The sequence below is a fragment of the Vulpes vulpes genome, chromosome 6, assembly GCF_048418805.1.
Source record: "Vulpes vulpes isolate BD-2025 chromosome 6, VulVul3, whole genome shotgun sequence".
NCBI classification, from domain to species: Eukaryota; Metazoa; Chordata; class Mammalia; order Carnivora; family Canidae; genus Vulpes; species Vulpes vulpes.
Genome location: NC_132785.1, coordinates 120,683,814 through 120,930,567, shown reverse-complemented (window position 1 = coordinate 120,930,567; position 246,754 = coordinate 120,683,814). Strand labels below are relative to the sequence as shown.

Here is a 246,754-nt window from a genome sequence, read left to right as displayed (position 1 = left end):
GTAACTCTGAGAGTCACAGGCTGTTGAGTCTTCCGTCCCGATAGCTTTGTAAAAATAGTAAAAATGGTGGTGGTATCCTCCTAATTTGTTTGCAAGCGTATCTATTTTAAAAGATTTAGGTGTCTGTGGTGTTTCTTCTCATCCTTATTCTTAGAGAAGTAGGCAAAAGACATGCTTCTACAAAATGTAAGCATATGGTTTTGCTTTAGTACAATATTTAAGGAAATTAGGAAAGTCGCAAAAACATCCAGTTTCCCTGAAACGATCTGCGGGACGTGGGACAGTGAAACAAAGGCAGATATGCATTATATTTAGCTAAATCTGTTTAATAAGGAATCATTCTTATTAGGATGCTCTCCCCAAATCCTTAATAAATATAAAGCTTTTAAATATTTGTCCCATTTTGTAATTAGTCTAGATTTAGCTGCGGCTCTTCCTGATTTGGGAGGAAGCATGCTTGACTGTTGCCAGGCAACAGCTAATCGCGGTATTAGCTGCCAGCAAGCTGTTGGCAGTAACAGTAAATTCTTTTGTCTTGTTAACAAAAAAAAATGAGTGTTAAAGATACAGCAGTATATAAAGTCTGTTCTGTTGTTCAAATATATATAACTTAGGCGATAAATTCCTGAGCTAATGTAACCTCAGTGTGCTGCTAAAATTTATAGTGGATTGAGAGTACCCATTCATTCTTGTGCTTGAGTCAAGTGTATCCTCTCATCACACTAAAACTCATAGAAGGGGGACAGGGGTGTGATAGAGGTATTGTTTTCTTAAGGTCTCCTAAAAAGAACCCGAGGTTTTTTGTTAAAATGTGGATTCAGAAGTACACACGAACTTCTAGCATCAACGTCCCAAGTGAGGACTCTGGTTCATGAACAGGTATCTCCAGTTCTGTGTCACCGACTTCTGTATCCCTTTCCCCCGGTGAGCACCAAGCACATGTGGCAAATCTGGTGGCAGCCAGGGCCCTTGTCCCCCTGCAGCTCCGTTCAGCCAGACCTGGGGCAAGTTTACTAGGACAAAACCTCATAAAAATAATTCTCACTTCATAAGCAAACATAGTGTGAATCATTCTTTGGACACATGGAATGAAGAAAGGAGAGAAAAAAAAACACTACTATTTCATTGGTGCTTCTGTGAAAAAAAAAGAAAAGAAAGAAAAAAAGAAAAGAAAAGAAAAATAAGAAAGAAAGAAAAGAAAAGAAAACTGCACTATACCCCCAGAAAAGACCCCAGACCATTGTTGGCACTCTCTCTTCTGCTTACAAGTTTCTAAAAGACATAGTTGATCATCTCTCAGGGGTCACACGTTCCATCAGGTACACGTTTGCTTGTTCCACTCATACCCATGGTAGCAGGTGGGGGAGACACCGCAGGTCCTGACGGGCCACCAGGAGAGGAGCCGGAATGAAAGTTCATGTTTCCTCTGGTTTCCAAGCTAGTGCTCTGCTGTCCCCTCACTTTGGGTCCCGTATCCAGAAAGATCCAGTTGCCCAGTAAACCAGAATAAGGCATCAAAGAAATGGCCAAGATGTTGAAAGTACTTCCTTCTTTATTTTCTCAATTTCTTAAAAACAAAAAAACAAAAAAAGCAGCTTAGGTGCTTGTAACAAGATTTTTAAAAGGACCCATGTTTACAAATCCTCTTCTCTATATGACCGTATTCTTTGCTACCTCCCCTGCTCCCCTACCCCAAGCAGAGGCAGGAAATATCCCTGCCCTGTGTTTTCACCCAAGTTGCCGCTTACAGCTTTTCCCTGAAACCTGGCCATTTTGGATTTTCCCTGCCAGCCTCACTGTTCCTCCCAGGCTAGAGCTCAGCAGAAAGAAGTGTCGTCACCAGAGCTGCAAACCCATTTCTGTCCCTTTTCAATGTAGGTTTTTTTTTTTTTTACTATCAGCTGAACTACTTCGGCATCATGTAAACATGTTGGAGTCTGTTAACAGCTGCTTCTCTTTCAAAGTTGAACTGGCTCAGAACTAAAAGGGGAACTGCTTTCAGGTTCTGCTCAAGTTTGCATGTGACAGCATCAAAGCTATTTTTAGTGGAGTGATCACCGGGAAGAAGCTGAAAACGTCTGCTTTCAACTATAAACAGTGGAAAGGATCGCTTCTGCGCCGCTGCAGCTCTCAAGTCCATTTATATAGGAGACAAAGGGGTGTGTAAATCTCTTCTTCAAAGTTACGCTGGCATCCTGAGCCTGTTTAGAGCCCCGTCCCCTCTGCCGAGAAGAGTAATGTTAATTTAGCGCTCGGCTGCCCGGGCTCCCAAGTCCCAACTAGATGCACCAATGAATAGTGAATTACTGGAGTGTCATTCCTAGGTGTCCATTCGGAAAGGCAATGTATAGATGCTCTGAGACATCCAGGAAACTTTTATTTCCTGTAGATCACAAAACTCAAGAGACAACAGGAAATGCGAGGTGGGTTATATAAACATCCTACTCTAGTGGAAAGAGCATGAGTCACTGACTAGTGGCAGGACCCTTCTGACTGCACCTTTCAGCATGAAATTTTCTTAGCTGCAAGATGAGGATCATGATCCCAGCTCTGTATACTTTTTAAGGCTAGCCTTTGCAGCAGATGTTTATTGAATACCTACTCCACGCCGTCAGCCTCAAAGAACCTCAGACTAATAGAACAGTCGCTGTTCTCCAGAGACTTCATAGTCGAGCCATATAAACAAATAGATGACAGTGTGATACACATAAAGGGAACAGCATGGGAGTGGCTGGTTCCTTATTGGGCAAAGGGAGAGGCGGAAATAAGACAAGGAGCAGAATTAAAAAAAAAAAAAAAAAAGCCAAAGAGTTTGCAGAGAGGATCACAGAGGGAGGGATATTTCAAGCAGGGGCAGCTGAGTGGAGCAGAGACAGAAGTGAGCTTTCTGGGGTGCCGGGGGGGGGGGGGGGGGGGGGGGGGGGGGGGCTTGCACAACTGGGTGTTGCCAGAGCAACAACAGACAGAAGAAGAAGAAAGAAAAAAGACAAAGGATGGCAGCAGATGAGCAAGTTGAGCCAGTCACGTACAGCTAAGGTACTTGGAAGTGACACCAGGCTACAGGGAGCCTGGGAGGGTTTTGAAAACATGATGGGTTGGATTATACAAAAGTTAAATTGCCACCACTACCAGGGAAAGCTTGTGCACCTGCAGATACGAAGTGGTAGCAGTTCGCGTCATAAGTGTGCCCTCAACAGAAATTGTCACCTGGGAGAGGCGAGGGTGGGGGCCGCAGTCCAAAACCAGATGCCAAGTAACTCTTTTGCGTTGCTTTTGAAGAGGAGGAGCAAGTAAAAGGCACAGAATAAGTGTGCTGGGAAGGCCTTTTAGGGCCTGAGAGCTGGGCTCTCTACAGGGGAGTTGAGGGGAGAGGGTGTGCGCCCCGAGGCATGAAGTGTGTGCTTTGTGTGGTCAGTGGACACTCAAAGGTGACTGTAATGACCAGGCACCAGGCATCTGTATGTAGGAGTTGAGTTCCCCCAAAGGTTTCAGGAAGTTAAGGTTTTCCTGAATATGCTTAAGGCTTCAATTACGTGGTAACTTTTATATGCCATGGCAATTCAAAGAAGAGGGAAGTGCAGAACAAAACAAAGCAAAACAACAGCAAAAAAAAAAAAAAAAGAAAGAAAAAAAGAAAAACCTCACACAAAGCTACACATAATGTTTGTGCGGGAAGGAATGTTCGGAAGTCACCACATACCACCAAGTTTTGTAAAGCACAGTCTCCCTTATCTATAACCATGGCCAAGATGTACCATTATTTTTTTGAAACTGTCTTCTCTTTTTCTCTTTGAATTTAATATATGGTTAAGGAAGCTTAGCAACATTCTTTGCTTCATTTTCCTTTGAGGGAAGGAATGAGTGTTTCTGTAAGTCTTCTAGAAGAATCAAGTGGGCATTCCATTTTCCGGGAGTTATACGAGTCCATCACGTAGGCCCTCGCCCCATGATGTGGTAAGAGCACTGGTGCAGTTGGGTTTCCAACCACATAGTTGGCTTCCCTGAGCAAGGCTTGGGGCACAAATGAGAACCCATGTTTGAGAATAGGAGAAAGTCACAAGTAAGCAGTGACTTGGTACAGGTGGGTGGGGAGGTGGCCTCGGAGCCCATGTGAGGAAGGAATGGAGGGAACATCTTTGATGGGGCAGGCAGCTCTCTATGCTCAGTTGGAAGTATCGGGACAAAGGCACAGTTCAGGTACTAATGCCCATCACAATATTGCTACCTTGGCAGACAGAAGAGATGACTTTTTGGGGAATGGAGATTTGCTTTTTTTGTCGCTTCAAAGTCAACCGCAAATAGATCCAATGGATTGTAGGGAAAATGTTTCATAAACTTCTGCACTGTTACATGCAACTTCAGCGTTTAATTGGGTGCCTGGATGTGGGACCCTTGCTGTAACATTCAGGCAGAGGTGTCCAGCTCTTGGCCTTCCACAATCAGCATTCATATCTCTCATCTTTGTGGTGGGGCGTGGGATGGGACTGCCTCTCATGGGGAGGAAATGAGTAATCAAGGTAAATCACAATTTTCCCAAAAATAGGTCATTTTCCTGTCTGTGACTGGTGTTCAGCATTGTAGGAAGGAGCGGGAATCAGACTGCATCAAAAACTTGGGTGCAGGCTTGGGCCTACATCTCTTGATCTCCACAGGCCTAAAGGATGAAGAGATCATAGTGACTTTAATATTTATTCGTGAGGTTTTTCTCTGAAGGTTGTAATAGTTCAGTGGAATAATGAGAGGTAAGGTTGTACTTTACATTACCTGTGTTGGGCAGCGTGTGGTTGTGTGTCATGGCCTCAGAATGAGCCTGCCATCCTGGGACAGAAGGTACCCACGTGCCGCCCTTCCTGCTTCTGGGTTAGGGGACAGGACCCAAGGATGTAAGTGACGCTTGTCATTGAGTTCACGATGAAATAATATTTTCACTTAAGAGGGATTTCTTCTGAAGGGAGTCCATTCTTAGATTTTTAGATAAAGGTTTCCCCGCTGTCACCTGTCTCCAGCTATACCAGTTCTGTCTGCAGTCCCCAACTGGTCCCACATATTCAGCGGAGTTCCTGGTACTCTGTCAAGGTGTCCGCAGAACTGCTGCCCAGGGAGGAAAGATCTGGATGTAGTCAGTCGTGGAGCCCCTCCACGCCTGCACAGCCAGAGGGTAAGGCCAGGAGCTGTCCCTGTGCCACCAGCAGCCGCTCCATTGCAGAGAACTGCCATCAGCAGACAAACTATTCCCTGAGGGGGCTTCATGTCCCTATTCCTGGGGCAGCGATGCTGAGACAGGGAAATTCCATGGGAACTCCTCCAGGTTTCAACTCCCCAGGAATGCACCCAAGAGTCTCTGAAGCGACTGCTCCCAGGGCTCTGATGGTGGTCAGTGTTTAGGGAGCACTTAGTACAGGCCACATGCTGAGCATCCAGCTCAGTGGATGACACCTTTGGGGGAATCTGCAGCGTCCCAGGGAAGGCAGCTAGGCAACTAGCAAGACAGTTGGTACTGAAGTCATGTGTCCAAGCCAATGCTAATCAGATTGCAAAGAAGCAGGTAAAGCTCATGTCAGATTGGTCTTCATGGAAGAGAGAAGATCATTGGTGGTTTCTGTCCAACAAGAAGGGGTTGTGTCTAGTTTCATTCATGGATTCCTGGCATAATAGTCAAGGGACCCAAGGGCAGTGGTCTCACTGCTATGTGTCCAGACCTGTGTGTCATCCTCTGTGCCACCCCAAATCCTTTGTCTGTTTACCCATTCATGTCCCTGCCTCTCAAAGAGCAGGATGGTTTCTTTACTGCCATGTCCCCATAGCACATGTAAAAGTGTGTTTAAAGATTTTTTTAAAAGATTTTTATTTATTTATTCATGAGAGACACAGAAAGAGAGAGAGGCAGAGACACAGGCAGAAGGAGAAGCAGGCTCCATGCAGGGAGCCCGACGTGGGACTCGATCCTGGGTCTCCAGGATCACGCCCTGGGCTGAAGGCAGCACTAAACCACTGAGCCACCGGGGCTGCCCAAGCGTGTTTATTCAGTGAGCAGATAAGCAAGAAAAGATGGGCAAACCTGCTCCCCTTTCCAGACCCTCAGGACAGAGGAAACAGAGCAGCACCACCTGCCCCACCGGTGTCTGGCCAGTCACTAGGGAATGTCTGCCTATTTGATTATCTATCTAATCTATTATTTATTTTGAAGTTGTAGTAAAATACATGTAATAGAAACTCATTATCTTAATCATTTTTAAGTGTACAGTTTGATACCATTAAGTACATTCACTTGTTGTGCAGCCATTGGCATCATCCATCTCCAGAACTTTTTCATCTTCTCCGAAACTGGAACTGTGTACCCACGAAACAGCACTCGCGCGATCCTCTCCACAACCCCTGGCCACCACCGTTCTGCTTCCTGTCTCATGATTTTGACTGCCCTGGGCACCTCATGTAAGCGGCAGCAGACTGTGTCGGTCTCATTGTGACTGGTGTATCTCACAGGTTAAGGCCTCACGGCTCGGCTATGTGATAGCATGTGCCAGAATTTCCTTCTTCTGAGGCTCAGGACCATTGCGTGTGTATACCGTAGTCTTTGTCTATTCATCCATTGACGGACACTTGGGTTGCTTCCACTTTTTGCCTGTTGTGAATAGTGCCACTATAAACAAGGGTGTACAAGTATGTCTTTGAGTTCTTTCGGTTCTTTTCGTGTGTATCAAGAAGAGGAACTACTGGATCATATGGTTAATTCTATGTGTAATTTTTTTGAGGAACCACCCTACTGTTTTCCACAGTGACTGCACCATTTGAAGGGCATGTTTCCAGTTATTTGACTCTTCCTGGATGTGGCTTGCTTTTCCTCCCTGAGTTTTACAAATGCTGGCCTCCTCCCTTCTGCTCAGCTTGTGTTTGTTCTTTGAACCGGACTGAGTGAAATCTGGCCCTACAGATAGGTTTGGGTTAACCTGGCTGGATGGGCCACACCTGCAGTCAGGCCGTGGCTCTCTCCCATCCACCTTTAGATAAAGTTTATCCCGTTGGTGTATCCCTCCCCCTACCCTCATCCAGGCAGATGTCCTCTGGGGAGTCCCAGGCAGCTCTGAAGATTAAGCTAGAACCAAACTGGCCCTAGACTTGTAGCTCTTAGAACAGCTGCTCAGCTTCCCTCAACTCCACCATTTTAATTGTGATTAGTAGGTTCATTTGCATCTAAAAGGAGTCGTTTTCTTATCAGCACCATTGAGTTGGGAACCAGTGTGCTCCATTTATATAGAGTGGCCCATTTTAACCAGGCCCATTAAGCAGTAAAAGTAAATGTGGGTGTTTTACAAATGCAAATATATCATGCAAATAATGTACTTTATGCTGAATGATGCCTTGGTTTTCATATGTAAAATTAGAAACTGTGTGGCACGGAGATAATGATAAACACCTTTGCATCTGTTCATAAAATGTATCATGAGCTGTATGCATCTAAAATCATAGCTGGGGTTTCAAGCAGCATTTCTTCAGTGGACCCAAACGTGCATTCCATATTATCAGAAATATACATGTACTTATCTAGTTATTTATATATTCCTAAGTAATCAAGAAATCAGAGAAAAGAGTAATCTAAATTACCTAACCTATTACTTAACCATCAGTGATGAGATTTATCATTTCGTTTCCATTTTTAAAGATTTTTAAGTTTTTTATCTGAAATGATGACAGAGAAGGAATGTTACTATACAGGCTAGTTCCTTGCTAAGAGACTTAATTATGTCTCAGAGATTTTTTTTTTTTTTAAATCCTTAGTGTTTGAAGTAATTCTGAGTAGCGTTTCTGCTGTTTCATAAAATCACTTAGTAGAGTAAGGACACCCATCTTGTGTGTGCAGCAACCTTGGCCACGTTCTAGGAGGGAAGTCACCTTTGGTCTCTGCCCACATGGCATTTCTGCTCTTTGGAAGTCAAGACACAGACCTATGGAAAGTGAATTAAAGGTGTAAGAAGTCATCAGATCAGACAACATTGCAGAGTAGGATCAGTTCCCAAGGTAGTAATTACTAAACCAGTTCAGCGGAGGGGAGAGGTCCCAGGGTTAGGAGTGACCGGGAGCATCCGTTCTCCCTGGGACCTGGGATTTGAGTTGTGAAATGCTGGACAGATGGCACCTCAACAGGCAGAGAGAACACGGGAACCGGGGCATTTCAGGCAGAGGGGAACAGCACTGGCTTGGATGGATGGGCCTTGGAGGTATATGGGGTCCACGTGTGCTCCAGAGACCCTGTCAGGGTTGCATCCTGGGTAACAAGGAGAACACTCTGGGGAAGACTATCGAGACTTCCGAGGGCAGGGAACCTGTTGGCTTTGACTCTGCCCTACAAACTATTGGTTTTCCCCACATTTTTGTAATCACCAAACTCTTCAAATGAGAAATTATGTGGGAACTCAATACATAAGGCACAAGAAAGAATCACTGCTTTGTTGACACTGGCTCAGGACCGCACCAAGACACCCATCCCCAGCCCCACCAGAGGCAGCACCAGGGGCAGCTCCTGGGGGTTTCCTGAGGAGCAGTTTGCAAAGCAAGGGCACAGCAAATGGAGATGCCCATGCTGGGCTGTGCTTGGAGAAGGCTACTAAGGGTCTTAGGCAGGGAGGCCTGGGGTCAGGGGAGATTTGTTAAGGCACCAGTAAGAACACCCGCATATAGGTTGACACTGTTGATCCTTAGAAAGAAAGTCTGGGCAGCACTGGGTGACCGCAGACAAGAGTGTGGGAGAGGCAGGTGTTGGACACTCCCAAATTTTGAACTTGAGAATTTTACAGGTGATCACTGAAGGATGAGTGATTTTTTTTTTCCCCTGCTTTGTTTTTGTGAGGAATGCTGAGTTACATTGTAAACTTCTATTCCCTCAACAAATACTTGATAGGTGGTAGCCAAGTTCCAAGCACTGCAGTAGGTGGCAGAGATTTAAGGAAGGAAGAGACAAAGGTGTCTAGGCGTTGTGGAGAGTGAGTGTACCACGTGAGAAGAGAGACCACCATGGACACTCTTAGGGTTTGAGTGTCCCCTCTCCCCCTCAGATACCTATGTCGATGTCCTAACACCTAGTACCTTAGACTATGACCTGATGTGGAAATAAGGTCATTGTAGGTGTAACTAGTTACAGTTAGATCACACTGCCCTAGGGTGGGCTCCTAAGCCAGTATGAAAAGGGGAATTTTGGACACAGACAAGTACGCACCAGGCCGTGTAAACATGAAGGTAGAGACAGGGTGTTGCATGCAAACGCCAAGGAAAACCAGAGATTGCCATCAAATCCAGAAACTCCGGAAGAGCCATGGAACTGATTCTCACGTATAGCCCTTAGATGGATCCAACGTTGACCTTGGACTTACAGCCTCCAGGACTGTGAGACAAGAAATTTCTCAACTCAACTGCCACTCAACTATGGTAGTTTGTTGTGGCAGCCCTGGGGGACTCACAGAGACCATGAGAGACCCGGGGCAGTGAGGAAATGCCCATGGGGACCATCGCCAGGGGAGGCAGAGGCGGGAAGCCTGACCCTTCATTGACAGGATCGGTGGGGCAGGAGCTGAGGATCATGTCAGGACGCAGCCAGAGGTACATTCCAGAGGCGACCGCCAAGGTCAGCTGGAAATACAGAATTGGAAAAGGCGGGTTTCCCGTGGTTCCATAAACTCTTCTAGGAAAGGAGTAGGAGGTGGGAAGAGCGAGGGCTGACATCCTAGGAAGGCCCATCGTTGCGGGGCCGAGGCTGGGCAGAGAGCTCGCGGGGTGCGTGGAAAGGAGGGGAGGACGAGGAGAACCGGGCCAGGAGGGTGTGCTGAGATTAAAATTGGAAAGGATTCTAAGGGGTCACGTCGGAAGTCAGGGAATTTATGTCAGCCGGAGCGTAAAGGCAAGCCTCTGGCGGGTTCATGGAGGAGGGCAGGAGGCCGCAGGCGCAAGGGCCCTCTGCCCGGAACGGCCGGGGGACCGCGAGGCCCCTGCTGACGTCCACGCGAGGGGCCTATGGCCAGTCCCCGCAGGCAGCCAGGCGACGGGGTGGAGGCCCGGCCGGCTCAGGGGCCCTGCTCGTGCGTGGTGGGGCTCTGGGAGCTGCTCGTCGGGGTTTGGAAATGGACGAGGTGAGAGAAGTGCTGAGCCCTCTGAAGGGAGGGGTCGGGGGAGACTCGGAGTCCGGGGGGCAGTGGAGGGAGCATAGGCCCCAGAGGCCACTTTGAGAGGAAGAAGGAAGGTACGTGCGCAGGTGGAGATAACAGGGCGAACGAGCTTCTGCCGAATGGCCTTGGTTTTGGAAAAGAGGAGGTGATGTTGCCGGATGGAGATGTGGAGGGAAAGGTTTGGGATTTGGCAAGTGGTTGATGATTGGGGCCGGCCTAGTTGGGCAGCCAGGCCAGTGGGTGTGGGGCAGTGTCTGGAGACATCTGTAGTTGTGACAGCAGGGGAGGGGTTGCTGCTGGTACCCCACGGGTAGAGGCTGGGGAGGCTGCCAGACATCCTCCGAGGCCCAGGGCAAGCCCCCGTGACAAAGAATTCTCTGGCCCCAAAGGTCAGTAGTGCCGAGGTTATTAAGAAACCCTGCCACACGGGTCAACAAGTTCACGGACGTGCCCAAGGAGGGAAGCCTAAACTCCAGGGTGTGCTTGGGGGACCGTTTTTGAAACACTGATTCATTTAAAATAACACAGGAGCTTGTGCCTCACAACAGCCACCCGCCTCTGTCTGGTTCTCACAGGCCTTTCAGCCCCCAACACATCCGGGGTCTTGGCCGTGATGGGCCCCCAAGAGCTCTTTATAGGGCGATCCATTTGGAATCTCTAGTTTTTCTTACTTGGCTGAGGTAACAGAGTAACTGCATTTCTTACCACGGTCTGTGTTTTGCCCTCAGGGTGATCTTGCCAGGCTCTCAGTTCTGGCTCTTGTGGTCTCGGATCATTTTTGTCCATACGTTTTAGCAATGCCTTCTCGAGAATCCACCTGTCCTGGTCTGTTTCCACCAGACCCTGGAAGGTCACTATGGGCAGCTGTGCTCGCCAGTTTGGATCTCTGCAGGATTACAGTCAGAGTTATCTCTTTATTTTATTATTTTTTAAAGATTTTATTTATTTGAGAGAGAGAGAGCATGCACACAGGCGTATGAGCAAGGGGAGGGGCAGAGGGAGAGGGAGAAGAAACGAATCCCAGACAGACTCCTTGCTGAGCGGGGAGCCCAACTCGGGGCTCGATCTCATGACCCTGAGATCATGACTGAGCCGAAACTGAGAGTCAGACACTTAACTGACAGCCACCCAGGCGCCCAGGGTTCTCTCTTCTTTGTTCTTAGCTTTCTTTAAAGGAGGTGGCCTCTGTGAAGCTGCTTCTTGCAGCTTGCAGCCTGTTGATTTTTATAAACTGTTCATGGCTGCCCGGGACTGGAGCATTCACGATGAGATGACCTCCAAGCATCTGGGAAGAAAAGAGGAGGATGAAGGCGGGGCTGCCTTGCCCATCACAGGAATAGAGAGCCAAACTGGGGGATGGCACAGGGTGTAGGGGAAGTGCTGGCACCAAGCACAGGGTCCTAGTCATCAGGATCACCAGAGGTTTCTCGCAGTTTGCCCGTGTCCCTTTGATGTGCGTTTTCATGTCTCATCCCCGAGCTCCGAGCTCCGGCTGCTGTCATTGTCCCCACTTTGTGGGCATGCCGTTGAGACGTGGCCAAGTGAAAAACCACTCAGGCGGTGTTTCGCACAAACTCCAGTGTCCACATCTTGTGCTGTCCCCGCCACATCTCAGTTGGGACCAGGGGGCCACTGGAGATGCCCTTGAAATGTCGTCATGCCCTGTTTTATTTGGAAGGTCATAAAAGTATCGAGAATGGCCCCAACCAAGGATGCTGAACTTTGAGCTCTTTCGGGGTGCTTCTCAAATTAGGAGTGATATTTTGTGAAACTTTATACCTTCTTACTTGCCTCTCTCAGTCCAGTCTGCTCTGATGCCTTCATTCCAAACCTCAATGACTGGCCTCCTTCCCCCAGGGGGGTTGTGTCAGTGTGTGGTGTCGGTCACATTTGTTTTTCTGTTATTTCCTGGTGATGAATACACAGGCTTAAAACAATAGAATTTCAGATATTTGGGGGGAGGGATTCCCCTGCTATCACAGGTGCTTTGAGTGTTTTATTTTGGGGTGAACGCAGTCTGGTGGTAGATGTCCAAGCATTGCCTTCACCCTCTGTTTCCGGGGCTAAGACTATGACAGGAGGCTGTTCAGTTGCCTACAAAGTATCCGTCAAGCCCTGGCCTCTGTAAATACTAGATTTAGATAGACTGGTTCTCACTATATTCTTTTTCTTTTCCTTTTCCTTAGTTCAGGCTTTCTGCTTTCTTAAGTGTGTTGTGGACGATTCTAGAAGAGATGCTAATTGTCCCTTCAGAGACACGGCACATAGGTTGGTCCTTCACTGACCAAAACTCTTTAGACTTTGATTTATTTCTTAGAGTCTTTCTTGCACATGTTCCTTCACTCATGCGCTCTCTTCCCCTCTCTCTGTCTCTCGTTTTACATTTTAAAAAATGTAATTGTGGTAAAAATATATTTAGCATTAAATATTAACCATCTTAAGTATTTTTTTGGGGGGGGGGTGTATGGTGTAGTACACTTGCATTGATGTGTAAGTGGAACTCTATCTTAGAAAACCTGGGTAGCCATTAAACAACTCTTAACCCTCCCCTCCGCCCCTGGCAACCTCCATTCTCCTTTCTGTTTTCGTGAATTTTGACCATTAGAGTCTAGCACCGTATTTGTCCCTTTGTCTCCGGCTTATTTCACTTAGTATAATGTCCTCAAGGTGCACTCATGTTGTAGCATCCTGTACTCTCTTTTAGATACCCCAGTTCACATTCCAGAGCTGAGTTCTTAGAGAAAAGTACCCCTTTTTTTTTAAAGTACTTAGAAAAAAAAGTACATATCCTATTCTGCTTTTCATTAGACTCACAGAAGGTCCAGGCCTGTGTATGGATCTTGGCAGAAGCTCCCAGGGTCTTGGTCACAGTCTGTCTGGTTCTCACAATGATGAAAGCTCATGAGTGAAGGGGAAAACCATGACAGGATGCATCTTTATGCCAAGAGCCACCTTCGGGCTGTATGACCTGTTGGCTCAATGGGTGTCCCCTTGGGGGTTCCAAGTAATGCAGCTTCGAGGGTCCAGCCCAGGAAGCGACTGGGGGCTGAGATCTGCAAACGCTGGGTATGCTGTTCGAGATGGTATCATTCCTCTCTTGAGATTTTTGCTGGCTTAGCTCTAGTTCCAATGATCAGCCCAGAGCTGTGGCCTCAAATGCCAGTTTGCAAACTGGTTTTCTGGCAGACAGAGCCCTCTTACCCTGTTGGTCAGCTTCCTTTGTCCCAAGTGGGTCTGCCATCTAGTGCTGAAGGTCACGGAATTTTGTTAAAGCGTTGAGATGAAACATTTGTGGCGCCTGAATTGTGCTGCTTCTGCTAATTATGAGCCCATGTGTCTATCTTTCACATGTGATAAGCCTGATTGCTTTCTCTAACCTGGGATTTTGCCTTGAGATTCTTGTTTGCTTGCTTCACATTTTTATTTAAATTCTAGTTAGTTGTTATGGAGTATAATATTAGTTTCAGGTGTAGAATTTAGTGATTCATCAGTTGCATAGAACACCCAGTGCTTATCCCAGGTGCCCTCCTTGATGCCTGTCACCCAGTGACCCCATCCCCCCACCCACCTCTCCTCTCCAGCGACCCTCAGTATGTTCTCTCTAGTTAAGAGTCTGTTTTACAGTTTGCCCCCCCCTTCCCACCCATACTCATCTGTTTTATTTCTTAAATTCCACATATGAGTGAACTCCTATGATCTTTATCTTTTTCTGACTGATTTATTTCTCTTAACATAATACACTCTAGCCCCGTCTGCATCATTGCAAATGGCAAGATTTCATTCTTTTTTATAGCTGAGATATATTCTGGTGTGTGTGTGTGTGTGTGTGTGTATGTATGTATATACACCCCACATCTTCTTTATCCATTCATCACTTGATGGACATTTGAGCTCTTTCCATAGCTGGGCTATTGTTGATGATGCTGCTATAAACATCAGGGTGCATGTATCCCTTCTAATCCATATTTTTGTATCCTTTGGATAAATACCTAGTAGTGCAATTGCTGGATCATAGTTTTATTTTTAACTTTTTGAGGAACCTCCATGCTGTTCTCCAGAATAGCTGTACCAGTTTGCATTCACACCAACAGTGTAAGAGGGTTGCCCTTTTCCTGCATCTTTGCCAACACCTGTTGTTTCCTGTGTTGATGATTTTAGCCATTTACCTTGAGATTCTTTGTGAAATACCATCCGCAGCTTCCTTCCACGGAGAAGGATAGACAAGAGTTCAGTGCCAACAGACTGGAAGATGAGTTGAGGTTGGGCCCACTGATGTGTACATTTTGACACAGTGGGCTGGCACTGGAAGCCCCTGCCTGGTCTTGGACTGATCATTTACCAGGCTTGTGATGCTTGGACAAGTCCCTTCACCTCTTGGGGCCTCCATCTCTTCAGATCCTCCTTCTGCCCGCCCACTCACTGCATGGAGGATCCCATTGGAAAAATTTTGATTGTTGTACTTTGTAAATGGTAATTTGCTATCTCAGCATCCTACCCTGTGTGTGAGCACGTGGGTGAGGTGATTAAAACCCACTCTTCTGGGTTTAAGGGGGCCCTGTTGGCCAGTTCTCATGGCCGTGACCACCTACAAGTCAACCAACACTTAAGTGATGGAGTGTAGAGAGCCGCCTACACCCACACTGTCCTCCTCTTCATTTGCCACATGAACGAGTGGTTTCCAAGGTGGCTCCAGCAACTCCTATGAAGACTTCAATTAGCTTCTTCTCTAAATTCCTATGGTTTATAAACACTATTTTGGTAATTTCATCTAGTTTTTAAAAACCCAACTTTGAGCCTTAAAGGCCAACAAGCTGGGAATTTGACCAGATGGAGGGCAGGGAAATTATGTTGCTGCCTCCCCAACTTGCAACTGCTTGAGCTGTATCCACTGGCCTTTCTGTATTCATTTATGTCTCTTTAAACACAGTCACAGGAGGTTGGTGCTAGGTGAATTCTTAGAGGCCATAAAATATGGCTTTTAGTATTTCCCCTGTGTCCCTCTCAACCCTAGGGATGGTTCTCAATAGGTACTTAATGAATCCTTGAGTCCCCTAACAGTTAGAAATAGCCATTTCGAGGGACCATCCAAGAGAAGCCTGCAGACTGTCTGGCCAATGATCTCCAAAGCTTTGCAATTAGCCTGATAGGGAACAGCTTAACTTGAGCTCATAAGAGACCGTAGGTGAATTCATCACTGACAGTGGGGCCGGGTAAGAGCAAGTGGGTGGGCCAGCCCAAACCTCTCTCCACGACTGGAAGTATCCATTATGTGGGCACTGCGACAGAAGGACCAGAATAGTGATCAGTGACTTAGGTACATTAAAAGGATGTTGTAGAAATTGCCGAGTAGATTTCTATCATGCAGAGAATTTTCCTTATCTTAAACCACTGGATTTACCTGACCTCAGTTCCCCACATTTACTCCATGCCTGGCGTCTGCTCAGCGTTCAGCCAAATCAAGGTCGGGATAAAGAGGAGATTTGGATGGAAGTAAGCTGGATATTCAGGCTCCTGCAGTAAGACTCAATTATTGAATTCTCTCAAAGCACCAACTCCTCTATAATGAAGTCCTCAGTTTTTAAATATCTTTAGAAATCAGGTGATGCAGAATTGGCAACAGCCAGCTTGCTGTTTCCTGCTTTCTTATAAAAATAAGATGGTAAAATCCCAGGGAGTTGGCAGGAAGTTGTTAAAAGATCATCTGGAGCATTTTAATGCACATTATTTTTCATGCATCTTTGAGCCTTAAAAGCCTCCATGGAATAGGACAGGAATCAGATGGAAGAGAAAATCCGCTTGCCGACATCCCGTGGCCCTGAAACCCCAGCCAGATCTGGTGCCCTGTGCAACCTGGCCACTCGGAGGCCACAACTACAGAGCTGAGAGGACTGCAGGAAAAGCTATAGCCTTGATGCGTTCTTCTTGCTTACTTTGAGTATAGGCAATCCCAAGCAAAACAAAACAAAAAGGTTCACTTATGTCAGGGCTCATAGTGTGTTTTCTAGCATATTTGGCATTATTTTGACATTTAACAGTATTTTTACGTGCGATCACTCTTTTCTCTCTCCCCATCTGCACCTCACCAATCATGTACCACGTCCCCATACCTGTTGTGCCATCTGTACCTGTCTAGTAACGGAACTTTGGTCAGCAGAACCTGTCACTGGCGTGTCTCCTTGTTAACACCATCAATTGCTGTCCTGTCCTAGCAAAGGCCCTGGTTGACTGGCAAAGGGTTCATTACAGAGCCCTTCAGATAGCCTGTTCTGTGTGCGCCTGCCCACCAAATTTACAACTCTGTTATCAGACCAACTATAAATTTTTCTATTGTGATTGACAGCACCTTAGCCAGTATCACTTGCCATGGGCTGTCTTCGTAAAGGTAATCTATACTGCCTCTTGGGTTGGATATAGTAACATTTTTGACTAAGTGCTTTCTAACATTAACCTAAACCAATCCTTGATTTACTAGAACCCACTTCCCACTCCAAGGACATTTTTCTGAGACTGGCTTGGTTATAAAGTTTCTCACCGGGCGTCTAGAAACAGTGAAAATGCTCCTCTGTATGTGTAGTAAAGCGTCTTTGTGTGTACTGATCGTACTTCCGTGCCTCTCCTACTACCAGACAATGGGCAGTAGCACATCTACTAAATGTTTTTTATAGAATATGGAGTGCAACGTTTTAAGCAAAAACCTTAAAAACAGGATACAAGAGGATGGGGGAGGGAAGGAGTCAATCAAAGCCTTTTCTGCATATGCTGAGGGAAAAAGGCCCAGAAAAGGCAAGTTTGTGTTTATCACAGGCAGGTGTGCCACGTAGTAAATTCATAAAACTGGGAATAAGTTAGCAGCCACTCGTAAGTTATAGGTTGTGATGGTGAACTATGTGACTTGGCCATTTCGTTTACCTGCAAATGACTTCAGTGCCCAAGAAGGTAAAGGGTCAGGACAGGAAGCAGGATACCCACACAGGTAGGATCTGTGCTGTAAAACACGAAGCCCATTCCCCTTAAAACGAGCCTCGTGGTTTTTAAAGACGTGTTTTCGGAGGGCATAGATAATGTGTGATTGGGAAGGCGTGTGGAGGCCTTCTGAGTGGCATGTTTGGAGAGCTGGCTGTGCTAAGTGCAGGGAGTGAGTGTAGATGAGCCGTGCTGACACTGATGTCTCTTCTGTTTCAGCACATCAGGTCCACCCATCTGGCCGGGCAGTACCTTCTTCAAGAGAAATGGAGCCCTTCTGCAAGGTAGGTCTCTAGGAGCCCCCCACCCCCACCCCACCCCCTGTCCCTGTGCCCTTGTGCTGGGTAGCACGCAGGACAGCTCTGTCCTCTTTAGCAGTGGGCGCTGTCTGGAGAAGTGTGGCTGTTGTGGGTTGGGGTCGTTTGTCCAGTTCTCTTTATTTCTTCCTACTCACGCCTCCTGGTTGCCATGAACCGTGAATCCGAAACTGGAACTGGTTCTTTGATTTGCCACCACTGATCGTATCTCAGACGTGTTAGGCTGGCTTTGGTGGAACTAGAATGATGTAGCAGTTAGGATATGACAGTAGCATCAGCCGAGCTGGAAAGCTGGTGAAAACAAACACCATGATCTGTTTGGGGTGCTCTGGCACTTTGGTTATTGTGGTGGTGCACTTATTCCTTGCTGTCCCCTAGCCGTCTGCATGTGCCTGGAGGATTGGCTGTGGTTTGTTCCCCAGACTGGGACTTCATTCACCCCTCTCCTGTTCCCCATGAGTGACCTTTGCAGGGGGGACAGCCTTCCTATTGTCCAGCCCACCCTTTGCTGCTTTGCTGTCCTATCCAACATGCTCAAGGATTTCCAACTGCCTTTCATCTCTATTTTGGCTATTAAGTTTCTTTTGAAATGACTGAATAATGAATGTGAAAGAGGAGTAAATGGTTAAAAGTAGTCATGAGGTGCCTTCTAGATAACTTGTGGATTAGAAGATCTGCTGTGCAGATAAGCTGGAATTGGTGGGCTTCAGCTCCCTGTCCCCATCCGTCGGTCGGCTAGGTGTCAGAGTGGCACAACTGGCCTGCAGCAGGTGGGTCTGGGTGCACCAAGAGCTTTAGAACTGGACTGGGCGTATAGTGTGGAGTGGTCCGTGCATTTAGGTTGGTTTAGAGCTGGTAAGCCTCTTTTCCTGAGAAGCACATGCCGAGGGCCGGCCAGGTATGTGAAAGAATGAATATAAATGTGGCTGAGCAAAGGGACATTTATCTTCAGGTTTCCTGAGCAGATCAAAGAGGTGGCATCACATTTTTGTTGTTTTATAGGCCATGCGATTACATACTGTCTTTTTAATAGCCCGTGAAATCGGGAACCGAAGGATTTCCTTGCCTTTTTGCTTGGTCCAGGTGCAATTTAGGCAGGCAGGTCTGACCAATTCTCATTTTAATGACCATTATAGATATCCTAAATATTTAAGGGAGAAAGGAAACTCCCTCTACTCTCAAAGATTAATACATAATTAAAAAAAAATCTGTTCTCCCTTCAGATAGCATAAATGGAGACCAATTATGATGAGCCTTTGGGAGTTTTTTCAAGTGAATTTCAAAGTTATGTGCATATTTATTTTTCCTCTAGATCTGTAACAATGATATTCATGTTTGGATTATTTTCAGAAGAGAGATTTTATTTAGCGAGCACATTTTCTTACAGGATTTTTATTCATTAAGTTTCACATTAAGTAAGGTTTGCTCTTAGGATATTAGTTTCTGGTTGTTTCTCCGGGCAAAAGCATGAAGAAAACATCAATAAGGTTCTGAAATTGAGTGATTTCACTCTGAGATTCTATCTCATGGGTGTGGACCTTTTTTCCCTTCCTGATAGGGTTTAAAATTCTAATTATTCTGGGCGTTGCGAATCACATTATTACAGATTTCAGATGCTTATTCAATCCACATTCACTTCAGTGCAGCCCTCCTATTTTTTTTATTTTAATTAAATTAATTTTTTTGTACATGTGAAAATCCGAAGACTCTTGGTCAGAGTGTGAGAGCGTGGGCAAGGCTTTGTTCATTTTTTTTCCCTGCAGTATTTCCTTGCTGTATATGTGCTGTATCTGCAGTTAGAGTTCTCAACACACTTTTATGGTACTAAGATTTTTCAAACCCATGTGCCTGTTATCCCTAATTAATATTTGTGTGTTCCTTCGGTGGTGGTACTGGTTCCATCAAGAAATTGCTAATGCCCATGAGCAAAAGTTTTATAATAAAAATATGGATATATAAAGAAGGGGGCCGCCCAGTCATACCAGTAGACAGTTTAGGTCAGACTCAAGTAGAAGAAAACATGCCTGATTTATACTCACTTTGTCATCTTTTTATACTTTACATTTTCAAAATGCACACATGGTCCTCCTTTTCCCCTGTGGCCAGCAGGAGGGCATCTCTCCAGGTAGTTAGGCTAGGAAAGAACTCTGTGGGTAGGTCCCAACCACAGAGATCGGAACTGAAGGCAAGCAGGTGCCCTAAAGAACCCAGTTCCTAGAACCAGGATAGAAGGTGACCTAGAGGCCCAGAGACCTGCTGGCAAAGCCCAGCAATTGTGGGCCCCCCTCACAAGCAGAACCAGCCGAGCTGGTCTACAAGGGGGTCCTCGGGGAAAACCGGCTTTGTGCAGTGGCCCTGGCATTCGAGCCCAAATGCACGGAGGCTTGGCAGAGGAGCACATGTGTCCTGTTGTTTGGAGGAGGGAGGCCAATGTTTGTCAGGAGGGTGGGAGAGGAGGGACCTGTCTGTTCCTGGGAGCCCTGGCACTTGAACAAGACCTTGGAAGGTAGCTTGTGGGCATGTGGAAACAATCAAAGGCATGGCACAAATGGGTAACGGGAGTCTGTAGGCAGGGGAGGGCATGGCAATGCCTCAGAACGCTGTGATGTCCAGAGACGCGATGGAGGAAGTCAGACTCTGAAATCCATGGAAAAATAGGACACGATGGTTATACAGTGGGAACCCCTGGGTGTTGTCTAGTGGTTGTTGTGTTTATTAGCTATGGAGTGGAAACATGGTAGCGATTTTTTTCTTTTTCCCCCAGCATAAAACCAATTGCAAGAATTAACTGGAAGGAAGCACTTGAGGTTCTCCTTGAGTGTGGCCTCTGTATTTGGTTCTTGCAGAGTCACTGGCGAGAGGGCGTGCTGAATCATCTAGCAGTTTTGAGGATAATAGGGTAAGATTTGGTTTAGATTACACAGGCCTGGGTACTTAACATAATTGGTCATTTCATCAATTCACAGTATTTATTTTAAATGCCATTTAAGCTGCTCGAGACAATTTTAGGATGTTAGCAGTTTCGGGGACCAGAGAGTACTTTAGTTCTTGTACAATGGAAACCTAGCTGCGCGCCAAAAAGGGACAAACCCTTTGTTTAAAGGGGACCCAGGATGGGTCCAAATAGATGAGCGTGGCTTATTCGGGGCCCTGAAGGAGTGGCCAGCAGACAGGTGTCTCCAACTGTCCCCTCCTCATGGCTGTGTGTCTCTGTTACGGTCTCTGTGTGTTTGAAATACATTTTAAAAATGTTATCAATTAATAATATCTTATGTTTTTAATGAAAAGAGTAAGGAGTTTTTTTTTTCTTTTCTAAACTCCCTCGTGCCTCCCTCACACACACACACATATACACACTCATTCCATTCACCCACCAAACTTAAAATTAGGTTACTGTATTTAAACATCACCCTTGGATGAGTTATTTTCATGAGTCACTGGTTACTAATTAAAGACACTCCTCACCCCTGGTCTGACCCTTCATCTGGTCCCTGAAGATCTCATCCCAGCACTACATATGTTGTTGCTGTTCTTTCCGCTCCCTGCCTTCTACTGAAAGTTCCTACAAGCTACCGTCATCTTGGCTTCCACTTCTGGCCTTTTGGGCTTCGTAGGGCCTTGGGCCTCGGAGATCCCCATGCAGTTCCACTCAGAGAGCAGCCTCTGCCTCTCCCGTTTTGTGCCAGCTGACACACCACCACTGCCCCACCTCCAAGCACAGCTTTCTCATCCACCCCTGTGTGTTGGCCACTGGATTAGGCTGAGGAGCTACCCAGGGAGGCCCAGGGCCTGCCCCCTCAACCATTTACAGCCTGTTCTGGGGTCAGACTGCACATCCCAGCCCTTGCAGCAGAGCTACTCAAGCACCAATGCCATGCCCAGTTGCTAACCACTCCCCTCACCCCCCCATTGCCGGCCTTCCCGACTCTCCCTCCACCTTCCTTCTCTCTCTCTCTCTCTCTCTCTCTCTCTTTCATTCCAGGATCGAGCCACTAATTATTATTAAATCTGTTTCCTCTGGATGCAGTGGCGGAATTAAAATAAATTCCCTAACACGCATAACAGATTTTTGTTTCCATTCACTTCTGACAACCCACTGGATGAGCTAATGAAATGGAAGGAAGACCTCCAAGGCATTCTCAGTGTACGGAGCAGGTTCATGCTGTCACAGGCCCAAGAGCAGAGAGGGAAAAGGATACCGGCTCCTTTGCTGTCGGCTGCACGCTGCCCTAGGAGTACACAGATGTGCACCTGCTATCGGCCAGGCACAGATGAGGCTGACCGTGACCATGGGATGACTTGCTTTGGGGAACGCCAGGTTTCCAGGTTCCAGGTTGACATTAGGTGCTGCCTTTCCTGTCTTCTGCCCACTGTCCACAGCCCTGACCCTCTGCCACAGCTCTGCTAGGCATTTTTACTACTCAAATGTATGTAGTATCTCACTTTGGCTGTACTTCCTGCCACGAATGGCTCATGAGCAGGTATTTAGTGTATTACAAACAAGCTCTAGTAGGAGAATCACTGGATTATGAGCAAGGGGGCCTCATCATGGTCCCCACACTACCACTTGGTAACCTTCGTGAACTTGGGCAAGCCACAGAGCATCCCTACATTTTTCTTGTTCTTATATGTGAATTAAGGAGTGGACCTTAGCCGTGGCAGCGGGTTCCTATGGAGTAGCAGCTCCGTTCCACTCTAGCAACTTGTTTCCTAGAAGTAGGTCCCAATGGATTTGAGGCTCAGCTCTAGCTCACTGGGAATAGTCCTACCTTGAGCCAGCTGTGTCTGCAGATAGGCCCACGGAGAGGAAACAGGGTGGTGGCGGCCTGGTTAAAGACTCCAGTCCTTGAACAAGACAACTCTGGAAGGTCCCATGGATCTTAGGGAGGCGGTATGTTATCAATTTGGATAGCCTGGAAGTGAACCAGTGAACCCTCTTTTGGCTTCTTGGGCCACTGGCTTAAGCTTCTCTGCAGAGGTAATAATAATAATAATAATAACAACAACAACAATGCTTGTCTATGGGGCCTTTGTGAGGATTCAAGAAATTCATACTAGGCATTGAGAACATGCTAAATTCCTAGTCAGAGTTAGTTATTAGAACATCTTAAGAAAACTCTGGCTGGGAAAATAGACCTGAAATCTCTGAATAGGATTGATTTCCCTGTGTCATTTACCTTCCCTGCTAAAATCTCCCGCATCCGTTTGCTGGAGTTAGTAATTCTCAGAACAGGGCCAAAGACTGGGGATGCCCCAGATCCTGTTGGATTTATACATAGATCCGAAAGATTTGTTCATCCCTTTATCTCAGATTCCTTTCAAACAGACCTGCTTCCTTGAGAGGTCACCCAGTTCACAAATACGGAGCTACCCGCCTTGCTCTAAAATTGTATATACACAGCAGGTACGTAGACAGACATGTGACAGAGTATGGATTTAGCACCACCTCACCATGGGTTTGAGTCTGTCCCTCCCTGAGCACCAGCTGTTGGGCCTAGGGCCTCAGTTTTGATTGTCTCTACAGTGGGGCTACCAGATGTGTTCCCCAGAATCTTTGTGTTGGTTAAGGGAGAACGTGAATGTGCAGACATAAGTCTAGTCCAGTGCCTGGTGCCTCACAAATTGCTCTATCAGAGCAAAGATATTTTAACTTGAACTCTATCATTCCCAGGATTTCTGATCATTAATCCTGGCAGATATAGTCAAGGTGAAAAGTTCCAAAACACCTCAAAGGAGCAGACTCCCAATTTCCCCTCCTTTGCATGATTTCCATTGTTGCTGCCAGCGCACACTGTTGTTTCCTTTCCCACAGAGCCAGGATGGCCCCTGCAGGACCCCATCTCTCCCACAGCCATAGGCCTCCAGGCCCTGGCACTTCTGTACTTCTCTCCAGAAAGACCATGGGACGGATCTCTGGACTTGTTGGGCTTTGCTTTGACCCTCCCCCACTCATTTCTTTCATATTTGGTTGTAGCCCCTGGGCTCTTTGGCTCCTCTCATCTAATCTGTTCCACAAGCTGACTCTTTTGTCCGTTTTGCAAACGAGGGCATCCACCTAATGCATAAACCTCCTGATTCTTGTCCCCAGGCACACCCGTTTCAAAAAAATATAGTAATAACAGAAAGGGGGGCGGGGGAGGAAAGCCTCCCTACATTTCCCCCCAAGTCCTAATTGCCTTCTGTCCTCTTTTGGTCTGTGGAGCCCTTTGGTTCTTAGGAGGGGCCCCTTTCTCTTGGCATCGTGTGTCTTATTGTTCTGTACCAAGTTATCTGTGAAGATATTTACGTAACCACAGTTACAAAGCCAGGAGGCTGTTTTTGTTCCCAGTCAGGTGAATTTAAAGGCATGCTGGTCACTTCTCGAATCACTCATGTCCTATGTGGTCACTGACAACATGCTTTTAAGATTAAGCATAAGGAAATGCAAAAAATATATGGAAATGCAATTTTAAAGGAAGGCTTTGCTGAATTCTGACCTTACTGTGTCTTGCAAATCCAAATGTACCCTATCTGCAGTGACCCTGACTTCCCCAGTGTCTCCTGCCTGACATGGAATATGAGAAAACATCGGTCCCGTAGCCTGGATTTTCCCCTCTGGCTCGCACACCCCCTGGCCTCTCTCCCACTGTCTCTAGGAACCATTTTCACGGAAGTCCAGTGTTGCACTCTGAGAAAATGGGACCCTGTGGACAGAACTAGGGAAGTCAGAAGGAGTTGCCAGTCTGATGGAGGATGTGGCATTAAGAACTTCCTCTGGGTCGGGCACCTGCTGGGCAGGTCAGGCTAACCCTCCTGTTTCTGCATAAATGTCACTAGGAGGGAAGACAGCCTGGAGTTTAGGAGAAGGGAGGTGGGGGCTGGCAAGGGGTACTGGGAATTAATCTAGAAATAGCCACTGCAGTTAACGGGTGCAGATGAGATTCTCAAGGGGACATAGAATGCCAAAGAGGGAGAAGGTCCATGTTGAAAACATAGGTTTCTGATAGAAAGTGGTGGTAGCTGACAACACCAACAGTTAACAGCAGAGAAAAGCTTAGTTAGAAACTGGGGAAAATCACGGGCACCTGGGTGGTTTAGCGGTTGAGCGTCTGCCTGTGGCTCAGGTCATGATCCTGGGGTCCTGGGATCAAGTCCTGCATCGGGCTCCCCACAGGGAGCCTGCTTCTCCCTCTGCCTGTGTCTCTGTCTCTCTCTGTGTGTCTCTCACGAACAAATAAATAAAATCTAAGAAAAAGAAAAAGAAACTGGAGAAAATCACTGAAATGAAGGACAAAGAGTTTTGGAAAGAGGGGAGGGACAGGCACCCCCTGGTGCCGACAAGCCAGGGCAGATGGGATTGAAGAAAACCCTCCTGTCGACTCTGATGGTTTCAGTGGCACAAGGGGCTTCAGGGCAGAGCCACTAGGCTACTTTCTATCTTTATGAACCTGCCTGTTCAGGAGATTTTTAATAAGTGGAATCATAGAATATGTGATTTTCTGTGTCTGGCCATGTATATTTTTCCTTTCTTTTTTTAAAAGATTTATTAATTGATTATGTATAATTTGAAGCAGGGAGGGGCAGAGGGAGGGAATCCCCAGCAGACTCCCCCCTGAGCAAAGAGCCCGATGCAGGACTTTATCCCACAACCCCGAGATCATGACTTGAGCTGAAACAAGGAGTCGGATGCTCTACTTACTGAGCCGCCCGGGCACTCCAGTTCTTTACACGATTCTTATATTAGCATTATACGTTAGGTATTACGATTCCTGTTTTGTACATGGGAAAAAAATCAGGCCTGAACAAATGTCCTGCTCAAGGTCACAGAGCTGGGATCATAAACCTGGACTCACACTAACGGATCTTTGGTTGAGAATGGCATAAGTATTTTTTGAAGTGTTCCACTTGAGAACTGTGTTGTTCTGCAGACTGAGGCTAGGGAGCATCCTCTTGTAATGGTCAAAAGCAATTTGTAATGACAAGGCAGAAAGATGGAAATGAGTACTTAGGTTATCTTCTTTCATTCATGTAATCAAGGTGCTTCGTTTCTCTTTTGCGCCCCACACAGGACTATTGTAAACAGCTAAACATTAAGACGTTTTAAAGACTGTGGATAGAGAAAAAGGGAAATCCTCAAATTAGTCATTCAGAGATTAATACAATGAGAAGAATCCACACCTTTACAGAATGAATATCCTGATGTATCTGGATTTTATAGTAGGAGATAGCTATTTTTACACCAATTATAATTCATCAATAGGAATATATCCTGGCGGTTTAATTTTTGAATGTTAAAAATGTTTCCCTGATCTATTAAATTGTATCAGATTATAAAACACATAAAGATTATGCAATTTTGGATCACACTATACTGCAGAGCCTGCTTTTATCAAAGTGCTCAATCTTAAAATACAATTGGAAAAGTCATTCCCCTTGAAGTTCTGCTTAACCGTGCTCAGATAGAAGCATAGAAATATTTTTATGCAATTGCCAAGAGGTTTGCAAGTCAGGAAGAGTTTTTAAAAATATACTCACCTAGCTGTTCACATTACAGTTTCAGAAGTGCACTTGAAAGCATCTATCTACCTGTAAACTGCAAGAGGTCAAGTCTGTGTTTTTGTTTGGTTCCCTTGACGACCAAAAGGTGTGGCTGTGAGAACTCCTGGGTATCGTGCTCACTGCAGAGCACGTGATAGGTTAGGAGTGTACGTGTGCATGTGTGTGCATATGTGAGTGAATGTGGCCCAGGCACCCAGGCTTTCACCACCCCACCTTGTAAATTTCTCCTGCCCTGGCCCCCTGCCCTTCATTTCTCTGGTGAGCCCACCCTACCCCGTCCTCCCATTGGCCTTTGTAAATGATAGCATGAGGGTAAAAGACCTCAGTTTTCAAATCAGGTGTACCTGGATCCCTTCCCTGCCTGGCTGCCCAACTGCCATCTGACCTCGGAAAGGTTACGTGAACTCCTTTGGGCTGTGGCAAAATGTGAAAACACTGGTCCTGCAAGATTGGTATCACTGTGGGGATTGGCGATGACAGTCTGTGCAGCGTCCCTGGCACTTCTGCAGGAGCTCCACACTCAGGCTTTTGCTCCAGGGGAGGCAGCATGCCTGAGACCGAAGAGTAGAGACCTTGGAGTGCCCAGTCTTGGTGCAGGGGCCAATCTCTGTGGTCCATCAGCTGTGTGACCTCAAGCAACTCCTCTGATGCATCTGAGCCTTTTCTTCCCAGCCAAACAGCAGTATTTCATGGGATTTTTGTGAGAGTTAAAAGATAGAGTATGTAAGGGGCTGGCATGGTGGTTGGCAATTCTTGAGTGTTTAGTGAATAGAATTCATTATGCTTCTGATAGCATTTCTGCAGTTTCCTAAGGGTTTCAATATCTCCCATCCCCAAATAACAATAACATAAAAAAACCCTTCCTCAGTTGAACTGATGTTATACCTTCAGGAGCATTTAAGGCTGTTTCCAGTCTCTCTCTCTGAAGCTCCTGATACATTAAGGCAAATACCCAGGAGATACCTGATACCCGCAGGAGGAGTAGAACTGGAGTTCTTACCAGCTGTTCTCAGGGACACTTTGGAGTGACTAAGATCTTGCATAAATGTGACACAGAGAAAGAAGGTTCCTTGGGGATGGCTTTGAATGGCTTGTGATCTCTGCTCCTGTTTCTTCCTCACAGTGTCTCTGTGCCAGAATACAAACTTTGTGCAAAGATACATCTCAGAGGGGGGAGGAGGAGAAAGAAAGGAGAAGGTACACATAAAGAACTTTAGAAAATCATTTAAAGGATTATATCGAACTTGTCCTCCACTTCATGGTCACCCTAGCACACATGGGTTTGCCCCTTTTTGGGCCGTGTTCTTTGTTTTTTTGTTTTTTTTATGGAGCATAGTTAGGATGATCTCATGCTGCTAATTTGACACAAATTGCATTAAGGTGTTAGAACCACATGTCTGTGCATAGAATTGCTCTAACCTAGTGTCTTGGCTACGGGTTCATTTCCCACACTGTGAGCAAGACTGTGAAGACATCATGACGAGAGATGAGAAACCTGTGACCTGTAGAAAGGCCACTTCTGTTTATCATTTGTGTGTACTCTATTTCTCAGACTCTAAGACACTTCATTCTTTGAGTTTTGCCGTGGTTGGGAAATGAAACAATTACGAATGAGGTCCACCTCTGTGGTCCACCAGCTGTGAGACCTCAAGCAACTTTCAAACGTTCACAGCTATCATAAGCCTAAAATGGTGTCCTTTTGTGGGACCTGCTGTTCTTCCCCTACCCCAGCTTCCAATATATATTGCAAATGGGGGAGTTCCAACTTTTTATAGGAGCTCCCTTGCCTCAACAGCTGGTTGAGAGATGGGCATGTAACCCAATCCAAGGCAGGTATTTCTTACCTTGGATCTGGGGGCTCTGAAAGATGTGCTAGATTCAACAAAGGGTACCATGTTGAGTCAGCCAGTGTCCAAGGAATGGCACCCAGGCAAAGAAGCAGAGATGAGGGGCCACTCTCCCACTCTCCTTCCCATTGTTGGAGTAGATGAGCTCTAAATTCCCCATTTTACTTAGCTTGATTTGGAGTGTGTGTGTGTGTGTGTGTATGTGTGTGTGTACCCAAGAGTCCTAACTAATAAAGAATCTCTAAGTGGGGCGCCTGGGTGGCTCAGTGGTTTGGTGTCTGCCTTCAGCTCAGGGCGTGATCCCAGGGTCTCAGGATCGAGTCTCACATCAGGCTCCCTGCAGGGAGCCACCTTTTCCCTCTGCCTGGGTATCTGCCTCTCTCTGTGGATCTCTCATGAATAAATAAATAAAATCTTTATAAAAAAAAAAAAGAAAGAAAGAATCTCTAAGTGAATAACCTCAGTTAAACTAAAAGTATGTCACTGATTTCTGTGTCAGTAAAATTCCAACCTCTCCATTGGTCTAGAAGGCCCACTTAGTAGTTTGGCTGTCCAGTGAAAGACTCCAAGATGAGCTTAGAGAGCTTTTCTGAGTTGGTGACTTAAGTACTATCATGGTAGTAATAATACCTGTTCTTTCTGTTCCCCAACTCAGCTTAGCACCTGGTAGAAGTAAGCTTGGAGAAGCTCACGTTGAGTTTACAAGGTGGCTGCCTCAGCCTCTTGGGCTGCAGACATCAGCTCAGAGTCTAGCATTTCCTCAGTGTCCTCAGGAAGAGTTCTGAGCAGCATTGTAATTAGACCAGCCTGGATCGCATGACCACTGCAAACTATCAGTGTGACCAGAGGAATTGGTGGGGAGGAGCTCAGATTGTTTTATGCTGAGGATGGACACATCACCTCGAAGCACATGCGTGGATTGGGAGATGAAAGGTTCTCCAGATGCACGTCTGGATCAGTTCCCGAAGAGGGGAAGAGGAACTGTCCGTTACAACAGCACAACCATTTTATTTAAAAAAGCACTTGGGGGACGCCTGCCTGGCTCAGTTGTTAGAGCATGTGATTCTTGATCTCAGGGTTGTAAATTGGTGGGTCATATCGGGTGTAGAGATTATTTAAAAAATAACTTTTAAAACATTGTTTTAAAAAGCACTAGATACAAAAAGTGTCAGGTTACATATGCAAGTATACGTAGCCACTAAGTGGAAGATATAAGGCCAGAATGCAGATCTTCCCACTTGGGACTTGTCTGGCTCTCTTTTCATGATAATGGCCATTATCCAAGGGTGTACAGGATTATCAAGATCTCAGGGCAGAAGGTGGTGTCAGTCAAGTTAAAGTAATTTCCCAGGGGCCCAGCATCTTCGCTAATGATGACATCCACTTTCCTGGCAGGGTAGGGATTGCTAAAATGTGTTGCCTTAACTAGACTCCCCGCATTGTTGATAAGGGAAAGATGGGAAACGGCTGCCCTTGACTGAGGATTAACCTTGAGTAACAAACCTCTGTATCCTCATGAACTTCCCTTCCCAGCCAGAGTTGGTCCCCGGAGCCCCATCGTTAAGAGTACAAGATGCTTGGACAGTTGGTGAATGTATTAATCACCTAGAGCTGCCGTAACAAAATACACACCGGCTGGGGTGACTTAAGCAACAGAAATTCATTTCCTCACAGTTTGGGAGACCGGAAGTCCAAGATCAAGGAGGTCCAGGGGGGCAGCAGGTTGGCCTCTCCTGGTCGTCCCTTCTCGGCTTGCAGATGGCTGCCTGTCCCTGTGTCCTCACATGGCCTTTTCTGCGTGCACATGCTTCCCCTGGTCTCTTTCTCTTCTTAGAAGGACACCAGCCCTATTAGATCAAGGCCCTGTTAGGGTCCTGTTGCATTAGAGCCCCACCCTTATGTCCTTGTTTAACCTTATCCAAATTCGGTTAAGGTCTCCACATATGAACTGGGGGTAGGGGAGAGGGGGAGGGCCTTTCCGTCCAATTCAAGACAGTGATTCCGTGCATTCATCTCCCAGACAGGCCTCCATCTCCTACAGGGTGCCAGGTACCCGCCTGCGGCCGGGGGATAGAGATCAGGAGGTCTCCTGCCTCCAGGAGCTTGCCGTCTAGCTCCAGAGTGGAACCGCCTGGAGTTTTGGTGGTGCGCGCCCTGTCAGACTCTGGGGAAAGGCCGCACGCAGGGCTGGGGGGGGGTGGAGTGGGGGGGGTGAAGTGGGGGGGTGGGGGACCAGGGGGCTGGGCAGACCGAGGGGGTGAGAGCCCCCGGATCGCCGCCATCTGGGTCGTCTTTGGGCTTCTCATTACTCAGGCTTCTTAGGAAAAACAGTAATAATCCCATTGTAAATCAGCGTAATTTGAAGAGTAGTTAGTAATGAAAATCCAGTTCAGGACCAGAGATGGAGCCTCTTCAGGCTCACTTGCTAGTTCCCACCTTAATTTCTTAAAATTAAGAGAGTGTTAATGGGGAGACTCAAAATTGTTCATCATCCAAAATGTAGCGGGACGGGGAAGGGGGGATGATAAGATGCTAAATGCAAAAACAAGTACCGTGTGAGTGTGCGTGGGGGCTGGGGTCACGGGGCGACAGAGTTCACATCTACGTAAGGCCATTTAACTGTAAATGACATTTCTTGGACATGTGCATCAGTGGATTCAGAGGAAAATGAGGTTTCCTAAAATAGCAGTTGTGCAACACACAGAACTGAGTTTGGCATTGGAGGGACCCGGCTTTGGATAGGACTGTGAGGCTCTCTCCTACCACCCCTCTTCTGCCCACACACAGCTCCATGTTCACTTACACCTGTACAACTATGCCTCTTGGCTTGGTCAGATAGTCGACTCTGAACTTCTGTTTCTTCATCTGTAAAATCGAAGGAAAGGAAAGGATGTGCAAGCCGGGACCAAGTGACTCTAGCAGGGTGATCGCTTTGGTTCAGGGTTTGGCCCCTGCCAGAGTTTGCTGGGACATACAAGGAAAAGTCAAGGTTGTGGCTTCTTTGGGGTGTAAGATAGTGACTGGAGAGGGTGGAAGGGGGAGCTCCTGAGGGGCCAGTTTGTTCTTCTGAGCGCTGGTTACATGGGTAAATCACTTGGGAAAATTCATTGTGCTGGATAGGTATGTGAACTTTGCTGGGTATGTTACTTTGGTCGAAAGTTTCAAAAATGGTTGGGCAACAAAAATTTAATTATACCTCCTTGATTTCAGATTTTCATTACGGCACATGTAGTGAACCTCAGAATTCTTACATGATTAAAGATGAGATTGTCATAGATTTTTATTAAATCAATGTAGTAAATTAAAGCTGCTGAAACAAAATAACAAGAATTTCTCTCACAATTCAAGCGTGTTTTATTAAGGCCCGCTGAACCTGCTTGTTATTGATATTGTTAATACAATATTTAGATTCCATTTTGAACATGCCAGCTGGCAGAGATTACTGAAATGTCAATCTTTCCTGAGAGTGAGTTTAAAAAAAAAAAAATTCAGAACCAGAAAAGTTAGGTTCTTAAATGTAGGTTAAGATGAATTTATGGGACTATAAGTGAAATTGGGGGGGGGGGGGAATGAGAACTCTGGAAAACTTCGAGGTAAGTTCTTTGCCAGAACACATAGGAGACTCCCACAAACCTGAAATTTGTACATAAATTTTACATAATTTTTAAGTAAAAGTTTGTTCCATCATCTTAGTGAATAAATATGTTGGTGAAGTAATTGATTTAGAAACCATTGTTAAAGCCTTGAAACTTTTGTAGCAAGCATTTCATGAATGAAGAAAACAATATATTGGAAAACTTGAGATTTTAAAACAAGCTGGCCAGGGTGAGGAATGGGCAAAATGGGTAAAAGTTGTCAAAAAGTACAAATTTCCAGGTATAAAATTAAATCCCAGGATGTAATATACAGCATCATGACTAGAGTTAACACTACAGTATTGCATATTTGAAAGTTGGTAGGAGAGTGGATCTTAAAAGTTCTCACCCAAAAAGAAAAAACAGTCTGTAAGTATGTGTTGTGATGGATGTTAGCTAGACCTATTAATGGTGGTCGTTTCACAGAGTATAAAAGTATCAAATCATTATGTTGTACACCTAAAAATAATAGACTGTATATCAAATATATCTCAGTAAAAGTAAAATAAAAAGTAAGATGACAATAAGCGGACCAGTTACACTGAGATTTATAGTTTCCAGGGAAATATGGAATAACCAGGATCTTTTTCCACTGGAAGCATGGATAGTTGTGCTTGTACCTTGAAGGCTGACCAGAAGAGTGTCCTTCCTCTGCAGCATTTGTCGAAATGATTGAAGTGTTGTTCAGGAAAGACTGTCAGATCTCTGAATCATTTGTTATCTTCACCTAAACTGTAGGGCCCCACATACCCGTCCTTTGTAAATAATGTCTGCCTGGCTAATGCTGCCTCTTAAATTTTCAGATCTCTTAAGATTGTGTTGTAATTTAATACAAATAAACTTAGCATCATTTTTTTTAAAGATTTTATTTATTTATCCATGAGACACAGAGAGAGAGAGAGAGAGAGAGAGAGACAGGTAGAGGGAGAAGCAGGCTCCATGCAGGAAGCCCGATGCAGGACTCGATCCCAGGTCTCCAGGATCATACCCTGGGCCAAAGGCAGGTGCTAAACCACTGAGCCACCCGGGCTGCACACTTAGCATCATTTTTACGTTAATACTCATATTGGATTTTGCCTTCAAGTGTCCCCAAGCCTAAGGCTGTGTGTGACCCTGCCATCGTTCAGGGATAGAGAGAATCCCAGGCAGGTCTGTGTTTGCTTTCCCAAAAGAAGACAATATTACAATATGTTTTCTTTCTCTAGTTAAGGTGAGGTACCCGCCTGTTCTGATTTTGACTAGTCACACCAAGGAATACACATTAAGGCCTACACACTAAATGATTCTGAAGGCCTTTGTTGACTTTTGCGGTCCGTCCCGACCAGGCTGAGAGGTGTCAGTAGCGTGGCCTGTATTCACACCCTTCATCAGCCCTTCCGGTATTTTCATCTCCCAGATGAGACAAGAAAGTACACACCCTGGCTTGGGAGTCATGTCATGGTACTAAAATCGAGTTGTGAGAGTGCCTCCGGCATGTGTCTCTTACATGTCTTCGTGTGATTTCTGATTTGTCCACATTCTTCCTTCACATCTCGTAAGAAAAGGTACTTGCTTGATTTTTAGGACAGGGTAGTTTAAATAGTCTTTCCTGTGTATTTGGGCTCATCATTTTGGTGAGAGCAGCAGAGCGCCACAGATCACATCCTGGCCTCTGGTTTGGATATGGTGCATGCATATATGCAGGGAGCAGCTCGGGTCACGGGGTGTCAGAGCCGGGAGCTCTCATAGACCCCTCACTGGGCACACTTTCGATGAACGGACAGGTGAACGTGGCCCAGAGTGCCGGGGCTGGCCCTAGGTCACAGGGCAGATTTGTGGCGAGCAGCTCCTCGGCAGGCCAGTCCAACTCTCCCTTTTGTGCCATCCTTTCAAATTGGAGAAACTCCCTTTTTCCTCTTGGTCTGCTAAAGATACAGAAAGGGAGAAAAGAAACCCCAAACGGACAATCAGTGAAGTAAGACTGAAGACTTCTTTCTCATCATACTGGCACCCATCCTGGCCTGGAATCCCAGCTTCCTCCTCACTGGCAGCATCGTGTCTCAGATCTCAGTTTTTCCATCTATGAAATGGGCAGATAGGACCCCTACCTTGTGCTGGGTAGCAGGGAAAACTTACATGGGATTGCCTCAGTGCCTGGCATACAGTAAGCATTCCATCATTAGAAACCACCATGCAACCATTTGGTAGCTCTGGCTCTTCTTAGGCTCCTTCTGAGAAATTGCAAGCCCCGGGCAACCCTGGGTTTGAACCTGGCACACTGCTTGTAAGTATGATCTGGAATCTGACTGAGGCTGACCCCAACTCACATACAGAAGCTGAAGAACAGAAAGGCATATGCCAGAAGGGTAATCATAGTTATTTTGAGCCATGGAATTAGGGTCATTTTTTTATTCACAGTATACTGGCTGCAATAAGGTGGTATTGGTCACACCAATTAAAATGAAAGAATAAAAGAAAGTTTGCAGCTGCTAGCTTATGTTCATTACGTTATTGTTCATGGTTAGCTTCGATCTTCAGAGATCAAGCAATGTTGGCAAAACTGTAAAATGGCAAAATGTTTAAGGCATTCTGCACTACTTAAGTATTAGATAACAGGGAAGCTTTAGATCTCACCTTCCTTGTCCCTAGTGTGTGCACCTGAGAATCCTTTTAAATAAATCTCCATAACTTTGGATTATTTTGTGGAAGAGAAAACGGCAACGATGGAAGCACTCAGCCTTCAGGCCCCAGTGGCCACACATGTGAGGCCAAGGGCAGAGCCACATGGACCCAGACCATGTGGGCCCCAAGCCCTCTGGCAGGTTCCCATCCTCCTGATGCAGAGAAGGTGAGGGAACTGCTCTGTATTTTAACAGGATGGGGCGATCACCACAAGCAGAGGGGGTCTTCCTGCAGCCCAGAGCTCTGGTCCAGGCTGTCAAACCCCACCCCTCACCCCTGGACTCCTGGCCACCTCGGGAATGGTCCTGGCTCTGTGCCGAAGAGAACAGATCTTCTCACAGACCCAGAAAAACATTTCAGTTGGCAGATAGCGATCTTTTTGATCACATTCATTTTGTCTGGTACACGGGGCCACAGACTTCCACCGTCTACTATTACGTAGACCAACCTGCTGCTTTTCCATAAGGAACAGAATTTTAGTTCAGCGTGTGGAACTGCCGCATGAAGTTGAGAGACCACAGATTTGGAATTGAATGTCAGGATTCCAGATTTTGAATTTGTATGTAGCTGTTTTTATTTTACTTAAAATTTCTTATAACTTTAAACGTACTTAATATGCACTTCAGATATGCTTCCAGATGTTCTCTGGCAACCAGAACTGGTAGGAAGGTTTCTGTTCCGGGAGTTGACCCCAAAGCCAAAAACTTTCCTCCAAGCTATAGTCTTTAGTTGGGTGCTCATTACCATTTGCTCTGGAGATGCTGTGCTGCAAAGGGCTGCATGTCAATGAGTATATTTAATTAATTAGTCTAACATTCCCCATCTTGGTTCAGAAAGCATTTGCAATAGATTGCAAAAATACAGCATAACTATAATTTTTTTAAAGCATATACAGAAATCAAGACAAAGGGAAAATAAAGGTAGGAAACCCAACACTAATCTATAAAACTAATATCATAACTTCTCTATTGGTTTCAGGGATAGAGTGGTCCCTCATGAATTTGGCTTTGAGCTTCCTAGTAGCAAAGGCAAAGAGAGAAACATCACCTCTTTGGTTTATTTTATTTTTTGATCACTTGTTTGGCTCAAATGTTCAGAAGATTAAAACAGACTCTTAACTGAGGAGGAATACAGAGGTCCCTGGTGCTAATTTGACCTTAAGATCCCACAGAGAGAGAGAGAGAGAGAGAGAGAGAGAGATCCTGAGTTATATAGCAGGATACAGAGGATGTTGTCTATCACATCTCTTCAGGCAGGGCCACTGCAACAAGACCTCTAGAAGCCAGTTCTTCAGTGACAGCTCTAGGATGTTGGCTTCTAGCCTGAATGAAGGTCTGGGGTAGGGCCATGGGAGCTGTCATGTAAAAAGCTCCCAGGTGATTCTGATGTACAGACAGGCTTGATAACCTCTGTTTTCAGGTAGTGAGAAATATGTAACTAACCCAGGTGAGTGGCCAGAGCTAGGAACACTGAGTCAGTGAGTTGTTGCTGAACAGGAGCTAAAAAGCCTGTAAGAGTGCGAAGCTCACAGAGGGAGTAGGCTGAGAGAGAAACTAGGGTGGGGATGGCTGAGCCAGAACAGACACCTGGATAGAGACCCTTGAAAGGAAAGGACAATGAACATACTTCTAAGTTACAAATATTTAATATTGGTTATACTTATCATCATTGCAAATTCTTTAAATTGTAAATATAATAAAGTTTAGAAAAACATTTACCAGTGAACAGGGCTCCAGTGATGCTGGCTTTCTACCCCAGGGGCGAGTGCTTATTACCCCTGACTCTTGTGTGCCAGGCACTGAGCTTGCCACACACCTGCACACCCTCACTTGAGCCTCACCATCACCCTGGGGGGTCGAGGTGGGCATTGTCCCAGACACTGGCAGCAACTGGGGAGGGGAATGGAGGAACTGGGATTTACTCCACATTTGCCCATTGCAGGAGCACCCATAAACTTGGAGCTCCATTTGTGCTTGTTAAGATTTCCTTTCGCCTCCTTCTCTCCCTTTCCTGGTTTATTTTTTCCCCCCAGTGGAAACTTTCCATGGAGCCAAAGTAAGGCAAAACATGAAATCGGAACCTTTCCAGTTGAACTACGAGCTTTAGGGGCCAAGAGTTCTCTGGCTCAGGCTCCCCCTCGACACCAGTGTCACCCTCACAGAAAGGCCATGGAAACACTACTGTGCCAGGATCGCCCTGCCTCCCCCAGCAGTGCCCCATAGCACTTGTGTGATGTGACTCAAAGCCCCATTTGTCATGGCTCGGGTGTGTGTTCAAAGACACTCCAGTTTCCAATCAAGAGACAGATGGTTATTTCCTATTTGATTCTTTATGATGTCTCATTTACTTTTGCAAATTAGGAAAACAAATAGGAAGCCTCTGCTGTGGGATTGAGGAGATCACGTACAAGGTTTGGTAAAAGTGTACACACCATTGTCTTTTCATCTGTGTGTTCTGAGGAAATGCTTTTGCCCCTTAGCACTGACCTGCACCTGAACTACGCACTTTTTGCGTGATACGGAGGTTAAAATGGGCTGCAGATCTGATCAGCTGTCGTCTCCCACCAGGATCTCAACCAGAGACCAGCCAAAGTGTTTCAAACTTTTTATGGTGAAAATTCAACCTGGTGGGGAAGCCCAGAGGGGATTTTGAGAGATTTTCTCATCTAGCCTCCTCCCCCAGGATCGGATTATGCACAAATTGGTACTTACAGGTGGTAATTAGTTCTGTTCTTAAGAGATTTCTCTAGAGGATAATTTTACTACTTTCTCCAATAGTATGTTTTAGCCTGAATTTCTGGAAGGAACTTCTTCCCACTCTTTAATTTGAACCTCTCTTACGTTTTAAATACAATTTCCTTTACTTCTGTGCTCTGTGAAGAAGAAAACAAACAATAAAACAACAAAATGGTTTTGTCCCCCGCATCCTATTATAACACCTTGAAAATGTCAACCTCCCCATCAAACACACATGGGCCGCGTGGGAAGGTGGGACTCAGCCTTTAGCAGTAGAATGGCTGTGTATCCTTACGTGTCCCTGTGAGTCAGCAGAGGAGTTGTGATAGTGATTAGTGGGGTCCTCCTCCTCCTCCCACCCCTGCCCCTGGGGACCCCCACCGCATACCTCCAGGGTAGGTGGCAAAGGATGGGTCCTTTTGGCACCTGACAAGAGACTTCTCAGAGATAACTGGTTTACACGCTAGTTAAATCTTAGGCCTCAGAATCATTAACTCAAGAATGTTTTTTCCTACTGAGCTCACCTGCGACTCACACACAAAGTAATGCTTTGCAGGATGGCCAGGTCTTAAATGAATAACTTGAGAAGTTTAAACTCCTTCAATGGGGCTGTGATTCTTTGAAAAGAAGACTCACAGAGGTCCCACCTGCTCAGGCTCCTGTTGGCAGGATATCAAACTGTGGTCTCATAGCCAGATTTTCCCTGAATAATGAATGAGCCAGTGCTGAGCAAGTCAGAAATAGAAATCGATAAAGCTAAACACCAAGAAGAGGCAGCCCTGCTGTAGAATGATAGAGCATCGAGGCCGGCAGATGCCAAACACAATAACACATATCCTTAAACTCTCTCCAGTTAGGGAAAGAAGAAAAGCAAACTTGAAACTTGGGAAGAGTCCTAAGGGATCAGACCTTGAGGACATATCAGGCTCAGCAGAAATGGGGAGGGATATACAGACAGTTGGTAGAGCAGCAGCTTCGAGCACAAATCTCCTGGGAACCCAGCACCAAACATCTTCATAAATCCTATGTTTGCAGCTGTGTGACCAAAATAGATCCCTACACAGCCTGTTTGTCTCAGCCTCGTGGAACGTGGTAAGGCCACGAGGCCCAAGAAGTAACCGTGACCCCTGCCCTTGCTCAGCACTGAGCTGTGCATCATGCATCTGCCCGTTTCTGACTCCCTACCCCCTAGCCGTTCAGGTGGGGGCCCGCACAAACTGGCTTTGATCACCGGAGATGCAGTCTTACTGATGGATTGATTTTTGTCCGAGGGAATGGTTGTTCCATGATCGACTACTCATCTCCCCCTTTGAAAACGACAGCAGGCATCCTTAGGAGGCAGGCCAGTGTTGGAGTGGGTAGCAGAAGGGGCAGGGCTGTGCCAGCATGCTGATTGTGCATGGCTGGCCAGCAGGCAACTGGACTCAGTCCTTTGGTTAGGGGCACATCAGGTGCATGCCTTGGGCAAATGTTCAGACCCCCTTCCACCCCGCCCTCCAGACTCTTTGTGAATCTCTGTCATTCATGAACAGGAGTCTTGTCCCTTAAATGCATTGGGACATTAAAACCAACAAAAAGCATGAGAAGCACTGGAGAATGGTTCTAGAAGGGTGGTAGGAGGGGTTAGTCTGCAGAAAGCACTAATGGATTACCATGGATGAGTGGCATGCCAAGTGGTGTCTCCTTGGGCAAGGGTATGGGGGAGGTCACAATTTGCTGACATCTGAGTCCGGATGCTAGGCCTCACTGCTGGTTGACTTAGAATCCTGTTAAGAATGTTTTAGACACAGAAGGAACATTGGACGAGGAGCAAGGCCTCCCAGTTTGATCTTCGCACCGCTCCGCTAGTAGCCAAACCCACACGTGCAGTTTGTGTTCAAGTCTCTGGGCTTCAGATCTTCATTCAGCAGGATGGGGTGTGGGATGGGATCCGTTGTCAAGGTTCCACCCAGCCCCTGGCATTCTTTTTTTGTTGGAATAGACTTTTGTCTTAGGGCTTTTTGCACTTTTCTCGCCATTCCCCAACCCTAGTACTGTGTCTGACTCCAGCTGAACCAGTGCGTTGTGAATGAATGACTGAGTGTGTGTGAGTGGTTGAATGAATGAAGGAACACAAACCAGGGACTCATCTTATGCATCGTATATATGATTTAAATATGGAAAGCCTGGTTTCTCTTGGGTTTGACTTGAGTCTACACAGGTGGGGATTTGGACACTACCTGAAATGCCACATTTGTAGGAATGAGCCCACAAAGAGGCAGACAGGCTCGTGGCTGGTGGAGACAGAAGCGCTGGCATGGCTGTGAATTTCTCCAAAAAGACATTTAACAGTGTACTGTGTCCTTAGCAGTCTGTGCCTTCATCAGAAGAGGGCTTTGCTGCTGTCGAGTCATGCACTCCCAGCGTGCCAGGGAGAACTTCATGGAGCAGACCCTGGCCTCTGGGAACTTAGCCTCTAAGACATTTGCACTGCCACAGATGCTCCATGTTCGGGAAATCCAAGTGGAGGAATAAAAAAAGCTCTAAATCAATACATGAGTGTCATTAAAGCACTTAGCTCTCCTTCAGATCCCTGCTAAGTGCCTCTAATGCATTGTTGGGGGGGGGGGGTAGTGCATCAACAGAAGGTCCATGTTGGGCTGAACAGGGAGGGGGTGGTCAGAAAAGGTGGCCTTGAGGGCTCTGGGCCTGAGGAATGGAGAAGGACACACAGCTCTTCAGGGGGCCGCCAGGGAGGGCCTCCTGGGAGAAAGGAGTATTCAGAAGCACCATTTGTAAATGACGCCACCCCACTGAGCATAGAGCACAGACTGGTGGCCCCGGGCTCGGGGGCAAATCTGGCACACAGATGGGTTTTTGTCATCAGACAGAGTGATTTTGAACATTTTAATTCAGTGGTAATGCTTAAAAATCAGGACATTTCACATAATATCTAGACTTCTGGCTTCTCTTAATAACTGGGAGATGTGGCAGTATTGGGACTGCCGTGTTGTGGGGGCAGCAGCTGGCTGAGCCTGCATGTCCACACTCTGTGCTCTCCAGGTGCCGCTTCCCACTGCACCCTCCACCTGCCTCCTCTTAGCACTACCCCCTTCCGCCTTACTAGCACATTCCACTCTGAGTCCCCAGTTAGAGAGCAAGCTTCCTGGTCCTGCGGAGGGGGAACCTTCCAGGTTTGGGCAATTGATGCGGCCCTGCGGAAGGTAAAATAGGTGGTGGGGGATGGCAGCTGAAACATGCCCAGCCGCTCCCTCTGCAAGGATCCTGATCTAAGCACCCTGGGTGCTTTCACTGGTTCAACTCCACAAACACCTGGGAAGGTAGGCGCTGGCAAGACCTCTGTTTTCCAGACGGGGAAACTGGAGTGCACGTTTCTTTACTGGAAATACCTGCCCAGCAACATGCAGTTCGTACATGACATAGCTGGGATTTTCACCCAAGCAGGCTGGCTCCGGGGTCCGTGCTCTTGACCGGTAAGGAGTATTAACCATCACCGAGTGCCGGCGCAGGCCAGCCCTGGTGCCCAGTGCTTCGTGGGGTTCATTGCCGTGGATCCCACACAGCCACCGGGACACGGACTACGCACAGATGAGGTCTGGGAGAGGTCGAAGAATTTCCTCAGGGACACAGCTGGGGTCCTGGAGGAGGGTAGCAGAATCAGGAAACCCCGGGAGATTTTGAGAAGGAAACTTGGGAGCTCAAAAAACAGACTTAATGCTGGTGGGTGAGGGGCCAAAAGCCTGAAAGAGGGAAGAGGCAAAAGATTGATTGAAAGAATCCAGACGAATGTGTCTGTACATTCCTTTCTTTTTGACACAGTGTTAGGTTGTGGTTCTCTTGACATACCTTCCTTCGTGCTCCAGCCCAAAAGGAATTCGCTCCCACTAGCCCGTCTTTTACCTTAGGAAGTGACTCCGGGAATGAAATAAGATCTGATCTGTTCTGTGCCCTCGACTGAGATTTCTGCAACCCAGTCCGTTTCAAGGGAAAGAGCCATTTGATCTCCCACTTGGGCAGCATTTCAGGGCAAACAGGAGGGACCAGGCCTAATCGAGTGATGAAAACTTGAACCGAGTCTCTGCCTTGAAGCAGCGTAGAGACGTACCAGCCCTGAGCAGCTCTCCTTGGGGAGCCCCTGGGATTCACTCTTCCAGAACCTTCATGCCCTAAAGCGAACGCCAGGTTCCTGCTGGAGGCCCTTATCCACAATGCCCGTGAACCCTTCCGTGAAGAAGGCAAGAGGACGCCTCCAAACGCACGCTCACTCCACATTTCATCCCCCCCAGGCCCAGGCAATCTCACATTATGCCTTGATGAGCACCGACAACCTGGGGCGGCCGGGGAGCCATTTATAGCTGAACTGTGGTAGCCACAGGCCGAGCAACGAAAGGCAGCGCTCTCCTCCCTGGCACAGTCCGCTGAGATCAACACGAAGACAAAACAGCAGCCGCGCAGTGCCCTTGACAACCCTCCTAAGCTCTGTCTGACCTTGTCGCCCATCTCTGTAAAGTGACTGCCCTCTCCAGGTGAATCAAGTGGTTCCCACGGTCCTAAACCTACCCATACTTTGTGGTAGCACCTTCATTTTGCTGTGATTTCCATACTCTTAGTGGAAAACCTCTGTAAGTTTTATATTCTATTTCATACTGTATCTGTGTATCTATTAATCTGTTTTCCCCTTTAACTAGCCTCTAATTTTCATGTAAAACTGTGACTCAGATAAAATATACCCCGTTCAACTTGGCTTCCTGAACATCACACACCTCGCGTGGGGGCAGCATATGGCCCACTTTGAGGAGCTCACATAATAAATGCAATCCTAAGTTCTGTAGCCTGGCTTTGGCTTGTAGTTTATCGAGTTATTAGCTAAGTATCCTTAGTCAAGTTACTTAACCTGTTTTCTCATCGGTTAGACCGTTACAAGAATCACTGTATTTAGTAGGGTTGTTACAGGGATTAAAGGTGGTCATTTAAATGACTGTGTTAAATGGCACCTAGTAGACACTCAATAAATGGTTGTTTTTCAAGATGCAGTTCTTCCAAAGAACTTTCCCTGTTTCAACCAAGACTTACTGTCTGAATTTTTAGTGGGTCTATTGCGAAGCTACTTTGTATCTTTGAATCATTTAACTTGGGAGTTGTTACGACTTTTGTCTCACTGTGTCTTAATGCTTCGAGGTCAAGGACATGTATTCAGACTACTTTGCATTTTTCATCACGTAGCATTGGTATTCTGTAAGCACATTGTATTATTTGCGTATAGAAATGATTTTATTGATCGAAAGTAGCATGTTCTATTAGAGTACAAATAACTTAAATATGAAGAAATACTAGGGCACTTGGGTGGCTCAATCGGTTAAGCAAATGACTTTGGCTCAGATCATGAATTTGGGGTACTGGGATCAAGCCCCGTGTCTGACTCCCCACTTGATGGGGAGTCTGCTTCTCCCTCTCCCTCTGTCCCTCCTCCTGTGCTCACTCTTAACTTGCCCTCTCTGAATGAATAAATAAAATCTTGAAAAAAGTTTTTTTTAAGACTTGGTAGTTGAGTGAGATCTTGATATATAGAAGGACAGTAGGATACCTTAGGTTGGCTCCTGTTAGCTCTGAGCACTCAGTATTTGGAAGCCCCACTCTAAATTATAATAGATTAACCAAAGTATACCCATCTCCCATATTGAATATAATTTTCTACATAAGACTTGAGCTGAACTGCACTTGACTGGTTAACATCTAAGTGAGCACTTATTTCAAAATTTCAGGGTGCTTTTGGCACAAATTTCATTTTTCAGGTCTCATGCTCTCATAGGCCTTGGAAAGCTCAGAGACCCGAAGCACTTGAATGAGAACCTGGGATTCCTAAGGAGGAAGCAGTGAGTTCTTGGGAGCCAGTGGTTCTTCAGTGAGGGTGTTTTGTTGGAAGAAACATAAATCTAGCACTTTCAAATCCTAATCTTTTGTTCTCCTTAGATAGTTTTCAGTAAAGACTTGGGGGTGGGGGTTCCAGTCAGTGGGATGGAGCCTATATTAATCTGGGGACAGCAGAGGCATTTTCTTGACCATGACGTTCCCCCATGACCCTGGCAGAGCCAGAGCCACGTGGTTTCTCAGAGTGCAGTTCCTCATCTGTAAAATGTGGGAGTTGGTCTAGGAGGTGCCAAGGCTGCTTTCTGTGACAACTGACAAATGTTTTTGTGGATTCTCTCAAAATTGTTCCATCGCTGTCACTTGGTAAACTGGAGTTAGAGCTTTTTTCGTTTATGGACACTAAAACTTGAATTTCATGTAATATACTAAAATTCTTTTTCAATAGTTAAAAAATACACAAGCGGTTGTTGGCTTATAGGCCAACCATGCAAAAACAATTTGGGTCCACGGGCTGTAGTTTGCTGCCTTCTGAGTTAGTCTGTCCCCTTTCTGAGGCCAGGGGATTTTATCCAAGTTCCCATGGCAGTCCTGTATGCCACAGTGTCTCGTGTGGCCTTGTACCATCACCACATTTGTATCTGTTTCTCCCAGACATCTTACGAGCAGGAACCAAGATTTTCTTCTACAGCCACAGTCCCTGGTGGATAGTAGGTACTTGCTGAATGCTTTCAAATGAATGGTGTAGCAATTATCACACTTGCAGATGACTGTGTCTACATGAGACACTGGGAGATTATTGTTTCGTTGCTAGAATACAACATCTGTTTGGATGGATCCATAGTGGAAGGTAGTTTGTAGTATGGCAGTGTCTGCTTTGTTGAGTTGTCCTCCTGGCATTTCCAAGGCTGTGATGCTTGTAAATAAATTCTCCTTACCTGGCAGCCACTGTTTCAGGAGCTACACAGCTGAGCAGCTCTGTGGCTGTGCTCGTAAGTGAACGAGCTGTCGGGTAGAAGAGGAAAGGGCCTGGCAAAGGAGGGTGGAGAAAAGCTAGAGAGGACAGCAGCAGGACCTTGGCTGCTACAGGTGTTCCATAAATATACGGTGTGGGTCCACAGGAATCTTTAGAACACTCCTCTCGCTGTTGGCAGCCTTTTGAGAGTATAGCCTATCTGTAGAGTCCAGACTCTCGAGAGGCTCATTGGAATGAGGCCCTGAAATATTTATTTTATCCCTTGTTTGTAATTTTAAGGCAAGAGCTTTATAATTTGCACTGAGGAATGATGTTCGGGATTCAAGAATGGTGGTGTTTGTACTGGCCTCGCTTTCCCAGGAGAGCGATCCGGGGCACTCCGGGCAGGTAACCGTGTGGAGAGTGGGAGGGCAGGAGGCTCTAATGCCAGGATGCACAAAGAAAAAATTATGACCATTTACTTGTGTATTATTTTCTCAATTTGAAGCACTTGAATTCCAGAGCTCTTAAATCAAGAGGTTGAATTCCTGGCATTTTAAAGTAGACCACTTGAATAAGCTGTTAAACCATTAGAATGGCTTTTTAAAAAATTCACCCGTTTCCTGGATCATTTGCTCTGGAGGTTTACTTAATTGAAGTTTTTGCCATTTCATTTGACTTCAAATCAGAATGATTTCTATAGTTAAGGAAGTTTTAATTTTATTCCTATGGGTTTAGTAGATGTCATACCTCAATCTGTTCCCCAACAGGTGACAGCAGGCAGTTTTCTACGTAGCCCTCAGAGAGCATCCTGTGGGCTTGCAGCAAGTGGGGTGTGTGGGGTAGGGAAGGTGGAGTTCTGGGCCCCTCCTGCCTGCTGTCTGTCTCATGGGGCCACCTTTCCCCTCTAGGGTCCTCAGGACTTTGTCTATTTGACAGAGCCCGCACAGGGAAGAGCTCCATGGTTTTGAGAAGTAACGAGAAATGGGACTTTTGAAGCATTCTGTTGTGTCTTTTACCTGGAAATGTCTTTTGCACTGACCCCTTCTTCCAAATCAGAGCTCTGGCGGTTGGAGCAGCCTTCTCCTTTACTTAATCTCACAAGTGGTTTATAACCTTGAGGCTGAAGGTTTCCAGACTGGGTGGGGGTCAGGGGATGTGTACAGTGAGAATCATCCAGTTAAAGAGAAGGAGACAGGAGGAACCAAGCACCTGTTTCTTCCCATTTTTTGTTCCTTGTGAGGCCTTTTGAAGGACTGAAAGACCAAGAAATTTTGAAATGAGAAATCTGCAGTAAATTTTGTTTTTCACTTTCAAACAAAGAAAACACTTCTTGCCCTTGCAGATTTTGTGCCCAGAAACGCTTTCTTAATCTATTTCAAGTTTCAGAGTAGAAGAGAGTTGTCAGCTTTTGGTCAGTAGATCCATGTGGCTTCATAAGGATGGAAAGTAGAAAGAACTTTGCTCGGTGCCCACCTGTGCATCTTGTACATATGCTTCTAAAAATAGGATGTGTTCATGATACTTGATTTTTTTTTCCTTCACCTTTATTAGTGTTTTAGTATTCCTTTACTGCATGAAAACACAGAAAGCCCAAAACTTAGGTGATCCATCTTGGCTGCTGCCTTGAAACTAGCTTTGCAACATGAAGCTTCAGTTTGCTCTTCTATAAAAATCATTTTTGCAGCGCCCACTGTGTATTCCATAGCACATCAACCACCTGACACTGTACGTCTTAATTTCCGGTCTTCTTATCACACCCCAAGAATGTCAACAGCTAAAGGCAGGGCATTTTCTTTTTCCATTCATTGCCGTATGCCCAGCATTTAGAATAATCTTTGGCGTGTGGTAGGTGCTTGGTTAATATGAGTTGAAGGAGATGAACACCCAAGGTGCTAAATGAAGGCAGGAAGTTGGACGTAGATGATTCGGCAGGGCCTCTCTGGCTTTAGCATTTGACCGTCCACGCTGAAAGCCTTCCCCAGAAACTGTTGAGGTACATTTTTATCTATGTGTGAAGGATAACAGAGATTTCACATACCCCGATCTCAGTTTCTTGCGTGCTTCCCGTCTCTCTAATCTTAAGAAGAAAGCTAAGTCTGGGGAATCTTCATTCTTGTAGCTATAAGAAGACAAGGTAAGTGGTTTTTCTTTACAGTCTCCTTTGAAGTAAAATTCTTATACACGTCTCATCCTGAAGGGCAAATTTCTTTTTGGATGTATATGTCAGCTTACATATTAGCACATGCCCAGAGCCTATGGGAAATCAGACAGCAGGCCTTAAAAAAAATCTAATAGCTTTGCCTTTTCATACCCTTCACACTTTGTAAGGTTTTCATGACAGTTGGTAGGTGAACTCTGAACATATTTGGCCATAGGCAGATTCCTGTGTCCCTTGGCTTATGAGAGATACAATAGAAGGATTTGTAGATGACATCTGTAGGTATGGGTTAGAAAGGGAAAATATTTGAGGACTCCCGGATTATGTGGGGATCTCGCCTTGGGTTGCATTTGTATTATAGTGTGAAGTTTAAGGTCAGGAAAGGACACTCAAGGTGTAATATATTTATGTCCAAGAAAACATTTTTGTCATTTGCAGAGACTTGATTTCACTTTGCTTAGTTTCTCGGGATGATTCTATATAAAAAGCATGTCAGGATAGCTGATGTTAAGATTAACTGCGTGTCTCTACTAGTTGACTACGAGTTGGGTTTTGTAGGATGGGTGGTTGTAACTCTCTTCTGGGCATCTCTCTTAGCATCCGTACAAAAGAGATTTTCTTGTGTAGCCGGGGCTGAATATAGCTTTTTATTGTTTTCATTCTCCTGCGAGATGGAGCTTAGGGGAGCCCTTATGTGACCCGCTGCATCCCAGAGAGAGTGCTCACGTGGTTCTATTGGCAGAGGCAAGGCAGGCTGGGCTATGTTTAGATCTCTCCCTCACAGTTGCCAGGTGCCCATTCGGGGCCCTCCCTCACCTCCTCGGGTCATGGGAAATGGCAGAAATAGGGCTGTTGAGGTAATTTTTTGAAGCACTGTTATTGTGGTTGACATTGATCATTTGCTTCTTCAATTGTATCTTGTGATGTCAGATGTACTGTATTTACCTGTAGAAGGAGGAAAATAAACCTTCTCTCAGAAAAGAAAAGGGCAGCATTATTATGTGTTCATGAAGTCATAATACAGCCTCATCGTCTCCAGTTGCAGCCACCTAGGAGGTCTTCTCCTAACACGACAAGGCTGATGCAGAGAGGTTACGAAAGAACGTACACGGGTTGTCAAAAGTATATCTAGGTTAAAAAATGTTGCTATCCTCCTAGCCCTCCTTCAAAGAGGCTATTTATAATACAGTGCGGGTATTTGTGCTGCTTGCATTGTATGCATCCTGAATGAGGAATCAGCGCTTTAAAAAGAACATTAAAAATAAAACCCACGTTGTAGAAATCTGACTTAGGCGGTCAAGAGATTGCGGGCATTGTAAATGGCCACTCATTTCCTAAGGCTGCTCAGATGCTTCCTCTGGGTCATGAGATATTTTGGCATCTAGGCTTTTCTTTTCTATTCTATTCTTTTCTTTTTTTTTTTCTTTTTCTTTCTTTCTTTTTTCTTTTTCTTTTCCTTTTTTTTTTCTTTTTAATATTCTAGATAAGAAAACGCATCCATACCACCTAACAGTCACTCTGCAGGCTCTTCGGGGATGTGAGCCCCCAACATCCTAAGGTGGGAGGGGACGGTTATCTCCTCCCTTGAGTTGACTTCCCCCAGCCCTGGGGGCCCCACTAAGTTCTGGCTTGGGCCACTTCACTTACGTCTCCCACTAGGAGACAAGACCAGTTGAAGAAACTCTTAGGTTAAAAAACTGTAAATTACACCTCAAAAACGTTGAAGAAAAAAAAAAAAAACACCCTGATTAATGGACTGTGCCATCATTGTGTGACTTCTTGAAGTGGTTTTTTAAAAATGCCTCCTTTGTCTAGAGTGTTTTGGTGCAGGGTATGTATTCTTGGATTGTTTTTATTCTTTTTTTAATGCGTAGCATTGATAGGAAAATGCAGAACTCTTAAAATAACACTTGCAGTATTTAGATTGGATACATTCGCCTCTCCCCTTGGCACTGATTTCCCGACTTTCTCCTTTGCTTTTTCCTAGTACTTAAGCATCCGTTTCTCGAGCATTTTCCCAGTGTAATTGTTGATTAAGTGCTGCACATCCCGGGATGATTAGGAGAAGATTGTTGTATTCAGCTTTTAATCTTGTGAGTGTCAAATATTTTACTGTAATGGTATCTTTATTATTATTATTATTCATAGCTCTTTCTGTTTGAGTAATGCAATCAGGCAAAATAAAGGTGATGCCACACATTCGGCATTTTTAAAAGAAGTCTTTGTCTCAAAAATGGAAAGTGCCATCTGCAGGCCATTCTCAAATGCTGACTGGGATTTATGAAGTTGGGATTAGGAATAGTTTAGGCTTCTTTTGGTTGCAAGCAACAGAAAACAAGGCATTTCAGAAGAAATGGAGATGTGGAGAAACCTACTGGAGCCAGAACCGAGGGTCTCTGAGGATGGAGAGAGAGGCCAGGCATGTTGCTCAGCGGGAGTGGTAAGCGGAAGACTGCCAAGAGTGTGGGCAGCACCTGGGCCTTTTCTCTGCCTCTCTCTCCATCCTATTCCCAAGTGTCCGCTCTGGGGGCAGGAGCATGGCATTCTGAGGAAAGTGATTTCCAGCCAACTACCTGTTGCTTAGCTGAATGAAAGGAGTCCATAATATGAATACGTCCAGTTGCTATATTCACAGAACCAGCAGACTTTGTGGTTCTTTCCTTAGGTACTGATGTCTCCACTTTAGAGGTAAGGAAGCTGAGGTTGGGACGCGGAACGTATCACCTGATGTCATACCAGCAGAAAGCCAGGTCGCTTGTTCCAGCCAATTCCAAAATGCAGAGCCCAGGTCTGGTCTGCTCCAGCCACTCTGGTAGGCCGGGGTTGCACTTCCATGAGCTCACGGTGGCCGCTTAATGGGAGAGCAATAAGTAGTTAGCAGGAGGAAGGCTAGGTAGATGTTGGCCTGAAGTAGAAAATTCTCTGGGAATAACCCACATATTGAGTGATATTTGTGCACATGTTGAGGACTTAACCTTGGCATGAACTTTCTATACAGAAACCTGGAACATATCCAAACCTTTTGGTTGGCCCTTGAGCTGCAGAGCATCAAGGCGTTATGCAGTTGTTTCACCGTAGGCAGACCGTCCCAGGCAAGGTTCTGTTTGGCCTAGCCACATCTCATCCCCTTCTTGTCACTCAAAAGATGCCAGGGTCCATGATACAGGGGATGACACTAAGTGGAACATGGAGGCTCAATCAGAATCAGTGCTAACAAAATCATGGAGCCAGGGAAATGGGTGCAGTTTCTCCAAGAGTGATCATCTGTGGCAAGCACTGAGTGGGGCACAGAAAATCAGGCTGTCTGTAAGATGCTGCTCAGTAGAAAGAGGTCAGGGCTGAGGGTCAGGATCCGGGGAGCCAGGCCCAGCCCTGCCACTGACCACCTGCAGGAGCTCAGGCAAGTGCCTGCCCATTGTGCCAGTCAGGCTCCTTTTCCCTTTTCTTTTCAGTATGTTGTTTAAAAAAATAATAAAGTACATAAAAATATACAGTAGCCCCCCCTTGTCTGTGGAGGGTATATTCCAAGACCTCCAGCTGATGCCCGAAACTATAGATAGCACCACACTGTATAATAGTGTCTTTTCCTATACATACATCCCTATGATAAAGTTTAACTTAGGGACGCCTGGGTGGCTCAGTGGTTACGCATCTGAGGCCCAGGGCGTGATCCTAGAGACCTGGGATCAAGTCCCATGTCAGGCTCCCTGCATGGAGCCTGCTTCTCCCTCTGCCTGTGTCTCTGCCTCTCTCTCTCTGTATTTCATGAATAAATAAATAAAATCTTTTTAAAAATTAAAAAAAGTTTAATTTATAAATTATGCACAGTAAGCTTAACAACTAATAATAAAATAGAAGAATTAGAACAACATCCTATCATAAAAGTTATGTGACTGTTGTCTCCCTTTCTTGAAATACCTTACTGCACTCATCCTTCTTGAAGTGAGGTGAGATGATAAAATGCCCACGTGAAGGGACAAGTGGAGTGAGTGACATGGCGTTAGGCTATTGCCAACCTTCTGACTGTCCGTCAGGAAGAGGGTCATCTGCTTTGGGAGGACTGTTGACTCGTGGGTATCTGGGAAACCACAGATAAATCAGAAGGGGCAGCTTATCTAAGAAAAAGTAAGTCATCATCCTGTCGAAGAAATACAGCTGTCCCCAGGCCCCCTCCTCACAGGTAACCCACGTGACCAGTGTCCTGTGTCATTTGCTGACTGATGCCTTCACACACTGAGTCTGTATGGACATCTGCTCAGATGGGCCCATGCCATCTGCGTTACTCTGCTCGTGAAGACTGTTCTGTCCCCACGCGTACAGAGCTGACCTTTTCCTGGGCCCCAGAGCGTTTCACTGCACCCCCAAGTGAAAGCACACATTGTGCAGTGTGCAAAGTGACTCCGTGTTATTTGTTTCCTTAAGTGAGTGAGGTTGAAGGCCACTTATATTTCTTTTTCTGTGTATCTCCTGCTCGTGTCCTCATTGGTTTTCCTTTTGAATTTTTTTCCTGCTTCACCTTGTTTTTCCAAAGAGAGAATGAGCCAGGGGCCAGTCAGTTTCTGGGAATAGTACTTCCTTAGCTTGGAGAGAGAGGGACGTGTGCCAAGAAATCAGGGGACCCAGGAAAAGGCCCGGCACTGGCTCTGGAGGCCAGCGTGGTTTACCTGGTCCCTCTTTCCTCCCCAGTATTGCTGAGGTGGGGTCATGCCAAGTTCCTCAGCAAGCCTCAGACTGAGTAAAGGGTCATGTCCACAGCACACAGAGTAGTGCTTGATCAGGGCTTTGCTAACTGAACGAAAGAGAGAACATAGCATCATGGGACAGGATTCTTTTTGGAGGTCAGCTAGTCCTGTAGACATTGGCCTGTGTTCAAATTGTGTTGACTCTAGAATTTATGAGCCACATGAAAGCTCTCCAGACCTCAGTTTCCTCATCTGTAAAATGGAAATAACAATACTGATGTTGAAGGCTGTTGAGCAATAAAAACAAAGAAATAACATATTTAAAGTACTTAGGATGTGATGAGTTTTCAATAATCGATAGCTTCTAGTATTAGTATCATTGTTATGACCATCACCGTTGTTATCATCACTGTAAATCAAATGAATTGGAATTGGGGGCGTGGGGGAAGGCTGAACAATTGGCTCATGAGGCAGCTGTGTTATATCAGACCGGGACTTCATGAACCTGGTCAGGAGGAAGCAGTGTGGTCTCTAAACCATCTGCATCTTTGCAGTAAGCACTAACTTGTACCCACGTGGATTTCATTTGTGACTCTAGCGTTTTCCCACAGGTCTTGTGTGTCTGTATGCTAGTCAGGGGACGAAATGGTCATCCAGTTTTCTGGCCTTGAAAAAGGAGCATGATGTGAAAGTATTCTTCTTGAATTCTAAGTGATAAAGATGTAAAAACTCTCCATCCCATCCTCCCTCCACCCCCAAGAAGTCTGAGGGACAAAAAAAAAAAAAAAAATTGATCTTTCTCTCTGCATCCCTTAAACCCAATTTACAAAATTAACAAAGGAAGATGGATGGACTGAAATAAGACTCCCAGAGAAGAGATGGGAGCCTCCTAATTGATCCTCACAAAGCTGCTGGTTATTTACAACCAGGAAAATTGCCTGCTTGGAGATACCAATTCAGCTTTCTGGTTCCGCTGGCTTGACAGGAAACATTCACTGTGCCTGGCTGGAAAAGCTCTCAGGGAGGAGGAAATCGGAGTGAGTTACGTCCGACTGTTTAACACCATCTCATTCACAGATTTCTGCCTCTTTCCCCAGTTGATCATTCACAGTCTCTTTTTTAGTATATAATTGTTCATTTTAAATTTTTGTGTTTGCTATAGCTGAGGGTATATTAATTACTGACAGTCTGTAATTATGTTGTCTCTTTGTCGTTCCTGTGGTGGCAAGGATAGTGAGCTAGAATTCTTCCAATAGCAAGAATTTTCATTTATAAGGCCCCCTCCCCAAACCATTTAGAAACTGATACATTTCAAGCACAGTCTGGATACAGTGGAGTAAATGCTGTGTAACTGATCTTTCTTACCAGCTTTTAAGCTCAGACGTGCCACTGTATTCCAACTTAAATGACCCAATATTTTGGTTTATTTACTCAATCCACAACCACTTACGGAACATCCACTGTGCACTAGGTGCTTGGGATATATCTCCGAATAAAACAAACAAAAACAAAATATCCTGCGGTTCTGTGTGTAGCTGAGGGAATTGCCCAGCTGACCACTAAAGCCACTGTCTGGCTGGTGGCAATGAGTATGTGTCCTCTAGGCTGCTGAACACTTGACCTTTCCCAGCACTGTAATAATGAGGAATATGGTAAGAAGTTAGAAGCCACTGGCAATCAAAGTTATTATTTCACATTACAGTCCCCCTATATGATATTGGCAAGCTGAGACACACTTGGAAAACATAATAATTTAAAGATTATCAGATTAGTTCCAGACATCCCCAGGGTCTGTGTGCAAATTAAATTAGAGATACATCGAATTGATCCAATCAAGAAACAGGGCTGCGATTAAGGGACATATTCTTGCTAAAGGGACCAGGTAAACAGAGTGACTGTTGATACTGCCTGAAGCCACATTCCTCAAAGGGAGGTTCCAGGACCCTACCTTGAAATTGACCCCTGGGAATGGTTGCCAGGGTTGAGTTCTGTTCTGGTGCTAGAAAGGTGGAAGGTTGGGGAATTGGTTGGAAAGGGTCTATAGAACAGAGCTTGAAGACTAACGGTTCATCAGAATTGGAGTCAGAGAGAGTCCTACTGTTGGAGAATGTTGAAGGGCAACCACTTAGAGGGGAAAGGATTTGGAGGAATCCTGGTAGGCAGCTGGAAATACTCTAAGAAGGCACATGATTGAGTTCCCCATGCATTTTTCCTAGAGTTTGTAATGTGCTAGAGAGAGACCAAGACACAGGCCCTAGGCCCTGCTCATATGGAACTTACCTTTCAGAGGGTGAAGCAAGGCAGACCCACAAGACAGACAGATGGACAGATAGCCGGATGTGATGTGATCGCAAGTAATGCCATACGGTTATGAGCGCTACAAAGAATTACAAGCAGGATAAAGGAATACTCAAGATCCCACTTTACTAATGCTTTCTAGTGTTTTAGCAGTTCTCAATATGAGAAGAAAGCACTGCTTGGAGGAGGGATCCGTTTTTGTTTTCTGTTTTTGGTGGAGTGTTCCCAACTTCATTGCATTTTTTGTTTGTTTTAAGAGCAAGAGAGCAAGGAGAGAAGGGGTAGAGGGAAAGGGAGAAAGAGAATCTTAAGCAGGCTCCATGCTCCGTGCAGAGCTCGACATGAGGCTCTATCTCACCATCCTGAGGTCATGACCTGAGCCGAAATCAAGAGTCAGACACTTAACCGACTGAGCCACCCATGCACCCTTTATTGCATCTTTAAAATATCCCAAAGAGGTTTGCGAAATCATATGGCATCCTGTTTTCTCTTTAGCCATACAACTTAGATCTTACTCCTTAGCGCACTGAACTGTTCTTTTTTTCAGAGACTTACATACCATCCCCAAAGTTTCTGAAAACCATGTTTTAACTGGTGCTGAATCCAAGCCACTGAATTTCATGCAGTTCAGTGTCATTTCCTTCAAGAATTAACTCATCTTTCTGGGCTTGAGATACTGAACAAGCAACACCTGGCCTCATCCAAACCCTAGGCATATAATTTTTGCCCAGGCAATTTCGGATTTCAACAAGAGACCCATTCTCCTGAACCTCTCCAACATTGATGTGGAAGGGAGCATACTGAGAGGTCATCTTGTAACAGAAGCACACTGTAATGCCCTTGATCATGTTCTGTACAGGACACAGATAATGCACATAGCAGCCAGGTCCTTTCCGTTTCTCCACCATTTGTCAACCAGGAGCCTCTTTCTTTACAAGGAGACTGAGTTCTACACTGATTTGATTGAAGTCTCTGCAGGGTTCCTCTGGGGGCCTTCAAAATAATTGTGTGTCGCTTCAGAGTGATGTCAACATTTTCTGGAATGTCAACAGTCTGATTGCTGAGAATGGTGCCACAAAGAACAGTTGTTGTTTCTTAATTAACCTTTTGAGATAATTGTGGATTAGCATGCAAGCTGTAAGAAATAATACAACAAGATCCTGTTGTACCTTTACTCAGTTTCTCCCAGTGGTAACATCTTGCAAAACTATAGTGCCCTGTATGTATAATCTCATCTGTGTCTACAAAAAAGTCTTGCTGGGATTTTGATAGGAGTTGCGTTCAACTTGTGTATTAATCTGGGGACAAATGGTATCTTTACTGTATTCAGTCTTCTAATCCATGAATATGATATGCCTCTCCACTTGTTTAGATCTCCTTTGATTTCTTTCATTAGGATTCTGTAGTTTTCAGCATACAAGTCCTATATGTGTATTTCATTTTTCTTGAGCAGTTGTAAATGACATTTTAAAAACTTTTTGTATCTATTTGTTCATTGCTAGCATATAGGAATACAATGGATTTGGTGTATTTTCCTTGTATCCTGAGACCTTACTGAATGTACCTATTAATTCCTGGAGAGTTTGGGGGCTTTTTTTTTTTTTTTTTTTGTGGCTTCCTTAGGATTTTCTATGTAGACAGTCTGCAAATAGGGTGAGTTTTATTTCTTCACTCTTGATTTATATGCCTTTTATTTTCATTTTCTTGCCTTATTGCACTAGCTAGAACTTCCAGCCCTATGTTAAATAAGAGTGGTGAGAGCAGACATCCTTAATTGTTCCCAGTCCTAGGGAGAAAGCATTCACTCTTTCCTCCATTAAGCTTAATGTTAGCTATAGGATTTTTTGCAGATGCTCTTTGCTAAGTTGAATAAGTCCTCTTCTCTTCCTAGCTTGGTGAGCATTTTTATCATGATTAAACGTTGGGGTTTTTTTGTATGCTTTATCTACATCAGTTGATATGACTGTTGCAGTTTCTGTTCTGTAGCCTGTTGATATGATGGATTATGTTAATTTTTAAATATTGAACCAGACTTGCATCCCTGGAATAAACCCCACTTAGTTATGGTATATAATTACATTTATATATTCCTGAATTATATTTGCTGATATTTTGTTAAGGATTTTTATGCCTGTTTTCATAAGGGATATTGTTGTGTAGTTTGCCCTTTCTATACTGCCCTTAGTGAGTCTGCTTTCTTCCTTCCACCTTTCAGAATCCTCTTGTGTTTGACTTATAATTAATGTTCAAGTGTTTTTAGTTGCATCAGTGGGAAGAATAGGGGAAAGTGCATCTATTCCATTTTCCAGGAATTAGGAAGTGCCTTCAGATGGTCAGTTTTTAGATATACTGTTAAACTGATATATAATTTGCTACCAGCAGAAAAGAAAATCCTGAATTCACATCCTGATGAATTAAAAATGCTACCAGGTGACCATGGTTTAAGTTGCTCAATTATTAAAGAAACTGAATAAAGAGATTTGGGCTCAGCAGAAAGACATAACCATGTCAGCGCCTCCCCATCACCTCACCTAGACTACCCAGTAGAAGAAAGACTCCATTAAGGTCACCAGAGCATCAGGGACATTAGACATTTGAGCAGCACACCCAGATAGAGACCTTTCCGTGGAACTCCAATCTGCTGCTGTGCCCACGGCATTCATTTAAATTGTGTCACCTGAAAACTGTTGGTAAAACCACGTGTTTAGAGAAAGGTGTCCTAGGCACTGCTGCAGGCTCTATGGTACTTCTCTCGGGATTATTTGCAAAATGGTTGTGTGCCAGAAGGGGTCTGAAACTTCGGTCAGCATGGTATTTAACTTCTTTGTAGACAGATGATGACAACAGGTAGAGGAGGTGGATTCTCAGTGTCGGGGATAATTTCTTTCTGCACTAGAAGAGCTGATAAATACTGGGGTCTACGTGGCCTAGGCCAGCTCCAGGAGTCAGGGTGCAGTGTATGGAAGTCAAAGGTGTAATTTTTCAGAAAATAGAACTTTGCAAAGGCTTGAAACCCAGGCCTGCCCACTGAGTCTACCAGGCCAAAAGACCAGCAGCTGCACATGTCCCCATGGCTAGAGTACTTTAAGTCTTAGGGCGTGGGGGCAGTGGGAAAACTCAGCAGGATAACTAAAGGCTCAGCTTCTAAATAGCAGGTGCAAACTGAGGACAAATTGGGGACAAAGAGACTCCCTGCTTCCAGATTACTGTTACTTCATGGGACCCCATGGTAGGATGCTGGAGCTCCCCAAGGCACCAGAATCCTCACTGGTAAAGGAGTCACTGGCTACTACTGTCAAAGGCTCCTTCTAGCCCCCTCTTGTGACTGAGATCAGACTTTGAGTAAGGACAGCTTGCAGATGGGCCACCCAGGGATATGCTTTCCCCCTTATCTGAGAGTCAGAGGCCTCATGTCTATACCCAAGAAAGGAATGCATTGTAGGGCAAAGCCTGCTTCACCCAGAGCCATGTACCAGCCTTGGGTTAACTCTGTCGCTCTTTAGCTGTGTCCCCTGAGACAAAAGACTTCTCAACCTACCTGGGTTTTGATTTCCCCATCTGAAGGAGTAACTGGTCCCTGTAAGGGTTTCCCATGGCCAGTATAAGGAAGCGTTGCAAACTTGGTGTCTTAAAACAACACTAATTTATCTTACAGTTTTGAGTGTCATAAGTCCAAAATGTACCTATTGGGGCTAAAATCAAGGTATTTTAGCATGTGCCTTGTGGAGGCTCTAGGGGAGAATCCATTTTCTTACCTTTTCCAGCTTCTAGAAGCTACCTACATTCCTTGTCTTAGAACCCCTTTTTCCAGCTTCAAAGCCAAAATGGTAGATCGGGTTTTTCTCCCACGAAATCACTTACTCATAAGGACCTTTGTGATTCCATTGGGCCCACCCGGATAATCCAGAAGAATCTACTACCTCTAGTACCTGGATTCCCCCAGGCTCTGTAACCTGACATATTCACACATTCTAGAAACTGGGACATAGGGCAGCCCGGGTGGCTCAGTAGTTTAGCGCCGCTTTCAGCCCAGGGTGTGATCCTGGAGACATGGGATCGAGTCCCATGTCAGGCTCACTGCATGGAGCCTGCTTCTCCCTCTGCCTGTGTCTCTGCCTCTCTCTCTCTCTCTCTCTCTCTCTCTCTCTCTCATGAATAAATAAATAAAATCTTAAAATAAAAAAAAAAAGAAACTGGGACATAAACATCTTTGGGGAGGGAATATTTTTCTGCTTTCCATGATCTCTAAGACCCCTTCCAACCGAACATGCTGCAGTTCCAAACACCGAGTGCTGGGGCTCAAGGGTCAGCCCTTGATGGAAACCTCCAAGGTCATGGTGGCTGCTGGGGCCCACGAGTTGCTGGCGCTGAATGGTGTCAGCATAAGCTGCTCACATAGCCCTGCTCCCTTTCTTTACTTTAAATGGTTAGTTATCCTTTGGCCTTCCTTGTGATTTCCAAGAAATATGGCCCAAGAGTAGAGGTTACAGAGCTTCAGTAAGGGAATCAATAGGCCACAGGTTCTAACAGCTCCTGGTTCCAAAGGTCTCTCTCCATGGTGAAGTTTTCAAAACAGGAGATATTTATTTCCAATCTCCTCTTATCTTCTTGCCAGTTTACTTTAGCAAATATTTGCAAGGACCTACTGTGGGTACAGCGATTGAGTAAGAAGTAACCCCTGCTCTCAAGGAGTGGTAGGCAAAGAGGGTACAAATGACCATAGTTCAGGTGTCACCAAGGAACAGACAAAACAACATCACAGGCTGGGTGCAGATGACTTGGCTTTTCACTGGTGAAATTTGAGCTGGAGCTTTAAGAGAGAAGGACTTCTACAGCTGAGGGTACGGGTGGCACTGCTAGCAGTGAGGACTGTGCCGGCCAAGAGGGGAAACATGAGCATGTTCCTGGAGCATAGACCAGAAGTGCATAGGACTCCATTGGGCAGAGAACTCTGCTTTCCCCATCTTGTCTCACCTTCCAGCCATTGAAAATAAGTATCTTTCCCCCATACGACCACTAGAACCCTAATGCCTTTCTACTTAATATTTTTCCTTCCACTTTTCCTCCAGTGGACTGTGGTCCTCCCCTCCTGCATTTGTGCGCTTCAGTTTAGTTTTCAGTATGTGATTACCTAGTCTATGGGTTGAATTGTGCTCCCTCTAAAAAAAGATAGGCTGAAGTCCTCACGCACCCGCCAGTACTTGGGAATGTGACCTTAGTTTGGAAATAGGGTCTTTGCAGCCATACTCAGTTTGCATCTTGTAACCGAGATGCAGCCATTAGCAAGCCCTGATCCAATGTGACTGGTGTCCTTATTAGAAGTAGGAAAGTTGGACACAGACACACACAGGAAGAGTGCCATGAGGTGATAGAGGCAGAGATGGGATCAGTGCAGCTGCATGCCAAGGGAGGCCTGGGAATGATGACCGCCACCAGATGAGGCGAGGAAGGAATCCCACCTACAGGCTTCAGAGGGAAGAACATGGCCTCACCAGCACCTTGATGTTAGACCTCTAGCCTCCAGAACTGTAAGACCGCAAAGTCCCACTGTTCTAAGCCTCTCTGTTTGTGGTTCTTTGGTAAGGCAGCCCCTAGGAACCAACACTTTGCACTCAGCCCTGTTCCAGACTAATTTGGCTTGGTTTCTACTTAGATGACCTTGGTGCATCAGGGAAAGTTCAGTTCAGCTGTTGAAGTCACACCGGTGGCCAGCAGGTGGAGGGGAATCTGGTCATCAGAGGGGCCCCTCGGTTTCCCGGCCTTTGTCTGAGTTCTCTGGGATGTACAGCGAGGGACAACGAGGGAGGGTGGGATGAACAGGCACATCCTCTTTGCGATTCCTTCACCCCCAGGGACTCTCCAGGCACCGCCAATTGTGACGTGGATCCTTTTAGAAATTTGGAGCTAGCCTGGAATCACAGGGTTTTAGGGCAAGGGACTTCAGAGTTCATTTATTCCACCTCCTCATGACAAATGATAAACTTCCCTGGGAAGCATCCTGTGATCCGTCCATGGTCACACTGCTGATAGCCAAGTCAGGACTTGAGTTCACATCTTAAAACTTCACAGCCAGACCTTTAAGATTTAGAGGGGCTCTAAAGGCTGTGGAGCCGGCTTCCGAAAGTTTTCTTAGGAGCACAGAATTTTAACTTATGTATTTAGACCATTCTGTATTTACTGCGAGAGAAAAAGCATAGGGATAGAAAGAAAAGAGAAAAGAAAAGAAAAGAAAAGAAAAGAAAAGAAAAGAAAAGAAAAAGAAAGAAAGAGAAAGAAAGAAAGAAAGAAAGAAAGAAAGAAAGAAAGAAAAAGAAAGAAAGAAAGAAAAGAAAGAGCAAAAAAGGAAACATATTGACCTTCAGGAAGGGGATTAAAAAAGAATAAGTTTATGTGACTTTTTAAAAAGTCCCATGGATGCTTAGCTTTACCGTGTGTCATGGAAAAAGAACTCCACTCCCCAGCCTCGGGTGGATGGGCACTTCTGTCGGGCTCCCAGCTTCAGTAGTTGGCCCCCCCACCCTCCCCGGCCACCCCGAGTGCTGCAGAGTGTTGAATTTATTAAATCAGCAGCTATTATACGACCTCAGACACTACCAAGTAGCACTTTTCAGCCTTGTTGTGACTTTCCTGTCCTCCTGCCGGGTGAAGTGGAGCCGCTAATGTTGTTTCAATAGATTTCAGCTTTCCAGAGTCACTTTAAATCACAAGTCCGGAATGCCGGGTAGATTCATTACGGCAGCAGCAATGCATACACGGCATCTTGGTAGCTTTAAATCAATATCTCTCCTGAAGGTTCCGAGGAATGTCCTATGCAAGGCACATTGCTTACGCGTGCATCCTTTGTGTTGGGTGCCCTGGAATGTAATTTCTATCAGTAAGACATAAAGGAGACGTGAAGAGAGATCATTTTGCTTGGCAGCACACGATGAAAGGAATGGGGGGGGGGTGTATCTTTTTGTTGTTACTATTTCTGTTTCTTGGCCCCCTCCAACAAAGAAATGCTGGGTGGCTTTCAGGAGTCTTTCCGTGCAAAATGCATCCTGTCACAAGTGATCGGTGTCCTGCCATTCTGAAATGGTGCAAGTGGCTTTAGCAGCCCTTGCGAGATGACCGTTGCCATACCAGGCGTCAGAGAGCAGCTTTCCAGAGAAATCGACGCTGGTCTCTTTCCTCCTGGCCCTCTTGCAACTGCCAGGGCGCTGTCACTTTAACAAGCTATCACCCTGAGATGGGGTTGCTTCATCGGGGCTGTGGGAAAGCAAGGTTGGAAGGGCAGAGACTTTTGTCGATGGTGAGTAAGTGGGATTAGTTAAACCAATATTGAAAAATGGTTTGCACAACTCTCGGCGGCTCGTGTTACTTCTGAAAGGATGTGCTCTTTCAGCCTTCGTTGGCACAGATACAGTTAAAGTTGCATCAGGACCTCTGTTATATAATGCTTCCCGGTTATATAATTAAGGGTCCTGTTTTTTCTTGTCCTGGTTTATATTGATCGGGACGAGGATAGAAGATCACAACAGTTCATAGTCTCCCATAATAGCCGAGGCAGTAATTTTATTGATGAAAGCACATGGGGTCTATTGGTTGTCGGTAATGCTGTGTGCAAGATCAAGCGCGCGCATGTGGCCAGTTGTGTTTGAAGAATAGAAGCGGAGTTTCAGACGCATGGATCATCCTACAGATGAGCACTTTGAAAGAACTGACCTTCGGATTCTGGCTTCGGGGAACCTTCTGGTTTCGGCCCGTGTCTCTAGCCGGTCAGAAACCTAAAACAGGCAGAGGTATGGAAAAGTACAGTCACGTAGTGTTCCAGCTGCCATGGGGCGGCTCCTTTGGCTTTTGCCAGACCTGGCCCAGACACAATTAGGAAACATTACGACCTAAGGGCAGGTAGGCTTCTTGGGAGTTAGGTCCACACTTCACACTTGAGCAGCTGCTAGCACCTGCTCCCATCTGGGCCCGTGCCCAGCTCTTTGAATGTAAACTCAGGAGCCATAAATTGCCGCCCCTCCAGCCAGGCAATTTGAGCAGACCCAGAATTGGTCTCCACCGTCCCCCTCCTACCATCTACCTAGTCTTAGAAGGATTGCAGAATAGGCACGTCCGCCCCACGCCCCGCACCGTGGGCCCAGGGAGGTAGGCAAGAAAACAGGACCACAGAGGGCTGCCCTGCTATCCCTTGATCTTCTCTGGCTCCGGGTGGGAGCGTTCCAGGGCCCTGGCACCCCAGCTGTGTGGCTGGGGACCTTCTCAGTAGCTTTTTGTCCTCAGGGACCAGTGCCCACATCCTGCTCTAACAAAACTCTTGTCGGCAGAACTTCAGAGGGCACTTTTTCCACTCTGCCAAGCAGATCAGATCCTTGCTTTGCCCCTTCCTCACCACTTGAACCTCGACCTCTTCCTCTTCATCCTCAGCTGTCCTCCCTCACAAGCCCCTGGCTCCTTAGTCCCCACCAGTGCCCTCCTCCCCTCAGGCCTGGGCTGTTTTGTTTTTTAAGATTTTATTTACTTGGGAAAGAGAGAGATTGAACGTGTGTGCACAGAGGGAGGGGGAGAAGCAGATTTCCCTCTGAGCACAGAGCCTGACTCAGGACTTGATCCCAGAACCCTGAGATCGTGACCTCAGCTGAAGGCAGATACACAACCCACTGAGCCACCCAGGCCCTCCTGGCATGGGCTGCTCTTGACTCCCAGAATTCCATGTGGCCAGCACAACCAAGAAGTGATGCTTAACATATCTTTCTGCAAAACAGTAATATTCTGTTGTCAATGCTTCCTGAAAAGCAAGCACTAATGCCAAATAGGGTTGTGGATAATTTTGATTTTTTTCTTTATACTCTTTTTTTTTTTTTTTTTAATTAAGTTTTCTACAATAAACATGTACTACTTTTCTCACTGGAAAGAAAAAAAAAATATTTTAAAATAGCGGTTTGGGAGACCAAAAATAAAAGCAAGTAACTTTGCTTTTTTCAATGGAATCACAAAACAGCAACAGCATAACTACCCAAGGTAAATCAGTGCAAAGATATTAGGCAGGCTTGCTTCTCCTCATCAAGTAATAAATGGTCTTGCACAGGTGAGATGGTGTGGGACATTATCGTCATTATCATCAACCTCAAGTCCTGATATTTTTGCAGAGCTGATGGGTATGTGCTACTCCAGTAGACACCATGGGGATTTATTACAAAGCTGTTGTGAGGCTCAAATGAGAAAATAGATGTGAAAGTACTTTATAAATGGAAGCTATTATTTCCAACAAAAAGTAGAAAACTTTCATCTACATTGGGAGACAAGGTGCAGAACATTGTAAGGATATGTCTACAGTTTAACGTAGAAGAAAGCCATGGCCTCTACGATCTAAGAACTTCAGTTCATTTCGGTTCATTAAATAAATATTTACTGGGGCCAGCCATGTGCCCAGAACAGGTTATGGTGCTTGGGATTTATCAATGGAAACACAAATACAAATCCTCTCCCTCGTGGAGCCTTGTGAGGGAGGCAGATGAAAAACAATACATGTAATAAATTAAAAAGTAGTCATCAAAATAATAATAACTGTGACTGACACTCAAATAGTGCTTACATTGTGCCAGGCCCAGTTCTGTGTCCTTTACATATAGTTCCAGGCATGCAGTAAGGTAGATACTCTTGTTAACCGCACTGGGGGGAAATGATCCACTCAGAGGTGAAGTGACTTGCCCAAGGTCCCACAGCTAGAAATGCTGCAGCCAGAATTCCGTCTGCGACAGTCTGGCCTTTGTCATAGAAGGTGTGTTGGCAGATGGGAGAACGTGGAAGAAGAAACAGAGTGGGTGGGGGATCACGCATTCAGCAGACATCCCGGGTGCTCTGTGCCTGGCATCATGTTGGATGCCTGTGGTGCAGAATGCGAGGGACCGTATCCCTGCACGGAGGAGTTCGTGGTCTCCTGGGCAAGATCGAGGGGTACACAGACATACAGTGAACCATGCAATCACCTGGTTTCCGAGGACACCAGAGACGCCATATTGGAAAAGCATTGGTTTCCATGATCCCTTTTTGGTGGGCTCGTGAATCCTGGCATGGACTGCCTTACCTTTCTCCGAAAGCCGCTGGCCAGTGCTGTTATATGCTGTCTTGCTACAGAGTCAAATGAAGCCAGCAGCTACTTTGGTTAGACCTCAGGCCACAAAGCCAAGGGCCTTGGCCATCCTGAGCTCCTCTTCTCCCTTCTATACCAGTAGGGCCGGTTCGGTTCCCCTTGATGCCCTTCTGTTCAGCCGGTGCCCTGCTACCATCGTCATTTGCTCTTTTGAATGTCATTCCACCTACCTATCGTCTGTCCTCAACGTCAGAGAGACCACTCTTTGTGGCCTTCTCCCTCTACCTAGCCCTGCGCACTGTCCTCTGTCCCAAGACTGGCAGAGGGGAGCCAGGGAGAACACGAGCCCCTCAAGAAGAGCCCTTGCAAGTTTGTTCCACAGCACATCTTCCTTCTGTAACTACAGTAGTCTCTTCCCAGGTGCCCTGACACTGGGTCCTTTTCTTCTCCCACTTACGTGATCCCACCGTCACCAGGATAGAAGGATGTTCTGTGCCGAGCTACTGTAATCGCATGGTCAGAGCCGAAAGTCACAAGGAATTAATAAATACTTTTTAAAAGAAGATTTGTTAATTTATTTATGATAGACATAGAGAGAGAGGCAGAGACACAGGAGGAGGGAGAGGCAGGCTCCATGCCGGGAGCCCAACGCAGGACTCGATCCTGGGACTCCAGGAGCACACCCTGGGCCAAAGGCAGGCACTAAACCGCTGTGCCACCCAGGAATCCCCAATTAATAAATACTCTTGTGCTATAGGGGGTTTTGTCTGTTAGGGATTCTGTTTGCTTCCCTGTTTCTTTTGTCTGACAAAGTCCATGACCAAGTCTGAACTGTCTTTGCTGTTGCTCAGGGTTTCTTGGGGGTGAGCACTGTCCCGGAGGAAGTGCCCCCCTGACCTGTTTTGGTCCCTGGGACAAGCACTCTTACCTCTTTGCCCAGAGGCCTGAGTGCAGGAGAGTGACTGTCCTCATGAACTGCTCTCACAGCTCAAGACTCCCTGCCTTTCTTTGGGGCAGTGGAACCAGTTCCCTTCAGTAGGCCTATGGTGGTGGTTTTTGTGGCTCATTAGAAGCCTGGCATTAGGGACACCTGGGGGGCTCAAGGGTTGAGCATCTGCCTTCAGCTTAGGGCATGACCCCGGGGTCCCAGGATCGAATCCCACATCAGGCTCCCTGCAGGGAGCTTATTTCTCCCTCTGCCTGTGTCTCTGCCTCTGTCTCTCTGTGTCTCTCATGAAAAAATAAGTAAAATCTTTAAGAAAAAAACAAAACAGCAGCAGCCTGACACTAGGCTGGGTTCTTGCAGGACGGTTTTCTCAGTTCTCAACACAACTCGTTTTATGGTTGGGAAAACCCAGGCTCGGAGAGATACAGTAGTCTCTTCCCAGGCACACACCTAGCAAGCACTAGAACAGGACCTCAGTCCACATTTTGAAATACCAATATTTTGATTTTTTTGAATATCAATTTGATATATTTCGAAGTATACCATCCGAAAGGGTGTCAGGATTAGAACCTTTCAGGGGTTATTACATTAGTTCTGAATAAATTCTGTCGTGTGGGGAAATGAACTAAGCCTGTCTTCCTGAAGTGTCTTCATAAAACGCTTGCAGGCTCCTACAAACCATGCGCTTTTTTTTTTTTTTTTTATCTTTTTAACCTTATTATTTACTTATTTTCTCATAAGCTAGAAGAGGCAAGATTGAAGACTTTCCCCTAATAAAATAAGAAATCACATTTTCTTCAAATCTGTGCTTTTCTATCTCTAAACAAGTTGAAGATGACATGCTATTAGGATGATGACTCCACCTCACAGGTTAAGAATGAAACGGCAATTATTTAAAGGCACATTTTAAGCTGTAGAAATGGGCAAGCAGGTGATGCTTATGTACTGTGACCTTGTTAGTTTCCCACACATTAGCAGGTTTTGCAGTAGATTTTACCGAGTAGACAGAAAGAAAGGTTCATAACGTGGCATCCAGGAACATCTTGAGGGTTCGCTGATGAGTTTTAAGGGCCTAGGCAAATCCCAGAAATTATATTCCAAACATGTGCCTTACTGAGCTTTTCTAATTAGAGATTCCTTCTTTGGGCGTCAGACCCTCAAAGAACATCTTCACTGTATCCGTGTTTGCTGTTGGGTGACAAATGACCATGAACAGTGGCTTAAAGCAACATGCTTTCATGTCTTACTCCTGCCTTGGGTCAGGAGTCCGGGCACTGCTTGACTGGGTCCCCTGCCCGGGGTCTCACCAGGCAGCAAACAAGTGTCGGGCAGGTGGTAGTTCTTTCTGGAGCTTCGGTCCTCTTTCAGGGTTACAGGGTTCAATCCTTGGCGGTAGGATGGGGGTTCCCATCTTCTTCCCAGCTCTCAGATGGGATCCACTCGCAGCTGACCGACTCTGGTGGCCCCAGCCACATGGTCCCCTCCGTCATGGCAGCTGATTGCTTCAAGGCCAGCAAGAGACCCTCCTTCCAGTCGGCTGTGACACCGTCTTATGTGATGTAAGGTACAGATACCCCACTTTTCGAAAGTTCACGTTACATAGTTTTGCTTTGACAAAAACAAAAAAACAAAAAACAAACAAAAAAAACCAGCAATCATTTCTGTATTCTCTAAATGAAAGATCCAAGAGGATTTCCATTTTCAGACACACACACACACACATAAAAGGGAAAATAGCGTTCAGAGTTTGTCTTGCCCCAAGAAGCAGAGTGGTGCCCGTCTCCTGCCCCCCAGAACTCCATGTGGCATCTCGGCATCAAGCTGCCCGAGCGCTGACCCATGTGAGCACCTGTGTTTTCTCTCCATTTATTTTGTGAATCCCTTAGTAAGATGTGTCCTAAGGTGTCAGAAAAACCTGAAAAGGTTATTTTTATTTTTATTTTTATTTTTGGCCTGGGAATGATCAGAAATTTTTTCATGTAATTTATGGGTGATTGCTTCTGCACTTATACAAAATTTCATAGGGATGCTCTACTTTCAGATGCTGGGGAAACACGTAACCCCAAGAGTGACTACTCACTGTCTTTGGCATATGTCATTATTAGAAGCAAGTAACAGATTCCATCTTCCCTGAAAGGGGCAGGGAGGTTCCATAAGGCCATGACCCACTGGGGGTAGGGTTCATCTGAGTATTTGTCTGACAGTCACCTCCTAAAAGCTCAGAATAATCACTGCTCTGGAATCTTCAAAAAACTACATGGCTGACATCCCACGAACATTTCATTCGTTCACTGAGGAGTTACATTACATCCACAGGAAGAAAAACAGCGTGGCTAAATGGGGAAAAAGCTGATCAGCCTTATTTTATCGAGGTAGAGTGGGCATCACAAAGGGCGTCCAGTTGGTGAAGTATTAAATGAGAGAAAAGAGCTTATTCTAGGCCATGTGGGAGAAGATCCACAGCAAACACGGTATTACAGTTTATGTCATTATCGTGGCCCTATCCACTCTAATTTTTAGAGACAAAAAAAACATGGTTTGGACAAATGGGGTGCAGCCAGACCCCAAAACAGCTTAAAACTCCTGATTCGTGGGTGCTAAGGCATAGCAGCATGCTGACTCAGCTCATTCTTGTTTTACTCGGAGTCTCATTCGAGGTTAATGAAAAAAGTTAGAAATTAAGTGTTGAGTTGGTTTGTGGTAGAATTTAATGGGATATTCCCAAAGTTGCTTTTTCTCCTGCTCTGTGTACCAGGTGTACTAGTTTCCTAGGGCCACCGTAACAAAGTACGGACACTGCGTAGCTTTCACAACAGAAATGTGTTCGTTCACGGTTCTGGAGGCTAGAAGCCTGAGGTGAAGGTGTTGGCAGGCCCGTGCTCCCCGCGAAGCCTGTAGGGAAGGATCTGCTCAGGCCTCTCTCCTCACTTTTGGTGTTTCCTTGGCTTGGGGGAACAGCATTCCCATCACCATGTGGCATTTTTGCCTCTGTACTTCTGTGTGCCCACATTTTCCTTTTTTAATAAAGACCCCAGTCGTGTTGGATGAGGTGCCCACCCTGCTCTAGTGTGATTTCGTCTTAACTAAATTATATCTGCAACAGCCCTCTTTCCAAATAAAATCATGAGGTATACTGGGTACGGCTTCAGTGTAAGAATTTGGGAGGCAGGGAATGGACATGATTCAACCCATAACACTTAAGAATAATTTCCTGTTTCCCTGGTACCCATTCTATTCTAGCAAGTAAATAAAAGTCTCCCCAGTGGATGAATGGTCAGAGAGCTTCCCCTCCCCACCCCTGACCCCTCATTTGGAAATTCATTATTTTCTCACTAGAATGGCAACTTTGCTCTTTGGACTTAATATTAGAAGTAAAGCTCTGTTCATTCTGCATCTACCCTGGTCAGTCATAAACCTATTTCTGGTAGTAGAGTACTGGGCCAGAGGTCAGTTATCTGGTAACTTCACCTGTAAGTGGCGTAGGGAATGGAGAACCCAGCTCACAAAGGAAAAGAATTTTGAGCAGAGGTACCATAACATTCACAGAATAAACTCTTTCAGAGGACCCTGTGGGGGGGCCTTGGATGGCCGTCATTAGAACATGCAACTCTTGATCTCCAGGTTGTGAGTTCGAGCCCCACGTTGGTCCTAGAGCTTACTTTTTTTTTTTTTTTTTTTTTTTTTAGAGCTTACTTTTTAAAAGAGAGAGAGGGAGCACATGGGTGACTCAGTGGTTGAGGGTCTTCCTTTGGTTGAGGTCATGATCCCGGGGTCCCCTGTTTCTCCCTCTGCCTGTGTCTCTGCCTCTCTTTCTGGGTCTTTCATGAATGAATAAATAAAATATTTTTAAGAATTTAAAAAGAAAGAGTGAGCATGAGCCCTGTGGAAGTTTACTTATATCTTATTAGCTTCTATTTTATACATGATTCTGACATTTTTTTTAAAGTCTGAGTTTCCAGTTCATAGGATAATAGAAGCATGAATATATATACAGGGCAAACCCAGAACAATAGGTGGTGGCAGGAGGGGAATCTCACAGAGCAAATTCCAAACTAGATCTAGTTCAAAGAGTACTTGTGTTATGATGCCTTTATTGGTATCTTCCTGTGAATTCCAATATCACTTTATGCCTTCATTAGTCAGTTGGCACCTGTTTTCTTATTTGTAAACATATTTTTGTCTCATCGACCAGATGATTGTAAGAGCCAGGATGTGCCTAGCATAATACCTGACACATAGTAAGAGCATCAATAAATTCTTACTGAAGACTGAATAACTCAAAAAGATGATGTCATATAGGCAGGATGGAGATTCAAAGCATTTTGAGCAGAAAAGGTTATTTACTTTTTAAATTCTTTATTCAAAATCTAAAACCTTACCTTTCCTTAGACTTTGAAGAGCTGTTCAGAGATACCGTTATTTTATTTATAAGCCTAGCAATTTTTAACAATCACTTTTAAGGGGGCCTTTTATTAATGTTTGGTCTGATTTGCACACTTAGTTAATTAAACTCCTTTAAACATTTTAAACTGCATTTGTAAAGGAAATCGAACATATAAGGACTCAATTGCCTGATTCAACAAACAAGCCTCCCAGAGTACTTAAGCAATTCTTATAAATCTAATTAAGCTGAAAGTATGTTACATCTTATGGTCTTTTCACTTTTCTTATACTGTATATGACCTTCGTGAGATTTGGACTTAAAATTAAAATGTAAATTGGTTATTTAATTCCACATTTTAGTTGATGTTTCAAGGTTTGCCCACTATTCTTATAGGCCAATTTGCTTAATTATAGCAAATATTTAAAATACTAGACCGGCATTGATTTCTTATTAAAAAATTAATTCTGCAGATATAATTTCTTAAACATTTCTGTGTTTTATTCTCGATCTTCCTTGGGTTAAAAGTGCTCACTCAAGTTGTTCAGGGGGAAAGACCCTCTCCCCTCTGTCTTCCAGAACCTTTGAAACATCAGGGATCTTGGGATACTTCTATTCACCAGCACCCACTAGTGTTCCCCCTTCTGCCCTTGACTGTCCACTGGAAGAATTGGCACATATCCCCATCAGGTGCTCCTTGAAAGGACCTAGCATGTGCTTTGGGCAGCTTTGAGAGAGAAAGTCTGAGCAATTTGAGGCTTTGTCCAGGAGCACAGTTAACTTCTGAGACTCTCTAAATCTTCCTTACCCTGAAGAAATTCACAAAGGTGGACAGGCAAGCCCTACACAAACTGCTGGGGAGCCATCAGCTGCTTATGCCTTGACACCTCCCAAGACATCCCAGCCTTCATCTTTATGACTACCTTCATGGCAAACACTAGATGGAAGGCCATGGGGGTCTGGCCATGGCACCACGGTCAATGGTCTGTAGCCCACTCCCACCCAGTGCTTTTCCCTCTGGAGGCCTGACATCAGGACCACCCATCACAGCCTCACCTCACCAGCTTCCTTTTGACCACAGTCACTCATCTTTCTCCCTCTCAGAGAAATCTAGCACACAGTGGCCAAAGGTTGAATTCAGAATGTGGGCTAGGGTCAGAACCATTACAATCACTCAAATTACTAGAAATATCAGACCAAATCTGGCCCTCTGGTTCACATTTTTAAAAATTTGAGCCCAAATATTTTCTTATCCTGCAGAAACACTAAGGGCACATTCCATTGTTCAAATATTTTCATCAGAACTTTTGCCCCCAAATAACAAGTTATAAAAATAAAGTTGCCCACATTTTCTTAAAAAGAAAAAAAGAAGGAAGGGATGCTTATTTTGACTGAACAACAATTAATTGTTCTTTGAGGTCATCTCACATAATTTGGATCTTTGCTTTCCTAAGTAAGGTTTGGGGGGGGGGGGTGGCAGCATGGGGGGTGGGGGGCCTTCTCAGCATGCTGGGATTTCATAATGACCAATGGGTGGGTATTGGCCTACACTCAGTTGAGTATCTGTGCCCCTGACTGCTGAGCCAAGCCGAACTTTTTTTGAGTTACTTTCTAAATGTGGCCACAACCTAAACAAAAGGATGTCACTTGGCCCACATGTCCTAGATTCAAGGCAAACACTCATAGAGGTCTGTATCGACTAACCTCTGGTGTCCCCAGAATGGATTTTACATTTTCTAAAAATCTTATGTATTGGAGTTGTCTTTCCATGAGAGTCCAAAGACCTTGCAAGCCAGTGGGTCTGTGCATGATCTTCATAGAATGCCAAATGTCGAAATGCCTGTGGATCCTCACCTTTGACCAACTATAGCCCCTCTCCCCAACCCCCATCACACCACCACCACCCCCCCGCCGCCATTCCATGAGTGACATTGGCCCTGAAAACCATCATGTGTTACAGCAATGCCCAGTGATTGGTTTCCATGGTGACGACTAAGTCCCTAAAGCAAAGATTATTATAGACGGGGTAGTATAGGGTACGGTTTTAAAATGTTGTTAAAATACTTAAAGGGAAAATAAATATTCCAAGAGGCACTGCTTCGTGTCCTGGAAAATTGTCTTCAAGGGAATGCTGTATTTCCCAATGGTGTGGCTAAGAGAGTTCTTGCCGTGTGAGACAAACATTTGTAAAAGTCTGACAAAGGCTCTTGATCCAATGAGGAAGTTGGTAAAAGCAAGTCCTTTATAACTGCGTTGAAGAAAAGCCAGAATAATGCAGTTCCGTTATCATTTATTTGTTATAAGATGTTAAGGGATTTGCAAGGCTTCCTGGCTTTTGCTACATATATCACGAGCCTGACTGTAACCAAAGGTTATATATAATATGGTGTGGTGAATAATGCATGGGTAGTGATAACAGACTTTAAAAGAGCGGGAGAGAGAAAAGAAGGTGGCTTTTAAGTACAGTGTGGCATTTCCTTTTCTGCCATGGTGATACATGATATAGTGCTCTGTGGTGTGCAAAATGTTACTGGTTGTCATAGCAATAGAACACCATCCCGGAGAAAGGAAGAAAGGCTGGCGTAAGACACTTCGCTAGAATAGAACTACGGTTACATCAAAACGATCGTTGTTAGCACGGTATTTATTGTCAAGTAGTAAAATACATGCTCCTTTTTGTTCCCCCCTTTAGTGGTAATTCTGAGTGGCCCTGACGGCTGTCCCTGGGCTTGGATTGGAGCTTGGATTATACACCCAGTCTTCTCCCTTCATTTGAGAATTTTGTGCCTTTGCATGTGCTCCTTGTTGGTGTAAAAAAAAAAAAAAAAGGTTATATTTTTAATGTCTGCCTGGACTCACTTTCAGCCACTGGCCCAACTCTGTAAGCTTCAGGGTTTGAACACCTCCATAGAGCCCGCACTTAATTTCTGTGTCTCTCTTTGCCCTTGGGGTTGCCACCCCTGGGTGGTTTTTTTTCCAGGCATGTTTGATCTGGCTAGATCGTAAGTGAAAGACTCTTCCAGGAGAACCATCCACCCTGACACTAAGCTTTGCTCTCTGGTGGTTCTTGGGCTGTCCTCTTGTGATGGAGCCTCCAGTGAGTTAGAGCCTGTGTTTCAGAATGTATGCTTAGATGCTGTCGATGGAAATTCCTCTTTTGCCCGGGCAGATGAGCTCCAGAGGGTTCTCAGAGGGCCAGCCAAGGTCCAGAGTACATTTTGGGTCCAGATCAGTCATCTTTGCCACAGCCATGGCTGCATCCCTCCTGACTGTCCAGCCCTTGAATACACATTCGTGATCCAGCGAGGGGTGGGATAGGTCGTGTGGCCAGGATTGTGTGTGCACACAGCCCAGAGGAATCCATTGTACTGCCTGAAAGCATAGCTTGGATTGTGCGGGTCCTTAAGGTAATGCACTTTGGGTGCATCGTTTTGGTCTGTAATGATGATACAGCACTTTGTGATCGCCAAGGTCTCTCCTCTTCGCTTTACACACATCAGCTCATTTAATCCTGACTGCAACCCTTTCTGCATCAGGAAGCTGATGCACAGAGAGGCAAAGAATCTAGTTAGATAGCACGCTGATGGGACGTGCAAAAGCTGGCCCCGGAGCCTGTCACATGCCACTCCGCAGGTGCATGCAGGGAACTTGGCTCCTGTAGGGAGAACCTCTGGGTTCAGTGGTGCACAGAAAGAAGAAAGACGGGGTGATGGGGAAGGAGGAAGAAAGGACTTTGAAACTCCGGGAGGAAGTGGGACTTGCACGAACTGAGGTGACAGGCCAGAACAAAGGGAAGTTGGCTCAGAGGTGGTTTTCCATACGGAATTAGACATTAGTACAATAAGGTGGATTATAAGTAAGCTAGCTACTAGCTTACTAGTACCATGAAAGGCGAGGGCCTGCCTCAGACTGCTTACACTGTCTGCCTTAGCCATCTCAGTGCTACACCCCGGCCATGTCAGTGCTCCCCTGAAGGCACCAACCCATGAGTCGGGGGTATCAGACATGCACAATTTATGAAGATCGCTGTAATAGCAGCTAACGTGAATTGACCATTTCAATGTACCAGGCATTACTCTGAGGGCTTTGCATGTATCGGTGTGATTGATCTGCACAGCAGCCCCATAGGGAGGAAGGTGCCGTTATCACATTTTCCAGTTGAGGAAACTGAGGCACGGAGCAGTTAAGTCAGCTTACCCAGGCTGCACTTCTAGTCTGCGGCCAGGCTGTCAGTCACCCACTCACCGGGTATTTGAGGACAGCACACTGACTGCCCTCAGCTCCTGGGGCATGGTGATGAGCAAACAGACAAGGCCTTTCCCTTGTGGGGCTGCCATTCCCACGAACGCACACACACTCACAAGTTACAAGCTCTGAGCATCTCTGATGAGGTCTGTCACATATTAAGTGGGGGGCAGGAGTGTCTTAGGAGGAGAAAGGAGTTCACAAAGATACAAGATCTGGGGTAACTAGATGTCTTAGAGGCAGAAAGTAAGGATAAATGAGCTCAGATTCTGAAAGACCTTGGAAGTAAAGGAAGTCTTAGCTGGGGGTGGATTGGGAACAGAGTCTGTGTGTGGAGACAGGGCCTGCTCAGGATGGCCTCTCGTGACCCAAAACACCAACCAGGAAGAAGTAGAGTCACAATGGGCTGCTTAGACACCCTCATTTTGCAGAGGAGGAAAGCAAGGCCCAGAAGGTTTCTCCTGAGATGCATTCCTGGGAGAGCAGCCGCACGCGTGCTTGCTGCAGCTTCTTTGTAAAGGCCCCAGATTGAAAACAACGTAAATAAATGTCCAAGGATGAGCTCCATCCATCTGCACCCCAGATGAATAAAGGAGAAGACTTAATGCAGAATGAAACTTGTTTTTTTTTTCCAGTTTTATTTTATTTATTTATTTTTTTATTTATGATAGTCACACACACAGAGAGAGACAGGCAGAGACACAGGCAGAGTGAGAAGCAGGCTCCATGCCAGGAGCCCGACGTGGGATTCGATCCCGGGCCTCCAGGATCGAGCCCTGGGCCAAAGGCAGGCGCCCAACCACTGCGCCACCCAGGGATCCCAATGCAGAATGAACAAAGCAAGTTGCAAAGCAATGTATACATTTGTCTCCATTCATGTAAAACAACACTTCTATAAATAGTTTTGGAAAGATGCAGGTTCTTGTCTGAAGAGAAAAAGCTCTGGACAGATACCAATCTTACAGGGAAGGTTACTAACCTTCTGAGAAGGGCAGGGCAATAGGATCGAGCAGCCCTTATTTGGAAATGGCCTCATTTTGAAAAGGAGCCACTACAGTCTTGTATTGGTCATGTGATTTAAAATTAAGTTTGTTTGTTTTTTAAAGGACCATTAACTTGTCTGATGGTACACATTGAGTTGGTGGAAAAGGCAAGGCAAGCCTGGCTCACAGAGCCCACGCAGGCACCTAAATATTCAAGCATGGAGGCGTGGGGTAGAGGGGACTCCAGAGCTTCGTAACCAGCCGTGCATCGCCAAGGAACCCCGGGAACCATACAAATGCCAATGAGTTAAACAGGGTTTTGCTAAATGAATGTGTGTTTTTCAAAAAAGACTCCCGTTTCTAATGGCATTAGTATTCCAAGCAGCTGAATCCCAGGCTGGAGAAAGGTACAAATGATGATTGCTCATTAGCAAATAGAATACAGATGTTAGGTTCATTTTGCCTGAGTGCCTCGGCACCTTGGGGAGCCACTGGCATCGTGAGCCAGGCCCAGCAGCAGTGCTGCAGGCTCCGCACGCCGGAGGGTTCCGAGACCGGGCCACTTGGAAGTTGATTGGGCTGTGTAGTTTTGTTGGGACTGATTGATCAGAGTGGGGAGCAGCTAACCCCCCAATTCTTTTTTAATATAGTCCTTATTTTACTTTTTTGGTTTCATTTGTTTCTTAATAACCATCTTGGGAACTGGGGTGCCTGGCTTCAGGAAGAAACTGAGGCTCAGAGAGGTGAAGCAACCTTACCCAAAGCCACACAGCAACTGAATGGTGCATCTGGCAACCCAGCTGCATCTGGCTCCAGAACTCTGACTCTTTGGGTGTCCTCTCTCACTAACCATTGAGGGTACGGGAAGTGGACTGCACAAAAACATTTTTTGAGATCTCACACTTGCCCTTTTCTTAAGACACCCACTCCTCTTTTGAGCAGTTTCCAGGAAATGCATCCCATTTCTCAGGAGCCTTTGAAAGCTAAAATGAGGTATTCTTTTTAAAAGCAGGGCAGAGCAGGTGCACGCTGGGGAAGGATAGATCCGGAGAATAGCAAGATGCGAATTCAGCATTCCTTGCCTGCAAGACGTGTCTGGCCTGGTCTTAGGGTAAAGATTGACAAGCAGATCATCACAGTGGAGTATAGTGACAGTTCCAAACAACAGGAAACAGTGCGTGGAAGTTGGGTTTTCATTAAAGGGTGAGTATGGTTTCTTTAGGAAGAAAGGATGGGGCAGGGACCCCAGGTTAGTAATGACATGAATTAAAATGCCCACAGGGGACAGGACCCCTGGGTGGCTCAGTGGTTGAGCGGCTGCCTTTGGCTCAGGGCGTGACTCCGGGGTCCTGGGATCGAGTCCCACATCAGGCTCCCTGCATGGAGCCTGCTTCTCCCTCTGCCTGTGTCTCTGCCCCTCTCTCGGTGTCTCTCATGAATAAATAAATAAAATCTTAAAAAAAGAAAATGCCCACAGGAGCTGAAGGTGGCTGGAGGGTGGCTAGAGGAGCCAGGCTGCTCAAGGGGAGTGGCCAACCATTTAGATTTGAATGCCCAATGGGAAGGTTGGATCAGGTGATATAGGATGGAAAAGAGCTGGTAAAGGCTCAGAAGGAACAAGCTGGTGCCATGTGGACAGGGGTTTAGCAGCGAGATAGGTCAGGACAGAGCTTCTGGTGCCCTCGAGGCTTGAGGACGTGAGTTAGTGGCCTGGGTGCACTCTAAATGGATTTGCAACATGATTGTGATGGAAACTCCTTACCTGCCAAGGGGTTTCCCACCTTGACCTGTCTTCTGCAGGTTATTCTGCTTGGGGTGAAATTGGGATTTAAAAAATTTTTTTGTTTTTTTTTACATACACAAAATTTTATTTTCAGTTTTTAAACCTCAGGATGATGGGAACTTTATACCTAATCAGGGCATAATGTCTTTTATTACTCCAGTGTTTTGTTCCCTGTCCTATCACACACACACACACCCAACCACACCCTGCTTGCAAACTCTGCTTGTGTATCCACATGAACTCTTCTGCGCAAGCCTGTTAACTACCTTTCCTATGATTGGAGGTGCCCCTGGTGAACTGAGCCACACCTGCCGCCAGTGGTCCAGCCCCATAAGGCACAGGGGCTGCTCGCCTGACCTCTGCGCTCATTGGCAAAAATGTCCTATTTCTAACTTCTGATCAGAACAGGTAAGCACACCTGCTCTGGCAACTCTCAGCAAGTTCAGAAACCTTTTCCTGAGAGACTAAGGCTACTTTATTAAGAAGGACCTGGCCCATGTTCAAGGTAAAATAGAGTTTGAGATACAAGGGCCCATTTTATTATTCTCTCAGCCTCTGTCCAGCTGTTAAAATTTTAACACAGCCAGTCATCAGATTTTGCAGCTGTCTCGCCACCAACCACCAGACACACGTATCGAATGTCACTATAGGTCTCCCGGTCCAGCAAATTCTCTGGACTCCTGTGCAACAGCAGCCGTACAAAGAAGCCACTTTCCCTTCTGTGTTTGGGCAGGCAGGGATAAACGACCGGCCCCATGCCCCATGAAAAACAAAACGAGGCTTTCAGAGACAACTGACTTCACTTCTTGTTCTGGACCGAATGTTTTGACTGTCTTTTACACTAAGTTCCCGTGCTCGAACTTTTCTCACCTTATTGAGTGGCTAGAATTTGGTCTGGTCAGATGCATTCTGCCTTGGGGGTCTAAAATTAATTTAGAAATGACATCTTAAATAGCGGAAGCCTTTTATATAATGATGTGAAAATTGTTCTGCTTTTGAAAATCAAAATCAAACATGAAACAGTATGTGTCTCTGTAAAGAAGTCAGATATCTTGCTGGGATATTACTTTGGCTTTCTGCCAAAAAAAAAAAAAAAAAAAAAACCAACCCCTCTATTTATTCTCCTAATTCTGAAGAAATGAAGCAAAAAGGTATTTGAGGAAGGAGGGGAGGGGTTGTGATTGTTTTATCCTCAAGACTAGAAGCCAGATTTGCAAAGCAGCACTTTTGTTTTTCTTTAACTCTAATCCAGACAAGAAAAATTGGACGCCTTCCCCAAATAGAATCTCTAAACTGTACCCAGTGAAAGCTTGAATAACTAGTTTGGATTTTGAAAGACAGAAGACCCTTCCCGTTGCTGACTGCAGTTTAATTACATAATTAACCGACCAGTCCTGTTTTTATCTGTTTTAGACGCCTTGCAAAATAATTTTCCATAGAATTACCCTGCCATTCTCATGTACTTTGCCTTGTTAACCATCTGAAGGTACATTCTTTTAATTCCCTTGCTTTTTTTTAAAGGGCTTGGCTTTGCCTCACCTTACCTGATAAACAATTTACAGTCAGAAGCAGCGTCTGGCCCTCTGATACAGATCAGAAAATGGAATTGTGTTACTCCCAAGGAGCCTGTTTTTTCTTTTAAGAAAATACTCTCCTTAGATAGACGGTGTTCACATTACTTGGTCTACTAGGCTGGGAGGAAAAAAAAATCTGACAAAATACAGAAAATATGGTTAGTTCCCATCAAAATTGAATGGGGGGGGGGAGGCAGGGGGAGAGGGGGTGCTAATCCAGTGAAAGGGAACTTCTAAGAGGTGGGTCAACATCAAGTGTCTGCCCTGGAAAGGATCCTTTGCACCCCTCCATCTTTTCAGGGCCGTAATTGAGTGAAGAATATAACCAACTTGACTTACAAAAGCTGCTGTTTGCTCCCTCCGTCTGCCCCAGAGCAAACAAAATAGGCAGGTTCCCAATTTGGAGTCGCTGGCAGGGGCAGCATGAGGCCCAGGCCTTTGTTTGCTGTTGAGTTGTCCGGGGCAGCAGAGCAAATAGATGTGAAGAGATTAACCAAACAAGCAGGCCCAGCGTGGGGCGGGTGGCCCTTTCTGTCCTGCCTGGGAAGTGCAGCTTGCCTGGCGGATGAGGCCCAGGCCCCGGGCCCCGGGCCCCGGTGGAGCCTTCCAGAGACAGACCCCTTCCTCTCCCCACACTGGGTGAAGCAGGGCTGAGGTGCTCGCCGGATGATAGAATCAGTTTTAGAGTTTCAGTCCAACCTCCTTACTTTACAGATAAGGAAACTCCCTCATTTAATAGATAAGGACACAGAAGCCATTTGTGCTAAGTAACTTGCCTGAGACCAGTCGGTAGGTAGTAAAAAGAAGATACATCGTCAAAGTTTGAGAGCATACACTGATTTATTTATTAATCTCTGGTGGGGGGGTGGGGGTGTTCTCACTTCTTTGAGAATGTTTTGATACTTTCTTGGCTTGCATGTTGCCCCCCCCCCCCGACAGTTTTTCCAATCTTCAAGGATCTGTGTGAAAGCTCATAGAGGAAAGACCCATAATTAACAAAGCACAGTGATGGTCTCATCATCTTTGATACTGTCAAAGCAAGTATAAAATTTAGAAGAAGCAATAGCTTATTAAATTATTATATGCCCCTGAGCAGCTATACCATACACAGGTTTTGGTATTGCATGCTTTTTTTTTTTTTTTTTTTTTTTTTTTTGTCTAGAAACACAGTTGTCAGATTTCCTCTGGGTGGTAGTCTTCCTGTCTCATCTACAACAAAAGGAAAGGGCCTTACTTCCTCCATTTAGGTGAGCTGGAAGGGTTCCACCGTCAGACCAGTGGCTTGCCCAAAATACAGGTTTGTTTGGGTTTTTTTTATCTGTACAGACCTTACCTATCTCCAAAAAAAAGAAGTAACTCAAAATGATAAAAGTGCAAAAAATGACAGTGTCAGCGGTGCTTAATGTAGGAGTGTTTTTTTGTTTTTTGTTTTTTAAGTAGCTCTATGGGAAGGAAAGGGAGAGAAATTGCGCTCTGCCGGGGCTGTCTTTCAGGGGTCCAGGCTGAGAGAATGACAGCCATTGATTCAAAGCTCCGAGTTTCCTAGCAGCAAAGGCAAAGAGAGAAATGTGGTGGTGCACACCACTCTCATTTCTAGTACAAGCAAACATACCTCTGAATTGCCTGGCTCCGGGAACAAGGACAATCTCAGGGCTTTGTCCAAGAGAAGAAGTAGTGCCTTTGAACAGAAATTAGGGACAAATGCAGAAGCGTCACACGTACCCTTTCCTGACAAAGGAAGTATTCAGTGCTGACTAAGGTTGCTGTGTGGAAGGAGCACTCCCAAAGCTCAGAGAGGAGACCTGGACAAACAAATATCTAGTGCCTTCTAGATAATCTCACAATTAGTTTTCCTTCTTTATCGAAAGTGAATTTTTCCTTCTTAACAACATCATTCCACCCACTAGTGCCACAGTGGGTCAGTGCTTCCAGGAACATCACAGAGACAGACTTCTTTCCAGACATCATCTGTAGGGATGAAGATGTCTTCAGGCAGTGAAGCTGCTGCCCCTGAGATTGGGGGGCGACAGGAGGGTGTCCCATTGAGAGGTGCCCCCACCCCTGACCTACTCCTCCCCCAGGCTCAGCCACCACGTCCCTCTTCAGGAGCTACATGTCCTAATGTCTGAGGCCGTCCTCCAGCCCTACTCAGCGGGAGAGCTCTCGGGGGAGGTGGCCTGTGGTACCTCTCCTTTCTCCCTTTCTCTTACCACCTTTCCCACTCTGTTTGAGACTTCCTTTGGGGGAGGAGCAGAGGGAGAGAGAGAATTCCAACCAGGCTCCATGCCCAGCACACAGCACGGAGCCCAACACCCGGCTTAATCTCACGACCCTGAGATCAGGACCTGAGCTGAAATCAGGAGTCAGGTGCTTAACCGAGAGAGCCACCCAGGCGCCCCTCTGCTTTAGACTTCTCCTTCATCAGTCTCTGTCACATCCAGTGGCGGTTTGGATTACTGTTCTCTTTCTGATTGCCCAAGGGGCTCAGAACCACAACATTCCCTTCCTTTCATTACCTTCTTTTTTTTTGATGGGGTGGGGGATAGATGGAAGAGACTGAAATTGTTGGGGGTGGAGGGAAGGAGGCACATCAATATAGAGGGAATAACCAGAAAAAAAGAAAAGTGATCTCTAGGCCATGCTGTGTGGAAGAAGGAGAGCATGGAATCACAAGTGTATTGTCACCGTCCATGGGTCTACTCTGACCCTTTCCTATGCCTCAGAAGAAACTGTGTATAAGCAGACCTCAGAGATATTGCAGGTTCACTTCCAGACCACTGCAATAAAGTGAGTATTTCAATAAAGTGGCAATAAAGTGAGTATTTCAGTAAAGTGAATCAGATGAATTTTGGGGTTTCCCAATGCATAGGAAACTTGTGTTTACAGTATGGTCTGCTAAGTATGCAAAAAGCAGTATGTCTTAAAAACAATGAATGCACCTTAATTTTCAAATACGTAATAGCTAAAAATGGTAACCATCCTCTGAGCTTTTAGCAAGTCATAATCACTAATCAGAGATCATCAGAGCAAATAGAATAATGATGAAGAAGTTTGAGATATTGAGAGAATGACCAAACTATGACACAAAAGCACAAAGTGACCAAATGCTATTGGAAAAATGGCACTGATACGTTGCTTAACTCAGACCTTCAGTTTGTTAAGGAAAAAAAAAAGGCAAAGTCTGTGAAGCACCATAAAAGAAGACATGCCCCTATGTGGAAGCCACTGAGGGGCTTAGCCAGGTATCGAGGAGCACACCCAGGAGACACTTGTATGCTCAGGAAAAAGGGAATGAGAAGACTCCCCCTTCTGCCACCAGCTTCATAAAACATAGAAGCCTATCCATTTTTGAAATTGTATCAGTTAAAGATTTTATTTTCTAAGTAATATCCACACCCAACATGGGGCTTGAGCTTTCAACCCTGAGATCAATAGTCACGCACTCTACTAACTGAGCTAGGCAGGTACCCGGGAATTGTATCTACAGTAAGTAGATCTGAGCTTCCCAGTTTATCTTTAAAAACAGAGAGCTATGGAATATAACTGCTTCAAACTGGTTCTCATTTAACCAACTGTGCCCTCATTGCCCCTGCTGGAGGCAAACAGCTCACTGTGTCCTCTTCAGTGATGTCCTGGTGCTGTGGTCTGGGCTACAGATCAGGAGATGGCAAGTGTTCTAAGTGGTTGAAGCAGAAAGGGAAGCCGTACAGGGAATTTAGGGACTTAACAAAATTGTTGGAAGAGCCAGAAGAGAAGCCAGGCTGGCTTTTCAGAAATGATTTCCAGAATCCTATAAAACTAACCCCCAGAGAGACCGATGTCACTGCAACTACGAAGTCAGAGACGCACTTCATGTCTGTGTCCCAGAGACCATTGCCATTTCCATACCAGCCCCCAGGAGGGTGCTGGAGGACAGCCACTGGACCACTGCTGCCGGGAGAGCTGGAATGTCTGCATCCCTGTGTGCCTGCTCAGACAGCCAGAGGGAGCCCTGCCTTCCCTGCGCCTCCAATCACCAGTTAGCAGAGAGAATTCACACCCAGGGTGGTAGCTGCAAGAGAGTCTGGAAAATGAAGGGTTTTTTTTGGGGGGGAGGGGTTAGAGGCTATATAATCCCCCATGTCTGCTGCACACAATCTGTGAATTACTGAATTCTGATAATACACCACCGTCTGATAACACACCATCACCATGCCCACTCAGGAATAGGTCTGGGTTTGCTCTGGCTGCCGTAACAAAATACTACAGACCGAGTAACTTAAATGGAAATATATTTTCTCAGTCTGGAAGCTGGAAAGTAAAAAAATCAAGGTCCAGTGGGGTTTGGTTTCTAGTTTTGCTTCTTGGTCTGCAGAAGGCCACCTCTCACTGCATCCTCCCATGGCCTTTCCACTGTGCTCATGGGTGGGGGGCGGGGGACGGACAGTTTTCTTCTCTCTCTTCTAGGACCACTAATCCCATCACAGAGGCTCCACCCTCGTGCCCTAATCTAACCCTAATTCTTTCACAAAGGCCCCATCTCCAAATACCATTGCATTGGACATTAGGGCCTCAACTTTGAAATCTTGGGGAGGATACATACATTCAGTCCTTAACAAAATGCCTTTTCCTTAATGTTGCAAAAACCTCAAAATTATTTCAAACCAAAGAATCACAGTTCTTCCTTTGAGCAAAGGGAGAGTTTTTAGTCCTGTCCTAATGATGGACTCTGGGACAAGACTTCATCGCTGATGGGGGAGTATAAAGCCAGTGATTCTTACCCTGTTCTATATAATCCACCCCGGAGGAAGCAGGATAAAAGCTATGGACCTTTCTAGAAATGTCACAAAATACCAGTGTTTGCACGCACTTTCTACCTTCAATCTTCCTATGGGCTGCCCACGAACCCCCGCCCCTCATTCAGGGTTCAGTGTGAGCCACTTTCCTTCCTCACAAACTGCTTGTGTTAGGGTGGTCATCAAGCAGCCAGGGTGTTGCCAATCAGGTCCCAGGGCCCTGAAATTCCATGGCTGGAGCTGAGATCCATCTGTCCAGATTGGCCAAGAGAGAATTGGTTTGTGTGGTTGCATACTACTGAGGCTCCGATTAGGATCTTTCCCATTACCTTTAGTTAATAAACATGACCGAGATGACTTGGCCACTTTGCAACGTTGTGGATTGTGATAAAAATGAATTTACTGGGGAAGCTTAATCTCCAAAATTGCTTCAGGTTTGGGTTCTCATCCTTCCAGCACTGAAAACTGCAGGGAGAGAAACATGTAGAATGATAGCAGCTGACTTGGTGGCACATGGTACATTCCAGATGAAAGGTAATGAAATAAAAGAATCAGATAAATTAACAATTGTATCCGAAATGGAATCAATAAAATTAAGTCCACTTTGGATTCATTAGCTATTCCGTTTGGGGTTTTGGCTTTTTGCAAAGTGCTTCCATGGAGAAAATAGGCAACTAGAGTGTGTGAAGATATGTAAAACGTAATTGTGTCCTATGGTCCAAACTGTATGGTTTCTTTTGAGAAAATAATGAAGCAAAACAGAGTCAGCTGAATTTGCTACTCAGCAGATGCCAGGGTTTTGCGATGTGGAAGGAATGTTTTGCTTTTAAACATACTCAGTCTGATGAACCACCCCAGGAAGGGGCTGACCTCACAGCACCCTTCTTTTTAACCCTTTCCATCACCCGGTGCTGGGGCCATGGCCAACTAATAGCTAAATGAAGTATGTAGTCCAGAACCAAAATTTAGGAAATGATGGTATTTAATTTGTGGCTTGTTACATAAATTACTGTAGCAAATAGCTCTTGGGGATAAATATGGTGGATGCTGATTTACTGAGCGGTAAAGCAAAGCTCTAGGGAACCAAACCTTTTTATGTTAATAGGATGTTTGAGTGACAACACTCTGCTAGGTGCTGGAGCAAGCCACGGTTCTGGAACCGTGACATAAGGGCAAGTATTTTTGCAAAATCCCTGTGAAGCATGGAATTGGAGTTTCTGGGCCAAAGTAGCTGCATGAAATGCTTCAAGAAATAATGTAAACTTGAAGAATTCCCCACAGAAACATTCCCCCTTCCTCATTACAGTGGTAGAATGAACTTTTATCAATGCATTTGCATTGGTATATCATGCAGTGACTTTACATTGAGATGCAAATGAAGTGGTCTCAATTAAATACCTTTGTTGTGATGTATTTAGACTTGTTCCTTTGACTTTTCTTACTGAACCAAAAGAAAATAAAGTAGTAAAGTAGTATTTCTTTGTAGTGACATGCCTATAAAAGCAGTAAGGCAATTATTCTTTTATTTAAACTCTAGTTTTGGACACCTCTGAATAGTAGTTAAGTTTTTCTTTTCTGAATAGAGGAGCGTTTACAAATATAGAGAACCATAATTCACTCCTAGGCTGCTCAATTCAAGAAAACTACATTGGTTTAAAAAAAAAAAAAAAAAGTACATTTCTCAGGGCCATTTACGTGAAGCTCATGCCTCCGAGCAAGAATTGTCACTCGGCTGTATAAATGTTGTGACTTGACACTGTCTTATCCATTTGAAACTACTTGTATCAAACTTTGGGATTTTCGATCCCTTTTTACTGCCAGGAAAAGATTAGCTGGTGCTGTACCATCCCTCTTTCCAATTTTTCAAGCATTGGCTGAGGATTTAAAATACTGTTGGAAAGAACTTGGCTGTTTGTCAGGGTTATTTAATGACTCCTGGTGAAAAGTGAAGAAGCCGTGCTCCTCAGGGGTATGAGAGACACAGATTAGCTGCTTGGGCTTTGTGTTGGAAGCGGGAACTGGAATTAACGTGGCCACCAAATAAGGCTCGAACCACAAGTTGGCCATAAAATGTTTCTGTGCGTTCTTCACCCCATGATTTTGTACCATTGCTTTTGTTTCCCCTCTCTCTGGACCTGCCTCAGGCATTGCATCTGTAAGATGATTTCCGAGCGTCTCTTTTAGCTCAAAAATTCTATTTTTCTATGCTGAGAACTGAGAGCAATCCAGGTAGGTTTTATTTCCCCCGCAAAACACTATGTTACGTATAATGATTCAGGCTGTACATGCTAGAAATACTGCTAAGTGAGGCCAGTTAGGAGGTGTCATAAAACAACAATAAATCCAAATTTTTAAAGTGAAGTAGAGGCTCTGCAGCAACTTTACAAAACACTAAAGTGGAAAAAAAATGGTCAGGAATTGATCTTTTCAACTTTGTTATTACATGGCTAATTAGACAGTAGATGCATGTCATTACCAGCATATTAATTTGAGTGGTTGCTTCTGCCTTTTTGCCATGGTCAAAAAGGCAGCGTAAAGCTCTTGGCTAGTCTCTGTCTCTTGAAAGAAAGAAAATATTTTGCAGTGAAAAATGATAATTAGTAAACCCCAAACAGATCGAAGTTCCACAGGGAATAAGCACGGATGCTTGGCCTCACACACTGCCTGGGGACTCTGGCTGCCCATCACTGCGACAGGGGCAGGGACAGCCTGTACCCGCCTTTTATGTACTTCCCAGCGTGTAGGCAGCGCTGCCACAAGAGGTCAATTTGGATACTATGGTCACGTTTTAAAAAGAGAACCGTAATTATGACCTCTAATTATGTACAGTTATGCCTGCTGAGTTAAAGATAATGGCACCTCCTGCTTGGAAGTATAAGTTAATTGCCTTCAGGGGTCAGGAGGGCATTGACCCCTTTCCCCACCCTGCACACACTCCCCCAACCTCAACCAGGCGTGCACCATAAGACAAAGTAAATTGGGCCTGCTGTGCTTTATCATGCTGTTTAAGCATCGGGTTTAAGCACTGTTTAACTCTTACTCCAGTGGAAGGTCAAATTGAACTCGCTTTCAAGAGGGAAATAAAACTTCAGTGAGTCTAGACCCAGCCTAGATTCCCCAGCGGCCTTGGAGCCCAGTATCACCTGGAGCTCTGAGCCATGGGCCATATTTTTGTTCACAAAGAGCGCCTTCCACATCTGCTACAGTTGGTCTGGTATATCTTGCCATCTTTTTTTCGAACCATGAAAACTTTTTACTTGGAACATTTCAATATCTATTGCAAAGAATAAAAAGAATAAAAAAATAAAAGAATAAAAAAGAATAAAAAAATAAACCTCTGTCACCTTTTCACCCTTTCATCTGTAAATCCAGGCCAGGCGTGTTGCCTCTGTACCTCTCCATTTCCCACCACCATCCGCCCCCAAGGAATGGGGATTCTGGGCATCCCTACATATCATATATAATTTCTTCTGTATGTATTTCAGTATATAGCTCAAAAAGAAAAGACATTTTTTTAAAAAAAAAAAGCACCATCACAGTATCAATAACACACCTTAAAATTTAAAGATATATTTATTTATTTGAGAGAGTGGAGTGTGCACATGTACACATGTGCACAAGTGGGAGGGGCAGAGGGAGAGGGAGAGAGAATCTCAAGCTGACTCCAAGCTGAGTTCAGAGCCCACCACGGAGCTCAGTCCCACAACCGTGAGATCATGACCTGAGCCAAAAGCAAGAGTCAGACACTTAACCAACCATATCACCCATGTGCCCCTTGATTACAGTTTTTTTAACCACTTGTTTTTCACATCAGGAACCAAATAAGGTCCATACATTGTAAGCGTTTGATCTGTTCCCTATGTCTCTTTCAGTCTGTTGGCCCCCTTCCATAATCATCTGTGCGGTCTATCATTTTTTCTTCCTGCTGCTGCTGCTGTTAAAGAATTTGGGTTATTCTGTAGAGTTTCTACAGCCTGAGTTCTGCTGATTCAACGTGTGTTGTCACTTAACTTAATCCTTTGTCCCCTGGATTTCCTATAAATTGAGTATTAAATCCAGAGCAGGGTTTTTCAGCCTTGGCAATAGATGTTTAGGGGCCAGATAACTCTTTACTGTGAGGGGCTGTCCTACACATTGTAGGATGTTTAGCAGCATTTCTGGGTTCTACACACTAGATGCCAGGAGTGCATGGACACACACACACCAGTCACAACAATCAAAATATCTCCAGACATTGCCACGTGTCTCCAGATGGAACACTTTTTGGGGGGTAAGATTACTTCTAAGTAAGGTTTATACCTCTATCGGGTGATCCGTTGTATCTGTTTCTTTTTTCTGATGATATCAGCAATTGGTTATCACTGCTTGCATAAATTCATTTATTTAGGGGCCTGCAAAATTTTGCAAATGCAAAATCTTATTCCATTTTCATGTATTATCTACAATACTTCTTTTTTTGTAAGATTGATTTGAGAGAGTGCATGTGGAGGAGGGGCCGAGGGAGAAGGAAAGAGAAAATCTCAGACAGACTCCATGCTCATCATGGAGCCCAGTGCAGGGCTTGATCTCACAACCCTGAGATCAGGACCTGAGCAGAACCGAAAGTCAGAGGCTTAACCACCTGAGCCACCTAGGTACCTCTTGAATACTTCCATACAGAGAAACATCATCTCTTACCACTTAGCTAGTTCAGGCATATTCCATATAGGAACGACAGAGCAATTGCTTGCTTCTTGCTCTCATCACTTTTCAAAGAATGAGTCTGTTCCTAGCACTTGCCATAGGCAATCAGTGAGTTTCAGGATTTTTTAGAATACCATTACAAGCTATTGGGTGTAAGTATTTTTGATGTATTTCATTTTAATGTGGTTACCATCCTCATGGGAGTTTAAATTGTCCCATCTTTGGCCAGTGGGAGGGCCCCTAGGTAGGTTCCTAAGTCCTTTAGGCATGAAGTCTATAGACTTAGTAGTGTGCTCATTTTCTAGAGCTACAAGGTGCTCTGGGCTTATTATGTGTATTTCCTGCTCCAGACCAGTGTCTATTAGTGGGAAACGGTGGAGACTACAGTCTGTTGCCACTAGTAATTTTAACCATGTAGTTCTGTTTGCTGTGGATCTCAGGCTCTACCCAAATACGTTTGTAGCACCTTAATTGTGTACCTTCTTAGATGAGTTTACAGACTACTCAGAAGCACATCCTGTTTGCCTATAACCCTAAGCCCCTCTGGAGATGAAGACTAATGTCTCTTTCTTTGGCTTTTCAAGTCCGTGTTACAGGCTAGACCACAGTATATGGAAATATTAAGCCTGAGCTAACCACAAAGGAGGCCTTTGTGGCTGATCATATGATAGGTTCTAGAAGTAGCAGAGCCTAGAAACTAATCAGTTCTAGGAATGAATGAGACATCCTTAAAAGTCCATTTCTTGACCAGAAGACCCTTGATTGAGGCAAGCTCTTGATCAGGTCTTGACAACCTCATAGAGTCACCATCTTTATACTTTGCTGACCCTCTGTGGCAGTCCAACAAGCAAAAAGAGGTTCTTCCCAGCTCTTCATCCTATTCAGATACCTGGAGTTGTGGCTCACTTTGTAGAATGTGTGGGCTGACCGGCTCTGGCCCCCAGCACAACTTCTGCTCTTGAAGCAAGCGAGCATCCTTCTTAAACTAAGAATTCGGTGACAAGAAGAATTCCTCCCTTTTACCAGAATGGAAATAAGGCAGGCTTGTTAGAAGAGAGATGCTGTTCCAGAAGGTGAATGATCCCTAATCTCCCACAGGGACTACAGAGAGGGTTAAGAGTGTCCCCACTGACAAGGGAGGTCATCTCTTTGAGAAGATGCTATGTACGGACAAGAAATGATTAGAAGATAACCCAAGGCAGGTTGCTGGTCACAGTGAGAAGAGCTCTGGGTGTCTGGGAAGGGAGAGACCATTGTGGAGGTTTGTGGAAGATGCTTCGTGGCGGAGTTACATTTGGCGGTGCCATGTACCGTGTGCCCACACACACGCAGGCACAGCCAGCCATGCTTCTCCCAGCACCCCAGGACCCCCCACCTGGTTATTAGTGTACCAGATAAGTCTTAGACGTGATTTGGAGCCTTCTTTGCCAGGAGGCAACAGGTAGGTGCTCTCAGAAGAGCATTGCTCAGAAGGGGGATACACTACATTTTATTTTTAGTTCATTCATTCCATTTTGCCATCAATTCTATCATCGATGTGTAGAATACAGCAGGCTGCATGAAAAAATAACTTTCAAAGAATACTGTGTTGAATATGTGAGTTCAACCTTAGGTGAGATTGGCTCTGTGAAGAGTATTTCTGTGTAAAAAAGCAAGCACCTTTTAAAAACAAGTTCTTTTCCTTACCTAGGAGAAGCAGAGTGAGAAATAAATACCAGGGAAGGGGGAGGGACACAGGCCTCTCAGCAATTTCTCTCCATCATAATGAAAACCAAAGCCCAGATTTCTGCAGTGTCTCTTCCGTCTGTCTCTCTGTGTCCTGCACCGTCTTGCCTCACTGCACACACACGTTCTCGGGAGCAGTGGTCACTTTGGGGGGACAGCAGGCTGGTGGCACTGGCTCTGTTTCTGCCCGCTTGGCCTATCAGGGTAGACCAAATGCCCATCACCAAGAGTCTCGGTGGTCAGAGCTTGCACAAATAGGCTTTTCGGGCTTCTCCAGAATATGAACTGAGAAAAACTGGATATGCTTAAAAAACAGATCATTGGTTTGATTTCCCCGCTCCTCAACCCTCCCCAAAGCCCTTACTTTGAAAGGGCAGTGGCCACTCTGAGGCGGACTCCCAAACAGGACGCAGGCTTCGTGAAAATATGCTAAACCCCTTCCTAGAAGAATCTTGAAAGGGTGAGAGAGCCCCAGGTGCTGGCTTGGTGGCAGCTGATCGACTTTTCCCTTTTCTGTCTTGCCGTTGTCTTTGTTCAGTTTTGCTTTGCATAATCCTTGCTGTAACTTTTTTCCTCTTGAAAGATGAAATATGCCTTTCATGCTAAGAGAATGAACTCCGTTGCTATCGCGAAGTAACCTGATCCACCAGCTTGCTGCGCTGGCCTGCAGAGCTGTCTCCAGATGGTTTTGTCCTCACTGCAGCCCCAGTGGGAACAGACCTTCCCTGACCACACCGTCACCTTTTGTCACTTTTACCTCTAGAGTCTACCCAGGTCTGTTAATCATATTGTCTGGTGATTGTCATCTCTCTCGGAATTTTTTTTTTTTTTTTCAGAAATAGATATGCCCCAGACACAAACTGAAAACCTTTATTTGGCTTAGCGTTTATAGCTCTGGAATGAATACATAGCATCTGCAAGAGGACATCAGGTTTGGCCTGAACTCACCTCTTTTAAAAGACGCTTCCCTGACCAAGCTCTTGCCCTCAGCACTTGGACCTACTTTATCCCACATTACATTCATTATTTTTTTTAAGATCTTTTAATCTATTTATTCATGAAAAAGGCAGAGGGAGGAACAGGCTCCCTGCAGGGAGCCCGATGTGGGACTCGATCCCAGGACCTTGGGATCACGACCCAAGCCAAAGGCAGACGCTCAACCACTGATGCTCAACCACTTTATGTACTAGGTGTTTTAACCACTTACTCTGGGCTAAAAAGTAAGGAGGTCTTTTTTTTTTTTTTTAAATCAAACACATCCCCCACTCCACCCCACAGAAAGGGGGATCCTTCAAAGTAGACTCCTTACAACCCCAATACTTGTTTCAGAGTTGCAGCCATTCCCAAAAACTGTTCTAGAGACTTTTCTGGGAATTGTCTTCAGAACAGATTTCCCATTCACCCACCAGAAAATCGGCTCATTGCTTTATGGTTAGATTAAATTTTAAACCCAAGCTAATCATTCCTAGCCTCCTTACCAATGAACTGTTTGAGTTCAGGGCTCTTCTACCTGTATAGAAGATTGGGATCTCCTTCAGGATTGGGGCAGGCTGGGCTCCTCCTCATTACTCTTCCAGTAGCACCATGTTATGGTTAAGTTTTGTTGTGTGGAAAGCGTAATCCTTTTATGGTCAGGATGCCTTTACTTACAGCCTTAATCTTGAACCTATATGTCCACATTGAACTGGATCTGAAAGGAATTGCTGATTATCAGTTCAATGATATTTTTTGTTCTCAACAATGGATGGATGGTGCCCATGTGTCCTTGTATGTAACTGAGTATGCACTATTCAGTGAAAACAGAATTAATAACCGTTATATTATTACAGCCTCTTCAGTGTACCCACTTACTCTGCAACCCCCCAGAAGGTTCAGGACATTCCAGGAGCCAGGTTTAAGACAGACATCAGGACAAGTTGCCATGTAGACTAAAGGAAACAAGTACTTTGTTGGTACTTTATTTTTTATTTTTCAACCGATTTATTTTATAATGTAGGTTTCTGAATAAATGTTTCAGAGAACTACACAAAGGTTAAAAAAAAAAAAAAACAAGCACCAGATTTGCTTTAATCTTTTTTTTTAATGTATTTGGGGGGCGGGATGGAAAGGATTAGACCAGAAAGCATAAAAGGCTAAGCATTAAAACTGAGGCCCAGACAAAGCTCAGTGACCAGTAATCCTAAGAATCAGCAGCTGCAGTTAACTTTGGAAGAATAGCCAAGGGGATGGGCTGGCAGGATTCAACATGGTTCCCTATCAAGACCACCTTCCAGCTGCCCAAAACCAGTGCCAGGGTCCTTGGTGTGTCACGTATGGACTGAAGCAGGAATAAGGATCTCCAAGTCTGTCATGGGAAATGTGCTTCCTCCTCCTTTGGTTCCTCTTTGTCCCTGAAGCTCAGGTCTCTAAGGGAGAAAGAGATGGCTTTCAAGGTCCCCCTTGCCGGCAGGTGTCAACAGATGATTGTAGAGAGAGAATGTTTGAGTATGTAGGGAAGGGGGCCTGCTTGTATCTGTATTTCCTTCTGATCTCCTGATAAGAGGCCCAAGCAGGATTTAAGTCACTAAGTTTTAGTAGTGACTAGTTTTCTTCTGACTTTCGTTTGGGAGTGGGGTGGCCAGAAAGCTGTTGGTTTTCTGAGATCTAAAGGTAGATCTCAGCTGGTGGATCAGAAGTCCCTGCCTCCCTGGCACCCTCTTGATCAGCTTCCTGCTCTGGGGTCCTCTGAACGGACAGGGACCTCCTGACTAGCTAGAAAAAAACCTGAAGGCCATCCTGCCCTGCCCTCCAGCTCCCTATCACACTCGGCCTCCCCAGAGTAGCACTTCCTATGGGTGGGCCTCATTGTTTTCTCCCACAGCACCGTGGGTCAGGCTCTGGTTCTGCTACCCTCTGTCTCCTGACACACGCACACCTGGCAGACTGGCCTCCCTTGTTGCCATGGACACAGGGCACAGCAGTGGAGAGAGCTGTCCTGGGCTTGGATAGACGGGCCTCTCCCCAGACAACATACTAAACTTTCATTTGAAAATCAGTTGTAGCAAAGGGGGGCTATTATGCCATGTGAACTTGAACTCCCGTCCTCACCATGCAGGTGCAAAGGATCCACGTGGGGAACTGCACATTCCTCTGTCCATCCTGCATTCTCTGGTTCCAGTTTCTCGGGGCACCCTCTCCTGGGATGCTGTAACTGATGACTCGATGGGCTGTAAACAGATGATTTGTTGTTGTTCCTTATACACCCATCCATGTCCTCTGACTGCAGATGGGCTCTGAGAAGAGCCTCTGACTGGTCTTGGGAGTAGTAACAGAAAATTCTGGGTGTCACTCCCAGATGGAGAGCCTCACCACTTACCCACACCATAGTGTCACTGCTGTGGGGTTAACTGTGGAGTTGCAGTGGTCTCCCCTTCCAGATGTTTGAGAAGGAGCTCTCAAGTAAGAGAGTTGATTTCAGCACAGGAAACACCTTCAGTGACAAGATCATCTCAGATGAGTAATTGTTGGTGGCGTAGGCCCATACAGGTGCCAGCACATTACACGGGGTGGTGTGTGGTTCTATATGGTAGACGTTTGTGCAGAAGGCACGGGTAAGGTTTGGCTCTAACACGTCTGTCTGATGACACTCTACTGTCAGAACTGGGAGAATCAATGCTTTCCTGGTCCCTTTTGAAATTCTTGTGAGTCAGCATAATACACACATTCCCAGACAAAGTGGGCCTTGTGTTCAGAGTTAGCCCCTCCAGTTCTTTGTGGCTTGGATATTAGGGAGGAAGCCAACCGCAGGCCGGGCAAGCCGCTGATTTGTACCTTGGAATTCTGATGTCAGGGTTGTGAGTGATATTTACTCTCACTAATGCACCTGCCAGTGTCACTCAGAGACTGGCTCTTTGCTTCTGGAAAAAGAGGCTTTGCACGTCTACCCAGTTGAAGACAGACCTCATTGAAGATGCCATGCAAATGGAAATATTCAATTGTCAGCATCAGCAAGACTGCGATGCCTGGTGGGGGCTGGGCTGCCATGAGAACAGCTGGAGCTGTGGGAGAGTGTGTGCTGGGGTTGCCTGCAGCCCTATGACCTTGACTAGAGGAGGAAGTGGCTTCCAGGGTGGGGACTGGGCAGGAACTGATCTTCCCGTAGGCTGGAGGGAATTGGCAGTTGAGAAAGATGAGTCAACAGTGTGGAGAGGGAAAAAGGACTAAAGATAGATGCCTGGGTGGTCCCCAACACTCCTGGCCAGTCGTATGCCCTGTCTGTGCTCTGGTGCTCTGATTTCCCTGCTGGCTTTTGGCTCCTGTGTTGGGGATCTCCGGGGCCTGGTACTGTCACTGGCTTCTCTTCTGACATCCTTCTTCTGAGACATCAGCGTGGCCAGGCCTTTCAGTTCTCAGGGCTCTCGTGAGAGCTTTGGCTCTGTCACTGGTTGAAGAAGCCAGGACCAAGCAGGAGGTTTTCAAAGGAAAAGCAGTTCCAGAATCTAGAGGGCTTCAGCATTCATTCCCTGTACTCCTCCCTCCCCACGTGGAATCCCCTTTACCCAATCCCCGGATGTCTCGGATGTCTCCTCTGCCCCTGCCTGTCACTTACAGCATCCCCAGGGACGCAAAAGTCAGGGAACACAGTAAGTGGATTTACAACTGAATGAGGTACAAAGCAAAAGGCACCTGCGAAGAAACCTACAGTTTCTCATTCACCTGCAAAAAGTTAAAAAAAATTTTTTACAGACAGGCCTCTGTAGCATAGTTTAATGAGCCAAACAGAACCAAACCAGAATGCCTTCCTTGCCTCTTCAAAAATGGTTATGACTCTTGGGTCAGAAGTCATACCCTGTTCTGGGTGTCCTGTCACCTTTACCCTGGTCTTAAGCTTCTAGAATTTTTTAGACTGTTTGTACTGTCACCCTGAATCCATGTGAGTCCTTTCCATTTGCTTCCAGGTATCTGCTAGAAAAACTTACCCCAACTGGTCAAAGACATTAAAGAGGTAAATGTGCATTGTTAGGATAATTTGGAGTGTTGGCTAAAAAGAGGTGTTGGAGTGGTAGTGCCAGAGAGATGGGATGGATCCTCCTGTGCTCCAGGAAAGGGCTTGGAAGCATAGATTTGGAAAGACAGGCAGTGAACCAACAGACCTTTCAGAAATGCAGAAGCAAAGGGGACATTTGAATGGAGAAACCTAGCAGACGTCCAAGTTAAAGTGTTTCTCATTGCGTGGAGAAAACAAGCTGGAAGTATCTACCATGGGGAGTGTCAGTGAGATTTTACTTCTCAAGCAGAGAAGCAGCAGTGACAGTGATGGACTCAGAGTCCTTGGCCCTTGGGGGGGGGGGGGGGCGGTCCCTGGCTCAGCCACCCTAATGCCACATTAGAGATAGGGCATCTGAGACCTCGAGAGCCGACGCATCTGAGAGGACAAGCATCTGAGAGGAGAGACCTTGTCCTCTGACTCCCAGCCCAGGGTACACCCTGAGCTCTGGGCTTATCATCCAGAACCTTTTCCTAGAATCCCCTTCCATGTGAAATGGAATTAGGGGCAATAAATGAGCAATTTACGCAAGTTTAAAGGGAACTGACTTGGATAAATGGGTTCCTAATTTGCAGAGTTGATGGTGACGCTGCTCATCAGAGCCAGTACAACCCTCCTTCAGAGTTCACTGCTTCTAAGCTGAGAAAGAATCGGAAGATGTGTGAATGGGAGCCTAATAATATCTAAAATGCACTTATCGATTATTCATCTCCTACTCCCTCAGCTTGATTTAGATTCTCTTTTGTTGCAAAAACAACGATTAGGTTCAACTGGCTTAATTGTGACTTTCAGCTTGCCTCATTTCTTCAGAGTGTCAAAGCTTTGGAGTTTTCTTGGACTCCGTTTTTTGGAGAAGAGCCACTCTTGATGTTCTCTAGCTCTAACTTCCATCATAAAGATGATTTTTAAAGTCACCACTTGGAGTCAATCTTTGCTTGAGATTTTTACTCCCTAAAATCCCATCTATCATGAAGACTATCCACTGGGCTTTGTGGTACCACTCCTCCCACACACACATCTATCTGGCTGTAGGAACCCCTCAGATCTTTGCATTTCTACCCATGGTGAATACCCTCTTAAGAATCTTCAGCCAACAGGGAAGTGAAATATTCGTGGTAAATGACCTCACTGTTTCTGACAGCACTACCCTGTGCTGCTACCTTAGAGCTATCTTGATTGATTGCGACAGTGGCCAAAGAGTGCCACTCCCTACTTCAGTGGTTTCAAAGCCACGGACACAGATATCCTTTCTTTTAACCTAGGCCTAGGGGACTTTGTAAAAAAAAAAAAGGGGGGGGGGGGAACACACCACAACAAAGTAAATTTCATATGTATTTATCTTTGATGTGTACTGTTTGAGATCCTTTGACTCAAAGACCTGCTCTTCTTGACCACAGCACATGGACCCTTAAGCTTAGTATAGGGTTTGTCAACCTCAGCACTGTTCACATTTTGGACTGGGTGATTCTTCATCGTAGGGGGCTGTCCTGTACACTGTACAATGTTGAGCAGCATCCCTGGGCTGTACCCACGAGATGCCGGTGGTACCTTCCCCTCCTACCCAGTCATGATAATCAGAAATGTCTCCAGACACAGCCATATGCCCTTGGAGGGAAGGAGTACAAAACCATCCCTGATTGAGAACCACTTAACTTAGAGCATATGGAGTGTGCATAAATGAAATTAGGCATATCCAGAATTCCCCCTGGAAATGTATACCTTGCTGGGATTTTTATTTTTTTGCTTGCTTATTTGTTTTCATCTGTTTCTTGTCTTCTTGGCCCTAAAAGTTATCCCGCGTAATTTTTTTCTCCGTTTTCATGGATTAACCAGATACTTTCAGATGTGTCACTCGTGCAGAGTTGCAGAAAGTGGGTAAAGATATTTCAAAGCAAAGAGACCTAGTGATGTTATAGATGATAACAGATTTCTGGGGAGCACTTGTCCTCCTCAGTGGACTGCTTTGGATGGCATCCATATGCCCTTGATTTGTTACTACCAAAGGTGGTTCTTCACCTTTCCTACACAACAGATTCCTCTGGTGAATTTTTGTAAAACTCAGTGTCGTCTGGGGTGGGGCCTGACATTTGCTTTTTTGAAGTTCCAGGGGGATTCCACTGCACATCAAGAGGTTTATGCACTGCGGTGCCTGGCCGGCTCGCTTGGTAAAGCATGCAACTCTTGACCTCAGGGTCACGAGTTCAAGCCCCACATTGGACCTAGAGCTTACTTAAAAATAAATAAATTTTTACAAAAGTGCTAACTTTCTTTTTAAAAAAAGGCCTATGCCCTGGAATCAGCAGCAGCAGCAGCCTTAGACAGCTGTTGGATAAGCCATGCATTTGTTTGTTTAACAGCAATTTATCTAGCACCCCTATGTTCCAGGCACTGTTCCAGGTGCTGGGAATACAGGGAGCAGAGGGGGTTCCTGTAGCAGGGCTCACTTTCTAGTGGAGAATACGAGAGAATATGAGCACTTGGGTGTGTGCACTTGTTTGAATGAGCATCATGTCCTTATATCCCATGATTTCTGTCCACATGTGTGTCATCTACTGTTTGGTGGTTTCTTTATGCTTCTTGAATCTTTTTTATTCAGTTATATAAAGACCTGTCAACATCCTGTAAAACATTTCAGGTATGGAAGTGTAGAAATAAACCCATTAGACCTATGGACAATTAAATGATTTCTAGGAGAATCATTGATTATAATTCTCAGGCTTCCCGTATGGGATTTCAGTATCATTTGGTTAGATCGGTCAGTTCAGCCATGCTAGGGGTGGTACTCACATGTTGTAGCCCTCTATGGCCATGAGGACTGAACCAGGGGCTTCCAACTCACCTTTGTATTCTTAGTTTGTTAAAATAGATGGTCTCTGGCGTCGCTTCCCTATGACCCCAGGTCCCAGAGGAAGGAGAGTAAATGCAGACAGGAAGCTACCCTAGAGATCCACAAGATCCCTATGCCAGGCTGGATGCGTTCCTCAAAGTGAACCCCGCACATGCCCAGAATGACAGATCATGGCTTTCCAGAGACAGTAGGGTATTCTCCTAGCCTTATGAAGAGTGTCAGCTTCCTCCAGGGGCATTGGAACAAATACAGCATTTGGTAGGTGCCCCTCGGAGTCCATAGTTCTGGCAGCCATGAACCAGAAAGGGAAAAGGAAGGCAGAGGGCTTTAGAGGCAGAGCCAGAACTATATGGAATGAGGTGAAGTCCCCTCCCAAGTCTACAGCCACTGCCCACCATTTTAAAAGAAATGTGCTCCATCCCAGCAAAACTAAAGTTTCATGTTAATTGGCAGTTTACCCACGACTTGACCCCAAGAATTCTCATTCCTTGACCAGTTCTTTTCCCATCACACTCACAGAGAAAAGATCTCTTCCCACCCCACCATACCCTCATCTTGGTGCCCCAAAGAAACCCGTCTCTACATTTTGGGAAAATGAAGTGCAATATATATAGTTTTGTTTTTGTTTTGTTATTTTGTTTATTTATTCATGAGACAGAGAGAGAGAGGCAGAGACACAGGCAGAGGGAGAAGCAGGCTCCATGCAGGGAGCCTGACGTGGGACTCGATCCCCGGTCTCCAGGATCATACCCTGGGCCAAAGGCAGGCGCCAAACCGCTGAGCTACCCAGGGACCCCCTATATAGTTTTTAATCCAAGAAGCTGAACCATTGGTTCTAGAAACTTTGCTACCTATTTCTCTCACTGTAGCATAATGTAATTGTGTATGTACCTTCACGAGAAAAGGATTTGAAAGCATCTTTGAGATGTGTGACCATTTTTTCAGTGCTGTACCACAGAGAAGAGGCAATGTGATAAGACAACCGCATTAAAGATGAAAATTGAAATGGGATGCTGGGAACTGGTCCAGAGGAGAAGTAACATTTGTTACTGAAGCATGAGCAGAGGAGGAATTTTTTTTTAATCCAGGTTTGAGACTGGCTCCGTTTTAAGGATGGTCATCACTTTACCAAGCATCCATGATGGCAGCCTTGATGTTATACTGAATTAAGCCAAGGTAAATGATTTGGGGTTTCTGTATGAGGATGCTGAATCAGGTATTTTTGGAAGACTCTCCTTTTCAGAAATAGAGGGGATGTTCCTTTATTCTCCTGTACCCCTCAGCTCAGTTCCCCAGAGAGGCAACATGAAGGATACTCCTGCCAAGTGGATCTTCATTCCTAAAAAGAGTTCTTGCCCAAAATATCTTCTTCTTGTGCTGATAAAGTGGATTGAACCATTTTGGGGAAGAAAACCTCTTTTTTAAGCCCAGGGAAAATCCTATGCCGTCAACCCACTGCTCACTCTCCCCTGCATCTAGTTCTGGACCTTTTATCCTTCAACATCAGCTGTGCTTCCAGAGCAGAAACATCCCCTAGCTCCTAAACAGTTGCCTACTTGCCTAAAACCTCTCCAGCCAAAAAACTCCTAAGACCCCATGACCCCAAGGCCCACGTGTCCTTGATCAAAAGCATCCTGTTCAAAAATTTGCATCAGAAAGCCTCTCTCATACCTAGAGATGTATTGCCACCACTGGTGTCTCCTGACCACAGAGAATGTAATCTTTCAGGGAAACCCACAAAAAATAACAGGTTACCTAAGGTAGCAAATGGGGGTGGGGCCTCAGAGAGAGAAGTTGAGGAAGTAAGAGTTGTGAGCAGCCTGAGGAGGGAGGGGATGGGCCATGCTTCATCCTCTTAGGGAGGGGGACACAGGGAAGGAGGAGGGGATTGCCATGCCAAGACTGAGTCCTCAGGGACTCAGGATTTGTAGGGAGCAGCAGTGTGCTGGGCACAGGTTACAGATGTTTTATTTTTGCTCTCCCCGTAGTCTGCAGCCTAAAGAACAGAGACTGTCAGTACTAACATTGTGGCATGATTTTATGCATAAAAAAGTCACCACAGGAATACTTCAGATAATGTATGTGAATATGAAAGGTTGCCAAGGTGTGTTATCTAGTGAAAAATTGAAGAAAAGTATTTTTCATATAAACCCCTTTTTAAAGAATGGGTACACGTGCATAAGTATAAATACCTACCATTGGTGAGCATACCTAAATGTCTGTATCCTAATAGACAACTTTAGACAATTTCTGGGTGTCTGTACAAGAACATGTGAATCTGGGGGGCACCTGGGTGGCTCAGCGGTTGAGCATCTGCCTTTGGCTGGGGGCGTGATCCCAGGATCCTGGGATTGAGTCCCTTATCAGTCCCTTATCTGGCTCCCCACAGGGAGCCTGCTTCTCCCTCTGCCTGTGTCTCTGCCCCCCCCCCTTTGTGTGTCTCATGAATTAAAGAAAGAGGAAGGGAGGGAGGGAGGGAGGGAGGGAGGGAGGGAGGGAGGGAGGGAGGAAATGTGAATCTGAGAATGGGTCTTTGGGGAAGACACTTAATTCTCAAACTATATCTACCAGATATATATTTTTTCTTACAGTGAGCACACACTGTCTTCATAATATTTTGTTTAAAGAGGGAAGAAAACTTAGACAGTAATAGGTAGATGCAGAAGCATGGGAGCATCTCTTTGGAGAGATCGCAGATTGTCGGCTCTGAAGCACACACAGGTCGAGGTGTGATGAGTAGGAAGTCATGGCAGATGTTTAGGAGCAGGTCCGAGAGACCTTTTTTCCATAGAAACGTGGCTGATCAAACTTCCCTCAGGCTGCCTAGTGTGCCCTAACCCACCTGGAGTCAAAGTGGGGGCCTTCCAGTGTTGATCTGTACAGTTCTAGGAAGTCTGTGCTGAACCAGCCTACTGGATGAAGAAAGTTCTGGTTGATGACTCCCATTCTCATTTACCTGTAAATCTGAGTATGGAACCCAGATAATGTGACACCAACGCATGAGACTGAAAAAGAAGCTGCTCGAGAGGGAAATCTTTGCACCTTGGGGGTAGGCAAAGATTTCTTAGTTAGGGACAAACAAAACTGAGTCTTAAAAGAAATTCATAAATTGGACTTCATAAAAATGTAACGCTCTGCTTATTAAAAGCTGCTGTTAAGAAACTGAATAGATAAGCCACGGATTGAGGAAAAGAATATCTCTCACAAAGGACTTCTATCCAGAATGTTTAAGGAACTTTACAACTTGACAGTTGGGTTAAACAACCCAGCTGAGCAGTGGGCATAGACTTGAACAGAATTTTCACCAAAGAAGATACACAACGGGCCACTTAGCTCATGAAGAGATGCTCAACATCATCTGTCATTAGGGAGATAAACATTAAAACCACAGTGAACAACCACCACACAGCCACGAGAATGGGTAAAATTTTACAAGCTTGACAGTTTCAAGTATTGACAAAAGTGTGAAAAAACTGGAATTCTCAGACATGGTCCGGCCTCTTGGGAGGAGAGTTCATCAGTCCCCTGTAGAGTTAGACATGCTCTTCCCAGCAGCTACCCAAGGGAAGGGAAAACACAAACACATTCACAAAAGATAGATGCAGAAGCTCATGGAGGCTGCTTCTAGACGATCCCACTCTGGGATCTTCCATCTACAGGTGCACAGATAAAGTGTAGTTCTGTCCACACAGCAGGATACTGCTCAATAATGGAAGGAATAAGAAATCCACTGTGGTACTACATCAGGGAGAGAGAGAGAATGCAAACCAGGACTTGCCCAGGACAAGGGTGGGGGTCTGGCTGTGAATGGGCACAAGGAAACCTTGGGGTGATGGAAATCTGTATCTTGTGCTCTCTGTCTTCATGCTGGTGGTGGTGCCCCTGGTATACAATTCATCAGACTGGACACTGAGGAGGGCACGCACTGTGTCCCCTGGGGAAAGGGTCGCATGACCGTGATGCCAGTGTGCACACGATGAACGTAGAATGCATTTTCTCAAACCATTGCACTTTGCCTGTTTGCTAATTCCAACTGCTGAGATGTCAGGAGGTGGACATCCTTGCCTTCTGCCTATAGGGCTATGTGTTTGTGCTCTTACCACACAGGAACTGGTCCATTGGGATGCAAGGTAGGGCACTGTAGAAATGATCACGAATAAGATCATGACAGGACTGGGTGTGGCACCTTCCCTAAATGCCCAGAGACCAGCAGGAGGGCCAAGGTGGCATGGGAGTCTTTGTCTGCAAAGGCCTCCACGTGGCACATCTGATTGGGCAGAAGGATGGATTGGGAGACTTCTCCTAAACTTGTCCTGTGTTCACGTTGGTGTGTTGATTTGGCCCAGCTGGGATGGGGGTGGCAGTCGGGGTGACGTTTTTGTGGGTCCGAAGCACTTTCCAAGTTACCCCTTAAGTTCTGTGAAATCCATGTGGGTGTTGATGGTACTTTTTTCCTTCAAAAGCTGTCTTTCTTTTCTTTTCTCATTTCATTCCTTATGTCTATCCGTGGCCCTTTGCACCTTCCTCCTATGGTCCCATGTGTTTTTGAAGAATAAAGAACCACTTTAATTTTCTGGGAAAATAAATGGGAAAAGATTCCTGATTTCTTTCCTCTGGATTTCGCCTTGTTCTGTCCCCATCGAACCTCCTGGTCATTGAGGAAAAATCTGGATCAGAGTCCCCTGGGGAGGCAGGGGCCACCCAGCCAGGCCAGCCCTGGGTGGCCAGCAACACTTGTGTTCTCGAATATGGTAAGGAACCTTCACTCGGCCAAGAGACAGGTGTGTTTTCTCAGCCCTAAGAGAGGAGGGGGTCTTTTCCAAAAAAAAAAAAAGAGAGAGAGAGAGAGCAGGCGACTGCCTCAGTCCCTCCACTGCATCTTCTAGAAGCTCTGAGCCCTGCCTCTTGGCAACAGGCCGTGTGGGGAGGGCACAGGGCAGCAGGAACTCTCAGAGCTGTGAGTGGGACCTTGAAGTCTTTCAGTTCAACTAATATATATATATATATATTTTATTACCAGTGGGGAGCAATGACTGTTTTAGGAATTTCACCCCAGGAGTTGCCAAATAAGTTAATTTACCTGTTTCTCATACAATATACTATTAAAATAAACCTTCACTCATTTACAGAGCATAAGTAACAGGCCTCCTGCAGGCAAAATCGAAAAAGGCCTACAGAATAAAGCTCCTTTCCTCCACCACCACCACCTCCTCCCTTTTTTTGAGACATTGTCTTCTGGAACCAGCGTCATCCGTATTATTAATCGCTTGTGGGGCTTTATACTGCATCACATTACTCCCTTGGAATTAAACTGCACATATAAAGTATGAAAAATGTACTTTTTTAAACAGTAAAAAAGTCATTTCCTAGCATAATACCCAAAATAAAGTGCCGTGGAGCCATTAGTAGTAAATTGAATTTTTTGGTGTGTAATTTGTACAAAAACTGACAAGTGCGAGCGCCCCTGTCCCCCATGCCCCCCCCCCCATCATTCGTCATTGGGTTTAGCGGACACAGAGGTGGTAATCTGCAAGGGCAAGCATTTTGATGTCGACTTCAATTGCACACTTCATTTATTTGGACAGGGCACAGGCAGCAGCTTCTGTCACGAGGCCTCACCGCACTATTAGCGCATTTCGCCCCAGGGCAGCTGGGACGCTGCGCTGGGGCAGATGTTCTTTTCAGCCTATTCAGTGACCATTCTTGGGGGTTGTTTACTGTTGCCATGGCAACTTTCATTTCCATAGCAGCAGCGCTGCTGTTTCTCAGAGGAAAATGAATTTAGTTATAAAAGGATAATATTTTTCTCTGTCTCTATATAACCTGCCATCTGTCAACTGGTGGATCAGTAAGGATTCAGAAACCTATTAAGAATTACAGCAACGAAGTGATGGGAATTTTTTTTGGGGGGGGGGCATATTAAAAGCAGTAATAGATGCGGAAGCAGACATTGTGCCCCCAACATTGGGGCTTTAATTTTTTTCTTTAGATTTCCAAGTACGTTTTCTTTAATGCCTTCACCACCTCTGCCGCCACCGTGTGCGGGCACACACAGTCTCGTAAAACACAATTCACATTCTGCTGACAGATGGAAATGACCCGATGTCTTGTTTGTATCACACTAGATGCGGGTATATCTGAGCTTCCCCCGTCCATCAAAGATTCCTATAGCTGAACTTCGCATCGTCACCCCACTGCCTTACTCCGCCGTGCCAGGGTAGCAAGCTGCGGGGGGGCACAGATCACCAACTTCACAGGAACATACAGTGCGATCTGTGAAATTCGCAAAACGAGGAGGGACCGTGCTTTGTCTGAAAAACTTACAACCTGCCCCTTAAATCTCATTCTAGAATGCCTTCCTCTCAAATCCAAACTGGAAGAAAGTCACCTTTGGGATAGCTCGTCTAGTTTCTGGATGGTTTTTGTTTTTGTTTTTTTTTCTCTGTTGCTTTCATAAACTAACTTGCAGGGGGAAGAACACACACACGCACCAGCCCCGTTGTAAATAATGTTATTTATTGGTTGATTTTTCCAGATCCTGACATTGATGCTGCCAGTGCCATGATGCTTTTGAATACTCCCCCTGAGATACAAGCAGGTTGTGAGTAGATATTTCTATAGCCTACAGCACCATAGTTTGTGAACTTAACCTTCTCATTTATATACCAGGCCATAGGAACAACTAATGCTCAACTAGAACTTCCCTCGTGGAATCACTTCAGAACTACCTCAGCACATGATTACATGCATATGCGAACAAACGTGCAGCCATGCATATGTATGAATGAATGTATAGGTGTGTTTCTGAGATGACAAAGTTTTCATATGATCTCAGAGCTCAAGACTTGGGGGAAGGGAAGCAGACCCATAATGAGTCCCCATGGAGAGAACTTCCTTTCTCCCACAGGAGTAGTTCCTGGGAGTTTGTGGTTTCTGCTAGAAGAGGCTATGTCGGGCCAGTTTCACAGTTATGGAACTGAGCAGTGCCCATTTCTAGAAATTTCTTTCCCTTTTGGGACCTCATCAACAGCAGGCTACCATTTTATAGCTAGAGAGGAGAGGTAGCAAGGTAGGTGTAAGGAGCTTGGGGTGGCCTTGAAATGGACCATCACTTGGATGGGTGTCATTCCCACCAGCCTTCCAAGCTGTTATAGAGAAGAGGAGGCCAAATTTAGCTAAGCAGGGCTCCTGTCTTCACCTTCTGAGCAACATCAAACTTGAGACAGCGCTTTTCCTTCCTTGAACTTCTCTTCTATCCACTGCCTCGTGTTTTTTCCCGCCTCTGGAGCTAGACTACCATGGTTTTAGAAAGGTCTCCATCCCGAGTGATGATCTTAAATGGAGGGATCTGTCCCCTCCTCCTCCTGACTTGAATCTAGTTCCTCTGCCCGCACTTCACCCCCAGCCAGAACCCTGTTCAGCAGATGGCCAACTCACTTGCCAGGGTCTGCTCAGGACATGGCTGCATGGTAGCCTCCCGTAGATGGAACATACCGGTTGGAGATGATAGCATAACACAGCAGACCCCACGACACTCAGGGACTGGTGCCCGCTGGCTCATCCTTAGGGCTGGGGCTTCAGCTTATTTGGGGGTCCGGCTGCCTGAGGGCTGCAGGCCTCCTTAGAGAAATGCCCCACTTTGGAGAACATCCATTGTTGGGTGCTTTTGTCAGTAGCAGACTGATGCGCAGTTCCAGACCATCCTTCATAGCCCTCCTTGGGTCATAGCCTTCCCCAGAACTTTAGGAAATTTGACTCTATCCTATCTTTTTCCTTCCTTTAGAAGATTCAGGAGATGCGGCCACACATTCTCAGGGGAGACTCATCCCTCTGGGGCTGCCATTACCTGCTCTGAAAGGTGCAGAGTTACCATTCTTTCTTCGCTCCACTCGGATTGCCAGCAGTTGAAGTGTTAGGCTGCCCACACCTACAAAAAGCAAATGCCACTGCTTTTTGCCACTTTTGTAACTAGTACAGTCCAGTAACTAGTAATGTGGTTTTTCAATGATATTTGAAGTTACAGAGAAATTGAAACAAAAAAAAAAAAAAAAAAAAAACGCCATTCTCAGATAACATTGCAGGAAGAGTACAGACTAGGTTGTAACCAAGTTACAGTCTGAAATGGTTTCCAGAATCAGATTGCATAACTTATCGTGAGGAAACATACTTGTTTCATCGGAGCTGTGCAAGATTCTCTAGCATCTTCCTTAGCCCCCAGCCACTGTACATGGTGATCGTTGGCCTAAAGACATGATTTTGATGAACCAAAATAATGGAATTAAGAGGGACACAGGCAGGGGGTTTGGTCATTAAGGGATTCCCAGCAGCTTCCATGCAAGTCCATTATCCCAAGGTTCTTGAGCACAGGTAGAAAAGAAACAGGATTGATCTTGATTCGCTGACAAGTGAATGGTTTTTAATGTTTCCGTGATTAAGTGAGCTTCTCCCCACTCTCTCACCACAACAACCCAACTATAAATAATGACTTTTTTCGGGGATCCCTGGGTGGCTCAGCGATTTAGCACCTGCCTTTGGCCCAGGACGCGATCCTGGAGTCCCGGGATCAAGTCCAACGTCGGGCTCCCAGCATGGAGCCTGCTTCTCCGTCCTCCTGTGTCTCTGCCTCTCTCTCTCTGTCTATGTCTATCATAAATAAATAAATAAATAAATAAATAAATAAATAAATAAATAAATCTTTTAAAAAAAATAATTACTTTTTTCAAGGTATCCAGAATCTTACGTGAAAATACTGAATTTGAGTTTCAAAAGCTTGATGTTCATGTGTTGAAGCCATAGGATCATTTTTAGGCTTTTCTTCCTCCCTCGCTCTTAACCACTGTGAGAAATCCAGCTTCAGCCTTCCTGAAGGGGGCTCCAAGGTCCTTCCAAGAAGGAAAGAACCAGGAGGCCCACAAAAATCATGGAAGGAGAGGCCCACTGGCAGGAGCAGGCAAGAAATCCATGTGTAAAGACTGGGGAGAGGGGTAGGAGCACCATCTTTGTATTCACCTTCCCATCGACATCACCCCAGTGTTGAGTAAAAGCCCCTAGTGGTCAAGTGAGAGCTTGGTCAACAGCCCAGAGTTAAGCCCCCGAGGGTGGGGGAACAAGACTGTAGGAAGGACGTGAACCTGCCATGAGTGTCCTCTGCGTGCACTTGGGAAGCCAGTCAGCCTCCTGTAAGCCCGTGGGAGGTGTGTGTCTCCACCCATGGCCTTGGTCTTCTCTCAGCATTTCTTGGCTTCTCTTCCCCTCCCTCCTGTTTTCATTTTACTTGGGTCATGTTTTTTTTTTTTCCCTGAGATTCAATGAGTGCCTTTTGCAGCTGCCATCCCCCTGCCTCACCAGCTTTGCCCAAGGCCTGGAAAAAGCAGGAGGTGATTCCTCCCTGACAAGATTCAGAGGCACCAGCACCCAGCCACGGCGCTGGAGGACGGGCAGCCTGGCCCGTGGTGTTGGTGTGCGTGTGTCCCCGGGTGGACGTGTGAGCACAGCGGGTTCAGGCGGCCCCGTGTCTGCACTGAGGCTGCTGTGCTCTGCTCCCCAGGCCGGGCGGTGGCTGAGTGCTGTTTACAGAGCCTCCCCGGGCGTGCTGCTATTTATAGCCTCTTGTTTTCCCCTCCTGGGCTGTGCGGTGCCCTGTTTGAACAGAGGCCACCAGCCTCGTCTGTCCGCCGCTGTCACTTCCAGCACTAAGAAGCTGGCCCTGGGTGGCTTGAAAGCCTTTTCCTTTGCCATCGACCTTCGTGGCCACTCCACTTAAGGTCACCAGACGGCAGCCACTTCGATTGTTTCCTGTCATCCTCCCCGGGCCCAGCATCTGCAAAGCCAGCTCGGGGCTGGCAGACCGGCCACTGGCCAGGCCAAGCTGAGTAGATCATACAAAGGAAACTTCTCAAGAAACTGGTGAGAATCCCAGTCGGCTGAGCCCCTTTATCTTTGAGGAGGGGTCCCACATTGCCCCGAGGGAGCTCAGCACCCCCCCACCCCATGTATTGCTTGGGTCCCCCGTGGGCCCTCTCTGCCTCTCCTGATGACCTGATGCTTCCTTTTCGATGAAGTAGCTGTGTGCATCTCCTCCAAACCACAGGCTTCAGTGTTTTTTCCCCACTCCCAGCAGCACAGTGATGAGGTTATCTTTTCCAGACTTTGCCATCTTGCAGCACGGGGATCATCCTACAAGCTGCGCCATTACATCTTGCATGTGCTCTAGGACACTACTTCCAGAAAAATCCGCACAGGACATTGCTGCCTCGTTATCTCTTGAACTTTGGATTCTGCTCCTAGTCAGATCCATCTACCTCCTCCCTCCCTCTCCCCATAAAAGTGGCTACAGAGACTAATTCCAGCTTCTAGAGTCTACTTAAGTACCTGCTTTGCAGTTCCCCTTTGACAAGCCCTGTGAGTCATCTTTAACCCCAATGGAGGGATTGTTATGAAGTCAGATCACCATTACTCATCTTCAAAGGCTTATATAATCCCTAGTTGGAATGTTCCCAGAGAGGAACACTGGATAATAAACAAAACAACAAAATGGGACAAGCCGAGGGGAGGGACCGAGGCGACGTTCCGCACCCTGCCTGGAAGAGGGAGATGTATCCAACACACCAGGCACTGGAGAAGGATGCCAACCGGGACACAGGCTCCCCCATTCCAGCCCCTTCCCCAGCATCCTTCCAAAGTAAGCAGGTGGAAAGGCCGACTTCGGGAAAGGGAAGGATTATCGGAATCACTTGCTGCTCAGCTTATGGCCTCTGGTAGCGTTAGCCAGGGCTGCCCTCCAAAGGCAGCAGTAGGAGCTCAGAGGTTAATTTTAGAAGCTGTGAAAATCAAGGAAGCTGAGCATCAGGAGGGAAGCTAGGGAAGCTGGGATGGGGAAGTGCTGAGGGTGGCAAAGCCTAGAGGGAAGTTTGTCTTGTGCCATAGACATTTTTTTTTTAGATTCTCAAGGTGATGACATTGAGATCCCAGTGAGCAATGCTGCTTGGTTCATGTGTGTATTACTTTCTTCCTGGTTAAAAATAAGGACATTTAGTGTCACTCTCTAACGTAAGAGAAAGCAGTTGAGCAGCAAGAACTGGGAGCTCTGGGGCTCCTGTCCTTGGCACCTCATCCCAGCAACTAGAGAATCTCAGACGTGTGTCTTCCTGCATGTAAAAGCTGAATATTGAACTCATGTATCAGAACGGGATGGTGCTGGGGGCTTGTGTCTTTGCAGTGAGAGCCACAAACATGTCTAGTTTCTCATTATATCCCTTCACAGCTGGAGCTGAGGTACCCATTTCAGTGCATTGGGTGGGCTGGGCTGGTTGGAAAGTGCTTGGGCTTTAGGTGTTTTACCCCAAGGGTAATACAGAGTAAAAGGAAGGGAAAGACAGACGTGCTGACGGGCAGAGGGCTGAGGAATGCATACATGCTCCTTCACAGTCCCCTGAATCCAAGACTAGTTAAATATGGACCTCAATGCCTTTCACAGACATTTTAGACTGGCTGTGATTCATTTTCCAGAAGCCTCGTTCCTGACACTTGGGGATGGAGACAGGAAGGAGAAAAGATGGGAGAATAGTTAAGTGTCACAGCTGGCTCCTGGCAGCCCGTGAGCAAATACGAACGCGTCGCCATCCCAACATGAAGAGCGTTGCCAGTGATAAGGACTGAGAAGTGGCAGGGTTGGCAGGAGGAGCACTCAGTTGCAGCTCATTTGAGAGCAAACTCCAGGAGTCAGGAGAAGAGCCGAGTTTACAATGCCAGAAGTCTTGGAAGGTTCAGGAAATAGCACAGGGAAAGCCTTTTAATGCTTCGGGATAGCTCTGTCCATGAGATTCTCTTTGAAGTGACTACACTTCATTCATCAGGAAGATGTTTTTGTGAGTGAATGCAGAGAACTACAAAAAGCATTAAAAGGCTGGAAGAATTTCCCCCCTGTCTTGACCCCTCACCCATAGGTCCTGTTCCTTAGAGATAATTAGCAGGAAGACGCTAGAGAGATGGGATGGGATGGTGGAGGGATGAACAAGATGATGATAATGAGCTTCTTTAAGGGACCAGCCACTGAGCTAAACAGTTTATATCAGTCTTATTTAATACTCAAAAGAATCCTATGAGCTATGTTTATACTGAGTTTACAGGTGAGGAAACTGAGGCACAGGCAGGTGAAGGCACTTGTCCAGAGCTGCAGGGCTAGTGGTGGGACGAGACCAAGACAGGGACAGAAGCCGTGCTGCCCTAGGCTTGTACCCTTAAGCACTGTGGAACACTTGCTCCCTGGAGGCTTCAATGAAGTGAGGCCCACCAAAGGACCCTGGTCTCTAGTCCGTGCTCACTGGGGACTGGCTTCCCTCCTTTGCTCTCCATCCTGTTGGACATGCCCCTTGGGCTTATCGTTTCTGGGCGCTTGGGCAGAGGACCCCGAGCTGGGGGCAGTGTCCTCGGGGTTGCTTTGTCTTCTGGCTGGCAGATGACTCATTGGCCGTGCTAGGGTCCAGAGAACCTGTGCTCTGTGACTCCCTATCTGCCGTCTTCACTTTCGAAGGCACCCCAGTCTCTGCCCCAGGATTTTAGGGGTTTCAGGCATTTTTCCCACAGGGGCGACTCTGACATGATTCACACAATGGGGACAGAAGCACCATCGAGAGTAGTCCCTACTCCTCCATGCACTGTGGCCAGAAGATGGCCAAGTTCTTCCAGCCTGGTTCTAATTTTCAAGGACTCGTCTCCTCCTGGAAGGAAGAAAGCCTGGGCTGCCTCAGGATGCTCCGAGGATGGTGGTGGTGGTGGTGGTGGTGATGTTGCTGTTGCTTATGTTGGTGACTAAGATGTATTTTCTTTATTAACTCAGTGAAATCTCCACCATGTGAGATAAACCCCATTTCGGTCCCCATCCTCTTACTGGAGTGGCTTGCTCAGGGGACACAGGCAGGAAATGACAGAGATGGGACGCAGACTCAGGTCCTCCGAACACCAGCATCTGGCTCTCAGCCACTACATGCCAGACAAGTTCCCTGCTCGGAACCCTTTAATGGTTTCCCCAGTACCCATGGGGTGGAGCCCAAAAGCCCCTCATTCCCACAGAGCATCATATGCCCTACCAAAATTACTCTTTGTTCTGTGCACATTGTGATTTTTACTACTTCCTCGCCGCCTCTGAATGCTACTTGGATGGTGCTTTCTACAGGGAGTCTTTACTTTGGGTCAGGGGTCTCCATCCTTCTGTGCCTACAGACCCCCTGCCCCAGCACTTACCACAATATATTTCCCTTGCCTCTTCAATTCTGTCTCCTGTATAACTGTGTCGACCCCTTGTCCCCTTCATCGAATACATAAGTGGGTACTTGCTATGTTAACCCATTAATGGACACTATGTATGGGACTGTGATAATTTTGCTGGGAAAAATTAGTGATACTGATTTTAAATTTTTTAACTTATTTTAACAAGTAGTCCTTTCTATCAAATTCACTCGCTCTCCTGGAAGAGATCCCTAGTAACTGATATCTTCAGTAATATTATAAGAATTAAATGGAGTCTACGGCTGTCTGGCCATTTCGAAGAGACTCCCAAGCAGCAAAATAGCTGAAAAACCCTTTGTCACAGTCCCCAAAAGAGACAAACAGAAAGTCTCTCTTTTCAAACAACCTGATGCATCTGTCTACAAACTCCAGAGTTCTATGGATTTTTGCATGTCTGTCCTTGAGAATTATGGGTATTTTTCCTGCCATGTTTTATTGTAAAAGTTTTCTAATTTTAGTTCCTCCATTTACATCTATGATCCGTTTCTAATTAACTCATTTATGGCATGAGGTGAGGACCAAGGTTCATTTTTTTCCCCAAATCTCCAGTTGTTCCAACCCTGCTTTTCCCCATTGTGTTGTCTGGATACCTCTGCCAAAAATCAGTTGGCCATGTATTTGGAGGTATATTTCCGAAATCTGTTTTCTTCCTTGATCTCTATCTCTCCACTTACACTAATAACCACCCTGTCTTGTAGCTCTGTTAAGAAGTCTTGAAATCAGCAACACAAGTCAGTTAATAAAAATTTTAGACACTCTTGCTTAGAACTCATCAGCTAAGCAAAATAGGATACTTACCTTCAGTATCACATTATGCAGGTTTCATGCTTTTAAGACACTTGGTTAAGTCTCCTGTCTCAAATGGTCTGCTATCTGAAATCAGGCTGCTGGTAAGGGATATGGGTCAGAGTTCCTGATCTAGTGCAACCCACTCTCACAGTTCAGTATGGTAAGAGAAGGGCAAGATTCCGGCCCACTGGACTGCACTGGTAGTACTGGCTTTGGGCACTGATTTCAGTTCTGTCTCCCATCCACCAGCAGCTGGGGCTTTACACTAACCTAGGAAAAAAGTGGCAACAATATTAGCAAGAGCCACAGAATTCTCAAGGACTTGGTCTGTTTAGCATTATCTCATATTCAGGAGTGGACATTGACCCTACATGAGGGACTTCTAATTAACCTTGGAATATTTATGTAAACATGTCTTTAGAAGCCTAAAAATTACAGGAGTAAAAAGTAATGTTTGTGTTTTGTCAAGAGCATGCCTCTCAATATGGACTTTAAAAACTTAATATCCAGAAGGGTTTTCATTTTTGAATGCATAATTTTCTAGAGCCTCTTTGGTGTGGCTTTTGTTTGAGAAAGCGTGATTTATCCACCTTGCCTCTGGATGAGACTGTGCCAGGGCTGCTAGATGAGCACAGCCAGAGCTCTGGGGAGTCCAGACGCCGTTCAGAGGAGGAAGCAGAGATGTCAGTAACTTGCACGAAGTCACACGAGAGGAACTAAGATGAAAGCTAAGGCTGTGAGCCCTGAGGACACGTGGAGGAGTGTTGGTAGTACGGGACGAGTATTGGCCTGAAACAAATGAACCTGCTATTTGGGAGGTTGAAAAAGATGGACTGTTGGGGGTTTCTTGGGGTTCCCCTGCTGTGACTCAGGTGTGAGGCCACTGGGAGATTGTCTGGAAAAGGACAGGGTCTCATGGTCGCTGGCAAAAAGGTTGCCCTACTGTTGCTCCGGGGATGAGGGTATTTCGGAGAAGGCAGAAGATGATGAGACTGAGGAGGAGATGGGAGGACTGGGGTGATGATGTCCTCCCATCTCCTCAAGCCAAATCTGTTCCCCAAATATGTCCAGTGGTGGCCCATCTTACCCACTCAGTTGCCTCTATGTAGAGAGATTTGTTTGGGGGAAGCTTCGAGAGAGTGGGCCCTCCAGAGTGGGCTCTGCAGGGTTCTGAGGCGGGAACCAGAGCTTCCCAGCCAACCCTCCACTTCCAGCCAACACTGAGGAAGGGTCTTTCCTCAGGCAGCAGAGATCATTGTGAGCATGAACTGTGTTGTGAGCGCTGAGGTGCCACGTAGCTTGTAAGGTCAGCTTTGCTGTTGTCTTGGCTCTCTCTTTCCCTTGTTGGATTAAGGACACGTAGAAAGGTGTTCTCAGCTTCTGACTACGACCAGAGAAGCATGAGGGAATGCTTTTGTTTGGTCATCGCTGCCAGACTTGTGTCTGTGTTCTTGGGGTCTTGTTAGGGCCTGACTAGAAATAAAAGCTTATCTTAATACATGCAAGGAAATCATGTCTGAAGCCCATTTTTTAATACCCTTTTTTAAAGTAATGCATCAGTAATTTGATTGTAAAGTACTGGTCTGACATGGCTGACCGAACCTCTTTCTCTTGAGGCATGGTATCTTTCTTTCTCCTCAGTGTGCATGCGTGTGTGCGTGTGTGCGTGCGCGCGCGCACGTGTGCGTGTGTGTTTCTCTCTGTCTCTGCTTCCTATGCCAATACCACTTTCTCTCTCTCCCTCTCTGGTGTATCCAAAACTTCTGACTCGAAGCAGAAATCGTCACACCTGAACTCACCTGTGGTGTCTCTCTCCCACTTGCTTTTGCAGTGCCCCCTGGAGTGATACAGAATGGAGCGCGGGCTCTGAGCCGTGGGCTGTTTCCTGGAGTCCGGCCTTTGCCAATCACTCCCATCGGGATGACGGCAGCTGTGAGGTAAGGGAGATGCCCCCTGGGCAGAGCCGGCCTAAGGAGCGCAAAGGGCGCCATGTGTCCCACAGGCCCACTTGGGATGGAGAGGCCCAGCCTCTCACTTGGGAAGACAGTACAGCTGATTTGGGTGTTCAGAAAAGTCCAAGTAACTCCCAGGGACCCCAAGCCAATAACCAGCTTTTCCTTCTGGGCTCAAATTATCTTGGTCTCTTTGCAGATACGGAGATAAAGACAAATTAAGCTTTTTTTTTTTGTTCTAAGAAGCGGGGTGGGGGGCAAGTTGGGTAGAAGGAAGTGGTGAGCAAGTTAGTCATTCGACTCTAGGCTAACTGGTCTACCTCTAGAGTGAAATGCAAACTCGCAGTGAGTGGGATATAAATCACAGCCGGGGTCCTTCCCTTGCTCAAAATCAGATCAGTTGCCAAACCACATGAACTCTTCTTGGAAAATTGCTTCCCTCCATCCTTCTGTGACTCCATTGCCGGTCCTGGATTAGTGTCTCTTCTCTAGCTACGACCCCTCACGGGTGCCAGTGTGAGTGCCGCCTCTCATCTTCCTGCTGCTTCTTTGCCCCCCCTGCCACCCACCCATCAGCCACTGCTAGACTGATTGCCTAAAATGTGTCTCTCTGGCTGTCCAAAGAAGCACCTTCTGTGACTCCCACACATCAGCCTGACATCATCACCCCAGTCCTCCCATCTCCTCAAGCCAAATCTGTTCCCCAAATATGTCCAGTGGTGGCCCATCTTACCCACTCAGTTGCCTCTATGTAGACATCCCTCAGCCTCCATGTGCAAAGCAGCACCCCCTTCAAGGTCCATCACAGGAACACTTGCTTTACAAAGCAACTGTGGATGGATTTCTCTTTGCTTTGAAAGCCCCATGCTTTGGTTGTGGCCATTTGATGAGTGAACCTGTGCAGTAAAGTTCCTCTGTGTGTCCCCCTCTGCTCAGTAGTTCGCTTGCCATAAGCAGGGGCCAGGTTCTCACTTGCTTGGCTGATGGCTCCTCATGTTTGCATGGTGTCAGGCCCAAGCTGTCACTTGGAAGGCCCATTGCACTGAGCTGTGCACCTTCACAGCATCCTCTCCTTGCTCACTCTGCACTTTTGGATCAAGTTTGCATCTGAAGGCCATTTTATCTTAGTGAAGTCTCATGTCCGGCTAAGAGAAGAAAAGGAAGAGGTCCTGACCATTGCCCTGCAGAGGTGGGACTCAGACTTAGGAGGAGCTGGCAGTGTAATTCCTGACCTCTGATGGCCCCCTCTCCACTGGGGCTGGAGTCTCTGAGCTCAGAGGAGGGACCTCAGGAGATCTCAGGATCTCCTGCTTGTGCAAGCACCCTAAGGGAATGTGGAGAAGTTGGTTCTGTAAGCATTTGAGGGTCTCTAAGCTGGATTCAGCAACTATTACAGGAATGAACCACTGCCTCAGGTGAACAGGATACACACAGGAAGAAGGGGCATGTCCTTTCTTCCTCCACCCTCTTCCCAGGGTTCCTGAGGCAGCTCCTGTTGTCTGAGCCTAACATGGAGCCAGATGGTGCAGCAGATCTGGGGCTGGCATAGCCCGTCCCAGCCCACAGAGCACCATGGAAGAGTAGATTTAGGGCTGAGGAGCACTAGCTTCAAAATGGCACCACTTGCCTGATGGCTGTCCACTGTGAAGGCACTCGTAGTCTCAGAATGACCTCTCTGAGCCTCAGAGAAGTTTTCGGTGAAATGCACAACTGTTAGTTTGCAAGACTAAACAGGTTACCATGTGCATAAATAAGAGAGAACCTGACAGTCAAGGGAACTGTGGTGCATTAGTGCATTATCCAAATGCCAGCTCTGCACCCTCCACCTCCATTTCAAGAGAAATTAGGGAGAGGAGTGTTGCAAACTCTGTAAGGTCAAGAACCTTGGTCAGAGGACTCTGCTTCCTTCATGCCCCAAATGCCTGGCAAATAATGGGCATGAGATGCTTTTGGAAAGAATAAACATAAATAATAGCCATGGGGGTGTTTGCAGAACCCAGTGTCTGTATAAAACCCATGAATAAGTCTTTAGGGTGCTGAGGAATCTTGTTTTGCTCTTTCACATTCATTGTAATTTTTTTTAAAAATTTTTTGTTTTAAATTAGACTATGTATCTGAGGTCAAAAGGAAAACAGTCCACAGAACAAGGGCAGATGTCTTCCAGACCCTGTGGCAGTGACCAGGGGTTCCTGGGCGTGTTTAGCGCTTCCGCCACTAACCCCCCTGCAGCTCAGCCAGGGATGGAGGGAGGGCCAGAGAGTCATTAGCACCCACTAAAGACCAGTTTCCTACTCTGCTTTGCGTGATAGGTTTTCTATGTGAGTCTAAGCGACTTCTCCTTAAGTGAAAATATTTGTCTTTCAGGGATTTTTTTTTCCACCACTGAGTGGCAAAGGCCATGTTTGTTTGTCTTAACTCTGAAACTGTTATTGACATAGATGAAGTGTTACTTTTATTAGCTGATCATTACACAGCTTGTATTTGCTGGGTTCCTTTGCATATAATTATGATGTGAAATCTCCTTGTAAGAGTATCTGTCAATAGTGTAATTGACTTTACAGTGTTGACTTTTTACTCAATAACCTCAGAGATTGGCCCATCCTTAGGCATTGGAAACCTGCTTATTTTTAAATTTGCCTGGGCATGGAGTCCTCAAGACACATTATCCTCAAAATGACTCTCACACATCTTAAAGTTTTATGCCTGCCTGTGTCTTCTGTTTTCCCAGAGAAATTCCTTGCAGAGAATACACTGAATGGAACAAATGATGATAGCCCTAGAAGAACTGTTTCTGGCCCTTTCAGGAAACAGGAGCCCCAAATTTCTTAACATTTATAGCATTATGGGCTGCCTCCCAAGTAGGGACCACAGCAACTCTCTGGGATCTGGGTCACCTTGCTTCCAAAACTAAGGGCTCTTTTTGATCCCAAGTGATCATTCAGGTGGCAGAGAAGAATTAAATGTCCAGGGCTTGCCAAAAAGGACTGGGAGAAAATTGCTGAGGTTAGGGTCCTTCAAAAGGCTGCAGAGCCCCAAAACTACATCTAAGAACTCAAGAACCAAGTTTCCCCAGTCCTTATTCTGTGGCTGTGGGATGTTGGGCAGGTGTGCCTGGCACATGGCGTGCACGAAGTAGATGTCTGATAAAATAAGTAAACACAAACAACCCAATTCAGAAATGGGCAAAGGACTTGAATAGACATTTCTCCCAAGAAGATATACAAATGGCCAAAGCAAGTGAAAAGATGCCCTGCCTCACTGGTCATTAGGGAACTGCAAATCGAAGCTATGAGATAACCACTTCACACCCATTAGGATGACTCATAGCAACAGCAGAAACAAACAAGTGTTGACAGGATGTGGAGGACTTGGACCCCTTGTGTGCTATTGGTAGGGATATAACATGGTGGAGCCATTGTAGAAAACAATAGGGCCGTTCTCAAAAAATTAAAAATAGAATTACCATATGATCCAGCAGTTCTCCTTCTGGGTATGTACCCAAAAGAACCAAAAGTAGGGTCTTGAAAGGATGCATGTTCATAGCAGCACTATTCACAAGAGCTAAAACGTTTAGGCAACCCAAGTGTCCCTCGACAGATGAATAAGCAGCACGTGGTACATAACACACAAGGAAACATCAGTCAGCCTTGAAGAGGAGAGACATTCTGACACATGCTATGGTATGGATAATCCTTGCGGACATTACATTAAGTGAAATAATCCAGTCAAAAAAGACAGACTCTTCTGTTCCACTTAATGCAAGGTATTTAGGGTAGTCAGAATCATAGAGACAGGAAGTAGAATGGTGGTTGCCAGCAGTTGAGGGGAGGAAGGACTGGAGAGTTCGTGTTTATTGGGTGCAGCATTGCAGTTTCATAAAAGGAAGAATTCTGGAGATGGATGGTGGTGGCTGCACACTATTATGAATGTATTCAGTACCACTGACCTGGACAATTAAAAATGGCTAAGATGGTAAATTTTTCACATTTAAGTATTTTGCCACAATAAAACCAGTTGGAAAATAAAATAAAATTAATGATGTGGGGAGCCTCTTGGATTCAACTAGCCTGCCCTCCCCACTCACCTTCCCAGCTCCCCTTTCTGACCACCTGAAGCTGAGCCCCAAACCCCAGGAAAAGGCTAATATTGAGCTTCTTATGCCACCGTCAGGACAGTGTACATCTGTACCCATTGGTTTTAAGGGGTGGTGGGGGTCATCTGAACTGCAGCAATTTATAAAATTAAAAGAAAGTTCCATCCAGTCACCATCTAAACCTGCTTAATTTGGGACACCTGAGTGGCTTAGTGGTTGTGTCTACCTTTGGCTCAGGTTGTGATCCTGGGGTCCTGGGATCGAGTCCTGCATCGGGCTCCCCACAGGGAGCCTGCTTCTCCCCCTGCCTGTGTCTCTTGCTTCTCTCTGTGTATCTCTCACGAATAAATAAAATCTTTTTAAAAGTTTGTTTAACAATAAATAAATAAACCTGCTTAATTTTATTTGGACCTCAAATGAAAACTGCAGTTCCCATGAAATATATAGTGAGTCAGGAATGAATGGTCTTACTATAATGTGGAGCATTAATACCTAAGGTCCTGTCAGAATAGTCCCCAGGAAAATTCTCAGCCTAAGATCTGCTCCTGCTCACCTAACTTTGTCTTTCCCCTTGAGAAGATGTTTGTAGGAGTTCAGGGAGCTGACAACCTTCAGTGTTAATATAGGGTGTTAGTCTAATTACTAACCTGAGGGACCTGAGGGATGATTTGCCAGTGGTCTTTTTCTTTTTTTTTAAGATTTGATTTTTAGGTAATCCTTACACCTGTCCTGGGATCAGGAGTCACCTGCTCTACTGACTGAGCCAGCCAGACATCCCTGGGCTCTCTTTTTTCAATTGAAGTATAGTTGATGTGCAATCTTCCATTAGTTGCAGGTGTACAACATACTTGGACAAGTCTGTACTTTATGTTGTGCTCATGACAGGTGTAGCTACTGTTGGCCACCGTACAATGCTATCACAATATCACTGACTATATTCCCAAAGCTGTACCTGCCAGTGGTCTTTTTATATTGTATTTTGCTTTGTTTTTATTTTTTATTTTTTATTTATTTTTTTATTTTTTTTGCTTTGTTTTTAAAGACCAAGCACCTGTCAGCTTCGTCTTCTGAAATCACAGTCTTTGAAGGCAGTTCTGAATCTCAGGATTAGGTTATGCTTTATGGTAGGAGGGAGAGGAGGAAATAACTACTGGCATAGTATGGCTTATTTTTTATTTTTTTCTGAATTTATTATGATAACTGTAGGAATCTGTCCACTTCACCAAAGTTTTCAGATATATTGGCATAAAGTTACTCACAATGTGTCATCTTTTAAAACACCTTGGTAGTTAGTTATGTTCCTTTTTCATCCCGTATTTTAATTCAACCTCACTCTTCTTGCTTAATCTTGACATAGTTTTTTGGTTTTCCTCTCAAAGAATCAACCTTTGGGTTTTGTTTTGTTTTGTTTTTTCATTTATAATTTCCTGTCTTTTTGCAGGTTTATTCTTTTTTCTCTTTGCCTGGATTGGTTTCTTGCATTTTAAACTTTTCTCCTTTTTTTGTATACAAGTTTAACATTAATGTCCTTGAAACTACTGCCTAGCTGCATCCCATAAGTTTTGATGCCTTTTATTTTCATTAATGGTGCAAGTATTTTCTAATTTCCATTTTGATTTCTTTGATCCACAGATATTTTTAGAACCATGTTTTTAAATTTTCAAACTGAGGAGAAGGTGGCCATTTTGTATTTTTAGTTACCTCCTCAACACTGATTACTAAGTACCAGGCATCACGGTCAGAGGGTTGCTCTGTAAGATACTGCTGCTTTGAAATTGGAGGAGACTTGCTATATGGTCTAGTATATGTCAGTTTTTATAAATATTCTATGTGTGCTTCAATATGCCTTCTTCATTACTAACACATGTCCTGTGTGTGTCTATTAGATCAAGTCTGCATGCTAACCCTTTGTGGGGGGGGAGAGCAGGAAGGCATGCACACAGGAGGGAAGGCGGGCATGCTTGATCAATTGAATACTGAGAATGATGTATTAAAATCTCCCATTACAATGTGGATTTGACCATTTCTCCTTGTAGCTCTTTCAATTTGGGTTGTATGTATTTTGAAGCTATCTCAGCAAAGATATCCATGTTTAGGACTGTTATATCTTCCCGGTGAATTGAATCTTTATGAATGTTTAATGACTCTCTTTATCTGTAGTAATGATTTTTGCCTCGAAAATCTGTCTTCTCTGGTTTTAATATAGCTATAGCTACACCAGCACGGGATGATAATGACATTTTCCATCCTTCACTTCTATTTTTTTGTCTTTGTATTTTAGGTTTTTCTCTTAGGAAAAAAACAGCATTTAAAAAAAAATTGTGTTAATGATCTTTACCTTTTAGTAAAGATTTTTAGCCCTCTTTAATAACATATTTGGATTTATTTCTGCTGTTCTCATTTTGCATTTGTTTGCCCTATTTCCAGATTCTTTTTCCTTTCTTGCATTATTTTAAATTGATCAAGAGTCTCCCATTCCTTTTTTTCCTTCTAATGGTTTAGAAGTTACATATTCTGTTTCTCTTCTTTTAGTGTTGATCCCAGAACTTGTAACATGAATATTTTAAAATGTTTAAAGTTAATCAATACTTTTAACCTCCTGATCAATACAAGGCCCTTGGAATGCTTTAACTGCTATTCTCTCTCTCAGATGATGTGCTACAGTTGTCCATTACTTTGTTTCTATTTCAGGTTGTTTTTTTTTTTTAAGTCACTTAGTCATGATTATCATTGTGTTGTTCAGTCAATACTTGATTACATTTTTTTGCTTATCATTTCTTCTTGCATCTCAGGTCTTTTTTTTTTTTTTTTTTTTTTTTTTTTGGATCCTTTTCCTTTTTTCCTGAAATATATTCTTAAGTTCCTTATAGTGAGTATCTGCTTTTAGTTAAAAGCCTAACAGCTTCTTGTCTGAAAACATATTTATCTTGCCTTCCTTCTTAGAAGATAGTGTTACTGTGTATATAGTTCTAGTTTAACCATTCTTTCTTTCCTCTCTCACTTTGAGAATATTTTTCCACTTTCATCTCTGTTGCTTCTTTTATCTTAACTGGTATTCCTCTTTTTTTTTTTTTAAGATTTATTTATTTATTTATTTATTTATTTATTTATTTATTTATTTATTTATTTTTTAGATTTATTATTTTAGAAAGAGAGAGCTCATGCATGGCGGGAAGGCCAGAGGGAGAGAGAGAATCCCAAGCAGACTCCCTACTGAGCACAGAGCCCTCCACAGGGCTTGATCCCAGGACCCTGAGATTACAACCTGAGCCGAAGTCAAGAGTCAATTGAGCCACCAGGCTCCCCACTGATACTCCTCTTTAGGGGATATGTTCTTTTTTTGCTACTTTTAAATTTTCTCTCTCTTTTTTTTTTTCAGTACCTTTCATCAAAACGGGAAAATTCTCAGATAGTTTTCTCTTCAGTGTTGGGTCTCCCCCCGTGTTCTGTTTCATTCTGGAACTCCAGTTGGATTTACATTGGGTCTTCTTACTATAGTCTGGATTGCCCAATCTTTTTCCATATTTCTGTCTCTTTGTCTCTGCTGCAGGATTTATAGTCTCTTCAGATCCATCTTCCAATTCACTGCTTGCCTTTTTCTTTTTCTTTTTTTTTTTTTTTAACTAATTTTTCACTTTCAGCTTCATTGAGGTTAATTTCAGGGGTGATACTTTTTTCATCTCGGGCAACCCTGATGCTTTCCAAAATCTGTCTACTTAGATTTCATAATCTTTTCTTTTTTTCTAATATTTTTCAACTCCCACTTTCATTTCTGTGAACATGCTTGACATAATGTACCTACTTATTTCAGTATTTGCCAGCTTTGCAGTTTAGATTCTGTAGTTGGTTTTTCTGTTGTCTCTAGCTTATGGTAGCTTATTTCTTTTGTGGGCTTTTTTTTTTTCTATGAACCTATGTTCCTTGAAGTCTTATCTGCGTGAGTTCTTCATGGCCTGATATTATGGATTGTCCTTCCAAAAAGATTTTGTATTTTCTTTCAGTAGGCACCCCTGGGCACTGGAAATTAAATTTAGTTTGAGGCCTTTGGGTCCACACAGTGGACTTCTGGCGTCCTACCCACAAGACTCAAGGCTTGGGATTAAAAGAAACTCAGGAGGCTTTTCTTATTGTCACCTCTGGAGCAGAGGTTGAGGCTGGCTCTTATCCCCACTGTCTGCCTGTGAGGGGCAGTTACTCTTCCCTAGAACCTCACTGAACTGAGAGTATCATCATTCAGAGGTCCTAGCTTTTTACATTTACATAACATTTTTACATTTATACATTCCTAGTGGCCTTCTTGGTGGTTTTAAGTTATGAGCTTTCTACTTGAATATTTGATTAATCTTAGTATGTGGGGATCTTTGATGGCTTAAATTCAGGTTGCGTTCTTCAAGAGAGGATTTGCTTTCGAAACTTACACTGGGAGCTTAGGGACCAGTACACCTGAGGCCATCTTAATCCCCTTCGAGGAGCCTTGGTAACCGTGGAGCTGGCTAGAATCAATCTTCTGCCACTGTCCCCATCATCATGAGTTTGGGCTCTGTCCCAGTGCTAGGATAGACGTTTGCTCTGGGGAAGCCCTGGCTTTCTAGGTTGCCTACTACCATTTCAGAGTTGTCCCTTTATTTTTTTAACTTTGTATTATGTGACGTTCTTTTGGTACATGTGTGTTTGCATGGGTTTCTGAGATTCCCCTTATTTTCCAGTGAAACTAGCAATGACTTAAAACTGTGTTGTTGTACCTTGTCCAGGATCTTTTGTGTAGTAGTCAGAAGAGTGTCTTCCAGATGTCTTCTCTGCCTCCTGGCTGGAAATGGAAGCCCCAAGCCATCTCTTCTCTTCGTGTCTTTCTCCCTGTGTTTGGTTTTAGACAAACCGCTGCACTAGCTCCAGCTCCACAACTGTTCACAATCCCATTAATTGCATGCTTGACCAAAATCCAGAGTTCTTAAGTCAATCCCCTGAGAGAACAACTTCACCCTAAATGGTAGTCTCTAGATTTAAAACTTTCGGTTCCAGAGAAAACTCTTGTGCCCAGGGGCAAGGTAGAGGTGATAATGAACCAAGAGAGAAGACCACAAAATGGCCATATCTCATTAGAATCTGTACTTTGACTTGTTAGTTGCAAGCATTGCTCATTCCCCGTCTGAGCTAATATGATTTCTCACCTTTTATGTTTGATATTTCCCATCAATTTGACAAGAGAACGAATACCAGGTTTTTGAGGTTAGTAACACGTGCTTTTGTCGAGGCTATGCTAACAGGATCATCATGAGTGGTGTTACATAGAAGTTCAGTTATATCTGTAAAATGGCAGACGTCTCTAATGTATCTCATGCTCATTTCAATGAATGATTTTGAAGAAGCAGTTGGATATTTACCGTCCAACATGTTCAGGATGACTGGTTCCTTCTTTTCAGTATGTGGCGTCCCGTAATGACAACCCCTGGCAGCAGGAGGTGTTCGACACCAAGTCCGTGCAGCTGGCTTGTTCCGCCACGGACAACATCACATCAAGTTATTCATAATTGAAGGAGCTTGTCACTCCCTGCTGGGTTTGTGTATAATTTATGGATTACACGCCCATTGCTACCATCTCAGGGAAAGTTAATTTTATCAACTAAGAGAGATACTTTTATATTTTAATTCCTACTCCTGGAACTTAACGTCTGCATACCTGTTTTTATCCAGAAATGTGATCAACAGGTATATTCGGTTTCCTGTGTTCATCACAACTTCCCTACCCGAGAGAGACAGAAAGATACTTCAAATTCCTACTTGAGCTGTCTTTGAGAACTAGCTGGGGCACCTTGGACAAGTCAACAGGACTTAGGTAGTTTCTGTTCGTTTAATCTGTAAAATGATTGGTTGAATTTGGCCAGTGTTCCAGCGTGTGGATTATGGAATCACTTTTGGCGTGCAGCATGGTTCTGGGCAGTACCAGAGACCTTGCCATACAGAACATTAAACTCATGGGCTACAGAAGTGACATCCTCTTCTATTCTCCATGTGATTGTAGCGTGTCTTTAGGACTTCTCTCATGCTTGTTTATCTCCTTTAAGAAAGAGAAGGTCTCAGGTCCAGAACCTTTCCTCCTGTAATAGTCTGGAGCTCGAATGTTCGGTCATCGCTGTCATTCTGAGATCTATCTCCCACCTCCCACTCCAGACTTTTCATTTTTAAAAAAGTTTCTTGTGGAAAAGAAGAAAAGCAAAATGAACAGCAGCTGCCTTTCACCTAGATTCACTAAGAATTAGTCTTTGGCAGTACTTGCCTTCTTTCATACTCTTGCTCCCATGATTCTCTCCCCCTCACTCTTTCTCTGTGTATCCTGTTCTCCTGAACTGTGGTAGTGAAGTGAATTATTAGCTCCATTTTGTTAAAAAAATAAGGTTTCAGAACTAAATTGATTTTCTCAAAGCCCGCCATAGCCCAGTTTGCTCATCCAAGTGTCGCTGGCTTCACTCTGAGACTGTTTTATGCCAGTTCAGTAGACCAATTATTTTGGATTTTACAGCTGTTACCTGAAACAACAAAGATCAAGAGAACCATTATCCGAGACTTTCAATTTCATTTGTTTAATAACTATTAATAGCTACCTGGGCAATTAGTTACATTTATCGAGTTTCATATTTGGAAACACCTCAAAGCAATCTTCCTAGCCACTTTTATGCACCCAAGACAGAGCCAAGAAACAGGAAGCCTGCAGAAAATAGATATCGCAGGGGCCATTCCCCAAAGCTCAGGGGCTGTGTTTGCAGGCAGGCCCATCAGGAATTCCTCTCTCGGGTCCTCTTTCCTCCAACTTTATACCCTGTCCCCATAAGCCTCCTGGCCCAGAATACAAAGAAAACAAGAGTGCTCAGGTAAGCATGTCCCAGCAGCAGGAAACAGCAGTGAGCTGTCTGACGGCAACAGGGGAAACCAAGGCAGAAGTCTCAAGTACCACTAAGAACCATCCTCTCCACTCAGAACTCATCATTTCACCATCACCCCACCCTGTGAGGGAGACGAGCCTGCTGCAAGTCACTAGTTAGCAGTGCTGGGATGTGAACAGAAGCCTGTCTGCCTTGAAAGCCAGGCTGTTCCTAGAAGGACTGGGCAGAGGTGGTATGAATCTGGGGTCACAGAGCACAGGACACAATCTGGGGGGCCCTTCTGGAGACCGCTAGGACTTCATGGTGCGTGCAAATCGTCACTGTGGCCTTGTCTTTGCTAAGGTTGCCCCTGATGGCCCTCAAGCATTTTGCTGGTGCATATTACAGTGGGGCTTCTCACCACCAGCTTCTCTTTAGCAGAGCACTGTGGGCCCTGGAACCAGAAGAGGGGAGACTTCTTGGCTTCACTCCCTGCTACTCCATTTACACCAAGGACTCTCCTCCCCTTCTACTTTCTCTCTGGGCTGCAGCCAGGGTCTTGTGGAGCCTCACAGCCCACAGGGATGGCAAGAAAGAGAGGGTAACAGCTTGTGACTGAATCTTCTCGTTGGGCACAACCCCAAAGGCCTGCCAGGTGCCATACGTTTCGGGGGTATCCAGTAAGGCGTGTTAGGGGAGACCCACAGTATCTCCCCAGACTTCGTGCTCTCTGCTGCACAATTGCATCTGCTCCAGCACTTGCTCAGTGTATGTTGTGTGTCCACTCTGGACCCGGCACATGCTAGCCACTGGGGGACGTATCATGACCAGGCCCCGTCTTGTGGAGCTAACACTCTTCACAGGAAGCACACAGACGGTGGGAAGTGCTCTCTGTGGAGGGAACGTAGTAGGAGTGTGTACAGTTGGGGGTGTGTAGGAAGGAAGGAAATGTGTGCTCATGTTCCCCAGATCTCCTAGAAGCGTGTCATTGGGTGGATGGGCTTACAGGACACAGGGCGGGCATGAGGCAGGAGCACACCTCTCCTCCCTGCCCACAACAGTCAGCCCTCCTGTCCAAGGTCAGACGCCAGGTCTTCCACAGACCTTTCCTCGCCCTCCATCTATTCCCTCCAGCTCGAAGTGATCCTGAGTCCTGTGCGTATTCATCCCTGACCACCGCCTCTTCTGAACACCCACTGTGTCCTGTGCTCTATCAGAAATACAGCTGCCATCCAGGCAGAATCAGGGCCCGCCCCTGGGACTGAGTGGCCTAAGCAGGAAAGGACATCACAGTCCTCTCCCTCAGGCCGGGCACTGGTCCACACGGATGGGCCTTCCCTCCTGCCCTTGGCCCCACAGCCAAGTGGCTGCAGTCACCCTCCCCTTTGCCAGTATGGAACCACAAGGGAGTTCAGTTCATAACTCAGACGTAATGATGTGAGACCGTGGGTCCTGATGGGAGCGTATGAAAGGGAGCTAGTTCTAGGGAAATCAGAAAAACAGCGAGAGTCGGTCAGATTGTCCTAAGAGGCCATCTCGAGAACCAAACTTTGGTCTCAATCCCAACTTGGCTGCACACCAGCTGTGTGGCTTTCTAGACCCTTCTTCCAGCATCTGTAAAATAAGGATGTTCAGGTTGGCTTTCCAGAGCTGCGTGCACCCACCTATGCAGAGGGTGCCCGGCAGGGGGTGGAAGTGCCGTAGCTTACTGCTCTCCCACCTGTGACATAACCGTGACCTGCTTCTCTGTTCCACTGTCAGCATCTTTGTGACCGTGTCTGTATCTGGTCCCACCTAGGCCGCCTCCTCAGGACCCTCCCTCAAGCCATGCGTTGATGTGAGGGGTTTGGTGAATCTTGGCAGAACGAACTGGGGTGGGGGGGCCTCTGGAAGAGAACGGGCCCAGCCGGGTGTTGGCAGGTGTGCAAAACCAAGCACAGCTGAATCTTTCCAGTTTAATGTAAGAGATGGTGCTCCCACCGCTGCCACCTCAGAAGAGTGTGGTTTTGCCATCTATGCACAAGAGGAGAAAAAATGTGGGTGCTGGAGGAGGAGCCGGGGTCGGGTGGGAGGTCAGGCTTCAGGATGCTGTGATGTCTAGAGCCAGGTCTGCCGGGTTGGTGGGGAAGATGGGGTCGGGGGTCAGGCTTTGGGATGGGGGTGGGGGAACAGGGAGGGGATCAGGCTTTGGGACCCTGTCTGCAGAGCCAGACCTGCTGGGGAGGTGTGGGTGAGGACGGGGTCAGGGGTCAGGTTATAGGTCACTGTCCACAGAGCTGAGCCTACCAGAGGTGGTGGGTGAGGACGGGGTCGGGGGTCAGGTTTCAGGTCACTGTCCACAGAGTTGGGCCTGCTGGGGGTGGGGGGTGAGGACAGGGTCGGGGGTCAGGCTTTGGGATGCTGTGATGCTGTCTGCACAGCCAGGCCTGCCTTGGGGGCGGGGTGGAGGGATGGGGTGGGGGTCAGGCTTTGGGATGCTATGATGTTGTCTGCACAGCCAGGCCTACCTGGGGGGTGGGGGGACGGGGATGGGGTGGGGGTCAGGCCTCAGGACGCTGTCTGCAGAGCCGGGCCTGCCTGTGGGTGTAGCCCCCACCCCCCACCCCAGCTGGCAGAGCAGCAGACTGCGGGGAGCAGGGCCCTAGGCGTGAACGCGGGCGCTAACCTGTGTCCCCTCCATGTCCCTTCCTACTGCCCCGTCCGCAGGAACGGCCTGGGCGGCTGCCGGGTGAGGACTGAGAACGAGCCGTCGTGCGGCTCCCCGGTGGTCAGCGGAGACCCCAAGGAGGATCACAACTACAGCAGCGCCAAGTCCTCCAACGCCAGGAGCACGTCGCCGGCCAGCGACTCGGTGTCCTCCTCGTCGGCCGACGACCACTACGAGTTCGCCGCCAAGGGGAGCCAGGAGGGCAGCGAGGGCAGCGAGGGCAGCTTCCAGAGCCACGAGAGCCACAGCGAGCCGGAGGACGACGAGCGCAAACACAGCCCGAAGGAGGCCAAGGATGCCCTGGGGGACAGCGGCTACGCGGCCCAGCACAAGAAGCGCCAGCATCTCGCCAAGGCCCGCAAGGTCCCCAGCGACACGCTGCCCCTCAAAAAGAGACGCACGGAGAAGCCCCCCGAGAGCGACGACGAGGAGATGAAGGAGGCGGCGGGCTCGCTCCTGCACTTGGCAGGGATTCGGTCCTGTTTGAATAACATCACCAATCGGACGGCAAAGGGGCAGAAAGAGCAAAAGGAAACCACAAAAAATTAAAAACAAGTCACTGATTTGTTTTGAACTTTCGGCCATTTGGTTTTAGCATGTCAGGAGATTTCTAATGATTTGTGGCAATATCAGCAATTTTTTTTCTTTCTTTTTTTTTTTTTTTTCCTTTTGGTTTGGTTTTCTATTCTTTTCTTTCTTTCTTTTTTTTTTTTTTTTTTAATTTGCCCCTCCTTTGTTTTGGACCCTTAAGAATTTTATTTTTAAAGGAGATTGAAGCCATAGAACTCATATTGACACTCAGCTGTTTTACAAAAGCTTTTCATTATCTGAAGACAAAACCGAAAAAAGCCAAAATTACCATTGCTTCCTCCAGCTTTGTCAGAAACACGTGGCTGAATCCGCAGGGATGCCAACGATGATGCCACGGGAACACCCACTCGGCACCTAGAAGGCACGCGTGCAGAGTAATCATCAATCAGGCCCAACCCTTAGGTCTAAACATGGTCAGGTCGTCCCGCCCATTGGGGTCGCTGAGTGAGTGCGTGCGAGGCGACTGGGGAGAAGGATGAGCCCCTGGTCCCCGGGGAGCTGACCCAGGCTCTTAACCCCGGGTGTCCAGCTGTGCCAGGAAAACCCTTGGCATTGCCGTGGGTTTCATTGCCATGAATCGTGCAGGGGTGGGTGGACGGAGTGGGGAGTGGTCTCCAGTCCTTTGTGCTTCTGAGCTGTGCGGCCTGGTATCATCTTAGGAGGTGGACTCTGGGCCACTCATTTTACACCAGGTGTCCGCGACTAATGAGAAGAAACTGGGTCAGTTTTTAGTGACATTGCTAATCACTGAATTTTGTTCTATATTAAGAGAATGTTTCACAAGCCATAAGCCTGAAGGTTGGCCCTGTGCACGCGCACACAGAGAGCAAGAGAGATTGAGAAAGAGAGAGAGAGAGAGAGAACTGACGCAGAAAACAAGCTCTGTCTTCTTAACTGCCCAAGTGAAAATCAAGTCCAGGAAATTACAATAGCTGTTAAGGAAGAAAATAATGGTACAGATTCTTTTTTCTGCCTGTCAAAACTATTTGATCCGAGTGAAAACAAAAAAAGCTACAGAACCTGCCATTAGTATTGTGGTGTATTTTTAAAAGATGAAAGGCACATTGATGGACAAACAAAAGTAAAAAACATGGCAAAACAAACAAACAAAAAAACTCCTATACTGCCCTCAAAATGGAGTTTGCAATTAATGTCAGTCAGGATTCTTCTTTGCAAAATCAGTGATTTCCACATTCAGCCAGTGTAGCCAGCAGAAATTTCTGATCCACAATGCATGGATTCCTTTGAAAAAAAAGAAAAAAAGAAAAAAAAAAAAAGAAAAAAATCACAAAACACAAAACTTTTTTTTATTCAAAAAATAACAAAGTTCTTGTAAGGTAAATAATGTATTTAGCATGAAGCATGAATTATTTTCATATAAATATAGAAAATAGAGAAAAGGCTATGCCTCTAATTTTTAAGCCCTTAGGCTTAGAGTTTCTTTTGGTTTTCTCTTTTTTTTTTCTTTGATTTTTTTTTCTGTTGTTTTTTGTTTTTGTTTTTTTTCTTTCTTTCTTCCTTTCTTTTCTTCTTCTTCTTCCCAATGATTTTGTTTTGGTTTTTTGAAGCAGGTGTTTAAGGTTTAACCTTCTTCAGGGACAAATTCTGACTGTTGGGGAATCTTACTCTGCAATATAAAATATCTTCATGTTCTGGTAGGGCCTGGATGGTGGAGCTCTGTACTGCCTTGTCTGAACTTCAGCCCCCGACCCCCCGATTCTCTGTTGAAAAGTGTGTCCTTTCTCTTTGTACATGTTTACCATGACGCAATAATTCGAGGGCAAACTTAGTAGTGAGTGTGTATGATAGAATCAAGAGAATTCTGGGATGCTGACTTGAGGAGACCATGATCGTGATTTGGTTCTAGGAAAAAAGGCAGTGAATCATTATGCAAATTCGCCAGGAGAAGGGGAAGCACGCTAATGGGCCTTATTGCATGAGGGTGTGAGTTAGGGTACCCGCGAAGGAGGGAGCCACTCGGGGGTTGGAAGGACCAGCCCCAGATGGGTTTCCTCCGAAGCCACCTCCCAGTGGGACGGAGGGGCCGGCCACCTCTGCCACCTGAGCACACGACCCGACCTGGAACTAAGCCCACCTAGATTAGGAGAGCTGAATTTAGACCGGATGATGTCACGCAGACCAGAAACTCCCGTTATCTTTGCCTGAAAGGAATTGTCTTGGGAGATCCGGAGAGAAGTGTCTGAAAGAATAGGATCTCCCACCCACGTGGAGGGGAATTTTAAAACCCCAACAGGAGCACCCACTCCCGGGACTCAGGATGTGGTGGGTGAGGGAGAGTGGGGGACCGGGGCGGGGGGGACACAGTGATCTTGAAAGACGGGCCACGGGCCATCACGAGTCCAGTGGCCAGGACGGACGGACGGAGGGAGGGAGCTGACGCATACCCCGTCCTTTGCTTCCTCTGGGTTGCTGATGAGAGAACCTGGGGGAAAAAAAAGTCTACACCTCAGGACAGGGTCAAGTTCAGTACCTGAACCTGAACGCTTCCAGCATATTAGTTCCGGGTGTAGATGCGAAGAGGATGTACTATTCAAGTGCTCCCTCCATCTCCCCCAAGTGTCCGACACACCCCAAGAGCTGTGTCTGCTGCAGAGCTTGAGCAGCACTCTGATGGGTTGTCACCTGACCAAGCTCGGAAGACATCCCTTTCGGCCCCGCACCCCACCCCCAGGGTGAAGGTCAGACTTCCCTCCTGAAAGGCAGAGGCGACATCCAGGACTTTCTGGCGGGGACTTCTTCCAATCCAAACCCCCCCACAGTGGGCTGTCTCCCCTCATTTCATTTTTCTAAAGGAGCAAAGGCCTCTTTTAGAAAACAATAAAATGCAATGTGTGTGATTTACTTTTCTGATCTCTTTGAGAAATAGATAAATATAAAAGTGTGTTCTTAACTCCAGAACCACTCTTTTTGCATAAATACCTCATCGGGCAGCTTTCTAAGTGTTATTTCCTGAGTCTCCCTGGGCACCCGTGTGGGCGCCACCAGGGGGACTTCTAGGGGAAACTTTAGTGAGGGTACTTTTTTCTATTTTTCTTCTGTTTTTGGAGGCATACACATTATGCATAACCAAAACAATGGCTCAATTGTGTTTAACTTTGTATTTTGATCGTTGAGAAAAAAAAAAACCAACAACAACAACAACAAAAAAACCAAGTATCAATGTGTATGTGGCCGTTTGTAGTTAAATTCATCGCAGAAGGAGGTTGCCCGCGTCCTTGCCAAGCCAAGGGGCAGGAGGCACCCTCTCTCACTCCCCTCCTCCAAGAGCAGTAGAGGATTTAAGCACAAGCCTATTTGTGAAAGAATATTTTGCTCAAATGTAATTCACTTTAGTCTTGGAATTACTTCCCAAACGTCAGGTGTTCTTCTAGCTTCCAAACTTAGCCTATGTACTCATGAGTCTGACAGGTCGCCTGAGCACCGTTCAAGGGGTGTGGTGTTTTTGCTTTCATTTCTCCTGCTGGGAGAAGTGGCGTTTTCATGTGTCATTCCAGTATCTCACGTACTCACACGGGGCGGGGGGGCGGGGGGAGACGGGGAACTATAGCAATATTTAAAGATGCTTTGGAAAACAAGCATGAACACATCAGCACCACGACATCTACAGTTACTTGCTGTTGGCCCTCGGACCCATTTAAGAGGAAGAGACTGTAGCTCTTTTTTCTTAAATGCTCTACACATAGACAGTTATTTTTATGCTACTCTAATCGTCCTTTATCTAGTGCTACGTGGAAAGGGTCTGCATCATAGATTTTTCCCAGCCTTATTATATACCATAAGCTCCTACTTCCCTTCCCTCTCTGATCAGTACACTTTAAAGAGTTCTTTGGTAAACAAAGCTGTCTATTTGGAACCCACGTTTGGGTGGTGGTTTGAGATGGCCCAGACGACTGTGGCAGTTTCGGTCCCGGGGCCGAGTCTTTAAAGGAAGGGATGCGTCCCAGGCTTTTCCCCCAAGAGCCGACCTTTCCCGTGGAGGCAAGTCGGCGCATCCAGCCCCTGCCAGGTGCGACAGGAGCTATCCCACAGGGCCTTCTAGAAGCTGCCCCAGGGACAACTGCAGGCTGCGGGCTCTGCAGAGTGGACACCGGCCAGATGGCTCCTGTGGCCCAGCTCAGCCCCAGGACGGCCCGGCACCGAGGGCTAGCGACTTGCCCTCCAGTTATCCCCACGCCACGCCTGTGGGCTCTTGTGGGCTCTTAGCCTCTCACCGAAGGGCTTTTGGAGAAGGAATCAGAGTTCTGTACAAGTGACCTACATGGGAGGGGTTTGCATATGGGATGGGGTTCAATTCAATGTGACTTCTCTTTTCCCTCTAAACTTGATTCAGGTTGGGACTCGTTTCTTTCTGGTGGATCACAGCTGCCCAGATGTTGCAATTGATTTTTTATGTTTCTGTAGAGAAGTTTGTTTTTTGTTTTGGTTTTTTGTTTTGGTTTTTTTTTGTTTTGTTTTTTTTTCCTTTCATCTTCAGGATTCTTGCCACCAAAAGAACACATTTGAACTCTGTGTCCCCTCTTGATTGTGACTTAACCAGTGTTGACAGTTAAATCCTTGGTGTCGTAGGTCCCAGCCCTCCAATACTATATCAAACACTGTTATGCACATAATGCAGCACTGTGATCTAATTTAAATAATACTTTTTTATTATTTATACTACTATATATAATATACATCAACACTTTTGCTATATAACCTAAGTGATAACCCTCTTTTAGTTACCTGCCAAACTCGGGACTTTGGTTTATATTGCAGTTAACACAGTTACCAAGTTGTAATGGTGTCTTCTTTTCCTTTTTTTTTTTCCTCTTTGTAACGGAATGTGTAAATCAAAGTATATACATTGTGTGGTGTTCCTGTTTCTGGAGTTTCATGAGGATTTACACATGGCATCCAGTGTTCTGTATAGACCCGCCTACCTTTGTGAATTCATCTGTTAACCCCTCTTCCTTGGAGAGAGCGCCAGAGGTGGTTAACTCCTTGTTTTTCTCTCTCTCCTACTGGTTATTCTTGAATTAAGCACAGACTCGTCAGCTCGGTTGCTTTATCATGAATAATGCGTGTGACCTTGAAATTCTTCCACAGTTCAGCAAACAAGTGCTAGCTTCACTGACCAAAAATTAAGGAAGGAAAATAACTTTTTTTTTTTTTTCAAAACGATCCATCTCGTAACGGCCGAAACCGATGTGTCTATGGTGCTGCATTTTGCTGTCTGTCCTTCTTTCGAAATCAGACCTAGGTGAAAGACCACTTCTGACTTTACTGTGATATGCTCACAAGTACCCTTCCTTGTCCGTTTCGTTAGCATTGAAATCAAGACTATTTATTTGGAATCTATTCAGCAGTGTTTTTTCCACTGTATTTCATTTGCAAAAGTTGAGAACAGCCTTCCCCACCTTTTGCAAATAACTGATAGTCCATATTGGAATCGCACAGACTTCGATATGGTGAGCCTATCAACCCTACAAATTGTATTTCATCCTTCCATGACTGTGGCCTGAGTTCCCCAGCCCCCACCCCTCCCCCCTTTTTTTAGGTGAACCTTAGCACAATTTCAGTTATTTAAACATGAAGCATTTCCTGAGTATGTATGTTGAGGCCATTGAAGCTCAGAGCTGATTCAGTAACCAGTTCCATGCCGTGTTATTCACACTCACTACTTATACTGCCGTGGTGAAAAATGTGGGTGGGGGGGAGTTATCCGGTGTGTCTGGGAAGCATTATACACTTGTACATTTTTTTATACTCTGATTCTGTACCATTTCTGAGTTTCATTTTTGTTTTACAGAAGAAAAAAAAAAAAACAGTGATAAAGCAATCAGAAGACTAAGAGGTTTACTATCGATGCTTATGGTCGTCTGACCTTTGCTGGCCAATAGACCCACATGGCCAAATTATAATTTTACTAGAGTAATAATTTTTCGAGAGCCAATTTTTTTTTCCTCTGTATTTTCTGTATGAAACTGCCAATATCATGAATAGAAAGGGAGAACCGTAAAGGAGAAAGAAAGTGACGTTCAGTTGCGTTTGCGTTACCTAGAGGAGCAGTGTGGAGGCAGGCACGATCAGCCGAACTTTAGGGACCTGATGGTGTTGCTTTGGAGGCATCCATACCTGCATTTCGCATTCTTCATATGTAATCATATTGCCAAAGACAAACTATTTCATCATTTATTGTAAATAACACTTTTCCCCCAGACCTACCATAAAGTTTCTGTGATGTATTGTCTTCCAGTTGCAATAAAAATTACTGAGTTGCATCAATCGAAGAACAATGCCACGTAGTATTGTGTGCGCCGCGTCTCCATGTGCAAGTGCCGAGGAGTAAAATCATTTATATTTCTTACCTGCACTAGGGTGTGTGTCCTGTTTTTTACAGTTTGATTTTAGGGTCCCAGCCACACTTTGACTGTACCTACCCATCATGCATGCTTCCCGGGTTAAAAACAAAACAAAAAATCACATACCTTTTGCTAATACACAAACTCCCAGCTGAAGGCTGGGCTCGCTTGTGGGTCTCAGGACTCCAGTGGTTGGGAATGACAGCAAGCCTCCCACCACAGAACCTAGAGCTTGTGGTCAAGACAGACTCTGCCTTTCACTCGGAAGCTGTCAAACAATAAACTAAAATTCTACTTTGGGGCTGGGGCCTACCAGCCTACGCTAGGTGCTGAGGGTTTCTTGTGGTAACTTGGAATCCATAGACTTCCTTCTAGGATTTAATGTCACCAATCCATGACAACTGCAACACACCCCAAGAGCCAACAAGGAGCTGGATGGCAGAAGGAAGCGCTCAGGTGGTTCGTAGATCACAGGCCCATCACCATGCTGGAGGAGCAGAAAGGGTGTTCTATCTGGTGATGGTTTTGTTTCAGCGCACCGTGTACATCTGTGGGTTCCAGCGGCAGCGGTAACCTCAGGGGAGTTGGCCTGTGCACTGTTCTGCTGGGCCCCCACATTCACTGGCGTTTTATAGGTTCTCAGCCCATAACTCCTGTGGTCAAGGTGTTACTGCAAGGTCAGGGGGCACAGCCGTTCCAGAAAGGCCCCTCCTGACAAGACTTCCCAAAGTGGTCACCCAGGACCCCCCATGTGGGCCAGCCTTGCTGCCATTTCCATTCCCACTGCTGAAAACCACCCATGAAGCTGTGGTGTCTCCTGGAAGATAGACCTTCAGTATTTGAGGAGAACTGGTTGGGAGGAAAAGTAGAAGAGTCACTTGGGTGGAATCTATGAATCAGGTAGCTGACCAAGCTGAGTATACATGAGGTCAAGTGTAACGGCTGGGTGGCCCCCGTAAGAAGCTCATATTAAACATTTTTCATTAAGTCGGCCTCAAAGTGGCTAAGAAAGAGTCACCCAGACTGAGGGATCTCTGCCCAGATGATAACACCTCCAAAATTCTGCTCTGCCCTCCAGGGGATTTCGACCATCCACAGAAGAGGAGGAAACCCTGGTCATCAGTGGTGACCTGCAGGGAAGACCAAAATGCAAAGTCTCTGAGCTACAATATGGTTTAAGTGAGAAAGGAGACCAGTAGCGAAGAATGAAAATAATATGACAGGAGGCAAAAAACTGCCACCAAAGTCAAGTTCGGGGTCTTACGTATTGCATATTATTTTTGTCAATGTCTCATATGCTACCCTCATGAGGCCCCTCTTGTTTTTAATTCAAGGAGCATTTATTTGCTGTCCTGGTGACTGCTGGGTGACCGTGACAGGTGGAGCTAGCCTCGAAGGGACTTGCAGGCTAGTGGCAGAGGAGTCCTGAGTGTGCGTGGAAGGCAGATATGCAGGCTTAAACAGTGCCCCAAAGAGATTGGGGCCAGTCCTGGAATAGAGCTTCCTGAGGTTGTTAAGCAGGAGCAATCTTACTGGACCCAGCTCAGGGTATTGCCAGGTGACTGATTTGAAAGGACAGCACTGAGATGCGTCCCTCCGCTGCTTCTGTGTGTGCTCACTTCCTTCCCGTGGATGCGCATGCCTCGCCTCCCCACCTGGGTTCTCTGCCCTCAAGTCGGTGCCGGACCACCCCTTCCTCCCTCTTCAATTCACACTCCCAGTTCCTTCCCCAAAAAGAGGTCAACAAAGGATGATCAGCGTCTTTATCTTCTTACAAAGGAGCTTGGTATAAATGAAGAGAGGGAGGAAATCAAGGTACTAATAAAACTCTCATGTCCCCTGACTTTCTTTCCTTTCTGCCCTGGTTCTAATAGCCACGTTCGCCGTGCTGCACTGTGCACTTGGTTGGGGAGCTATATGTCTAAGGGTTCTTTGAACCAAACTAAGAGATTCTAGACTCTTCCTTGAAGGTGTAGTTAGTTGCTAGAGAGATGCCTTATTTGCATAGCTAAGTAATACTCCTCTGATTTTTAGGTAATCGAGCTGTGGGCTGTCCCTGCATGTTAAAAATTCTTCCCGGATGATTGAAAATGGGTTCTTTTCCAAAAACATCAGGCAACAGTGTTTGGCAAAGTTGCATGACCCCTGAGAGCAGGGACATTCTCCCCGGGGACTGCAGGGACCCCGGAAGACCCTTTTGTGTGTTGATGCTGTGTTAGTGGTGTTTCTCCTCTTGTCTGCGGATGAAAAGGAAGTGTCCCAACTAAGCAGTCACCACCCTTCCAGAAAGTTTTGAACAGATGAGGGGAATTTTGGAGGGAGCCTGGGCATGCTGAGGAGGCTTTTAGTTGTGGGAGGTCCATGTCTGGACCTGCGCCTCAGACCCCTACAAATTAAAAGGCCCTGCATTATGTACAGACATAGTAGGTTTTGACCATTTTTCCATTGATTGGGTTACAAAACCAAGGAACTGGGGCAAGACAACTATATATTCACTTATATATGACTCAAATATAAGTGAATATTAAATGTCCACCCCTTCCCTTTGTTCCGTGTGAATAAACCTTCCCAGGACGGTTCATTTCAGTAATGTCACAGCAGCAACATCTCAATTTGAAATCATTCTTGGGCATTTTTGAATAAAGTGTCCTAACGAACTGAGAGCTGTGTTACGCTACTTCACACTGAAGCACTCAGGGAGCTCACGGCTAAATTTCCTTCAAAATGCCGCAGTTTATTTGAGAAAGATCAAGGAATTCTATTTTTTCTCATCTGCTATTCATCTCAAAACTGATCCCTAAAAATATATAATGGAGAAGCAGTGGAGTCCGATGGGGGAAGTCGGAAAGCAAGACGGTGGCTGATTCCTTAATCCCTCGGGAATACAGTTTCTTCATGAAATAGAGCCACTCTCTTCCCATCGTAAAGCTGGAAAGGGCATTAGACACCATTGAGTTCAAATTCTCTGGTTTATGGACTGGGCTGCTGAGGCACAGAAAAAGGGAGGGATTTGCCCAAGATGACACCGCAAGCTAGTGGCAAATCTGGCCTTCAAAAGAAGAAATTACCCTTCTTATCTTTTGTCATCTCCATCTGTCTAGTATCTGTCTAGTATCATCATATCTGTGGAATTTTGTAGGTGGCAATTCCCCACAGGTGCACACATGTCATGTCCTCTGTGTTTTCCCTATGGCCACAGTGAAAATGACTTCTTAAATGATATGTAACATTCTACTGAGCCAATACCTGTCATCTTTATCGGTTACCTTTTCATTGTTTTTTTTTTTAACAAAAGATTATTTATTTATTCATGAGAGACCCAGAGAGAGAGGCAGGGACATACGCAGAGGGAGAAGCAGGCTCCCAGCGGGGAGCCCGATGCGGGACTCGATCCCAGGACCCCGGGATCACTACCTGAACCAAAGGCAGACGTTCAACTGCTGAGGCACCCAGGTACTCCTCTAGTCGTTGTTTAAATTGCTTAGAGTAATACCACAATGAATATCTTCAGGCATGTGGCCATTTGCATATTTTCAACTCTTTTGTTAGCCAGCCTGTTGGACTCTTGGGACAGAGCTATTTGCAATGTACAGGCTTTCCAAAAGGTGTCAGAGCTAATAGCAGTGAATGAAAACACCAATTGCACTGCACCCTCCCCAGTACTGGAATTTATTTTTTCTCCCTAAGTTTTGCTAACAGATAAAATCTACATTATCACTGTTTGGATTTTTATCCAATTATTAGCAAAGTAATTTTTAAAAATTTTTTCATAAGTTTAGGCTCATTTATTTTCTCTTTTCTAAATCATCTGTGGCCAACTCTCCAAGGGTTAAAAAAAAAAAAAAAAAAGAGGAAAAAGGAAATCAGATACATAGATTCTTTTGCCTAATGTTGCTGATTAGCCATTAAGTGGTGCCAAGATGACCAGACCCATCACCTGAACTCGGGTGGCCCCTTTGTCGTCAGACCCTCTAACTGCCCTTCTATTGAAACAAAAATCTCACTGCCTAAAACTTTTTACCTGAAAGTCCTTGGACTAGCCTGGAAGCCCACAAAAATGCAAACCTAGGCCTTCCTGCACATGGCAACCACCTCTACATGTGGAAACAATAACTTCCTCCCTTAGTCTTTTCCAGAATAAGCACTTCAACGTCTGGCTACCCTTTTTTTCTTCTCTGGACATGTTCCAGTTTGTGACCAAGGTTGAGAGCTGAAAACAGAACTCCAGGTGAGTGTGAGGAGGATGAACTATCACCTCCTCCATTCTAGATCTTCTATTTCTATTCACGTAACCAAAGACTGAATTTTATTGTCAGAAGACTCATCACCCCACTGATTCAGATTGAACTTGCAATGAACTAAGACAAATCCCAGTCGTTGGTATATTTTTCCAAATACTCATTTGGGATCAAAGTGCAGGACTTTCTATTTATCTCTCTCAAATGCCACCTCCTTAGATTTGGTCCAGGTTCAAGGCTGGCTGAGATTCACACTAAAGTGGGTGTGTAAGGGTCCTGATTTTGTGCCAGCTGAAGCATTTGCTTTTCCCTAACAGATCTGAGAATGTCTTCTGTATACTGTTTAGGACAGAGCTGGAGCCCTGCGGGTCTGGAGAACCCACGGTAGGTCAGTTCCTTTCCCATCAGCCTACTGGGAGGGCAGATGCACTTGGCTTTATGAAAATGTACCCTACGCTTCTCTGTCCGATCGAAACTGCCAAGTACATCCTGGATCTCCAGGTATAAATCCATAGTCTTCCTTTAGAAAAGAGGGAAGAAAGTCATACTCTGTGCTAATATGAATTATGCAAATCTGAACAAAGGCAAGTGGGAAAGAATACAGTCTCACTTAATGTGCAAAACTTGAAGTGATGTAAATCCCGCTTTATTCCTGTGGGAGAATTACTCTTGAAGTAGCCATGCATTGAATGATATGAGGCCCGAGGGAACACATCCCTCACACAAGCACGTTACTCATCCATTCCTTCCTTCCTCCCCTCCTTCTCTGCTTATATCTTGGTGAGCCCAACCTGGCCTCCTTGGCAGGAGCTTACCAACCATTCTTTTTTTTTTTTTTTTTTACCAACCATTCTTATAATGATCCATCCAAGAATATTGTCCAGGGGAGAATGGAGGCTAGAGATGTAGGGTTTACAGACGGTCTCCTGTTCACAATCAGGAAAATCCAGCGCAGTGCTCCGTGGTATTTCTTCGGTGGGTGTGCAAGCCTATTTAGAGGGCTGCCCTAGCTAGCCTGTACTTAGCCTCCAAATATAGTCAAATGCATCTAAAATAATTGGGCTTCCTTTAAAAACAGTGACGGTGACAACCCAGAAGTTGAGTTTGGTTACTTCTGGCACCTATTTATTCTTTAAGTACAGGACGCCTTGTCCAGCAGGGCGCGTATATTTAAGCCCACCCCCCAAAACGTGAAAGGACAGAGAAGGATGTAAGAAGAAACAGATTCAGAAAGTTTTAAAATAGACTCTCTCCTTCTCGCTCACAGTCAACCCACACTTGGCGTTCAGCGACTGCTATGTGCCGACGCGGCTTGGGTGCTGGGGGTGCAGAGGAGAGCTCTGGCTCCTACCTTGGGGCGTCGTCCCCTCCGAAAATCTAGCTGTGCCAGTGTCTCGCTAGCAGCTGCTCAGTAGTGGGTGGTGTTGTTTAGACATGAAAACGCCGGCTGCAAAGAACAGTAGGGCCTGGCCCCCCTCGCCCCCCTCGGCTCCCCACCTCTGCCAGTGGCTGTGAAGGCAGGAAGCAGGGCCCCAGGCTGGCTGAGCTCAGCTAAGGAACATCAAGGAATGAAGCGGCACCACAGTCCCCCTCATGCACCTGTCCCCGCACTCAGGGTGTCCATCCCTCACAGCCACCCCACCCTGCCCTCTGTCTGACATCCTCCCATGCACCCTAAGCTCTGCCTGCCACCCCGGTTCCTCCACAGGGCCCGGGAGCCCTCCATGCGGGGCCCCCACCTGCCCCCAGCCCGATCCCCTTCTCCCTGCGGGGCCCACCCCGAGCTCCAGCTGCTCGGTAAGTTCCACTTGCTGGGATGTCCCCTGGCATGGATTGTGCTTTCTGCGTTTCTGGAATGTTCTCTCAGGCCCCACATCTTCCCTCTGGGTTCAACTTCTGTACTCTCTGCTCCCAAGACCCCTGTAGTTTTAGTCCCTGCATTCTAGCACTTACCATGCTTCCTTCTAGCTGTTCGCCTCCGAATCTGTGCCACATTGTCCCAAGGAATAGGCGTCCTGCCCCATACATCCCCCCCCCCCAGGGCTGCCACAGCGCCTGGGGCTCAATGGTCACTTGGCAGCTTTAGGGCGCACAAGCTGTTGCTTGGACCCTCGCCTGGATGCTCCCCCGGAGAGTCTTGTGCGCCCTTCTCCAGCTGTGGCCAGAGCAGGATGGAGGGGAGCTGGACATGCGTGTGGGACACGTGGGAACACAATCTCACCTCCTAACGTGGAGTTTCTGGAGGTGAGGCCTCGTTCACCACCCTGCGTGGGGGTTCAGGAGTGGACCGGAGATGCTTTGGCCTGGCTCGGCCAGGCCGCGGCCACGCCCGGACTTTCTGCCTGCAGACGATGCCGCAGCTGTGGTCAGCAGGGCGAGGGGACCACCAGCAATGTCGTAGCTGGAAGGGCACCTGGGGCCTCTGGACCAGCCCTCCCCAGGCCCCACCAGATCTCCCACCTGTCAGGCCAGCCCAGCCTCGCCTCCCACTGCCTGTGGGTGTTAGGGGTGTGGGGGCAGGGGGGCAACGGGGGGACCCCCAAGGCGACCCCAGCCTTCGGCCGGGCCTTGGTTTCCAGCTCCTCTGACGCGGGCTGGCCCTGTTGGCGCCTGTTCGCTCGGGGGAGATCACATCACCACATGTCCGCACCCACACTCTGAGCCCGGCTGAGGCGGAATCGTCGAATCATCACTGGGGGGGACAATCGATGCTCTCGTCCGGCCTTTAATGACAATCAGTCCTCTCTGGGGCTCTTTGCTAAGTAAGTGTCACTGAGAACAGTTGCAGGTCGTGAACCTGCCCACCGGCCTGGAATCTGCAGCTTCCCCCCGCTGATGGGAGTCAGGGCATCTTGCTGCCGGTGTGTCCTCCGTTGGTCACCCCCTGTGCTCACTGTGCAACTCATGTTCCTTCTGGTCCATTTTTTAAGTCAACATGACAGCTCCACTTCATCAGGAAAGAGAGTCCATCCTTGTGCCTGAGCTCCGAGGACGAGGCTGGGGAATGCCGGGTGTCAGGGGGGCCCTCTCTGCTGACCCTCAGACAAGGAGGCCAGATGCTGGAGCCAGGCACACTAGGTCCCCTGTCCCAGCTCTGCCCTAGACCAGCTGTGTGGCCTTGGGCACACCACTCACCCTCTCTGAGGCTCCGTTGCAGCATCTGTGGAAGGGGATAATAATCGTACCTACCACATAAGGTGGTTAAGACGATCGAGTGTAGTGGTGCATATATATAGTGGTGCAATATAACACGTGTCACATTTAAGAGGCTCAATAAAGGACTACGATTATTAATAACGACTCTTATTATCATTTTATCCTTAAGAATCCCAGAATGATCTAGCCCAGCCTCTACCTAGAATCCAGATTGAGATGTGCTCTCAATATACTGGATTGTAGAGACTCAATATGGGAAAGACAATGTAAAACATTTCATTAATACCTTTGAAAATATTGATCACCTCCTGTGATGGTATTTGGATATATGGGATTAAACAAAAAAATATATTATTAAAATTAAGTGCATCTGTTTCTTTTTATTTTTCTTAAGTACCTACTGTTAGAAAACTTGAAAGGGCACAGGCAGCTGGGATTCTATTTCTCTGGGACAGTGCTGTTCTTTCTACATGGAGTTGCCCTCAACGGAGTCCCATCAAATAGCCGAAAGTAACCCACAGTGGCAACAACAAAGAGCAAACAACAAGCGAAACACTGAGGAATCTCGATCTTTAGTTTGTGTCTCTGAAAAACAACACAGAAGCATCATCCCTGCTTCTCACCGTTCCTTCCGTCCTGTCCCAATTTCCTTGTACCCAGTGCTATTTTGAAGCTTCAGCTTCGCCACCTCCCCGCCCCCACTGCCAAGTACTCCCGACACCATCTCTCCACATCAGCCCACAGGACATTTGTTTGCTCTCCACTCTTCCACCAGTTTCACGACTACACCCTCTTCCTGTAGGATCCTTCCTCTCCTCCTCCTGCTTCTCCTGCCTGGCCTTTTCTTATCTATTTCCTGAATTAGCATCTCTGAGGAACTGCTCTCTGGCTTTGACAGCCACCCTCCCACCCCCACCCAAGGGACTTGGCTGGAGCAGAACAGACTCCCATTAACCAAGGTCTCAAAAGACTAATGACTATACAAGAGTGCCAATGGGTCAACTGACTCTTCCTTGAGTCTTGGAGAGTGCGGTTATTCTCCATCTTGGGTTTACAAGACCAAAATAATTATTATACTACAAAGGCTCTTCACTTTATGTAGTTATTTTCAATAATGCTAGTGATTGGTGCCAGGATTGGAAGGATTATGAAATATAGAATTGATGCTATTTGACCAATAATAATAAAAGGATGTTCTAAGCAGAGAGTCTTTTTCAGGGACTGGATGCTCCCGCTGCCGTGGAGGAACACTGACCCTAGGTTTACACTACCCGATGGGTGGGGTGCACACTGAACAAGGCCAGGGGACATTTACATAGGGTGTACAGTGATGTCAAATGTACGGGGCAGTTCCCAGGATCAGGGTTCCCAAGAAGATGCTTTGGTCACCTCGGTGAGGTCAGTATTAGAACCAAGAAAATCTGAAGATATGTTTATCAAAGCCATGGGAGACCCTGGTGGACGCTTCCAGCCTGGCAGCCAAGTGAGATGACATGGAGGCCAGACTGCCCCAACAGACTGCTCCGGATCTGCTGACTCTTCTTCTTGGCCAGGGCGTGATAAACACGGACAAACTCTTACTCTTTGGCCATCTCTCTGCAGAGGCTCCAGGAAGAATCATGCTGTTCTGATGAGGCTCTCCTCCAGCCAGGACAGGAGGCTTTGATGGGGTGTCTGCTCGGTGATAGGTCAGGTTTCCCTCCAGGTACACAGGCCCCCAGGACTTGATCTCAGGGTTCACCCATGTCCTTGGCCACTGTTCTGGGTTCAACTGTGTCTACCTCTCCTTTCCTACATTCACATAAGGAAGTCTTGACACACACATGCCGCCCCCCCATCCCCGACCAGGACTTCAGAACTTGACCTTATTTAGAAATAGGGTTGTTTGCAAATCAGATTGGGTAAGGTGAGGGCATACTGGACTAGGGAGAGCCTTGAATCTATTATGACCGGGGAGTCGTTGGTTATGGTAGCCCTGGGGAACCAACACCTGCAGCCACCTTTATGGGTGGCTCATCTTTCTGCCTTTATGGGTCAGCTCCTCCTGGTTTCACTCTGGGAAGGAAGCTTACTACTCTTCAGGTTTTGAGAATCTGCTGTCGCTCGTGAGTACTAATCACAGTAATATTACGAAAGACATCTTTTGAAGAAAAACATTTAAATTCTTGGCTTTGTTTATTATCAGGTATCCTTGTAAACCCCTTGATGGAAACTTGCTTTAGTATGCACTCATCTTGTTTGGAGAGTCGACACGAGGAACTGTCACTACAAGGGAGTCGTCTGTGTGGGTGACGGTCATTGGAGGATGTTGGTCATTAAGTTACTCAAGGACTCAGAGCCAGAGCCCTAGTGACCCATGACAAAATCCTCTCAAAATTTAGAGCCAAGAATCTACTGCATTTCTGTTTATTTATTTTTGCCCCCATGACGGACTTATATACGATGCAAGGTATACACAGTGTGTATGCGTCGCTGTTTTTTTCAGACTGCAAGGAAGTTGGGATTTCATTCCCACCACTTCCCTCAGCCAAGAGTTCTGGGTGTTTTCTCCTTTCGCAGTCCTGCATTTCGTTCGTCTGTTTAGCTTCATGAATGTTGGTTTTATTGTTCCTTTACTATGACAATAGCCACCTCAACTCTCTTTTGGAGGAAAGCAGGATATGAATCAACAAATTGAAAAGAAGATTTTTTAAAAATGCAAAGCAATGAAGTTTCGGGAGATGGTGGGGAGGGAGGATGATTTTTTACCAGAAGCCTAGTCTTAAAAACAAAAACAAACAAAGCAAAACCCAGTATAGTCCTTTTCCAGCTGACATGTACCGCAGGCATGTGGGAGAGGACGGAGATGAACTGAGGAAGCGGGGAGGCGAGAATGTTCACATCCATGGGGCAAGAGCTGTAAGCTGACACAGGAGCATGTGGCCATGAGTCTTCTCTACAATTGTTTCCATGTCTCTGCTAAATGTGGAACCAGGCTGTTCTTCGGGGACCCAGTTTAATCAACTTACATATTCTTTTCTGCGTCTAGAGTAAACAGCAAGTCTGTTCCAGAAGCTCTATGAAAGGCCAGGCTCTGCTTCCAGCTTCCTGATTAACACCACTGCTGCTCCTATCTGGGACTAGTCATGGGACCCAGGGTGGAGCACAGTCACCAGGGTACAAATGTCTCCGTCTCCTTTCTGTGGGATTTCGCAGGGGTCACTGAGGGACCTGACTCCAGTTCTGCTGCCCCGGCCCTCTCACTTTGGGAAACTCTGTGTGGTAGCCCTCCTGATCTAGGGGCTGCCGAGAGGCTGGGGCTGCACCCTGACCAGTGGGCAGGTGTCATGCCTAGATGTACTGCCACACTTTTCAGGAGCCCCGAGCTGTGGGAGGAGCCATGGTGTCCAGTCCCCAACGTCATACCAGGCCACACTAAGGACAGAGGTAGGACCCAGTGAGACCTTGGCCATGACCCTGCCAAAGCCCTTTTTATCAGGGAAGAGTCTTCTGAAGCTGCTCTCTAATTTTGGAGTTTAAGAGTAGCTGAGGGAGTGGAGAGGAACCCCCATTCAGAGATCTGGAGGTCTGGCCTGGATTTAGAGCAGCCCAATGGTGTTCTCTGCACCTTGCCTGAGGTCCCTGCTGAGGGGTGGGTCTCTCTGGCTCCCTCAGTTGTTCTTAGCACCTGCACATAGGCACAGGCAGGCTTACCCCCCACAGGTGGGTGGGCAGGAGTCCTGGACAGGGAGGGCAGTAGAATCACGACAATCCTACGGTGTGGTGAAGCTGTCGGTGCCCATCCAGGCTCCTTTAGCATACATGCATAGAGCCCTGCCTGTGGGTCTTCTTCAGGCCAGGGTGGGCCAGTGAGCAGGTGGTGGACACCTCACCCCAGCAGCCCTCAGCCAATGACAGATGGCAGCTGGAGTTTAATGTTCCAGCTTTCTCAACCTTCTGCTAGGGTAGTTGTAAGGTTTGTGCTATACTCTTGCTACTCAGAGTGTGGCCCACAGGCCAGCAGCATCGACATCACTGGTAGCTTGTTAGCAGTGCAGAATCTTGGGCTCTACCTTGACCTGATGCATCAGAATCTGCATTTCAACAGGGTCCCAGGGGTTTTGTGTGCGAGTTAGTTTGAGAAGCACTGTCCTATGCTGCTTCCCAAAGATCTCCAAAGGGATGAAGTCCCGGTTGCCCCATAGTAGTCTGCTCCATGCCATACTTTTACAGATTTCCTGTACCTTTGTGTCTCACTTACCCTGCCCTCCCCCCTGCTTTCTGGGATCCCCTGCCAAATACACTATGCTGTCTCCAGATCTGCTCCTGAGGAACCAACCTAAGACCCATGGCCTCTTTGGGATGAAATAATGGATCTGCTGCAAAGCCCAGCCCAGCCCTCCCAAGTTGTGCCATGCTGGGCAAGTGAAATGGGATGAAAGTAATATTTGGTTCTTAGAATTCGTCTGGGGATTAAATGAGATTGCTCCTGTGAAGAGTTTGCACCGTGGCTCTCACAGAGTAGCCCTTCCATAAATGTTGGTTATGACTACCCTTCTGCTGCTGCTTCTGAAACCCTCCCAGACTCTTGCACCCAGTGAGTGTCCAGACATCCAGGTCATGCAGGAACAGGGACATAGAGCTGTAGAAAGGGCTCTGGACCTGGAGTGGGAGAAAAGGGCTTGGACTCAGCTGTGCAGCCAACTAACTGAGCCTCAGTTTCCTTATCTGTGAAATGGGAATGTAAACAACCAACCTCACAAGGCTGTTGGGAAGAAGAAATTAAACAGTGTGTAGAAACCATCTGGCAGTAAATCTGGTATATGGTGGGTGCTCAGCAAATGTTTGTGGAAGCAAAAGTAGAAGGGACGGCGCTCTGAACAATCTGCTGGGTTTGTGGCACCTCTCCCAGCACAGGGCATGACCCCAGAATGACTCATCATTCTTAGGCCTCAAACTTGGGCCTGGCCTTCTGCCCACTGGTGCAGCCTCCCTGCGTGGGTCACCCCAGCACCACCTTCGCCTGAGCAAACAGGAAGCGTCAATAGGCAGAAAGGTTGGGCCTCTTGCCCCTCCGAATGAGGCTCACGTCCTTGCTTCATGTGCAGACAGGATTCAGTACTGTTGCTTGAACCTAACGCCTTCCCCAGGCAAAGCCGGCAAGAGCCACTGAGGCCCCGCTGTTCCTCTGAGCAGATGGGCAGGCCCTGGACCAGAATGAGGGAGTGTATTGCGAGACAAGCCATCGCTCCTAGCCTGAAGGATGGAGGCGGACTCCCCTCTGAAGGAGCGAGGAGACGCAGCCTGCTGTCCCAGATACGGCCCTCAGCTTTAGCATCAGCGGCGCACACTTGCCCGTGTTTTCCCCTGTTTTGCACACAGAATCCAGTTAAAACAACCCTCTTAATGTCCTTGTCTACTAGTTATATCACCGTGTCATGTCTGGGTCTGTTTCTATTGACTAGTTTTTCACCTCATTTTGAGTTATAGTTTCCTGCTTCTTTGCACACCTGGTAATCTTTAAGTTGGATGCCAGATGCTGTGATGGGTGCTCCAGATGGGTGCTTGCTATTTTTGTTTCCTTTTACATATTCTTGAACTTTGTTCTCGGACGCAGTTAAATTATTGTAATCCTTCTGAGGCTTGTTTTTAAGCTGGGTTAGGTGGGACCAGAGCATACTTTAGTCTGAGGCTCATGTTTTCCCATTGCCGAAACAGCACTCTGAGGACTCTGTGTGCCCTGTACATCACCCATCTTGGCCAGTGGGAATGCGAACCACTCCTCCTAGCCCGAGGGGAGCCCCCTGGATGGCCCAGCCTGCTCTTTTTGTTGCTTATTTTTCCAGGTAATTTCTTTACATGTATGCACTGACCAGGGGTTAATCAGGTCAGACCTTTTTTTTAAGATTTTATTTATTTATTCCTGAGAGACACAGGCAGAGGGAGAAGCAGGTTTCATGCAGGAAGCCCTATGTGGGACTCGATTCCAGGACCCTAGGATCATGCCCTGGGCCGAAGGCAGACACCCAACTGCTGAGCCACGCAGGTGTCCCTAAAAAAATTTAGGGATCAAGTCCTGCATTGGGCTCCCTGCTCAGCAAGGAGCCTACTTCTCCCTCTGCCTGTGTTTCTGCCTCTCTGTGTGTGTGTGTGTGTGTGTGTGTGTGTGTGTGTGTCTCATGAATAAATAAATAAAATCTTAAATTAAAAAAATTTTTATTGGGATAACATACACCTAACATAAAATTTACCACTGAAGCCATTTTTAAGCATGTGGTTCAATGGCATTAAGTCCCTCTGTCTCAGTTTTAAGCGAAAAATGCTTATTTTTCTTCTAATAATTATTAAACACTTACCAAGTGCTAGGGATTGAAGCAGCTGTTAGGGTTACACCTATTTCAAAGACAAGGAATGTAGAGCTTAGGATATAACTTGCAGAGGTGTCAGAGTAGTTGGTGGTATGGTTCAGATTTAGTGCCACAAGGCCGAGAGACAAGCTTCACTGAGAAAGGGTCTCTAGCTCTGATGGCCTTCACCTGTGTGTAAGGACTTCCACTGGAAAGCTATTTCTTGGCTCGGAGCAGGCATTCTGGAAATTAGCTCCCAGTCCATGGTTATAGGAGCCTATTCACCCAAATAACAGAAGTGCCCTGGGCTTGGGGCCAGACTGATGTCTGAATGGTAGAGCGTCTGTCACCTGTGACCCAGGACAGGGCCAGGCTTGGCACACAGATCTGAGAGGGGCTCCATCCCCAAGGCCCTGTGCCAGGCAGGGCCGCACCAGGACTCTGCACGCGTGGGGTGCTGGTAGGACCCCAACACCACAATACACAGTCAGCCACTTGGAGTTAAATGTCAGCTTCATTTGCATCCCTGGCTTATCTTAAATTGCAATTACAAATCTTCTGAAATCCCTGTTTAACTCCTTACCAGCTCCAAATGGGCACGTTAGCAGCCATTGATCCAACCCATCAGGGATTCTTGGCTTCAAGGAGTCGATCCCTTTATGTACATGAATGAAAACAAGACTCTTGTCTCAGAAATACTCTAGCGGCCTCTTTGCAAAGGCGGTGGGTCATTCACTCCCAGCCTTTCACAAGAAAACCCTAGAAGCACATTCCTTTGTATGGTTTCTGTTTGTGTCAAATGCACTTTAAGAATCACAAGTGGGGTCTTAGTTATTTCCCACTAGCGACACAGGAACTTGGAGCATTTGATAGACACTCCTCTTACCGGCGGAGGAGTGAAGGCCGAGGGACAGTCACCCTCACAGGCTCTCCGTCCAGTGGGGCCCACGCAGAGGCCACACCTGCCCAGCACCTCTGTCCAGCCACTGTCCCATGAGGCTCCGTTTGCCTGGAGGCGGGTGGCCCCTCTTACTGTGTGAGTGGCTCTCTCAGCCCTGGGAGCCCCGACTGCACTTTTTCCTCTGTTTCCCTCCATAGGACATGGAACCCAATGTGCTCTTGGATTAAGATGTCCAACCTTCACTCTTGCTTTATCTCCAAGCAGTTGCAGTTTTGTGGCTCCCAACCATCACTGGTCTTCCCAGTAGTGACATGCAGGGAAACAAGGAAGCCGAATTTTACCTCCCTTTACCCAGCACAGAGTTTGCCATAAATCTCAGCCCTAAAGAGACTGCAGACAAGGAAACAACTACCTAACAGACAGATTCCCCAGAGCCCCAGCAGAACAAGAATTACGCATTGGGTAAAATAATGATTTGTTTAAAAAAATTCTGAGAGTGTGCAATCCCAGGAAGTCTGCTTTTCTGGTGAACTGAGATTTTTGATTGTCCCAGTACTTGAGTGGTGACTGGGCATGGGAGGGTGGGCTGAGGTCGTCTGTGGGGGGTGATAGAGAATCTGAAGGGCATTGGAGCAGCTCTTCTTTGAAGGTCCAGGGATGGGGCAGGACATCTGGCAGCCTCACCTGTAATCAAGGAAGAGAACTACTCTGGGGATGAGGGCGTTGCCGGCATACTGGACACTCAGAACCAGGGCCAGCTTCATGGTTGTGTGACTAGGGCAGCCACTTGGGTGCCACGTTCAGAAGACCTCCAAGCTCTACAGTCACCATCTTGAAATTCTCTATCACTTTTTGAACAAGGGCTCCTGTGCTTGGCTCTTGATAGTAGATAGCCAGACCTCCCTGGGGAGAGTCATTCCTAAACCCTCCTTTTCCTCCATAGGACAGAATTATTTTCAGTAATGGGGCACCTGGGTGGCTCAGCAGTTGAGTGTCTGCCTTTGGCTCATGGTGTGATCCTGGGGTCCTGGGACTGACTCTTGCATCAGGCTCCCTGCAGGGAGCCTGCTTCTCCCTCTGTGTCTCTGCCTCTCTCTGTGTGTCTCTCATAAATAAATAATAAAATATTTTTTAAAATTATTTTTAATAATAATCATGAAATGGAATAGATAATAACAATGACCAGAGGTAAATGTAGACATTGAAATTTTTCTTTTGTTGTATGTATGATATATATATTTGTATATATATATTGATCCCTTTGGTTGCAGTCTGATATATTTTATGAAAATAATTTTAAAAAAAGAAAATAATTGTCTAGTAACTAACAATTTTTCAGTAATGTTTTATTCTCTTGACTTGTTCTTTAGCTTCTAAACAATCCACAATTTGACAAGAAGAACAAATTTTGATTTTAAAGATAGGATTTAAATCCAGTGAACAATTTCAGGCATGAACTAAAATTTGTACTTTCCAAGCAAAACCGCTATACCTCACGAATGTATACTTGGTTTTCTCTTACACTTAGACACAACATTAAAATTGTAAGTGCTCACAGGGAATGGAGTCACTCAAGTTCTGTGCAGTCATTTTGTCACATTTCTGTTTGAAGGTGAGCTTCATGTATGGTACATGGTTGGGAATGAAGCTGTGCCCCAAGTAAACTCGGGTGACTTCAAGCCGTCGTGGAGTGAACCTTGAAAGGAATCTGACAAGCTGCTCCAACTATGTTCCAAACTGGAGGTGACCACATAACTGGGGGTTCTCTAAATTAACTCCTATGCAAAAAATGAATTAAAGGATATGTGACCCAAAAAATGCACTAATTTTAAGATACCATCTATCTTATTAAAACTTAACCAGAACTGCAGTAGTTATTTACAAATTAGACCCAAAGAACTGTCTTTGAGGGATCTTTATCACCAGTAACGTTTAGTATTGCTGACACATGATGCTGGTAAAAAGCAGACCAACTTTAGGACATCTCGTTATTGTTTTAAAATTCTCCACCGATGACGTGCCACCTGATTGCCTACATCTGGGCAGGTGTACACCACTGCCAAGAGATGCCCTTTTTATTTTGCCATTAAAGTCACAAACTTTTTTGGTTTGAAGGGCAATAATAGCCAGTATTGCTAAGGATTTGGGGCTGCTAGCAGCAATAAAACCTTTGGGCAGGACAACATGGCCAAATGTCAAAAGTACATATCCGCTGACCTAGATATTTTGCTTCAAAGATTTTAGTCTAAATAGATGGTCATGGGGGTGCCTAGAGATTTAGGAGTAGAGACACTCAACACCGTATTGCTTATAATAAAGACATGGGAAGTAAATCAGTTGAATACATTCAGTCCATCTATGCATTTCGAATATGTAACAGCCATGTTTAAAATGTGTAAAACTATTTAATGGTATGGGAAACTTTTCATAACATATTCTTCAGTGAAACAATCAAGAGTATAAACCACAATGTATTATAGTTCCCTTTTTAAAAGAAATCAGAATATGCATATTATTCGTACATGCCACCCACTTCCCAGCTGGAGCACAAAATACGTGTACATTTTCTTTTATATCCAAATTCTGATTCCAGACTCCTGCTCCCACAAAGATCACGGGAGATCCATTTTTCCAGCTCCCAACTAAGGTCATTCTGGAAAGTAGCAGGAGAGTGCTTTGCAGTTTCACCAATCCGGCCTGCTGCTGCTTCTCTCAGCAGCCTTGCTTTGCCCAGAAGGCCCGGAGGTCACCTCCAGGGACTGTCTTGGAGAAGGAGCTCTCTTTCTCTGGCCGCTGGCTCCAAGCAGGTTCCCCTCCTTAGCTGTCCCAACTGCCTACACCCCAAGCTCAGGTGTTTAGCAAACCTTTGCTGAGTGCTTGGGGGAATAATGCAGAGTCAAGTGCAGCGAAAGCCTTGGTAGCCAAGGGCTCACTATCCCTTTGGGCTCACAGACCCAAAGCCACCCTGCCACCCTCAGGGTCTGAACAGAGCAGACACCAGCCCAGCCCCTTTACCCCCGGAGTCCTGATGAGGATGTGACTCCTTCTTGTGCAAGAGCAGACCCTCATGGCCACCCCAGATGCCCAGAAAGAGAAAGGATCTGTTTCCTCCAAGGGAGGCACCCCCACCCCTACCCACAGACACACACCCCATGTGCATTCAGGCGCACAGGCTTCGATCTGACCTCTCTGATCTAGAAAAAGCAAAAAGTAGGCATCAGCATAATTCCCAAAGCTGGTTAGTTATATAATTAGATAACACAACGTAAGGAAAACCAACAGTCCCACCCAAATCGTCATTTAGATAAAAATCATTTCCCCAACTCCTCCAAGGCACAGTCGGGCCTTTAGAATCATCTCCCTGTTTCCGTTGGTGACTAGGCCATACTAGACGGCCACCGTCATACTTGTGGTCAGGCCACTTTTCTCTCAGTATGCTAGATAAGTCCTTCACATTTGTGTAACTAAAGAGCCCTGGCTGGGACTTTTTCGAAAAACATTAGAAATCTGCTCTAAAGGAGAAATGAGGGATCCCTGGGTGGCGCAGCGGTTTGGCGCCTGCCTTTGGCCCAGGGCGCGATCCTGGAGACCCGGGATCGAATCCCACATCAGGCTCCCGGTGCATGGAGCCTGCTTCTCCCTCCGCCTGTGTCTCTGCCTCTCTCTCTCTCTCTGTGACTATCATAAATAAATAAAAAAAATTAAAAAAAAAAATTAAAAAAAAAAATAAAGGAGAAATGATGTCTCTGCTTCCAGAAACGAAAAATTGTTAACACGTTTCAAATGTTGTTACTCCTGTTACAGGCTTCCACGAGGCAGGGCGCATTCCTAGCACTCACCCTATTCCCAGGTGTGTGTGTGTGTGTGTGTGTGTGTGTGCAGGCGTGTGCAGGCGTGTGCATGCCTGTGTGAGCATGTGTTTTGTGTATGCATTAAAAATTGGTAACATGTGTACAAAATCACAAATCATGGCCAAATTAAAGTGAGGCGATTATGGGCAATGTTAATTTCCTTTTAATTGCCTTTTGGGTTTCTTTTGCTTGAATTTTAAGATTAGCTCAAAAAGTGGAACAAGCAGGGCAGCCCCGGTGGCTCAGCGGCTTATAGCGCCGCCTTCGGCCCAGGGCCTGATCCTGGAGACCTGGGATCAAGTCCCACATCAGGCTCTCTGCATGGGGCCTGCTTCTCCCTCTGCCTGTGTCTCTGCGTGTCTCTTGCCTCTCTCTCTGTCTTTCATGAATAAATAAATAAAACCCTTAAAAAATTTTTAAAAAGTGGAACAAGCACAAAGCTGGGCTTTTTGTTGCTTAATATTTTATTTTCTCTTCCCTTGATCTTTCTTCTAAAAACCAAAGCCCCACATGTCTGATTAATTAAGGTTTTCAGTTAATCAGATTTTATTAGATATTTTACAAGTTTTCTAGACAATTGCCTGTAAGCTGGTCTGATGAGAAAGGGCAGATGGGACCTGTCTCATCATGGAGAAGAGCCCAGTGAAAAGAGCAGACTGAACAGTGAAGGTGTTCATGTAAATCAATGCGATTTGGAATCGGAAGAGTTTGTTTTAAAAAACATCCATCTCAGCAAATAGTGAGCTGAAATTAGTGATATTTATTTAAAGCCACACAATGAGTTTTGAAACCGCAGGGGCACCTTGATTATCTTGTCTGTAGCTCACTTTTTGGGACTCAAATCTGATTTTTAAAAAGTATTCATTTTAATTTTAAAACTTTCAAGCAATTGTTTTTCTCTGTGCTTGAGCAGTTTCCCATCTGTCAGGTGGCAAATGGGCTGGTGCTTTTTAAAACAGTTTTTTATTTCAAATTACCAACGTAATACATATTCATTGATGAAAATATGATAAATACAGAAGAGCTCAAAGAAAAACAATCATCCATAATCCCACCATGCTGTTCATGAAAAAGCTGCTCATTTGAGGCTTTTACTTCCAGCCTAATACACACACACAAACATACACACACCATAGATACATACAGACATAGCTACATGTAAACACACACATTCAGGTATACACGATATGATAACCAAAGTGTCCTGGGCACACTAGTTCGTAATCTACTGGTTGTAACTTAGCAGAAGTTGTAAACATAGCTTTAGATATTCTCAGTTAACATCTTTGTAATGGCTGCATTGTGCTCTATCATAGCATTGGGTATTTAAATTATTTCCACTTCCTTGAGATCATAGTAATTACTTCAGTGTACATTTTTGTTGTATATTCCCTATAAGTAATTTCTTTTTTTAAAAAGACTTTATTTATTCATTCATGAGAGACACACAGAGAGAGGCAGAGACACAGGCAGAGGGAGAAGCAGGCTCCTCTAAGGAGCCTGATGCCGGACTCAATCCCAGGACCCCACGATCACAACCTGAGCCAAAGGCAGAAGTTCAACCACAGAGCCACCCAGGAATCCCTATAAATAATTTCTTTAAAACAGAATTGCTAAAGCAAAGGCAATGTGCGTTTTCAAGGTTTTTGCTACATATTGATACAACTCTGGACAGGTTGTACTAATGTGCATTTCTTCAAGCCAAAGGTGAGCACACTGGTTTCTCCCATATTGAGTATGCCAGCATTTTAAAGATATTCTAATATCTTTGGCTAGTGGAGCTGAAATATTAAGATGTGATTCTGTTACGACAGCCCTAGATAAAAGAATTAGAACATCGTCAAATACCAAACAGTAGTGTGCACCTGTCTTGCTTTCCGATGCTTAAAGCTGGATCCCCATCCTATGTCTTACTGCAGTATTGTATGAGCAACGGGATGCTGGACAGGCAGAAAAAGTATATATATAACAAGGAAATAAATGTGTAAATGCACACACAGACACGTACATGTATCGGTATATCCCAATTTTGTAAAAATCTGAATACGTTTGTATACAGACACTCATACACATACGCCCTCCCAAAAGACATAATAAAAATCCTAAATCACGATGTCCGCAGCAGTTATCTTAGAGAGGTAGGTTGCAAACAGTTTTTGTTTCCTTCCTTTTATTTACCTATGTTTTCAAATGTTCTATGATGACCATCTACCACTTTTGAAAACACATACACCTAAATAATCAATGTGGTTATTTTTTTCTGAGCAAACGAAACTCCTCCTGGCATTCTAGGCAATCGATTAGCCCCTTCCGCTGTTAATCTCTTCCTCCCACTCCAGTTGTCCTGAGGTTTGGAAACCAGTGTGGGTGAGCGGATGATTCAGTCATCAGACCACCCAGGTATACCAGAACCAGCCGGCCCCTAACCATCTGAAGCAAATTGCTGGGCCCTAGTTTCTTCATCCTTAAAATAAGAAATCAGGGAAAGGTTTCAACTTGAACATCAGCTAGAGTGGGGTACTGTTATGAGAACATTTTGGAGGCTGACTCCAAAATGGAATCTGGAAAGTCAGAAAGACTTCTGTGATTGACTAGTGGTGTAGGCCTCAAGAAGAACTGCAGCGGTTGATTACAGATGTCTGCCGTGGAAACGAGAGCGGGAACCCTCGAGTCTCCTGCAACATAGTTGTCTTGCCTGGACCCCACATCTGGAACATCCTTTCCCAGTCTCAGACTCTGCTTTCTTGTGCTTCTTCATTCACTATGTCTTTACATATTATCTCTCCCCTTTCTAAGTGCCTCCCTTTTTAATGAAAATCAGAAATTTAATGTGGTTCAATAAATACTTACTCTAGGAAATGTAAAGGTAAAAAGGTAGAAGGATCCCTCCCTGCACTGGAGGAACCTCCACGGGACGCTGGAGAAGGCAGTCCAGGACCACATTTCATCGAAATTTTTCTTGGATTATGAAGGAAGCTGAGCATAGTGGTGGCCAAGGAGTTCACCAGAAAGGGAAAGACCAGGGATGCAGGACCCAGATGCTGGGGAAAGAAAGGTCACCAGGCAGAGGAAGGATGTATGCCAGTTGTCCCTGACCTGCTTCCAGCCCATTCGGCACACATGTGACCCAGTTGCGCCTCACCTGCCTCCATCCCCTGTGTCTGACCCCTAGGGGCTGGCAGGAGATTGCTGGCCATGCTTCAGGGGGAGCACTGGTGAGTCTCTGCTGAGTCTCTGCTGGTCTTAGACGACGGCGTGGAGAGCAGATGGTTAGGGATGGAAGACCGGGGGAGATGTTGGTGTTCAGCAGCGTCCTTTCAGTGCGCAGTGATAAGTGACAGGTTAGACCTGCCCATCCTAGGGAACATGGGGCCTTGGCTCAGGGACATCTGCCCTGTCAGCTGTGGTGAGAAGGGAATAGTGAATGCAGAGCTTTCATTGGGAGGTAGGCCTCAGGCCTGCTACTTTGCATGCTTTCCTGCTTGGGCAGAACTTTTTTTAAGATTTTATTTATTCCTGAGAAACAGAGATAGAGAGGCAGAGACACAGGCAGAGGGAGAAGCAGGCTCCCTGCAGGAAGCCTGATCTGGGACTCAATCCCAGGACCCTGGGAACACTACTCAAGCCAAAGGCAGACATTCAATCTCTGAGCCAGCCAGGTGCCCCTGGGCAGAACTTTAGATCCCAAGTATATACCCCTCTCTGGGAGATCCACTTTCAGCTAATAGGAAGCCAAACTTCTGACTCATAAAGGCACCTGAATGGGGACTTTGAGCCCCAGTGGAAAATTGGTCCAGATGTTCTCAAATATCCCTTCCAGCCCTGAGACTATACATCCCCTTCCTTCAAAATGCCACCTTGGTAGTCAGTGTATCACTCACTCTGTTAGATGAAAAGGTTCCGTTTACGTGATATGTCACTAAGGCTGCCTGGCCTGTGACCCCAGCATCTCCACTTACCATCTCTGTGACCTCGGGCAAAGCAATCAATCTCTCTACCTCAGTTTCATCACCTATGAGATGGGGATAACACTACAGCTTGTGACCTAGGGCTGTTGTGAGGATAAGATGAGCTAACGCGTGCTCAGTAATTATGTGTTGAGTGTTGAGTATGTCTGTTCTTCCCTGTAACCTGGGTACATAGACCATGACTCATCTTTGCGTCTTTAGCAGCCCGACGTGACGGCACCAGAACATTCAACTACAAACACTTCCCTCCGTCATCCTCTTTCAAGAGAAAGACAAGAGTAAAGAATAGGCAGATGTTTGAGATGTGGAAATAAAAAGAAACTTCCAGTGGAACACCAGAGTCAGTAGAACTCCAGCCAATCTCCTGTGTCTTCTCAGGCAACAAGTAGTTCTGTGCAGATGATCACAGTTTGCAGGGCAGGCAGGAGCCTCATCCAGCAACACGAACTTCAGGACAGGACCTTGTGCCAACAGTTTCCGTAACAGGGCTTAGAGGGGTGCAGTTTAAAAATGTGAACTCAGGGACGCCTGGGTGGTTCAGTGGTTGGGCATCTGCCTTCGGTTCAGGGCATGATCTCAGAATCCAGGATCGAGTCCTGCATCGGGCTCCCCACAGGGAATCTGCTTCTCCCTCTGCCTGTGTCTCTGCCTCTCTCTCTCTGTGTCTCTCAAGAATAAATAAACAAATCTTAAAAAAAAAAAAAGTGAACTCATGGGGCGCCTGGGTGGCTCAGTGGTTGAACACCTGCCTTTGGCTCAGACTGTGATCCTGGAATCGAGTCCTGCAAGGGGCTCCCCACATCCCTCTGCCTGTGTCTCTGCCTCTCTCTGTGTCTCTCATGAATACATAAATAAAATATTTTTTAGTGTAAACTTATTTATAGGCGTGCCTGTAACAAATACAATAACAAAAACCCAATGAAAATGTAAAATCGTTAATGTATTTATTTATAGAATTGATTACACCCAACAGGACATACATTTATTTATTATATTCTCTGAAATACAATATCATAACAAGAGCTGCCACATTGTAATCTTCCTACATAACACTTTCCATTCATTAACATCATTCTCACTGTAGGTGGAGCCTTTGAGAGAGAGGCAGGAATAAAAGGGGGTGTCTGACAGGTGAGGGTTGGCCCTAAGGTCCTCCCCATTACCTCTGAATCAGGAATTGATGGAACCGTTCCTAACCCCTCAAGCAATGGGACTCAACCTCAGCTGTGCATGGGGTCACCTGGGGAGTTTTTAAAAAGACTCATGTCTGGGGACCTGAAGGTGCTGTTGAGGCTGAGAACTGCTGGTTCAGGGCAGGTGTTTGTCATCCCTGATGGTAAGTGATGGGGGTCGGGGGCCTCCTTGAAAAGGGGCCAGCAGATGCCCATCTGTGTTGCATGGGTTCTTTGCACAGAGGCCTGGTCACAAGGTCTCGATCTGTTAGGTACATAGTGGCCACATCCCCTGCTTAGGGGATCTGCTATGAGCAACGCAAAAGGGATGGAAGAAATGGAAATGGTTATTCTCCTAAATAGCTGAGAATATAGGGAGGGTTTAGAAATGTGGAAATGCTTGAAAGCTGACTCATGCTCATCGACATTTAAAAATCCAGTTGCTGTTCTCAGAACGTTATTTTTTAGAGACTCAGAAAATGTAATTCTGTGTTGCAACCTGGCTGGCTCCCCTCAGGGAGCTTCCCTTCTAAAATCACTGAGAAGTCTGAAAGGAAATAGGAGTCAAGTGCAGGGGACAGGAAGTATGTGCAAGAGGCCATGGTTTGTGGGCCATGCTTCTCTGCTTTGGTCATCAAGGAGACCTGCTGGGGGGAGTAGGAGGGAAAGATAACCTCAGCTGACAATAATTTAGTGGGAAATGGGAGGCATGGAGGTCACAGGTCCTGACCACAGTGTGACAGGGGCCAGGAAGTGTGTTCTGGTTGTGGCTTGTCCATCCAGGGACAAGATGTAGGAGAACCTTGGGACATCACATAATGAACCTGGCTTTCACGTCTTCCTCTGGAAAAATGGGGAAAGGGTCTGACATAGTTGGTACCCAAGGCCTCCTCTAGCTCAGATGTTCTGGGGCTGGTGAGTTTTTAAAAAGTACGTTTAAAGTGGCTCTGAGAGGGAGAAGAAGGTAGACCTCCCCCGAGGGAATTATGTTCAGGAGGGTTTTAAGAACAGCAAAAGGAAGAGCTGGATGACACATAAGGAAATGAGAGGGTCTCAGGACAGGCCTGAGCCTGAGTTGCTGGGTTTTTCTGCTGACCTGGATGCTGCTGTTCAGATTACGAGGCAGCAAATGGCAGTGGTACCAGCTTCTTCCCAGTTTCATGGGGACTTGCCGTTACCATGGCGATGGCGAGGTGGTGTGATGTGTGGCTTTGTGCTGAGACCACCTCCTTCTTTGTTCTCATCCCAACTACAGGTACTACCTCTGGGGCTGTAAGAAAAAGCCCAAGTAGGGGATTTCTGAGCATGTTTGACTCACCTCAGGAGCAAATCTCTTTTCTCTCCTGCCCTTGCTTCTATCCTCTGGGAATTAAGTTTCCCGATTAGAAGTGCTGAGGCTCTTGGGTCCTATTTTCCTGAAGGCCACAGAGAACAATATCTGAACTATAAAACCCACTAGGTGAGAAGAGAATAAAGTTTTGGTCGGTCCCTTTGTCCTGCCTCTGGCGATCCTAGCGAGAGACACTTTATGGGAAAGACACAGCAGCTGCCTTCAATGAAGTCTGTTCCTAAAGTTTCAGGATATGAGCCTCTTTGACTTGCCCCTTCATAGCTCTTTCTGGCTCCCGGATTCATGTGAGCTCCTCTAAGTCCGTCTGGAACTTACTTATCCTTGCAGCCTTTATTGGATTCCAAATGATAGAGGCAACCCCTGAGACTTGTGGCTGAGACGGGCCCTCATCAATCAGCTGTGGACTCTGATTGTGAAGTAATGCTCTCCGCAGAACATTCCCTGCTGGGGTTCTTTCCTCGGATCTGCCTCTAAAAACCTATGACCCTGAGCAAAGTCCTTCAATCTCTCGGAGTCTAGGTTTACTATCCTGGAAAACAAAAGTAGGAGCATCTGACCACCCCTAATTTCATGGGGTGGTGGTATTTTTGAGGGCAAGAACTGTGTGCCCTATTTATTCATCACTGTATCCCCAGGGCCCGACATGGTCCCTGGCACCACTGCAATGTCAAGTGGTACAGGTAAAAGGGAACATTATGTCACGGTGACACTTCTGTATCAGTTGGAACTCTTGGTGGCAAATGACAGAAAACCAACTTCTACTAGCTGAAGTAGACACAGGAAGTTTCCATCTCTCACACCTGGGAAGTCCAGGGGTAGCATTGGCTTCAGGCCTGACTGAGGTTCAAGGACTCTAGGAAGCCAGGAGAGCACAGACGTCGGAGTGAGAACTCATTTTGCTTGTTTGGGCCCAATCTCTATGCCCAATGTGGGGCTCAAACTTGACCCAGGGATCAAGAGTCACGTGCCCTTCTAGCCGAGCCAGCCACCCCCCCCCCCCCCGGAGTATACTTTCAAATTATGAAAATAAATTGTCATATAAACTTACATAGAGATATTAATTATATCTAATTCTCCAGGTGGAATGAAACATTTTTGTAAGTAAAGGGCATCATTTCCTCAGTTAAAAAAAATCCCTCCGGTAGGGGTGGAAAGTGTCGAAAGCTGTCCAGACTTCTCATCCTGCCCTGCCCCTTCCATGTTCACTGACCTTGGGTGAGTCACTTTTCTCCAAGTCCTGGCCTTCAACTCTCTGAGATGGATATAAGAATAACATGCTTTTCAGAAAATGGTTAAAAACTCCAGAAAAAAAAAAAAAAGTAAGAATGTAAAATTTTCTCCTAGCCTTAAAATGGAATTTTTTAAAAAAAATTTTAAAAATGGAATTTAAATGCAAGGTAGGTGACATGTACGTTATGATGGGCTTACGTAAGCATGAAAACCTAACGTATTTTGCAAGAATTCACTTTAGGGAAGCATGCTCAGAACCCCTCTTTACATAAGCCCGTGCCTGTGCTCACTTAGACCTACCAGTCAGTGCTTTACGTGGATTATCTCATTCAATCCTTACCTCGCTCCGTGTGGGGAGGCACCGCTGTTAGTTCCACCCTAAAGATGGGGGGTGCACACAAGTAACCCCTCCAAGGACCACAGAGTGTTGGTAGCAGAGGCAGGACACTGATCCTTGGGTCTGACTGAGGCTCCCACGTGCACCGCGCCTGGGGATGTGCTAGCTCTGCCCTCTGGGTGTCCTTGCCCATCACAGCACGTTGGGGCCGGAAGGGACTCAGGGAGTGGGGGGCCTCCGCTCCCCTCTTTCTGGCCCAGCAGAACCAGGGCTTAGGTCCAGCTTTCTGCCCTCCGTTCTGCATCTACCAGAGACTCTAAGAGGAAGGCCCCAGACATGCAAACCGAAGGAACCCACTAGAAGACAGTCCTAGAGTTGCTGGAGAAGCTGGGGAAGCAGGCCAGGGTGGTGCCCTGGGAGCAGCACCCCCACTGTGCTGCAGAAGTGGTCTGCAGGGTACCCCTCCACCTCTGGCGTCAGCTGGTGAGCAGCTCCCTGCTTCTCCCGGAGGCCATCTGCGGGCTCTGTGCGGGGTCCCACTCATGGGCATGCGGTGCTGGGTCGTGTTGTACCGCAAATAGACACCTGTTACACGGAAACTTAAGGATCGGGGCCTCTGGAGCCCCTCACCCTGTCAGGCGCCCCACGCTGTGAGGGGGATAATGTTTGGCATCCGGATCCTCTGCCTCTGGGGGCAGCTGGCTGGGGGGTGGCTGCCCATTTGGGTCTCCCTCCTCACGCCATCCTCCTCCCCCGGCCCTGACCACCCCCGCCCCCCCGAAAGGCAACCAGGCATGGCTTGGAAAGGAAACCCTGGGGTGTGAGGGGTGACTTTTCTAGGGATCTCAGAGGAGACCGGTCACCCAGGATGGAGAAAACCCCAGCCGTTGGTTGGTCGAGGGCCCTTCCCACCCCACCAGCCAGTCTTCTGACTCAGTCTGGGACAGACCCTGATGGACACCCTGTGACAGCAGAGAGCTTCCTCCTCCTTTAAAAGAGCTTGAGTTCTTGGCTTATTTGATTTCAATATTTTAAATCGATTTGTTTGCAGGGCTATTTATGGCATGTCAGAGGCCGCTCTCCTCTGACACCCCATTTGCCGCGATCACAAGGCACTGGCCCCATATTATAGATGGGTGAACTCAGAGAGGGAGACAAATGACCCCCCACCTCCACCCTCCACCCCGACGCGAGGCTGGTTCCTGACGGTACAAAGACGGGAACCCATGTTGCTGGACTCCCAGCTCAGAGGTACTCTAGACCTAAGATTTTTTAGTCAAAATTCCCCTCATTTTTTTAAGAAAGGAAACTGGGGCCCAGACGGAGGCCAAATGCCTTGGCAATGTGGACACAGGTAGTCAGTCCCCGAACGGGCACCTGAAGTGGCACAGAGCATGACTCTGAGCATCAAACGAAACCAGGTTCAATTTCTACCTCTGCCTCCTTCCCAACCAGCCGCCCCTGGGAATGGGCGCCGTGAGCTCCGTTTTGGGGGGCCGTTCACACAGTGAAACGGAATGAAAACCTGAAGACACCAGGGCAGCAGTGGGCACGGGGTAGGGATGTGATCCCCGCTAGGTCCTCTCTGCCCGCCCCATCGGGACTCCGAGGCTAGTGCTCCCGCTGCAGGCCGGGCCCCTCATGAAGCACAGCGACTTTGATCCAGCGCCAGCCTGTGATCCTCAAGGGGTCACACTATGAGGACCTACGAGAATTCCCCGTGGCGATCTTGGAAACCATCATCCAGGGGCCCAGGTAATGGACATGTCCCTCTCGGAGGGCACGAGCCGAGATTTCGTGAGCAGTGATTTTGTCGTTCCAGGTTTTTTTCCACCTTGTCTTGGAGGATTATTGATGCACAGGCCTCGCAGCTCTGCGTCCCCCACACTCCCAGGGCGGTGCCTGGCACCCCTCGTCCCTCCTCTCTCCTGCCCAGCCCTGACTTTCGGCTCCGGGTTATCTCCTTCTATTCTAAAGAGCTAGGGACCCACAAGGCAGGGCCCTGCGGATGACTTAGACCTGCTTCTGTGGCAGCCCTGCTCTTAAGCAAAATATATCGATCGCTGAGGCTTTGGAGCTACTTTAATCAAGTCATCTAAACACGGCTTAAGCTTCAAAAGCCGAGCCATGTGCCCGGCTTCAAAGCGCTTACTTACACTGAATTAATTTATCCGGGATGTACTAATGCTCCCCACAACCCTGTGGATTATAATGTTAGAGGTCGCAATCAGGGCTCCGAGAGTATCCCCAAAGCCCGGCCGCTATTGATTGTCATGGAAAATGACACAGAGGAGTGGGGTGCAGGGGAGGAGGGAATAGAGGGATTGGACTTGATTAAGACTGAAGCATCCCAAGCCCACAGCTGCCCCGGGTCCTGAAGTCTCTGGGCACCCCCCCCCCCACCTTGCTCCCAGGGCTGGTTTTGGGGTGGGATGGAGTGGAAGCAGGGTCAGCAGGAAGGCTTGCTGGGCAATGCTCCAGCTGTGACTCCAAGTGGCAGCCAGAGGGATGGCTCGTGCGAGGGTGTGTGTGTGTGTGTGTGTGTGTGTGTTGTAGGGGCTGAAGGAAACTAGACATCTGCCGTCCTGGAGACCAAGCTGCTGGTCCCCACCCTGCTGGTAGTTACCTCTCCCTCCCCTCCCAACACAGTCGGGAACTAGTTCTCCTTGACCTCAATTTGGGCTTTTGAGTGAGACCCTCAACCACATCCCAGGTCTGGAGACCATGACTTTGTTACACCTGCATTCAACAGGTGTTTGAGAGCTTGCTACGTGCCAGACACTCCTGTAGGTCCTGGGGACGCAGTAGTGACCGGGATAGACAAGAATCCCTGGCCGCATGGATTCGTTTGACACTAGGGGTTCAAATTCCACTAACAACATCCTGTCTTTTGTCCTTGTGACAGCCTGGTGGTGAGATGTACTCCAGAGGAAGGGAGGCAGGGATAGGGAGGGCATCAGGACGTGCAGGTAGTTGGTATCTGTGTGAATTTAAGTCCAGTGGTCCTCACTGGGAAGGTGACATTTCAGCAAAGACCTGAAGGACAGGTGAGGAGCTGCAGTAGACTTCTGTGGGAAACGTGCTCAAGGCAGAAGCATGTACAAAGGCCCTGAGGTAGAGTGTGTCTGCTGTGTTTGCGGGGCAGCGAGGAGGCCAACGTGGCTGGGACAGCATGGGCAGGAGCAAGAGTGTGATGACAGGAAGTCACAGACAATAGATTCAAGGGCCAGAAGGAGGCCAAAGGCAGCCGATGTATTTAGTCCCCTGGGCCACAGCGACTGGCTCAGGGATGGACCAGAGACAGGAACCATGAGGAGTATGTCCGAGGTGGTCAGCAGCATCTGGTTGCCACCCAGGCCCTGAGGACAGAGCCGCAATGGAGGAGAGTGGAGCCCAGAGATGGGTGACATGGTCTCAGTCTCCCATCCTCCTGAGCCCAACAAAGTCACAACATTTGGGGTTTTCAGTTTATGGGAGCCAACATATTTTCCTTTCTGCCTAAACCGTTTTTGAATTGGTTCCTGAAGCCGCAAGATCCCTACTCCCTGGCACTAGCCCCAGCATCCCAAGCACCCGTTTTCTCTCCACACCAGGCTGGGGGTACCCGGCTCACCTTTCTCCTTAGAAGTAGGAAGGACTTCAGTGGCTTCCTGCCAGGAGACTATGAGAGGGTGCATCCTCCCCACCAGGCCTTGCCCTGCTCCCTTCCTTTTACTCTCTCTGCCACGAGGGTGCCCTGGGCTGGCAGGGATGAGGATGCCAGAACCCAGAACCCAGAACCCCTCTCCCAATTCTGTCCCCCCACCACTCCACCTCCCTTGGTTGGACTGTCCTGTTGGCCCTCTTCTACCTGTATTAGCACCAAGGAAAGACCTAACATGTGCCAGATTTTCTCTCTGTCCACTCTCTACATGGGTCATTGCATCTCTGACATTTTTGCACCTCTAGGAGCTCGCCCCGGTATCCCCCAGGATGACCCCGGTGGTGGGCAGGCCGGCCTCCAATTCTCACGCTCGGTGCCCAAGGGCCATGGGCCGCTCAAGCTCACAGCTAGGACTCCTGGGCATTATGGGCTCCTCGTGTCTCCGGTGTCCCGCAGGCCCGGTCCTCACATAACCACATTGTGTGGCTGCAAATGCTGTTCTGTGTGTGTGTGTGTGTGTGTGTGTGCACGCGCGCGTGGGTGTGTGGTCACAGCCAGCCAGGCTCCCTCCAATCTCCCTGGGGCGTTGTGGAGAGTGCAGGAGATGGCTTACATTTTCCCGTCCTCCCCTGGCTCTGAGCACCTCTGAGTTGGATCGGACCACAGTGCCCAGGTGCTGGCCCCCCTAGCCCCCACCCTGCACCCCAGCGTTAACACAAGGCATTGGTATGAAGACTTTGCTGAAAGTGGAGAGCCATAGAGGCGGGTTACATCACAGTGGCAGGTGATAAAAGAATTCAAGTATCACACCTCCCTCTGTTTCTTAGGCCATTTCCAACAAGCAGGCCCTGCCTTTTGCCTGTTCGCATCCCGCCCAGGTTGCTGAGCCCTCCCTCTCCTTCTAAACCACTCACTCATGCCTCACCTTTTGGGTTCATTCCCCTTCCTGCCCTTTCTTCCCATTCTTTCCCTCCCCTGTCCAACCCAATTCCTGGTGACTTTTGCAAAGAAAAGGAACTTGTTCTGCACTTCTGCTGAGCTCTGGCCTTAATGTGTCCACTTATCAAGGGGACTAGCCCTGAGGTCCCTCATGTGAGCAGCACAGAGGAAACAGCTTGGATGTGTGCTCTGTCTCCCCTTCCTCCCAGTTACCCAGTCTCTGCTGGGGGAAGGCATGGATTCGTGATGGGTTCCCTGTTGTTATTGCCTGAACGAATCCATCACCTGCAAGAGGCAGAAGCAGCTACCAAGGCCAGCCTTGGTTTCAAGAAGTAAACTTTGCTTTATTAAACCCACACCATTTTACCAGCAGTGAATTGAATGCTCTGTGAGGTTAGATGGATAAATAACCTGTCCAATCTAGCACAGCTAGTACCCAGGAGAGAGTGGATTTGAATCCAGGCATGATGACGGCAAATTTATGCCATTTTTTATGACAGCATTATTGTGAATTCAGTAAAAATTTGCATTGTGGCCTCCACCTAGACCCAGCCAGACACATCCACTGAGTGCATCTTCTGTGAGAGCCCCAGGCTGGGAAGGTCGTGGAGGGGGATTGGAGGATGCACGATGAATGGTCCCTTCCCAAAATGAATTCTTCATCTCACAGGGAGACAGGCCAGATGGCCCATGAACGAAAGTGAAGATTCAGGAAGTTCAAGAAAAACAAAATAAACTACTCCAAAAACTCTTTACCTGTCTGTTAAAGACACAGGACAGCCGTGCTATGACCTTGGTTATGAACCCATAGCCAGTTACTTACCTCCTCTGTACTTCACAGGTTTTTTTTTCATATGCAACATGAAGATCATAACAGTACCTCTCAGGGCTCCTGGGTGGCTCAGCGGTGGAGCGTCTCCCTTCAGCTCAGGGTGTGATCCCAGAGTCCCCGGATGGAGTCCCACATCAGGTTCCCCGCAGGGAGCCTGCTTCTCCCTCTGCCTGTGTCTCTGCCTCTCTCTGTGTGTCTCTCATGAATAAATAAATAAATCTTAAAAAAAAAAAAAAAAAAAAAAGAAGGTTCATGCAACAAACACTAGTTGTTCACCAAAATCTGTTCTCATTTTCCATGGTGCCGGTGTTGTCATGGACACATGCTGCCAGCTTAGGACTACATTTCCCATCTTGCCTTGAGGCTAGGGGTGGTGACCATGTTGAAAAGTTCTCTCCAGGGTAACATGAGTAGGACAAAGGGATCCCCTCCCAGGCTGGCACCTTAAGACCGGGGTGTACCCCTTCTGTGTTCTTTGCCCCTCTTGTGCCAGCTACAGAACTGGCCAGACAAGAGTCGTGGGCCCTAAGGCACTGCTTCTCACACTACCTGCGTGGAAGAGCTGGATTTCTAGACCACCCTAGTTTGTTGACAACCAAAATTTTGTTCTACAACCTATCCAGTGAGGGGCTTACTAGTTATACACTCAGATGTCCCGGAAATGTCAAATTGCAGTTTCTGAGAGCTAATTCTCAACGACGTGACTCAACTCGTGGTATTGCTACCAAGAAGTCTGTGTACTTGAACTTTCTGCAGACCCCACTTTAAGTAGCACTGTTCTTGGGGGATGCAGAAACAAGGTGGAAGGAACCAGGGTTCCTGATGACAGCGTGCAGAAAAGAGTGGCCTGTTGACCTTGGACGACTTGGATGCCTGTATAAAAGAAGGAATTTACAAATCCATATTCTCAAGCCATGGTATTTTAGGATTGCTTTCTTGGAGAGGTGCATTTTACCCTAATACAGATGGGGCATGCAATGTATTAAAAGGAAGAATGGAGGGCACCGGGGGAGCTCAGTGGTTGAGCGTTTGCCTTCAGCTCAGGTCATGACCTCTGGGTCCTGGGATTGAGTCCCACACTGGGCTCCCCACAGGGAGCCTGTTTCTCCCTCTGCCTGAGTCTCTGCCTCTCTCTCTGTGTCTCTCATGCATAAATAAATAAAATCTTTTAAAAAATAAATAAATAAAAAATAAAAGGAAGAGTACACTTTCACAAAGTGACCCCCTGATGCCCACGTGTGGCTACGCTGGCTCCAGTTGTGGGGACAGTACCACACCTCTACACAACATTCCTGAGCAAAACTGTGTCCCTTTACTAAAGGATGACACAAGAGCCCCTGGTTCCCTGCCAGCAGCCCTCTTGCCAGATGTCTTACAATTTGTAGGTTCTTCGCATTCCCTGAAAGGATTTGGATCCAAGTAAATCCATGTTCTGGGGTTCAAGTGAAATCATAAGTTGTTGAAGTGCTTTGAAAAAAAGCACGATAAGGAAAGTTTAGCTCATAAAGCAGCTGGAGACCCAGAAAGGATTGAAGTCAGGATTTAGGGACCCACAGGCAGATCTCCATGAGCTCTGAGAGACCCTCAGGGGCACCGAGCAGGATCTAAACCTGGGCGGTAGGCCAAAATGCTTTCGACGCCTGGAGTCCCACTGCTTCCAGGGGAGCAGCCTCTGGCGGGTCGTGTCGCATCCTCTCTGTGAAGGAAGATTGCTAAGACAACATCGCAGGATTGGTGTGAAGGTCTGTGAGAAGGCGCCGTAAAGACCTGAGTGCACCTGTGTGCCAGCCGGGGCCCGGCAGGAAACAGATGGCACATCGGAGCGGAGTGATTTGAGATTGTGTATAAAGAGCAACTGGCAGAGGCGTGGCAGCGATGGGGGACGACCGCCAGGGGACCGCGAGGGCGAGGGCCTGGCCGGCTCTGGTGCATACAGGACAGGGAAGGGGTCGTGATCAGCCCCAGGCCTGCAGGGGAGGGGACAGGGCGGTGATGAGCATCTAGAACTAGCTCCACCTGGGTGACGGGGCAGAGACAGTCATCCACAAGGAACGGTGGCCTGTGCTCAGACGGATACCATCAGCCGGGCGGAGGCCACGGAGGGAGTGAGTTGGGGAACACACACCCCGACCTTGCCTCCTTCTCATCCCCTGAAGTCCTGCTGCAGCCTCCCACTGGCCAGACTCTGAGGGAAGGGGCCGGGGGAAGGGAGTCCTTGATGCTGACAGCCTCCTGGGTGCAGAGGAGGGTGGAGAAGCAGGAGGGAGGACCCACAGGTCCAGTGCCTACAACCAGCCCCCCATATGACACAGCCCATCTTACAATGCCACTTTAAAAGGCGGGGTGATGGGGATCCCTGGGTGGCTCAGTGGTTTAGCGAATGCCTTTGGGCCAGGGCATGATCCTGGAGTCCTGGGATCGAGTCCCACGTCAGGCTCCCTGCATGGAGCCTGCTTCTCCCTCCTCCCGTGTCTTTGCCTCTCTCTCTCTCTCTCTCTCTCTCTCTCTCTCAAATAAATAAATAAATAAATAAAGGCAGAGTGATAGTCCGTGGTGGTCGTGACTGCTAATGAGCAGGCCACACGCCTCTTCCAAGGCCCCACTTAGCTGCAGACCCGGCCTCCTGGATGCCAGGCCCGCAGGCCTGTTCTCACCCTGAGCAGAGTTGGAGCAAATGGTTCTTTCTGGGCTGGCTTCTTGCCAGATCCTTTTCCATCTCTTTATTCCTTATTCTCTGTCGTCCTTGCCTAAGAAGCCGCCATCTGGCCACAACCTGCCTAAGGAAGGGATGGGTGAGTCGGGGCCCCGCCGTCCATCCCCTGCTGCCTCGAAAGATGACTGGTGGCTTCGTGTCAGCAGATGTAGCTCAGTGGCGCTTTAATATCCGAGTGTCCCCCCCCTCACCTTGCAGGGAGGGCTGCCGCCTATTGAAGGCGTTTCACACAGAGAGCCGTGATTGCTGTAGCAATAATTTCCTTCAACAGCCATTAAAACACTCCTGAATGTGTTTTCAAAAAGAAAAAGAAGAGGAAAAGAGGGCGGACGGGGGTGGGGGGGTCAGGGGGTGGCAGGAGTCCTTCCTATTTCCTGGCAAATATCAATGTTCGCAGGGTGAACTTGAATTGGATGGGATGTTAACAGTGGGGTGTTTGCTCAGGGCCCCCCTGTCACCCCGAGCTCAGCCTGGAGGTGTGGGTGCAGGATACGCATCAGGCCCGCCCTGAGACCTCAAGGTAAAGTGCAGGTAGAGCCCAGCTGGCCTGGGGGCGGCAGGTGCCTGGGCTGCCCATCTGCTCTGTCCCATCCGAAGGGATGTTGTCTCAAGTCCCCTATGAGCCAATCCCACTCCCGCTCCCTCACTGGCCCCAGCCACCAGCTCTTGGCCAGGCCATGGGCTCAGTCCTGTGGTCCATCCACCAAAAGGTAAACAAAATAGGGCTGCGGCTTCATTCATCCGCACCATGCCAGATATCTACAGGGATGTCTAGCAGGTGCCGGGCTCCCTGGAAGGGGAGGTGACAGTGGGAGCGTTTGCAGAATGGGTAACAGTTGGCACAGTGCTGGCCACAACTACGCCCAGCCAGCACGGGTCCTGGACACGGGGCCGGGCCTGACTCTCACCCTCTAGCTGCTGGGTTCTGGAGGCCAGGGCAAGCCAGGGGAGATGAGGGGCAGCCAGGGCAGTGGGGTGGGGGGGTCACGCAGGATGCAGAGTGTTAACTGGTCTGGAAGGGCTTCAACATCTTGCCAATTGTCAGAGTCCTACTGATATTTGGCAGCTGCAAAACACAAATAAGCAAACAACCACCAACGTCTCCCATGTGGAGTCTGCCTCCCTGCAGGTCCCAAGAAGCAGTCGGCTTGCCTTTTCTACGCTTCTAGTAGGGATATTGTTTTAAAATCTTGCCCCAAGTGAAACCAGAGACCAAAGGGTTAAGGGGCTAATCCCAGGAGCTGCAAACTTTTACCCAAATCTTTTTTGTTTGCTGTTCAATTCCCCCCACCTGAGACTCCTAGGGGGAGGTGGGCTTGAGGCTGGCTCTGCTGCCCCTAGAATGGAGCCCCTCTCCTGCTGACCTTTCAGTGACTGGCTTTGCATCACACAGAGGAACTTGGGTTTGGTTGCACAACCGGTGGCAGCTCCATTTTCTGTGCTAGGCCGAGCGAGGTAGGCTCCATGAAACATCAGGAGACAAGTTCCAGGCCACCAAGGCACAGGGCTTGTGCAGCAGAATGCCTCGGTCTTCATTTATAGCAAGACTGAGCAACATTCCAGCAGGTCTGCGCCCTTTGGACTGGAGACGCGTCTAGACGGCCAGCACCAGCACCAGCACGGAGGTAAGAGAAGAGGAGGCGGCCTACTTACCTGGGTTCACAAGACCATTGCTTCCAAAGAAACACGTTTGATCCCTTTCTGTTGCCTCTCTTGGGCCCCATGATGGGCTATTGTGACATCCAACCACAGCTTCCTGACACCGTTTGCCACACCGGAGGGCAGGCCTTCTCTATTGGATCTTTTTCCAGGCAGAAAGCTCTCATCTATGGACAGGAAAGTCATTCTCACAGCTGCCTACAGAGTGGCCTATGGTTCCTCACTTTGGAATGAGGCTCCCTGATGATGAGTTTAGTTTTGTCCCTGGAAAGTAAGAACCGTAACGTGGTTACTGCTGACATCGCTCATCTGTGAAAGGAAGGGGTTTTGCAAGCGCTTGGCAAAACCATTGTTCATGAATCAACCCTGGGTTTCTGGGCACCCTGTGTTCTGAGGGTTACGAATGCTACCCAGAAGGCAGAAGGGCCGAGAATCAACAGGAGGGAGGAGAGGATGCGGTTCATGGTTCACGAGGATAGAAGCTGTGGTAGTATTTCTCTTAAAAATTACCAAAGGGGAGACCAGATGCCATCTCTGCTCTTCTGGCTTGCTCTGAGATCAAGTCTGCAGAAGGTTTCCTTAAAATCGGTGTTGATGTGCTAGTAAAAACCAAGTTACAGAACAAACCTAGGAGGATTGCATTTGCACAAAAAAGGAAGGTACGTGCAAGGAATCTGTATATCTCCAGCTGTATGGAAAATGTTGGAAGAGTACACAGCTTAGTGAATTCCTTCAGGCTTCAGAAAATCTTATCTGTGAGACCACGTGAGTGATGAAACTCACCAGTTTCCGTCTTTGCTTCAGCTGCTGGGAAGCTTAGATTTAAATCTGTATTCTTGTTCTAGTCATGGTAGGTTCCACTTGAGAACAACGGTTCTCAATCTTGGCCTCAAGTTAGAATCACATGGGCAGCTTTAATAAAGCCCAGGGCCCAGGCCACACCCCAGGACGATGAAGTCAGGACCCCGGAGGGATGGGACTCAGAATTTTACTTTTAAAATCCCGGAGTGGTTCCATTGTGTGGCTGTTGGTAGGCTCTGGTCAAAAAGAAAGGAATCCTGCTCACCTTTATTTACATTTTCCTTGGGTTGGATTTTTATTAATGGGTAATTTTTCAATTTGATTTTGTGTATTCTTGTAAATTGCCTCAAGTCCGCTACTGAACAAGATATCACATAGACAAAACTGATAAACTTGTTTTCAGGCCATATGTTCACCAGGCGAGAGCCGTGTGATTTCAGTGAGACTATTTTCCGTGTGAGGGCACCTACTAGAGAGGGGATGGGGGCACTAAAATCCCATCATGCCCCTGGGTGTGGGGTGAGTCTGCCCTTAGGAAAAGCCCGCATCTCTAATTCCAAGAAAGACGCCCTTGGGGGGCACCCGGGTAGCTCAGGGGTTGAGCGTCTGCCTTTGGCTCAGGTCATGACCTCAGGGTCCTGGGATCGAGTTCTGCACTGGGCTCCCACAGGGAGCCTGCTTCTCCCTCTGCCTGTGTCTCTGCCTCTCTCTGTGTGTCTCTCATGAATAAATAAATAAAATCTTTTAAAAAATAAAATAGAAGATGCCCTTGGGACTAGGAGCTGCCCAGACAGACACCCTATTTTTGGGTGGGAGCAAGGAGGTGTGGAGAATTCAAAATTTTTAAGAAATAAGTTCCAGGAATGTGTCAGTATATTTTCCTCCTCATTGCCTGAGGGAAAGTTGGCTACATAAGGCTTATGTGGAGGTCCAGGGGACGAGAGCTCTGACTCCCTCTTGAGGGAAATCTCCGCATCATAACTTGCTAAGGTGGGGCTGACTGGGGTAAGTATCTCCCACTGGAATCATGGTCACTGTTGGGGGGGAGCCAGGTAGGGCTGGTTCCAGGGTAGGGGAGGAGGGGGCACCATCGTTGTCTCCTCTCACTCAGATTGCCCCCTTTTGAACGTCCCCCTGTAAGTCAGCCCTTGTACCCCTCAACAAGCTGATTGTCTGTGTAGAAGTAGGACTGGAGCAGAGTGGCAGGAAGGCTGGCTATTGCCTTGAGTGCCGGTTGCAAGTTGAATGCCCACAGGGCCAGAGAGGAGAGAATTGTGAGCAAAGCGTTAGGGTGCAAGAGGATCAGGGGTGGCAGGGACTGTGATGGAGTAGCTCAGAGAGTATGTGAGGGACACGCAGTTCTTCATATTGAAGTGGAGTGGGACAGGGGTGGTTTGAGGGCAGTCGGTAGGTAGGGTGCTAGGGACACAAGAGCCAGGGGAGAAAAGATTTCCAAAGGGGAGGTGAGGCCACCAACTAATGTCATCTACTTTGAAATTTTGCCCAAGGGCATTGGTGGCCACCAGGTGGAACCCTGAAGCTCAAAAGTGTCACACACATGCATCTTTGGTCACAGGCAAGGGAAGGGATGTTGGGAAACTGTCCAACAGCTACTGGGGAAAGTGAAATAGCATCTCTCGTCAGCCTAGGGACTTCATCCACGTGCTCACGGATTTCCTGAGAGCCCCACATGGGGTTAGGAGGGCCCCTTACCCCCTTGGCATCCAGCTCTCCCATAAGTCCTGGGCAGAGGTGACCAGAGGTACCTGAAGGAAGTCAAGGTTTGCACTGGTGAGAACAGAAACTTCCAGAACCCTTGGGACGGATATTAGCCAGCTTATTGCCCAGGAGGCTATACGAGAGAACTTAAAAATAGCATCTTCTATAATTGCTTGAGTCTCTGGATGTTTAGTAACCATGTCTGGCAGTCTATACCCAAGACAGGCTGGCTGTGGGGAAAGCCATTGTTAAAATAAAATCATTAGCTTAATAGGCTTGATGAAAAGGTTGGCAAGATGGGAATTTCCTCTTGCAATATGTTCTCCACGCAAAACAGTCCCTGAAACCAGTAGGCCATGTTAATTATTGACTAAAATGCCCCTATAGCTCTAGCAGTTGTTGTTTTTTTCTTATAGACCTAACACACATTACCTCTGAAAACAGCTTCAAGTTCCCAGAATTTGCAGCCTCAAATAGGGCTGTATGTTATTTCATTGTTTTCCTTTCCTTATTGTCATTTGTTTTGTTTCCTAGTGAGAATGTGCAGTACTCAACACATACGCACACACACACACGTGTGCACACTCACACCTGCACACGTTTTTGCCATTTTCCAAGGGAAAGAAATGTTAGCTAATGAACTGAAAGCATGGAGCGGCGAAGACAGTTAGCAAGGCCAAGTGCCCAGTGATGACACTAAAGACTAAAGACTATCAAGCCAAGAATGAGAACGCAACCCAAGAAAATTGTGCCCAAGCAAAAAGGACCAGCACTGGGTAAGACCTGCTACAGAAGTGTGTCGAGAAACAAGTCCTTCCAAAGCCTACCTGCTGTAGATGAAGATGGCCACAAATTCTTTGTCAATCTCCCTTGCCCTACACCTCGGTCAGGAGAGAGAGTTTATCTCCCTTCCACTGACTGACCCTGGGATCACTTTGGCCAAGTGAAATCACTGTGCCAGGTCAGTGTCTGAGTCTTCTGTTGGTCTTCAGTTTGGAAGCCCAGAACTGCCAGGTGACGAGTGTGAGTCCCTTTGCTGGGAAACATGGTGGGACAAGTCTGAGTCCTTTTGCTGGAGAGCATGGTGGGAAGAAGAGGCTCTAAGACTCCACGGAGAGTGAGGGAGGCTCAGTGTCCCAATGCCAAGCATCCAGAAGACTGTAGCTTCAGCTGCCATCTGGCTGTGGTTACATGATTTCTCATACACCCAAGTCGTGGAAGAGCCACCTGGTCAACCCACAGAACTCTGAGAGAGAAAAAAAAATGATTGTTACTGTTTTGTTTTGTTTTTTAAGATTTTATTTATTTATTCATGAAAGACAGAGAGGGGCAGAGACACAGGCAGAGGGAGAATCAGGCTCCATGCAGGGAGCCAGATGTGGGACTTAATCCCAGGACCCTCGGATCACGACCTGAGCCAAAGGCAGACGCTCAACCACTGAGCCACCCAGATGCCCCAATTGTTACTGTTTTAAGCTGCTAATCTGGGGAGTGGTTCATCATGTAGAAAGAGCTCATCAAAACACTCCCCAAGCAGAGGCAGAGGGCATATTTCCTAGGAGACAATTTCCCGCCACTGTCTAGCCCACCACTCCCTGATACTGACTATGCCCTTCCTTGGTTTTCTAGGTGTTGCCTTTCCTCAGATGGTGGAATTAGTCATAGTGAGGCAGGAGTCAAGGCCCAGGAGGAGAGGCCTTTCTTGCAAAATTGACTTCTTTTCAGATTAACTGGGTGCCACATCTCAGGGAGGACTGCAGGCCACAGGCGAGGGCAGCCAGCCAATGCAGGGGTAGGCAGGCAGGCAGGATGCATGAGTCCTGGTAACGAAAGCAAGAGGGGGTCCTCATCAAGCAGGACAAAGAAGGGTGCCAGATTCTAACCAAAAAGGCCCGAAGTGTCTTGGGAAGATAGGTTACTGTTTTCCTGTCCTTATGACACCATTTTTCTGGCCAGTGTCTTAAAATAGAACTCTGACCCAATCCAGTTCCTCCCTGGAGGAAAAGGAGAATGGTTTGAACTCACAGTTACAGAGCTGGGACTTAGTATTGGGCATCGGGCCAGGTGCTCTCCTGCACAGTATCTCCTACATTTCTGTGCAGAGACCTGGTCACGCTGGCTGGCTTTTGGCTGCTTGAAATCCAAAAAAAATTTTTAGAAGATTATTTATTTACTAACTTGAAAGAGAGAGAAAGAAAATGAGCACACACAGGAGCAGGGGGAGGAGCAGAGGGAGAGGGAGAAGCAGCCTCCTCACTAAGCAGGGAGCCAGACGCTGAGGAGCTCCATCCCAGGACCCCAAGACCAGGACCCGGGCCAAAGGCAGATGCCTCACCGACTTAGCCACCCAGGCACCCTGAAATCTAAAACTTCCAATTATAATTAACTTGAACCTTGAATCATGTGTTTTATTTATTTTACTTTAGCCCCCACTTCAATTCAAGATAGAAAGAAGGTGGCAAAAAATAATCCAAAGGAAACAGTGTGGGATTTGTTACTTTTGGTAGAAGCGGAAATGTAGCAACATCCGTGTTTGAACGCATGTTTCCGCCCCTGCAAATAGAAATGTGCCAAGAGGCATTTAAAATGTCCTTTCTCCTTGATTTTCTGATTTCACATTTCACCCTGACATCTGAGCAGTTTCAACATAAGATCACAGTTAAAGCATTTCCTTCTTGTTTAATAAGCAGGAGTTGAGGCCTTGGTTGTATTTGAATACACCAAAAGCTTACAGAGAGAGAGAGAGAGAGAGAGAGAAAGAGAGAGAGAGAGAGAGAGAGAGAGAGAGACTTTTAAGTACTTGGTTATTGTTGATTCATAGAAGAAATCAGTTCCTGTCACTTGCAAGGCATATAACGGGGATGTAAGGGAAGGGTTCATGGTAGGGATGACCTGTTGTTTTCTGTGTCTACTGCCAAGGGATGAAAGGACTTCTCATCACCAAGAACTGTTAAGCACCAGGAGCAGCTTGAGTGGTGACGAAATGTTTGTGTGAGGTTTTTCTTTTTGTTGTTATTTTCTAGAATGGTTTGGGAATGGTGGCATTTGAAGGCAGGAAGTCGCGGCTTTGTTATTCTTGCTACCCTTATTAGTGAGTCACAATTCATTTATGTTTAAAAGTAGCTATAAATAAAGCCAGGGCATGGTCTCAGCACTGTTCAGATTGAAAGGTTATTGCAGGTGGGGTGAATTGCCATATATATATATATATTTTTTTTTTTACAAGTCTCCCATTTCCCCCTATTCTTACTAAATTCACTGAGCAGACCCTTTCCTTGTCTCACATGACCATATTGCTTTGCCCAAAAGAATGCAAACAGTCAAAACAAACCACCCCTGAGTAGAGGTTTTAAATGTGCTTATGTGGGTTGGTTTGACCATTTGCCCAGCTGTCTGGCACTGTGAGAAGAACCCACCCCAGGTAGTGGCTAATCTTTAAGCTCAGGTTTGTCTGTTTTTCTTTTAATATTTTATTTATTTATTTGACAGGGAGAGAGAGAGAGAACACACAAGTGGGCAGAGCGGCAGGCAAAGAGAGAGGGAGAAGCAGACCCACCACTAAACAGGGAGCCCATGCGGGGCTCGATCCCAGGACCCCGAGATCATGACCTGCGCCGAAGGCAGACGCTGCACCGACTGAGCCACCCAGGCACCCCCTAGGCTCAGGTTTTGAGAAAAGACATATGAGGAGTAGACTTGGATTTCCCCAAAGCCTGAAGCCAAGCCATGACAGCCAAGTCACGAAACTCAGAAATAAGCATTGTGGTAGCGAGGCACTGAGATTTTTGCAGTTGTTACACAGCATCAACTCAGCCATCGTTGACCGAGAGAGGACATTTCAGATGAGTTTTAAAAATCCATTTTCTTTTTTCTCTACCTGTATCTCCAAACTTTCTACAACGAACAAGTGTCAGGTAATGGGCTCCGTCGGGAGTCCTGTGTTGAGCTGACATATGGGGACTGACTGGGCGCTAACCAGGTGAAGTAGTATAACACAACCTGGCTTTGAGGAAAATTAAGTTTGCTTCTATTTATCGGGTACCGCCTGCATGCCACAGCATCACAGGTAACATTTAGCCCGAGGACTAGATTACCATTGATCTTAACATGAACACGCTAGAGGCTAGACAGCAGGAGCACCTGGCCGTCCATCAAAACCCTCACTCCTCTCCCACCGTATGGGGCTGTGATGGGAAAGCAGCTGCCCAACCGTGAACCAACTCACGCCCCAGAGCCCCTTGTGCTCAGTGCTGTTCTTCTGACCGTCGGGACTGAGCCCCAGGGAGGAGTACTCCTCCTGGGCCGGGCCTGCTAGGAAGCAGATGTGCCTTCTCCACACCAGAGCTTTGCCCTCTCCTCCAGGAGGGGACACTGACCACAGTGGGATTCTGAGTGACCACATGGAAAGAAGCTGCCCATTGACCAGAAACACCTGCCTGGAAACACCCCCTCGGTCCTTCACGAGCAAGAAACAAACTACTCCGACAGACTACTGGAATCTGGAGGAGTATTTGTTGTCACATCGGTGTTACACAGGTTAATAGGGCACCTATTTTAAAAATTGACTTGGTGTTTTCTTGATTCACACGTGTACACAGCCAACCTTTTAACCGGGTGGAATGTTTCCTTTGTGTGAGCTGAACTACAGGCCCGATTTTCTTTCTTCCCCCACCTGGTAGGACCTTTATGGTGTGGGTCCTGTGTGTCACACCTGGCTGAGAACTGCTTGCTTTTATATACTATTAATTTTGCGTGTGCTTCCCCCACTTCCATGAATTCTTACGGGCGATGCTGACATTTCCAGCATGAGGAATGTTTTGCACAAATCAGAGGTGCTCTGCTGGAACCTGAAACACATTACCTTGAAAGAAATACCATATTTACTCACATAAATCTAAAAGGCCACATTTGCGAGGGTGGAAGCCAGACCGAGGAGCTTGATTTGGGAGGCAATGGGGAGCCATTGTAAGTTCTCTAGCAGGGGAATGATATGACTGAAGAGGTGTTTTAGGAAGATGAATCTGATAGCAACACACCAAAGAAACGAGAAAGAAAATAGCTCAGAGGCCTAGGGACCAACTGTTGCAACAACCCAGTTGTGAAATAAAGAGGTCTCGTCTGGGATGACGACGCCAGTGGGAATGGAAACAGGTGATGAGGTGAGGTTGCAGGAGGGAGAGAGCAACGCTTGCCCACTGTTCCCAGCTCATGGCCGGCTCTACCAAACCCCAGGGGTTCCACGGACCAGTTCACTCCTATGGTTCCCTCAGCCCTAGCTTCCCTGTGACAGTCACACTACGGACAGGATTATTAAAGTTACGCTCTTGTTTTTTAAAGAATGCTCATAAGAGAAGAAGGACTAATTGCTCCACTAATTAGGAATGAGACAAACGAACTATTTCCTACTCGTAGTTGACTAATCTCTAGAGAAGAAGAAAAGATTGTACGTCTTAGTTGCAGGGGAAGAATTACTTGCACACGTCTTTATGCGGGAATGAGAAAGTCAGCTAAAGGCTAGGAGACCAGCACGAGAGCAAAGCAAATGCCTGAAAATGGTTTTTGGTTTTTTGAAAGCATTGGCAAGTCACTCCTATGTGTGCTCAGCTGGAGTCAAAGTCACGCTGCCAGGGTTGAATCTGGCTCTGCCTTCCTCCCCGACTTCACCTTCCCCAACTGCCCACAGGGCTGCAGAGACAGGTCTGCTTTCTGGTCCTCAAATGCACACACGCATCTATACCTCGGGGCCTTGAGCCAGCTCTCCGCTCGGCCTGGAATAACCTTGCATTGGCTTCTTCTTGTCCCTTACATTTCACCTTCAGTAGCCCGTTGGGGAGCTTTTCCGAAATCTCAATCTAATGCAGCCACCTCCCCCTCCCACATCATCCCCTACGGTGTGTCCTTGTTTTAATTCTCTCTGAGCATTTATTTCATTTTTGACATACTTCCATGTATCTGCTTGTTTGCTTGTTGTCAATTCCTCCTGTTAGAATGTAAGTCCCCTGAGAGAGCACCTAGCCAGCCTGATTCCCCATGGTATCTGCAGCTTCTAGAACAGTCCCCACATACAGTAGGAGTTCAATAAATATGTGTACGTCATTGAACAGCCACGTCAGGGACTAACGATGAAAGTGCTTGATGAATTAACCCTGGGATAAATATTCTCTTCTCAGAAAAGCTTATTCAATGAAAGACTTTTCCCCCTGTGGTTATATTTGATTAAGAAATATATTTTCGTAATTATGACTGAATTTTTCCAATCTGTATTTTATATCAGACAACTAGACTCTAGGAAAACATAAGGTTCCTAATCAAGGGGAGAAAAAAAAACCCCAAACATTTAAAAAGTCATCTCTGGGAGAAGTACAACCTTAAATGCAAGTCATGAATTTTATGCATGGTTTCTGTTGCTAATTAGCCTCTTCCCTATTCTTAAAGCTACAGTACCTTCTTGGTAGCACCAATCACAGGGCTGTGCACACATTCAAAAGTCAAAAAATACCAAATCGAGGATGAAGACACAGTGCTCATGATCTGTGGGCTTAGGTATGGCTGAGAAGTCCAAAATATACTATTATTACCACCTCCAGGAAGTCTTTCCTGATCCTCCTGGGCAGAATTGAACTTTTTCCTTCTCTGCTCTTACAGCACTACTTATTTGACTCTATAACCACCTGGGTATCTAATGCCAATGAGGCATTTAATATGTACTCAGTTATATGGATGCATAAATGAATAAAACTATATAAGAAAAAGCTGCGTGGATAAAAGCTTTAGAAATCACCTAGCCCCTGTTTTCCCAAAACTTAATTATTTGCATCTCCCATCACAATTTTGGGCATACTATTAATTCTTACGGGTTTCTCTAAATCAGTCTTTCTACTTAAATACATTTATATCTTAAGAAAACTACGCATCATAATCAGTAGAAAACCGCTGTGGCTTGCCATAAGTAGAAAGTAATCCCCACCCCTCCAAAAACCAGTGAAAGCTAGATAAAAGCCTTAGCTTGGTCTTATTGGCTGAATTATAACCCCCCCCCCACTCCAATTCCTATGTTGAAGTCTGTGATTTGGGGATAAGACCTTAGAGGTATTTAAGTTAAAGTCAGGTTATTTGGGTGGCCCTAATCCAATACGACTGATGTCCTTATAAGAGGAGATTAGGACACAGAGAGAGCAGACATGGGCACCATAGAGAGATGAGCAATGAACTAAAACAAAAAGACAAGCCAAGGAGTGAGGCCTCAGAAGAATCCAAGCCCACCAACCTTGATCTTGGACTTCCAGCCTCCAAAACCAAGAGGAAATGTCTGTCGTTTAAGGGCCCCCCTCCACCCCCATTTGTGGTACCTTGTTATGGCAGCTGGAGCAGACTAACACGCTGCATATTACCACCAATGAGGGACACCCAGCCCAAAGTCTGATCTCATTTGGTTGGAAAAGGAGATTATAAAAGAAAGAGAAGTGTAAAAGACCTACTATCACCACCTGAGACTTTCTCCTTGACAAAGAATTACATAGAATTGAAAAGAAAATGATTTTTTCCCCCAAGATTTGAATTGGTCAGGCTGGAATATGCTGTGTTAGAAATAATCTCAGTGTCTTAACACATTAAAAGTTTATGTCTCATACCTGTGTACATGAGTAACTCACTTGCTGTGTGTCCTGCATAGGTTGGCTGGAGGGCCTCCCCACCAGGTCATGCAGAGCCCTGTGCCGATGAAGGCTCCACCACCTGGAGTACGCAGCACCTTCTGTCACCACGTGTGAGGAGGCAAGTCTGGAGAATTGTGCGTGGGCTTCCCACCCTCTGCCACCCGAAGTGATGCCCAACCTCGCTGCTTACAGTTCACTAGCCAGGACTTATCAGAAACCAATGGATTCTTCAGGGGATGTTTCTGTCTCTTCTACAAGATGCTACTTAATATCATATTCCTGTCCTTAAAATCAACTCAAGGGTGCATCCATGATTTGGAAAAGAAAAAATAAAAAGAAGATCTGGGATGATCTCTTAATTGCATAGCTGAAATTCACACCGTAGGTGCTTATTTGGTGTCATATACTCTCTTCGTGGTGGATTTGCAGCCAGAGCTCTGATCTCTTCAGGTCTATACTTAAGCTCTTTCCGCTCAGCCCCGTGAGCACAAAATTGTAGCAACTAAAACAATTTGGAGGTCTATTTTTGGTGTAAGAACTCTTCTTCGTTGTTTACAACAGGAAATGGTCCACAGGCTGATCCTGAAGAACGTGAAGGTAACTTGGCCCATTTAACATCTCATCCGGAACATGCAGGGACCTTTCCCACTCATGTTTGAGGCAACTACATCTGCGGAATCAATGTGAACGTATGATTGCTCAGTGTTGTCTGGTTAGCATCCAATTATGTACAGTGTATTTATTTTAAATTTAGAAGATGCACACAAGAGATTTCCAGGAACAAAATGAGAAGAAATTGGCAGCGCACTGAATGGAAAAAATTAATGACTTGAATTATACAGCCTGTGAATCAAAGCCGACAAGAGGGGGAGCGAGGGGGGGACAGGAGGGTGAACTGTTCGCGCTGTCGTCTGCCGCTGGTCCTGAGCGGGACCTGAAAAGTGTCACCCTCCATGCAGCTGTCACAGCCTTTATCTTCACGGCAGGGCAGGGCGCTTTGGATCACGAGCGTGGCACAGTTTCAGGAGCGCCCCCAGACAGACCTCCACGGCAAACCTCCGTTTTCCAGAACAAATTCGAGCTTAAGGTGAAGTGAAATCACTCCATCAGCTCCAGGGGAGGGGGGTGGCAAGAGGGAGGTGAGGAAGGCGGAGAGCCGGAGTAAAGCCCACACCCAGGGGGACTCTGGGCATTTCTGCTGATGGAAGGATTCGATTTTTGCTGAGCCCCACCTATTAGGTGTCAGGGACCTTCACACACGTTGTCCCATTTATCCCTCGGAATTGTCGCTGATTTTAGAGGCAAAGACACTGGGCGAGGTCAGGCCGATTGCCTTGCCCTGGGTGGCACTGCATCCCCTCAAACTTCATACATTGAAATCCTGGCTCCTCAGGACTTGGGCATAGGGTCATTGCAGAAGTAATGAGCTGACATGAGTAGGGTGGGCCCCAACTACAGCAGGAGTGGTGTCCTGATAAAAAGGGGAAATTTGGAGATGCATAGACACACACATAGACACACAAGGAAGATGCCATTGGAAGGAAGGCAGGGACAGGAGGGATGCGTCTAGAAGCCAAGGAGGCCAAAGATTGCCAGTAAAGCCTGTAGAAGCCAGGGGAGAAACATGGAGCAGATTGTCCCCCACAGCCTCCTGAGGAGGAAGCTACCCACCCAACACCTCAGTCTCAAGTTTCTGGCCCCCAGGACTGAGAAACAGTAAATGCTGCTGTTGAGCCCTCCATCTGTGGCCCACTGTGCTGGCAGCCCCAGCAAATTAATACAACACAGTCATGAAGCGGATGGCCCTGGGTCCACCTGAGCCAAAACAGGGTCTGCGAGGGCAGGGTCAGTACCTGCCTTGGCACACCTGGAAGTTCCTCTTCCTTTTATACGGAAGAAATGGAGGCCCAGAGGCTAGGCTGTCCTGTCCAAGGCTTCACAGCCAGACCATTTAGGACAGGGGCAGATTTTTCTGGGTTTTTTTTTCTATATTGTATCATAATTCTTTTCTGTGTTGCTCAGATTTCAGAATGTTCAAGCCTGCTCCTTGGATTCATAGTAAATCAGGAGGAGAAAGCAAAAAAAAAAAAAAAGAAAAGAAAAGAAAAGAAAAGAAAAGAAAAAAGAAAAAAGAAAAAGAATGTCCCTGAGCTAGATGTGCCTGAAACCTGTTCATGGAGGAAGGAGTCGGGATCCTAGCAGGCTGTCGTATCACGGCATACGGAGACTGTGTAGGGTCGAGGCCGAAGGCCCAGGGGCTGGGAGCCTCCACGCACACGGAGGGCTGGCTGTTGGAATTGCACTATGTCCCCTTTATCAGTCAACCAGACTCACCATCTATTTTGTCATTTGTCCTATGAGTTAGGTCTTACTATTCCTGAATTACATGTGAGAAAAGAGATGCGGGCACCGTGCAGTTGCTGGGGTCGGCCACCCGAACCCCAGCCTTGCAGACTCCACAGGCCCATCTGCGCACACAGACCACGCTGCCCCACTCAGGCCCCTTGGATGTGCTCTCTGACCGGGCCTCCCCTCCCTGAAGCTCAGGCTTTGGCTTCCCAGCCCTCTTGCCACTTCTCTGTCATTCTGTGGTTCCCTGTGCATGAATTGTATCATAGACAGTAGAAGCCATGTTCCAGCACAGCCATGGAGGAGCTTGTACAAGGTTAATGGAAGGTCAATTTGGGGCCCTTTGCTGACCGTCACCTCCAAAGGAGGACTGGGTTTTGGGAAAGGATTCTGGAGAGCACTAACCCCAGGGAGGTGATGGGGGCCGAGGGTTTTACTCTTGTCTCTAATCCAGTGAAAGAGACACCTATGTCCACTTGGAGGCCTTGGGATGTGCCCCTGACCGAGGACCATGGGGACATATGCATACCCAAGAGAGCCGTGCTCTAGGAAGCAACTGTGTTCTCACCTGGTCAAGGTGCCTGAGTGCCATGGACCACGGGTGGGCCAGGTGAGGCTAGTTCTGCTCTCTACTGTCACTTGTGTCCATTTTGCATTCAGGTGAATGGAACGAGTTTGAGTTCACCAAGTACACTGGGCTCCCTCCTACAACACCTTGCCTCGCCCTGACTCGCAGCCAACGTGAATCAGCCCTCCACCCCAGAGCTTAGATGGCACTTGCCCTGGGACCCCAACATGCCAGGTCAGCTTTCCCTCTGGGGCTCACTGGGATTCCAGATGTCCAGGAACTCCTTAGGTGAAGAGCAGAGTCTAGTTCACACTTTCCTCCCACAAGGCCTCTCTCCTTCTACAACATCTACTCAGTGAATGAATGAATGAATGAATGAGAACCTCAAGATGCTCCTGAACAGGCTTATTTGGGGGCCATCACACCGTAAGCGAACTGCAGGCTAGTGGTCCTTCTCAGCCCAGTTGACCCCCCTGCCATGTGATGCGTGAGCCACAGCAGACAGGGAGGAGGGCAGAGGGCCATCCCCCACCAGCCCTGCCACAGATTGGGGGGCAGTCGTTTCATGAGCATTTCAGGGATTGGGAAGTCATTTAGAAGTGTGATGTTGCCAACAGAGAGGAGACAATAGTTGGTTTGCTCCCATGAACTCATGGAAGAAATTCCATCCCGTCCCTGAAATTTCATTTCCTCGGGGGGACACAGGCGTCACCGCGTGCCCTTGTCCCTCCCTGATTTATGACCAGGCATAGTCAAATGCCTGGAGGTACTGGTGAGGCAGTCCAGGCACACGAGGGGGCCGGGGCTGTGACATGGCTGCACCTGCACACAGGTATGTTCGAAGGGTGCAGCGTGTGAAGGGCTGGGTGTTGTCAACCGTCCCCCTTAGCGGCAGCAAGAGATGGACTTACACCCGACTGGCTCTGGGGTTGGTGGGGGACGCCGAGAGACACATTTCTGCCTTCGAGGGACTTACACTGAACTCAAGATCGTTGATAGCTCCTTAAGGGGCTGCTGTATGAGCCGGATGCTCGCTGCAACCTCCTAGCCCTTCGGGCCTCAGGAAGCTTTACCCAAAGCTCCAGGAGTCCACACAGGTCCAGAACCATCTGCGGGGTTGGCGAGGGGTCCTGGGAGGATCGCAGCCCCTCAACAGCAGGTGGGCTCCTGCTCCAGCCCTGCTGGCCGGAAACCGTGGCCCCTTAACTGCCTCAGTGAGCCAGACTCGGGGGATGCTGGATGCCCCCCAGATCCTAACTCTGAGAGTGCCGTGTGTGTGTGTGTGTGTGTGTCTGTGTGTGTGTTAGACCATACAGGAGGTTTGGGAGGAAGGGGGCACAAAGGTGTTTCCATGGCAAAGTTGCATGACTTAGAGCTGACCTTTGAATCAAAGAGTCTCCTGGGCCCCCGATGCCGAGGACATCACCCCATGGTCCCTGGCCATGTGCCGACTCACTCACGCTGGAGCCCTTCCTGCGTCTCCTGTGCTTCCCCAGGATTCTCACCTGTGTGCAGAGCATCCACCCTCCTCTTTGCAGAGCAAATCCCATCTCCCACACCCATCTGTCTCCCACACCTGTCTGCCTCCCTCACCCGTCTGTCTCCCTCACCCATCTGTTCCCCTCACCTGTCTGTCTCCACACCCGTCTGTCTCCACACCTGTCTGTCTCACACCTGTCTGTCTCACACCTGTCTGTCTCCACACCCGTCTGTCTCCCTACCCCTCTGTCACCAAACCCATCTGTCTCCAAACCCATCTGTCTTCCACACATGTCTGTCTTCCACACCCATCTATGTCCCTCGCCCGTCTGTCTCTACACCCGTCTGTGTCCCACACACGTCTGTGTTCCACACCCATCTGTCTCTACACCCATCTGTGTCCCACACCCATCTCTCTCCCACACCTGTCTGTCCCCCACACCCATCTCCCACAGGTCTCCCAGGCCCACTTCCAGTGTCCCCCCTGCAGATCCAAGCTCTTCTGGCAGGGCAGACCCAAGGGTCTTCACCATATGTCTTTCTTTGGTCCCTATACTTGGGGCCTTCGGAGGCAGGACCGAGGCAGATTCCATGGGAGGAAACCTGGCAGGAGGATCTGAACCTGAGGCCACAGGAGCAGGGACCATATCCTCAGACCACCAGTTAGGTGCCTGTTGAGGGAAGGACCGGCCCCAGGTGGTCCCACAGGAGGGACCGGGTGGGAAACACAGCCTGGTTCTGCCCCGGCACCACACTGGCCTCTAGCTTGTTTGTTTGCTTTTTATTCAACTAGTAAATATGTATATACACACATATAATGTGTATGTATATATTTACATATAATATTATATGTAAATTTACATATGTAAATATGTATATTATATTTACATATAATATTTATATATATTTATATTTTATAATCTATTTATATGTTATATATTAGTAATAGATGTGATTTAATACTTATCTCTGTGTGAGTATGACATGTATAAAATCTATTCACTGAGAGAAGTAAATGTGTATTTGTATTTACATTCACATGCAGCCTGTACCCCTGAACATCACCTGGCACCCAGGCCCTGAAGCAAAACATGCCAGTCCCCCATGTGAAGCATTCCTCTGTTTTTTTTTTTAATTTTATGTATGTATTTATCCATGAGACCCAAAGAGAGAGAGGCAGAGACACAGGCAGAGGGAGAAGCAGGCTCCCTGTGGGGAGCCTGATGTAGGACTTGATCCCAGGACCCCAGGATCACACCCTGAGCCAAAGCATATGCTCCACTGCTGGGCTACCCAGGGGCCCCATGACACACTCTTCTGAATATGAAGAGTACAGATTTGTTTTACCTGGTTTAGTACTTTATATAAATAGAATAGTAAAGTTTATCCTCCTTTCATGTCTGGCACCTTATTTGTGAGATGCATCCCCATTTTTGGATGCAGTCGTATACGGCTCACATCCCTTTCAGTTGTCACTGCGTGACTCTGTCATGATATATTTATATATTCCATTGTGATTGTTTCTAACTTGGAGTGACCGTGTGTCCTCTGCTTTTGAATCAGATCTTTGCAAAAGGCCAGACACCTGGAAGGAGACGGTGGACACCAAAGAGAGTCATTCATTCACTCTGCAGACATCAGCAGAGCACCCTCAGAGGTACTGGGCTCGTGGACCCTGGAGCCCAGCGGAGACCAAGGCTGATATGACCCAGCCCTCACAGAGGGAGGTGGGTGAGGATGCAGATACCTAGAACCCAAGACTTGGAGCTTAGTCAAGGGTCGAGAGGAGCCAGCAGAGGGGGGGCTTGAAGGGAATCAAGCAGGGTGGGGGTGGAGGGAGTGTGGTCAAGGAAGAGGATCAGTCTGCAAAGGACACATTTGTAAAACCCAGACCTGCCTATGCCTGAGGTCTAGAGAATGGGGTGGGGTGTGGGGTGAGGTCAGGCTGCATTGGTCGGCAGGGGCTGGGTCCCCATGGACAGAAAGAGGCATTTTAGGGAGCCAGGGCTTATCTTGAAGACAGAGGGCCTCCATCTAGATGGATGAGCAGCCTCAACTGCCTTTTGGAAGCCCCTCTTGGTCGTGGTGCAGGGTGGGTGGAAGAAGGCATGCATAGAGGCAGATAGCCGGGCAGGACATGCTTGGCCAGAGAAGCAGTGGTGGACCTGAGCCTCTTTCCCTCAATCCTGTCCCCTGACATGGACCTCACAGTGCATCCTCCCAGGCAATTGATTTGCCAGAGACCAGGAACAGTGTCCTCCACAGGACACATGCACCCGGGGAGTCCCACATGCTTCCTCTAGTCCCCCATGCTGTTTAGTCTGGAAGCCTCCAAATTAAACACCCACCTGACCTTCCCAGGTTTCTGGAGACTTCTCTTACCATCCAGAGTTCTGATCCCGGATGGCTGTCCTCCCACCCCCACTCTCACCCCCTAGAGTACCGCCCAGCTTGGTGACTCTGAGGCAAGGAGTCTGGGAACGAGGAGGCTTGGTCTTGCGTCGTTGTCGTGGGGAAAGAGAGGCAGCTGCTAGGCCACATTTCCTCCGCCTTGCTTACTCTGCATTTTTGGGTGAGCTGTTTTTGTTTAATGTAAGCAGAGCAAATCCATCCATAGCAAAATCAGAGAAAATAACTTGTTGATGTGTAAACCGGGATGTCACAAATAACCCTGTTTGTTTAATTATAGCAGGCTGAGTGCTGTGAGCAGGGAAGGGGGTGGTGGTGGCGGTGGTGCTGATAGAAGGGGAATTCAGGATACCACTGCCGGCGTCCCACAGGCCTGGCGCTGAGACCTTGAGGAAAATGTGAGCGCCTGGAGCCACGTGGATAAAGTGGGGCACATATGGTGCATGAGTCAAGCTCATCTGAGTGGGTCGACGGCTTTCGGTGCTAATGGGAGTCTGCTGGAGAGTCGCTAGACAGAAAAATTAAATCATAGGTAAAAGGATAAAAAAGATGCATGGAAATAATTAAGCTATGAGCGCAGGAAACTTCGACTTTATGACTAACCGTTTTACGAAGAAGATGGTTCTTCCTTGAGAAATGCATCGATCTGGTTGAAGGCAGAGGACACTGGGCAGGGGAAGAGGGGTCTCCCCACTGCACCCCACCTATTGTTGGCTCCTTTTCCATTTCAGGAAGAACATGGAAACCAGGACTTTAGAAAAGTCCAGAGGGATGTATTATATCATTTAAGATCATGGCCGTGGGCTTAGATAGACCTGGGTTCAAGTCTGGGTTCAAGTTTCTCTTCTCTTCTATGTGACCCTGGGAGTTAGCCCAGCATATGTACTTCTGGTCATCAAGTGTTGGGGTGATACAGGTTGAGAGGCATGGACAAGCTCTTGGCACCGTAGGTGGCACAGGGGTGAGTACCTGTGAATGAAATACAGGTATACCCCACTTTTTGAAAGTTCACCTTATGTCATTTTGCTTTTACAAAAGGCTACCTTAGTACCTGTTCTCACCGACTAAAGGGAATAAAAAGAGAAAAATTGCTTTGGTGAAAAAAAAAAAAGACAAAAAGCAAAAATAGTTCAACATTTGTTTTGCCCTGTGGGGCTGTTAACGGGGCATTGCACGCCCCCGGCGGTGAGAACGGTGCTGCCAAACTCCTTCCCCTGGAGCTACCCTTAGCATCCCAGCATCAAGCCGCCAGAGCTGGGCACTGTGTCTGTGAGCATCCGGGCTTTATCTATTTTGTGCATCTATTAGCAAGATGTGTCCTAAGGCATCAGAAAAGCTTTCTTAGAAATACTCCACTTTTGGAGAGTGGGGGAACCCGGGATCGATACTCAGATGGGAAATGAAAGCGGTGCACAAAGCTGTGTTAGGTAATTCCCTCCCCGCACACACCACACATCCCTCCCTCCTGCGTCACCTCCCAGGAGCTGCCCCCAACGCCTCCACTGCGCCTTGTAAGGGAGAAGTTGTTCTAAGTGGCTTAAGACTGTTCTTCCTCCAATAAGGGAACACATTGGCTGGTCAATGCAGGTGCAGGGTTGACTTTTGGGAGATGACTGAACATGACAATCACCCTCAGAAACTTGGGGAAGGGCTTTGAGGAAAAAAGGTGAGGGTAGCACCACATTATAACTTTCCCAGGCTCATGGCGCATTTGCATTCACGGGCCTTTTTCCTCCACTGAAAAAAATAAATGAATAAATAAAAATAAAAACTCATATTGTATGGCTGCATTGACATAAATAAAAGATCAGTGTGATGTAGCTTGTCTTCATTATTATATATTCGTATAATCATTTTTATTCTGATTTTAAAAGAGATGAAAATATTCTTGTGGCCTCTAGGCCCAGTGCCTCTGTTGGTGGGCAGGAGTTAGGAGCATGGAAAGTAATCGCATCTTCTATCTAATTTTTATAAAATTAAGGTTAGGGTTGGGCGTTAGGGTTTTATAAAAATGCAATTTTTATAAAAACGGGAATGGATTGAGTTTTCCATAAAACTACCTTTCTTAAAAAAAAAAAAGAGCTTTTTATTGCACACTTTGTTTTCTGTTTTGTTTTCTTTCATGGCTAAAGCAGGCTTTCCCTTAGGAAATGATCACAAGAGTGCATAGCAATTTCATTTTATTTATCTTGTTTTTTTTTTGTTTTTGGTTTTTTTTTAATGTACTGTTAATCTGACAAGATAAAAACAGCCCTGGGTTCCCAGATTGCTTTTGTCTGCTTGCTCCTGGCTGGCTTCTGTATGGAACGACATTCCTTTGTTGAGTGCCCCCTCCCCAGCTGTCAGTGATTCTGATTCAGGTAGGGCCCTTGAAGTGACCAGGACCCAGCCGAGTAGTCTCCCTGGGCCATGATTGGTTCAATGATTATAGGCACCTGATTGCAGAGAGGCCAATAGGAGCCGAACCTGGAATTTTTGCTGGCCATTGTGGAAAGGAGGGGCTGTGGATGGTAAATACCCACCAAAGAGTGAAACCATCACAGAGGAAAACAAAGCAAAGAGGCAGAAAGACCTGAAACTCCGATAGCATCAGTTGAACACCTGGATTTACTTATGCCTGAAGCTAGTTAACCCTCGGGATTGGAATTATAAGAACCAATAACTTGTTGCTGTTGTTAAATCCGTTTAAATCGAATTTTCTTTTTAAAAAAAATCAAAACAAAACACTCTAATACAATTGACAACTTCAGACTTTAAAAAAAATTTTTTAAAGCCTTATGAAATACACATATGAATGTCAGAGAATGTTTGTTTTATGCCTACCTAGAATAAGAGATAGATGTTCCCAGTCATGTTCAATCAGTATTTCCACTTAGGGGAACTGGCTTCTGCAACTACCCCCCGCCTTCCCTTTCTCTTACTTAGAAAAATATTACTTTTAAGGGTTCCTTCATCAGTAACAGGCTTTCTTGAAAGACATTCTTCTGAATTAAAAAAATGATCTCTTTTTGTTTATGAGGAACAGGTGGAATAGGCCTTCCCTCCACTGTGTCCCAGAAATGTGCTGTTTGAGAACTTCCTCCTAAGAGGAAAATCAGCAAACAGTGACAATCAATGCGTGTGATTCATTCACTACCAGCACGGTTTCTCAAAGTGTGGTCCCTGGACCACGGCATCAACATCGTCCAGGAACTTCTTAGAGATGCAAATTCTTAGGCCCCATTCTCGATTTACTGAGTCAGAAACTCTGAGGCTGGGGCCCAGCAATCTCTATTTTTATAACGCTGAGAACCACTGGCTTAGGAATTTCCTCTTTCAGTTACTATAGACACAGCTGCCGGGTGATTAAAATCAAACCTGAGTAACTGTTGTAGAATCACTCTGGATTGGAGCATTTGCTTCGCACTTGGAGGATAGGAGGGGGTCAAACTATAATCAATTGGCTATTTTTCTCTCTCTCTTTTTTTTGTCCTTTTTATTCATTAGTAGTTGCTAAATATACATTCGGTTTTTATTCTTTCTTCAAGCGTTTATTTTTCTACACTTGACTCAGCATATTTGCTATATATTTCCATCGGTGTTGAGGGCCAATCAGTATCTATGACCTACCCTCATGTAGAAGGTTAGACCTTGTGGGGTGCCAGGTGGCTCAGTTGGTTAAGTGCCTGACTTGTGATTTTGGCTCAGGCCGTGAACTCAGGGTTGTGAAATGGATCCTTGTGCTGGGTTCTACACTTAGTGGGGAGTCTACTTGGGATTCTCTCTCTCCTCTGCTTCTTCCTGCATGCTCTTTCTCTGTCTCTCACAAAAAAAAAAAAAAAAAAAAAAAAGAAAAAGAAAGAAAGAAAGAAAGAAAGAAGATAAAAAAAGGTTAGATCTTGATATTTCATTGCCTTCCCAACTTGCCATCCCCACCTCCATTTACTCTCCTTTTGCCCATTCTCAAGTTTTGTTGAAATCTTTTGGAATTTAACAGGTGGAATTATGTTCTTAACAATTTATTAAGCTTCATGGCCATGTCTTTGATGGTCATTTGGGACTTTACTGGTTTTACTAGTTTCTTTGCATACTTCTTTTGCCTTATAACCTAACTTCCTCTTTCTTGGATTCATTTTTCCTATTGTTGGAGTCCATCCTCTAGAGAATCTTTCAGAAAGCGCTCCTGGAAAGAAAATTTCTGAGTCCTTGTTCTTCTAAAATTGTTTTCATTTTGCACTTATGTTAATTTTTTGCCTGGGTATAGAAGTCTAGATTCAAAACCATCTTTTTCTACAGAACTTTGTGGTACTACATCTTTTTTTTTTTTTAATTTTTTTTTTATTTAATTATGATAGTCACAGAGAGAGAGGGAGAGAGAGGCAGAGACATAGGCAGAGGGAGAAGCAGGCTCCATGCACCGGGAGCCTGATGTGGGATTCGATCCTGGGTCTCCAGGATCGCGCCCTGGGCCAAAGGCAGGCGCCAAACCGCTGCGCCACCCAGGGATCCCTGTGGTACTACATCTTATGGAATTTTATACTTATTGCACTTGAAAAGTCTGATGTCCCTCTGTTCTTCCTTTGAAGTTAAACTCTTGGCATTTTTTTTCTTCTCTGGAATTGGTTTTCTTTTTTTTTGTGGAAATTTTACCAATATGCCCAGGGCCAAATCCTCTGTACTCCTCTCTTGTGTTTCTTTCCAATACTTTGTGGGTTCTTTTAGTATGAAGTCTTGAGAATCTCTTTAGGTTTGAATTTTTTGTGTGTAATCTATTTGATAATTTTCTCTATCCATTTTCTTTCTAAATATTCTTTGAGACAGAGGTAGGCACTCCTGGTTCCGTTTTTTTTTTTCTTTTCAAGATTTTTTATTTTCAAGTCATCTCGACACAAAACGTGGGGCCTGAACTCACAACCCTGAGATCAAGACTCACATGCTCCACTGACTGAGCAAGCCAGGTGCCCTCTGGTTCTATTTTTTGTTTTTTTAATATTCACTTTTACATCTCCCATATTTCAATGGTTGGAATCTTGCACTATGTTCTGGGTAGACTACTTACTTCAATATTTTAGTTTGTTAATGCACTCTTCAGTTGTATGCATTTTATTTATCAGTCCATCATTTGTGGGGATTTTTTCATTTGAAAAGTTGTAAGCCATAGAAAATTGCAGAAGATCACATAACATGCACCCATCACTCAGAAACAATAAACACTAACATTTTTGTCATATGTGCTCTGGTTCCTTTCTAATAAAATATCACTGATAAAATTGCAGTTTATTCCTCTCCCTACTAAATTTACTCTTCTCTCTACTCCTTTTCTTAATCTTCCTCAGAGCAATTACTATCATCAACATTATGTGTTTACATGTGTATTCCATCATCACCCCTGTCTTTCCTAGCTTTTGGTTTTGGCTTGTTTTATTTTTTTTTGTTTGTTTGTTTTGGCATCTTAAGATAAATAGTATCACACTGGACTTACTTCTCTGTAACTAGTTTTTTTTAGCTCATCAATAAGTTTTGGAAAATTTGTTTAAGTTGTTGGGTATCTAGTTCATTCATTTTAACCACCGTGTAATAGATCCTTGTAGGAATATGTGCAATGCTTTTATTCATTCCTCTAGTGATAGATATTTGAGTGGTTTCTAAGTATTTTTGCTATGAGAAACAACACTTCAGAAAACACATGTGCTCGTCTGCTGGTGCATGTGTGAGAGTTCCTCTAAGGTTTATATTCAGACAAGGAACTGCTGAGTCAAATGATATGCACATTTTTTTATTTATTAGGAAAACTGTTAAATTATTCTCCAAAGATGATCTACAAGATGGTAAGATTGTTATATATTCCTGGCAACAGCCTTTGAGAATTTGTGGCTCTGTATGTCTTCACCAACCCTAGATATTGTCAAACTTTTCCATTTAGGACAACTGATGGGTGAATAAAAAAAAAAAAGAAGAAGAAAGAAAGAAAGAAAGAAAGAAAGAAAGAAAGCCAACAAGTGGAAATTGTATCTTCTATTGGACCTTCATTTTTATTAATCAAGATTTTAGTCTCCAAGAATCCTTTTAGTTTCTAAAGACTACTTTTCATAGAAGTTTTGTCTGTCTACCTGTCTGTTTATCTATCTATACAGCTATCTATCTGGATATGCAGCTGTCTCAACTGAGAACATTAGTCTCTGAGACTAATGTTCTCAGAGAACATTAATTATATTTATATAATTCTCAGAGAACATTAATTATATTTATTAAAAAGCACTTCTTTCTTTTTAGGTTCTTCATTGTATGAATACTGTTCCTTTGGGTGTAAATTCTGGAAGTGAGTTGGTGCTTCTCTTTCATTCTGTTAGTTTTTCTAGAAGTATTAGCAGTTTTTAGCATCTGCTCATCCATATTGCTCTGGCAAGAGTGGATTTCTCACCCCACACAAGAATCCCTGTTTACCCGGCCATGTCTGCAGGTGCTTAGGAGAGAAACCTGGCTTCCCCGTGTGTGGGGCAAGGGAGAAGCATATGCAAGGGTTTGTGTTGAGAGCATGAGGTCTCCTGTGCACCATCATGGCCATAGATGGCTGAGGCACTGCTCAGCTACCCTGGCCAAAGTTTTCTCTGAGAGTCTTCTTCCTTTGTCAGAAGCCCAAGACTAGTCTGGTCACCTTCCTGTGGCCCAAGTCTTCCATCTGCTGCTTCTAGTCTTGGTGTTTGTACTGGTTTGCTAGAGTGTGGAACAAATACCACACACTGGATGTGTTCTCTCACAACAGAAATTCATTTTCTCACAGTTCTACAGGCTAGAGATATATCCAAGATGATGGCGTCGGCAGGGTTGTTTCTTCTGTGGCTTCTTTCTGCGACTTGCAGATAACCTCCTTCTCCTGTGTCTTCACTTGGTCTTCCCTCTCTGCCTGTTTGTGTCCTAGTCTTTTCTTATAAGGACACCAATCATATTGGGCTAGGGCCACCCTAACAGCTTCATCTTAATTTAATCACCTCTTTAAATGCACTACCTCTAAATAGTGTCACATTCTGAGATACTGGGGTTAGGACTTGGACATAGGAATTTGGGGAGGAAGGAACACAACTCAGCCCGTAACAGTACTATTCTAGGGTTTTGCTGGGAAAAACAAATTCTTTCGTAGAAGGCCTCTCTTTATTCTATCTTATGTATGCTATAGTATTCAAACTGGACTGTTTCATATGAAGGTTAGCTAATTTGTTTAAGTGAATCCTGTGATTAGATATTTACTTGTATTTTTCTCTATGGCCCTTTCTAGTATAAACAACCTGGGCAGTAAACTTCTTATGGCTAAATACTTGTTCATAGGTATTTCCTCCTATATAGTTTTCATAATTTGAATTAGTTAGAATGTGATAGATGAATTAAGGAAATTTATTTGCATCATAGGGATCTGTAATGATTACAACTCAAATGCCTAGTGGGAACTAATATCAAACATGTAAGGGAAAAAGCTGTGGAACACTCTGGAATGAACAAGGGAACTTCTAGAGCACTGCTAATGTTCTGTTTCTTGATTTTGGTGCCGGTGATATGGATATTATCCAGCTGGTAAAAATGCATTGAGGGACACCTGGGTGGTTCAGTATGTTGGGCATCTGACTCTTGATTTCGGCTCAGGTCATGATCTTGGGGTCCTGAGATCAGACTCTGAGTTGGGCTCCGCAATAGGCACGAAGCCTGCTTGGGATTCTCTCTCTCCCTCTCCCTTTGCACCTCCCACCCCACTTACTCACTCTCTCTCTCTCTCTCTCTAGAAGAAAAATGCATTGAGCTATCTGCTTATGATACATGTGATACATGCATATTTCTGTACAGATAGTATATTCTGATAAAAATTAAAAGAGAGAGAATCTGGTGAGTGGGCAGGCTAGGAACACAGTAACTCTAAGTACTGCTTGCTCGGTTGGCATTGCATTTTTTAAAGACAGTTATGAATTATATGCTGTGTGGCAATTTATTTTAATGGTCTGGTGGTTCTCAACTCTGGCTGTACGTTAAAATTGCCTGAGGATGTGTTTTAAAAATACTGCTGTCCAGCCCAGCTCCAGATCAGCTCAGTCAGAACCTCTTGAGGGTGGGGCTCTGACGTCAGTAGTTTTACAAAGCTCCCCAGTGATTCTAGTGTGCAACCTTGCTTTAGTGTGAGCAAAAGTGGTCTAGAAACAAAATTATTTTGATCACCTGTGGTCTGTTCAGATTTGCTCAGTGATTTCAGATATTTTTTTGTAAAGATTTTATTTACTTATTCATGAGAGACACAAAGAGAGAGAGGCAGAGACACAAACAGAGGGAGGGAGAAGCAGGCTCCCTAGGGAGCCCGATGTGAGACTTGATCCCAGAACCCTGGGATCATGCCATGAACCAAAAGACACTCAACCGTTGAACCACCCAGGCATCCCGACTTCAGATATTTTTGTCAGTTTAGATCAAGCACTCCTTTTGCAATAATAAAAAATGCACATAGAGTTAAAATGTACTTTTTTACCAAAACTCCTGCAGGCCAAAACCTTTTTACCATGAATGTGAGTTTAGTACCTACTCATCTCCTTTTTCTTTGAAATCACAGAAACAATTTCTTTAATAAACCAATTTTTGTAAGCTCGGGAATGTGGTTTTTGTGTTACAGTATGATGGAGAGTGTTTCCTCTGATGCATTCCTCAAAGTAAAATTGTTGGTTCAAACGACTGTTTTCTCTTCCAGCTTCTTGTATTGCTCAATTGCCTGCCAGGATTATCATGGATAGAAAAGCAAGCTTGCTGATACCCAGTCTTACTGCCTCCCCGTCTCCCTTACTTTTTTTTTTTTTTTTTAAGAAAAATGTGTTCATTAGAAAAGTCCTAATTGTATATAAAATATTAAGGAGAACATTAAAACCACCTGAGGTTCTGTCAACCAGGTAGCCGTTCTTAACACATTCTTGTCTCACCATCTCAGGGATGTACAGATGTATGTAATGTGCAGGTGGTGAGACAAAGAGCAGCCTCTCTTCCTTCCTGCCCACCACCTCCCCCTGATGCTCTGTGGTCAGGACAGGTGGTTTGAGCATGGCACCAGGATTATTATTATTTTAAAGAACTGAAAATGTAATCATTTCAGAAGAATCACTTCATTCTTCTGAAATACATTTCAGAAGAAATGTATATATATACGTGTGTGTGTGTGTGTGTGTGTGTGTGTGTGTGTGTGTGTGTTTCTTCTAGATTCAACTGAGTGGTCTTTGAAAATAAATTTTGGGTTTATTTTAGATGCTTTAGGAGAGAAACAGCCCCAACCTATTTCTTTCTTCTCCCCGTCACCATGTCCAATCCACACTTACCCCCACCTGACTAAGTGAAGGATATGATTGACTTTCCACCGTCCCTGAGGCTGCAGAATCTTAAGAAATAAGAGGAGTCTAGGGCACTGGAGACCTCCTCAATGGATTCTCTCTGCAGGTAATTTACATGGGGCACAGACATCTAAATCGTCTGCAGTTGAACTCATTACCCCATCCTGACTTCTTAGTCCAGGTCATGGTGAGTGGTGTTTCTCAGGCTTCTAAATGGGAGCTCAAGGTCACACTTGACCAGTCCTCATCCCTAAGCAGAATCTGGCCATTGTGCCCTGACCGATTCCACCTTTCTTGCCTGGTTGTAGGGTCAGGCCTCACTTCTCATCTGTCATCCTCTAGCCTATTCTCAGAGTTACCTTCTACTATATATCTGATCCTGCCCCTTCCCTGCTTTCAAGCCACTCTGGACTTCCTTTGATCCCCAGGACCAAGTCCAAGTCCCTAGCTCAATGGTCAAGACCCTTTACCATTAAGAGCCCTTTACGCCTTCATTCTGACCCCAGCTGCCCTCCATGCCACCACCAACATGCCAGCCACTCTTCAAATACCCAAGCTTCTGTGTCTTTGCAGGGCCGACCTTTGTCCTTGAACATCCTTCCTCAGCTGGAGAAGGCATCCTGATCTCTCAAGACCCAGTTTAGATGCCTTCACTTTGAGGGCATTTTCCTTAACTCCCCTATCCCTCCTAGAGCTATTCCTAGAGGGGTGAGGGGTAGGAGGGTCATTCGACCTGGGCCACACATTCAGAAATAATCTCAAATTCAGACTTTTGATGCTGTCTTCAAAAAGATGCATGTATACACACATACACCCACAGGAGAATATACTGACCACATTGAAAAGCAAGATTTATCGTGTGCCTCTAAATATGTCTCATTACCCAACCACATTTGCCAATGTGTGCTATAAATTCATGGTTATTTTCAAATAACAAACTGTGATTATATAATGACAGACACAATCATACTGCCCTGTATTTTTTGTGAAAGTCATTAATTTGTGAAATGCAATATTTGAAACATCCCACAGGTTTTGTTACTCATTTTGGCTTCTTCTTCTTCTTCTTCTTCTTCTTCTTCTTCTTTCTTCTTTCTTCTTTCTTCTTCTTTCTTCTTCTTTTTTAAATACACTGAGAGCAGTGAAGTCTGGGTAACTTTCTGCTTGGTCTCCTGCAGAAGTCAAGATACATCTGTTATGACTCCTATTATGTTAGGTTGCAGCAAAACCAAGTTATCCAACAGGCCGAGTTCAGTGGGTATAAAAGAAGACAGCTCTACTCTCTCCCTGTACTGCCATCCCCTTGCTTTGTGGTCTCTCCCTGCCCCCACAGCTTTTCAGTCACTTGTAGCTATGGGAACAGTTCTATGTGGGTCCTGAAAAGCTGGTCTAGCATAGATCAAGATTTCAATCACATCTAGTTCCACGGAACTCTCTCCCAGCTCAGGCCAGTGGTTGGAGGATAGGGTGGGGACAGGAATAAGACAGAGGTCACCCTTCCAGGTTGCTTTGTACTCCTTCCTTGCCTCTTACTGGTTCTTCCCGAATTGGGAAGGGGAGAGGTCACTTGAGGGACAGAGTTGGTGCTCTTGAGATGTACATGGCCGGTGCCCTCCCTCAAAAGGCTCATTTGTGAATGCCTTAGAGAGTTCCCCAACTATCTGACTCATATACCCTCTCTCTGATCTCTAGCAAGCCCTTGTAGTTCTTACACTCACTTCCTGTGCACTCACAGGATATTGAGAATGAGGACCCTACAGCTGGCAGGAGCCTTTAGGAAGGTCCTTCCATGAGGCTCTCTGGGCCTTGCTTCCACTGTGGCCTTCCGTCTTCTCTCTCTCCGTGCAGGAAACTTGGGCAAGCCTCCTGCCTTCTGTGCCCTGTACCCAGTTAGGAGACATCTGACTCCACGTTCATGTCACCTGGATTCCTGGGAATACATCACATTCTCTGTGGAACCATCTTCCTGTACCTCATGCCAGTGGCCTCTGTGGGACAGGCCTTCGAGTCTCTGCAGTTTGGCAAGTGCCTCCAGCTGAGGGGTAAGGGCTCAGCTCCTTTCTCAAAGCCCCCCTAGTCTCCAGGATCTGTTCTCTTAGGGACCCCATTTGGGGGTTCTCTCCAAATTGAAAGTGTTTTTTTCTCCTACAAATGACCCATATTTGTTTCTATTGCTGTTATAATAAATTACAATGACTTAGTAGCTTAGAACAACATGCATTTGTTCTCTCACAGTTTCTGTAGGGTAGGAGCCTGACACAGGTCTCACTGTGCTAACATCAGGTGTCAGCAGGGCCCCTTCCCTTTCTGGAGCTTGAAGGGAGAGTCCACATCCTTGGCTCTTCCAGCTTCTAGAGGCCTCCACTTTTCTTGGCTATGGACCCAGCCGCTCATCTATTGTGGAGGTCGGCAACATTGCACCTCCCTGATCGCTCTTCCAGAGTCACATTTTCCTTTCTGACAACAGCCGGCAAGGTAATTAGATTTGCCAACCCCCTACACCCTCTTCCCCTGCACACCCCCATGCCCAAAATATCCAGGATGATCTCCTCTTGCTATGGTCTTTAAACTTAATCATTTCTGCCAAGTGCGTTTTTTTGGGGGGAGAGGAAGTGGCCAGGTAAGGTAACATATACACAGGTCCTGGGGATTAGGACATGGCCTCTTTGGGGGAGTAAGATTGTACCACATCCTATTGTTTATATGACCCTTCCCTCAAATGTCTGGCCTTGTTTTTATATAGGCTGGAGGAGGGCAGTGGGATTGCCAGCTCTAGGACAGGCTATGCCACATTTCAATACCTCCTGCAGGGGCGGCTCTCTCTAGAATATAGGGCACATATTGCCTAGTGCCCTCAGCCTGAAGAAGGCTGCAACTGGAATTCTACGCATCTGGAAGAGTCACACGCCGTACACCAGGCTTCTCTCCCTCCAAGCTATGAGATCCTTGAGGGCAGGATCTGTTTCTTATTTGTCAAATATTGGTGCCAGGCACAATGCCTAGAGCCAGCGAGCCTTCTGGAAAACTCTGTTGTGTGTATGGACAGAAAAGAACCAAAGGTTGTCGGCTTTATCACCTAGAGGAATTCAGGATATATGGCAGTTACTGTAGCTGCTGGATAAAATTACATAATACATATATTTTCTAAAAGTAGGTGGACTTTAGACAAATATCAGGCCACATTAACTTGCCAAGAAGGGAAAAAGATTGGGCAGCCCTGGTGGCGCAGCGGTTTAGCGCCGCCTGCAGCCTGGGGTGTGACCTGGAGACCCAGGATCAAGTCCCCACGTCGGGCGTCCTGTGTGGAGCCTGCTTCTCCCTCTGCCTGTGTCTCTGCCTCTCTCTCGCTCTCTCTGAATGAATAAATAAATAAATCTTTTTAAAAAAAAAAAAAAAAAAGAAGGGAAAAAGATTTGTGACTCTCTGGATTGATGATGATGATCTCTTGGCCACTATGGGAGACTATCCAGTGGAGTTCTAGCCACCCTTTGCACAAACGGTTTGCCGCACTGTCCGTGCGGCACGGGGGTCCGTCTACACGGGCTCCTGGTACTGCCTTAGAGCTTTGGCTCTAAATCACATTTCTTCTCTTAAACAGCTGCAAAGTTTACTGCAGGTAGATTATCTTTGGTGCTGCTTTAGGGGCCCTGGAAAGGTGGGGAACACTTGAAATACTAATAATTTTCAATGGATCTGGGCATTAGCGCATTAGGACAAACAGACAAACTGGCTTTCACCTCCGTATTGACAGGAGTGGACACCGTTGCTTATAGAGCAGCTCAAACAGCTCTGTGTTCCCTCCTATTTTTGTTTGGTCCCCAGGCAACCTGAAATTCCTCCTGTGCCTTTTGAACAAAGCACTGTGTGTGTGTGGCAGGGGTGGGGAGGAAACGTGGGCCAGGCAGCTGGAGTTGGAGATAGTCTTTCACACTCTGGCTTCCTTATTTGAAATACCATGAATACTGGAAACTGAGTCACACCCGGATTCAAAACACGGTGAAAATTCCCAGATAACTTCTGTGTGTGTGTGTGTGTGTGTGTGTGTGTGTTCTCATTTATGCCCTCGTTCTTCTCTGTTTGGTGAAATAAGCTGAATAATGGTCTCCTTCATGGGTAATAAGAATGAATATTAGGTACTAACTCATGGAACCTGTACATCTTACATTACATGGTTAAAGAAAAAGGTGGGGGGGGGGGACTTTGCAGAAGTGATCACGGAGGATTTTGAGACAAGGAGAGTATCACCCTACATTTTTAGGGTGAACCCTAAGTGCAATGACATGTATTCTTGTCAGACGGGGCAGGAGCAGGAGGAGATTTGACTACCACTGAGTAGAGAAGGCTATGTGGCCAAGGAGGCCTAATTGGGGTGATGCAGCCACAAACCAAAGGATGCCAGAAGCCCCTAGAACCTGGAAGAGGCAAGGAATGGATTCTCCCCAGGACCTCCAGAGGGAGTACCTCCTGATGGCACCTTGATATCAACCCAGGGATACTGATTTCGGACTTCCACCCTACAGAGTCGCCAGAGAAGAAACTCCTGTGTTTTAAGCCACCAGATTTGTGGCAATTTGTTCCAGCCTTAGGAAACAAATACATTTGGCATATAGCTTAGAACAGATAACATTCATTGTTCACACTTTCAACAAATATTCACTATGGTACAGGCACACTTGAGCCAGGGAGTCAGGGAGGAGAGGGCTGAGGGTCACTCATGATGCCGTCCCACCTACTCAGTGATATAACAATTGCTCCAAATGGGTACATTTTTCTGAAGAGAAATTTTATCATTTGCATCAGGCTGTGAAAGGTTCACATCTTGGGAACCCAGGGTGGTGCAGCGGTTTAGTGCCTGCCTTTGGCCCAGGGCGCGATCCTGGAGACCCGGGATCGAGTCCCACGTCGGGCTCCCGGTGTATGGAGTCTGCTTCTCCCTCTGCCTATGTCTCTGCCTCTCTCTCTCTCTGTGTGTGACTATAATAAATAAATAAAAATTAAAAAAAAAAGAAAGGTTCACATCTTAGAAGTTAAGAACCTTTAATGTAAATATGGATGGCCAAAGTTCTTCCTTGGCTGACGTCGAGGACAAAAAAAAAAAAAAAAAAAAGAAAGAAAGAAGGAAAGAAAGAAAGAAAAAGAAAAAGGGCATTCTTTGCCTCCCTTGAAAGAACAGATAAAGAAATGAAATTTAAGTATTTTTTTAAAAGATTTTATTTATTTATGTATTTATTTAGAGCACATGCAAGCAGGGGGAGGGGCAGAGGGAGAAGGAGAAAGAGAATTCCAAGCAGACTCTGTGCAGAGCATGGGGCATGATGTGGGGCTTAATCCCAGGATCCTGAGATCATGATCTGAGCCAAAATCAAGAGTCAAACACTTAACCAACTAAGCCACCAAGGCGCCCCAGAAATTTAAATATTAAATTGCATTGTTTATATGAAAATTTAGAGATCATTTGTTTATGCAAATATTTACCAAGCACTTGCTGTGTGCCAGCTGCTGCTCTAAGCCACCAAGGGGTACAGAGGGAACAAGACAGACCCAAAAGGCCTTGCTCTCATAAAGCTAACATTCTAGTGGAGAGGAGCAAACAAAACAAACCAGATCACTATGTAATGAATGAGTCTGGTGACGTTAAGCAGGAGGCCGAGGGATAGAGGCTGGTGGTGGCCACTGAGGCATGCTTCACTTAGACAATGGTAAGCAAACTGATTAAAACTAGTTTCTAGTTTCCTTTAGCTGGTAAACAACCTAGCAGTAAACAGAAGGAAACCATTCAAATAAAAGAGAATTTTTTTCCCCTGGTGAGATCAGATCTCAGGGTCACTCCTTACCTGGTGAATTGTCACCCAGAGGAAAAGAGGGAAGCTCTTTTGGGTTGCTGAGAATTCATTTCAGAGGAAAAAATATACACACGCTGACAGGCAAAGTGGCCAAAACAATCCAGAAGACAAATGGGACTTGGGTTTTTAGGTAAATGTGAAGGAGTAATGGACTGGCCTGAGAGAAGAAGCAGGAAGGACTTGGTTGGGTGTTTTGTTGGTTTTTTGTGTGTGTTGGCTTTCAGTATTTTGTGACTGAGCCTTTTAGGGATGATGTTTCTAACTTCCCTACTAAACATCAATGGTAAGCAGTTGTTCACGTTCAGGGGCAGGCCTGGGCTCCAACCCAGCGAGTTGGCCTTTGCAAGACAGTCCCAAGGATCCGGAGGGGAATGTGAAAACACATTGCTCCCTGGAGGGCCTGGGCCAGCAGAAATGAGATTTCCAGGGCCCTGGGCCCTGAAATGCAGTTAGGATGCTTGTGCCCAGCAATTTGAAGGCAATAAAACTCTGATTCAATTCCACAGATGGAGACAACTGAGAGGCAGTAGAGGGTGGTGACAGAGCGGATGGGATCGGACACAGAGCCAGCCGGGGCTGGAAACCCAGACCCTCTCCTCACTCCATGACCTTGAAAAGTTACGTCTCCCACCTTAGTGTCTATAGTGGGGTAGCGAATAGTGTTCTCCCCAGTTCCTGACCACCCAAAGATGAAGGTCAGTACAGATGAGTTGTCCCGGACGGTGGTGGGCCCTAAATCCAAGGACCAGTGTCTTTACAAGAGAAAGGAGAGGAAAATCCAGGAGAAGGAGGCTGCCTGACTGTGGAGGCAGATTGGAGGGAAACTGCTCGAGGCCAAGAAGGATTGCTGGCAACCACTGGAACCTAAAAGCGAGGGAAGGATTCTCCCCTAGAAACTTCAGAGGGAGCAGAGCCCTGCCAGCATTTTGATTTCAACTTCTAGCCCCCCAGACTGTGAGAGAATAAACTTCTTGTCTGGTATCATGTATGTGGGGTAACTTGTTGCTGCAGCCCTGGGAAACAAATCCAGCATCTTTGTCTATAAATTGAGATTATTTGAATGGTTTCCCTCTGCTTGTGGCTAGTCTGTTTACCAGCTAAATGAAACTAGTAACTGGCTTTAACCAGGTTGCCTGGGAGCTTTCTCAGGATGCTGAACTGGGAAAGCCCCAGGCTCATGGGGAGCAGTAGGTCACCCTGTTCCCCCATGAGGCTACTGAAGGGTGGATGGGATGAACTCCGCCTCCCACCTCCCACTGCCGCCAGGGGCACACAGTAGGTGCTCAAGAAATGCTCAGTGGAGGCTTCCTGTAGGCGAGGTGGGGATTTGCCACTATGCATCTGTTGGGTCCATCTACCCATCCTCTGACCATAGGCCAACAGAGGGACCCTCCACTTTGGTTTGCAAATGGCAGCACCAGGAAGTGGCTTCCCAGAAAGAATCTGTGGGCACCTCCCTTCTGCTCAGCAGTACCCCTGTCACTCCTGGAGAGAGTCACCAGTTGGCTGATCCTGGGGCGCTTACCAAACTTCCCTGGGCCTCACTCACTTTATTCATCTGTAAACAGAGATGGTAAAACTCACCTTTTTTGAGATTTTTCGGGGATTGGATGAAATAAATCATTTACTTAACAAATATTTATAACAGCCTTAATACACCAGGGATTAATTATACAAGCCGATACACAAGTGGAACAAAATACACATAGCTCCTGACCTCCGGGATGATACAGATTAGCGGGAGGAGGAGGAGAATCATACAAGTAAATTACAACCCAGGGTAAGTGTGGCCAAGAATATAGAGGGAAGGCCTGGGAGGGTCTGTGTTGGGTTGAATGCAGAAAAAAGCCTCTGGGAACTGAAAGGTGCGGAGCCAGCTTTGGATATTTTTAATGAGAACCCATTACATATATAAACTAAGCGAGGGACAAGTGACATTTTTATAATATTGACTTTTCCTGTCCAAGAATAGGACAAACTTTTCCATTAATTCAGACTTCTTTCACGCTAAAGGGAAGTGGTATTTTCTGGGTTGTTTTCAGTGTTTTAATTTTTGTTGTTAGTGATGAACTGGCTCATCGAGAATAAGTAAGATAAACAATCAAGCACCCCCAGCATCCATGGGCACCTCCTGCAGGCTCCTCCTACGTATCAGAGACCCTGCTTCCTGCCTCTAGGTAGGGGGCACACACTCCCCAAAACTATGTATGATTCCTTGTCTTCATTTTTAACTTTATACATTTCTGTGTATATCTGAATAATACATTGTCTATTTTACTTATTTTTTGAACATTCTATCAATGGAATCATACTGTCTGCCTTCTCCTGAAATTTGCTTTTTTTTTTTTTTTTTTTTAGAGAGAGAGAGAGAGAAGGAGAGGGAAATGGGGCAGAGGGAGAGGGTGGGAGAGAGAGATAATCTAAGGCAGGCTCCACACCCAGTGCAGAGTCCAACAGAGCACTAGGTCTCATGACCCTGAGATCATGACTTGAGCCAAAATCAAGAGTCAAACGCTTAACTGACTGAGCCACCCAGGCGCCCTGAAATTTGCTTTCTTTGCTCAACATCAGGTTGCTGAGATTGATACCTTTTGATGGTGCGGCTGCCATGCCTTCCTTTCCAAATGAGCATCGTATCCCACCGTGACTACACCACAATGTGTGTACCCATTCTCCTGCTCGTGGCAATCTGGGTTGCATGTGACTCCTGGTGCACATGCATAAGCTTTTCCAGAACATTTATGTGGGAGTGGAATCAATAGGTCATCGGGCATGTGCGTCTTCCACTTGAAAGGTAATGCCAAGTGTTTTTCCAAAGTCGTCGAACCCATTTATATTCCCACCAGCAGCACCTATACGTGCGCTTGGCTCCATATCTTTGTCAACACTTGGCTATCGCCAAATGCTCTTTTTCATATTCCCTTGGGTCAATGTGGGTATGAAACGGTAGGTCCTTGCTTTAAATTAGCACTTCCCTGCTTACCGAGGAGATCCCTTTTTTCAGAGGTTTGTTGGCCATTATATTCTCTTCTGTGAAATGTCTTTCATTTTCTTGTCCATTAAAAAATTGGAATTGTTTTTCACATATTGATTTGTAGAGAACTTTAGACGTGTTGGATAACCAATCCTTTGCTACATAGGAAAGGCAGATATTGTCTCCCAGTTTGTGGAATATCTTTTAGTTTCTTTACAGTGTACTTGATGGGAAAAGTTTAGAATTCTAACCTAGTCAAATTTATCACTCTTTTCCTTTATGGGTTGCCTTGTTGTTTAAGAAATCCTTTACACTGAGGTGACACAGGTATACTTCTAGAGCATGGGCTTTTAACCATTGTTGTATGCCATGGATCTTTGGGTAGGTTTTTAAATATATGAAATGAAACTCACTGGATTACAAAGAAAACCGATGGTATTGAATTATAGCTATCAAAATACTAAAAATTATGACATGAATGTATTTCTTTTTTATGTATCCAACAACGAGATTGAGCAGAAAATCTAACAGCTGCTATAAATATCCAAATACTGATGAACATAAGTATTATTTTTTTAATACCTACAGCAAATATCATGGGATATGAAAATGTCTGTATTCTTATTAGTGGCAAGATTACAGGTACCACACGACTGCTATGGTTTGTTGTCTACGTTCATGATTGGATCCCTAAATTTAAGAATGAAATAAATGAAAATAAATGTGAAAATAAATGTCATTTTTTTCCCATATGTGGTCACAATTTATTACAGAATATATCAAATACTGAAGTCTATTCCCTGACCCACTGGGGGTCTGTGGGACCTAGGTAATGAATCTCTATATAGTATTTTCTAAAAATTGCAGCATTTTATCTTTTTCTGTCTTTTATCAATCAGAATTTGTTTCTTTACATGGTATATCACATTTCCTTTTTCCCTTTTTATTGATTAATCTATTCCTCTCCCCCTTTGATCTACAATGTCTGTGCTGGCTTAAATCATGGTTCTTTTTAATGGTCCATCTGTTTCAGGGATCCTTATTCTACTCTACTTATGTAGTTAATGATCTGTGTAAACCTACATTGTCTTAGTTACTATAATTTTAAAGTCTGATGTCTAGTAAGGCAAATCTCCCTACCTGTGTGTTGGCTTCTCTTGGCCCTTTGCTTTTCTATGTAAATTTTAGAAGCAGCTTCACAAATTTTATGAGAAAGCCCACTGGGTTGTTGATTGGAACCTCAGCGAGTCTATAGACCATTTATTTATACCTTTCAATAAAATTTTATATTTTTTCCATTAAAGACGTGTATATCTTTTGTTAGAGCTGCTTCTAAGGCTCTCTCTCTCAGTCTCCCCCTATTTACCTATCTATTTTATATTGCACTTGGAAATTATGTTCTTAAAATTGCAGTTTTTCTTTGTGGCTGAAATATAGAAAATCAATTGCTTTTGAATATTGCTCTTTTATCCCTCAACCTTTCTAAACCTGCTTACTAAGTTTGATTGTTTGTAGAATTTTAGGGAATTTTCTATGAAAATAATTATATCGCCTTCAATTAATGTCTGTTTTGTTCCTTTGATTCTAAACCTCATATCTTCTATTTTTTTCTGTTTTATTGCATCACTAATACCTTCAGTACAATATTGAATAAAAGCCACAATATTTTGACACTTCTAATCTCTTTTTTTTAAGGTTTTATTTATGTATTCGTGAGAGACACAGAGCGAGAGGCAGAGACACAGGCAGAGGGAGAAGCAGGCTCCCTGCAGGGAGCCCGATGTGGCACTGGATCCCAGGACTCCAGGATCACACCCTGAGCCAAAGACAGATGCTCAACCACTGAGCCACCCAGGGGCCCCCACTTTTAACCTTTAAATATGATGTTTGCTGTGGGCTTTTGGTAGATGTTCTATTAGGTTACAGAAATTGCTTTTTATTTATAGTTCATCCATTTTGTTTTATGTTTTTTAAAGACTTTTTTTTTTAAAGACTTTATATATTTATTTGGAGAGAGAGAGCATGAGCAGGGTCAGGGAGAAGTAGGAGAGATGGAAAATCTCAAGCAGATGCTGCAGTGAGCATGGAACCTGACTTGGGACTCTGTTTCATGACCCTGAGATCATGACCTAAGCCAAAATCAAGAGTCAGATGCTTAATCGACTGAGCCACCAAGGTGCCTCTCCATTTTGTTTTAAAATCATAAGTGGATATTGTTGATTTTTTGCTTTTTGTTTGTTTTTATTTGCCAACATATAGTATAACACCCAGTGCTCATTCCATCAAGTGCCCTCCTCAGTGCCTGTCACCCAGTCACCCCATCCCGCCACCCACCTCCCCTTCTGGAACCCTTTATTTGTTTCCTAGAGGTAGGAGTCTCTCATGGTTTGTCTCCCTCTCTAATTTCTCCCCACTCAGTTCACCTCCTTTCCCTTTCACTATTTCCCATATTCTGCGTATGAGAGAAACCATATGATGATTGTCCTTCTCTGTGTTTGTTTTTATTTCTTAAGGATAGATACCAGAAAGTGTTATCATGTCAATGGAAAAGGTTCACTGAGGAAAAAGAAATTGAGGATGGAAAACAGGGAGGAGACAATCTAAACACTCAAGTCCTTGAGAAGGCTTGAAGGTGGATTTTTATGCATTTCTTTATGTATGTAAAGTACTTAACATAACGCTTATGCGTGGCCTGTTAACTTCCTATCGCTGCTGTAACAACCACAAACTTGGTGGCTTAAAACAACACACGTTCAATCTCTTATAGCTGTGGAGATGAGAAATCTGGAATTGTCATTCTCTCTCTGTCTCTCTCTGTCTCTCTCTCTCTCTCTGTGTGTGTCTCTCATGATTAAATAAATAAAATCTTTAAAAATAAAAAAAGGGATGCCTGGGTGGTTCAGTGGTTAAGTGTCTGCCTTCAGCTCAGGGCCTGATCCTGGAGGCCCTGGGATTGTGTCCCACATCGGGCTCCTTACGTGGAGCCTGCTTCTCCTTCTGCCTATGTCTCTGCCTCTCTCTCTCTTTCTCTGTGTCTCTCATGAATAAATAAATAAAATCTTAAAAAAAAAAAGAAAGAAATTTAGAATCACTTGGCTAAAGTCAAGGTGCCAGCAGGGCTGCATTCCTTCTGGAGGTTCCATGAGAGAATCTATTTCTTACCTCTTCTACCTTTTATTTATTTTTAATTAAAAAAAATTTTTTTAAAGATTTTATTTATTCATAAGAGACAGAGAGAGAGAAGAAAGGCAGAGTCGCAGGCAGAGGGAGAAGCAGGGTCCACACACGGAGCCCAATGTTAGATTCGATCCTGGGACTCTAGGATCATGCCCTGAGCCGAAGGCAGACACTTAACCACCACCGAGCCACCCAGGCATCCCTTACCTCTTCTACCTTTTAGAAGCAGCCAACAGTCCTTGGCTGGGGCCCTCTCCCTTTATCTTTGAAGCCAGTAGAATAGCATCTTTAAGTTGCTCTCTGCTTTCATTGCCACATCACCTCCTTCTATATAAGGATCTTTATCAGTGATTGAGCCCACCTTGATAATCCAGGATTGTCTTCCTATCTTAAAACCCTTAACTTAATGACTTCTGCAAAGGCTCTTTTGTCATATGTGGTAACATGCCATATAAGGTCACAAGCTCAAGGGATTAGGATAGGGACATATTTGGGGTCCATTATTCAGCTTACCATTCTTGGATGCATTTGATTAAACCATATATGTTTGAGGTTAAAAATAAAAGTTGAATACTGGCAATTCTACGTGTTTCAACCTGAGGGTCCTCGCTATATAGGAATTGCTATTAACGCAAAAAAACACAAGAGGAGATTATTTTACCATAAACTGCCAGTTCCAGGCCTGTCTCTGTTGTCTCTGGCAACTTGAAGGAGGGTCCTGGATCTTTAGTATTTTCTGTGTCACTGCCCCAAAAGCCTGGGTATCTCCCCACCCCAAGGCCACTTGCCTCCCCACTGTCTTGGAAGAGGCTGGTGGAAGGACTGCAGAAAGCTCCTCTGCCCACAGGGCAGGAGAGTTCCTCAGCCAGCTACAACACCCTCAACCCGATAGCCCAAATATTGTTGAGGAAAAAGCAACTTTAAGACTTCCATGTTGGAAATGTGTGTGAGGCCAGTGCCAAGACGCGCCATATTGGGACCTGAGGACAGAAGGGAAAAACAATCAGTGATACTGATCCTATCGGAATTTAAAATGATATTTTATTCACTAGGGACCTTTTTTGCATTAATTTGGATTTAAAACAAAATATTAAAAAAATATTGCTTCAAAGTATTTTTTACCTTGATTACTGGTTTTTTGGTACCCCCCCTTAAATTTGCACCCTAGATTTCACTGTCCTTGCGTTCATTCCCACTCTGGTCTGTGGATCTATATTTATAGCTGTTTTCTTTAATGATAGTTTGGACGGACACTCCTGCCAAAAGTTCAACTTTATCTATAGAGAAAACCCACGATGGTTAGGATTTACTGAGATAACAGGAAAGGAGGGCCATCTCCCAACCTCTAAACTGTCCATTGTCCAAGTGACTCTCTTTCTGCCAATTGCCTTCTCCAAGCGGGAAAGAATAAACTAATTTCATACCTATTCAGTCCAATAAAGCTCATTGTCCTACCTCTACCTCCAGTGATAAGAGACAGGAACACTTCATTTTCCATTGCTAAGCAACAGCAAAAACAGAGCCCGGCATCTGTGCTGGGCCTGACCGGCTGATAGGGATCAGTGTCTAAAGTTCTTGTTTGCATTTTGAAGTCAACAATAATTGCAGTTCTCTATTAGTGTTCATTAAGTTGGTTTATGGCTGGACCAACTCCAATCTCCATTCGGCGCTTTGAATGTGTTGTCCTCCCAGGGAGAAATATTTGGCAATAAAACCCTGTGCTGATTTCCTCAACTCATTTCCCCTTGATAGGCTGAGAAACTATGGTCACCGTCCACAGTTCTCTAGCTGTGGAGAACAAGGCCTCTGGTGAAGGCTCTGGAAGAGTGGGTGGTGAGCAGGGCAGGGAGGATGGCTTTCTTCCACTCCAAGCTAAAAGTAGGCCAGTGGAGCAGGCATCTACTATGTGAACCAAGCCGGGGTGGAGAGTACTGCCCCATTTCCCCAACGCCAGCACTAAAGTTTGGAAAGAGCCCTCTTGAGCTTCTTTCCATGGTCTAGTGCCAGGAATAGGCACCACCCAGGGACGTGATCGGCTCCTGCCTCCCTGGCCCCGGGAATGGGTCAAACGGTGGCCTCAGCGTAATGGTAGAAGGTTCCAGCCAGCTTGAAAGAGCCGCCCTTGGATGCCATTTCCCAGGTGTTGACTCACCCCAGGCGGCTGGGAGTCTGCCATCCTGGCGGAGGAGCAGGTCTGCCACCTTATGTAACCTTCCCTTTATCCCCAGTTCTCGGGAGCTAGGTCTGCTCTGAAAATAAAACCAGAAAACAGCTTAAAGCAATTAATGAGGATGTTGTTCTCCTTCCTAGACTCTAGTCCAAGACACCCTCCACTCTCAGCACTCTCCAAAGCAAAAGAGTGACTCCTGGTAGTCATCATCTTGTCTCCCCTACACGGGGGAGAATTTCTTAGGGCCAAGATGGATAACAAGCCTGCTTGCACCCCCTAGTGTACACAGGAGCCCAACACCATTCAAAGTTGTGTCGGGGTGAGGTGAGACCAGGCAAGTGGGGTTGTAGAAGTTTATCCCCGTGATTGGGGCTTGGGGTGGGAGGTTGTAATTCCTCAAGGCTGGAGTTAGATAAGAAGAAGCCAACTTTACACTTCCGATTCAGTTCATGACCTAGGAAATTGGGTCACTTTCTTCTTACTCTTGTCTCTCTTCTTCTGCTTGCTCTAAAGCAAGAGGCTCTCTTTGTGTCTTCATTACTGAAAACTAATTAGTCAAAATACTTGAATCTCATTGAGAAGCTACAGAGTAGCCCTGTCTTGTGGTTGATATGTGCAGAAGTCTCACTGTTGTCAACCCAGAAACTCTGAAAGTTCAGGGTCATTTGATTTGCTGCCATAGTTAGAATGTGTACATACTTCTTTGGAGTCAGAGGTATCATAGGACAGTGATTCCCAAACAATAGACCATCAGTGGAAGGTTGAGAAGATCTGAACAGCAGCAAGTTCCTTGTATCCTCATAATTCTGTAAATCATTCTCGGAAAATATATGCAGAAGAGAGTTTAGGTAAATGTGAAAAAGAATCTGTTTTCAGGATAAGCCAAGGATGGGCCCTGGAGTATGATCTGGGAGTCAGGAACCATGGATATCTTTAGAAGAATTGACAACCACACACTTAGGATAAAGTAGGAGGCTTCCCTACCTAGAAGCCTTCCAGGCCAACTATTTTGATCAAAAAGTCAAGAACAGGGATGGCAAATAGGTTTCATATTAGATACCAGCTTTGGTCACCTGAAGAGCCTGACACACTGGGAGTATTCTTGAAGGTTCATTTCAAGTAAAAGTATCACGAATGATAAGTGATGTCTGCCATGAGCACAGGACAAAAGTATGTGTGGTATACTTGCCAACAAGGCAGGAAAAAAAGAGAGGGTGTTACAGGAATTCTAATTATAAGGAATTATTAAGAAAGCTAAGCCACCTCACCTTTTGATGCTGTCTTTTCATCATTCTTGCAATCATGGATTGTGCTGATGCGGTTTTCCAACTTCCTCTCCTAAGGTGTGAGGAACTTACCACTCCCACCTTCTTCCCGAGTTCGTGTAATTCCTCTGCTGACTTGAAGGCTGATGTGGAGTAACAACAGGGTAGAGGTGGGAATGCACGTGATTCTCGCCTATTTTGAGACTATACAGGGATGGCTCAATCCCCATGTACCAGTGAGATGTTGACTACATATTCAGTAGGCTGGTAAGTACTATGGGTGTGCAGAGAAAGAGAAAGAGAGGAGAGGGAAAAAACCTCCTCCGTTGACACTTTCCTTAGGTCCTCAACCCATAAGAGGCCATCAGAGAACAGGGTCCTGCCTGGCAGACCACAGTCTCAGGAGACTCACAGGAAGAGGAGACAGACAAAGGTAAAGCATCCACGGTCCCCTCCTTCTGACCCTGTAGACGTTCATACAGCCATGGGTTGGAAGGAGGAGAGCTGCTGAGCGTCTGGCTCGACTCTGAAGCTATGCCCTGTCCAGGTCGCTGTAGAACCTGGGGAGAGAACTCTGGGGAGTCCTACTGGGCTCCTTCTAAAGTGCAGCTTGACCTTCCACTTCTCTTCATCTTTACTGCTCCCCTTCCAGTCCTGGCCATGGCCACCTCTCCGTGGACAACACACTGGCCTTCAAGCAGCTACCCCTGGATCTGTCCCCAACCCCTCAACCCCTCTGCCTGCCCAGTGCCCTGGGGTCTACTCTCCAAACAACAGTTACTGGTATGACCTTGTCGAACACAAAATCTGACTGTCATCATGTGCTTCATACTCCCTTGTGGCTCCTCATCTTGTCCCATATCCTGCACTGGGGAGCCAAAGCTTCTTTCTCCATCCCATTATGTCTGACACCTCCTCCCCTGTGCTCTTACCAGGTAGCCGCATGGGCCTTCAGATGGCTCCTTGCAGTAATACCTCTGTCTGGGGGGCCCTTATGCAAATTCTCCCACCTCAATCCCTTGCCTTCTTTCTCCTTCTCCTCTTTGTTAACATCTACCTCCTGCTCTGCCTCCCAGCTTGAATGTCTCCTCCTTGGGGCTAGGTCAGGCCTTCTTGTTATAGGCTCATAGAGTACCTCAAATCTTCCCTAGGGACATCGATCACAATTTTAACTAGTTATTTGCAAAATTATCTGCATAATATCCATTCCCAGCTAGACCATAAGTCCCATGAAATGAGGTCTGATTCTCTATTTGCTACAGTGTCTCAAGGTCTTAGCATAGCCCTTCACAAAGCCCCTGACAGGTAGTAGGTGCTTAACATTTGTTGAATAAATTAATAAATGGAATAAGGAGAGAGAGAAAGATGTGCAGATGGATTGATGGATGGGTGGTGACTTTCTAAGATTCCATTAGATTTCTTTTTTTTTTTTTTTAAGATTTTATTTATTTATTCATGAGGGACACACAGAGAGAGGCAGAGACACAGGCAGAGGGAGAAGCAGGCTCCCTGCAGGGAGCCCAATGCAATACTCCATCCCAGGACTCCAGGATCACAACCAGAGCCAAAGGCAGATACTCAACCACTGAGCCACCCAGGTTTCCCAGATTCCAGTAGATTTCTACCCCTTGCCTATCACAGTGAAAGAGATAGGTCCAGTACTTTTGGCATCATCACTAAAGGAGGGAGGGAAGGAGGGGTAGTTCTGGATTGTAGCTTCATGTCCCACACATTTGAGCTTTGCCTTTCCAAGGCTTCCAGGGTTGAATGTCCCAAATCCTGTTCCTCAAAACATTATTTAAGAAAAGGAGAAATCCAAAAGAAAACTTAATAGATCAGAGGGAAGGAAACCAAACTTGGAGCATTCATTCATGCTGCAGGGAAGGTTCGATGAAAATAAGTCACTTCGGTGGCTGCCTTTGAACCATTCCAGCCCCAGCAGTAGCCTAACTGTCACAAAGTGTGCTGCTTTGCCCTGGGACCTTCTGAAAGCTAAGAAAGCAGATAAGTCTAGTAGTTTCATGACCTTTTTTTTTTTTTTTTTTTTTTACTATTATTATAAGGCAGACTCCAAAGATGTCTACTACTAATTGGCCATGTAAATTAAACCTCATATATGTAACACGAGGGAAAATGGACTACGATATGGATTTTGGCTCCATAGGATCTATTCAGGCATCTTAGGCCTGTGCCACCAACTTTTTTTGGTGGAAGGAGAGCTGAGGAGTGGGACATGAATGACTTAGCAGCAGAAGTCCAACGGGGTCTTCCGAATGCTAAATTTGGGGACAGGTTCAGAGATTCAGCCCTAGTTTCCATACTCCCTGCTGAGGACTGGGTCTCTTCTCTCGTTGTGGGAGTTCACATTGCATTGGGTTTTTGTTTATGTGGACTCCTTTCTGCTATCAAGGCCCATCCAAACCTGGGCTGATGACCATGAGCAACAAAAATCTCAAAGGATGTGATGTCTGCAATCCCGACCTGCAGGCTGTTGTGTAGACCAGGGAGCATTTTTTGAAGATGCTATAGAGGGCAGTTGGGCTGGGTGAGGTGTTCACACCATGCTCCCACAGCACGCAGCAAGCACCACTCCTGGCAAAGTGCTCATCAGTCACAGACAGGAAGCAGTGTGAGCAAAGGGACCAGGTCTCCCTCTTTAGAGCTGTGACCCTGGTGAATATATGCTTGCTGATGAGAGATAAACACATGGATGTGTGGATGGATGGATGGAGAAATGGAGAAATGGGCTGAACATCACTTCAAGCTTTCTAATCATTAGAACTGCCCAATGATGGAATGGGCTGCTTTGAAAAAGACCACCAGTATAAATTCTAGTTGCAATGGGACAGCACTAGGCATCTGGTGGTGGGAGACACATCTGGAATCCATGCACTCTAGGGTCAGACAAGTCTGGTGTGAGCCCTGGCACTGCTACTTATGGCTGTGAGACTATCAGGCAGTTTGCCTCACCATCTGTATCTGTAAAATGAGAATAATAATCCAGTTTGAGTTTCCCTAAAGAAGAGCCTGAGACAAGGATGTGAGTAGAGGTAGTTTATTTGGGAGGTCATCCAGGAAGCAGGAGGGAAGCAGCAGTGAGTGGAGGCCAGAGAAAGAGGAAAAAAAACCTATCAAGGGGGCCTCATTAAGCCCTGCCAAACCAGTGGCACTCACTCCTATTGGCAGTCTTAAAGGAATTACATGGCAAGTATTTTTTTTAAGGGTGAAAGGCCTGATATCTCTCTACCACCTCCCATCTCCATCCTTTGAGGCAACCCCCCCTGCCTTCTCTCATCCCTCAAATGACAGGTCACTGGAGGTAAGGAGCTGTCCATCCCAGCTGCAGCTGAAGTTAGAGGGAGGCAGAGGGGATGTGGCACAGGGCACTGTTTTGGGTCCACCTCAAAGCTCTCCATGGTGATAGAATGGAATAGGAGCTTCATAAAGGGGGGACAATTGTCAAGACCACATTCATTTAATAAGTATACTTTAGAGGTGCCTGGCTGGCTCAGTTGGTAGACCATGAGACTCTCGATCTTAGGGATGTGAGTTCGAACTCCATATTGGGCGTAGAGTTCCCTTAGAATAAACAGATAGATAGATGATAGAGAGATAGATGACAGATAGATAGCTATACTTTAATATAAATTACACATATAAGATAAAGTAAAACTCTAAAATGTAACACAGTACCTGAAAATAAAGTGCTACACACAGCCATTAATTGTTATTAATTTATTTTTATTAAGAAGCAATGCTACTTTTCAAGAGGAACAGGAATCATTTGGGGTAACTGTAGCATTTGGGCCTGTGTAGTTGCTTAGAGGAGCCATTGTTTTGGAGATAGAAATAGTTTTGGCCTTGACCTACAGAACGAAAACTGTAGATGAATTAGGACAGCCTTTCAGACATTTGGGCACATTGGACTTTCTCATTTGGATTTTAGTGAAGCCTCTGCCTCTAACACCCTCTGACATGTAGTCTGAGAGTTTTCTGAGTTGAACTGACAGCTTGAAAGTAGGAACAATAGGATCGTGTCAGGGAGAATTACCTGGAGACCCCAGATGTCCTAAAATGGTCATTTGACTGAATGACTTATGGGAAAAAAAAGTGCAAAAAGCTGTGCAGACATGCCCGTGGCGGTTGAGCTCAAACCCTACCCCATGGTGCAAAAGGAACGAGTGGCCAAAACGGTTTTCATCACATACATCCACACTCTTGCACGTTCTGGACCAGGATTAGCTCTGTCAACCGTTACACGCCTCCTGAAGGAAGGCGGAACCCCATGGGAGAAATGGAGGACAGTGGCCAGCAGGCGGCACAGCTTTTTTGCTGGAGAACTGCTTTTTGAAATCTTTGGTTTTGGCCTGGGTATGCTCTCAAAAGGAAATCTCTTCTCCTCCCTGAACAGACTTGGCTTCAGGAAGGAAGGCAGGTGATGGGGGATGGGCGAGGGGGAAGAGGTAGTGCCAAGGATATAAGGGAGAGAGAAAACAAATCAGATGGTTTAGAAGGAATTCAGTGGGACCACCCCTAGGCACCTTGGCCTGGCTTTCTGCAGCATTAGAATTCCCGCAGCAGATCCCCTCTTCCAGGGACGTTGGCGTGGCTATGACCTGGCCCCCTGGCTGCACTGTGGTTTCTACCATTGCCCAACCAGCAATGGCCACTTAAAGTTCTCATTTTCAGGCGTTTGATGTTCTCCTGGCCTGCAGAGATGGGTACCCATGACCCGCTGTCCTGTGGCACAACGTACAGCCCCCCTACTGCCCCAAGCAAAGGTACTTGGGTTAAACCCCGGAGTGCTGCAGAAGAAAGTCTTCTTGAGACACATTGCTTGAGCTGCCCTGTCGATACTAACGCATTCAGGAAGCTGAAGGGGGTTCCCAGGACACCATGTCAGGTCTGGCATTCAAATATTTAGTGGCCGAGTAATTACTGTAATAATTAATTTCCGTTGCTTAATCCAGCAATCAGGCATGTTGCTTTCCACATGGGAAAATGTTGGTCCCCATGGGGATATATCTGTGTGTGTGTGTGCGTGTGTGCACGTGTCGTATAAAATACAGAGCAGCAATTGCTATGTAGTTAAGATTTGGAGATCAGTCCGTGATAGCAATAAGATGCTTTTAGTTTGGTTTTTAGTTACAGGTTTGGGAGAAAAGCCAAAAGGTAAATAAAGAAAAACAAATACCCCAAACTTCAAATGCCATCCTTGTGAGAACTTCTCCAAAGTAAAGTCTGATCAACTGTTACAATTTTTAGCTTTGGAAATGGCACTTTGGAAGAGGATCATCTTACCTAAATCCTGTCCTAGGCTTTCCAGAGCCATGTTGCTCAGTAGTTATATACGCAGAAAGCCACAATATGCAAGGTTAAATTTTATAGTAGCCACATTTTTATTTTTTATTTTTTAAAAGTTTATTTATTTATTTATTTATTTATTTATTTATTTATTTATTTATGATAGACAGAGAGAGAGAGAGAGAGAGAGAGAGAGAGAGAGAGAGAGGCAGAGACACAGGCAGAGGGAGAAGCAGGCTCCATGACAGGAGCCTGACGTGGGACTCGATTCCAGGACTCCAGGATCGCGCCCTAGGCCAAAGGCAGGTGCCAAACCGCTGAGCCACCCAGGGATCCCCATAGCCACATTTTTAAAAAGCAAAACGTGTTAGAGAAATTACTTTTAATAATCAATTTCACTTCGTGTGATAGATCTGAAATTCTGCCATTGGAAAATGTAATCAATAGAGAAAATATTGGGGCGCCTGGTTGGCTCAGCTGGTTGAGTGTCTGCCTTCAGCTCAGGCCATGAGATCAAGCCCTGCATCCAGCTCTCTGCTCAGTGGGGAGTCTGCTTCTCCCTCTCCCTCTGTCCCTCCCCCTGCTTGTGCTCTCTCTGTGTCGAATAAATAAAATTGCTAAAAAACTTTTTTTTAAATAGAGAAAATAGGGATGCCTGGGTGGCTCAGCTGTTCAGTGCCTGCCTTTGATCCTGGAGTCCCGGGATCGAGTCCCGTGTTAGGCTCCCTGCATGGAGCCTGCTTCTCCCTCTGCCTGTGTCTCTGCCTCTCTCTCTCTCTCTCATGAATAAATAAATAAATAATCTTTTAAAAAAGTAAATAAAAATAGAGAAAATACTAACAGGATAGCTTCCATTCTCTTTTTCATACAAAGACTTTGAAACCTGACGTCTTTTTTAAATAAAATATTTAATTTATTTATTAGAGAGAGAGAGAGAGAGCAGGAGGAGGGGTAGAAGAAGAGAATCTCAAGCAGACTCCAGGCTGAGGGCAGAGCCTGATTCCAGGGCTCCATCTCACGACCCTGAGGTCATCATGAACTGAGCCAAAATTAAGAGTTGGACACTTAACCAACTGAGCCACCCAGATGCCCCTGAAATCTGAGGTAGTGTTTACAATTACAAGATATCTCAATTCGCTTTAAAGTGCAGTTCCTCAGTCTCACTGGCCACATTTCAAATACCCAATAGACACACGTTCCTAGAGACCTCTATCTTGGCAGCACAGAAGCATGGAATGCTGGACAGATCCACCTCTACGAAACCATCGCTTAAACAGAAATGATAACCTTGTCATAAAAGAAAAAGGCAATGGTGTTTTGTGCGTCAAAGGATGATCTGATCCAGTTTAAGCAGTTCCTAGTCACCTTGATCGATTGGGAGATGGGAGATCATGTCTTTCTCATTGTAAGCCCCTCTTTGAATTTATTTTTGTGTTGGTTTTCCTTTTCCCAAGGTGGGACAGGTGATGAGGACCTAGGACACACAAAAGTGAATGAAAGCCTAGCTCTACCTGATGCGTGGGGTTGGCGGGGGTGTAGGATACAGAACAAGAATTGAGATGGATTCTGAACTTGGGGAGTTTGCCATCAGGGAGAAGAAGCTGTATCAAAACAGAATGATCCCAAAAGTATGGGATCGAGTTAAATGTGATTAAATGCCACAGTGAAAGGTGGATGGGAACAAGAAGTCAAAGCTGGCTGGATTTACCAGGGATAATTTCTAGGGAATGGCAGGCCCTCTGAGACAATCAGATTTGCCAGCTTCTCTGAAAACCTCCATTTCCCCTTTTTGCTCTCGATTTTGACTCTCCTTTCCTCATCCCCTCTGGTGGTCTTTAGTGCACCACTAAAGGATTTCTAGTTCCCATCTTCAGGGAGGGTTGTATTTCCTGGCCCTTATGTGGTTGGGCAAGGCCACATGACCAACTCTAGCTGGTGAGTTATGATCAGAAGTCAAGTGAGTCACCCCCAGGCCAGAACATTTAGGTACCAGTGTGGGACCCCTTTTGAAGGACTCTCTTTAAAGAGATGGCTTGAGATGGCTCAAGCCATGATGGCTTGAGATGAGAGATGGGATGGCTTGGCTCTCCATCACTACAGTGCTTTGAACCCTTCTGCTGAAGGGTTCCTTAAGAAAGGACAGAATTTCCTTGAGGTGGGTGGGTTGGAAAGAGGGGCCAGGAGACTAATATCTCTACATAGATGTTCGACGACCCTGGAATCCCCTGCATCCTCTGCTTAGGACACCCCCGTCCATGGTCACTTAGGTCATCAGGGGCCCCCTTCTGGGAAACCCACCTGCAGCGCCCATTCCATGGAAGAGAGGCATAGTCAGCACTCAGTGCTGAGAGTCGGAGGGGTGTGTGGTGGGGAACACCTGGCTCTGTCCCAGAGAAGGAGAAAGAAGAGAACAAAGGTCCCGCCCACTAGTGTTGAAGAAAACTAAAGGCTGAGAGCCAATGAGTATCTCAGGTGACCCTGGACCTGCTGCCCAAATGCCCCTCTTCCTTTATAGCCCTCCCACTGCATGCTGCTTCCTAAGGCCTCCTTTTCCTTTTCCTACCCCTTCCAGACAGCCCTTTAGTCAGATTTTACCTTGCCAGGTAAGCAGCAGGCCTCACACGTTCATTCAGTTATTCAACAAGTGGTCATTGAAGGGCACCTACGTACTCATCTTGAGGATGCTGTGCCGCATGTACTCCTGCCCTTAAGGAGTTCAAATAGGGGGAGAGTGACAAGTAGGGCTACCATTCCCGAGGTGCATTTAGTAGTGTTAGGACTGGCAGTCCAGACACAGTTACTAGCGGAAAGAATCCCTTTCCCCAGCCTGAGAAGTCAAGGAGGACTTCCCAGTGGAGGTGAGGCAGGAGCCACCAGCCAGGGGTCAGGGAGAGGCAGTCCGGGCATAGGTAGTAAGGGGTACAAAAGAGCAAGTGAGCAAAGGCAAGATCGCTGGGCTGTGTCTATACAGAGAACACTAAGTGGCTGGGCAGCAGTGGCTCAGGGGGGACTGTGCCAAGCAGTAAGGTTCAAGGCTGAATTGGAGGGGGCAGGACCCAGCCACAAAGGGCTCCGTAGCCATACCCATGGCGATGAGCACAGGCTCACCAAGAGCTACAAAAGAGCTCTTTAAGCAAAGGCATACCTTGATCAGGTTTACATGTCTTTGGGAGAGGGAAGAAGTGGTTTTTTTGGTTTTGTTTTGTTTTTGTGAGCTGGCCAGGCCGGAAGAGATCTGTTTTGTGGATTTATATGTGTGTTTGTGTGTTTATTTGTATTAAACAAAACTCCCTCTGGGACAGGGGATATGAAAAGATAAACCAGAAGTTCAACAAATTGAGAGCATTTGCTTTTTTTTCTGAATAAGTGGCCCAGGAACAGTGGGAGAATGGTGGACAGAGAAAAACCATAAGATATAAGGAGGCCGAGGCAGAGAGAAGATAGTGAGGAGGCCAAAGAGGGAGGCTGGGGGAGGCCCAGAAGTGAGGAATATTCTAAAGCAAAGAGGGTGTCCAATATCAAATTTTAAGTGCACAGGAGCACCACACTTCAGGGTAACCCCACCCCAACCCCGTCCCCCACCAATCCTCAGCAAAAGTGATCTCTGTGTTGATGTGGGTCAGAGAGAAGGGACAACTCATGAGGCTCAGAGAGGACCCAAGAGGGTTGAGACAAGCAAGAAATAGAGTGGGGTGATAAGGATGAAGGTTGTTCCTCCCCAGAGGACTACTGTGGGTATTGGGTGCGGGAAGATGTTGAAACAGGGCTTGAGCCAGATTTCTTTACTGTAAGAAACGCAATGATGAGAGAGGGGTGAATAGCCACGTGGGCTGTAACCATACTCCGAAGGAGAATTTACAAGGTTAAATTCTGTCTGTGTTTCCTTGGAAACCCCTCAGGCTGGACAGAGGAGGAATATGTGTATGTAAGTTAACTTTAAGTGGTGAAAGAGGTGGAAGAGGGCTAATTAGTAAATATGTGAAAGATCCCAAGTTTCAAATATTGCTTTCTAATACTTCCCCCAGGAGTTTAATTAAGAATGATTAGAGGGGGACCTGGCTCAGTGGAGCATCTGTCTTTGGCTCAGGTCATGATCTGAGGTCCGGGGATCGGGTCCCACATCGGGCTCCCTGGGTGGAGCCTGCTTCTCCCTCTGCCTGTGTCTCACAAGAATAAATAAATAAAAATATTTTTTAAAAAGAAAAAAGAACAATTGGATGTTTTTTGTTGGCTAAATGAGCCGCGTTAATGGCATGTGGATAGAGAGAAAGATATATAGGCATCTCTCCACGTGTACAAGAAAGTAGCACACGCATCTAAAGCTTCGGGTCTGGGAACTTTGGTTCTGTCCTTCCTCTTCTGTTCCACCTCCCCATCCACACACATATACAGAGGTCTCTGTCACCCAGTTTGTTGGAAAAGTCAGTTGGTTCTGCCAGAAGGATTTTACTGCATGTGCCTCAGATGAACCTAAGTCAGTTAGGGTATGCTGTTGTTACAAAGAGCTCTCCACCCCCTCCCCCCCAAATAGAGTGGCTTAAAGCAGTTGATTAGTCTCTCTAATAACCATCTCTAGGTGAGAGATCCAGGCTGATGAGACAGATCTGCTCCAGGTAGTGATTCAGAGATCTAGGCTCTAACATCTTGGTGCTCTAACAGCCCATAGGGCATTGCCTTCCAGGGTCAGAGCTGAGTTATGGGATCTCCATCTTCCTACTTGTGGGAAGGGAAACAAAGGTAGCCCAGGTGCACACAGCTTGACTCTAAACTTGGAGTATGGGTCTTTTTTTTTTTTTTTTTAAGATTTTATTTATTTAGTCATGAGAGACAGAGACAGAGAGAGAGAGAGAGAGAGAGAGGCAGAGACACAGGCAGAGGGAGAAGCAGGCCCCATGTAGGGAGCCTGATGCGGGATTCAATCCCAGGACTCCAGGATCATGCCCTGGGCCAAAGGCAGATGCTAAACTGCTACCCAGGGATACCCTGGAGTATGAGCATTAGTTGCCTTTTTTTTTTTTTTTCTCATTAGTTGCCTTTTAAGTTGGGTAAGTTGGGTCATCACCCAGGAGATTCACTTGAGCGTTGCATATGTCCCCTCTGCTCCCTTCCAATTGGCTCAGACTTGCTCACAGATCCACCCAGGATGAAAAACTAGGAAGTGAGGTCTCTGGTCTCTGCCTATCTTCAATCCAAGCACCGTGAAAGAAGGGGACAGTGGCATTTTACCACTCTGCCACAGAACCCTTCCTTAAGATTCTTGTTAAAAGGACAGAGAATTGGCACTTCCCTACAGCAGGCCTAATCTAGTTTTTGTGCCTACTTATTAATCAGTGTTTGTAGGTAGGACACAATGCGGTGTCAGAATTCCTTTCACGGCAACATACTGATGGCGAGGTAGTGGAGGAGACCTGGCCACTCGGGTGCTGGGCACTCAGTACCTCCTGGGAGCTTGTTAGAAATGCTGAGTCAGGATTCAGCCTTTAACAACACCTGTAGGGGATTCTTGGCCAAGCATCCTCCTCCAAGAACTTGGTCTTGACTTTGGCCTCCCACCTAAACAGCTTTCTATAGGTTTTCACAGCTGGGAGAGCCCAGCCAGCGCCTATGACAGTGATTTTCAAACTGTAACTAAGGACCCACGAGTGGGTAGTGATATTATTTTAGCAGGTCATACCCAGCGTTGAAAGAAAAGTAGAAAAGATATAGAATAAAAAAGAAAAAGAAGACAGAGCGTATGGCCCTGAGGATGAGCGTCGTGTGTAGTTAGGGAGCCGTGTGTAGGGTGTAGGTCATTCTCAAAAACCAAGACGGTGTTTGAAAGCCACGGATGCAGGCGGCAGGGCTCGGTGGCAGGAAGTTCACTCACCACAGTCACAGCCCTGGGGCCGAATCCCACTTCTGAACAACAGCGGGGCTTGGGCCAACACTGAGCTACAACAGGTGCACCTGGACCTCCGGGGTGGAGGCGCCGTCGCCAGGCCAGGCCCCGGGAACCCATCTCCCGGGCGCCCTTCCTTGGCCCTCAAGCCATGCGCACCCCCTTTCTTTTCAGGACAGGAGGGCCCTGCGCCCGGACTTCTCAGCTCAGACCAAAGCCGGGAGTCCCACTGCTTTGCGCTCCACTTTCTCTGTTTGCAAAGGAAGGTACTTTCACCTAGGAGACCTTCCAGGAGCTCAGGCCGGGGGTCAGGGTCCGTGAGCGTGCCCAGGAGGCGCGCAATTGCCTCCTACCCCTTGCACACGAGGGCTCCGGAGCAGCCCGGAGCGGGAGGGAGGAGCGGGAGCAGCCTCCGCGGCGGGGCGAGCACCACCACCCCCCCCCCGTCCCCCGCCGCTGCCTCGGGAGCGGGCGGTGCAGCGGCGCCACCGTGTGGCCGCACGTGAGAGCGCCGCCGCCGCACCTGCGCCCCAGGCCGCGCCGCCGAGCATCCCGCCACCAGCCTGGTCCAGAGCCACCCCGTCCCCGCCCCCCTGCACATCCTCCCACCCCCCAGGGCAGAGTGGCCGCCGCAGGGGCGGCGGCTCCAGACCTCACCGGCCTTGTCAACAGGGTCCCGGGTTCGAGGGTCCCTCGGCCCAGCCTCACGTTTTCCGGGCGTCCTCCCTGGCGAGCGGATCGCCTGTCGCGGGTCAGGTTCTGGGTTTACTTTGGGATCCTGCAGGAGGAGGAGGTATCCGGGCAGGCCCCCCGGGGAGGGTGCCCACCTGGACAGGGTTACAGGTGGAGGGCAGCCGGGCCCCTGCCCCGTGCACTCTCTACCTGGTGGCCCGAGCCGCTGGGCAACAAGGGCCTCCCAGGTTCCGGGGGCACCTGGTCCCCCTGTCAGATTGGGGGGGGATGGCTCCGCCCAGCTCAGACCCTCCAGACCCGGGAGGTCTCCTGCCCTGCCTGCGAGCTCGGGCAGGTGGAAGAGGAAGATGCTCCGGCTCGCCCCCACCCCCACTTTAAGTTCCTTTAAAAAAATTTTTTTTAAAGATTTTATTTATTCATGAGACACAGAGAGAGGCAGAGACACAGGCAGAGGGAGAAGCAGGCTTCCTGCGGGGAGCCCAATGTGGGACAGGATCCCAGGACCCTGGGATCACGACCTGAGCCAAGGTAGACGCTCAACCACTGAGCCACCCAGGGACCCCCAAGTTCCTATTCCCTGAAGGTTCACCCTGGGTCCACCTTGGTGCCAGATACCCCTTGGAAAGGAACCCTGTGGGCGTGTGACAATGTAGAGCTAAGTCATTTGCCCTCTTGCTTCCCTGCCCCCAGCCTTGGAGGGGGGGTGTAAGAGGAGCGCGTTATTGAGCTGGATCCGGGAAACTTGGGGATTTGGGAAGAAAACTCCTATCCGAAGGGTCAGCCTCTCCCTTCGTCACCACGCCCCCTGGGGAGCCGGTCCGCAGCTTCCTGGTCTGTGAAATGGGAACACACTCACCCATGTCTTTACTATTTCGAAGCTCACACGTGAATGAATGAAGTCAGAGAAGAACCTTGAGATGAGAACCCCAGGTTAATCATCTGGCCTGCTGGGGGGATTCTGGGCGTTACTCTTGGGGATAGTGATGATGTTTAAATCTGAATTTGGGGCCAGCGCTCATGCTTTTTAAAACACTTGTCAGATCTAAAGCAGAATCGCCGAGTTAACCATCGCAGGGTTTGCAAAGCCATTGTTAAGTGGCATTATTCACCTCACTAGTCCATGGAAGGGAGCTGAGGGACAGAGAAGGTCAATGTCTTGCCTTGGGTCGCACAGAGCAGCTAGCGGAGTCTGGATTCGACACCAAGGCTCCTAGCTCTCGAAGCCTCTCCCACCGGTGTGCTGCTGTGGAGAAGATGTTCAGAGTTTCTCTTCGGGGTTCTCTGGAGCCAGAGATCACAGACATGTGCCTTCCAGGAAATACAGGTTTTGCAACTGTTCTGTCAGAGTCCTCAGTTTTTAGAAGCAGGAGATTTTGTTCACACCATTCATGAGGGAAAAAAGAAAACCACCTTAACAATGAATTTTCCCTCATGCCTGTTCCTAAGAGCTCTCTAGGGGAGCAAGATGTTCTCTGTGTCTGGCAGCAATATCTTTTCATCCTACATAGAGACCAATGCAAAGTCCCTATTATACACCCCCCGCAATACTTCATTCTTTTTATTATTCACTGAGTTATAGTGATGTCTACATCACTTTTGTAGCTTTTAAAACAACAGCAAATAAACTAGTGTGTGTGTGTGTGTGTGTGTGTCTGTCCCGGTCTATGGAGAGTTGGGTTTGGCGCAAATTGTATTTTCCAAAAGTGGTCACCACAAGACATCCCATCCCACCTGCTCTTAAAAATGTACCCATGACACTCTTGAACTTATGTGGGCTGCAATTAATGGTGGCACAAGCCATGGTATAGGATTTCAGAGGCTGTATGGTAAAAATGCCATGCATGTCCACCTTGCTCTCTTGGGACACTTGTTCCCGGAACTCACCTGCCATGCTGTGGGGAAGCCAATCAGCCACTTGGAGAGGCCACGTGTAGGAACTCTGGCTGACAGCATCCACCTGACGTCCCAGTTTGCCAGACAGCCAGCACCAGTCCTCAGATATGTCAGCAAAGGACTGAATCTTTAGATATTTCCCGTACCCCCACCTCAGCTCCAGCTGATGCCATATGAAGCAAAGATGAGCTTTTCCTGCCAAGCTCTGCCCAAATGGAAGATTCAAGACCAGAGTAAGTGATCATTGTTGTTTTAAATCACGACATTGAGGAGGTTTGTTACACCACAATAGATGATTGGGATTATTTCTTCACACTTTTTCCACTAGGATGAACTGCTCTGCAGTGAACTTCCTTAGGCCTATTGTCTTCTGCACACACCTGAAGGTTTCCCTAGGGAGACAATCTAGACACCACATTGCTGGACCCAAGTATAAAACTGAAAGGGAATCCTGTAGAGCAGTTAAAATGAATTAACCGTATCTACATCTACCGAAATGGGGCCATCTTGAAAACAATGTCAAGGGAAACATGCAAGTTTGGAAAATGATACAATATGGTATTACATATGTAAAATGCTAAGAACACTGAGAACAATGTTATATGTTGTTTATCTTCTGTACATGTGGTAAAAGTGAAAACATACAGGGAAACAATACACATAACTGAGTGACTGTGATGAAGCTTTAGTAGCACCCATAACATTTCATTTCTTAAAACAAAACAAAACCCACAACTGAAGATCTAAAGTAAATACTACAATACTGACATCTGTTAAATCTGGGTGTGGAGGTATATGGGTATTGTTCTTTTAAATTTATCTTTATATTTTGTATATGTGTAATGTATTGATGTTATGTCATTAATAGTCATGTGAATATTCCATTATTTTTAAAAAGTTTTAAAACTCTCAACTCAAACTGAATTGTGGTCGTGGTAATTTTGTCCCCTTGTGGTTTTCTGTGATTTTTCTGTTGGATCACAAAACTGATTGATTAAAGCCAGACCTTTGGATTTTGATTGACAGATCAAGTCAAATACCACCCCCTCTTCCCACCATGCATTCTTTATCCTGACCACGCTTAAGGACTCTTCCTTTAAATAACAATTAAAGGCTCCTTTGAAGTTGGTTTCCCCAACTTTACATGAGATAGTCCTTCTGTCTGGAATATTGATCTCAGAGATTTAGTTTCAGTAATCATTCTCACACCCTATGTCTCATTCAATCCTCACCAGCCAACCGGCGACAGTTATAATAGCCTACCATTTACTAACATTACTTATATGAGCCAAGCATCATGTCAAGTGCCTCACATATGTTTTCTTTTTTAAAGTAGGTCTGTTATTGTCTTTCTTTTTTTCAGATAAAAAAAAAAGATTTTGGCTTAAATATTAGTTGCTCTCGTGGTGGTGGTGGTTGTGATTGTTATTTTCTCAAAACCTTGGTGGCAGAGCAAGAGTCAACCCCAGGCCCCGTTCAGAGTCCACACCCTTGGCCATTGGACCCTCCTGCCTCTTGTGAGAAAGCAATTCTTTTACTTCTGAAATTACAGATAAAGAACCAGATTCTCAGAGTTTCTCTCCTGGTCTACCGGATGAGCTCTTCATTCTTCCAGATGCACTGAGATGTCACCACATTTGTGAAGCCCTCCTGTGGCCAATTCCTCCATCAGAGCAGTTACTCTGGTAACTCATTTTACCTGTCTGCACAAGGCACACCTTATGCAAAATGGCTCACAGACATCTCAACTATCTCCCTAGAACAAAAACCAGAAATCCCTTCTCATCTTTACCAAAGAAAGTTGAAGGACTGCCTGACTTGAGAACTGGGAGTCAAAGATAGATACCCAGAAAGCCCTGGAAGAGCAATACCAGTAGAACCAGAATGACGGTGCATTGGGCATTTGACACACACCAGGAACTGGGCCAAGTCGTATACATGGATTTAATTTTCACAAAATAAAATGAACCATTGCTTTTCTCTTTTCAGCGAGCAGTGTGTCCTGGTTTCTATGTCAGTGATGGCCCAAATCAAAATTTGTCGGGAAGGTTTTGAGGAGAGAATAAGAGGTCTTAGTTCAAAAGTTTGCCATGTTATCATAACCCGGTGAGAAGATTCCCAGCAATGTGGCTCCTCCAAGCCTGGGGTGGCATTTGTCATATCCTGGGGGGCAGGTGTAGCAGTGCCATTTAATGATACCATCATCCCATGCTTTGTCAATCTCTCTTTTTAGGAGTGACAGGCAATACTGTGTGGACTGATCTGCATTGTGCCATTAGATACTGACCAAGTCTCTTTTATCAGACTTGCTTTTCGTGGGAAGTTTTAAAAGAATGTTGGCACGGCTCTCTTTCTTTTCTTTCGACACCCCATTCAATTCACTCATTTAAACCTTCCTGTGATGTTGTGCATAGGAAGCTGTAAAGCCACATGAGGACAGCTGAAAGCAGTGACTCAGGTGACCCCAGGGCTCTGTGTCTCAGTTTCTTGTCTGAGGATCCATCTGCTCAGCATCCACTGTACACTAGGTGGTGGATAGGTCAAGCCTCACATCTGAAAATTTTGCTGAAAGGCGGAGATTCTTAGTGTATATCAAGTTCTGTGCTGTGTGACAGATATTTTACCTGATTCTGTGAAAGCTTCAAGGGAAATGAAAAGGTTTGGTCTCCATCCTCAAAGAGCTTACTGCCTGACTGCAGGGACAAAAGAAAGTCCTACGAAAAACATACAAAACAGTGAGAGTATGTCTTATACCCAGGTTCAAAGGCCCATGAGTAAAATAAGAGATTGGCCAAGACGGGGAGAAAAAGCAATTTCCATTTCTAACCCCATCTCTTCTTCCAAAGGGCAAAGGAAGGATCTGATCTGATTTTATGAAACTCAATCTTGATCTTCCAGGCCCCAATCATCCAGTGACAGGAGCCTTTAACTCTCATTCCAACCACCAGAAGACAGTTCAAGTAGGGCCCAAGTGGAGGACCACCCAGAGTTAAAGGTATAATGAGAAAGAGTTTCTCATCTCCTCTCAGATGGTGGTCAGTAATTAAGGAGAACTTAGATATTCCTTGCTTGGACCTTGTGCTGAAGTTATTAAGTGGCCCAAACACCTATCCCCAAGCAAAACACTGGAGAGAGCACTAGGAAACTATGTCATTATGTCTATAGAAAAAGCATTGACAAAATCCAACACCCTTTCATGAAAAAAGTGCTAAAAAAATAAAAAGAAAAGATACTAATCAACCAACCTCCAAACTACTAGGTATAAAAAGGAAAGTCCTCAATCTGAAAAGGACATCCATAAAAGACCCACAGCTAACATCATACATAATGGTGAAAGGCTGATTGCTTTCCCCTTAAGATCAAGAACAAGAGAAGGATGTCTCCTCCTGCCACTTCTATTCAACATTGTGCTGGAGGTTCTAATGAGGGCAATTAGGTAAGAAAAAGAAATAAATGTATCCAGATAGCAAAGGAACACTTTCATCTTGCATACAGAAAATCCTAAGGCATCCACTAAAAAACTATTAGAACTAAGAAATTCAGCAGAGTTGTAGAGTATAAGATCAATATACAAAAATCAACTGTATTTATATATACTAGCAATGAACAATCTAAAAGTGAAATTAAGGGCAGCCCAGGTGGCTCAGCGGTTTAGTGCCGCCTTCAGCCCAGGGTGTGATCCTGGAGACCGGGGATCGAGTCCCGCGTAGGGCTCCCTGCAAAGAGCTTGCTTATCCCTCTGTGTTTCTGCCTCTCTCTCTCTCTCTGTGTGTGTGTATCTCTCATGAATGAATAAATAATATCTTTATTTTTTAAAAAATTTTTTTTATTTATAATATCTTTAAAAAAATAAATAAAAGTGAAATTAAGGTAATACTACATTTACAATGGCATAAAAGTAATAAATACTTTGGAATAAGTTTCACATAAGAAGTGCAAAATTTATACTCTCAAAGTAAAATTGAAGAACATTATTGATAGAAATTAAAGAAGATTTAATAAATGGAAAGACATCCCATGCTCATGGATGGGAAAACTTAATACTATTATGGTGGAAATAGTCCTTATATTATCTACAAATTCAAAACAATCACTATCACAATCTGCGGCCATTTTTGTGGATTTCAAGAAGCTGATCCTAAAATTCATATGGAAAAACAAGGAACCTAGAATAGCCAAAACAATCTTGAAAAAGAAGAACAAAGCTGGAGGACTCATATTTCCTGATTTTAAAATTTATTACAAAGCAGTGATTATCAAGACAGTGTGGTACTGGCATGAGGACAGACATAAAGAGCAATGAAACAGGATTGAGGAGCTATAAATAAATGCTCATATGTATGGTCAGTTGATTTTCAAAATAATTCAATGGGAAAAGAGTAGGGGATTTTTTGTTGTTTTTTGTTTTTAACAAACGGTGTTGGAACAACCAGATATCCCAATGCAAAAGAATGGATTTGAATCTCACATCATATAAAAAAATTAATTCAAAATGAATAGGAGACCTAAATGTAAGAACTAAAACTATGAAACTCTTAGGGAAAAATTTGATATGAATTGTGATCTTGGGTGAGGGAATGGTTTCTTTCTTTTTCTTTTTTTTTAATAATTTTTATTGGTGTTCAATTTACCAACATACAGAATAACACCCAGTGCTCATCCCGTCAAGTGTCCCCCTCAGTGCCCGTCACCCATTGAGGGAATGGTTTCTTAGCTATGGCACCAAAATGCAAGTGACAATTAGAAAAAGAAGTAAATCAGACTTCAACAAAATTAAAAACTTTTTTTTTAATCCAAGGGCAGCATCAACAAAGGTAAGGAACTTGTATCTTGAATATGTGAAGAACTCCAGCAACTCAATAATAAAAAGACAACCCAATTTAAAAATGGGCAAAAGATATGCCTACTTATTTCTCCAAGGAAGTTTTACAACTGACCAATAAGCGAAGATGCTTACTGCTATTAGTCAGCAGGAAAATTCAAATCAAAACTGTAGTGAGATACCACTTCACACCCAATGGTTGGCTATAATTAAAACACACACACACACACACACACACACACACATAGACACACAGAAAATAAAAAATGTTAGCAAAGATGCGGAGAAACTGAAATGTTCACACATGACTGGCAGAAATAAAAAAACAGTGTAGCCTTTTTGAAAAATCATCTGGCAGTGTCTCAGAAAGCTAAACATAGAGTTACTGTATGACCCAGCCCAGCAATGCCATGTCCAGCTGTATATCCAAAAGAAATGAAAACACGTGTCCACAAAAAGTTATATATGAATGTACATGGTGGCAATTATTCATATAATATGAATTTTTTATTTTATTCATCTTATATTACATTTATATATATTTTTTATATTATTGTGAGTACTGCTATGCCCGCTCACATAAAAACCAAAAAGTGGAAATAACCAACTGTTGAGTGGATGAATAAAATGTAGCATATTCTTATAAGGGAATGTTATTGGACAATAGAAAAGGAGTCAAGTACTGACACATACTACTACAACATGGATGAATTTTGAACACATATGGAGGGAAAAAAGTTAGATCAGCGATCCCCAGGTGGCTCAGCGGTTGAGCGCCTGCCTTTGGCCGGGGCCTAATCCTGGAGTCCTGGGATCGAGTCCCACATCGGGCTCCCTGCATGGAGCCTGCTTCTCCCTCTGCCTGTGCCTCTGCTTCTCTCTCTCTCTCTCTCTCTCTCTCTCTCTCTGTGTGTGTGTCTCTCATGAATAAATAAATAAAATCTTAAAAAAAAAATCAGTTGTAGGACACCATGTAGATGAAATATCCAGAACAGGCGAATCTGTAGAGACAGAAAGAGTAGGAAATGACAGCTAAAAAGTACAGGTGTTCTTTTTGGGGTGATATGATTGATTTTGGTGATGCTTGCATAACTCTGTGAATATACTAAAACGGCTCAACTTAAAATGGTAAATTGTACGGTATGTGAATAAAGTTGCTAATGTTAATGAAGCTGTCGAAAAAAGTTATCAGTGCTGTTGCAGGAGACTTTGGGAATGAAAGAAGCATTAGCAAATTCAATACATACTTTCATCAGAAGATGCAACATGATTTCAGAAATGTTGCAAGATGTCATCTGGGAATTGAGAAAGCTTGGTAATATACCCATTTTGTAGATGAGGAAATTAGGTCCTAGAGAGTTTAATAATTTCTTCAAGGTTATCTCGTTAGTAAGTGTCAAGGTCAGCCCTTGGTGGCAGGGCAATCACTGTAATGTCAACTCCAGGGGTAGTGATTTCGTCACCTTAAATTTAGTCTAAGGAAACTTGAGCAGTGTTGATTCTATTAAAAGCTTGGCGGAGTGCCATTTGGATATGAACACTGGACTCTGGGAGCTTCTAAGAGATGGAGCCCAGGCAGACATCTCTTCCTGCTTTGACATCGGGTCCAGGATGTGTACAATGTATCATCGTGGGGAGGCATGCACCCCAGCCAGACCTGTGCTCAGGGGATCCAAGGACAGCAGGCCTGGGAAGCTCTGAACCTACCCATGGGCCTGGGGCGGAGCTTGTTTGCCCCATGTGGTTGTGGCTTTATCTCCAATTCACTCACCCAATCCCTGGGACCATCAGTCATATTGGTTTACATACCTCATGACTGTGATTGTCTTTTGTATTTATTTTCCCTCTGATCCCGGGGACACAATTTTGCAGTGGTTTCAGTGTGTGAGCCAAGGAGGACTGGTTGTGTTTCGGTGGAGCAGTTCTGTTCATTCAGTATCAGTAGCCAAGAGGCCATGGGTTCCTAGTACACTTTTTTTTTTTTTTTTTTTTTTTTTAAAGAGGTTCCTGGTGTACTGCAAAGTTAATTAAATCATGTGCTGCCTTGTCTGTTTACTTTATGGTTTGTGAATTCTCTATTTTATGGGCGAGAAACCCAAGTGCAGAGGCCATGCGTCTCATTCTGGGTAACCCAGCAGCCACAGCTCTCAAGATCCTATACTATTAACCCTGTGAGGGGTCTTCTACTCACATCTAGGTCATCCACCTACCAGGGTGGTCTGAGTGTGGGGTCAGGACTATCCCTGAGGAGGGCATGAACTTGGAGGATGCTGTAGAGTTTCCAAAGCACCACTTTCTCACTCTTCATCTTGATTCTCATTATATTCCTGAATTTATAGTGATACTCCTATTTTTCAGATGAGGAACTGAGGCTCAGAGTGGCTTGGTGACTTACTTAAGGTCACAGACCTAACCAGGATGTGAATCTTGGAATGTTAGACTCTAGGCTGAGATTCTTTTCCTACCCACCCCTTTTTCCCCTTGGTTTGTGAGAGGGGAAACCACTTATGGTCCACCCCCCATCTTCACCTTCCCTCACATCCCCATTTATAACCTAGTGAAATGAATTTGGCTTCAAAGGACACCCATAAGGGCATTGAGGAAGAAAGGAGACATGAGTGGCCAATATGAGACTGTGGGGGTGTGTGGGGAAGAGAGAGGCAGTACCTTGTTCTTGGTGATAGGGGTGGGGGATCTGGGGAGACAAGACCCAAAAGTGTAGGTGCCTTGAACAGGCTAATAATTTGTCAACTCTTTCAAACCAGTGTCCTCTACTCTCTCTCTTTGCATTAACTGCTTTCTTTTCAATTGAAGAAGTAGTAAATGTCCATGATAAAAAAAAAAAAAAATTAAACTACTTCTTCCCATACCTTCGCCCTCCCAGAAGCTCTCGAGTGAGGACAGCCTGTCCTGTGTCTCCCTCAGGAACATTCTGGATATATACAAACACACACTTCCTCCCTTTTATTTTTACAAATGGAAACGTACTCTGTGCCCTGTCTTATACCACATTTTATTCCCTTATTTGAAGGTTCTTCCCTACTAGCTCACATAGATCTCATTTTCTTTTCTTTTTTCAGATTTTATTTATTTATGTGAGACAGAAAGCACGAGCACGAGTGAGGGTGGGGGGAGGCAGAGAGGGAGAGGCAGAAGCAGACTTCCCACTGTGTAGGGAGCCTGACATGGGACTCAATCCTGGGACCCTGAGATCATGACCTGAGCCAAAGGCAGATGCTTAAGTGACTGAGCCACCTGGGTGCCCAGATCTATCTCATTTTCTTCATTCTGTTACAATGGCACAGTATGCCATCCTATGGATGTTCCTTAATTTATCCAACCAGCCCCCAGTGCTGGGGCCATTTGGTTGTTTTGTTTTGTTTTGTTTTGTTTTACAAATTAGGCTGTTACAAACAGTGCTGGAAAAAAATCCTTATATGTTCATTTTCAGGTTTATCTCTGTAATGAATTCCTAGAAGCTGAATTGCTGAAGAAACTGCTGAATGCAAGAGAAAGGATATTTTACTCCCGATAGAGATTGCCAGATTGTCTGTTGTGCATCAGTCTGAACTCCTACCACCAGTCTCTGAGAATACCTGCCTCCCCTCACTGTGACATAATTTTTTCATCTAGTGTTAGAAAAAGTGTTGTGGGCTGTATCATGACCCCTAAAGATATCAGGTCCCCATTCCTGGATCCTGTAAAAAGTTACATAATATGGAATAAGGCATCTATACAGGTGTGATGAATTAGGAACTTTAACAAGGGGGAAATTATACAGGAAATTAGCCAGGTGGACCCAATGTCATCACTGGCCTTTTAAGAGGGAGCTGGAAATTCGATTACTGGTGAAAGAGATTATGTGACGGAAGCAAAAGGAGGCAGAGAGAGAAAATGCCACATTGCTGCCTCTGGAGATCGAGGAGGGGGCCGTGAACCAAGGGAAGCAGCTGGAGAACTTGGACAGGGTATAGAAATAGCATTTCCCCCAGAAGCTCCAGGAGGAGCTCTGCCAATACCTTGATTTTAACCCAATAAAACCATTTTGGACTTCTTGATTCTAGAACTGTAAAAGGAAAAAGATTTCTGCTCTTTTGTTTGTTATAACAACAAGAAGTAGCCGATACAGGAGGGAAAGCTTAGTACTATGGGGTGAGGGGCAAAAGGGCAACACATACACCTTAGCTCCCTGCTCAAGGGGCAAAGTGATTCCCCTCTGGCCCCAGGCCTGTAACCCTTCCCCCAGCAGAGCATGCTCAAAGCCTTGATGCTTCTTAGCCCCACTCCAGGGAAGGTGGCTTAAGCTAACGTCTGTTGCAAACAGCTTATTACCATCTTTCCTCCGAACACCCACACATCTCCCTGAGAACATGTGAACAAATCCCATTTTCTTTACCTTCCTTCGTTCCCAGGAACCCCTACAGATTTGCCCTTGGGACTTCACCTGCACGTGAACTTGGGATTTTTGCAGCACGAGATTTGCGACTCCCTGCCACAAAGCATTGGCGGGGAGGGACCCTAACTGGATGTAATTTTGGGACTGCAAGGCTGTTTGGTCTCTGGAAGCTGTAAGTCCTCTTTGAGTTGAGGCTCTCCTGGTCCTTGGGGTGAGGTAAGCCATCAGTGTTCACAGGGATTTCTGTGACCTGGCTGGGAGGAACCAGATCTGAAGGTTGATCCATGCATTCAAAGGCTCAAATCTGGCTATTAGAGCTTCCCGAGGAAAGGGCAAATAAATCCTGTCTCAGACACGGCCTTTTGGTGCCTGTGGTTTGCAAGCAGATGTTTGATTTAAAGTCCACCTGGTCCTTTTTTTATTTTTTAATTTTTTGATTTTAAATAGGCTCCATGCCCAGTGTGGAGCTCCATGCAGGGCTTGAAGTCATGACCCTGAGATCAGGACCTGAGCTGAGATCCAGAGTTGGTCACTTAAATGACTAAGTCACCTGGGTGCCCCCTCTTGTCCATTTTTAGTTGTCAGGAAGATCCTGCCCCTTCCCCCGTCCACCTACTCATTCCCTGGTCTGGCTTGCCAAGTCCTGCTCTGGGCCAAGCAGGTGAGACTTATAGGGGAGTCTGTTCCCTAGGCCACCTGTCAGAATAATCCTGGGCTCCTGCACATCTCCCTCCCAGGCAGGTGGATCATGCCATGCAGCAAGATGACAGTCTAATTATCCCAACCATCAGAAACTTCTCCTGTATCTTTAATCTACCTTGACAATCCAGTGGCTTGTCACTTCGAGGCCTCTTAATTGGCTGCATGATTGACAAGGAGTGTGGGGGCTTTTTATTTTAAGAATTGAGGAGAGCCTGGGCCTTCAAAATTAGCTCACTTAGATGATGCCAGAGACCTAGTTTGCACCCAACATGGGCTAGAATCTGATTTTTTTTTTCAGTCACTCTGATCCCAGGTAACTAGTGAAAATGATGAGAGAAAACCAGGCAACTTTCTGTGTTTATTATTTACCTTCACCAAAAGTCTCCGCAGCCCTTGGTTAACCTGACATTCTCTTTCAACAGCATTATGAAAAAGACTTCTACGGTCTGAACATTTGCGTCCTCTCGAAATTCATATGCTTTGGTTGCAGGTGATAGAAATGCAATTCCTTTTGTCTTGTTCATATACCTTCTAAGTCTGAGCTTTGACCTGCTTGGAGTCCTAGCCGAATTCAAGGGCTTCAACAGTATGGACAGGGCTCTGTCGCTTTTTCCAGCCCTCCATACTGCCTTCCTTCTGGGAAGTTCTTCCCCCCACAGGATGGTAAAGGTGACCCCCTAGTGGGGCCAGTCTTTCCCTAGAGGTCCATTCCAGAGAATGAGCAGATCTCTCTCTTGGGAATCTTATTACCCTTGCATTCATGGAAGGCTCAGATTGGTCCTCCCTAGGCCATGCACTGTCCTCTTGGATCAAGCACTGGTGGCAGGAAAGCAGAGTTCTGTGATTGGCCTCCCCCACCCTGTCATGTGACCAGGAGGCTAAGGGAGGTGCTGTGGTTGGTAAGTCTCATCAGAATCACCCGAACTAGTTGATGGAGCCGGGGGCCAGCCAGAAAAAGGCAACAAACGTCCCCTACAGACATGAGAATTGAAATTATTCCACATGCAGTCACCCTGGCAGGTTCTGTGTCTCCACTTTTCTTTTAAATAGTCTCTCTTTGTCGACGGTATAGCCCATTATGACAACCAGGTTCCCTGAGTTGTCAGAAGGGAAGGTTCTGAACATGTGGGAAACTGCTTCCATTTCCCCATTCTTGAGGCTTGGTGCTGCTGAGGGGGAATAGAGGGTTCTGCGTCCAGTCACAGAGACCTCACTGATCAATAGTGATTCTTGCCTTTCTGGAGGACGTCAGTGCCCGGGGTTCTGTGGGCAGGAGCTGATAAACATGGGGAGGAAGGGGCAGGCCCATTGGCCATGGCCTGGTCCACCTGACAGCCCTGCCAGGCCTGCCTTTCCTGTTCCTGGTCTTCCTCACAGTTTGGCTGGCATTGGCTTGGGCTCCTCTAGAATGTCTAATCAGAGGCTTGAAAACTTGCTGTTTTCTCTTTTCAGACCTTTTGTAAGCTTCAAAAAGAACCTTTCTTGATTTTCTCCCCCTTTCTCTGTCTGTGTATTTCTGGGAGGAGGGAGGCAAAGCCTTTGGAAGGAAGCTTTCTGGCAGAAAAATCCTTGGAATTTACCTGGCCCATTTACCCATTTGAGACCAGAGTCCCTGCTACAGCTTCACGAGATCCTCAGGATCTCAGCACAAATACTTCAAGGGATGGAGAGCTCACTCTCTGGCCAGCTGATTGCATTGCTAAACATCTCTAGTAGTTGGTTGTAATGTGCTTTATTGGAAGGGTAAATCTGCTTGTTAGTCTTAGTTCTGGCACATGAAATTTGACTCACCTTCTTCTGTAGCCACTTAAATATTGGAAGACTGCTTTTGTGTTCTCTGTTAGCTAATATTTATTGAACCCACTCTTGATCTGGTCCTGTGCTAACAGCTTGATGTGTTGATGCTCACTTAATCTTCCCAACAAATTGTGACATAGGTGGTCTTTTTATGCCCATTTTGTAAGTGAGGAAGCTGGGCATGAGGAGTCACCAAGCTGATCTGTCAGACTGGTCTGATCCAGAGCTCACACTTGCAACCCCAGGAGCACCCCAGTTTTTTTAAACAAAATAAATCATATAAATTCAATGTACTCAGTAATCTAATATCCTTCATGATAGCCTTTTAAATCTCCAGAAGGGCCCAAGGAAGAGGACAAGCTTTATTTATAAGCAGGGGAGAGGAGGTGTGGAGATTCAACCCAGAGAGGATAAGGAGGCAGAAGCCAAATCGGAGCCCTGTGGCACCTGAGTATCCACCACTGAGGGCAAAGCTGAATTGTTATGGGCTAGGAAAATGGTACTGTGGTGTAATTGTTACAGTCAGAGGTTCAGGAGACCTGGATTTTATTCTAGGCCATGTCAAAGAATCAGGTTAAGTACCATGTGTTAAGTATCCACTGAGAAATGGGGATACCCTTTAGCTCCACCCACTTTCCAGAAAGGTTATAAGAAACCAATGCCCTAATAAAAGGTGGATTTTGGGACACCTGGGTGGCTCAGTGGTTGAGCATCTGCCTTTGGCTCAGGTCGTGATCCCAGGGTCCTGGGATCGAGTCCCACATGGGGCTCCCTGCAGGGAGCCTGCTTCTCCCTCTGCCTGTGTCTCTGCCTCTCTCTTTGTCTCTCATGAATAAATAAATAACATCTTAAAAAAAATAAAAAGATGGGTTTTGAAGCCCTTGAAAAAAAGAACAGTAATAGAAAAACCCAGCTATACTTTTATATAATCAGTGTACATGGGCCAGTTTCTGACTGTAACATGGATTCCTTCTGAGACCATCAAAGAGTCAGCCAGAAACCTATGATGTGATGAGTGTGTTCTAGGAGAGAGGGTAAAGCATTTGTCTCCCATGAGGCAGTGATGGGGATGTGCTGAGGAGAGAGATCATTTTGTTTAAAGAAAACACCCGCATCTCTCTGCATTTGTGTAAATGAATGCATCTTGCGCTTCTTGGCCTCATTGAGCATTCTTAGAGTCAGCTTGAGGACAGTTTGTTTGTGACTTAATTTCTGTAACTGGAACAGTTAATGTCTGAGCTCATTATTGTATTTGTTCTCTCTTCTCCCACTGGGCAAATTTAGCTTGCCTTAACCGCTCCGCACAGTGTATGTACAGATCCATCTTCCCCAAGCATTCCTTTCATCCTGGTGGATTTCATGGCTTTTTCCCTGCAGAAGAAGGTATAACCTCCTCAACTGAACACCCAGCTCACCTCTCCCATCTCATCTTCCCCTTCGCTTCTGGAGGAGCTTCTTTATTTCAGGCAATCTTGCCTTCCGAACTGTTCCATAGTTGTGCATCCATCCCCATGATCAGTTTTAGAACATTTCAGTGACTCACCAAAAGGAAACCCCAATGACTGTTACCCATTGATCTCACTCTTCCAGCCCCTTAAGCCCTGAACAGCCACCTATCTACTATCCTTTTTTTTGCAGATGGGCCTATTCTGAACATTTCATGTAAGTGGAATCCTGCAATGTGAGGTCCTTTGTGACTGGCTTCTTCCACTTAGTATGGTCTCTTCCAAATTCATCCATGTCGTAGCATGTATCAGTACTTTGTTCCTTTTCATTGTCCAATAGTATTCTGTTGTCTGGGTGTACCACATTGGTTTATTCACTCATGGATATTTGGGCTATTTCCACTTTGGGGATATTATGAATAATGCTATGAAAATTTGTATATACATGTTTATGTGGATGTATTTTCATTTCTCTTGGGTGTATACCTAGGAGCGGAATTGCTGGGTTGTTGGTAACTCTCTGTTTAACCTTTTCAGGCTGTTTTCTAAAGGAGCTGCATCATTTTCCATTCCTACTAGCGGTGTATGAGGGTTCTAATTTCCACCACATCCTTGCCAATGCTTGTTATTTTCTGTCCTTTTTATTCTAGCCATGCTAGTGGAGGTATTGTTTGATTTGCATCCCTAATGATGCTGATGAACGTCTTGGCGTATTAGTCATTTGTTTATCTTCTCTGGAGTAAGTCTGTTTGGATCTTCTGCCCATTTTTTAATTGGTTCATTTGTCTTTTCATTGTTGAGTTGCAAGTGTTCTTTGTATATTCTAGAAATGAGTCTGTTATCAGATATATGATTTGGCAAATATTTTCTCCCATTTTTCGTGGATCTTCACTTTCTTGATGGTTGTCCTTCAGAACCTAAAAGTTTTTAATTTTGATGAAGTCCAGGTGATATATTTTTCCTCTTGTTTCTTGTGCTTTTGATATATAGAAGAAACCACTGTCTAATCCAAGGTCACAAATAATTATGCCTTTGTTTTCATTTAAGAGATTTTTAGTTTCCACTCTTACATTAGGTCTCTTATCCATTTTCTGTAAATTTTTGTATAAGGTGTGAGGTATGGATCCAACTTAACTCTTTTGCATGTGGATATCCAGTTGTTCCAGCACTATTTTTTGAAAATTTATTGGGTAAAGAATAATCTTACCTGGCAACTAGCCATTTCTGCCATAGTACATCCTAGCTAGCTATTCTCTATACCATCCTGGCCTAGCCAGAGCCCTGGCAAAGCACTGATTCATGTACTTATTGGATTTTTGCGTATCTTCTTTGGAAAAATGTCTTTTCAAGTCCTTTGCCTATTTTAAAAATGGAATTGTTTAGTTTTTGTTGTTGTTGAGTTAAGAGAGTTCTTTATATACTCAGGATAGTATCCCCTTATCAAATATGACTTACAAATATTTTCTCCCATTCCATGGGTTGCCTTTTCATTCTGCTCATTGTGTCTTTTGATGGCAGAAGTTTGAAATTTTGATGTAGTCCAGTTTTTCCATTTCTTGTTGCCTCTCCTCTTGGTGTTATATGCAAGAAATTATTGACAAAGAACTATATTGTCTTTTGAATGACCTTCCAATTCCCAAATTCTGTCCCAGTCCCTATGGGGCCTGCCCCTCTGCTTGAGATTTTTTTACTTCCTTACTTCCATGTTTATCCTATTAATAAATCATCCTCTCCTAAAGTGACCTGGATGTATGTCTCTACGCTTGGAAAATAAAAGATGCAACCAAAACATCATTCTTCTACCAAACAGACATGATATTCTGTGTTATGGGGCAGCATTTCCTCAAAGCTTCACCAAACCATCTCCACCCATGCAGTAAAAACAGCATGTGATGAGATGAACATGAGAAATGCTATGAAGTCTACCTCTTGTAGGTCCAAAATGCATATTAGCATATTAAAATTTCTGAGAAGTCCTGTGATAAAGAAGCCAGTTTAATTTTGTTTAAATGATCAAGCTCATTTCCTCAGGGGAAGACGTTTGTTCCTCAACACACCATTAACATGCCAAGAGGGGTTTCTCCTAAACACCTCTGGGAAGCTCTTTCCTAAAAGAAAGTGAGGACCAAATGAGCTAACGGACATCCACCTGGAATGTTGAATAAGCATTACGACCAGTCTAACGAAACACACCTTTATTTTCTTTTGTCTCCCACATCGCTTGTGCTTTTTTCGCTAGAGGTAACTTGCCCTACCTAGTCTAGCAAGTCACTTGAATTTTCTGCTCACCTTTGAATAATCAAGTGCTATGAGGATGTTAAATCTCAGAGTCTGAGTTTGGGAATTAGAATGCTCTAAGTTATTCAACTTAGCTCAGGTGTGCCTCAAGCTGTCCCCTGCAGTGAGAAAGGGATCACCCTTGATTCCGCCCCCACCAGCCTGCTGCTTATCTCCTCATCCACTTTTTACTGAAGTTTGGACTTTTCCTGGGGGAAGGAAGAGAGCTATGGGAGAAGACAGCCTGTACCCTTTGGGGTGACTCTGCTCCCTCTGCTTGGTGATGGTCAAGGCTGGCTCTTACTGGTAGATACCTTTCTAGTCTCTTCTGAGAGGTCCTGCTGAACCCCATCTCCTGCAGTAGTCCCCTTGGCTAGGCTGGTACAACAGTGTTCTGAGGGATCCCTCCTAGCCCACAGATGTGCAGCAGGCAGCTCCATCCACTGTGCCTTCTGTTCAGAAGACAGTGAAACTTTAAATTTATCCACTGTTGTCCTTGACTTTGTGCTCTGCTATCATGATGACTCTCTAGCATGGCTCCTTCTGGTGTGGGGAAGCACTGTCTCACCCCTGCTCTGCCATTCCTGTGGAGGTAGCAAATCCAACATGGTAGCCTTGTCCTGCAGCCCCACCAGAGCATTTCATCAGAATTCACCATGAGTGGGGTGAACACATAGGTCCATGTAAGATTTATTGGGTGTGAGCCAGGCCCCAGTCCTCTGGGGCTCCAACATTTCAAAGCCCTGGTCTTAGGATCAGAAGGCAATACCTGTATCCCTCCTCCTTAGTTGCCAGTGAGGCAACTAAGAAATCCTCTCATCTTTTCCCTCATTTTAATTTAAATATCTTGCCTGTGGAGGGGTCCAGGAACAGAGTACCATGATAGGTCAGCACATGGGAGGTATCATTCTCACTTCCCTTTGAATTCTTCACATCCATTGTATGGACTCATTGCTTAAAACTCATGCTGGAATAATATTGTTCTAACATCTGATCACATGTATCAAACCTCTAGCATTGCCTAACATTTGACAGGTGCTCAGATCATGATCTTTGTTTTTCATCCTCTTTCCCTCAAAATGAGAACTTCTCCATTATTTTCCCCCAAATCGGCTTCAATAATTTTTCCTCTGGCAAGTCCTTCCAGATCAGTCAACCAAGAGTGAGAGCCCTTTTAGTGGCACTTGCAGATTCCTTTTTCTGGGACCTGCCTGGGACTTGGGGACCCTAGACTGGGAACAGCTACTATGTAAACCCACTAAGGTCCAGAAAGGAGACCTGAATTCAGTAAGATCACACAGCTAGTTAGTTTGAAAGCTTAAAATAGACCAGGTGTCCTCATTCCCAAGTGAGCCTTCAAATTAAGAGCAAACTGAGAAAACAAATACCAAGAGAGTGCCTTAGTCCCCCTCCTGATAGTTACTGAGCACTCTTCCCTATCCCTATTTACAAGTGAAGCTGCCTTGTAGAGTTTGTGATTCACACTCACTACAGTTCACTCACTTACTTGGCTGTAACCACACATTTATCTCCAAATCCTTAGAGATGCAGAGCAGATCCTATGGCAAATATCAAATAATATAGTTTCGAGTCCCTGCCACCATCAGGCAGGTGTTGGTTAACCTCTGGAGCACCACATTTGTAAATTGCCCCATTTAGGAATGGTCTCCCCCCCCCCCCAACTATTGAGATCTAACTGAGATATAGTGTTGTATAAATTGAAGATGTGCAATGTGTTAAGTTGACCCACTTATATATTGCAATGTTATAACCAACCTTAGCCTTAGCCGGCACATCCATCTCATCACATAATTACCATTTAATCTTGTGGTAAGAACATTCAAGATCTATTTTCTGAGCAGCTTTTAAGTGTATAATATAGAATTATTAGCTCTAATCACCATGCTATGCTATGCCTTAGATCCCCAGAACTTATTAATCTTACAACTGGAAGCTTGTCCCCTCTGACCAACGTTTCCACATTTCTCCCACCCCTGTCCCCCAGCCCCTAGCAGCCACTACTGGACTCTCTGTTTCTGAGTTCAGGTTCTTTTAGATTCTAAATATAAGTGAGATTATACAGTATTTGTTTTCCTCTGATTTATTTCATTTAGCATCATGTAGAGCTGGTCTTTATAGTTCATTCTGGAAAATTATTTTTTGTTTGCCTATGAGGTCCCCTCAGCAGCTGATGAAGAGCTGTTTCTCATCTTCCTATGGCCCTACTTGCCATCAATGTCTTGTTTTTCTATATATGGCCTTGAAAGGGATCTCTGAGCTTTGGGCTCCAAAGTGGGAATGTGATTTTGGTGACATGGAAAGGAATACCCCCTCCCCACCCAAGGAGAATAATGTCACTTCATAGCTCCTTATAACAACCAGCCCCTCCAGGGAAGGTTTTTTTTTCTCTCTCTCTCTCTCTCTTCCAGAGAGTGGAGAAAGTTTCCATGGAGAAGCATGTGATTTGGGGGGATCTCTGGCTAAAGACTAAATTTCCAAATCTGAGCAGAACCAAATTGTATATATGCTGTAATAGAGTGGATTCCTGACAAGCAAGCATCACACTCCTCTCTCCTCTCACTGTGGGGGAGGGATGTATTGCTGCCCCATTGACATTGGACTTGGCCATAAGACTTGTCTGATGAAATGTTAGCAGATGTGACATGACCAGAGGCTTTAAGTGTGCCTGTGTTATTGTGTGTCTGCTACCTGTCATAAGGAAATATGTCCTGGTTAACCATTCATCCCAAGACAATGGAAATTAATGAGGTGCCTCTTCTCAGTGTTTCTCAGTTTGTTCTTAGGTTGAAGGGTCATTTGAAAGTGAGGACAAGTGGTTCTATTGCAGGTGCTCATACCAACCAGCTACATGATTTCACCAATAGCATGTCTTTCTGGGTCTTTGTGGATTTTGACTGTAGAGTAGCAGATTTGAAACTAGCCTGAGTCAAAACCCAAAAAATCTCTGGCAAGCCCAGCAAAGCCACAGCTAACCTGCAGAGCAATAAAGCAAGAAAACAAACACCTGTAGCAAGCCACCCAGTTTTGGGTGGTTTGTAACACAGCATATTTGTAGAAATAATGGATAGTTAGGCTGAGGTTTATTTTATTTTTTAATTTTTATTTACTTATGATAGTCACACACACACAGGCAGAGACGTAGGCAGAGGGAGAAGCAGGCTCCATGCACCGGGAGCCCGACGTGGGATTCGATCCTGGGTCTCCAGGATCGCGCCCTGGGCCAAAGGCAGGCACTAAGCCGCTGTGCCACCCAGGGATCCCCCTAGGCTGAGGTTTAAAAAAAAACTAGAGGCCTCTGAATGGGATAGAGCAGGTTTCTGTGACTCAACATAGGTTGGAAATTTTCCAACTGAAAATAGAAACTTTTTTCTTGGGCCATTGCAGCTATTGTAAGAAAGATGGAGGGTCACCCAGTGGGCAGTACAGGCGGTGCCCCTGAAAATTCTGGGCAAGTCCAGACCCTCCTGTGCTCTAAAGTGCTGCACAGCTGGAAGGAGGTCTCGGTGTCAAGCCTGAGAGACTCATCCTGTCCGATGAATTCACTTCATCTTCAGCAACACTGAGCACCTGCTACATGCAGGACACTGTGAGGGTATCTAAAGGTTCTTGTCTTTTCAAAAACCACTTTTATTCCTGCCTCAGGGCTTTTGCTCCTACTGTTCCCTCTGCGTGGAATGGTCTTTGCTGAGATCCTCACCTGACATGTTGTATATTTGTCTGTAGTCTTTTCTTCTTCTACTGAAATGTAAGCTCCCCAAGAATGGGATAGAATCTTATTCACCATGGCATCCCCAACTCCTGAAACCGTGCCTCGTACATTCTAGATACTAAGGACATATTCCTTTAACCAAGGAGCAAGGTGCTTACAAGACAAAGATAGAGTGGGGGAGAGGAATAAAGGGTGTGCATCTGGGGACCAAAGTGACCTGTGATAAATGTGTGCAATGTCAACCAGCAAAACGAGCACAGGTTCCAGAGTCATACTCATTCTACCGTTAACTACTCAATGAGCTTCAGCAAGTTATTTGTATGTGCTAACATCACTTTAGCTGCTATAACAATCGGCTGCAATTATCACAGCATAGGCAATAGTCATTTCTTTCTCTCACAAGTCCCAAGAGGGGGTTGCCTGGGTGGCTTGGTTGGTGAGGCATCTGACGCTTGATTTCAGATCAGGATTGTGGGATCAAGCCCCATGTCAGGCTCCTCACTCAGCAGGGAGCCTTCTCTCCCTCTCCTTCTGCCCTTCACCCACCTTGCATGTGTGCACATGCATGCGTTCTCTTTCTCTCTCTCTCTAAAATAAATAAATCTTAAAAAAGAAAAAAAAGAAAACCTTCTAAGATGTAGTCTTGGGCTGGTGTGGTGGCTCCACAATCATGAGGGACCCAGGTTCCTTCTGTCTTACTGCTCTGCCATCCTTAGATGAGGCCTCTAGCTTGCCCAGATCAAGTGCTGTGGTTCCCCTTCTGTCTACATCCCAGCCTGCAGAGAGGAAGAATGAGGGAAGGGAAGTCTTGCCTTCAGGCTGGCCTGTGAAGTTCTATTAGTCGCATCCCATTCGCATCCTTTTGGGTAGAACTTAGTCTTATGGATACTTGACTGCAAAGAAGTCTGAGAAGTTAGTTTTACCTTAGTGGTCATGTTCCCCACCTAACACATTCTATCATATCAAGAAGGAAAAATATATCAGTGGCAGCCTCTGGCACATTTTTTTTTGTATATTTTTTTTTATTGGAGTTTGATTCGCCAACATATAGTATAACAGCCAGTGCTCATACCGTCCAGTGTCTCTGGCACATTCTTATCACCAAACCTAACTCCCAGCCCTCAACCTCTGTTCAGTTTCTTATTTGTCTCACTGCGTTACAATGAAATAAGATGAGTTATTTGGAGGTGTCCAGTAAGCTGCAAAGTTCTATTCATACTTAAGTTGCCGATTATAAATGAATAAGGAATACCAAGAGAGGGCTTTTGGAATCCTAGAACAAGGGCAGATTCATTCTAGTTGAAATGAGAAGAGTTTGTGTAGCAGGTGGTTTTAAAGCTCGATATCACAAGATGGATTGGTATTAATCAAGGAGGGAAATAAAGGCCATGGTATGGAGTGGAGGGCCATGGAGAACATCCTGGGTGATCAAAGGCAATAAAGGAGGGATTTAAATGCATGTTTGAGACCCCCTGTGTGGCACAGTTAGAGGAAAGACAGAGTCTGAAGAAGGACATTGGACCAGAACAAGCAGAACCTTCATACCAGGAGCAGGAGATGGGGGTGTTGAGATGGGGCAAGGGGGGTAAGACATGATCTTCTCCACCATGCCATCTATGCCTAGAAGAAGATAGCCTTGGGGATTGATTGGGAAGTCGTTTATGAGATTTACGAGAGCCCCAGTGAGATGGCACAGGCCTGAACCAGGGCTGTGAGGATGGAAAGGTAGGGCTGGATATGGGGGCTATTTTATAGATCAGAGCTCGGTGCTCCCCAGCAGGTTGGCTGGAGTGGAGAATAAAATGACTGGGGGATTTTCCAGGTACCATTGACCAGGAGGGAGGCCCCAGAAAGAAGGGCAAAGTCTGGAGGAAGAATGTAAATTCACAGCATCCAGTGTGAGTCTAAGCAGCTCCCAACAGTGAGAAACTTGGAGTCCATGTATAAAATTAATGACAAAGAACTAAAGAAGTTACCAAAATGGTAAAGATGCTTAATCAAAATACTGTTGCCTCTCGGAGTGTGATCTAATGTCTAACAGCTCAGACAGCACAATTAAAATTCAGTCTTGGGAAATAACTTCTTTCCCTTTCTGGAGCTCTGGCTTCTGTAGCTCACTTTTTATGCCCAAGTGAGGCTGGGTTGTGTCCTTACTTGACACATAGAAGACAGTGACAGAAGCCCTGCAGGTTAGGAGTGCCTCTCACTGAGGCTGGGGAAACATTTGGCTATTTCTTTTCTTTTCCCCCAGGGCATACACCTTTGGTCTGGAAATGTCCAGACCTCAGTCCTCAGTCCAGCTGTGAGGAAACCTTTCCAGTTTGTGCTCACGGTGGCAAGAAGAGGTTAAAAATATCCTCTTGAGCTGAATCACAGATGAAAAATGAAAACTGGTCAGGAGGATCGTGAGGGTTTTTTTCCCCTTCAGAATTTTCCGTCATTGCCATAAAATTGATTATGCAAAAAAGTGCACACTGGTTTTGTTTGAGCATGACCTTGAGAGTTGTCAGGGACAGCAGAAGGTCCTGGATGGAGGTAGAGACTGGAGGTTTCTCCTCAGCCATGCACAGTCATGGGCCCTGCCGTTCCACTCTGCAAAACTCCCACTGACTGTCACTTGGTTCTGGGTAATTCATCTCCTTTTGTCGTAGATTTGACCTTGAACATCCTGAGCTGGGAGACAGAACTTACCAACCATCCTTGGCTATTGTGATCATTTTCCCTATATGTTTGGAGATCCATGTGGTCCAGGCTAGGAACAGTGTTACATTCATAATCTGACAAACAGTAGTAAATTAAAATATGACTAAAATCTCATATTTGCATCTATTAGAGAACATGAAGGGCTTAACTTCATCACAATACTTTGTAAACTTCTCTTCTTCCATGTGCCCAGTACTCCTATATGGCAATTTTTCTCTCTTTCTATCCCCCAGCATCTCTTTCCATCTCCTTAATATGAAATTAGAGTGGCCTCTCTCCTATCATGAAATAGTACTTCCTCTTTAGGAAGGTAGTAAGCAAATGCAGGGCCTACTAGGCAAATGGAGGAGAAGAAATCTGGGAACAATCACACGTTAGTTGTGTTGCCTACCACTTAATTCGTTATTTATATTATTAATGAAAAATGAACAATAATGGCCAACTTTTTTTTTTTTCTGATAGTCACACAGAGAGAGAGAGAGAGAGGCAGAGACATAGGCAGAGGGAGAAGCAGGCTCCATGCACCGGGAGCCCGACGTGGGATTCGATCCCAGGTCTCCAGGA

General features: G+C 45.9%; 1 protein-coding gene across 1 annotated transcript; it reads left to right on the top strand.

Annotated features, from left to right (window-relative positions):
- Positions 1–17,340: 17,340 nt before the first annotated feature.
- Positions 17,341–132,427, top strand: LOC112930195 (forkhead box protein N3). Its single transcript, XM_072762213.1, has 4 exons — positions 17,341–17,401; positions 102,397–102,459; positions 111,769–111,874; positions 125,546–132,427. Exons 2-4 carry the CDS (start codon positions 102,423–102,425, stop codon positions 126,093–126,095), a joined length of 693 nt encoding a protein of 230 aa, XP_072618314.1. The 5' UTR covers positions 17,341–17,401; positions 102,397–102,422; the 3' UTR covers positions 126,096–132,427.
- Positions 132,428–246,754: the final 114,327 nt, after the last annotated feature.

Excerpts from the sequence above, each read along its gene's own strand:
- LOC112930195 (XM_072762213.1), top strand. The coding sequence starts at position 102,423 with ATGATGCTTTTGAATACTCCCCCTGAGATACAAGCAG. Across the intron at positions 102,460-111,768 it reads TCCCCCTGAGATACAAGCAG|TGCCCCCTGGAGTGATACAG; the intron begins GTTGTGAGTAGA and ends TTGCTTTTGCAG. Across the intron at positions 111,875-125,545 it reads GGGATGACGGCAGCTGTGAG|GAACGGCCTGGGCGGCTGCC; the intron begins GTAAGGGAGATG and ends CCCCGTCCGCAG.